This window comes from Pituophis catenifer, unplaced genomic scaffold, assembly GCF_029215685.1.
Source record: "Pituophis catenifer annectens isolate HBS135680 unplaced genomic scaffold, rPitCat1.0.hap2 SCAF_1, whole genome shotgun sequence".
Taxonomy (NCBI): Eukaryota; Metazoa; Chordata; class Lepidosauria; order Squamata; family Colubridae; genus Pituophis; species Pituophis catenifer.
Window position 1 is genome coordinate 69,705,852 of NW_027256881.1, and position 288,358 is coordinate 69,994,209.

Genomic DNA, 288,358 nt, shown 5'->3' on the forward strand with positions numbered 1-288,358 from the left:
GTTTCAAGCTTTCAAGATCTCCATTCCCCACCCCCACCCCAATTAGACAAAATAGTAAATAAAGACCAAAGAAGTATGATGGCACATGGTGAAGCCTTTGAATCTGCATTTTGTTGCGATCTTATTCTCGGAGTGGGTTATAGTAGACTTTAAATTCAGTTCTGCCTGATGCTGGCTTCAGGTTGGAAGGGCTATTGGAATGAGGAAACAAGCCACTTCAAATTTTCAGACTTGGGAGTGATTTCTATAAAATGATAAGGGAAGTTCTCACACAAGCTACATCTTGAATGATTACGCAGTTATATTTTGAAGCAGTTGTTTAGTTCTCTTGATGGTTTGACATTTGGCCTCCGTACCCCTGACCCGTCATTCCTGCTCATGGTGATTAATTCTGTTAAGTCTTTATATCCCAAGAGGCACCTTGTCTTAATCAGGGCCATGTGACTACATAGGCACAGCTATGGAGGGATTTTTTTGGTACCAAGCTTTACTACATTTTAATCCTTCCTTTATTTTTGGTCAGCTACAGATGGCATACATCCCTGATGATTTTGTCTCTTAATTTCCCCACAACAACAATACTATCAGGTGAGTTGGGCTGACAGAGAGAGTGACTGGCTTAAAATCACTAAATTGGGTTTCCTGCCTAAGGGACGACTAGAACCCATAGTCTTTCAGTTTCTAGCACAGCACCAAACTGGTTTCTTGTTCTCTGGGGAAAGTGGCTTGCCACTTCCAATATGCTTTTCAATTTCCCAGCCTCGCCTCCAGCCCAGGGATTCCCTGCTCATCCCACATCCAAGTATTAACCAGGCCCAACCCTGCTTAGCTTCTGCGCCAAGATGATGCCACCTGCTGAGGCAGCTCAGAGGCAGACGTTTGTAAAAATGCAAGAAATGCAATTTGAAAGAAATGAATTGGCCTTTTTTTCTCTCTTTAAGTAGGGGCAGCTAACTTTGGGAAACTTATATCAAGAGTTTGATAAAAGAAAGCAGTTATATAAATGTTTTAAATAAATCAATAAATAAACCAGTTGCCTAGGAATATGAGGCTATGGTGAATGTTTCCCAAGCTCATCTTTGGATTATCCCCACAGAAGGGTCTCTTCTACCCCCAGAAATGAAAATGAGTAAGACTTTCATCATGCAGTTGTGGCCACCATCTTGCCTTTTTTTGACTCCCCCAGCAGATGCCCTTACCTCCTCTCACACTCATGAAAAGCCTTTAGCAGTGGTAGTCCTAAACTTATAAGGCAGTAAAAATATTCATTCTTTGGCAGCAGATCCAACGCTAATTTTAGCATAAGATAAACAAGATTTTAGCCTTGTTGATGATTTATTGCTCAGGAACTGTCTTCTCTTAAGGAAGCACTTTAGATACATATCTTAAGTATTTTAAAATAATTCTATTCAGTTTATATCAGTAAACATAATTCCTTACTTTGAACATATTCTCATATTAGTGAATTTCAAATTGTTTCTTGAGCCACTTTTTTCCCAAGGGGTCTCCAGCTGCAATTGGCTTCCAAAATTGGGGATGTAACCCAGAAAGGAGACCAGGCTGGGAAAAGTATTTTGGAAATTGTCCCATATGTCTTTTTTTACCTTAAAAGTTTAATATAATTCCCTAACAGATATGGAAGAATAAAGAGTAAAAAATAAATAAATGTAAATATTTAAATATAAATATAAATATTTATTATAAATAAATATAAATATTAGAAGTTAATTTTCCCTCTTTAAAGTGTATTTTAAATATAATAGGACTGCTTTTTATCTGCTGTGTACCAGCCTTGATAGTTTCCTTCTGCCACCTGCTGGGTATGAGCTATAATTTCAACCAAAATCTCAGTTTTTCCATATATTTTTCCATCGTACTACAGTAATCGGTGGGGTATGGAGCATTATGTCAAGTGTAAGAAGTAGAATGCTAAAGAAATTAAAGACAGTAGATGAAAGAAAAGGAAATCTAACTAAAACAACTTTACACTAATATCTATTAACAGGTAAAGGTAAAGATTCCCCTCGCACATATGTGCTAGTCATTCCCGACTCTAGGGGGCAGTGCTCATGTCCATTTCAAAGCCGAAGAGCCAGCGCTGTCCGAAAACGTCTCCGTGGTCATGTGGCTGGCATGACTAAACGCCAAAGGCGCACGGAACGCTGTTACCTTCCCACCAAAGGTGGTCCCTATTTTTCTACTTGCATTTTTTACATGTTTTCGAACTGATAGGTTGGGACAAGTAACGGGAGCTCACCCCATTATGTGGCATTAGGGATTCGAACCGCTGAACTGCTGATCTTTCAATCGACAAGCTCAGTGTCTTAGCCACTGAGCCACCATGTCCCTATCTATATCTTTCTCCCTTTGCGAACTAGCCTTGCTTTCACTATGTCTACCCTGATTTATAGATTTGCTGTTTTTCTTTTACAACTTCACACCTGTCTTGTTTTAGTATCTTATCAATTCCATCAAGCTATGACTCTCCTTGTCTTCTTCCTCTTGACTCATTCATTTTTTCCTTGTAGTGAATATTTGTTTTATGATTTGGTCCTCATTCATTTTCTATATGATCAAACAACCTCAACATGCCTTTCATATTGGTCATTCACTTTTATATTCAATCCATATTCATTCATCATCCACACACTGTTTACTCTATTGCTTCTTGGTTTATCACCCAGATTTCTCCAATAACCTCTTTCCAGTGCATTCCTCTTATTTTTCTGTTTCTTCTGACATACCCAAAGTGGGCACAGTCATTTTTTCTTTCTTTCAATGAACATTCATTCCTTGCAAGAGGCCACATATTACCCATTATCTGTCCACCAGCATTCATACTTCTTAAAATCTCTATATCCCGTTGTAGGAAGTTAGCACCCACCCCTTTCCTGGAAGAATGAAATATTTTAGGAAATATTAAAAAGACAGAATATTATATTTTCCTGGGTGAGAAATGGAGAAACATGTTTTAAAGACAAAGCAGCTTCCTCTCTCCCCCCCTCACCTTTGTTAATGGGCCAGAGGCAGAAACTCAATCTTTTGTCAAAGGACCATCATCTACAACACAATAGGACCCATCTAGGACAGAAACTCACCACTCCCTTAAGCTTCTGACAGCAGTTAAAACAACTTTTACCCTGGAAAAATATTTACATCTAGAAATGCCATCAGTGGAGAGAGAGCTATTTGTCAAGTTTAGATTTGAACTTTTAGAAACTCACCACATGGCACCTGGGAAGATTACATCAGCCAGCAAGGCTAGCTAAGACCCCCACCCCCTGGGAGTCTGAAAACCAATCAAGATACTCTTTCGGGGCCCCAGGAAGTTCAAAGCCAGAGAGAGCATAAAACCCGGGTTTTATGCGACTCGCTGTATCTCACCCTTTTCTGTTCAGGAACTCGAACCATGTGATCCTGTCCACCATTAAACCAACTTTCCAAGAAGTCTCCATGTTTCCAGTGTCTTTTTCCCCACTTGGAGCTGAACCCAGAAGGATATTTCTTCCTACACCTTATTCCACCTTTACTAAGTATTCTGCTAAGACATAAATCCATAAATATGCTCTAATTTTTCACTATGTATATATAATTTGCAGTCATTCACTTCATTTTCACTTTCAAACCCAAGTGCCCTGGCCTTTGACACATTAATTTTCAAAGCTGTACTTGTAATTGCATCTAAACTATCTAACATTAATTTTGTTCCCAGCCAGCAATATAATGTACAAAACTGCAAACATGTTCTTGTCCTCACTTATCACTTCAAGCGTTCTTTATAAAGTTTATCTCTGTCTGTTTATTGTATGCATGGATATCACACATCTTTGGCGTATTCCTTGCTCCTTGTGAACAATGTAAAATTCCATTTGTTCAGACATATGCCTTACTTCCATTATAAATCACTTAGTACATCCTGGACATAAACTGTTTCAACTCCTACCCTCAAAACGACACTATAGAGCACTGCGCACTAGAACAACTAGATACAAGAACAGTTTTTTCCCAAATGTCATCACTCTGCTAAACAGATAATTCCCTCAACAGTGTCAAACTGTTTACTAAGTCTGCACTACTATTAATCTTCTCATCGTTCCCACCACCCATCTCCTTCTACTTATGACTGTATGACTGTAACTTTGTTGCTTGGATCCTTACGATTTATATTGATATTGTTTCCTGATTGCTTATTTCTACCCTATGACTTTCATTAAGTGTTGTACCTTATGATTCTTGATGAACATTTCTTTTATGTACACTGAAACCATATGCACCAAGACAAATTCCTTGTGTGTCCAATCACACTTGGCCAATAAAAAATTCTATTCTATTCTACGTTCAGCAGTCAACTTTCAACTTCTTATTCCAACAAAACATTTCATAATTCAAGCCTCTTCATATTACCCAGTCTTATACTCTGCGTCTTATACTCTGAAAAATACAGTATGTCACTCTTATTTTTCCATTGGTTATCAGCAATAATTTGGCAACCATTTTGTATCCCCTGTAATGTCAAGATCAGCCTGGAAGTTTTATCTCTGAATGCGCATGATGTGCAGACAATCAGGGAAAGCCTTCAGAACCAATCTACTGAGCCCTCCAGAGGGTATGACTGCCTTGACTCTTCAAAGGACACTTCATCCAAATCAATATTAAAAAAGCATCCTTAGGAATTCTTTATGCAACCTTCCAACACATACTGTATCAACAATATATAGCTGCAAATTAAATGTACATTTATCCTTCCTATATTTATTAGAATTCTCTCACTTTGTGTATAAAATATCCATAATTCTTGATACTGATAAATAATGAATATTGGAAATAACACACATATCCTAAGTACACAACAATCAGAATGAATTGTTAACATTCCTCTGGATTTCATCTCAGAGTTGGCAATTGTGGAACAAGCCTGGAGCTTGTAAGTGAAATATTCCAACTCCTGAATGCATTGCTAACATGAAGACAGTTAACAATCAAACTAAGCTCATACACACAGAGAAAGCAATGTAGTCTCACTGATTGCTTCTCCCCCCTTTCTTTAATAGACTCATATCTCTGAAAAGAAATGAAGTGTCATCGTCTGTCCGACCCATAGGAGATAGTATGACTGCCATATGATTAGAATAAATAGCTATTGATCTGATAAGTAGACAGAATTTCAGAGTCTAATAATATAGCCAAAGCAAATTATACTGTTACTCCCCAGTGCACAGGAGTTGCTTAGAACCTCAAATATGAGTCAGCTGTAAAATTATCCTATTCAATTGTATTTGTTTATTGAGTGGAAAAATATCCCATAGGAATTTTGAAGCATCTCCTTGATTCTTATGTTAACATAGGTATTCTTGATTTATTCCTTTTACTAAAAAGATGACTGGTTTTTTTAGTCTTGTAGCTGGCTGATATGGTCTCCTAAAAGTTAGAGATACTATAACTATCAAAAGTTAGAGAACAGGGTGCCTCTCTTGAGGAGTAAGGACAGGTACGTACAGTATATATGCATATACATCTGAACAAAGTGTTACCTTTTGTGTTCCTCTTATTCATGGCTGATATTCATATGAGTTTCAGAGATTATGATATATCTCTGGGTAGATATATAAATGGTGCAAAATATTTAGTTATTTCTCCTGTTCTACAGATAGGTTTTCAAACAGCGTGCTTTTTCTCATACCATTTCTCAAATAGCAGGAAATTCAGGGAATAGTAGCACCATATGACATTGGCTTCCTTTGGATGAAAGTGCACTATAGATTTATGATGTTTTTATTCTATTTATTCTGTTTATACATGCGCAAGCAAAACAGTGTAGTCAAAAATAGGTGCTCTTACAAGGGTCACTGCTCCCTCTGAAACCTTGAGAAAACTCCTTCACTCTGAATTTTCTCAACTTCAAAATGACAATTTTTTTCATAATCTTTCCTAAAAGCCCATGGTTTTTGATGCAACTTAAGGCTTCTTCAAAATTCATCAGGTTGATAAATAAAAATAGGTCACCGTTCCCCTCTTGAAAATGTGTCCATTCAGATTCCAATTCTTGCATTGCTCACATTCCTAAGGCAGGGGAAGAAAATGGTAGTTGATGCTCAGTAGGTTTTGCCAGAGGCATCTTCTGCAAATAACCAGATGTGAGGTCCTGTTCATGAGATTGGCTAATATCCTGCTTAGCTTAGCTGCACAGTTGCATCCTTGCCCAAGCTTGCCATTGGATTCCCTCTCTACCCTGCTTATAGTGTTGGGAACGACAATTTGTCTTCTTTGGGGAAAGATCCAGAGGCAGCTTGTGAGTTCATGGTTACCATGGCAACCATGGTCTTGTTGCAGATCATGGGAAGCCACGTGCTAGGTCTAGTTTTCATCTCAGAACAAATGAGGCATAATTTGAGGGTGAATAGATTAACTTCAATTCCTTAACGTAGTCAGATCACTCTCTTTTTCCCCCCCAAAAAGAGGGTGAAAATCTGGGTGCGTCTTATATTCCGAATGTAGCCCCGTCCAGCTTCTCAAATGGAGGTTTCAGAGGCTGAAAAAAGCATAAGAAATGAAGCTTCAGAAAAAAAGCCCCCCAACAGAGCTTCAGAGGCTTTTTTTCTAAAGCTCTGTTTCGGAGGCTTTCAGAGGCAGGAAAAAAAAGTTTTTTCTGAAACAAGAGTTTCAGAAGTTTCAGAGGCAGAAAAAAAAGCAGAGCTCACAACCAAGGAACCTGTTGCTAAAATTCACCTCTGGGAACAGCTGATTGGGGTTATTCCGGGAGGCCGATCCACCCGCCAATCAGCTTTTTTCTTATTTTTCTCCCCAAAACTAAGGTGCATCTTATACTCTGAAAAATACGGTATTTCCTTATCCTGTTCATGAATGAGAAACAGGGACATGAGCAATGTATGCCAATCATGTCATATTTAATTTCCCATGTATTCCTGAGTGCAGTAGATGCATTAGGAAGTTGGCTGGTATTAACCATAGTCTGACATAATGTCTACTGCATCTTTTTCTCTTTTTTTTTGCTGACATTTCTTGTCTGAGGCAAGAAATATAGTAATACACCTGATAAAATACGCAATTTTTTAACATTTCAATTAATGGACTCTGGTGAATGATATACATGTTTATAAAATGGACATAAGGGAATGAAGAATGTGCTTTGATGGATACGTGCTCTGCCTGAGTGAGCAACGTCCAGCAAAGACCACAATCAATTGGATGCTACCAGATGGTTGGAAGAAAAGGGGAAGGCCAAAGAAAATCTGGCACCAAACATTTCAGGAAGACCCAAAAAACATCAATCTAAAATGGAAGGATGTGAAGACTGTAGCTGTGGATTGAAAACTGTGGAGTATATTTCTACTCCAATATGCTTAGCACAGGACATAAATAATAATTAAATGGACATACAATGGCTACTTGGCAAAGTTTATCTAAAAGACATCACTCTAAAAAAGGCAAGGATTTTCATGACAAATGCATATTTAAGAAAACTTCTCACATATACAGATTCTTCAAAGATAACAATATGAATCTATCTTTGAAATTTTTATTTTAAAAGGCATTTCAAGTTATAGGCCATATATTTAAAAATACATTTAAATAGCCATAAATGCTTGAAAAGCTCAGATTTACAACTTATTACTGTGCATTAGCTAGCTAGTTAATACAAGATTGATCTGGCAGAAAATTGTAACCAGCACCTTGGATTGCACCCAGAATCCTAACTGCAGCTCGCAAAGCAATGGGGACATTATGGTATTGAGGCATGAGTAACTGTCTGAAGAAATAGCTAGGCTGCTCACTCGCAGGCTGACATTCTGTCACCGTTACCTATAAGACACTCTTATTTTTCCATTTATTCTAAGAAATAAACTCTTTGTTTAAGAACAGTAAGTTAGGAAAAAAGAGAAGTCTTGACAACAGCAACACCTACTGTTGTAAGAATGATACAGCATTTTATGATTCTGTTTTGTAACAAATTCTAAAAAGGGAGTCCCTTGGATTGCAAGATCAAACCAGTCAGTCCTAGAGGAGATCAACCCTGACTGTTCTTTAGAAGGCCAAATCCTGAAGATGAAATTCAAATACTTTGGCCACCTGATGAGAAGGAAGGACTCACTGGAGAAGAGCCTAATGCTGGGAAAGATTGAGGGCAAAAGAAGAAGGGGACGACAGAGAACGCGGTGCCTGGATGGAGTCACTGAAGCAGTAGGCGTGAGCTTAAATGGACTCCAGAGGATGGTAGAGGATAGGAAGGCCTGGAGGAACATTGTCCATGGGGTTGTGATGGGTTGGACACGACTTTGCAACGAACAAGAACCACAAACAAAAATAAAAATAAAAATGGGAGAACATAGTGGACCAGATGTTACCTAGATTCAGTTCAACTGGGTTTCAGGATAGACTTCAAGTATGGAGATTGCAATAGTTGTGGTTGTCAATGACCTTTAGTAGTGCCAGAATGAGAGTTGCGTGTCCATTCTGATGCTCCTTGAACTCTCAGCGGCTTTCAGTGCCGTCAGACATGGCTGATTGGACCAGTTCAGGAATTGAATGGAAGGCACTGTTTTGCAAAGGTTTGTGCCAGGTTTCAGTCAGTGTTGAGAAAAGAAGAGGTTGTGTCCGCAGCCATCACTTGTGGGTGCTGCATGAGTCTCTATCTTTTGTTTAAAGTCTACATGAAACCACTGAGCCTATCAACAGTTTGGGCTGAGGTGTCATTCAGCATGCTGATGATATCCAATTGGACTAACAAAGTTCTGACCAAGAGCCCAGAGATTATGAGGACCTGAATGGGAAAGAACACATTTGGGCTCAGTTTTGACATATATGAGTAACTTTGTTTGAGCTTCCTGCTTCTGGGGACATCATAGCTTTAATCTGTAATGGAATTACCTTGCCACATGCAAGACTGGTATGCAGTCTGGGGGTCCTTTTGGACTTATAGCTCCTACTCAAAACAGTTGGTGGCAGCTGTGGCCAAGTGGGTCTTTGTACAGGTTTATGTGGTATGTCAGTTCTACCCATTTCCAAACCAGGGCATTCATTCATTCATTCATTCATTTTTATCCCACCTTTATTATTTTACAAATAACTCAAAGTGGCAAAAATATCCAACACATCTTTCTCCTCCTATTTTCCCCACAACAACTCTGTGAGTTGGGCTGAGAGAGAGTAACTGGCCCAAGGTCACCCACCTGGCTTTCACGGCTTGAACTCAGGTTCTCCCGCTTTCTAGATTAGTCTGCCTTAACTGTTAGACCAAACTGGCTCTCTGTTTCCTCTTCATTGGACCACCGCAATGCACTACTCATGTCCCCATTACCTGCTGCCAGCAATCCAAGGTTCTGGTTACAATTCTCTGCCAGATCAATCTCATAGTAATGTGTTATGAACTGGAAGGGGGTAATTAAATCTCACCAGCAGACCTCTTCTTCCAAGGGCTCATAATTTTCTCTGGTTTCACCAATAAAGATATAAAAAAGAATGCACTAGAACGAGTAATACTAGAAGATAAGTAGTCACGTAGAATCCCAAATCAAAGCAATACAGTATAACTTAAGTCAGTTCATAAGTTATCAAACAGTACAGGGGCATCTGAAAATAGTAAATAATTTGTACACATTTTTCTTGAAAAGAAACAAAACAATCAAGACCTTACCTTTTAATGAAAAAAGATGAACTTGTTTGCTTACTTCTCACTGCATTCAGAAGAAAAAAACCTGTGTTCTTAGAGGCATATCTGCCATGTGAAAATGAGGATTCATTGACCCATTCTTTTTGTCTTTTTTATTATAATTTGAGGACAGGCAAGGTTGATTTTTGAATGAGATAGGGAAAACATGTTTTGATATTGTTCCCCCCTCCCAGTTATTTCTCTCATGAAAGTCAGGAAAAATTAAAAAAGGATGTTTTTCTTGCCTGGGCTACTGTGGGTATGAGAGCACATATTATTCCTTGCCTTATATCAGGGTCCCCAAACTAATTAATATCGACACTCAAGGGTCAATGGGGCTATCCAAGGGGTAAATAAATGACTTGAGGTCAAAAGGGGGTCAGTAAATATCTGGGACTCAACAGATGGTTGATAAATGATTGAAGGTCACTTGGGCTTAATTAATCTTTTTGGGGCCTCCATAGAGCTCTACACATGCTAGTCTTTAGTCTTGAAGGTGAGCCAGCCGGTGGCAAGATAAGAGTTACCTGGGATTGGATAGTAAACCATAAGAAAAATGGCTTTGAGTTAATATTCATGGCACTATCAGTTAAAGTAGTATTTATTAAATTATTTTCATATAATGGATATTTGTGGATTAATGAACGATCTGAAACTACATGAAGTTGAAGAGCTGAAGTGTTTGGAACCCCTGCCTTTTATTAACTTAGCTTGCAAAACTCTAGGCAGGTAGTAAATTGCTTTTGAAGTTCTTCCATCAAAGCTGCACCATGATGTCTCTTCCAACCTGAAGCCTGTAAATTCCTCCCTGCTTTTGCAATTTCCTTCTGGCTGTAGCTTCACAGGTCCTCCTCCCCCTTTCCCCCCACATAGCAATTCCTTCCGCAGGGTGAAGATCAGGTCAAATGATCAGAGGTTTCTACAGGAAACTCATTCCCTTCCAGGTATGATTACTCCTCCTTTGAAAAGCAAACACTACAACACAGAGAACAATCAGGCTTTACTATATACAGCATTCAACATACTTTGGCATCTCTCTGATAAAACTTGTTTCAAAGGATTTTCACACTACCCCCTTTCCAACAGCTTGGGAAAGAGGGGGTCATAACCACTCTTTAAAAATGTTTACTTTCTACCTACTTGCATATTTTTGGGTGTCAGTGCAAGTTCAAAGATTACTGCAAAAGAAATAAAGAGGAAAATGAAGGAAGAGAGGCATAAAGGGGGAAAGAATGTGGAGAAAAGCTTGATTATGCAGACTGCATGTTAGGCAGATTACAAATACTTATCAAAACAATTGTAATAACAATTGTAATATGTTAAAAATCCATTTTTTGTTGAGACCTTCTGAAATTGCCTAAAGTCTTTATGTGAGTTTCCTTCCCTGGCCTTATTTTATTTTATTTTATTTTATTTTATTTTATTTTATTTATTAAATTTTTATACCGCCCTTCTCCCGAAGGACTCAGGGCGGTGTACAGCCATATTAAAACAACATATATCCACAAAATTTAAGAACATTTTAAAATATATTAAAAATTTAGCCCTTATATTAAAAACTACAAACACCCAATAAAATTCATTTTCTAAGCCAGCCCGGCCTGTTGAAACAAAAGAGTCTTAAGGGCACGGCGAAAGGTACATAGGTTGGGGATCATGCAAATCTCCAGGGGCAGTTCATTCCAGAGGGCAGGTGCCCCCACAGAGAAGGCTCTCCCTTGGGTGTTGCCAGTCAACATTGTTTGGCCGACGGCACCCTGAGGAGTCCCTCTCTGTGGGAGCGTATTGGCCGGTGGGAGGCTATTGGTGGCAGAAGGCGATCTCGTACATACCCAGGTCCTAAGCCATGGAGCGCTTTAAAGGTGGTAACCAACACCTTGAATCGCACCCAGAAGAGCCAGTGCAGCTCGCACAGGAGAGGTGTTACATGGGTGCGCCGAGTCGCCCCCATAATCACCCATGTGGCCGCATTCTGGACCAGTTGGAGCCTCCGAGTGCTTTTCAAGGGGAGCCCCATGTAGAGAGCGTTACAGTAGTCCAGACGTGATGTGACGAGGGCATGAGTGACCGTGTGCAAGGCATCTCAGTTCAGAAAGGAACGCAATTGGTGGATCAGGCGAACCTGATAAAAAGTTCCCCTGGCCACAGCCATCATATGATCTTCTAAAGATAGCCGTGCATCCAGGAGAACACCCAAGTTGCGAGCCCACTCTGTGGGGGCCAAGATCTCGCCCCCAATAGTCAGCGATGGAGCCAGCTGGCTATACCGGGATGCCGGAAACCACAGCCACTCAGTCTTGGAAGGATCGAGTCTGAGCTTGTTTCTCCCCATCCAGATCCGCACGGCCTCCAGGCACCGGGACATCACGTCAAGGGCATCATTGGGTTGGTCCGGGGTGGAGATGTACAGCTGAGTATCATCAGTGTACTGATGGAACTTCACCCCAAAACCACGGATGATCTCACCCAGCGGCTTCACATAAATGTTGAACAGAAGGAGCGAGAGGACTGACCCTTGCGGCACCTCACAAACAAGGCGCCTCAAGGTCAACCTCTGTCCCCCTGCCAACACAAACTGCGTATGGTCAGAGAGGAAGGAGGAGAACCATCGCAGCACGGTGCCCCCCACTCCCAACCCCTCCAATCGGTGCAGCATGATACCATGGTCAATGGTATCAAAAGCCGCTGAGAGGTCTAATAGGACCGGGACAGAGGAACAGCCCGTCCCGAGCCCTCCAGAGATCATCAACCAATGCAACCAATGCCGTTTCCGTGCTGTACACTGGCCTGAAGCCCGACTGGAACGGATCCAGATAGACAGCTTCATCCAGGTACTGGGGAAGTTGTCGCGCCACCACACTCTCAACAACCTTTGCAACAAAGCGAAGGTTGGAGACTGGATGATAGTTCGCTAATACAGCCGGGTCCAGGGAAGGCTTCTTGAGGAGGGGCCTCACCACCACCTCTTTCAGGGAGGGAGGGAAGAAACCCTCACTCAAAGAAGCGTTAATAATCCCCTGGAGCCAGCCTCGTGTGACCGCCCGGGAGGCCAGCACCAACCAGGAGGGACACGGGTCCAATAAACATGTGGCAGCGCTAGGCCGACCCAGAATCCTGTCCACGTCCTCCCAGATAACACTCTCAAAACCCACCTCCGTCACCCCATCTGAATCTACCCAGTCGGAGTCCAGGCCTTCCCAAATGTGAGTGACTTTGTCATGCAGGAATTGCACAAAATCCTCAGCCCTACCTTGCAAGGGGTCTTCCCTCACTCCCAAATGAAGGAGGGAGCGGGTCACCCTAAACAGGGCTGCTGGGCGGTTCTCTGCAGACGCAATAAGAGCGGAAAGATAATTAAACTTTGCAGCTCTTATTGCCACTAGATAGATCTTAATATGAGACCTCACCAGTGTTCAGTCAGATTCGGAAAACCAAGGAGCCAATTGAGATCAGCACCGGGTCAGAGGCCACAAAGGCACGACACGGTCCAAAGCTCCAGCGGCCGCCCTATCCCAGGCGGCCACCAGTTCTTCAGTCAAGTCGTGAGCCAGAGCCTCAGGGAATGGCCCAAGCTCCGTCAGGAATCTATCAGGATCCATCAGGCACCTGGGACGGAACCACCTGGTTGGTTCCGTCTCCCTGCAGCGGAGGGTAGTGGCTCAAAAGTCTAGTCGAAGGAGTGAATGATCTGACCATGACAAGGGCTTGATGTCTATATCCCCTATTTCTAGATCATTCAGCCACTGACCAGACAAAAATCAGATCCAGGGTGTATCCCCCCGTGTGAGTGGGGCCTTGAATTAACTGGGTCAGGTCCATGGCCGTCATGGAGACCATGAACTCCCGAGCCGCCTCTGACGTTTCACCAACAGATGGCAGGTTGAAATCCCCCATGACCATAAGTTTGGGGGTATCCACCACCACCCCAGCTACTACTTTGAGCAGCTCAGGCAGGGCCACCACTATGTGGCAGGGAGCCAGGTACGCAATCAGCAAGCCCATCTGCACCCCACGACCCCACTTCACAAGGAGGGACTCACATCCGGCTGAGGTACAGTGGCCTCATTCGGACAGAGACTTTCCTTAATAATAGCCGCCACCCCCCCCGCCCCTACCCTGAGCCCTCGGCTGATTTAGCCTTTCATCAATTTAAATCCTGTATCAGTCTTCTAGTTCAGTGGCCCCCAATCTTTTGGGCACCAGGGACCAGTTCCATGGAGAGAGCTTTTTCCGCAGACCGGAGGGGGCGTGGTTTCATATGCTGCCTGCATCCCATGGATGGAGCTTCACTTGTTTGCTTGGCCCAGTTTCTGGCATGCCATGGACTGGTGCCGGTCCATGGACCGGGGGTTGGGAATCCCTGTTCTAGCCAGTCTATGCATCTGTTGCAGTGATCTGCAGCTCACAAAAATGTATGCTTTTTAATAACAATGTTAGAAGATGTGCCACCAGACTCCTGATTATTCTGAAAAGAGAATGCTTGAAGATAGATTCTAAAGAAAATGTTCAGCTTGAATGCTGGATAGGTCTTCCACAACTCTTTTTTCCTTTTTTTTTTTCCTGGATAGTCTCAGTTTTGCAGAATATGAAGAAAAGCCAGCATTTTGGGCTACAGCTTGAGTATATTTTGCCCAATCAAGGAAAAGGTCTACCTCTAATGTCTTAGATTGAGCCAACAAATTAGAAACTTATCTAATAGCTGAACACATCCTCCTAAAACATTTTACTTGTGTGATAAAAATGCAACTACGTTTTACCAATTATGCCATTATATAAAATGAAGTACCGTATAAGCTACTTGAAAAATCAGGTATGGATTTTGTCTATTTGATTTTCTAGCAGGTCATTTTATATCAAAACATAGTTTTGCTATATCAAAAATTGAGTTTTGTCAAAAGATCACAATATGGATAAATAGAAGAAAATATATATTTTATTTCTCTAAAAAGATGTTGGAAATGCTTGAATGCTCACTTCATACCAAATAGATTGATTACAGAAGAAAAATAAAGTAACATGTATACAGTTAAGAGTAATCTGGGTCCCCTAGAATACTGTACAGAAATTAAGACAACTCAACAACCTTTCTCTTAAATTGCAAATTTAGCTATATATTTGTGTAAAAACATGGTTTGAGTTCTTGAGCTGCATCTAAAGAATGTAAATGAACATTTTTATAGCAACCTATTCTTATGTGAACCTATCTCCACCACAGGATCTTAGTTTGCATACATTTTGCTTTTAGCACAAGGTTGTACTGTACTATCTTTACAGCAAAGGCGCACATAAACTTAGTCTCACCAATGTATAAAATATTACCCTAATATATGGGATATTGGGATTCGCCCAAGGGCTGCGCAGCAATTAAGACAGGACCAAGGCAAGTCCCACTGCAAGCAACCTTCATTAGAAGGTATCATAAGCAAGTTGATGAGTAAAATTATCAACAAGAACTTCGCTTCTCATTGTAATGCAATCATAATATTGGAATCTATTTATCAGCATTTATAAGCTAGCGGTTAAGTGTGCAACAAAGAGCGAACATTCGAATCTGGCAAGTTCTATGCAATTAATTCTTTTTGCCGGCTAAATCCTTACCTTGCCTAAAGGATTTCCTTTCCTCGGCTTAAGATACCGGGCTTCACCTTCCCTAACCAAAATCCTTAACCTAGTCCTACTCTGCCTATAAGTGTTATACGTACCTCATGCATTAGATAAATTAGCGATACTGTGTAATACAAGAATTGGAATGGCTTCACCAGCTGAATTCCTGCCTCACAGCGGTCTAGTACAGCGAACGGAAAAAGCCTCGCCAAAACAAACCTAGCAAGCGCAGCTAGACCTATCACCAGGCTAGTCCTTCTCTATAGCCACCTTCAGCGCAAAGGCTGCTGGGGAAAAGTACGGGGCAGAACAGGCCGCGCGCTAATTGACTGCTAGGCCGCGTGCTCCCCTTCGCCATGGATGCGGTGCTGGCCGACGCGCTGCTCTCCCAGTGCCCCGGTTGGGGTGCGTGGCTGCGGGCGGTGTGCGGCGAAGAGGGTGCGCTCACCCTCGAGCGAGCGGAGGCGCTGCGTTTCCTTTTGGAACGGGCGACACGTGTCGGGCCGCGCAACCGGGGCGAAGAGGCGCAACGGGCGGCCCGGGAGCTGGCGCTGCACCGCTGCCTCCCGGCGCTTCTCAACGGGAGCGGCGTGCCGGCGGGTGAAAGCCCGGAGGGGTGGCGACGATTCGTGACAGCCGCCGGTGGAGCGCTGCGTTCCTGCGTTTTGGTCTGCGGACCCCGCCTGGCTGAGCGGTTGGCCGGCGAAGTGCTGGAAACCTGCGCCGGGTTTCAGGCTTCGCAAATGGAAGGCAGCGTCGAGGTCCTGTGCGCGGCGGCGCCTTGGCTGGAGGATCCCGCGCTGCTCAGGCGAACCGTGGCGGTCGCCCTGAAGCTGCTGCGTGGGGAGGGAGAAGACGAGCGGGAGGAAGAGAAAGCGTTGCTGGTGGGCGGCAGGCTGTTGCCGGCGTTAGGAAGAAACGGCGCCGCCCTGAGTCTCATCTGGGAAGGCCTGGTGCTGTTGCCCCTCGCCGACGCCCCGCGGGTGAACCGGACTCTGCTCGTCCTGAGCGCCCTCGCCGACGTCCTTTTTCCCCGACTGGACGGTGTCACGGATGGCGAGGCAGCTTCGCTGCTGGATGCGAGGCTTTCTTGCAACTTTTGGGAAGTGGTGCAAAAGGGACTGTCCGAGAGCGATGCTCTGTGCCGGAAAAGAGCCCGGTATTTGTTGAAGAAAGCCGTCGATGCATCTGACAAAGTGGCCTTGGAGTGCAGGTGTAGCCTGGACGATGGCAATGGTATCTATTGGCTCTGAAATGGCATATGCTAAACCCAAAGCCCGCTCTTGCAAACATTAATTATGAGAAAAGGAACGTTTGTGCTGGTTTTCCAGCCCAAAGCCAGCTGGACAGGTTTTGGAATGGCATAGTAAATTTCTTTAAATCTGGAGTACCCTATTATTTAAATCTTGCAGGTGTCAGAGGGTACTTAACATTAGGTGACCATAAATGAGAAATAAATGATGATCAAACCATTCCTCCACAGTCATTCTACTTTGAAATGAATTCCAGAAGCAGTTTGGTCAATTTTGCTAAATTTGGATAATTTTACAATTGGCCAAATACTATGGTCGGGATCATTAGGAAAAGAAACTGAAAAGATTGCATGACCGAAAATTGTAATGGCCTTATACAGATCCGTGGCAGATATGTATCTGGAACATACACAATTCTGTTCACATTTGGGGGGGTGGGGAAGTATAATCATTCTGGAAACATTGCAGAAGATAGCAGTCAAAATGTTTTCCCTGTATGACAAGGATAGTATTTGAAGCTCCTTACATAGTCTGGGAAAAAGTCTTAGGTGGGATATTAGTTGAGTTGCGTAAAATCCTGGATAAAGAGGTCCAAATTGCTGAAACTATTTTTTAATCAAATATTGCTTTGGATAATAATAAAATCAATAGTAGGTATGTTAATAGAATGGATTCAGTCAAAGATGGAGGATATCAGTAAATGTAGTTGAGAAAACAATGGCAATATGCCTCTGTGGATTTTCTAAATTTTCTCAGATAAGGGCAAAAAGGATTTATAATATAGATTGTTTAAGAGAACAATTATTCTTTCCTGTCAGAGATCATGTCACAAGACAATGTGCAAAAATAGATTAATAGCTTTTTTAAAGGTTCCCATGATAAAAGAAGATGGATAGAACTACAAGGAGAGTGAGGACTACAGTATTGGTTCATTCAATTGCTAGTGAAGTTAATACTTCATTAAGAATGAACTTGGGTTTGCATTAAAAACAATGAATAGAAGTGCTAGCCTAAGCTTCAAATAGAATGAAGTAAGCTGAAAATTGGTTAAGAACAAAAGAAAATTATAGTAGTACATCTTTTCATTGTCAGCCCTGTCAAACTACAATACATTGGTTTAGGAGAACCTGCTTCATACTTGTTCCTGTGGGATGCAACTTAGTTGGGAAATATGTAAGAGTAGTCTATGTAATAGTTGCTGATAAAAAAGAATTATCTAGTGAATAACAAATGAGGTGCAAGAAAGCCTCCAATCTGCATAATGTGTGGCTATTTTATTGGGTTGAGATAGTAATAGTGTTTGAGAAGTCTATAATACTGGCAAAGGGGGGAAGGGAAGGAGGATGGACTCAATTGCAGTGGCAATAGGTATACCATTGGGAAACCTAAAGGGCCATGTTGGGAACAGATTGTCCTGGATAAAATCTTATCTATTTGATTGTAAAAGTTGACAACAAATTGATGGCATATAATCAATGCAGGATTGCAGGACAGCGAGAGAGAAATTGAATGCGGTTCTTTCCACATATATAATTCTTTACTGGCCAAGTGTGATTGGACTCAAGGAATTTGTCTTCAGTGCATAAGCTCTCAGTGTATATAAAAGCTATATGTGATAAATTTTATATATATATTTAAATTTTTAATACTGGTAAATTTTTTATAAAATTTATCGTTTATCATTTTATGATAAATCATGGAGAATTCCAAAGAGAGAAAGAATTATACTCTTACTGCATTATTTCTGGTTGCTGACTTGGACAACTTGTATTGAGAGACTTTATCTAGGACAGAGGTCTTCAAACTTGGCAGCTTTAAGACTTGTGGACTTCAACTCCCAGAATTCTTCATAGTTGGCTGGAGAATTCTGGGAGTTGAAGTCCACAAGTCTTGAAGATCTCTGATCTAGGATTATTTGAAGGGATCAGAGGTTGCATTATTATTTTGTGTTATTGACATTAATTTAGGCATAAGATTATTTCTATATCTTTGCTTAAAAGACTAAAACATTTTATTTACTTATCTTATAGGATCTTGTTTGTTTTGGTGGTGTGCTGAAAAAAAAGATCAGTTTACTCAGTTTTGGGAAAATTATATTTTAATAATGGAGACTTTGGAAGGAAATCAGGTAAATATACTTAATAAAAAGGATTGGTTTTGTTATAAACAAAATTTATTTACAGTATTTATTAAATTTATACTAAATTATGTGAGGGTATGATATAGTTGTAAAATACAAGAAGTAGGTGAAGGCAGGAATTGAGATGTCAGAAATATTATATTGGTAAATGGATACATTAACATATATAGAAGTTATTGCTTTACCTTCAGAGAACATGGATAGAATTTGAAAACAGAGGGAATGATTCAAACTTAGTAATTATATTTTTTTCTTAAAATTTGTTGAAAGGACTTAAAAGCAGAATGACTTAAAATGTAAAGTACATAAAGGAAATCCTATGGATGAATTACATAGAATATTTACGCTAAGATTTTCATGACCCCCATCACTTACTGTTATGCAGGTATTCGAAGACTGATAACTGGCTCTTAACTATGGTTTTTATTTATAAAACATGTTAATATAGTAATTTCTGTTTTCCAATTTCAGATACATGTAATAAAGCCAGTTTTACCAAAGTTGAATAGCTTGTATGAACTTGCAATATCAGAAGAAAAGGGTAAGATTTTTTTGGTAAGATAAGTCCTGTTAATGTTGTTTAGTATCAGCAAGTAAGTTTTTGAATTTATTTTCAGTTCTGCAAAATTTACTAGTGCTTGATTATTCAGGACCTTTAGAAATATTTTTAGCCTTTGTAGTTGGTAACAAACATATAAAAATGCAAGCCCTTATAAGAAATCATTCAGTCTTGACGTTAGTTCATCTTGCTTTTCCCCTGTCACAGATTACATTGTTGGTTGAGTGAAATATAAAATCATCATTTTAATTAATTTGATATATATATCCCACCTTTCTATCCACAAGGCAATCATTCTGTGTATTTATAGAATATACAAAACATTTGGTTCACAGTTAAGTGATCTGGCCCTCAGAGCCATGCTTTGTTTTGAGATGGAAAAAGAAGACTCATGCTTGTTTTTTCTTTTGCTTGTCCATTCTGCAAAATAGTGTTACTGCTTATGAGCACCTCCTTAAAGAAACTTAAGGATAGGATTTGGTATTGGTTTACCAAAACACTGTGGACCTAGACGCGTTAGAGTTTTGGGGCAGGAATAATCTCAAGGGCTGCTCAGAGATTTGCTGCTTGGATTTTCTGTTTCCTAACTTAGCATTTTTGCCAATTGACCTAGTCTGATTGCAAGTAGACCTTTGACCATATCAGTACTTTCATCTTATCCACTAACCCTAACCCAGGAGTGTCAAACTTAATTTCATTGAGGGCTGCATCAGGGTTGTGTTTAACCTCAGGGGACCAGGGAGGGTGTGGCCAGTTTGACGTCACTTGTGTTGGGGGCGCCTGTGGTGGCCTGAGCGCTCTGCCAGAGAAAACGGGCTCCCTATCTCCGTTTTCAGCTGCGATGGCTTCCTGCAACACTCTGCCAGTGAAAATGGCGCTCGGGAGGGCTGCCCATGGCCCTCCTGAGCGCCATTTTCACTGACAGAGGCATTGCGGGTCAGTCCTTTGCTGTTTCCAGAGCAGCCCTGCGGGCTAGATCTAAGTACCCTGTGGACCGGATTTGGCCCCCGGGCCTTGAATTTGACACCCCAGCCCTAACCCATTCTCTATTCCTATGTTGATATTGGAGGTCCCTGTTTCACCATCATTGTACCAGCTGTTACCCAAACAGAATATTAGTTTAAGAATGTGCCTTGCTGCACATCTGAAGCCAACTTTCAACTAAGCAATCTTTGACCATTTTGCAACTAACAATTTAATGCAACTTGTGATATCTGCCAATTATCACTGAGGTGAGATTGACAGACAGACAGTCCTCAGTACTCCTATACCGGTAAAGTAATGATTAGATGATCAGATGATGTTATATGTCATTTTTACTTCTTTAGTGAAATCCTGCAGAATAAAAATGTTTAGGTTGTCCAATGCCAGCCCCAAGATTTCCTCAGCTACCCTAGGAAAATGACTGTTAGCTAGGGAAGTTGGAGCTCTAGCCTGTCTCCTCTAGTGTGACTTTTGAACTCTACATTCAATTATATTGCATCCAGAAGTTTTACTTAGTAATAACTGCTACATTACATTGATAGATATTAATCTCTCCATTTCTTTCTAGACCCAGTTAAAGACATTCATCTTTTATCTTTAAAGTTTTGATTAGTTTAAGTTCTGACTACCTAAGTAATTGGTTGTCTTGTGTAAACCACTACAGTATTAAGGATGAGACAAGAGATCCTTTTCAAGCGATCCACATTTGCAACATTGTTTTTCTTTGTAGATTATTTTCATTGTGATGTTTCTTATAATTCCTAAAACTATATAAAATAATCAGCTCTTACAAATTAAATTATTTGTACGGACAGGCAATCAAGTGAAATAGCTTATGCATAGTGTACATATTTGTTTTTTAATAACAGGTTGTTGGATGTTCCATCCTTCATGGCATATGTGCATTTACAAAAGAATGTTTGAGAGTGAAAATAAGACATTGGCAAAGGAAAGTGTCATTCACTTTCTTGAAATCTGGCAAAGAAAGTGTCTTCCCTCATCACAAGGATTTTCAGAGGTAAGGTTTACTGCATGTCCAAAGAAGATACTTTTTATTAATCCTCTAAAGCCGGGACCGCCAACCCCCAAGCTGCAGTCCGGTAGTGGGCCATGGATTGTTTGGAACAGGGCATACAAGTGACGGGTGAGCGCGTGCATGCAGCGCCACTTGCATGAGCAATGGGCAAGCATGTGTGCGTGAAGTTCCATTTGTGTGAGTAGGGTGCACCTGCGTGCCCACTGCTTGCACAAATGAAGCTGTCCATGCATGCTCGCCCACCACTCATGTGGAACCTTCCCCTCTCTCCCCCTCCACTGCCACCACTACACAGGCGGAAAGGTTGGGGACCATTGCTCTAAAGAAGGCCTAGCTATCTGTTGCCACTATCCCCTTGGGAGAAAATGTTTTTATATAACTGCTTCATAATTCCTTTACTTATTTTTCAGAAGTTGAAGCTAGTGTTCTTGTAAAATCTTACCTGAAGATTTTACCGTATTTTTTGCACTATAAGACACACTTCCCCCCTCCCCTTCAAAAAAGTGGGTGGAAATGTTTGTGCATCTTATAGAGCAAATATTGCAAGGGGGCGGGTGGAGGCCACCTGTCACCGCTGCTGCTGTTCACCACTGCTGGGGAATGCTGGAGCCTTTGCTGCCGAGCAGCTGATTGGCCATTGGATCGGCCTCCCAGAATACCACCAATCAGCTGTTGTAGGTGGTGAGGATTGCCATTGCCACCACCATCACTGCCAGTCACTGCTGCTGCCAGTTGACACCGATTGCCGAATGGCGACGGTGATTGGTGGCGGCAGCGAACCGCGCAGCGGCTGTGATCAGCGGTGATAGGTGGCGGTGGTAATAGGCAGCGACGATTCCCGCTTCCAACTGCCAATCAACTGCTCGGCAGCAAAGGCTCCAACGTTCCCTGGCGGCAGGAGCAGCTCAACTCAGTTGACCGGTGGTGGGCGGAACCCTGACGAGCCACGTGCTGGGGCTGCAATAACGTGCTGAAGCTGACCAGGCTGTTTGCTGTTTGCTGCAAGGACGCTAGCCAGATGAATACTGGATGGATGCTGGGAGTTAGAGGCAGATTTTTTTTTTTCTTGTTTTCCTCCTCTAAAGCTAATGTGCGTCTTATGGTCCAGGGCGTCCTATAGTGTGAAAAATACGGTAATTGTTCCCTGATTAACTGTACTATGCCTATATCTAAAAAGATATTTACTGCAGAACAAATAAACTGCAACTAATGTCTGTTTTATTTCTTTTAATGAAAATCTAATTTCTTTTGTTTAGTTCATTATTGGCCCTTTAATGGATGCTCTCTCAGAAAGTTCTCTTTATAGCAGGTAAATACATTGTTTAATGAAAAACTCAGTACGAGAAGATAAGTTTTTTTTTGTTTCAGCTTTTATTGCACTTTGGGGAAGAACTGCATATTTGTATCTATCTTTAATAGCAGTTGAACTATAGTCAGAATAGGGAAGAGAAAAAACAACAACCTCATTAATATTAGATGCACCTATATTTAACACAGTGAGAAAAGATGTAAAAGAAAATAGCTCACTTGGATGCCACTATTGCTAGTGAATTCATTTGACAGTGCAGAAGTAGCCACATTTATCTTTTCTAAGAGGTTAAGGGCCATAGTGGATGCAATTGATGTAAAATGGTTAGACTTATATCATGCAGGTTGAAGGGGGCTGGAATTCTTTTCTCTCCCTCTCCCTCTCTTACACATACATTTTGAGGGCCCTCTTTTTAAAACAATGCTATCCTCATTTTAAGATATAGGCTTCAGTTTTCATGTACTTTCCTTCTCAACATATTTAATAATCAGAAGGGGGTCCAAGGCAGTCAAAAACAAGTGAATCAGGAAATGAATTTGTTTATTCAGAAAATGGTTGTCTGTTCTTTGAGGATAGCTTGCGTTTGGAATGTTACCTGATTTAAATTGTATTTTTTTCCAGTCAAGAGAGATATCCAGGTATCATTGGGTGCAAAGAGGTTGTGAAAACTGGTGTTATTGCTTGATCTTACCCCAATAGCCTCCTGTACATCCTCTCTTATGGGTGGGGTATCTTCCTGATTTAGCTAGATGTGATATGAGACAAAGAAGAGGACTCTTCTCTCTCCCATAGGCAGCTCCCATAGGCAGAACTCTCCCATAGGCAGCTTTAATGAATGGGAATTCTGCTCAGGCAAAATGTCTAATTTTGAGAAACTTTTGTCCTGCAGAACTCTCTGAGCTACAGTTTGCCCCATTCCTGCAAGGGAGATGAGTCTTTTTTTTTAAAGTTTGAGAATCTACTAGGGCTGTGATGGCGAACTTATGGCACGTGTGCCACAGGTGGCACGCGAAGCCATATCTGTGAACACGCAAGCGTTGCCCTAGCTCAGCTCCAACACACATGTGCGCACTGGCCAGCTGATTTTTGGGCCCTCTGGGCCCACCAAAAGTCAGGAAACGGGCTGTTTCCGGCCTCCGGAGGGCCGTGGGGGGGTGGGGAAGGCCGTTTTCACCCTCCCCAGGCTCCAGGAAAGCCTCTGGAGCCTGGGGAGAGCGAAAAATGGGCCTACCAGACCCACCTGTAACCTTTTTGCCATCGCGTGCCAAAAGCGGGGGGGAGTGCAGGGAGGGTCACGCGCACATGCATAGGGTGACTGGCGTGTGGGGCATTGAATTATGGGTGTTGGGACACGCGTGCACAATCCCCCTGCATTCCCCCCACTTTTGGCACGCGATGGCAAAAAGATTAGCCATCACTGTACTACGGAAAGCAGGATGCACAGAAATCAGCTTTACACTCTCTTAACTCACAATCAGATCAAATGAATACTGTGGGAACTCTTCTAATATTTTAGTTATTTATCATCATGAAACGTATCTCTGTTTAAGGCTTTGATAATCTGCAAATTTATTCAATAACCCAATAAAACATAATAAAATTAAATTGTAGCCTTAGCACTGAATTTCTTTAAATTATCTCTTTGCTTTAACTTAACAGGGTATCAGGTCAGATTATGGGCACTTGTCCACCATTAGGAATAATTCTGCAGAATTTCATGGCGACTTTCTTCACAAGCCTTCCAGAAAGTGAAAAAAGTATGTGTAGTTAATGGCATTATTTTGGAATAGCATAAATGTCAGTTCTCTGCTTCAGGATAATTTATTATTACTAGCGGCTTTTATTTTTATTTTTGTTACAAAGGCAGATACGAATTTGATGATGATGATGATGATGATGACATGGGGATTGGTGCATGGTTTGTCTAGCGATACCACTAGGTCTCTGGGGCAGGCACAGACCCATAATGCAGAAGATTTTATTGGCATGTACCAAAAATGGCATTAGAGAGGCAGTGACCTTTTGAAAGAAAAAAATTAACCCCAAATCACATGCTGAATTTCATGAATGTGGTTACTGTGTTAAATTGTTTCTTCTTTCCATAATAATGGGGCTCAGAATCGGGGGATGATAGGGAACGTGCACATGTGATACCGTGTCTCCCTGAAAATAAGACCCTCTCATATTTTTTTTAAACCTGAAATAAAGTTTGGCCTTATTGCCATGTGTTCAAAATCCCAATTGGGCTTATTAAGGGATGTCTTATTTTGGGGAAAACACTCATAAAGTTGGAATAAGTAAAACAGCATACTGTTGTCTAGCCTTGTCCTATCTTATTTTACAACCTTCTCTTTCTCAGTTATCCTGTATATTTATACCCGAGGTCAAAAAAAAAAAAAAGAAAATCTGTCTCTTGGGGTAGGATTAGAAGAGATTCTATAGATCTGGGGATTACAATCTAAATTGTGATTGAGAAAATATATTTATTCCTATTTACTATTGAAATTAGTTTTATTTTTATTATACTTCATTAAATATATAAATTGGAGAGAAAAATAGGAAGAGACATATTGCAAAGGATAAAGGGAAAAAATAAAAAAATAGCTTCCTATTTTATTTAATACAGTTACAAATAAAAAATACATTAACCTTTTGATCTGATATTGCGGTATTACATAGTACTTCTATAATCATATTCTAATTATCAAATACCAAAATTAATGTAGCATTTCTTTTGATCTCAAGCAAAAAGTTCAAAAGTAGCTTCCATATAAAACCAAAGCTAGACAACACTCTATCTTCAATATGATAATAATGCTATTTTGTTTCTCTTTAAAGGGAGCTTTTTGTTAAAATTTATTCAGAAGATGAGCAATAGGCACTGGTGCGCTATTCCTGTTTTGTTTCTCTCCATGGCATTGGCACATATACCACAGTGTAGAGCACTGGATAGCAAAGGGCTCCTTGCATTAAGGTGATGTTCTGAATTTTGTTTCTGTGAATTTTCTGTATCCTCAGTTCATTGTTTGACTTTTCAAAACATGTATTTGATCTATTTACAGAAAAGTTCTGCAGTGTACTATGATCACACATCAGATTCTTCTACGAGGAGCTGCTCAGTGCTTTCTCCTTAAAGCAGCTATACACTTAATAGATACAGTAAGTATTATATTTTTAAACAAATGTTTGCTTTAATGTACTGAAGGAAAAAATAAAGCAGAAAGAGTCAAAAGCATGTTATATTGTAATATGCATAACAATAGTTTTTAAACGGTATTAAATTTCATTTCATTTTATTTTTTTCATTTTATTTAATTTGTATACCGCCCTACTCCCAAAGGATTCAGGGCGGTGAAGAGGCACAGAATAAAACACGTAAAATACAAAAATTAAGAACAGAAGTAAAATCGAATTAAATCAATTTAGCCCAAGACAAATTTAAAACCCCAGGTTAAGAACAAATTAAAATTTACATTAAAATTTACATTAAAAAGAATGGGAAAGGTTAGGCCAGACCAGCCTGGTGAAATAAAAAGGTTTTAAGAGCGTGGCGGAAGGTGCGTAGATCCGGGATCCTCCATATCTCCGGGGGGAGCTCGTTCCAGATAGGTGCCCCCACAGAGAAGGCTCTCCCCCTGGGGGCCGCCAGCTGACATTGTTTGGCCAACGGCACCCGGAGGAGTCCCTCTCTGTGAGAGCATACCGGCCGGTGGGAGGCTGTTTGCGGCAGCAGGCGGTCCCGTAAATAACCAGGCCCTAAGCCATGGAACGCTCTAAAGATGGTAACCAAAACCTTGAAGCGCACCCGGAAGACCACCGGGAGCCAGTGCAGCTCGCGCAGGAGAGGTGTTACATGGGAGCACCACGTCACTCCCATAACCACCCGCGCGGCCGCACTCTGCGCCAGTTGGAGCCTCCGGGTGCTCCTCAAGGGGAGCCCCATGTAGAGAGCATTGCAGTAGTCCAGGCGGGAAGTGACGAGGGCATGAGTGACCGTGTTTAAAGAGTCCCGATCAAGAAAGGGACGCAACTGGCGCAAATGTTGGCTATATAGAATAACAACATCATTTTTTGTAGTAAGTATTCCAATCCTGATAGAGTTTTTTTGTATTTTAGGAAAGGCAATTTGTCACATACACTTAATTGTTTTCTAGTGTTTTCATGGATAAAACCTTTTCCTTTAAAAATGCAAGAGTCCCAACTTGTTAGATTTCTTGTTGAAAATCCAAACTAAAATATTTATCCTATTTAAATTATCTTCCCAGCCACCATTTTTTTTAGAAAACAGATAAGTCGGCTTTCATATATGTATTTATCTTGCATTAAAAACAACAACTGCATGTCTACATTATTATGTCTAAGGCAGGAGTCCCTGACCCCTGGGCCGTGGCCCACTACCGGGTTGTAGACTATTTGGAACCAGGCTGTGGGAGTGATGGGCTGGTGCATGCATGTGCGCACAGCTAAGTGGGCGTTCAACTTGCACAAGTTGAGCTGTGTGCATACACATGCACACTGGCCTGCCGCTTGCACAAGTTGAGCTGTGCATGCGCATGCATCTCCTGCTCATGAGGTTTGGTTCCCCACTCTCCCCTGCCCCCCAGGCAGGCCACCAAGCTGCGGTCGCTGGTCTAAGGTATGCTATTGCAAGTTACGAAGAAATGGTACACTTCAATTTGTTCTTCCTGATATAAAATATGTCAGGAATTAAGCTGGCCTTATTAAGCCAAATTTATGTACATCATAAATGTATCAGGATTGTTATAACCTGGGGTCAAGAAAGCTAATCTGATTGCTGTTTTATTTGTATTTGTTGTTTTTTAAAAATAATTGCAATTTGCTATTCTATGTGACCATGCAACAAAGAATTGTGCTCCAAAATATATTAGCAGTTTGCATGTTGAAATTTAATGTTCATAATAGAAAATTATTATGTATTTCCACTTTTGTGTATTTCCACTGTGTAGATAAAGTTAGTTCTTGAACAATTTTGTCTGAAATGCATGCATCAAATATAGTTCTAATATTCTAATACATTCTTGGGTTACACTTCATTTCATATAAATAAAAGAAATAGCAAATGGACAAGTGAAGCAAAACACTTTTTTCAGCAACAAAAGGACAACTTTTTAAGAGCGACAAAAAGTTGGTTTTGTAACAGAGGCACTTAATAAACATTTAATTTAAAATGTTAAAATTTAAAACATTAATTTAAAAAGAATGATAAGATATGATAATATGATAATTTTATATTGAGTTTTGGAGCAAAATGTTGTACTAAAATCTTCTGTCTCTTCTTTATAAGATGCCACAAAAATTATTTATAAATTTAAGTTGGATTGCCTTTTTAAAAAGATAAGATTAATTTAATTGATTAAAAGCTCATCACTAAATAACGCTTTGGTAAAACACTGTGTTGTCAAACATGGTTAGAATTGGTATTTCTTCAAAAAAAATAAGGCAATGGCAAAAAATGAAAAAAGGCAATGCCTCATACTGAAAAGAAGGGAGACGTACAATATGGAAATATTCTATCTGTTAAAGTAACACTTAACCCAATATTTACTTTCCGATATTATAATAAATCCTGATTACATTTCTTTAGGAAAAAGTATCACTCTCAGATATTTCAAACTTCATTACCTATCTGAAACCAGAGGAGTCATTAGGAAGAAGAACTGCTTTGTGGAGAATGGTGAGAAAAATGAAATCTGTTATGTAACCGAGCAATAACTATTTCCTTTGCTGATTGCTAATCTCATGATGAAGGATTATATGATATCAGCACTCTGATCAGAAGCCTATATGCATAGCATATTTCCCCCCATGTTCGCCCATTTGTCTGGGAGTTGTACCTATGATGCTCTAGGTTTATAATGTCAAATTGCAATCTTACAGTAGTTGAATTCAGGTTGAATCAGCATTCCTGCCCATGCTAACTGTCTTGTCTATGATTTAATATTATTCTGCCCTCCCACTGAAGTATACTATATAGCAGGGGTGAAATGCTCCCAGTTTGGACCGGATCACCCAATCCGGTAGCAATGGCGGCGGGTGGTTCGGAGAACCGGTAGCAAAAATCCCTCCCCCCCCCACCATGCCCAGCTGGGCCGCACGATCATCAGAGGCTTTTTTTTTTAATTTTAGAAGCATTTTTTCTACAACCTCTTCTGATGAAAAAATGCTTTTAAAAGTAAAAAAAAAAAAGTCTCTGATGATCGCGCAGCTCAGCTGGGATCATCAGAGGCTTTTCAAAGCATTTTTTTCTGCAACCTCTTGGCCAAAGACGTGGTAAAAAAAATGCTTTGAAAAGTCTCTGACGATCCCAGCTGAGTTCCCAGCAGAGAGGCATTTTTTAAAGAGCCTCTCTGACGATCCCAGCTGAGTTCCTGATAGGCAGAGAGGCTTTTCAAAGCATTAGAAAAAATGCTTTGAAAAGTTTTTTAAAAAAGTTGGCCACGCCCACCCAGTCACATTACCCCCACCACCAAGCCACGCCCACAGAACCAGTAGTAACAGATTTTACATTTCACCCCTGCTATAAAGTATACTACTATATAGTTGCATTTACTGGGTTATAGAAACATAATACAAGAGATAAAAATGATGTTTAATTTTTGTTTTATTCAGCTTTGTGATTGGTTGCACGTAAATGACAAGTACTTTCAAAAGACTTTAAACTGCGAACTCCCACAAGATAAAACAGCATTAAGTGTTTATGTGCAGCTTCTTGTGGAGGACTATCTTAAAATACCTCTTACCAATTGTAAGTATCATGTAAATAATAAAGTTAAAGTAGGGACACATTTATAAAATAGTTGATTCCTAACGTAGAATGCATTCACCATTGGGCTTATTACAAATTTTCAAGAAAGATGATTTTATATAAGAGAAAAAGAAACGTACATATTTACCACTACTTGCTTAATAAGTAATTAGAATACTCAAAAGTGGAACTAATTTCTCATTGGGCAGCCGTGGTCAGTTGCTCACCTTGAAAAAAAAATCATTAAATTTGAATATTAAATTTTATGTTTGCAAAATTAAAATAGAAGTTTCTTGAAGCTTCTACATATAACAGCCTTTATTTTTAGCCAGACTGATAATTTTTGTTGTGAAATTGTAAACTTTAAAATATACTTGTACTTGCATGCCTGTCTAACATTTCATAATCATAATCATAAGTTTATTTGTCAAGCATATATAAGATAACAGGTAAAAGTATAAACCTAATTTGAATACATGAAAAGAGTAAGTAAAAAGGAATATTAGGATAGGGACGGTAGGCACGCAGGTGCACTTATGCATGCCCCTTACAGATCTCTTAGGAATGGGATGAGGTCAACAGTAGACAGTTTAAGGTTAAAGTTTTGAGGGTTTGGGGAAGAAACTACAGAGTCAGGTAGTGCATTCCAGGCATTGACCACTCTGTTACTGAAGTCATATTTTCTGCAATCGAGTTTGGAACGGTTTACCTTGACTTTGTATCTATTATTTGCTCGTGTATTGTTGTGGTTGAAGTTGAAGTAGTCATTGACAGGAAGGACATTGTGGACATTCGAAAGGTTTTTTTCCCCCCATAACAGCAGAAGATTGTCTTCCAGACTGGTTTGATGCTAAACGGGTGGCTACAATGATTCTTCTAGCTGCAGATGTGGAAGAGATAAGGCACACATATAAGTAAGTATAAGATTATTCCATTAGATGCAAAATAGGTTAACAAGGAACAATCTCGTCAGAACTCAGGGAGGCTTTCTAAATTACTAATATTCGTTTTTTTGGGAAATATTTAAGGATTTGTCCTCTCCTTCTGATAATTTATTGTAACATATTCTTAAAATAATGGTCTGATTTAAATATTCAGTCTGTCTCTTCTTTCCATTCTCTTTCTACAAATGATGCCCCTGACTCAGAATTGAAACATGCATAACTAATGTCTTCTGGTGTTAACACCTCTCAAGATAATAAAATATAGGCTGCGGTGATTTTTCCTACTTGTTGCTGTTTGGAAGAAATGGGTGTGACTTCAGTGCAGAACAGCTTTTTCTGTTTTAGAAAAAGGTGCTTTACTTTCCAGAACTCAGTATAAGACTGCCATTCCCTTTTTATTGTTTATTTTGTTTAGTGACAACAGCAGCACCGAACGGATTGGCCTGAAGGCTCTCTTAAATCCTCTGCTGGATGTGTTGCTGAAACTTGGCACTAATCCCTACATCTCATCACTGAAAATTGATAAAAGCCTACAACTGCTATTGAAGATAATGCAGACTTGTTCAATCAAAACTTCTAGACCAGAAGTTGGTTAGTGGTACCTTCAGTATGTTAACTTTATTATTCTTGATCGTCTAATTAGAATAACAACATAAAGTTTATGAAAATTACTTTACCCTATTTGAATAGATAGGCTGACTGAACATTTTGATCAAATTACTTGGATTCCATCATCAAATCTTTGCCGTTAGTAATAAAGATGAGGTCACACAATCACTTTTGTAGTGATCTGACCAGCCATTTCAAAGACATTCCAGCACCATAAGGCGTGCGTTGGGGTCTGAGGCTTAATATGCAAAACTTTTTGAATCTACAATTTTCTATTCCTACAGGAAGGCAAACTGTTGATGCCCAAATTTATGATATTCCAAAATACTAGATCATTTATTGAACCTTATTTATTCATCTCTTTCAGGTTCAGCCTCTCTCATCTAAGTACTATATTTTTCGGACTATAAGAGCCACTGGATTATAAAATGCACCTTGATTTAGAGGAAGAAAACAAGAAAAAAAATAGTTTTTGGCCTCTGCCGGTCTCGTTTTTGCCCTCCCTGACCCCCAGAAGTACTTTGCGGGTCAAATAGAGGCCCATTTTTGGCCTCCCGAACCCTCCACATGTCCCATTTTTGCTAAAAGCACACCTGTTTTTGGCCTGCAGAGTGCTTCTGGGGGCCAGGGAGGGTGACAACATGACACACGGAGGGTTCTGGAGCCCAAAAACGGGCCCGTATTTGGTCTATAAGACGCACCTAAATTTTCACCCACTTAAGGTGGGGAAGTGCATCTTATACTCCAAAAAATACAGTAACTCCTTATTTTCACCCATCAAGACAGACCAATTTTCTCTTTACTTTCTCTCTTCTTCGCTGTTTTTTTTTAAAGACTCATTCATTCATTCATTCTTTGTACATCTCACTCTAGGTTCAGACTTTTCCCTCTTTCTTCTGGGGTTTTGCCATTACCATGCTATCCTATCTTGTCATGTCTATGGAGATTCTCAGTCATCTAGGGCTCAAAGGTGCTTTTTCAAAAGAAGGATGAGAGGGAAGAGTCTGAGCACACTTCCCAGACAAGCATTCCATAAAGCTGTTTTGGCCACTCTGAATTATCACAACTGTTAAAATAAGTAAGAATAAAAAGATGCTTTACATATATATTTTATTTAATAGTTTAAAAATACCTAGTTGGGGGTCTAAAGTTCTAGTACCATTTTTCTTCTAATGGTAGAGAAGCATTAGTCCTAGCTCTGTTCTTTGTAGAGGGAGGACAGATCAGAAGGTTCAAAGAGGGGAAGGACAAAGGAATTCTACTTTCTAGTTTTTATTTATTATAAAAATGTCAGAAAAAAAATAACTTTCATTTTAGTTTCTGCTTACCTATTTGTATGTTTTAGCTGTTTCAGTGGTAAAATGATCTAAATCCAATTGGTGTATAGCTTTTGAAGCAAAAATGTACTCTAAATGTTTTAATGTAATGATTCTTTATATAGATGAAATAATAGTATTTCTCCAGAAGTCAATTATGCTTGCCACCGAAAGTATTTTGGATTTTCTCCTCAGAAGACTTACTGCAAATGAACTAAATATTGTAAGTATTTAGTGCAGAAACCAGTCTGGCAAACACTTGTAGTAAATTGTATTCTGAAATGAACTTATTTGGAATATTTAAAAAGTCCCCAATCACTTATAGCAGGTAGCAGTTTTAAAATCTTTCTTATCTGTAAAATAGTTATAAAAGTATTACACATCCAAATATAATAATGTATATTGATTTATGTATTTCATAATCAGCCCTGGCTGATTAGCTATTGTGTGGAAACGTTATGTAATATGTCCAGATCTTAATATAAGGAAATTGTTGGTTATAAACAGTATAGGCTGCTCAAATATATTTGTTGCTTGCACATCTGTGCATATATCATGAAAAATGAGTGCTCTGCTTGTGTTTCATTGCAACTTAGAAAATCCAGTAAAATACAGAGAAGCTTTTCTGTGCCAGAAAGTGCTAGTTGTTATACAAAGTGGCAAAGTGTTTTGGAAATGGAAAGGCATTACAGTATTACAAGACTGCAGCTGCCAATCAGTTAGAGAGCTTAAAGAAAAATCTTCTTCAGAATGAATAAATTACTTGTTTAGACAATTGTATCAGTATATTGTGTCTTATGTGCAGATTTTTGTATTTTTTTTGTTATTGCAAAGATAACTAATATACTTTTTTTCATTTTAGATGTCACATCTGGAACACTGTAATTTATATCTGCAAGTGTTGTCAGAATTACTGAATTTCTATTCAGCCAGTGGATGGAGAAAAGGACCATTTCTCTGCACTTTTGTCTCATCTTTAATAAATACTTCTCTCTACAATCTGCAGGAGATACATGATGATGAGGTATTGTTGAGTTTACAATGGCCTATAGTTAAGAATGAACCAAAGCTTGCATCTATTGTATTTTCCCTGTTGATGCTGGGGGAGATGCTACCACATCTGCATTATTTATTAGTTTAGTATCTGCCCCAATGTCAGATAATAAACCCTACACAAAGTTTGCTAAGAGATCACTTGGTGGAGTCACACAGAACCTCTTAGAAAACCCCAGCAACAGCTATTCTTCAATAACACCATCAGTCAGAATCAGCTAGTTGCTATACTTAGTATACATGGTGAATATATTGTCAAAATAAGCACAGGTATTTTCTCAGACTGAAGCTTTATAAAAATGTTAAACTCAATTAAATACTCTGTTAAACAATTGCAGATCAATATTGGGTCAGAAGCATTAAATTGCAGATCAATATTGGGTCAGAAGCATTAAAATAGTGAAAATAATACTGTACCATAAATTAAGCAATTCTCCTGTGTTTTCACTTACTGCATGGGAACTTTTGAATTGGCAGAGGAACAAATAAAGTTTTAACACTGCAGTGTTGTAGTAGTACAAAAAATAGAAAAGATATTAATGTTATGAAATAGATAAGATGATGATTTTCTGGTATTAAAACTGTGTACAAATGACTCCAGGCTTGTTTTTTTTTTCTTGATTGTACATAATTTGAATTGTTGGAAGAAATAGGATGGATCAGGAATTGTATTTAGAGTAGACCTTTTCAAGCCAACATGAGTTAAATTAGTCATAATAATGGTTAAAACTATATGTGTTTAGGGAAGAAGAAAGCTTGATAAGGTTCTTACCTCTACCCCACTTGCCAGATTAAGAAAACTAGGAGTTTAATTTTTGTTTATCAGAGAGGAAATGTTAGGTAAAGCTAAAGGTTCCCCCGCACATGCTTGCTAGTCGTTTCTGGCTCTAGGGGGCAGTGCTCATCTCTGTTTCTAAGCCGAAGAGCCAGCGCTGTCCGAAGACATCTCCGTGGTCATGTGGCCGGTATGACTCGACGCCGAAGGCGCACGGAGCGCTGTTACCTTCCCACCAAAGTGGTCCCTATTTTTCTACTTGCATTTTTTTCGTGCTTTCGAACTGCTAGATTGGCAGAAGCTGGGACAAGTAATGGGAGCTCACTCCGTTACGCAACACTAGGGATTAGAACCGCTGAACTGCCGACCTTCTGATCGACAAGCTCAGCGTCTTAGCCACTGAGCCACTGCGTCCCCAAGGAAATGTTACCTCTGTTCAAATTAGTACATTTGTTACTATGTTCAAATTAGGACATATTCCCTATGTTCAAATTAGGACATATTTTACAGTTTTTTTAAAACAACAACAACAACAACACAACCATACCATTGTATTTACACCTTTTAGGACATAAAACTTGAAGAACAGATTCAGAAGGTAGTAAGTTTGGCAGCATTAAGGGTTGTTTGTGAAATTATGGATCAGAAGCCAGACCTTCAACTTCAGTTTCTACCAGCTGTTGACTCCCTTAAAACGGCTATTTTCAGCACCCAACTTAACCATGTATTAAAGAAGCCTAACAACATGGAACAAAATAGGTACATATATTGCTCAACATTTTTTTTCTACTGAAATATTTTACTATTACATTAGTAATACTCTACCTTTTAATGTCTACCTTAAAAATCAAAATATTTTATAGATATTTTTATGACTTTCTAATTATTGGTGTCTAGCTATTATTCCTTTTAGGGCTTAATTAAAACCTGAGAAAGCTTATGTAAATGTATTTTCTTCTAAATATAGGTTTGGCAGGTTGCGCTAATACAGAAATTGCCATTTCTGTTTCTTTTACTTTTAATATATCTTGTTATTATATATAATAATACATAATAATTTATATATTACTAAAATTTACATTGTAATCTGATTTTTCTTTTTACAGTTCAGTTGAAGAAGCAGCATCTCATGAAGGATGGGGGAAAATTGTAGCACGTTACATACATGATCAGTGGGTTTGTCTTCATTTTGTTCTCGACAATTATCAAAATCTTTCCAAGGACAAACATTTAGAACAACATTTTTATGATGTTCAGGACTACAAAAGAATGTTACAGTCTGCGCTAGAAGCAATAATGATTCTTCCTTCTGACCATGTTTTACCAGTTTTTCACTGCATGAAAATATTTGTTTCCAAGGTAAATCCTACAAAACAATGTGGGATTTTATTATGTATTTTAAATTTGGTCTTGTCTTGAATTAAATGTGATTTCTGCTTGCCTTTAGCTTATGGAATCTTCTGAATCTCTATGCATAGAAGCTTTTGAAATGTCATGGAAAATAATATTTTCTCTTAGCAACACACAACTGATATTTTGGCCTAATTTAAAAGCTTTTATTCAACTTGTGTTTGATCCTGAAATTCTTGTTACCGCAGCCAAGTTCAAGAGTGAAGCATACCTAAAGATAAAAGAGGTGAAATATTTAAAACTGCTGTTGTGTCTTGTATATTTTTAATTACTGAATTCAGATGAACCTATGTAGACTAAAGTTGAAACATGGAAGCACCTTTTGCTTCTTTTTTCCTGAGCTTTAGGAAGCCTCTGATTCACCAGGTAATGATAGGTACCAGTTTCATATCAAGCCAAGATACTGAACAACAGATGTTCAGTATCTCATCCCCTCATCCCCATATTTCACAGACATTGAATGTAACAATATACATTTATGGGCAGCATAAAAAATTAATCATATAATTTTAAACAAGGCATTTTTAATGCAAGCAAGCACTGAAACAATAAAATCCAAACTAAAAATATCCAGATATTCCAACAGCAGAAAACAGCTAAAAATGGTTAATTCCAAACTGCAAGAATTTATAGAGAGCTCACTTTGATTTGGAATATAAAAAGTGTCTATTAATTGATTATTTATTAATTGTTTATGCTGCCCATAAAAAAATGAAAAGTGACTCTGGGCAGTTGAATCAAGCTTCTTGATTAAAAATTAGTTCTGCGGTGAGGCTACAACTACTAAAAGTTATGAATTTATTCCAGTTATGCTGCTCTAGGTACAGGTAGTCCTTAACTTATAGCCACAATTGAGACTGGAATCTTGATTGCTGGTTGTTAAGTGAGATGCCCATATGACTGCTTCACTCAATGACTGCAGTCACAACATTCCTGGTTGCAGTCAATAAGCAATCTCCTGGGTTATTAAGTAGAAAGAGCCAAAAAGCTGCCTGCTGAAGATTTCTGCTCTACGGGAGGAGCCGCAAGAACAGAGCTGAAGTCTTTAAAATGAAAAAATTCCCGTCCCCTCCATCCTTCTCTGCTTGCAACTTTCCTTGCTGGCTTCTCAATTGATTTTCTGGGGAAGCCAACAGAGAAGATTGCAGATTGTATCACATGATTGTGGGGTGCTTGGCAACCAGTTGTAAATGCAAGTCAGTGACCAAGCACCCAAAATGCAATGAAGGAGAGGTGGGGGAGGGGGAGGCAGCTTGATGTTTTATGGTCCCTGGAAGTGCTTTATGGGATGTAAAGCACTCTCTGAGGCCATTGTAACTTTGAACTGTCAGTAAACAATCAGTTGTAAGTTGAGGACTAACTATATCCTACTTCAACCAGTATAATACTTCCCTGAAATCTCCATTTAAAGTTGCATCAAGTTTACATAAAATATATATCCCTGGTATGAATTTGATCTTAGGAAACATTTTTAAATGTTGAAAACACTTGTACATATCAAATTCTTTACTTTGAAATAACTCCTATATTCCTTCTTCAGTTTTTGTTTTATATTCTTTAATGAAAAGGTACTAATCCAAGTTTGACTGAAGTTTACAGTTAATGATTTATGCTGAGAATATTTATATTTCCTCTCTTGAAAGAGAGAATTCGTCCATGATAGCTAGAGAAGTTACTTATTGAAATTGTCAAAAAATTAAGAGTGTAGGAAGAAAATATAACTCAAATGGTATCAAGTAAAATTTAATTTCTTAACTTAATCTGTTATAATAGAACTCAGTTATTATATAACCATGAAAAGAAAGCTTCCTTATTTTAAGAAGGTCTTAAAATAATGCTTTTTGGGAAATCATTCAATGTCAGCCAAGCAGATTTCCATTCAAATAATTGGACTTCTCTTCCACCTTTTAATTCAACTTTTACAGATGTGCACTAGACAAGGGGTCCCTAACCCCTGGGCCGCAGCCCACTACACTACCGGGCCATGACCTATTCGTAACCAGGCTGCGCGAGTGGCAGGCTGGCTCACATGCACGCCTGCGCAGCTCAACTTGTGCGAGAAGTGGGCTGGCGTATGTGCACACATGCATGCAACTCAACTTGCACAAGTTGAGTTGCACACATGCGCATATCCTCTGCCTACTGCTCATGCGGCCCTGTTCCCCTCCCCCCCCTCCGCCGGGCCGCCTAGCCACAAAGGTTGGGAACTGCTGCACTAGAGGTTACCCAACACCAGGGAACTAGTTTAGAGGAGGTCTGGATAACTACAAGAGGGAAGGAGAATCCTCCTGTTTGACGATTTCATATCTACATGAAATACAATTTATGTGTTTTATTTTGTTCTACAGTCAATTACGTTTTCCTCCCTTCTCTCAGATTATATTTCAAATGATTGAACTTTCATCTACAAAGACTGGAATCTTTAATGTTCTAGTAAGCCATTGCTGTCAATCTTGGCTGTTTCCTCCTGGTGAAATAACTACTGTGGAAAATGCCTTTTCAAATGCTGGCAACTACATTGAACTCCTTATTGAGGCTTGTTTGTTTGGAACTATTTTCAGGCGTGATCAAAGGTAAAAACCAGAGCAAAATAAAAACCACACTATGCATGCTTGTTTCTCACTGTCTTTATCTTTATGCTGTCACACACTCAGCAAACTCCTGCCATTCTCGGGAATAAAATATCCTAACACATTGTATTTGTTTTGCTGTGAAGTTATGGTGATTGATAGCATAATCAATAATAAATTATTGAGTTAACACTACTTTAATTTCCTTTTTGTGTTCATTTTTAAATATAAATTAATTTCAAGACTCGTTCAGGAGGTGTACGCTTTTGTTGAAAATCTTGGAGATCAATGTGCAGCAAATGTTGTTACAGAAAGGTCAGTATCAACTTGTTTTATAATAGTTTATAATATATCTATATATATATATTATTTTCATAGAGTACAATTTGATATCACCTCTTTCCCAATATTCCTTTGCTCACATTTAATTTTAATATGGGGTTCTAATTGATTAAACTTAAGCCCAATATTGTACATTTGTGAAAACTGATGTAGTACATTCTGTTACTAAGTCCATTTACTGAAAATTCTAAATTCAGACAACTATGGTATGAAAGTTAAATATGTTTAATTCTAGACTGCTAAGAGCTCACCATGAAAAGTGTGAGGCAGTTATAATTGCTGTCTAGCTTTTTGAACACTAACTTCAGTATCAAAAAACCTGCTCCGTCATTTCCATGAATTCTAAGGACTCCTTACAGAACTAAAGAGACTTCACAGGAAAAAAGTAGTCAAAATCAAAATACGTAATATGCTGGATTCCTTTGAATTCAGCTAAGATAGATTTGATAGGATCAAGATTTTAGATCTTGACTTTATGACTTGGTTAATCAAGGATGGAATGCTGAACTAAGCAGATTTTTTTAGTTTTGTCTTGCCTAAAAAGGATATTGAAATTTATTCATTGGCATCTTTTGTTTCAATCTTAGTATGGAGACAGTCTGTCTTTTTTGTTTTCATAAAGAAATATAATTAACTGGTATTAAAAATAGTTAATGTTTAAAAGAATACCAGTCATGTATAAAATGCTTCAAACTTTTGTTTGTACTGTGAGTATTTTATCCTATTTTCCCCACAACTGAGGGGAAGAGAGGTCTGAGAGAGAGAGACTGGCTCAAAGTCACTCAGCTGGTTTTCATGGCTAGGCAGAACTTAAACTCAGTCCCACTTTGTAGCCTAGAGCCTCAACTACTAGACCAAACCGGCTCTCCATAAATACATGGGAATGAAGGGAATGTGTTTTCATGAGATCTTAGTAAACCATATGTAAATGTGTACGTGGTTGCTGAATAAATTTAAATGTATAAGACTAATTCAGAAAATATAAAAGTTAATTCTGATATATAATTACCATAATATATTACAGTAAGAACAGAGATGACCATTATGTGCGAGTTTGTGCTATCAAATTTATCTGCTTGCTGGATGAATCAAACAAGCAGCACAAGAAATTTATAGGAGATTTTGTCATGAAACTACTTGATAAAGTAAGAATATGCTTATAGTGCTCTCTCTATAAAAACAGTTGTATGAACAGGAATGTTATTGAATTGCCATTTCCCTAATTGCCAATCAGATATCACCTTTGGGTGATCTTTCCTTGATTCCCAGCCGTTTTGCATAGTTCCTCCTCTTCAGAAAGAAGAGTTTGGCCCTGCATGACTGCAGAATCAGGAGGAAGATAGAACCTCTGTAAGATGAGTAGCATCTTGGTTTGGCAGAGAGACAATAAGGATCCCCCTTGATGGGGTAGTTGTTTCTCAGATACTACTAGGAGAGGGTCTGTCATGAAACATGGCTATGGAAACTAGTACTAGAAAGCCTCCCTGTGATTTTTAGCAGAAGAGGAAATTCAGTCCCAGTCTACAGTCTTCTGCTTCCTTAGCCACCATATGTTCTTCATCATGCCCTACCAGTGGGCCTCATCCTTTGACTCCAAGCTGGCAGCCTCAACCTGCCTTTGTTCCATATTTGGCCAATTATTCCTCTTCATTGCCTTTGGTTTTCTGATATTTAGAGAAGGTACTCACTGATTTCCCACAAAGTCTGCTGGGTTGCCTCATCCCAGTGTTCCTGGGAGGAATGAGCAACAATATATATTACCAGCAACTGCACTCAATGCCTGAAGGTTATCCCAGTCACCTAGTTAAAGCAAGCAGGCACCTTTATTGGGCAGCAATGATATAGGAAGATGGCAGGGGCAGATGATTACTTTAGCAAAGTCATCAGTTCATATTGGATGGGAGAAAGCAACGGTAAACCATTCCCTATTTTTAACCAAAAAAAACCATATGGCTAGAAAATATAAAATGATTGACAATATAGTGCTGGATGTTAAGTCCTCAGGTCGGATGGCATCGTAGTCCATAGATCAAGTTGCCAGTGTTGGGAAATAGTGATCTAGAAGAGCTGCTATCCCACTTTTTTATGCAGCTAAAGCAGCAAGTTATGTTTAGTTTTGGTGAGCAAACCTTAAAAAAGGGTGAAGATAGGAAGCAAGGTAGTGGATCATCTGCTGTATCTAAAGCCGTGATGGTGAACTTATGGCACACGTGCCAGAGGTGGCACACAGCGCCCTCTCTGATGGCACATGAGCTGTTGCCCCAGTTCGGTTCCTCTGCACATGTGTGCGCGCCTCCCACTGGCCAGCTGATCTTCGGGTCTCTGCTGCGCATGCATGGGGGTGTGCGCGGGGGGAACCTGTGCATGCATGCGTGGGGGATGGAGTGCATGCGCAGGGCCCGCACATGCATTGCATTTTGGAGGTTTGGGCACGCGCGCTTTGCGCACTCGGTCTGGAAAAGGTTAGCCATCACTGGTCTAAAACCTGCTATTGACCACAATGGGAATCTTTTTCTTTTTCTTTATTCCCTCTCCTTGACTTCATTGGAAAAGAGAATAGGAGCATGAGCCCTTAATCTTGCCTTGCTCTGTCTTTAGAGCATTTCATATTGGCTCTTATGGAGACAGAAAGAACAACAACACTGGGGCAACTTTGTGTTTGCGGGCACATACTTACATGTGCACATGCACACACAGCCAGTTTGGGGATTATTGCATGGTAATTCCTGCCTAGTAGTTTATCTGATGTGGGTTTTTGTCCAAAATAACTTTTGGTAAAGCAAAGCTTCAGAAAAAGAAGTCACCTCCCATAGCACGTTTTATAGTTTGCATGCTGTTTTAATAACATCATAAAATAAAGGACAATTTTAACTTTTGTTGTTAACTACTTCAGTCAATTCTTTTCATACAAGAGTATGTGAGATGTTTTATAGCATTTGTTGTTTGACTGAAATTAGAAGTATTCATATTTATATTCTTTGCAGGGTGAATTAATGTCCAAATCAAAAGTCCGCTATTATGTGAACTCCTTACAACATAGAATTGAAAATCGCCTGTGGCAGACATTGCTAGTCCTGTTTCCAAAACTTGATGAGGTATGGATCACTTCAAACCTGCGGTTATTAAAATTGTGTTACCATTTATACCATGGATATGTAGTACTATAAGTATCTAAGACTGTTCTGTGATTTCTTCTGAGGATAAATGCATGTCGTGCCTATTGTTTCCTAAATAGTTACGTTGCCATCTGAAATTGAGGTCATGGGATCTTCTTCCAATCAATTGTCTAATCCTACTTGTAGAACTCTTCCCTTCCTCATATTGTACACTTGAGGGTGATCATAATCTTCAACTGTTTTATTGATTTGCATTAATTTGTTAGACTTATATCCCACCTTTCATCCTGGATCTCAAAGTAGGATACATAGCATTCCCTCCTCCAGTTTTTCTCTGCAACAACCCTGCAGGGTAAATTGGAATGAGATAATGATTAGCACAAAATCACCCAGTGTGTTTCCATGGTTGAGGGTAGATTTGAATCAGGGTTTCCTTGGCCATAATACAACAATATAACCACCCCAGAGTGAGTTCATTTTGTTTTAAAATGTATTAGGCCTTTCTATATTTCATTGTGATTTGTCTTCTGATTATTGGCTGAGTTATAATGTACAGTAATGACCTACCTGTTCTATTCAATTCAAAGTTGCGTTCTCATATGTAACAATTTTGCTTTAATGGAGGGAAGGCCAAACACACCTTGCCCAAATTTCAAGCCTCTGCAGAAATGGCTGCTAGTTTGTAATTTTTGATAAGATAGAATCATAATGATTAAAGGCATGAGAAATAATATGACAATTTCACTCAGTTGAATTTACCTTTTGACTTAGCAGTTTGGAATACTGTTTTGTTCAATAGAAACAACAAAAAATGTGTGATCCTCTGCTTAGAATGACAGTGATCTTTTGTGGAGAAGAAACTTACTGGATATAGTGCAAGATACTGCTAGAAAAATATCACTTTTTAAATGTGTGTGTCATCTAGGGAGAGAGAAAATATCGAGGAAAGCTGCTGTACATGGGGAAAACCGTATAATACGTTGGTTACGATATTGACTAGGCATAAGGAGATCCTGGTTCTAGATGAGCCAACATAGTTCAACAGACTTCACATGGTGGTGGTTATCAGAAAATTAGTAGAAGGCAATGCTTGGGACATAATTTTATCTATTTATTTATTTGTCACATTTACACATCTATCCATCTCACATAGTGACATTAATCTTAAACTCCTGAAAGAAAAGCAGGGTATCAATTTAATAAATAAAATGTGATGAAGTTATCTGTAAATTAGAACTGATTTGGTTCCTGATATTTTATTTAGGATCTTTTATCAAGAATTGTTGACAGGATTCTTCAAGCTGGACATAATAATAATCAAGCATCAGTAAAGTATTTAATAGAGTGGAATATAATTCTGATTTTACACAAGTTTCCTCATTATCTTCAAAAATTCTGGAATTGCTTTAATTATGTAAGTAGCTACGTATTAAGGTATGAGTGAAGTACAAATAAAGAAGGGATTGTTTTTATAAAAATTGCATTCAAGGTTGTTAGAAAATATACTCCATTGACTTACTATTATTATTATTGAAAATATATGCTACATCAGAATAACAGTAGTTAGGATTCAGTATTAGGAAATCAAGAATGATTCTTATTAGGCTCAACATATTTTTACAAATTGAAAAATAATTGAGATTAATACAGGATTTATTTTTCAGGATGAAGATCAATTTAAAACTAGCATTTGCACATTTTTAGCAGTCCTGTCACATTTTGACATAATTCTCCAGAATACAGCTGAAAAAGTAAGTGCTTTTGTTTGAAATTTAAAAAGTTGGTTATAGAAAATAAATCCTGTTATCTGCTCTTGATACCATCCAGATGAGACTATTATTGTACATTTATATCAAGTTTCCCTTGAACATCTTTAAACCCATCAAAGATCTGTTTGGCCTCAATATCTAATCTAGTATCCTGTTTCTTTCAGGGACCAAATAACATAGGAAATCTCCCTGTGTCAGTCAGTTAGTTTGATAAACAACTGGTATAGAGACAGCATAGGGCCATCATAGATAGCACCAGGACAACCAAATCCTTTACTAATTTGTATAATTAATTTAATTTATAAAGCTTTAAAGCTCTAATTCGTTGCCTCTTAGTACATCTATTATATCTGTGCTGATGTAAACAAATTATTTCCTTTGGCCAATAGAAAAAATGATATATATTAAATGATATGAAGCATTTAACTTTGTTGTGTGAATCCAACATTAATGGGGTTTTTCTTCCCTCCTCCCCAGACATTATCGTATATCCTAGTACCACAAGTACTTAGGATTTTTAAAGAGAATATTAATGTATTCAATCTTTACAGGGCTAGTTCATCTAGATTCATGGCAGTTTATATGAATTTTATTTTTTTGTATCTTCCTACTTTGCTGAGTAGAGTCAAAGATTAAAGTACGATTCTCTCTCTCTCTAGATATCAGCCTTGAAGAAAGCGCTAATTGTTGTCCTACAGTGGTGCTTCCATCACAATTTTAGTATTCGGCTTTATGCTTTGATTGCACTTAAAAAAATTTGGGGAATGTGCAAAGCATCACATGTGAACGATTTTGATACTTTAACTTCAGTTATTGAATGTAGTCTAAATCAAGTGGAACTCATGCATGGCACAGGGTTAGTAGTGCATGTTTTAATTTAAAATATGGCTCTTTTTGTTGTCATGAAATGGTAAAAAGACTTCTTAGTTGATTCCTAGATAGGTTTGAGGAGCAATTTGGTACTACTTTAATGATAATCTCATATCAAAGACATCCAAAGAAATTACAGTGCAATCATAAACAAGATTTAGAATTAAATCTCATAGAGGCATTGTATCTCAACTCTGAGGAATTATATTTACCTTACAACTGCCTTTGGATTTTGAATTCCTTAGGATGCTCTCAGTCCTTAAATATGTATCATCTTTTGTGACCTTCTGACAAGCGAAGTCAATGGGGAAGCCAAATTCACTTAACAATCATGCTACTAACTTAATAACTGCAGTGATTCGTTTAATGACTGTGGCAAAATTAACTTAACAACTGTCTTGCTTATCAATAGAAATTTTGCATTCAATTGTGATCATAAGTCTACCTGTACCCATAATGGAATTGATATCATAACAGAGAATTGAGCCACAGTGACTCCAATATAATGATTAATTCTTGTGCATTTGTACCAAAATTATTTTTTACAGACCTATTCTTTATTGTACCTACCGGTGACAAACTACCTGCTGTTTTCTAAACTTTTAAATACTGTAAACATTTACATACTGTCAATTACATTTTATATCATTGTGGGACTGTGATTAACAATCAAAAATTATTCCACATAATTGATACCATAAGAAACTAAACTGTAATCCATCAGTCTATCAATCTACTTTTAAACAGGAATGGTCTATACCAGTGATGGCTAACCTTTTTGCCGTTGCATGCCAAAAGCAGGCAGAGTGGGGGGGATTGCACGCGTGTGTGCCCACACCCATAATTCAATGCGCCCCATTCCCCCATGCATGCATGTATGACCCTCCCGCTCTCCCCCCACTTTTGGCACGTGATGGCATGGTAGGCCCATTTTTTTGCCCTCCCCAGGCTCCAGAGGCTTTCTAGGAGCCTGGGGAGGGCGAAAACAGCCTTCCCCCCAAAAAGAGCCTGTTTCCCGACTTCTGGTGGGCCCGGAAAGCCTGAAAATCAGCTGGCCAGCGCACATGTGTGCTGGACTGAGATAGGGCAATGCTTGCGTATCCACAGATATGGCTCCGTTTGCCACCGTGGCACCCTTGCCATAGGTTTGCCATCATGGGTCTATACAGAATGTTTCTTGTTACATCACATCTTAATACCTTTTTTTTTAATCATCTGCAGGAATGCTAAAAAGAATTGGCAGCGCATCCAGAAACATTTTTTCTTTGAATATTTTCATCCACTTAAGGATTACTGTCTTGAGGTAAGGACAGAATTAGGCATTTTAAAAAAATTTTTTTGCCTATCTTTGTATCTGCTTTACCAAGAAATAGTGTTGTAAGACTTTTTAATATATTTCAATATATAGCTTTAAATAATCCCATAATGTCATAAAGCACATCAGATTTGGTAGGATTCCTTACATGGATTAATGGATTCCTTAATCCATTAATCCATTATTTATTGAGTAATCATATTAAATAAATATTCAAATTAGATGAAACATTTTAATCTATTTCATCAGAATCATATTTTAAATTAACTCATATTTTTCCAATTTGGCAACTTTAAAATGTATGACTTTCAAATCCCCATCATATTGGTTTGGGAGTTCTTGAAGTCCACACGTTAAACTTGTCAAGTTTGCTATGGGCAAAAAATGGGACTAATTCTGTTTAAGCCTTTGTAAACTATTTAGAAGAAACAATAGAACACAGATAAGATTTTTTTAAAATCTAAAAGTAAACAAGCACCATATTATTTGGTATAAAAAATCTGCAGCAATTATTAATAGAAAAGTAAATGTTTATATCTATTATATATGATGCCATATTTTTTACTGAATAAGCCATTGTGTGCTGCTTCAATTCAAGCTGATTTGTGTTATTTTTATAAAAACATCTAAACTTTGTTCCACTTATATGCTTATTTTGCAGAATAAGCAAAAGCCACCTAAGCCATCCATATTTAAAAATAAGAAAACTTTCATCTTAAGGTTAAATGTGCCTACCTGCCTTTAAAACCAATTGGAATTCAAGCATATTTAATCATCAGTTTGACAGAAGCTGATCTTTCCATAGATATAGAATATACAGCTACTTGGAAGCAAGACAAGCATCATTGGTTGTCTTTTGCTTAAAATGTTACATTGAAGTGGAAGTTGATACTTCAAAATATTATTTTTTTAGACAATATTTTACACGCTGCCACGCCTTTCAGAAACTCCTGAAGAGGAATGGATCTCTCTCTCTAAATTTACGGCATTCAGAGATATTCCATTGAGTTCAACATTTCCATCCTGCCATTCTCAAACTACACTTCTTGACCTTAAGCCAAATGACTGGACTCAGCAAGATATCGGTAATAATAGTGATCATCAGAAGCTAAACAGCATTAGGAAATAATTTGTGCTGGTCGAATAGTTATACATATTTTATAAAGACTCTAAAATATATTTATGATATTTAAGAGCATAATTACTGAGCATGCAGACTATATTTGTCCTAAGTACTTAAGTCCTAGAATGCTGAGATTCTTAAATAGATTATTTCATTTAGCTAATTACATAATTTCTCTCAGGACTGAACTTAGCTGAGCCCAATAATGAAAGGCGGTGGATGAATGTTCAGAAAAAAATTATCCCTTGCAAAGCCAGTGCTCCTGATTTGGATCTGGAGCTTATATTTCAAGATCGTGCCACTAAACTTGGAAAATCAAACAGGAAATTGATTGTAGTTGCTTCACTCATTGATAAACCCACCAATTTAGGAGGTAAACATTTACTCATTTTAAACTACTTATAGGTTTTGTTTTGTTTTTACATTGCATGCCTTATATTTACAAAGTAACAAACCTAGTTTAGCCTAGAAAACAAATTGAGGATTTAAAAAACAGGAAATGGGTTCTTATAGTTTAATTTTCAAACTGTTTACACAAGAGAGAAATGTCTTTTTTTCCCTTAATTGTGTTAATATAGTATAATATAATTAGTATATTAGGCTATTTTAAGGAATAGTTGTCCTATGCAATGTGCATCTTTTATTTTAAAGGTTAGGCTTAAAGGTTATTATCTTTCTTTTATTTATTTATTGTGCCTTCAAGTCAGTTGATTCCTGGCAACTGCCTGGACAAACTTTGTAGTTTTTTTGGCAACATTGTTGCCTTCTTTGTAGAGCTGAGAGAGAATGACTGGCCCAGAGTCACCCAGACTAAGTAGGATTAGAACTCATGGCCTCCCAGTTTCTAGCCCGATGCTTTACGCACCACACCTCACTGCATGTTTGCAGCCTCAGTTTGAATCTCCTTCCCTGGTACTTATGTGCACCATTCAGTTGAGGAAATCAATTCCATATCGAAAGAGCTCTTGTTTTATTTGTAGGTTTGTGTCGAACATGTGAAATCTTCGGTGTTTCTGCTTTAACAGTTAGCAACCTCCATTATATAAACGACAAACAATTCCAGCATCTCAGCGTGTCTGCTGAACAATGGCTTTCTGTTATTGAAGTGAGTAAAGTAAACCTTCCCTGTTCTGTCACAGACATGCAAGTAAATTGGTATACAATCTCTTCCTGGTTTTCATGTAGTTGCATCAAGTTGGACACTATAAATTGATCTGCATTAATTTTATGGTGTTATATATTAGTTGCAAAATTTAAAGGGACAGTCCAACTTCAGCATTATTATCTCTTTGATTTCAGTAGAATTATAATTGTGGGTTTTTCATATATAGTCAATTCTAGCAGACAAGGGGAGGAAAGAGTGAGCCTCACTTTGGGGCTTTGTATGGGCAGCTCTTTTGAATCAGACACCAAATTAACTAATATACTTAGTTACTGGTGAAATGCTGTGAATGGCACCCAGCTGAGGACTTGTTTACCATTCTTGAACTAGGGCAGCATTTTGATCCGTACAATCAAAATGAAAAGGCTTCCGTCTACATAGTATTAGCCAGGATAGATCTATTCAGTCAGAACATGCTATATCTTGCTTAGTGTGCTAATGTAAAGTACACACTTCCAAACCCTAATACTAATCTCATTTTTCAAAAATTTACAGGTAAAGCCATTTCAGCTTATTGAATATTTGGAACAGAAGAAAACTGAAGGCTATTCTATAATAGGGGTGGAGCAAACAGCCAAAAGTTGCAATTTAATGGAATATTTCTTTCCAGAGAAATCCCTGTTATTATTGGGGTAACAAAAAACCTAATTCTAATAAAATTTTCAAATGTATTTTGGGTAGAGAATACTGACAACAATTCAGAAAATAAAAAGAAACAGTTTTGCCTGTGCACTGCAGAACCTTTCCTTAGGGAGCTACATTCCCTAGTGATTTATCTATTAGGCAGCCACATACTGATAGTAGGTAGGTTGAAAATTGTACTATCTCTGCAGTACAAGTATGCACCAAAGACAAATTCCTTGTGTGTCCAATCACACGGCCAATAAAGAATTCTGTTCTGTTCTGTTCTGTTCTGTTCTGTTCTGTTCTGTTCTATTCTATTCTATTCTATTCTATTCTATTCTATTCTATTCTATTCTATTCTATTCTATTCTATTCTATTCTATTCTATTCTATTCTATTCTGATAAAATGCAGGAGAATAAAACTGGGCCACTTATATTTGGTGGATACTTGATTGTACCTAGCAGAAGTTCTAAAAAAAAAAGAGTTTTGAGTCCAAATCACATTATTCTCAGTGATAGTTCACAAATTGCTACAGTAATTGCTATCCATACTAAAGTACAAAAGACTGGTTTATTGTTAGTATTTATTGATTTTTTGTCCATGGCCTGGACCTCCAATAAAAAGTCCAATAGTATTTTGGAGTAGGAGAGTAGAAATGAAAATATATAAATCTGGTTATTGATCTTTCTAGCTCAATATTATCAGCAATTTTGACTGATGACTCTGATTCTGGGTTTATTATTTATTAGTTAATTTGGTTTAAAATGAGATTTTGTTGTATATGTTTTTAACTTGTGTTCGCCACCCTGAGTCCTTCTGGAGAAGGGCGGCATATAAATACATGAAATAAATAAATTTTACTGTATTCAATGGAGATATGGTTTTAGAAATACTGGCATTTGAACTTGATTTTTTTTCTACATGTGAAACCTGTGTTCTGCCATTGAGCAGTCTTCCATTTCTGCTAATGTAATGCATTTTTTGTTTCTTTTTTAAATCAGAAATGAACATGAGGGAATCCCAGCAAATGTAATTCAGCACCTGGACACTTGTGTAGAAATTCCTCAGCAAGGAGTTATTCGTTCACTTAATGTACATGTAAGTGGTGCTCTGCTCATTTGGGAATATACAAGACAGCAGATGGCCAAGGAAAAAGAACAAAGACAAAATGTTTAATTTTTGTTGAAGCTGATAACTCAATGGTGCTATAAATTCCCTGAAATGACTATAGCTACAATTTAATTACGTCTTTTGTATATCTTCATTTTAAACAAAATGAATGTTAATTTTTAAAACCATGACAGTATTAAAATTGTTTTTAATGCAGTTTTCGGTGCTAGTGAATTCTGATTATATTGCTGTAAACACTACTTGATAGTTCTGAAAGTGGTGGTAAATAATTACTAATTTGCAGCACAATTGGGTGCAGTGTAATTTCTGCAACTCCACAGAGCTGTCAAAAAATTAATAGAGCAACCTCTATGCTGTGCTGGACTATATAAATTTACTCCATTAACTTTTTCCATTATGCAGAAAATCTATTTGTATGGTCACTAATGAATCAAAAATGGACATTATCAAGATGCTGCACACAGCAATATAGCAACTCGCCATTTGACAATTCTAGTGTTTTTCTTGTTGCACTTGGTCATGACCGTGCAGTTTTCTGGCACTGGTTTTGGAGATATTTTTTTCAACATATACTCAAGTATTTTTGGTGTTTTCCAAATCCAGCATTAACTCAAACTGATCAGTTTCTAAAAACTGTATATATGTCTACAAATTTTAATTCAACATATTAAACAAAGTGATTTCCCATACATCTGGATCAACCAAAATGAAATATTTAAGGGTGTTACTGTTGATAATTAAAAAAATTATTCAAGATGTAATTTATACAAAGGACCACTGAAATACACTAGACATTACTTTATCGGTACATTGGGGAAAACTTTTGGAAGAGAGTATTTGCAGTGAAAACATGATACAAGGATTTGAATTTATACAGTTCATTTATTTTGATTTTATTGATGATGTAGTCTTTTAGTGGTGAAAGGTAAGCATATTTTCCTAAGTGCCTCTTCTCTCCAATAAGCATTTCAAATAACAGAAGCTGAAGCTTTCAGGCCAGGATGAGATTTATAAACAACAGGTCTTAAAATTTATAGGACATTGCTGGTGCCAACATTCATGTTCTTCAATTATGCTGTTTTTTTGCAACTTCCCTTGTGTACAGTATTGTAAAAGTTCTCTAGTTGCTATGACTTCTCTGTTTTTTCTGAAGGCAGAAATTGTCCTGATTCCATTTGTGCCTTATATTGTAAATAATCTCTTCTTTTGTTAAAGTATTTAACCTGTTTTGAATAAAATCACTTGGTTAGCAAGTCAACCAGCTCAGTAAAAGTCTAAAGTAATAAAAGTACAAAAAATATTACACCCATTATGACATTTTAGATTTAATTTAATGCCACTATTATTGATCTATCTTCAAAAACTAATGTTCAATCAATTTTATACACATTTTTTTTGAAAAATAATACGGAACTACATACTTTTCTTTTGTTACATATACTGGGGGAAAAAGCCATATCACTGTGTATGAAACTTATGGAGTGAACAGGTCTGCAACCTAGGAAGACATTGTTGCTTTAATGTTTTAAAGAAAGGTACTTCCTACATGCTCCTAGGTGTTGCAGAGCAAGGTTTGCACAATTCTTGTAGCTATGTAGAAAGTAGTTAGCTTAGTAATGATTTATGCATTGGCTACAAATTACAAGTGGTTCCTCTATTTCAAATTACAGGCAGATGGTTTTGAAATAAGATTTTGTGTTAATTATAAGAAGCCTTCCCATGTGAAAATGCTTTTAATTCTTTTTTAAAAAGCATGATAGGATGGGAAATTGAAGGCTGGACACTAGGGCAGGGGTGGGCAATTGTGGCTCTTTTACAACCTGTGGACTTCAACTCCCAGAATTCCTGAGACAACTTGGCTGTCTCAGGAATTCTGGGAGTTAAGTCCACAGGTTGTAAAAGAGCCACAACTGCCCACCCCTGCGCTAGGGGGAAACAGAAGGAACTAAAGATTATACTTAAATGAGAAGAACACTTAAATTCAATTTACAAATACAGAATGAAGCAAAATATTTTAATAATGGCCACATCGAAGAGAAATTTTGAATAATGGACCCAAAAGTTACTTTTAGGAGTGCCTGCATCTATAGACCATGTTTAAAAGACATTATGGAAGATGAATCAGATTCACCTGTGAAGACAGACTAATCTGAGAGAGGAGTTAAAAATAATAGGCTACAAAAATGATATTAGAAAAGATGTTACACTGGACATACAAAAGAAATTGGCTAATGTTTTAATAATTAAAGGCTGTATGAATAACAAATCAAGAAACTCTTCTGGATAATTTTCTTATATTGGATTTACAAAAAAAGGCTTGTTAATACCTTTAAGAATTTTATGAGAAGGAGCCAATGAAGCTCTAGGATATTACTTTAAGGGATTAAAGATCAAATTTGTTAAAAGAAAGTGAAGTAATAAAAATGTGGCTTATTTGCGGAGGTTAAAAAATACGTTCTTTCTGATAATCCTTAATGGATTTCTGCTGACGTGAAATTTTAAGACTTTTAAGGATTTGCTTATAGATAAGAGATGGCATATGGGAAGAAGAACCTTTTTCTTATATATATAATAATATATTTACTGTATTACTATATTTACTATATTAATATATTTATTATAATATATTTCATTTTTTTTCTATTTTTCTTTTCTGCACCTATTTCCCCCACATACACTACAATTGTAATTTTTAATATTTAATGAAAAAATGCACTTGATAAATGCATAAAAGGCCATCGTCCAGAAGCAAAATAAACAAAGCATGTTCCCAAAATTCTTATTAAGCATGTGCCAACATATATGACTAGAGAACTCTTCACTGTATCTGGACTGTGAACATGTGAAACCCAAGCTAAGGATCTCTATACTGCAAATTCTCTTTTTGAGACATTAGAAAAGCCCTTGTTTATGTCCATGACAGAGGTGGGGAACAGGAGGCAATACTAGTCATATTTTCTGGGCAACCACTCAAGCCCAGGAAAAGTATCCAACTTCTATAAGGAGCTGCTGATAGGTACAGCCCTCTTCAGATCCAAATGATGTACATCTCCACTCTTCCAGCATTGTGTTGGTAATGTGATTTTCACTGTTTGCACTATAACTATAGCACTGCAATTTATATAGACAACAAGAATACACTCTGCTCCACTTCATCCAATTCAATGTTTATAATTCATGTGGTAGATTAATCTCCCAATAGATTGAACAGAACGTAAACAGGATGAAATATAAGCTTCTTATTACTGATAGAAAAGACTTATCATGAAGTATGGAGTTATGGAAAACATGGAAAAGGATGGCTGGGAGAATAGAATACAATAACAGTTGGAAGGGACCTTGGAGGTCTTCAAGTCCAACCCCCCACTTAGGCAGGAAACCCTACGCCACTTCAGACAAATGGTTATCCAACTGAATGAAGAACTAAAAGTGCCTAGGGGATGATAATGCTGCAAAATGAGGACAGAACAAGACATGTGTAATGCGAAAAAGATAGTTAAAAATTATGTAACCAAAAAGGCTCTGTTTTGTATGGTCAAGAAAAAACAATGCAAAGAGAAAGTGGAGGTATTTGAGGAGTGGATGAAGAGGGCTAAGAAAAAGGAACTTCTAGAAAAGTAAATGGAAAGAATAAAAGTGATGAAGTTATTTCAAATTAAACTGAAGGGAATGTTAGAATGGGTACTTTCGGATATTTGTATATAAATGATAGCATGTTTAACAGCAAAAGTGAAATGAATGTATATATCTTCGAATTCAAGCAAAATGGTTGAAAAGATTAATGCTATGAGAATGCTGAAAAAATGGTGAGGCTGGGAGTAAGTATTGCAGCTGCAAAAATGTTAAAATATATAGTTTCTTATGGAGCTGCTGCACAACATTTAACCTGCCTAACAATCAGAACGCTGCCCTTCTTTTGTACAAAGGCCAAGAGGTCAAGAATGACTGCAAATGCTTATTCATTAATGTATCTGTAAAGGTTTCAGACAGAATTCTGGAAAAAATTTAAATAGAAGTGTACAGATGTGGAAGGAAGGATGGTTTGCAAAGACATAAAAGAATGGAGATAATGAATAGTGGTGGTGTAATTTCAATTTACTTTGAATGCCTTTTCTATATCTTTTGACATCCACTTTCTTTTGTTCCCTATTTCTTCCTTTCTTGCCTTTTGCATATCCCCAAAAGAAATACCATGTCCGGTATGTGTGTATAAAAATGAATAAAAATAGTTACTTACCCACTGCTGTGGGCATAAATTTTCAAAAGAGCACCTCAATTTGTCACATTTTGATGTATCTTTCGTATTTTCATCTAAGCATTTCCAATAAAAATCTCGGGCATCCCAGCAGGCTTTCCTTTCTTTCATAGATGGTGCTGACATTTCTGAAACTCCTAAAAAAAGAATTAAAGATGAAATAATCCTTAATTTTTGTTGCTGTTGTTGTAATTCTCTTAAATTACAACCCACAAAAACCTTGGAAGCTAGTCTTCAATTCTAGTGCTTATTTCAAATATGTACCTGAATGTTGTAAAAGTCTTCCGCAAGTCAGGGTGTTCTTGTAGTTTACTTACCTCTGAAGATGCAAAGTTTTTCAGCCAAAGATGGAAAAAAGATTATTATAAAGCTAACCTAGCATTAACCCTGGCCCATTTTTTCTTCAAGGAGCAAAAGAGCTAACCATGGCCCATTTTATTTTCTTAACAACTGTCAAGCGCCAGGGAAATCGGAAGATCCAGGCAGTTCAAATGGGTATTAAAATTTATTGCAAGCTTAAACTCTCTACAAGAATCTAAACTACTAACAGTCAAAGCAACTTGGCGGTAGATAAAGGAATTCAAGATGGGCTGGACTTCGATCTCTTGTGGGCACAAAGGGACTGATGATGTGTTTGACCCCTCTCTCTGTCTCAAGCTGGTCATCTACAATACTATAGTAGTAATTTGCCAAACAGTTTCGAACCTGAGCCTCCGGAGTTTTAATCCAATAATTCTAACCATCATACCACTTTGGTTCTGATTGTTTAATTACTAAACATCAAAATCTATAGGTTAGTACAAGGCTAAATAACAGTGAACATAAAGAAATGATGCATGAATGAGCATATGACATTAGGTGGTCATTTCATGTGGTGGTGGTGGGAGGCATGGTAAACGTACACATTATACCTCATCTTTCCTAAAATGGCTTTTACAACTCACTGAATCACTATCACTCACTATACTCCAAGTATACATGAAAATAACGAGAATCTTTCAGAAGGAAACCATGTAATTATGTCAGCTATATTGACAGGAAAAAAGATGTGTTTCTCCATATAAATAGATTAAACTCTGAAAAAGTAAATACATAACTTGGGAAACTTGAGGGTGTCAATCATATACTTGCATTCAATTGGACTTGAATAGATATCAATGGGGCAGCATTTAAATTTTACTTGACAAAGAAGGCATGTGTTCACAGATGGAACAGGAAAGTTAATCTAATGCCATAAGTCTGTCATCTAAATGGGGCTATTAACAGAATTTTAAAAATTGATACAAGCCCATTTGAAAATTCTTACACATACATTTCAACAGAAAAAGGCCCATAGCACCTATGTGGTACTAAACTCCAAAGTACCTGGAATACTACCTTGTACACCTGATATATTCAAAGCACAGCAACAAATGGACTTATTGCTACTTCAAATGCCATCAGTCCATCCCAGATATGGGTCACCTGACAGCCTTTAATCATTTTCTATATTTCACATTTTCTCCAGGTGAGAGTTTTGCATTTACCACAGAGGTTGAAATTGAGTCTCAAGCTATTCCACTGCCATGTCCAATTTGTGTTAGATCATTACAACTCATTTAAAACACACTATTTGGTTATTAATTCCGGAGCCAAACTTGCGTGCTGTGGTTCAACGAACCGAAAATAACAGTACAGATAGTCCTCAACTTACAACAGTTCATTTAGTGACCGTTCAAAGTTACAACCGCACAAAAAAGTGACTGACTTGTTTTTCAGTTACCTTTGCAGCATCCCCATGATCATGTGATCAAAATTCAGATGCTTTGCAACTGGTTCATACTTAAGACCGTTGTGGCGTCCCAAAGTCATGGGATCACCTTTTGCCGCCTTCTGTCAAGCAAAGTGAATGGGGGAAGCCAGATTCACTTAACAATCGGGTTACTAACTTATCGACTGCAGTGATTTGCTTAACAACCTTGGCAAGAGCCTGGTGGCGCAGCAGACTAAACTACTGTTAAAAGTACCATTTAGCTGCCAGCAATTACTGCGAGTTCAATTCTCACCAGGCTCAAGGTTGATTCAGCCTTCCATCCTTTCAAAGTAGGTAAAATGAGGACCCGGTTTGTGGGGGCAATAAACTGACTGTATAAAATAGAACACCGCTTAGGGGGGGGCAAAAAAGCCCTACTAAGCAGGTATATACAAAAATATGAAAGCTATTGCTTAATGCAATGTAAGCCGCCCTGAGTCTCTGGAGAAGGGCGGCATATAAATCAAACTAATAAATAATAAATAAATAAGAGAAGTTGTAGAATGGGGCAAAACTCACTTAACAAATGTCTCTTAACAAATGTTGGACTCTATTGTGGTTGTAAATCGAGGACTACTTATAATCACTACACAGAGAGAGAGAGAGACACACAAATACCCCTTTGATCCTGGTAGGCTTTGTACTCGAAGAGCTACTTCTCCTTAGCTCTCTGCTTCTGTTTCCCTGGAAATGCGATCTATCTGCAAAGGAAGAGAGGAAGGCGGGACCGTCCCGTGAAAGGTCTCGAAGCGCCAGCTACTTACCACCTGCGGTTGCACCGGGACGTGAAGCCGGTTACAAACAACTCCTTCGCCACTATCAGAAAAAGCAGCCAAGTAATGGGAGCACGTCTTCCCCCCCCCCCCTCTCCGCCACAAAGCCAAAAGCTGGCCGTGGGAAATAAGGTGCACGTCCCCTGCACAGGGTTCAAAAGAAAAAGCACCTTTGAGGCGAGCGCCAATGCAATCACGCTCCCCGTACAAAAGTGGGCTGGCTGCAGCCCGCTCGCCCTTCCGACGCTCTCCTTCGCAGGTCCTGTTAATACTTACCTGGCGCACTTCCGGAACAGCTACATCCCCGGATGTTCGTCTCTATCAGACGTCTTCAAACTTGGCCGCTTTAAGACTTGTGGACTTCAACTCCCAGAATTCTCCAGCCAGCTATCCCAGAATTCTGGGAGTTGAAGTCCACAAGTCTTAAAGCTGCCAAGTTTGAGGACCCCTGGTCTCTATCAACCACACCGGAAGTGGATATGCTATTCGTTCAACCGGCAGGCTGTGTAAAGAGCCTGGGGAAGGTGGGGGGGGAGGAACGTGCGGGGGTTACCTAGCACGCATGCGCACTTGGCCCGAGCGACTTTTAGCTAGGAAATTGCCAGGACCCCGTTCCCTTTTGTACAGGTAGGAAGGCAGAAAGTTTCCGTTGGGAAGTCTATAAAGATTCTCAGTCATTCAGGTCATGGTTGTCCCAGAGTTGCTTTTTCAGGAAGAAACTGGACTTTCTTAAAAGTTTTTTTTTTCTTTCGAAGACGTTTCGCTTCTCATCCAAGAAGCTTCTTCAGCTCTGAAAGGACATTGGGGGAATGGAAGGATGCCTGCTATTCCTTGCAGCTGTCTGCAAGGAATGTAAATCCTTCCATTCCCCACTATCAGAGCCGAAGAAGCTTCTTGGATGAGAAGCGAAACGTCTTCGAAAGAAAAAAACAAAAAACAAAGTCCAGTTGCCTCCTGAAAAAGGGATTTCCGTTGGGAAGGGAGTTGCTAGCAATTGGGAAGTTAGAAATTTTATTTGCTTTGTCAAGGGCATTGGAAAACCCAAGAGTGCTTTTTAAAATTTGCTTTTTAAAATTTAAAATAAGCCTTATTTTTTTTTTACAAGCTTATTTATTAAGGTTTATATCGTCGCTCAACTTGACTTTGGGCAAGAATATAAACCAAAGAACAAAAATACAAAAGTGGAATAAATAATAGCAGCTAAAGATTTAAACAAGAAAAATGTATCTGAGTAGAGATTAATCTGTCTGCCTGAAGATACTTGTCGGTTTTTTGATGACATTATTACTGCTACTTTCATTGTGTTGATGGTATTATTGTTGATCTGCCTAATCATTTTGATAAATTTTCCTTTATTGTATGATACATATAGTTGCAAACTGCAAACTGCTTATTCTTCAAAGTCCTGATTATTGTGCTGAATTATATGGATTGTGATGTGTCATGTGTTGAGCTAAACCATTGAGAACATTTTTCATTCAGCTGAAAATATAGATGAAATATTTTATTATTTCATCTATACCTTTCCTCTGAGACTTAAGAATCCAGTGTTCAGAATAACACAAATAAGATACACCTTTATATAAAGGACTATGTTTTAACATAAATATGTGTCTTAACATTAGGATTAGTAAGAGCGACCTGACTAGAAGCCAGAATAGAGGTAGAAATAAGAATTAGGGAGAATATTAGTAGTTATAATTTCTATATAAATGGAAAATAAGTAATAATTAGATAGAAAAATGAGAGGTTGAAAGATGATATTACTATGTATGTTCAAGATCATTGACATTAGAATGGAACATTGAAATACTGAATAACTACTTTAAAATAATCAAGTACATTAATATTAGGACTATATAAGTTTAATTAATGTAACAATTGACTGTTATTTGTATTAACGTGAATCATACCCAGAGGCTACTCTGTTCATGTATTGATGTTGCTATGTTTAAAAATAAAAACCCAATAAACCTTGAAAAAAAATAACACAAATAAGATTCCCCCTCATTTTATATTCATTTAGAACCCAGACATATCTCTGGGAATAAACTGGATGAAAACAGTACCACTGCTCCCACGTCATCCAGTAAACCTCATTGATAAGTGAGAATTTGAACTTCAGATTCCTTGCTTCGACTCTTAGCATTTTGTTTTTTTAAGTACTTCTAAATCACCTGGACTGAAAAAAATACTGGTGCAGTCTGAGAAGAAACTCTCCTTTTTCTTTTTCTTTTTCTAAATATTGTTGAATAAGTCTAATGACGTGGCTCATTTGTGTGCATAATAATAATCCAAAGGCATTAGTGAATTTTATAGTTCTTCGGCACCCAGGAAACTATGGCAAGTTTCAGTTTTTGTGATTTCTAAGATACTTAGTATTGTGTTTTCTCTTTTTGAAAATTGATTGTAGCTAAACAGTGGGATGCAAGCTTTGCATTTAGAGGGCCTGTCTTCACTCTGGCATTGTCAGCTAAAAGGATTGTGTAGTGGATGATGGGAAAGATGTTTTGTTTGAGACCATGTATTTGGAAAGGAGGGAGATCTGAGGAACATCTGCTCCAGTCAGTAATGTAGCGACTAGCTGTTTTTTATTCAAAATAAAGACGGTTGGCTGATCCACTAACTCTTGAGCAAAAATTAGAACTAATATATGAAAATAATAAAAGCTTATTTTGGCTAAAACAGGAGAATGACTTAACAAAGAGATCTGTTCTACTGGAAGGAACTGCCTTGGACAAGAGATAGTTGTAGATTATTTTGTTTTACTGGAAATATTTAAGATATGACCATTTCTTAAGCACACTATTTGGACTCTGCATTGAGAATCCTGTAATAACAATGGTTTGGACTAGATGACCTAAAAAATCCCTCACAATACTATTATTTGCTGTCATCCTGCCATAGATGAAAGATCTATAGATAGGTCAATAAATATGACCTCATATCTTTAATCATTCTTGTTCCTGAAATATTTGGTTATATATAACCTTTTAATGATATTACCACCATTCTGTTCTATTACGCGGAAAACTTTCTAAAATATTTATAGATGTAATACCGTGTTTCCCCGAAAAGACCCTGTCTTTTATTTTTTTTGAACCCTGAAATAAGCGTTTAGCCTTATTGCCATGCGCTCAAAAGCCCAATTGGGCTTACTATCAAGGGATGTCTTATTTTGGGGGAAACAGGGTATATAGATAAATATCTAATTTTCTTCCAATATAATCAATGGGATGTTAAATGGTTAATTTTGGCTCAATTGTGCTCAGCATATAAAATCCTTAATTAATAATCGCTGATTCTAAAACCCTAAACTCAATGACTAAAAATGATAAAAAGTATGCAGTGATTTATGTTATTATATAAACTATTTGTGAGGTTGGTAAAAAATGAATTTCTTCAATAGCCCAGATCAGCTGTAAAGGTCTGTACTTGAATTATCCAAATTATATTCTTCTAAAAGTTGATGCTTTTAATAGTGATTAATGACTTCCATATACAATAATGATATTTTTTACTTTAAAATCATGTATCACCTTATTTTTAACATAATCAGGAATCTTGAATCAAACATACTCTACAATTTTTCTCCTTACCAAATCTGATGTTATTCAAGATTTAATATGTAAATTGATTATCTGTAGACAGCTACATTGTTCAGGATTTTTCATCTAAAGGGAAACATTTAATTCTCAATATTTTCCACTTATTTATTCTCCTCACATGTGCTGATAAAGGAAACAAATTTCAAGTATAGAGGGATAATAAAGAATTTGATACATATTAATGGGAAAGAAACCATAAAAAATTCCAAGCATAGGAACATTTGAGTAGATGTCACTAAGCTGTAATAGCATCAAATTGCTTTGAGGTTTTTCTCAAAACCACTAAACAAAGATGTGCTAATCTCCAATTCTAACATAACTTGTTTAAAAATCCAAAAACTATACATTGCTTTAAGCAGGATGAGAAAATTACTATAACCCAGAGAAAACCTTTGACAGTCTTATTACTTGTTTTTCCACTTTTTATTACACATTTTTATGCAGGTTTTTTTTTTTTTTTTTTAGTAAAACTAATGTAACTCACTATAAAACAGAAATGCAAGAAAAAGCCATTGACTTGATATGAAGTTGCAGTAGTTTTTATTCGTTTTGTCAAGCAGATAATTGAATCTGAAATTGATTCAGTAAAAAGTTTAGAAGTGCAACCTCCATCTGACCCAAAAATGCCAAGGAGACAGCACACACTATTGGGTTATGGCAACATTTAAAAATAATGTTTTCCATTTTGAATGCAGCAATGTAAACTTCGAAAAGAGTAAACTGTCACCATCGCCTATTTCTTTGCACATACCACATCATCTATCACAGATAGAAATCCAATGGCAAATCAAATTGTACAAGTAAACAGCATGGTGCTTACCAGTTTTGTAAAAAGTTTTAGGTTTGATGTAAGTATCTTGATGTCCTTAAAAAAAATAGCAATGAATAAAAGCAAATGCAATTCACTTATATTTTCAATATTGTACACATTTTTTTCCAAACAGCTGCAAACTTTGTTGTTCGTTTTTAAGCATGGTTCTTGAATGTACGGCATGATTCTCCCCTCACAGAAATACAGGTCAGGAGCATCTCCAGATCTGTGCAAGTGGGAAGTAAATCTGGCCGCAACAGAAGACATAGTAGTCCTCAAATAGTCTGCACTCCCAGTAATCAGCAGCTTGAAGTAGGCACTCCTTGATTTCTTTGTGAATTTCAAAAGCACTGTGTCTATGGAACACATTCTTCATGTTGAAAAATCGATACAAGCAACTTGCAAGGTTTCCTATTTCTATACAGACAATGGACTAGAATTCTTTAGAAGGCACTGTATTTTCCTTTGCATGATATTAAGCGCAGACTGCAATCATGCACACTTAAGTTTGTTCCCCCTGAGAACTTTCTTTGCACAAACTCCACTGAGGCAGACAGTGTATGTGTGCAAAAATAACACACCGTACAAAGTATCCTGTACTCTTGCACTGTTCCCATTCACGTTAGTGGGGTTTTCAAGAGTAATGCCTGGGTGATGGCACTTTGATACTCTTTGATAGTTACACCCACATGCTTCAGTGCAAACCTAACATTTTTACTTTCTTTTAATCTGGCACCAAGTGCACTTATCTTCACAAAACACTCTCCCACCCTCCCACCCCTCCTTCCCAAAAAATAGTTTATTTTGGTTCTTTTGCAAATGTTTCATGTGCAGCTCTCATAAAAAATAAGCTTATGACATAAGCATAATATTTGTTTCTCATATATGTGTTTGTATATTTATATATATATATATATATGTTTGTGTGTGTGCATGCACACACGCATAAATCACAGTGTGCAATGTATTATTCAGTACATAATGTTCAAAATGTATGCCCTCCATCTCATCAATAAAATCATATATGCAAAGATCATTACTTTATACGTTACATTCATTTAAAAAGAGTTTCATGTTTTGGAGAGGTTCTCCCAAAGTGAAAGGTTGAATGTGAAACAGTGCAAGCAATTTAGTGATGCTGAAACTTGATGCCTTGGACTCTATTATTATCAAAACTGTACATCTGTATATATTTACTGTATTGAACATGTGTGCTTTGCAAGAAAAAAGCTATGATTTAAAGTATACAATATTAAGGAATGTTCATAAAATAATATTAATGTGTGAATGATGACATGGAGGGGCGCGTTCTTCTACTTTTATTTTGCAATCCTGAAACAATGTCTCCGTTTCCCTCTGGAATTTCTTCCTTCTTTCGTACTTTGAGGCGGGTAAGGAGTTTTATTAACCACTCATCCCACTCCTCTGGTAGAAGCAGCAGGAGGAAGCCCAAGCCAATTATGACAATGGCAATTACACGGACACTGTTGAAGACGATATCACTCGAGTAGTGATCAACAACTGCATAAAATATTGAACAGATAACATTAAAGATGGAATAAAACATATTGAAGTAGTACATATGCAATAGCAAAAGATTTGGATTTCATTCTCACAAACCAAGAGCCTATAAATGCAGCCAAGTCATATGAAGCTGAACATTACTAGTGGAATCAGGCATTTATCAACTGACTGAGGTGTCTGACTTCTCTTCTTTGAAAGGTCTATTAAGTTGCCAGGTGAAGGCTACCAGACTACTGAAGCTCTACATTCCACTTGGGTTAGCTCTGAGCTAGTTTCACCTTGCATCAAAGTGTCCTTGTTTTGCAGACAACACAAATAATGCTTTAAAGATTGTCAATTTTTTTTTAATTTGTTAAATTTTTTTGTTGCCCATTTCCCCTATAAAGTGGGTCTGGGCAGCTTACAGATAAGATTTATCATTGCTCTAAGATTCTTGTCCACCAACTCTCCTGCTATATAAAAGAAGGGCACTAGTGCAGACTGATTTTTGTTGTGATCTTGGTCTTCATAACCAAGTAGAATCTCTGAGTAGGAACTGTATACTTGCCATAACTCCCAATCTATAGTAATTCCTTATCTGGCAGCTTCTGGAAATTGCTGGTGGATGTGACACGTAATCATACCACTTGTCATTATGGCAACTATTATCAACAAAGTTTAAGATGCGAAATTGAGCAATCAAGTCTATAGACTGAGCAAATTTTAAAAACTTAACAAGTATGCCTCCTCCTTTGAAGTAGCAGCAGGGTACTCTATACTTTAGAAACAATACCATTCCAGACAAATTGACTTTCTATGCAGAGTGCTAAACTTATTTTTAGAGAGTAATATTCTAATGTTCTTTAAAGTGCTGTTTAAGATTATCAAACCCACATTTTGAATGAGATCAAACACTACTTCGCAAGAGCACACAAAAATATATGGACCTCTAATTTGTGCTTCCAAAAATGCCACAATGGAGATGGTTGTCATGATGTAGGCAGCTTCCTAGAAAGCTAAATGACACAACCATCCAACACACACCTAGATGTCACCAAGGGAAGAATTTTGTAACCAGAAGCAGCCAATAGGAACTGGCCAGATACACACCAAAGGAAAAGAAGATAAATTATTTTGCTAAACATTTGATTCATAAACAAAATATGAATATTTTGACATTATGAAGTAGGAAATTACTACTTCAAATCATCACTTTCCAAACTCCACATGAGAACAATCACTAAGGGATTTTCCTGTTGTTTGTCTCCTGAAACAAATGGGTGATGCTCTAAGGTTCAATACTGTATCGAGAGAAAAACTGCAAATAATCTTGAAATCAATATTTTAGACAAATTAACCTTTACTGTAAAGGTTAATGCTATAAAAGGCTAATGTTATGAAATTGAAAGTAGTAAGCATTTGCTAAAATAAAGCTCTGGTTATTTAAATACAATGTATTCTACTTTACATATAAAACATGTACATCTTGATTTATATATCATTTGTTAATCAGCCTGTACATGCATGTTTATATGATTTAATAAGAAGTATACTTACTAGCATTTACAGGTACGCTTAGTACAATCCCGAGAGATATCAAGGTAGGATATGTAATAGCAATCCCAAAATTTAATATAATATTGAATGCTGAAATAAGAAATAACATTTTCCATTTTAGAATTACTTTTATTTTGGTACTAAATCTGCTTTTTACAGCTTTAACCAGTTTATTTTAAGCAGCCACATTTAGATTGATATGAACCTTTGCAAATAAAATCAAAATACAGTAGTTCTGAAACTGCCATGCCAAGGAACACACCTGGATCCAGTGCCAGATATGCATTGTAGAACTGCTCTTACTTATTTTATTCAAACCTGTACATTCTGTCTTCCCAAAATAAATTTACTTCAGAAGGCATTCAAACTGCATGTATTTATGGTGAAAATAGTTTTTAATTGACTAATTTGTCTATTTTACAATGTACCCATAATGTATACCTACCTTGTTGCTGCACTTAATCCTTTTATATGGATAGAAGAATATCAGGAATTACACAATAGTTTTACATAAGCAGTATTTGTAAAGATTAAATAACGGGAGTTTCATTTCAGTCAAAAGGAAATACTCTACACAGCACTTGCTTGCATTTTAAAGGCCACTAACATAGATAATTTTAGAAGAGAACTACTTTCATCTTGCTTACCAATACATTATGAGAACCATTATGTTGTCATTGAAAGTTTTTGTGTAAGTCATTGCACCAGAGCGCATGGCTGATGGGAATCAAACTTTTCTAATAAGTGATGTTAGAATTAAATATTCCTAAAGTTGAAAGAAGTCTTCCTTGATAATACTAAGTCTAACCCCCTGCTCAATGTAAGAATTCACATTAAAAAATTCTGACAAATGTTAATTTCAGCCTGTCCAGTGGAGGGTAGCCAAGGAGGTGTTGTGATTATTTGTTCCACTTTCAAACCATTAGTTACTATTAGGAACTTTTTTCTAGCATTCTGTGAGAATCTTCTTTCTTGCAACTTGTCCATTCCATGTTCTACTACTACATTTGTGTCCGAAGCACATATCAACATGCTTCCGGGTTGAAAGGATTAGCTGGTGACACAACCGTTGCCCATGGGAAGCCAAGGGGGCTCCTTGCATGTCTATGTTATCTTCGCACCAAAGTGGTACCTGTTTATTTACTTGCATTCATATCCTTTCAAACTACTAGGTGGGCAGGAGCTAGGGCAAATTGATGGGTGATCATTCTATCACGTGGCTCAGCCTTGGGTTTCAAACTGCTAAACTGTCAACCTCTTAATGGTCTTTTGACTCAGCATCCTAACAATATTAGCCACCATGGCCCTGTCCTACATTCTGGGAACAAATGAAAAGAGGCCCCGATTTTCTTCTATGTGACAACCTGTCAGGTGCCTGAAGAGTGCTAGTATATTTTCCTTCAAATATATTTTCTCAAGGTCTAATTCTATCTAATAATCTATTAAATGTCAGATAATCTATTAAATGCAAATTTAAAAGGATATAATAGTTACCAATACAACATATTGCATTCATTATTATATATTTTATTCACCAAATTACTATCGGTGTGACAGGTTAACCTTTCCTTTTAGATAAAACACTTGCAGCAGTCTTTAAAATGTCAGGTTTAGAACAACCATATTAGTCAAATTATGGAGTATAAAATTACAATGATTGTTAGATATGATGGCAATATACTAAACTTAGTTTTGGAAGCAATGTACTTCTCAATAGCTGCTAGGCAACATGAGAAACCATTGTTAATATTTTAGGAATAGTGGCATCATTTTAAACAAAAAAACCCTCAGATTGCATAAAATTAGATTAAATTAGATTTGATTAAGTAGGTTTTAAGCATGATCTGCAGTCTCTTTTTCTTAAGACTATCCAATATAATTGTTTACAAGGATGCCGTCATTATAATTAAGCAACATTTACTTACTCAATAATAGGACTGAAAATCCACAAATGCTTCCCCAAGGAATGGCATCAAAAGAACTCCAGTATTCAACTTTGGTAAAGTAAAGGATGACAGGAATACAGGTAACAAAAAGGATATTGAAAACAGCTAACACTGACAAAAATAAGGCAGCTTCTCCATATTTAGCACTACCCAGGAGAAGCTTAAATAAAACCTGTAACAGAAAGAGAAAAACAATTTGAAAAGCATAAACTATTGTGCAGGATCCGCTTTTCGGATCATTGAATGCCAGCCACTTGGTCCAAAAAGCAGACCTACTGCAGCTTATTTCACTGAAATAAATCCCACCTTTAAAAAGAAATTGAGCGGTTCACCTAATGAACTTAATTGAACAACCTTTACCAATATTTACCTGTATACAGGGGTGAAATCTTCTTACCTTCTTTACCGGTTCGTAAGTCCCTCTGCACATGCGCAAAGCCTGCACATGTGCAGAGGGTCAAAAACAGGTTACTTCCTGGTTAAAAACAGGAAGTAATGACATTCGGGTGAGTGGGCGGAGCCTCATGCTGTCACTGCTACCGGTTTGCCCGAACTGATGTGAACCAGTAGCATTTCACCACTGCCTGTATACCCCCTTGCTAATGATAGGCCCCCGTGGCAAATACTAATCATTGCAGTCACAGATTTTTTTCACATAATAGGGGTATATTATGGATCTCTATATAAGGGTGGAGCTTAAATGCTTGTATGACAAAGAAAAAGTTGCTGGCACTGGCATTTGTAGTTCGCTGTGTTACACAAATAGCAGAGGACCAAACTCTTGGTTTCTTGGTGTTTGCTGAGCTTGATTTTTCTATTGCTTGATATTTTTATTGGTTATTATATTGATGATGTTACCTGGCCTGGTAATGAAATGTCTGCAAGGAAACAACCAAGCTCAACAAATACCAAGAACTATACAGACACACATACCGATACAACATAACACAGAGAAAATAAAGTATTATGGACCCTGCAGCAATGTTAGCACTATAACTTCCTGTTTCTTTATATAGAACTTTAAACAGAGAGTATCAAAGTGGCTCTGACTAACTGCAGGTGAAGACCCTGCTTTGAACATTTTCCAGATCACCAATGTCAGTCAGTGACTGGCATCTACAGGCTTTTGATGTGTCCAATGATGAAAGCAGTACTGTACTGCAAGCTCTGCAGTGTATATGTGTATGTACTTGTTCACATATACATACATAGGCAACGTCATGATGAAAAGAGGGCTTATGCCCTGATTTTTGCATTGTTGCTTGTGCCACTCTGCCTTTTATTCCCCTGCCTTCCCCATCAACAACACAGTCATTAGTGTAATTCCTATGTTGCATATCCAGTGAAATATATGCTAAATAAAAAATCAGTGTAATGTTCATCTAGCAGTACTTTAAAATTTACTGTATGTCTTTTTCTATTAATTAGACATGTCACTGCTATTTATTTATCTGTTTATTTATTTGGACTTATATGCTACTTCAGTCTATTCTTACTCCTATTCATACATGCACATAAAACACAGAACTAAATTATTAATGCTTGGACAATTCTTGCTGAAATGATTCTTATCCTAATAACATCCTTTGATCACTCTGTTTCTGTTTTCTTTCCAGCTCTTAACTGCAGAATGACTGCAAATTGTTACAAGGAACAGTAGAGGTTCATGGTTTGTTTGGGTTTTTTTCTTCTTTGGGTTGGATTAATGTGCTAACAAAATGCCATTGCATAGAACGAGTTGCTGCTCCCGTGTACTTCTCAGATAATATATTTCAGAATATATTAAAAAAAGCTATAACAAGTTTCATTTATAGAATATTAATGTAAAACCTGACTTCTATTTTTACATACACTCACATACAAGAACCAGTTTTGTATGGTCAATTAATATGGACTTTTTTATTTGTATTTTGTTTCCTTTTAAAAAGGGGGGAAAACATTTCAGCCTTTTAACGTTACTTTTTAAATCTTTTGGTTATCTCACCAGTATTCTGATTTATCACAAACACATGTCATAGAACTACAGATATATAAAGGTAAAGGTAAAGCTGTCTGAAGACGTCTCTGTGGTCATGTGGCGGGGATGACTAAACGCCAAATGCCAAAGGAACACTGTTACCTTCCCATCAAAGATGGTCCCTATTTTTCTACTTGCATTTTTTACATTCTTTCGAATTGCTAGGTTGGCAGAAGCTGGGACAAGTAAAGGAGAGCTCACCCCGTTATGCAGCACTAGGGATTCGAACTGCTGAACTGCCGACCTTTCGATCGACAAGCTCAGTGTCTTAGTCACTGAGCCACCACGTCCCTTAACAGATAAATAGGTTCAGGCAAATCTGAATGCTGGCCAGGCATGTGCTTGAAATCTTTATATTTGAGTTACCTAATGAGTACTATATGCACAACCTGTTTTGTGTCACTAAATGAAGGTAGGCAATGGAGAAGAACATTGAGAAGAAATCATGCCTTTCAACGGAAGAAAAGGATTTTAGAGAACATATTTAGATCACCAGTTGGTGGCAGACACTTCCATTGCAGGGTCTGATGTGTAACTGAACTCTTATTAAACAGTCCTTGGCACACAGAAAACAAAATCTATATTAGTACTGAAATCAGCTTTACTGGGCTTTGGGTTCCTGATAATGTTCACTGAATTCTCAGGAAAGAATGTTATATTATCTAAACCATAAATTACTAGATTCCAAATATTTATTATTTCTTCAACTTTTATATCTTACATATACATTGAAATCTCTTATTCTTAATAAATAGAGTTGCTTTTTGGTTTATAAACAAATATACCCTAGGTGATCAGTGCATATTACATATTAATATAATGTGTAACCCACCCATTCCTGTATCACAAGGCCATTGAGTAGAATGACTTTCATTCTAAATTTTTGCTTTAATTTTTTTTTATGCTAAGAAATTCATGAAAGCACGATTGCAAAATGTGTCCAAATGATATAGACTATAATCTCCAAAATTTCCAACTAAGCATTTCTTATGAACATCAATGTCCATTTGTTAATGGTAGAGTCATTATATACCCAGACTGAAGACTAAGAAGAGATGCTGGAATACTCCTTTGGTATAAGGCAATGGTGTTCTCTCTTCCTTCCCCTTCCTTCAAAATTTATCCAATCTAACTTTCTCCTTGTATAAAAGCACAGTTGTGCAAATCACACATGCTTTTCAAATAATACCAACATCACATAATTTTTTGATTAATTTCGAACTTTTTGTCATAGTGGATGAATGGGGAACAGAAATTATCCATCCCTTATGATCTATTGTCCTTTTCCTGCTCCCAAAGTGAAAACATTTTCATTTTGATGAAAAAATCTCTACTAATCAGTAGATAAGATAATCTCCTTCTTTCATGCACTCACTTTCCTTCTTCATATTAGCAACAGAAGTGGATTTATCTAATCCTATTATTATGTATTGTGTTATAAACCAGCATCTTATAAACAGATTTCACTAACCAACTTCTAAGCTCTTTTCTGAGTTGTAGAAGTGGAAGTAATGCAGAATTTGGTCCACCAGCAGCTCCAGGATCTCTTCCTTTACACAGTTTTTTGTTGTTTTTTTACATACAGTCAGTGTGAACAATTTTTCTTTAAATAAGTCCCATAGATTGAGTAGTGTTGAGCATCAGGGTTTAGTGACTGTGGTATAGATAACAGATTTCCTGAAGTTTTGCCAACAACTATGGCTGGCATTTTCAGAGGCAAGGTAGTCTACAAAGTCAGCCAGTCTACATTGCTGGTGAAATATCAAGAAATCTGTTGTTTAGAAACAGCCAGTAGATCCTGAAGCCCAATACTGTCCAACAGATACCAGCTGTGAAAGCCTACACTAGTTCCCATAGGTCATAGGAATAACAACCTGATTCAACAACCTCTAGTCTATGTGAAATTTTAGTTCTGTAGAAGCTCTTTGAAAACAAGACTCTTTAGAGGATGAACTGAACTGAAAATAGAACTTGGACACATTTGGTCATGCAATGTTTGGCTGTATACCCAAAATTCAAACCCGTAGATTAATGAACCTTAAGACTACTACTATACTTACCTTATAAAGAGCTGACGTTGACGCAGATCCCACAACAAGTGCTATTCCAATAACTGAATGACTGTGGAATCCATCTGCGTAAGTCATCATAACTATCCCTGCAATAGCAAGTATAGCAGCGACAATCTGTTTTGGATACACAGAAGGAAAATGTTAATGGGCTCTAAAGTCCCCCCTAGCCTAGCCCCTGGTAACACAGAAGGCACCTTTAAACTGTGTTTTTTCCTAAGACTTTAGGCCACACTAAGAAATTTTTTCATAAGCCTAACTCAGTACATTCTAGATACATCTTACGTCCTTTGGAGAGATTAAACCAAAGGCTACTAAAGACAAAAAACAAAATTAGCCGGAGTTCCATTTTATAGTTATATATCAACATACTATTACTGAGATATTAGTTTGTGAACAGTTGTGTATATTATCAGATTTATATGTTTGAGGCACTGAGCCCTCAGAAAGGGTGCCTGGAGTAGGATTGTTAGAAAAAGTAATACAAAACAATACATTGAATATGCTGATTTCACTGAAATGTAGTGATTTTTCATTTCCTCTATGGTTATAAACATTTATCTCTTCATGTCATATCTCACCCCTTATCTATAGACAAATCAATAAAGTACCATCTTTTCATAAAGAATTGCCAGAAATAATAACATATCTTGTTTTAACCTTGATCAAATAAGCCAACTTTATATTCCTTCTTTTTACTTCTAATAGATACAGTCTACAGTTCGTTCAAATAGAATGTAGGATTTGATTTCTCATCATTTCTTCTTTGTCCAATTGTACAGAATTCTTCAAGGGCTTAACAAGACCCTCTTGTAAATCCAATAGGAAAATATCCAGGTAAATATCTTGGTTTGTCATTTGTTTTAAATTTTAAAAAGTCAGCCAGTTTCTTTTTAGATTGAGCAAAATATAGTCTCTCTTAGCCTGTCATTTGTAAATCCAATACTATATTTATCTTGTCAGATAAAATTTGTTCTACACTTGTCATTTTGCCTATAATAATTTCTGGATAGCTATAGAAGCACACATTACAGATATTGTTGCCAATTTCTGACTGCATTTTTCAAAGATCTCCTTTAGAATTTTCATTGTTATAATGTTTTGCAACATTTTACAATTTTGAAAGTTTTCCTCTGCCTAAAACATTAGTCTCCACTAGTGTTCAGTTTTTAAAATCATGGAATTGCTAACAATTGCTTTGCTGTGTCTTGTAAAAATGAAAACGGAATCTATTTCCCATCAGAAGTTGTTTGTTCTTTATAATTAATTCCAAACTTACTGTAAAAGTTTAAATATTCCAATTTTTGTCCATTTATAATTTTCTAGAGTCAAATTCTTATTTAACTTTTTGCTATTTATTTCAGATTCTTTAAATTCTTTAATTTATGATTAAAATTTCTTTTATTCAGGATTAAAGGCAGATTCACTCAGCATTTTCAAACTTGTAATTCTGAAGGTGTCTAATAGCTTAGAGATAGTTAATGAGCAATTTTAAAAAGCCATTAGAAAGTGAGGCTTTGTGAACTTATGTCCTTGAAACTTCTTTGCTGTGTTTGCAAGCAAATTGGCTAATCCCATTGTCTCTCAGCTCCCAAACCCATGGAAAAACCTCTATCTTGCAGTCTCTTCGTGCAGTATCGATCACAGTAGTACCACAAAAAAGCTGCAACATTTGTAACTATTTGACTTTGAACCCCCTAATGTCAGTAATACCTGGCATGAAAAATCCTTATATTTCCTGAGTTTACAAATTAAATAACATTACTTTTTTAAAAGGCAGATAGTTTTCCTTTTGGCCTTCTAAGTCAAACAGATCAAGTAAATGTGAACTCACTTTGTTCTTTATTATAAAAATATTTGTACAAATGTTATTTTAAATAGCTAGTGAGGCATTAAGATCAGAAAGTTCTCTTTATCACTTTGTTTGCCTCACTTGAAGGAGCTTCCTCTCACTATTGCTGTAACTTGGCAGATAAAGAATTATAACTCTCAGAACAGCAATGTGCTATTCAACTGAAATATTTTTTTTTACATTCATACACCCTAAAGTCTGTGAGAGGACAAGTGAGGCAAATGTCAAAATGTGCAATGCAATACTGTGATGTGACTCTGCTGTTATGTACTTGCATGCAACATAGCAAGACAAATATAAAAGGGCATAGCTTAAGTTGTGATGTCACAATGCTTGTTCTGTAATTTTGCCATCATCATAATTAAGAATGAATGCCAATCCACTGAAGCAGCACCCAGATTTTTTTAAAAAATGGAGAAACAATTGGAAACCAATCATGAAAATGCATAAAACTTAAAGGAAAGGACAGTTCATGACATTTGATTAATTAGCCAGAGGCCTCGTGATCATAGAAAATGATATTATTTTATTATTTTCAACACTGATAGGCTTTTTAATAATAGTAAGTCCTTAGGCTGACTCACAGTATAAGCTCAAACAAAATGTTAAGAGAAAAAAAATATGAAGTAGCAAGTTACTTGAAAAGAAAACTAAGATACAGTCAAACCGATTTAACAGGCTAATTTGAAAGATATGATAAAAATTAGATAGAGGGCTAAAAAATGTCTCTTGAGGGAGGCACTCTGATTAGGATCTTGAGGTTATATATTTCTACTTATAAAGAGAGAGGATCTTTTTGTTATTGTTATTTAAAACTCTGAAGAGCTTTAAAGTTCAAAACCTGTTTGCATTCGTTCAGAAGAAGCCAGCAGAGTCAAGGGAACAATATTTCATATTTATATTATTCAGTTTCATTGAGCTATTTCAAAGATACAAATTCAACATGTTCTCTGAAAGTGCAATTAATATTCATCAAGCATTGCACTAAGCCTTCTGTAGATAAACTCTTTTAATATGTCAGATCGTTATCAGGACTGAAATTCATAAGACCTCCAACCTGATCTTGTTTATTTAAACAAGCTCTTAAAACCTGGCTCTTCCTCCAGGCCTTGGGATAGAGTAGGGACGATGGATTTGTTACCATTTATGTTATTTTTGTTGTTTGTATTGTATTGTTTGTATACTGTATACTGCTCACAGTTGTGATGCATCATCCAAAATTATTTCAGAAATAATGAATCACCTGTTTCAAGATGGAAAATTAACTAACTTTTAAAGAAAGCCAAACCTAAGATACAATGATAATGTAGCAGCAATTTTAAGAACAACCTTGAAGTATAACATGAAATCAGTTTTTAATGCATAACATTAAATAATTTATACCACTCTGCTATAAATGTTTAAGCAAAAGTTGTATACTGGTACCAATGCTGGTGATGATAGAAAAAAGATTAACCACTTACCCTCACTCCCATGAATCTGTCCCTGAGAACAATCCACGAAAGCAAGAACACAAAAGCTTTGTTGCAGCAGAACAATACGGAAACATCCGTAGTGTTTATTTTTTTTATTGCATGTAAGTACAGGTAGTTCGTGAGTGTCCAAAGAACACCAAAAGGTGCTGCCTTGGTAAAAAATGCCTTCAGTGTCAAGCCGTTGTCTCCAAAAAACCGACAACACTCCCTAAAAGAAGAAAAAAACAGTAGATCCTTAGGAAGTACATCAAGAATCTGTAGCATCTTAAAGATTGACCTATTCTGTATCAACTGCATTGTTAACCATCAATGGATCAGATCAAAGACTGAGTGAAAAACCTTCAGTCATGGAAACTTTTCTGGATGTTTTTACTGTTTTAATTGTTTTAGAATTTTAGAATTGTAAACCACCCAGAGTCACTTGGTTGAGTTGGGCAGCTATAGAGATTGAATGAATTAATAATAAGTAAAAACTGACCGGCTAACTTTGGAACAATTACTCTCTCTCAGACCAACCTATTGAACAGGGTGTCTTTGCAGAGTAAAATAGGAGGAGAGAACACTACATACATACTCCCTTCAGCCCCTGAATCAGATTATAAATCTAATCCTAATGCAGCCTTATAGCTAAAATCTAAGGCCTAAATCAAAACCTAAAAGCTAGTTATAAATCTAATAAATCAGTCAATTTTAAAAGAAACTTGTATTTTTAACTATAAGCATTTTTGGTACCAGAACAAATTTTGAACAATTAAATTTCTGATTACTCCCAAACAAAAGGGAAAGCAGGTGACAGTGTCCTTCGAAATCACCATCCTTTCCTACATGTGCACACATGTGCATGTGTGTGCATAAACACAACACACATACCACTTAATCCTCTATCTTCACTTGCCTGTACCCACAAAATATTCAGAGTCCAAAGAAAACAATCAGTATGAACAATGCCCTTTATTTCAAATCTTGTTGTTTTTATCCAGCCTATACATGGCGTGTATTAACTCAAAAGTAAAGGCCAACATGTCAAAGCCTAGAAAAGATTTAAGAAGATAATGAAATTGTCTTATTTTTTAAAAAAACTACAAATATAATTTAAGATTTTTCAAAAAGCATTCATTTGAGTGCTTCATTGGTTTTTAGGTAAAAATACCAAAAGCAATTCAGAAGACTCTAGGGGCGATCATCTTATCCCATTCGATAATAAATACAGTATATGCCCATAGAGCAAATTTCATTAAGAAATAATTGGAGTGAGATACAATAATATAATAGTTTGTGGCAATAAACAAGCCTTATATTGGCCGATACAAAGTTAATTCTTAGTTTTTAAATTCTTTCTATTAAAGAGGGGAAAGAAAGATCCATTGATGTATCCTAAAGTAAAAGAGAGAGAGACAAGGCAAGTCTATGAACATAAAGCATGTTTGTATTGTTCCATTTTGAAATTGAGATCAAATCAATCAGCCCAAGCCCGTTCAATTTTGTTTTTGTAGTAATCAAGAGTTTGTGCTAATGAATACAGGGAAGGGAAGAAACCGGTCGCAGTTGTAAAGGGATGCATGTGGATGGATATACAAGATCTGGTGGCATGGGCTCTGATTGATTCCGGTGGCCAGGAAGGCCCTCTATCCACCCTTTTCCATCCTCTCTGCAACTTCTGGGAAGAGCCATTATGCATGCAGAAACCACCCATTTTACTGAGAGAATTTCTCTCTTTATTGTCCCTTGTCAGGAAGGTGTGAGGGGAATCCTGTTTCCTGCAGTTGCCAGGCCTGCTGGGGGAATCATGTGCTAAGTGGCGCAGTGGTTGGAGCGCAGTATTGGAGGCTACTTCTGCTGCCTGCTGGCTGCCTGAAATTTGGCAGTTCAACTCTTACCAGGCTTAAGGTTGACTCAGCCTTCCATCCTTCTGAAGTGGGTAAAATGAGGACCCAAATTGTTGGGGGCAATATGCTGACTCTAAACCGCTTAGAGAGGGCTGTAAAGCACTGTGAAGCAGTATATAACTCTAAGTGCTATTGCTATTGCTAAAGTATAGGTCACTTTTCCAGAATGACTAAGGATCTTATGGAAATTCTCAGTCATCCAGGTCGTGGAATTACATTTCATTATATACATGTAATCCTCATGTAGAGACTGCCCTTGTTTAGTGATTGTTCACAGTTACAACAAAGAAACTTTGCAACCAGTCGTCAAATTTATGAACTTCGCAGCTCTATAAAGCAAAGGAAAACTGAGTTTCAGTTTCACTTAATGACCACTTCACTTAATGTCCAAGTTGCTGATCTGCATTGTGGTCCCTTAAATACCTGTATAACAAAATCAGACTCCTATAGAAAAACTGAAGAGAAAAAAATAAAAAGGAGAAAGAATGAGCAATTGCTTTCTGGAGAAATTATTTCAGTGAGGATCTCACTGAATCTCTGGATCTCACAGGATGTCATACTAGCACAAATCTAAGCCCTTAAGATAATGAAGTAACAAAATCTGTACTGCAATTACCTTCACTGATCCCAGCTTGCTATCCAGATTCACTGGTTACGGGCTGGCCCTCAATGGTCTAACCTTTGTTATGCTTGATTTGCAGCAGCTTCCTAAAAAGGGAAACCAACGCCCAAAAGATACAGACAGATACCTCTTGTAAAGGCCCACCTCTCCTGCTTCGTTTTTTGACATTTCTTTGCTCGTTACTGGGATAGTCATAGTCAGCACCTTCTCCGTAAATCAGCTACTTCTTTCTAAATATTTCAGTGTGTAAATCTTTTGAAAGGGAACTTCACCACATTCATTACAGCAGTACGTTTTCCCTACAGAATGTGATAATGCAATTTACAACATGAGTACCTTCAAATAAAAAGGCCAATTGGTTGATATTTGTTGCTCTCTTTTTCCATTTTATGATATTAATTATTGAATCAGTCTGCGAAAAACAGAACCACAAATCCCATCTTAGAACACATCAGCAGCATAAACCCCCTCAAAATTAACAAAACATCCAATTAGTTTAACTGCATATTATGCTGCCTTTTTAAAAATATCATCTTAAGTGAATGCAAATGAATAAAACAAACGTTAAGGGCCTACCAGATGACCATGCTTATAAATGAGAAATATATTTTAATATACTACTGAAATGGAGGCATTATTTTAATCAATAATTATAGTCATTTAGCACTTATTTGTCCTATCTGCTTTTAAAGCTATCTAAACAGCAAACCATAGAATATATTTGTAATATAGATGGACAAATTCCTCCTCAAGAGATCATGATACTGACAGACAACAAACATATCTAATATACTTTCTTCCTCCTCATGTCTCCACAACAACCCTGTGAGGATTGGGCTGAGAGAGAGACTGACCCAGCTGGCTTTTATGGCTAAGGTGGGACTAGAATTCACGGTCTCTCTCTTTCTAAACACTAGCCACCAAACTGACTTTCTTATCATTGCCATTTACAAGGCCAATCATCAGTGATGATATACGTTTGCCTATTGCAGTTGCAAAATAAATGATAAATGGCAGTAGTAAAATTTCCCAAAATATTTAAGTGTATACCAAAGCAGATAAAATATGGAAAGCTAGCTGTATTCTGGTGGACCTAGGATTTGCAAGCAAGGAAATGCCTTTCCAGATGTTGACAAAATATGGTAACATTTTTAATCATTGCTCATGTTGGATAAGGTAGCTGGAAGCTGAAGATCAATAAAGTTGAAGGGACATAAATTGCTTGGTACTATATGTTCAGGTAAAAGTTATGTTGTGTTATATGTACATTTTTGGATTTGAATGCTGCAAGGTATTTTTCCTTGGAGCCATGCAAAAAGCCATCCTTTCAGACACATTAATTCAAATTCACATTTCTTTTTAATATTTTACTTCCTTTCCTTGGGGCTATCTCTTCCGTAGTGGCTTGAATCATTAGACAAAAAAACAATTGAATAAGCACAAAAACAGAAATCATTGTTTCAAAACCTTCAAAATGTTGATATTTTGAGAGCACTCCTACTTTGCCTATATAAGCCTGATTAGTTTTCGAAGAAACCTTTGACAGCCATGCAAGTTGTTGATGACTTCTGGTTAGCCATGAACCACAGTTTGAGAACTCCTGCATTAACCCCTAAAACTAAAAAGCTTGGAATGAAGCAAGAAAAGATACAGCAGAGCCACTGGCTTTTAACTTCAATCTCCTGTTTTCTAAAATCTATCAATCTTAATAGGACTCCAATACAAATCCTATAAGAATCAGTTCCACAAGTCTTCCAGTGAAACATTGTTTTCCAGAGCAATATTTCTCAATACATGTGATGAGAATAAAACACATAAGCAATTTTGAGGGGAGGATTGCTCCTGAATACAAGTGTCCAATGTTTAGATAGAGCCCAGAAACAAACTACTCATCTACTGCTTCTTTCTGATCAACCCAAGATGCTATGAACTCTTTACTGTAGTCATGTAAGCCTTACCATAAAGAGTTTGTATTAATTTGAAAATTGAATCTTGTCATATTGTGGAAGGGATATTTTTCCACCATTATGTGCATATTATATACTATATAATGGTTAATTCCACCACCACTGCTTTTCTCTTCATTTGACCTTGCTCACTTTAATTCAATATAAAACATCTGCCGATGGATGTGAACAGCTTTCCAAGCACCTTGTAAATTATCTAGACAAGTCTCCCATTTATAGATGGAAACTTGCAGCAGCACCAATAAAAGGACATTCTTGTTGCCACATTTTCATTTTATAGAGTATATCAACTCTATAGATGAACTATAAAGAGTATATAATATATCTAAACTGTATCTAATCCATGTCTAGTTTAAACACAAAGATGTGTAAAAAAGTCAGAACAGGTCTTCAAGAGGAAAATTATAACAGGGCACCCACCATTGTGAATTAAATAACATATTTCTACTAAAACTAAATGACTATTGGTACCTTTAAATGGGCGTTAGGTAAAATAAATTCATGTGACTCTTCTGATGTCTATGGCAATTAGAGAGAAGGTATTTTTATCTTATAGCTTATCTTTTGCCATAAAGAAAAAGATAGTTAAATTATTTATTATTGTTTTAATTAGGTCAATTACAAATGAACAACAGCAACAAAAAGTATAAGAGATGTTCACTTAGAGAGATTTCACTTATTTTTAATAGAAATGTGTAATATAAATTCTGCCTTCCTCTGCAATGTCCTTATCTTCCATCTATTGCCTTCCAATATTTGGGCCAATAATTTACAGCAGGGGTGAAATGCTCCCAGTTTGGACCGGATCCGGCAGCAATAGAGGTGGGTGGTTCGGAGAACCGGTAGCAAAAATCTCTGCCCCCCACCCCATGTCCAGCTGAGCTGCACAATCATCAGAAGCTTTTTTTTTTACTTTTAAAAGCATTTTTTCTACAACCTCTTCAGCCGAAAAAATGCTTTTAAAAGTAAAAAAAAAAAGCCTCTGATGATCGCGCAGTTTAGCTGGGATTGTCAAAGGCTTTTAAAAGCATTTTTTTCTACAACCTCTTCAGAGCGAAGAGGTTGTAAAAAAATGCTTTCAAAAGGCTCTGAGGATCCCAGCTGAGTTGCCTGATTGGCAGAGGCTTTTTTTCTTTTAAATGCCTCTGCTGACCAGGCAACTCAGCTTGGATCGTCAGAGGCATTTAAAAGAAAAAAAGCCTCTGCCGATCAGGCAACTCAGCTGGGATCGTCAAAGCCTTTTGAAAGCATTTTTTTTACCACCTCTTCACTGAAGAGGTGGTAGAAAAAATGGTTTTAAAAGTAAAAAAAAAAAAATGGCCATGCCCACCCAGTCACATTACCACCACCCCTCCACCAAGCCATGCCCACAGAACCGGTAGTAACAAATTTTAGATTTCACCGCTGATTTACAGCCCTTATTTTTTACCAAATAGCTTAATGAAACATCTAAGAAGGAAATAAGTGACAACACAGCAAAATATGACAACTCCCTCTTACCCGTATCTTTGTTGGGGAGATTGTTTTTCAGCTGATTTACAAACATGTCCAATGTAATACAAAGGAAAGAATAAAAAGTTCCAGTTTGTTGCAAACCACGTCAAAGTGAAGGGTGCATCAAATTTCTTAAAGGTCAGTTTTGCTAGCTGGGTTGAACCTGACCAGGAAGAGCAGACGCCAAGTACCACCACTACTCCCCAGAAGATTTTCTTAAGATGGACCATGGAGCATGTTTGGCAACATGGGCTCCCTCTTCCACCAGCTTCCATCCCAGCTTGTGTCTGAGCTTCTGCTGGTGTTGTGCAATCATGGGAGCGCTCATCCCCTGAGAAAAAGCAAAAGAAAGAAGGTGAATGTTAGATTCAATGATGTATATTCTGCACCCTTTTATTTTCAAAGCAGCAAGCCTGAAGTGGCATCATATGTGGATCTCAGCTTTAAATTCACAATTAAAGGAAAATTATTGAGTATCCTTATGCAATAGAATAATGCCAAGAGACTTTACTGAACTTTATGAACTCAGATTTTGTTTCCCTTTGTACAACTAAGTATTTATGGGCTCAAGCCCAATACCATGTTTCTTAAAAATCTATTATATTCCTAGTCACAAAAATGAGCAAGTTGCATACACACGTTTTAAAAATATTTTACTCTGTGTCTACTTTTATGCCAAGTGTTAAATCAAGTAATAAAAGTGTTTTTCAGTGCAGAAGTCATGTGACACACAATACCGCATGTATCACTTTACTATGAAAATGATCTTGAGCACGATCATTTTTCTGCTCTCACATTGGAAGGAATAAGGGACAATGGCAGCGAAAGCGCACTATGCCATTTGGGGAAGCAATTGATGACTTCAAAATGTGCCTTTTCATTTGCACTTATTTGCACCTAATTATACACTACAAAACATAGCATAAACATACACTCGTATTACAATTATGGTATGGTATTTGCATTCTTTTACAGGGGGGGGTCAAACTTGCTTTGTCACAGCATTGTCACGTGATGTATCATGACTTTTTTCCCTCCGCTAAACCGGGCATGGGCATGGCCACCGCATGACGCATCTGGCCCTCAGGCCGCAAGTTTGACACCCCTGTTTTAAGAGTCATTGAGGCCACTTGGAGGTTTATCTGTGTCCTCAGTGTCACCTATATAGTGCACTGGAGTCTTCTTGGAATTGCTGAAATGACTGTTGTAGACTGGAGATAGATTATGTTGTATCCCTCTCTGTTGAGAGAGAGTTGTTCAGTTGTGACATAGATGGCCTCTTTGACCCCCCCCCCTTTCAAACCAGCAGTCCTCTATGTCCAAAATGTGGATTTTGTTTTCTTTAAAAGAGTGGCCTTTGTCTCTTAAATGCAGATGGGCTGCTGAATCTTGACCTGATGGGTTTATTCTCCTAGGTTGTGCCATGTGTTTATGAAATGGTTGTTTTGTTTTGTTTCCCCAATGTGCAGATCTGCTAGTGAGACATATGCAGATCTGCACATTGGAGAAACAAAGCAACCATTTCATAAAGATGAGTAATGTAAGCCTTGTTTACTTACGTTGACTCAGAATTTTGTGCCTAGTATCTATTGAGCAGTGTATGGCCTAAGCAACAGATTTCATGATGTTTTACCAGCAACTATGAACCTTGGTTGCCTCTCTGTCATTGCCTTACCCCATTTCCTTGAACCTGTGCTATGCTGGACTCTGGACTGAACATTGTAGCTCCTGTTCTGTCCTTGCCCTGTTCTGTGCCTGCCCATCCTGTTCTCCATCTTTCCCAAAACGGGTGTGCATCTGCATTGCTGGCTCTTTGCCTGTTTATTTAATTGGCTGAAATACTCCTCCTCAGTTAACAGTTTATGATGTGTTTGTTCAGCCTTGAACAGGACATTTTTAACATTAGGTAGTCAAATGCTCCAAACAATTATAAGTGAATGCAATATGGCATGAAGTACTAATAATATCACAAACAGTGGCTTAAATATACCCAATAAAATGCTGTGGGGGAGAGTAATCTATAATGAACAGATTTATGGCTCAAAGAGACTAAGACTGAACACAATTACAAAAAATGAGTTTGCACAAAATGCATTAGACAAAATCATACACAAAGGTTATTAGATACAATTACTAGAAATAAGCAGGTGCAGCCCTAGAAAATAAAGCACAAACTCCAGACAGTGCATCCTAACTTATTGATCCATCTTACTCTTGCATTCAGTGTTTATTGAATACTTCTCACTGATTTCCAATTTTTAATCAGAAGCTTAGGAGCAATTCATCCTAATTCCTTTATCTACATCAATAGCACTAGCACTTAGACTTACATATTGCCCCATAGTTCTTTAAAGCACTTTCTGGATGTGTGCGTGTGTTACAATATTTTGTGTATTACCCCCAATCTGGGTTCTCATTTTAATGACCTTGGAAGGATGGAATGCTGAGTCAACCTTGAGCTGATCAGGATCGAACTCCAGACTGCGGGCAGGGTTTGCCTACAATACTGCATTCTAACCACTGCATCACTGGGGCTTCTTGATCTTACTTCCGAGCTCCCTCTATCAGCTTTATTCTGTAGACAAACTAACATAGCTCTATTTATCATGAATCAAGGCAGACCTAGAGAATCGCCTTGTGCTTTTCAGTGTTGGCTTTATCTCAGTTGACTTCTGAAGGTCTCTGGGACCTCAATCCAGGACTTTTCTCCCCTCCATTCTTCCTTTTCCACCAATCTTTGATCTCCCCCAATCTCTTTTTTAAAAATGGTAAGGCTAGGAAAACTTTTGATTCTGTTCAGGAAAAGCCTCTTATTTCCCCTTTCCTTTCTTGAGGCTAGGATTCCAAAATGACTTAAGTTTTGTTCTCACTTGTTAAAAGGGATATGCTGAAAATCATTCTATAGTATATATGTTATCAGGCTTAGTTTACTTAGAAAGCAAAGATGTTGCTCCCTATCTGGCTTTCTGGAAGTGTGAGAGCAGCTAGTTTCAGTTGCCTGGGTGCAGAGGATTGTGGAGTTAATGGGCATACCAGTGTTACACTTATGGTTACTTTATGGAGCCATCAATGAGGCAATAAGCTTGGGAAAAAAGTTGCAGATTCACCTATAACTTAGAAATAGGTAGCAATAAAAGCTTTCCTGGTGACCCAATATCTTCCATTCATGCTATACTTTTATTTAAATCTCTATTTTTAAAAGTAATTATTTCTTATAACATTAGTATCCTTAAATTGCTCTAACAAAGAACTTTTCCTTCTGTTCAATCATGTCTGATTCTTGGAGACTGCCTGAACAAGTCCCTGCATTTTTTCTTGGCAAGGTTTTTTTTAGAAGTGGTTTGCCATTGTCTTCTCCTTACAGCTGAGACAGAGTAATAGCAGCAGGTAACAGCACAACAGAGTTGGAAGAGAGCTGGGAGGTCTTCTAATCCAACGCCCTGTTCAAGCAGGAAACCCTGTACCATTTCAGACAAATGGTTGTCCAATCTCTTTTTAAAAACCTGCAGTGTTGAAGCACTGAAGGCAAATAGTTCCACTGATTAATTGTTCTGTCAGGAAGTTTCCCCTTTATTCCAGTTGCTTCTAGTCCTTCTTTTCATTAAACTAGACATACCCAATTCCTGCAACTGTCCTCCATGTGTTTTAGCTTCCAGTGCCCTAATCAGCTTTGTTGCTCTTCTCTGCACTAATTCTAGACTAGAGTGAATGGACTGGGTTGGTTTTGTGCCTAATACAGGACTAGAACTCAGTCACAGGTTTCTAGCCTGATGCCTTAACCACTGTACCAAATTGGCTCTCAACAAAATATATATATCTCAACAAAAATATCCCAACAATGATATTGCCCTATTATACATCACAGAACTTTTCTGAGGGCAAATTCATTAGAATTTTATATACGCAAGCTTGATGAAAATTTCAGAGAAACAAATTTTGTTGTTAAGTGGATAGTTAAGATGCTAAGCTTGTCGATCAGAAGGTCGGCAGTTCAGTGGTTCGAATCTCTAGCGCCAAAGGGGTGAGCTCCCGTTACATGTCCCAGCTTCTGCCAACCTAGCAGTTCGAAAGCACGTAAAAATGCAAGTAGAAAACTAGGGACCACTTTGGTTGGAAGGTAACAGTGCTCCATGCGCCTTTGCCATTGAGTCATGCTGGCCACATGACCACGGAGATGTCTTCGGATAGCCGTGATTCTTTGGCTTAGAAACAGAGATGAGCACCACCTCTAGAACTGGAAAACGACTAGCACACATGTGCGGGGCGGGGAGACTTTTACCTTTAAAGCTACTTATTCAAATTACCCATTAATTTACAAGTGAAAAATGCTTTTCAAAGACCCTAAAGAATAGATAGCCCAAAAAAGTTTGGTAATCAGCAGAATCTACTTCCTTAAAAGAAACCGGATTAAAAGAAATTATACTTGACACTGATAATATTTATTTTCTACAACACATATTAATTCTTTGTATACTAAAATATAAGTCATTTTCATTTTACAATGAAATTAAAATCACAAACAATTAAGAATAAAAGATATTGAAGAACAGGAGTATTGAATCACGCACCTAAAAATGTTCATTTTCATTTTGTATTTAAAAAAAAAAAACCTTGGAGTTCTGTGTCTTAAAGTAGGGATATAAATGTATGTGAAATTAAATTACAGTCCTTTCGGTAGAGGGATGTTATAGTGCCCATCATTCATGTCCTTGTTACTTTGAGGCTGGGTTACTGCAATATGTTAGGGCTGTCTTTAATGTCTATCTGGAAACTTCAGATGGTGCAGAATATGATAGCTGCATACTGACAAATAAGGGCTGTTTCAGCAGCTTTGCTCCTGTATATTGCTGGTATTGGACAGGATGCCCCATGAACTAAATCAAAGGGTTGACTTATAAAGCCCTACATGACTTGCATCTATGTTTCCTATGGGGCCATATTCTCCAAATCTAGTCAGCCCATCCTGTGAGATTAACCTGGAAACGATATTTTGGGCTCCCTCTGTTCAGGAATTTAGAAAGGTAAAGTTGGAAGGCACATCACCCTTATGATATATTCTATGGGAGGTCCAGGAATCCCTTATACTTCTGGAGATTCAAGTGATGAAGACTGTTATTTTATTCTGCCTTCATGGCTTGACTTGCTGTTTTCCTGTTAAATTTTAACATTTTAAATGTTTTAATAATGAATACCTGGTTTATGTTTTAGGATGGTTATCATTTTTGGGTGAGCTATCTGGAGTCTAAAGAGTCAAGTGCAATTCCAGAGTTGTCACAGTTGGCCAGCTTAAAAATTTGAAACATAAATATAAATGTATAAATATTATATGTAAAATAAATAAATTACAATGTAAACAAAAAAATAATAATACAAATCCTATTAGAAGATAATTGCTGAAATAGAAGATAGATTCATTTTTAATGGTCAAGGGATCTGGCAATGGATGTTAATAACAAGGCAGAAAAGAATTAAAACAGGGATGGAGAATGTTTTGCTTTCCAGATGTTGTTGGATTTGAAATCTGTGCATGTTTTATGAATTATAGTCCAATTTGGGGGTGGGGTATGCACTTAAACCACACCTGATTTACATTTTAAAGAATTATATTACATGTCTATAGTCAGTGTCTCTTTATAGCTTCATTTTTAACTACACATTTTTAATTTGGAGTAAATTTAAATTTAATTTAATAGAAAGGCTTATTTCATAATCCTTTTTCAGTTTTTTGAATTTCTTTCTGAGTTAGCATAGGGATCCTTAGGAACGTCATGTATTTCTTGTATGTTTGTTGATGCTATCACTTTTGTTTTATTCTATAACATACAGTCACCTTTAATGACTGGCGTAATGAGGGGCGCATATAGTTTTTATAAAAACAAAACACAGAGAAAATACTGAGAAAAACAACTATGTGTTTTCTAGAACATATTCACTTATATGCAGTGCAGCAGTGCCCTATGTAACTGTATCATAGACTAGGCATGCCTCGATGTTCCATTACAGACAAAAGAATTTTAAAAGTGTTTCCAAAAGATAGTGCGAAATATGTTTTGAAGAATCCACGAGAGAGTGGATTCATTATTTTTTATTTATTTATCCTGCATCTGAAGTGAATATTTCATCCTTAGCTCATTTCAGTCTGGCAACAAACAAACAGGGCAAAAGAAAAAGAGTATATGCCAGGGGTGAAATCCAGCAGGTTCTGACAGGTTCTGACAGGTTCTGAAGAACCGGTAGCGGAAATTTTGAGTAGTTTGGAGAACCGGTAACGGAAATTTTGAGTAGTTCAAAGAACCAGCAAATACCACCTCTGGCTGGCCCCAGAGTGGGGAGGGAATGGGAATTTTGCAGTAGCCTTCTCCTGGAGCGGGGTCAAAATGGAGATTTTTGCAGTATCCTTCCCCTGCCACACTCACCAAGCCATGCCCACCAAGCCAACCATGCTCACGAAGCCACACCCACAGAACCAGTAGTAAAAAAAAAAAAAAAAATTGAATTTCACCACAGCTATATGCCCATTCTAAAAAGCTATACTTTGTGGGCCTAACCTTTGCAGGAGCCACAAAAACCATATCACATGTAAAATGTAGAATCCTTGGTATCAAGCCTAAAGTCTAGTGATTGCAGGCACATCATTTTCCCAGCAATAATATGTGAGAGTCTTGTCAGTCTTCGGGAATGTTAAAATTTCCCAATCTAAGCTATAGACTTGAGATTTCCTGTGATCTTCCATCCAAATATTAACAAAGTCTGACCTTGCCAGGTTTTCCCCAAATAGTCAGGTTATCTAGTGGAGATAGAAATTAGATTTGTAGACTAATGTTTATATACGTGAGATACTGTTATACATTCTAACCTCCGAATGACTATGGAAAATCCCATCTCTAAAAGCAGCAGTTGCATACCAGAATGCAGGAAATTCTTATCTTTTATGAACAAGATTAAAGAATAAGAAAAGATGTCTTAAGGCTGGGATGCATAATGCTAATCAATGGAAAACATTTTGACTGTCCCGGTGTCTCTAGTCCAAATAAAAATGACTTAATGAAAGCAAAGGAAAGAGCAACCAGTTGAAGTTGTTAAGTTTTTGTCACATCTTCCTGCAAAACCTATTCCACAATTTATGTGGAAAGCAAGCAACAAAAATGCCTCCATACATATTAAAATATGTCTTCTCATGTGTGGTTCTTCTTGAATTTCCACCCAACAATAAAATGCATATATGATCTGAAATATTTGACCAACACAAGACATGGTGGCTATGATATATTTGATGTTATATATTTGCTTGATGAACCTAAATGATTACCCTTTCCCCTGAAAACAAATGGAATCCTCCCAGAATAGCGTAATTCTGTATAGTTCCATGTAGGAACAGTGATGGTTCAGAGCAATGGATTCCTTCCCCAACCTAGCACCCTCCAAATTACTCATGCTGGCTGACATTTGAGAGATGTACTGTAAATCTAGAAGGCTGCAGCACAACATATCTCTAAGTAAATCAGCCCAGAATGGAGCATCACTTTTCTTCTTTTAATTCAAAGTCTCAGAACAATTAATCAGTGGAACAAGTTGCCTCCAGAAGTTGTGAATGCTCCAACACTGGACGTTTTTAAGAAGAGATTGAACATTTGTCTGAAATGGTATAGGTTTCCTGCTTGAGCAGGGGGTTGGACTAGAAGACCTCCAAGGTCCCTTCCATCTGTTATTCTATTCTAATCTGTTTTCCTCATTTTTAGATGACCAGCAAGCACCATTATTATTAAATCCCGACCACATTTATTTTCCCTCCCATCAATGTCTTCTCTGTTCAACCATGAGCTTTTAATCCCTTTGCCTCTTTCATAGCCATCCTATCCCACGGGCTGGTTGTTTCTATCAACCAGCAAAACCAACCCACAACTTGCAAACTTCTTATTCTTTGGAATCCAGCACCACAAGGCCACAAGCCCTCCTCGACCCCATCCAACTCTCTCTCTATATATATACGGCCTTTTCCTACCGGCTCTTCTTTCCAAACTCCCCATGCTCCCCGGGCGACCGGCTGCTTTTTGGGCACCCGTTCAATTCAGTTGTTCCTCAGGTCCCGAAAGAGCATCTCTTCAACGGCTACTGCAGCCTGGCTTGATTTACGGCGGACGCTCCTCTCGGGCAACGGCGGCGACCTCCCCCCCCTCCGAAGCGCGGCGAATGTGGGCTGCCAACGGGGACGGCCTGCCTCGAGTCCCGTCAACCGGGCAACGACCTTAGCGGTCTTCACAGAGCACGTCGGTCCACATCCCTCCTTTAAAACGGCAGCGAGAGTTGGCGGACCCTAAAGTGTTTCCAGAAGTCTCCCTTCCCTCCCAAGAGCGCGAGCGGGAGACCGGGCGCACCGGGGCTTGAGGGGGTGTGGGGGAGAGAAAAGAAGGGGCATCTCCCTGAGGAGGAATGCGGAGTTCTTTCCCCGAGAGGCGCTTCCAAGTGGATACCCGCCAAATTACCTCATCCACCTACCCCCACAGCCTAATGCGGAGCCTTTACCCATCTTCCAGCCAGCTGCCTTCCTCCTCCTCCTCCTCCTCCTCCTCCTCCTCCTCCAATGCACCAGGTTCGCGCCACCCTCTCCAGCTTGTTTATACCAGGGAAACCCCTGCGCTTGAACAGAGAACTTACGGCGGGCCGGAGAGCGAGGGGCGCCTGGCCGGCTCCAGTCCCTTGAGGAGGGCGAGTCAGACGACCCCCGAAAAGGTCACTTTCACCTCCTCGGGACAGCGGAGCCGCATTGGCGAAAGCTTCCCTTAAAGGGAACCAAGTCAAGCATGCCCTAATTGCCCCCCCCTCCAACTCCTCCTTAGCAAGAGGAAAAGGGAGGGAGGGGGGAACTGCAGCAGGCAACCCAGAAGCCCATCCGTCTTCTCCGACTTCCCCGGGCCAACCTCTCTCTCTTATACCACGCCCGTCCCGGAGAACCAGGGCAGGTGCAGCAGGGTCTCCCCACCCCCCACCCCCAAACCGCTTTGAGCTTGCTTTCGCCCCCGCGGCGGGCCGCTCCCTCGCTATTTGGCGACGGCAGTGCCTTTGCCACCCTCCTCGCCCTCCCCAGGCAGCTTTTTCTGTCCCGGGGAAGAAAAAAAAAAACCTGCCCGGAATCTTGGCTGGCTGGGCGCGTTTACCTTCCACTTTGGTGAGAGTAAGAACCGGGCTGTTGCAGGCGCTAAGAGGGGCTACTCTGGCCGAGTGTTTCTTCATGATGAGCCCTTCTGCCAGTAAGAGCCCTTCCGTCGATCGCCTACATCCTGAAGCCGGTGGCGGCTGAGCGCTGGGCTCCCCCTTCCCGTTAAGAGACACCAGTCCGCCTTGGCGGCTGCCAGCCTGCCTCACTCGCGCGCCTTCCGCTGCCCCTGCAGCTCTTCGCCGCCTCCTAGCTCGCACGCTCTCTCCCTCTGCTGCAAACAAAACGTCACGGAGCCAATCCACGCCCCTTCGCCGGCTGCTGGCATCCTGGGGGTCTTCCGTGGGAGCGAAGGAAGCCCTCAAAATAAAATAAAATAAAATAAAAAAACCACCCCACACTCAAAACCACACTTCGTCTGCCCCGCGAGGGCTTGGAACCCACTTCCCCGCCGGACCAGAAAGAGAAGGGCGAGCTTCTCAAAAGCCATCGCGGGGGGGGGGGAGGGGGCCCCGCGAAGCTGAGATTTCGCCTCATCCGTCAACTCATGGAGCTTTACGTTTCACAGAGCTCTGCAGTATATGAGTCATATTCGCTAAAGGTTATCCCGAAGGCACAAAACTGTACCGTTGCCATTTGGCAAACTGCATTTCATTAAATAAATAAATAAATAAATACAAAAGCTACACCTTTTGGTGTTTGGTCTCTATGTTTTGTTCTACTTCTGAAAATCCTATAGCCACACTACTGGAAAGAGCCAAATGCTGACTCACACTCAATTCATAATCCACTCTTGTTCTGAGACTTTTTGTTTTTCTTTGCAATATCGTTATTGAGGCAGGTATCTCCCATATCTGTGCCTCTGATTCATTTCCCAAGTAAAGTACCTTTGCATTTGTCCCTCTTAAATTTAAATGTTGTGTTTTCAATCCATTTGTCTAATGTAGGGAGATATTTCTGGATTTCACAACTGCCTTCCCAGGGTATTTGCTCTCTCACTTGGTTTTGTATCTGCTGAAAACCCTGTCTCAAATTCTGTTGAAAACTCAAAACATTAATAAAATGCTGATGCATATAAGACTCAGGACTCAACCATCCAGAATTTACAGAATTCCTTCCTCCAATCTGATGAGGAATCATAGAGGAACACTTGTATTTTTTTTATTCTGTCTGTGATTCTATTTAACTCTCAGCCAATCCAACCCACATTTAACTACTGGCTAATAAGGTCATGGGGAATTGTCAAATGCTTTGGTGAAACTAAAACATAGTAGATTCAAAAATGAGACAAGTTTGGCAATCAAAAGGCAAGAGGAAAGATTAACCATAGACTCCTCTTCATATCCTCCTGCATGAATGTGTCCTGGATACTGTTTTTGTGTGACTTGACCTCATAAAGTTTCATTCACCCTAAATCCACAAACAAGGTAGCTTAAAGTCATCCATAGCTGTTCCAGGCTTAAAGCAAGGTTTTTGCCCTCTTCCCAACATAGCTGTTGCCTCTACACAATCTGAGATGCTTTACCGTCACTGACAGTATGGTTAATGATGCAGTCAGGAGCTTGGATCTTGGCTACAATTGGCCACTTAAGGCAGCTGTAGATATACAGAGTGTATATCTCCCATAGCTATTTTGCTTTGGGGTGCAGGAGGAACTCTGCTTCTGCAAGGATGGCAGTACTTCCTTGAGGTAGCCTTGAGAAAGTTTTGAGAGAGCTCTGGTTCTGTTTAAATCAGAAAAAAGAGATGGATTCTACTAGCTATGTCTTGCTGGTTCTCTACTAGCAAGCATATTTCAGATTTTCCATTGGTTGCCAACAAACCATTTCGGGTTACTTAGTTTTTATTATGATGGGAGAGGGCACCCTTTTGCCTATTCTTAGACAACTTTTAGTTGCTGCTGATCACAGCCACTTGCTGCCAGCATTGCCAATCCTTAGTTTAGCATGAAATTCATTACCAGTCACTCCCTCCTACTTCACCCTAATGTGAAGTGTTCATACCACGTTATAATGCCTTAGTGAGGCCACACTTGGAATACTGCATCCAGTTTTGGTCACCACAATATAAAAAAGATGTGGAGACTCTAGAAAGAGTGCAGGGAACAGCAACAAAGATGATTAGGGGACTGGAGGCTGAAACATATAAAGAATGCTTGCTGGACCTGGGTATAGTTTAGGGTTAGGGTTTAATGTCTAGTTTAATGAAAAGAAGGACTAGGAGAGACATGATATCAGTGTTCCAATATCTCAGGGGTTGCCACAAAGAAGAGGGAGTCAAGTTTTCGTCAAACACTGAGGGTAGGACAAGAAGCAATGGATGGAAATGAAGGAGAGAAGCAACCTAGAACTAATGAGAAATTTCCAGACAGTTAGAACAATAAATCAGTGGAATTATTTGCCTCCAGAAGTTGTGAATGCTCCAACACTGAAAGTTTTTACAAAGAGATTGGATAACCATTTGTCTGAAGTGGTGTAGGGTTTCCTCCCAAAGCAGAGGTTGGACTAGAAGACCTCCAAGGTCCCTTCCAACTCTGTTATTCTGTATCGTTCTGTACCCTATGCTCTTCTTTCATGCTTATAACCCAACAGGAGAACCCAGAAGAGAACATCTCCGGAATCTGCTCCCCAGAATCCATGCTATAATCCATTAGCTAGTTGGGCGATTTATAAACACCAAACTAGCTTTTTTTTTAAAGGACATTAAATTCATGTAAAAAAAAAAAGTCTAGATGACAGGGTGATATCTATTACATGGAGAAGTATGAGGGAGTTTTACTGATGCACTGAAGGAGTACTATATGGCATCACTCCATGTTTCTGCCTCCTTTGGGCTATTTCTGAAATACAGGAACACTGAACCAGTTCTCAGAATTACCGTATTTTTCGGAGTATAAGATGCACCCTTTTCCCCCCTAAAAGGGGGTGAAAATTTAGGTGCGTCTTGTACACCAAATGTAGCCCCGCCCACCCACCGGCTCCCACCCTTTGGCCTCTGCCTCGCAGCAGTTACCTCCTTGCAAGTAAACAGCAAGAAAAAACAGTTCCTTTCAGCTTCAGCACAGCCTAATTAGTACAAGTTGATTGGATCGGCCTCCCAACTCTCAGCTGATTTGCTCTCAGCTGTTTTGAGCAGGGCTCTGCTGCTTGCTGCAAAGAGTTAAATTGCTGGAGCAGATTTTTTTTCCCCTTTGCTAATCAAGCTATGCTGAAAACGAAACTGAAAGTAAAGCAGGCTGTTTGCTGTTTGCTGCAAGGAAGCAAAATTGCTCAGAGGCAGAGGGAAATTTCTTTTTCTTCTTTTCCTCACCCAAAAAGGTAGGTGCATCTTATACTCCGGTGCGTCTTATACTCCAAAAAATACAGTAGCCCACCAGACAGTCACAGGCATGGGTGCACCTCTGCATCTGCAACTTGCTATTTAGACCATGTGACAAGTGGCCAAACCCATCATTTAAAATATTGTCTATGTTTGTCAAACTATCCCACTACACCTTAAAGAGAGCAATTGGTGATTGTCTTTCCTGGCAGAAGGCAGTACCAAAAATAAAGCTACCAGTAGGAGAATGCACTCTCCTTGGCTCTCCTGATGCAGAACAGGAGCTGGCAATTGGAGCAGCAAATTTGGCACATTTTTCTATGGCTGCAGAACTAGTGGGCTGCATATTTATGCTGCTTACTGGCTATGCTCTGCGAATTTTTGCTTCTTATTCTGAAGTTATCAGGAAAAAACACCCCTTTTTGCTGTTCTTGGAATTCTTTTTACCAATGTTTAGAATTCTCTTTACCAATCTTAGCTCATTTTGAACTTTATTTCCTAAAAGCAACCCTGCAGATCCATGCTATCTGTAAATTCTCTTCTTTGATGGTGACCTGTTCCTCTTCTCATCTCCTATATACAGCTTCTTTTGCTTCTATATCTCTATCATGTTTTTTAAGCTGCCGTGTTGAATTCTGCTACAAGCTACATTCCAGCAGTGTAGAATACCTTATACATCTCTTGCTTCTGATCATCATTCTTATTCAATGGGCTTCTCATTTGTTGGAATGACATCCTTATAAAAGTTTGTTTACTTCTTCTGCCAGATCCTATTGTGGCACCTCTTTTATTGCATCTGATAAATCTTCATCTTCTCTCCATAGTTACTTCCTGCATCCTTTGATATTTTTTTCCAAAGTTTCATTATAAACTGTATTTTCTGCAAATATATACTATTCTAGGCTATTTTTCAAGCTGAAATACTAATATGCCATACACACACCAAGGGTCGCAACTAAGAGTCCCACCCCGGTATCTTCAGTTCTGTTTCTTGACAGATACTGTCTGACAGACACTATTAATACTACAGAAAGTTACCTGATCTTACATAAACAAGCCCTTAAAATCTGGCTACTCCCCAAACCTTGTCTAGAGATTGAGGGGGTGGGGGCAGACCACTTATGGGATGATTAGCCTGTTAGGGTTTGTGTTATTTTTACACACATTTTTGTGTGTTGCTTTAAATTGTTTTGCATTCAGAGTTGTGATAGAATTGAGTAACCCAAGATCAATCAATCAACTAAACAATCAAATATTCTTGTTCCTCTACAGCAGGGCTGTCAGGGCGGCCCTGATGCGTCATGTGCTGGCCACGCCCACGTCCGGTTTAGCGAAGGGGGAAAAAGTCCTGATACGTCATGTGATGCCGCCATGATGACGTGAGTTTGACGCCCCTGCTCTACAGGGTATCAGATTAGCTAAAGTAAGGAAATACTCTACTAGTAGCCAATACTCTACTAGTGTGAAGGAGTCAGTTAGGACTCCTTCACACAGCCTGCTTATCCCAGTGTGAAGACACCTACTATCCTGTGCCATGAATGGCCAGTGTTGCTAAATGGCCTTGCTAAGCCATTTGTTATCTTTCCCATTTCTCTTGATACGGGTGCAGGAGAAACAGAACAAGAAGGGGAAGTTGATAATTTGCATTGCAAATCTCCATAAGAAAGGAAGACTGATAAAAGAAGATCTGCAGGTGTTTTGCTGACATTAATTTGTCCCAAGAGGAGTTCCCCATCCTACCTCTTTCTTCCCATTGGCTCTTTGTGTGGACAAAACTCCATCTTAATTTATCCCCAAGGGAAAATAGGGGTCTGAATTATGCCTAGCACTTCTTTAAGCTAGCATGCTTTTTATGTTAACAGCACTTTGGTGTTAAAGTATGGAAGAGCCTTTAGAAGAAAAAATGGTCAGAGACAATCTCATTATGCTCCACAGACAAACTCTCATAACACTTCCCCTATTTCTTCAGTCTTGATCATATCCACTTCACTACCTCTTTAGCATTTGAACTGCAAGAATGAGAAATATTTTTTGCTGTGCAAATCATGGATTTTCCTAAAAACAATCTTTAAAAAAAGCCAGTTAATCTCCAACAGCCTGGGACTCTCCCCAGAATCTACTCCCCCTCCGCCCGGGCAGTCCCAGGGGAATTGGCAAAGTTTGAAGGCTTTTAATTCCCCCCAATACTTCAGGAAACAAATAAACAATAAGGAAACCCTGACTCGACCTATTTTATTTACTAAACAGTAAAAGGCTATCACAGTGATTAATGGAAGGAAGTTAATGAAAAATAATAATTAGGGAAGTTAGATTTACAGTTAGATTTATAGATACTTTAGCTGTCTGCCTAAACTTTCAGAACCTGAGGCTCCAGAGTTCATGCATACATTTAAAAAATACGAATTAACTAAATATAATGTATAATGAAGACAAGCATCCAAAAGCTCACCACAGGCCATAGCACCATTAAAATCAAACAGACAGCAGGGCTTTCCTAAATTTATTTATTTATTTATTTATTTATTTATTTATTTATTTATTTATTTATTCATTCATTCATTCATTCATTCATTCATTCATTCATTCATTTATTTATTTATTTATTTATTTATTTATTATTAAAATTTATATGCCACCCTTCTCCCGTAGGACTCGGGGCGGCTCACACAATAAAAAGCACAACAATAAAATACTAAAAACCAATCCAAATTTAAAATCCCCAAAGTTAAAAGCCTCATAGTCGGTCAGGGAATTTGCTGAAAAAGCCATGTCTTCAGGCCAGCACGGAAAGTGCGGAGATCGGGAGCCGTCCGGAGCTCGGTGGGTAACCCATTCCAGAGGGTCAGCGCAGCCACAGAGAATGCCCTCATCTTGAGGATCGCCAGCCGACATTGTCTGGCCGATGGCACCCGGAGGAGGGCAGCTCTATGAGAACGCACTGGGCGGTGAGAGGCCGGTAGGAGGTGGTCCTGCAAGTACCTCGGGCCCATGCCATGAAGGGCTTTATAGATAAGTACCGGCACCTTGAAGTGAATCTGGAAGGCCACCGGAGCCAGTGCAGCTTGCGCAGGAGAGGTGTTGCACGGGAGTAACGGGAAGCTCCTGTAACAACCCGCGCGGCTGCATTCTGGACCAACTGGAGCCTCCGGGTACACCCCAAGGGCAGCCCCATGTAGAGGGTGTTGCAATAATCCAACCGAGAAATGATGAGAGCTTGAGTGACTGTGCGGAGGGCATCCCTGTCTAGGAAAGGCCGCAACTGGGGCACTAGGCGAACCTGCACAAAAGCCCCCCTTGTCACGGCCGTTAGATGATCCACCAAAGACAGCCGTGAATCAAGGAGGACGCCAAGATTGTGAGCCCTTTCAGAGGGAGTAAGCAACTCCCCTCCCATCAAAAGTGATGGAGTAACTAGATCAGGAGATGCAGGGATCCACAGCCACTCGGTCTTGGAGGGGTTGAATCTGAGCCTGTTTCTACCCATCCAGACCCGTACCGCCTCCAGGCACTGAGACATCATGGAAAGGGCATCCCTGGGTTGATCTGGGGTGGAGATGTACAATTGGGTATCATCAGCGTACTGATGATACCTCACCCCGAAACTACGAATGATCTCACCCAGCGGCTTCATGTAGATGTTAAAGAGAATGTCACGAGAATTGGGCTAACTGTACTTTTGGGGCATTATGTTCCAAAGTATGGGTCCTTTGTGCTATTCCCAAAAACGACTGTTCTCAACCAAACCTCTTGGACCTCCAGTGGGGGAAGCCTTCTCAATAGGTCTCCTCTCTGTGATTGAGCCTTACTTGACAAGCCAGTCCATGATATATCCCAGTGCTTTATAGGTACTAACAAGCATTTTATATATCAGATTTATTTCAAAATGATCCTGTTTTTCAATCTTATTAACATCAGGTTTTGAACAGTGAATTTCATAATGTAGACCATAGAGAATTCTATTGACTTGCCTCTCCATCAACATGAAACCAGTTCAATGGCTGAGAATTGACAAATGTCACCAAAACCACCTTAGGTATCTGGCACACAAGCATTCTTCCCAAAAGTGTGCAACTCTAACCTTATTGGCAGTCAATGTAATAATTGCACTAGAAGGCTTGGAGGTTGGACTAGAAGACATCCAAGATCTCTTCCAACCCTATTATTCTATGTCCTTCTGTGTCTTCAAGCATGTGATGCAGTAAACCAACCATTTAGTAATCATGACATGAGTTACTATTGCAGAAGCCTACTGATGATGGTTTTCAGAATGCCTACCAGTGGTGAAATTCAATTTTTTTTACTACCGGTTATGTGGGCATGGCTTGGTGGGCGTGGCTTGGTGGGCACGGCAGGGGAAGGATACTGCAAAATCCCCATTCCCTCCCCACTCCTGGGAGAAGGAGATTGCAAAATCTCCATTCCCACCTCACTCTGGGGCCAGCCAGAGGTGGTATTTGCCAGTTCTCTGAACTACTCAAAATTTCCGCTACCAATTCTCCAGAACCTGTCAGAACCTGCTGGATTTCACCCCTGATGCCTACTCAGCATATCAAGATGGCTCCACATGTAGTATATCTTTTAATCTTTCTTATTTTAGAAAAAATATTACTTTTATCATAACTAATTGTGATTTTCTTCTTTTATTTGCTGGTCTCTGATTGAATAAAATTGTTTGATTGAAGTATACCTCCTCACAAGAGACTTCAAATTAGTATTTTCATTTTTAGGAAGTAACACATTGTATAAAAATTGTCTACCACTATGGCTATGTCAGGTCCCCCCCACCCCAAAACACAAAGTTTTTCATTTGCAGGTATCAGGCAAAGTTCAATAGAAAGCTGAACTGCCTCATTATCACACTCTTAGAGTAGCTTATTTTAGTGCTAACAAAGTGAGAATTAGTCGTTCAGAGTCTGATGATTTCCATTCTCCAGGAATGTTAAGAGGATAAATATATTCTCCCAAAAATTCTTCTATTATTTATTATCATCAGGTTTTGAACAGTGAATTTCATAATCTAGCATATATCTTTTTTTCTTGGAAACTATTTTATTGTTGCACTAATCCCAAGATTCATCTGTCTTGAGAATGAACTGTTTCCTAAATATTTTATTTTCATTATTCTAAAGGACATATCAATATTGTCATTAATTTTGTTCTATTTCATTTCTGCTTGTGGTATCCATTTCCATTTTCCCCTTGTATTCTCTATTTTACCAAGCTTCTCCCAGCCAACTTGTTGGCCAACCTAAACGTTTTCCTAGCTCCACCTTTCATGTTCATAATATTTGGAAAAAATACAGTATGCTTTTCTTTGATAATTTTTGCAAGTTATCCTTTAGCCATGGCATTAGTCAGCAAAATCTCATTTCAAATGTACTATCCCTGGCTATCTCTGACCAATAGTTTCCATTTGTTCTGATATCTGGATAATAAAGGAAGATCTTCTTACATATAAATATACCTTAATGTACACATTTTATAGGATCTCTGCTGTTTAAATAAATTTAGGCTTTTATAGAACAGTTATATTTTATAGAATATATTTTATAGTTATATTTTATAGAAATTGATTTGATGAAATAAAAATATATAATTTTTATACACTTTCATGCAGCAAATATTTTGAAGAACTTTAAAGTACATCTTTCCATGCAAACGGGCACTGCTGAACTCCTTTTTATATTTTACTTCCAAATAGTGGTTAAAGGTTCAAGATCTAATTATTTAAGTCTAGAACAAGGGCCAAAAAGAACAATCAGCAGATAATCTTTGGTCTTCTTTGTAAGAAACATGCTGATACTTTTTAGAGCTTAGATGAAGCAATAAAATATTTTTATATTTTCCTTTAAAACATTTCTTAAGCTTCTAAAAACAGTAATTCAGTGTGGCTTACAGTATAAGCGAACAGCCAAAGTTATTGAAGATGAAGGAGATTCCAAAGTGTTTAAGTGATTGCTTAAACAATCATAGCAGAGAAACCCCTTATAGATGGGGTTTTATGTTGCTTCTCCCACCAGCAGCAACCCTGCAGGGTATAGAAATTTCCGTATTTTTATGGAATATGGAATCTCATGTATACAAGTCTACCCCTAACTTAATTTACCCCCAAACTAATTAGTTAAATGTAAACAATCAGGAAGAATCTGGTAGCATCTTTTTCAGCTAGCATAAGTTATTAAAAGACACAAACGTTTGTGGTGCATCTGATTAAATGAGCCACAATTCATGGAAGCTTGTGCCTAGTAATAAAATCTTTTAGTCAGAAAATATGCTGCCAGGTTCCTCCTGACTTTTTTTTTCTGCAACACCCTAACATGGTTCTCCTCCTCCTATGTTTATAGAAAATGTATTAATTGATTTTAAAAATCCTTACAATTTATATTGACTGTTTCTTAATATGATTTGATTGCTTATTTGTACCCTATGACTATCATTAAGTGTTGTACCTTATGATTTTTGATGAACGTATCTTTTATTTTATGTACACTGAGAGCATATGCACCAAAGACAAATTCCTTGTGTGTCCAATCACACTTGGCCAATAAAATTCTATTCTATTCTATTCTATTCTATTCTATTCTATTCTATTCTATTCTATTCTATTCTATTCTATTCTATTCTATTAAGACATCTCAAATAAGAGACATTTATCTATGTTCCCAAAGTACAGAGATTGAAACATGAAACAGTCTACTCAACTGAAGGAGAAAATGCACTACATATAAATATATTGCAAAAAGGAACCTTCCCTTCCAAAAAAAAAAATGTCCACTACCTTGGAGCTATTTTTATGTTTAAATTCTTCCCAAAGTTTACAGGTAGTCCTCTACTTACAACTACAATGGAACTCAAAATTTCTGTTGCTAAGCAAGACAGTTGTTGTGAGTTTTGCACCATTTTATGACCTTTCTTGCCACAGTTAAGTGAATCACTGCAGATGTTAAATGAATCTGGCTTTCTTATTGACTTTGCTTGTCAGAAGGTCGCAAAAGGTGATCCCATGACCCAGGGACACTGCAACCGTCATAAATACATTTCTGTGGCCAAGTCTTTGAATTTTGATCACATGACCATTGGGTATGCCCCAATGCTCGTAAGTGTGAAAAATGGTCATAAGTCACTTTTTTCAGTGCTGTTGTACTTAGAATGCTCACTAAATGAATGGTCGTAAATCAAGGACTACCTGTATTTGTTTATTGGGTTCTAGGTATTTTTATTCCGATTTTAACTGGCATCTTATAGAGGAAAAAAACCAACTGAGAGCGGAACAATTGTGATCTCACATAACCTGGGTTGACTACATTGTCTCACTCTCTGATGTTTCTTGACTCATTAATCCAGCCTTTCAAAGCATTTTTTTTCACATAATACACATAAATTCTATGTAGCTTGTTGCCAGAAAATGGTTCTTATACCAGAGCACCCACATGGAATCCACCAGAACAGAGATAAAGTATATAATTGGCTGTCTTCCAGTTTAGATATAGTCATATTTCAGCAGATATAATTGCTGAGATAATTGCGATTCCATTAAGTGTTTGACTTTTCTCTGAGGAAAAATGGTTTATTATATTTGAACAACAAAATAGGAAAGTAGTGAGCTACTGTTCTTCTGCGTAAGTAAATGAAGTCCAGAGACAGTTTTGCATTAAACAAGCTTAATGGTTTCATTCAACTGGAGTTCCCCTGATAGCTAAAGATTGTTTAACAACAGCTAAACAAAGTTAAAAACAGCAAAAGAATGAAGTGGGCTGCAGCCAACACATTAGAGAAATTGGAGTTGGTCAGAAAGTGAATTTCCAGGACTTCTCTTTCATGCATGCAATAGCTGAATTAGTTGTCATTACCGGATCACTATACGTTCACAATAATGTGAACGTATAGCAATCATCCCATTACCGGATCACTATACGTTCATCATTGTGAATGTATAGCAATCATCCCATTAATGTAGATGAAATAACCAAATATCTGGAGGAGGGGACGTCAGTCTCCCTTTCCATAAATCCTTCAGGAGAACCTCTCAGAGGCTGCAGAGAAATGATATTCCTTGACATGATTTCGGATGACTGCTGTTTTTCCCTCCGTGGCATTGAGGCAAAGCAGCAAAATAAATGCTTGTGAGAAAGAAGAGCAAACTGCAAAAGTTGGCTGCTCTTTGTGTACAATAGATACACGAAATAAATGAATGAATGAATAAATGAATAAATGAATGGATCAATCAATCAATCAATCAATCAATCAATCAATCAATCAATCTGAAGAAAAGGAAATTGTATAAGCTCAAGCATATTACAAACAATGCTTTCCAATAGTCCCCAATTTATGTCAGTAGTTGAGACCAGAATTTCTGTCACTAAACAATGCAGTCATAAAGCACAACTGCATTGCTAAGAGACACCAATCCCCACAATCCTAGTGGCTAGAAAACTCTGGGGACTGTTCATAATAATCATTTATTCAGTGCCATCAGTGGTGGGTTGCCCCTGGTTTGGACCGGTTAGCAAGAACCGACGGGAGGCTCCGCCCACCAACCCCGACGTTATCAGAAGCTTCTGCACAGAAGCGCATGAGCGAAGTGAGCGCATACACGCGGCCCTGTTACGAACTGGTAGTAAAGGTAAGTACAACCCACTCCTGAGTGCCATCATAACTTTGAACGATTGCTGAACTAATGGTCCTAAGTTGAGGACTACCTGAATGTTGTTCCTATAAGGATTGCTTAGAGCAGGGCTGTTGCGGCCTGTGGGCCAGATGCATCATGTGCTGGCCACACCCACACCTGGTTTAGCAAAAGAAAAAAAGTCCCGATATGTCACGTGACGCCGCAATGACAACGCGAATTTGACACCCCAGCTTAGAGAAACACACAGTTCTGTTTCTCATTATCTTCCATAAGCAATGTAGCCATTCTTCTGGGTATCCACATATACAATGTGGATTTTGTCACCATAGCAGTGACTCTTAGACTACTAGTTTACAGTCTCATCTTTGAAGAACAAACTTAATTTATATAAACTAAAATAATTCATTGAAAGTATCCCTACTTCAGACTATTAATCAATATGAACATACTTCATCACCTGGATATAAAGGACTTGCAAAAACAAAATATTATTTATTTTATGCTAAATAAGACAATGTAACACAATATTCTAGGCAGCAATTGCCATGTGCTTAATTAGGTTAATAGCAATAGCAATAGCACTTAGACTTATATACCGCTTCATAATGCTTTACAGCCCTCTCTAAGTGATTTACAGAGTCAGCATATTGACCCCCAAAAATCTGGGTTCTCATTTTACCCAACTAGGAAGGATGGAAGGCTGAGTCAACCTTGAGCCTGGTGAGATTCGATCTGCCAAACTGCTGGCAGCCAGAGATCAGCAGAAGTAGCCTGCAGTACTGCACTCTAACCAGTGCGCCACCACGGATCATCTATACCTTAGTACCATGATGGCGAACCTATGGCACACATGGAGCCCTCTCTGCGGGCATGCGAGCCATCGCCTAGCTCAGCTCTGCTCCGCATGCGCAATTGCTTCCCTCCGGCCAGCTGATTTTCGGGTCTGCCCTGCAAGTGGCATGGGTGGGGAGACCTTGCTTTCTCCTCACTTTCTGCTGCCTGTGCCTTCCCAGATCTCCAGAGATTCTCCTCCCAGCGATGTTTTCGGAGGAGAGGCTTCCCCCCCCAGCCGTTTTGGGAGGCAAAGGCTTTTTTTTTTTTTTTTAATTTGATTTATATGCCGCCCTTCTCCGGAGACTCAGGGTGGCTTACAATGCATTAAGCAATAGCCTTCATACTTTTGTATATTTATACAAAGTCAGCTTATTGCCCCCACAAACTGGGTCCTCATTTCACCTACTTTAGAAAGGATGGAAGGCTGAGTCAACCTTGAGCCTTGGAGAGATTCGAACCAGCAGTAATTGCAGGCAGCTGTGTTAATAACAGGGTGCTCAGACCACTGTACTATCAAGACTTTTTTTTCCCCCTCCCAGCCATTTTGGAAGCTTCCCCCCCCAACCTAGCCATTTTGGGAGGTAAAGGCTTCCCCCCCCCCGTGCTGTTTTGGGATGTGAGGCCAAAAGAGGGGGGGGTTGTGCGCACATACAGGGGTCGCATGCGCTTGCGGGGGGGGTTGTCACACACACATGCAGAGGGGCGGGGCATACGGGAGGGGCATTGCATTACGGGTGTGGGCACATGCGTACGCACGATAGCGTGTGCGCACATGCTTTTGGCACCCAAAGTAAAAAAGGTTAGCCATCACTGCCTTAGTAATACCTTTACTAATGATAACCTTTCTTTCTGAAAATAAGTATATACATTATTCCCACTTTCTTGGTTATGAAGAGAGAAATTTTAGGCCTTCAAATAATATTCCTTTAAATCAACTTAAGCTGTTTCTCAATACAGAGTATTAATTTAAGGAAAAAGGCTCAGCAATAGGCCACATGTTTTATCTGGAGATGATGCTCTGGCAGAAGGCAGCCAGTGAAAGTTTTTGGTAATTCACACTGAATGAACTATTATTTAATAAAATGCTACACTATAAATATTTTTTTTCTTTTTAGTTATATGTTTATTATGCATGCATCTTATACATAATATATATATATATATATATATATATATATATATATATATATATATATATATATATATATATATATATTTCTGAGGTTTTCGTGGGTGTTTGTATGTAGGTCTTTGGTTATTCGAGTTTTCTCCCACGTAAAATTGGAAGTGTCTTGGCGACGTTTCAATGAAGTCTCATTCATCTCCCACCCAATTGATTGGGTGGGAGCTTGGCTGTGTTCTGATTGGGTGGAGGTGTGTTCTGATTGGTTGGGGGTTTGGCTGTGCTCTGATTGGATGGGGGGTTGGCTGTGCTCTGATTGGATGGGGGTGTGTTCTGTTTAGGTGGGGGCTTGGTTGTGCTCGGGTTAGTCTGAGTTGCAGGGGGATTAGAGCTGGTGAGCTGCGTTGCTGTTGTTTGGCTTCACGTTCGTGGTCGTGCCACATCTTCATGGTGGGTGTCAGTTTGCTTCATGTATGGATTGGAGGGGTTTAAAGTGGTTAATGATGCAGCTGTGGTCTGGCTTCTGGTTTGTGGTTGTGCCTCATCGGTGTGGGTTTGCTTTTTGCATGGATGTATGGTGGTGACATCCTCTGTGGTTTTCGTGAGTGTGGGTCTGGTGTTATTCTTTGTGTTAGGGACTCGTTTGTCAATGAGGGCGGGTTTCCAAATGGCTGGTAGGCGGGAGGTATCATCTCGTTTATTCATGCTGTGTGGGTGTTTTTCTATTTCGATGAATTATTCTGATTATTCTGATTATTCTGTTGTTAAAGTGTTCAATTTTGGTGATTTATGCAGGATCAAAAATGAAAGCATGCTAAGCAAGTAATCCCACTGCCATCAGAAATGATCAAGACCTTCTTTGGGTTTTGCTCAATAAGCACAAAATGCCAGATTGCACAATACCTTCTAATGTCTAATGGCTAACAATTCTTATGATAAATTCTGGTAATTAACAGGTATTCTACTTCTGATGATTTCATCTAGAGTTACATGGTAGAATCTACTGGAGATGTCATGTGTTGATGGGGAGCAGAGTGCGATCAGCATCCTTTCTTGGACACTCCAGAGGCTGGAAGGCACATGCCAAGCCTGGGCACCAGCTTCATCTATGCTAGTGCTCACCAACCAGTGGTCTGTGGGAAAATTTTGGTGTCTGCAGAAAAATTATTTGCATTTTTTATATTGCACTAAATACTATTCATCTTTTTAAAAAAATCATATTAGTGGTCCACGGGATTTAAAATTATGAATTTAGTGGTCCCTGAGGTCCAAAAGGTTGGTGACCCCTGATCTATGCTACTCAAGTGGCATAGTGAAGGCATTCTCTCCATTTGTTTAAGTCAGGCTTTTTCAGTCAGTTGACCTCCCCATGACCCCCTTATCATGAACAACAATGTGAAAGTTGTAGGTTTGGTCCATCAGGCACCTGCTGGGAAGGGTTGTTCTGTTTTTATTGTTTTTAATTGGCTGCTGTGAGCCACCTAGCAACACTATGTGAGATAGCAGCCATATACATTCTTCAAATAAGCAAAGCACAAGTCCCCTGCCCAAGATAAATAGATTGGAAAGCATAGAAATAATGTAAGAAAAGCAACAATTGACTATTTTGATTATGATGATCAGTGCAAAAATGAGGTCAATCTCTCTGTCGTTTCACACGTATTCACATTGATAAATTGAAGACCTTCAGAATATTTCATTAGCAGCATATCATCAATCTTTTTAATTTAATCATTGTGTAATTAATGAGTCCAATATTTACCTAACAATCAAAATTAAAAATCTTATTAACTAAAACTACAGCACACATTTATAAAAGTCAGTATTTAGCAACACACACACACACACACACACACACACACACACACACACACACGAACATCACCATGCTTAGTGACATTTGCAACCGATGAGTAATTTTGTAATTGTAATTCTATCAATCTATAGAAGGTTCTCTGGATGCAGATTAGATATTAGCAGTTGCCTTTCAAGGATTACACAAAGCACAATCTTGTTTATTTCTACAGGCCTCCAAAATAAGGTGATCTGATTACTATATAATTAGTAAAATCGATAGCATTATTTTTAGAGTTGTTCATTTCAGGTTTACAACTTAAATTAGAAAAATCTACTGTAATCCACATCAAAGCCTGCTTTTCTTGGTTTATGCAGAATCTGTACACTCCTGGCATAATATATCATTTGGACTAGTACATGCATGACTCACATGAATACTAAATAATTTACAATGGATTTTTATCAGAATATTATTTTGCTGTTCTATATAAGGGGAGAGAACATTCTAGATTTTTCAGGCTACTTGGCTTTCCCTAAAACCTGATGAAGATATAAAAGTAACTTATTGGGATTTTAGAGACTAAAACTCAGCCTTAATAAGTGTCAATAATTATCTGGATCAGTCTTAAATGCAAGCTTTCTCATGATAAAGATAGACATCAGCCTTGAGATGTCTATTTTTCCAGGCCTTTGCTTCATAATTCTTTGTTGATGTTGCAATACACTTATGAACCACCTATCAAACAGGTGAGGGTTTCTGAACTCTTTAGCTAATTAACCTCTTCATGAAATTTTAGATGGTTCATTGACCCACCAAACACTTATTATATGAAAATAATTTAATAAATACTACTTTAATAGTATTGTGCTTCTCCTTCTCCTTCTCCTCCTCCTCCTCCTCCCCCTCCTCCTCCTCCTCTTCCTCCTCCTCCTCCTCCCAAGTACTTGGGAAGGACTAAATAGGTAGATAAAAATGCCAAGTTCAGTCTAAATGCATGGCTGACTGCAACAAACCTTAATAATATTCCCCTTTAGAAGTCCCATCAACTCTTGAGAATCAATGTTGACCACTTTAGACAAACCTGATATAGGTGGTAATTTTTTATGGTTTCTTTAACAGAGATTAAACCAGGAATGTTACTAACTCTTCACAAATAACCCTCCCTGACCCACAATATTAGGACAAATGAGGAAAAGCAGCATCTGTGAATGAGAAATAAAAATGCAAAATAATTAATTATGGTTTCACAAACCTAAAGAAAGAACAGTGTTCCAAGGGCTATCACTTGAATGACATGTTGCAGCTATTTTGTTTTTATATCCATATTAGACATTTAAAGCACAGAGTCCAGACAAAATTCCAGGGCTGTAAAGCAGTTTGTATTCAAAAGAAGAAAGATCTTGGTATAAGTATAAGAGGAAGCTCATGAAGCACCTATTTCCTAATTCTTTCTTAGGGAATCAGTCTGAATCTTCATGGAAATTAAATGAAGATAATGCATCTGAGGAAACATAGATGTAGGCTGTAAGCTAAGCTAACCAAGGTTCTGAGCCCAGAGACAGGTTCAAATAAATTAAAAACAAAGGAAAGCAAGCTATCTAGTTGAAAGAAAAAAAAAACACAACTCAACTAATTAATCAAACTGGTAGTCAGGACTATATAAAAGAAACAACAGTTCTGTGGCAAACTAAATTCTAATTCCTTATCTTTGTCTGTATGTATGCTGTTATGGCATCACCTGGAACCTGACTATTCTTGAATCTCCATATTCTCTGGACTTTTTTGCAAAAAGAACATCTTGTTCTTATTCACTTTGCAGAAAGCTTGGAGTTTTCAGTGTGTTTTGGTTTATTTCAGTTAGGGTTTTACAATCGCAACAATTACCTTGAGTTTCTATTAAAAGCTGGCTCTGCGAACATCCTTAAAGATGTGTTTCCTCCCATAACTGCACAGATATCCTCTGCAAAGTTAGTGGGGTTCCAGGAAAAGAAAATTTTGTTTAAAAAAATTGCAGACAGGGCTTCATGTATTCCTCCCTCCCCACGCCCCAGATTTTGTCTTCAGATTAATGCGCTACAAAGCCCTAATGATTTGCCTACTAAAATACAGTATACACTAAATATTGGTACCACAAATTTTGATGTATAACTATCACCACTTTATATAACTTTGAAAAGATTTGGAAAACAAAGCAAAAATATTGTGCCTACAGAAAGTATAGCTGGGAGGAAAGTGTTTAGAAATAATGTTCTTTTGGTGCCATCTTGTGTTCAAAAGTGTTTTTTAAATTTTGTATGCTTTGTTTTTACTTAGGCTGTGCACCGCCCTGAGTCCTATTTGGAGAAGGGCGGTATAGAAATTTAAACAAATAAATAAATAAATAAAATAAAACATAACATAATAGCAACCCTACCCAACTTTTCAAACAGAGAGACACAGATACACACCATATTAATGATAATGTATATCATCATATCTCTTGATAATGAATTGTTTATACTATCTTGGCCATCATTATTTACTAGAAATGCAAGAAATTAGAGTTAGATACGTTGACAAGCTTCTCCTGCTATTTTTTTTTATCTACCAGCATTGAAAGAAGCCTAGTTACAGAAAGCATGATCTTATGCATATATTAAATAATAAAAATTCATTTAAAAGTTCTTTTCTTGGTTTTTTTTTTCTTTTTTCCTTTGGTCAGAATACAGAGATTGAACATTTAAATACATTTTACCAAATACTAAGTATACAACTGAAGTTAATTTGAAACTTTAAGTTTTAAGGACATTAACTGATGTTCAGTCTCAGCTGTCAGTCCTGGAAGCCATCTTTTACTTTGGATCTTCAGGGCCGCCACATTTAATGCTGTGGGACACTGGGAGGAGGGATTGTATGGAGTTGGAGAGATATCTAGCCATTATAACATTCTTTTCTTTGACAGTCAAGGACATCCTACCCTGCACCTGGAGTGGTGTGACTGGTAAGCATCTCCAGTTGGGACGGTGCATTGATTGGACCATGTGATGGACATGTGGGTGCAGGGGAAGGGACTTTGACTTTCTTTTGGGTGGGGAAAACCTGGAAGCTTTCAGATTCAGGTTTACCCAGATGTGCCAATATGACATCTCTAATAAAATGGAACTTTGAGGAACTTCTAGCCTCGGAGTCTTCTTTCGTTGGGGGTGTTACTTGGAACCCTGACATCAGCACTGCTCCCAATCTGTCTTGGGCCCTGAAACTAAGCAGGATCAGGTTGAAGGTTGAAACTCTATCTCAACCTTCTCCAACTTGGGTACTATCCAGATGCATGGATTTCAACCCCTAGAACTCTCATCAATGGCTATGAGAGTTGGGGAAACCTGGCAATTAATAATGTCTACATATCTGTAGAGCAACCCAGGCTGACATCCAGCTCTTACTAAATTACCGTACATCGTATTTTGAATGGCTTTGTTGCTTTTCATCATTGCTCTACATTTTACATGAACTGAAAGGAACATGATTACTTTAAAAATAGAGTCTTTTTGTATGTGAAGATCTTGATGTCCAGCTAATTGCAGCAGAAACATATTTAATTCACTCTTTTTAGAGAACTATCCTCATGATGTCACCATCACATCTCCAGCCCATTGCAGAGCCAGTATATATTTGCATTCAGGTCTTCCTGTTTTTGATGTAGCACCTTCCTTTCTCTCCTGACAAGGTCTTCTTGCCGTATGATCTATGATCAATATTGGTGATGCCATTGGGAATTGTCCAGCTCCTGTTAGACAATTCAGGCTACTCTGAGCTTTCTCCAGCTGCTGAGATCTTCTCTCGATGGCCAATCCTCCTTGAAATGGATATCCGGGTTCCACATCTACTTATATATTACCTGACTGGTGTTTCCTATTACAAGAAGTAGCATATACTGGTATTTAAACAACAATACCCAAAATTTCTTGATAGAATTCTAGCTCCTGAATGTTTGCATATATGCTCATGCTTGGGTGTCTTTGGTACATGTATACATTGCGTAGAACTGCAGGTCGGATTAAATGAAAAACTACAAGCTGGGATTTCGTTTCCTTTGCTCCCCAAATTTAGAGGAGCTAAGAATAGGAGAGGTATTTCCAAAAGTTGCTTCTATTCATGCTTGTTCAGAATCAAGGAAACAGGGACAGACTTATTTCCACAAAAGTGCACTTTGCTTTCTGAAAATTTACATCCATGCCTGAATCACTGCATCATTTGGCTGCTGTAGTAGCCATTGTTTGAATCTGGGGTGGGGGTGGGGTGGTACATATACTTTTTTCTGGGAAATTAATGAACAACTCCTAGGCTGTTCTCCCCACTGCTTTGCACTTTCAGAGCTGTAGATGGGTAAGGTATGAGAGGAGTTCATTTCAGCTGACATATTCTTGAATCATTCATATAAAATGAAGTTTCTGTAACAACATTTTCTATGTACTTCACACTGAGCTTCCCATCTACCTCTTTCCCATTTTTGTATGTTTAATTTACGATTTTACTTATTCAGATGAAAATGGAGGGAAGGAAGCTATTGCTACAGTTACAGACAGGAGAAAAAAAAACCTGACATAAGATAGATCTCATTCAAGAAACTCTGATTATTCCAGAGGCTTCTTATGCAATATAGTGTCAGCATAAATTAAAGAAAGAGCAGGCCCTTTAAAGTAAGGACAACTTTCTTGAGAGTAAAACTCCCAGTGCAGTAATATCACAAATGCAAGAGACTTGTAAAAAAAACCTCCAGAACTAGCTCGCCAAGGTTAAGGCAGTTACTGAAGAAACCACAGATCTGACCTCATTTCATTTCTAAAATATAACAAATTATCTTTCACACTCTTTGTTGTTACTGTTGCACGAAATGTGGGACACACTTTCAGGAAAACTGAAAGTTTTTATTATTCTTTCCAATAGAACACTGGACTGAAATTGAGTAGAGAGTATGGTACTTTGTCTATCAGCAAAACCTATCCAAAGACGGATCGCAGTGGGACATAATTTGGTGAGAGAGGACAGGATGTTTAAAGAAAGGTTCTGGTTGAATATAATCAGATCCAGCTTGGATCTATGGAGAAAAACATTCCAAAAAATGTTTCTCTCAGAGATGCAGCTTTGAGAAATGGAACTGTGCAATGTCTCAAAATGTTAATGTATTCTTCATTCTAAGCATTCATTCATTCATTCATTCATTCATTCATTCATTCATTCATTCATTCATTCCAGGTACTTTTCTTTCTCCTTTCCACTCACATCACCCATGTCACACACCATATATGAATGCATGGGCATACACACATACACAGAGGTGCCTCATATTATTTTTTATAAAGGAAAAGAAATACTGTATAGATGCCTTAAAGTATACAGAACAAGGCATCTATACAGTATTTCTTTTCCTTATTCCAGTATTTCTGTATGCTTTCCCTACCTTGTTAATAATATCAACCCCCCTCCCCTCTGGGTTCTGAAACTGCTTTTACTAACTGTTTGAAAAAAGGTGAAAAGAATTGATAGATCGATGGATCACAAAAATTACAAGCAGATTCAGAGACAGAAAAATAAAAAACCCTGGCAGGCATGATTTAAATTCCTTGTTTCAACATGTTTCATTATGCAGTCTTGCTTTCACTTCAAGTCTCATTTTTACAGTAATTGGAATGCCTTCTGCTTATGGCAGCTGAAAACTAAGATTTCCTGCCAATTTGAAGTAGAAAACATGGGCAAACTGTAGCGTAAGCCCTTAAAATACTGTCAGTACGTCATAGTACAAACAAAACCTCCAAACCTTCACTCTCCCATCCCCAAGCTCTTTCGATTGATTTACCCATTGTGAGGAGCTCAATTCTCCTAGAAATGTCAATTTTGATGACCTAATGATTATCCACTGCTGTAATAAGGCAAATGCTGTTTCGATAGTTAGGAAGAAAAATATTAAAAAAATGATGTAGGGTATAGAGAGCCATTAGTTTAAGTCAAATGCCATGTATTTACTGTTAAAGCAATCTGGTGAAGCTGGGATGAATGAAATCTCGGTCTGAGACTTTACAAAGCTTCTGCCAGCCAGAACAGACACTGTAAGACAGTGCCAGGAGACAGTTTAATTAACAACTACAATATAAATTGTTAAACTCTGCTTTATACTAATGAACACATTAGACAGAATTTAATATCTCACAATTCAGTAATTGTAAACTGTTTCCTCTGAACTCCAATGAATGAAGATGGTAATAATTCTTGACACATCAAAAGCTTTTACCAATTCTGTTGATAGTACTCAGAAACATGTCCAGCAATAGGTTACATCTATCATTGGCTAGAGAGCATATTAGAGATAGAGCCATATTGGTCTCATGGTAAAGGCACCAGGCTAGAAACAAGGAAACCATGAGTTCAATTTCTGCCATAGGCGCAAAGCCAGCTGGATAATCTTGGGCCAGTCACTCAATCTCAGCCCTAAGAAGCAGGCAATGGCAAGCCACTTCTGACATCTTGCCAAGAAAAATTGTCAGGATTCAACAATGACCTGAAAGCACATGGAAGGAAGGAAGGAAGGAAGGAAGGAAGGAAGGAAGGAAGGAAGGAAATTAAATTTCAAGTTTGAGTCTCATTTTATAAATTAGGTCTCTATTCTGTTTCACTGTTTTAAATTAGTGAAAACTTAAATCAGGTAGAAATTTTGTAAAGGTATTCAGCAATTTTGTAATCATTTCATAAATTTGAGGAATAGGAAAGTTAATCAGTTGGATATAATGTGAATAGGAAGAAATATTGCTCCTGTCTCATAGTGTTATGATTCAAGCTCTTTCATTTAAACTAAATGCAGGGAGATTCGGGATCAAAGAAGGAAATACTTTTTCTCACAGCTCTTACTGTTGATTGCAGAATTCAGAATTCAACAGCAGTTGGGCCAGTCCTGTAGCAGCTAATTTGGATGGATTTTAAAGGTGGCTAAATTGGTTCATGGAGGAGCAGATTCTTAATGAGTACTAATATCAAAGATAATTTACTACCTTTTGAATTAAGGCAGAATGTCATAAATGCTAGTCACTTCAAGCATCAATAAATAAAAAAAAAGAAGATATTGCCCTTCACTCCAGACTCATGGGCTTCTCAAATTCATCTGATTGCCAATATGGAACACAAAATGCTGAATTAGATGAATCTAGAAGAAAAAATGAAAAAGAAGCTTTTTGTTGTTATGGCCTCAGTATCTTCTGTCTCCTGGATATGATGAATTCTATTCAAAGCCGCCCTAAGTCTTCAGAGAGGGGCGGCATATAAATTTAATTAATTAAATTAAATTAAATATGCCTTGGAGGTTTGAAGGAGGGGCATCAAGAAGATTTCTGAAATCTGGATTACTTTCCATGTTGTGGACTCAATGACTCAAACTTGATACAAATAAATACTAATTTCTTATTTTACATAATGGCATAAAATAAACTGTGATGCCTGAGAAGCAATTGAATTCAAGCAATTCCTTGCTGTATTTCCCCACCATTTTAGTTACTTTGACTATCCAGATATATTTTTGTAAGAAAGCTGTTACAAGAAGGTCATGATTGTGTCAGAAATTCTCCTGCATAGATCTATTGAAATAATGAACGAATGCTACAGAATAACACAGGAAATATTCTTCTCACTACTTTTTTTTTTGGTAAATGAAAGAATGCCCTGAGGGGACCTATCTGCTTAATTGTATTCAAGTTGTTGAGGATTTGAATTGTGGATAATAAGCTTTTCTTTGGGGATGATTTAGTTAATCAATTAGTAATCATCTCCTGTTAACTCTGCAAGAATAATGGATTATCAGCATTTTTTACTTCATAGAGCTACGTGGTGTGATTTGGCTTTTTGTAGCTTGAATGACTGCTCACATACTGTTGTGATTTCTTTCATTGTATTGACCTGTACTGATACAGTTAGCACCAAGATACACTCAAAAATAAATATTTGCATTGTAAGTGTATTTTCAATCTATGTACAAATATCATATGCTAATGTTTACAAATGATACCGTATTGATTTTGTGTCATCAAGTTTTTGTGACCACATAGGTCATATTCTCCTGCATAATTTATCCCTAATCTGACCCTTTAGATCTTCCAACAGGGTATCTGTCACCAGTATAATCAACTTCATCCATCTTGCCATTGGTTCTCGTTATTCTACTTTCCCAACATTACAGGCTTCTCAAAACAGCTAGGTAGGGTCTTCACATAATGAGTCCAAAATATGGTCATTTGATTTCAGTCATTTGTGCCCGAGTTGATTTGTTCTACAATACACAGTTTTTGTTTCATTGGCTATCCATAGCATTCTCAGAAGTCTTCTCCAACACCAACGTTCAAAAAATGTTAATATTCTTTCTATCCTCTTTCTTCAAAGTTCAACTTCTGCTTCCATAGAGTATCACAGATAAAGCTTAGCCTTTATATTTCTGATCTTTGTAGGGACAGACACACCACAGCATCTGAATATTCTTTCTAAAACCTTCTTTGCTATCCTACCCAGTTCTAGTCTGTGACGTTTGTTTGTTTGTTTGTTTTACTGCTGGGTCCTTTATTGTTGATCATCATATTTAAGAAGCAAGCGCTATCCATCACTTCAATATCTTTATTGTCAAAATAGATGGAGAGATAGATGCTATTTGTATAAAATTTTGGAACACCCTTTTTTCCCTGAAAGAAACCTAAAATGGGGACAAGAAGAAAGAGGGGCTTTTTAGAATGCAAATACTACTAATATTTAGAATGTGAATATTCCTAATAAAAAGACTTCTCTGAGCAATTTCATTTTCTTTCAAGGAATGTAGACAGTCTGAAAACATAAACAAACAAATAAACAAACCCATTGTGTCAACTTTATTGACACAAAGGAAAGTTTGTTTTTTCTTGTACACAGAGTGACTATATTATGCCATAAATAGCTACATATTTTGTTCATAATAAATTATTGAAAATAAATTCTGATAGAGAAGAATATTTGTAGCTCAGGGTTTAAATGAGGGTTCCTTGGTGCTCTCTGAGCTTGGTTGTTTTCTTGCAGATGTTTCATTGCCCAAACTACCATATTTTTCAGAGTATAAGATGCACGGGAGTATAAGACGCACCTTAGTTTTTGCGGAGGAAAATAAGAAAAAAGCTGATTGGCAGGTGGATCGGCCTCCCGAAATACCCCCAATCAGCTGTTCCCAGAGGTGAATTTTAGCAACAGGTTCCTTGGTTGTGAGCTCTGTGCCTTGCTTTTTTTCCTGCCTCTGAAAGCCTCTGAAACAGAGCTTCAGAAAAAAAGCCTCTGAAGCTGTTTGGGGGCTTCTTTTCTGAAGCTTCTTTTCTGAAGCTTTGTTTCTAATGCTTTTTTCAGCCTCGGAAACCTCCATTTGAGAAGCTGGGTGGGGCTACATTGGGAATATAAGACGCACCCAGATTTTCACCCTCTTTTTTTTGGGGGGGGGAAGTGCGTCTTATACTCTGAAAAATACGTTAGGTAACATCGTCAGTGTACTAATGACATCACCTAGTTTGGTTAATGAAACTTCTGCAAGAAAACAATCAAGTTCAGAGAGCATCAAGGAGCCCTCAATTAAATCTGAGCAGTCAATGACATGACCAGGTTCTATTAAGCAAAGTGATATAGAAAAAATGATTAATTTACGCTGTAATGTTTTTCATAATGGTGCCAAGCCTGAAACTAGTGAGGAGCCATGGGAGTTTGCTGGTGAAGTAAGTTAGAGATGATCTGTGTATGTTATGAAGACTTGAGGACGGTCTGGAAGGTCTTCAGCTATCCTCTGAGCTGTAAACTGGTGCTTTGAAGGTTCACAATGACTGCAGAAGATAGTTCCAGGATGGCCTCCAGATAATTTGGTAGCCTGCAACAGATTGAGAACTGGACAGGACTCTGCAGTTGAATGGTTCATTTGGAGAGCTAGTGGCAGGGCAATGTCAGTGCTGCCAATCAATTCGATGTTGAGTTAGAGGCACAGACAATCAGCTGTTGAAGATCAATCAATGAGTGGTGGCAATAGAGTAGCAACTATTTCCAACTAAGTAGCCTTGACAGTGAGCCCAGTGGAGACCGATCTCCCTACTGAGAGGTTATGATGATGATCTAGGGATGTCTCACCTCAGTGCTCTGGAGGGTGCAGGCACCTGGATGACAGTGAGGAATAGCTGTTGGAGTAGAATGGAGCCAGTCAGTGCATATGTGGAAAGATTAGTTTGAGTCCTGCGGCTGCTGCAAGGCTTGTCAAGCCATCTTGTCTTTTGCATATGGTGGCTGGACTCAGAGAGAAAACAGAGCATGCCATATGTTCCATATCTAATGCCAGTATGTCTCTGTACTTTTTTCATTTATAATAGCCCAAGATCTGGATGTGAAAAGGAACAGACTTTTTAGCAGCAGAGTAGATGTCAATGGATAGTGTGAGGGACTGGGTCCTGCTCTCCCTGCAGATGAGGAGAGGAAGGAAGGGCAGTGGTAGTCTTTGGTTTGCTTCAATTTTGGAGCGGTTTGAGAGTGTTGTTCAACCCTCTGGCTGCACAATAACAGCAGGTATGAACCTGGGAAAGGGTGTGATATGGTATTTGTATGGATAGGTTGAAGAGTGTTGGCTGTGGTGGGGGGCTAAGGGATTGCTGAGTCCCAAGCAGAAGTAAACTAGCAAATCAAATTAGGTAGCTATTCTTTTTATTGCTATATGAAATCAGGAATGTTTAAGCCTTTGTGTGAGTAGAACTTGTTCATTAAGAAACTTAATCCTGGAACCTTTACTCAAAGTGGGTGAGTAGGGCCCTTTCTATAATACCATACCATGAGCCGTGGTGGTGCAGTGGTTAGAATACAGTACTACAGGCTACTTCTGCTGATCACAAGCTGCCAGCAGTTTTGCAGATCGAATCTCACTAGGCTCAAGATTGACTCAGCCTTCCATCCTTCTGAGGTCGATAAAATGAGAACCCAGATTGTTGGAGGCAATATGCTGACTCTGTAAACTGCTTAGAGAGGGCTGTAAAGCACTGTGAAGTGGTATATAAGTCTAAGTGCTATTGCTATAGTGATTAAGGACGGGGGGGACTTCTCCTCAAGCCCATCTCCTGTTAGTTGGATTCTCTGATCTCAGAACAGAACAAGGCCTGGGAAAGTTAGTGTACCTGGGGCAAGGTGAAGGTAGTAACATCATGGTAGTGATGGGCAGAAGTAGATATGATGGGAGCAAACAGCTCTTGGGAAATGAGCCCTTTGTGTTTCACACCAGTTCTGCATTCTTCTCCTAAGCTGTGCTTCAATGCCCATTCATTGTACCTTCAATGGCCCTGTTTCCAGTTCTTGCTATTGATTGCTAGGTGGGCCAGTAATAAGGCCCCCTCTCACCCAGGACCTAATAATAGATAAGGAAAGACTTGGGCTGGCTCCTCTCTGACTCAGGCTGGGTAGAAGAGGGAGACAGGAGGGAAAAAAAGTGATCAAACTTTCAAGACTCTGTTACTCTTATCTGCCTTCCAACACTGATAAGGATATGAGAACCCAAAAGAGCCATTATCATTCCTTTGCAGAAATGCTAACCATACAAATGGTTTTGGAAGATATTTTATTGATACTAGGACCAGTGGTGGGTTGCTCCCGGTTCAGTCCGGTTGTATAGAACTGGTAGTAAAACCAGTGGGAGGCTCCACCCACCCGCCACGACGTCATCATGGGTGATCTGCGCATGTGCAGAAGCTTCTGTGTATGCGCGGAAGTGCGCATGCGGTCCCGTTGCAAACCGGTAGTAAAGGTAAGTAGAACCCACCCCTGACTATGACCTAAATATGGATAATGAATACTGTACTTCCAAGTATTTTTTTTTAATGTAGCGGCATCATGGCTTCAAAATTTAAGGGACTGGTTTAGACAAAACTCAACAGCACTTTTTCGTGCGGCTGTTGTTAAAAATAGGATCGCCAACATCCGATGATGGATATGGCACAAGAAGAAGAAGAAGCATCTAACTGCAAAATAAAAATTATGTATGACCCACTGCCCTCTCAGATCAATCTGAGGTTCACATCTGTGAACGACATTGCTTCCTCTGCTCCTCTCATGAGAACTGAAATCAATGGGAATGGAAAGGGGACACTGTATAAACCAACCTTCCCTGAGAGATCGGCTCAGCAGCTCTCTTGGCCCTAATTCAATAGTCAAGATAGACTTATTCCAAAGGAAGCTGAGGTTATGCTATATTGATTGGCAATCTCTGATGATTGTAATAATGTAAATATTGTTTTTATTTTTCATATGTATTCATTCCATCTGTACTGTTTTATGCTCTCATCACTGTAAACTGTCAGGAGTCTGTAGAACTTCAAGGTATATAAAAACAAATGCATAAGAAAGATGAAATAATAATTCCTGCCTCCCTGGATCCAGCCAGTATTTCTCGATATTCAATACAATCTTTTCATAATCACTTATAATGTGTAAATTGGGTGAAAAGGCTCTAAGAAAACACCCTGTAAAATCTCTCAATTGCTCAAGGAATATAACCCAAAGCATTAGTTAAAGCTTTAATAAATTTCTGATAAGGAATAAGAATGACAAAACCTTTAAAAATTCTTTCAGATAGGACTTCCTGTTTGCTGCTGGCCGCCGCCAGACGTTCCTTTGGGATCGTCAGCTTCCACTGCCTGTCAGAGCCGCCTTCACAACGGAACGGCGGCTCGAAAAAACTCCGTTTCCATGAGGAAACGGAGATAGAGCCGGCAGGGGTGGGTAGAACTCTCTGCAGAGTCCCAAAAGTTTTTCTTTTTCTTTTGGGACGGAGCGGATGAGATGCCCCATATCCCCAGCCGTCGCTCCGGGCTTTGGGAGACCTCTGCTAATGCAGAGCCAGGCGTCAAGAGCAAGCCTGTGAATCTAACAGATTACTTAAAGAAAATGTGAGCTGGATCTGTAATACTGAACCGCAAGTATTTTACTTATCTTTTAAAAATAAAAAATAACTTAAGAGAAAAGAGGAAAGGAAAGGAGGGGAAAAAAGTTTTTTAAAATGGCGCTTGCAGCAGCTGGAGAAGAGGCAGAAAGGAAAAGTCTTTCCGTTTTCTATTATTACAATGTAGCGGAATAAATACCACTGGCTACATTTGTAGACAGAACCTCGCTCCCGTGTTTTTCTTTCTTTTTTTTTTTCCTGGAGACTTGATATTGTTGTTGACTGGAAAGAAGTCTTTTTTCTTGTTTTTTTTTTCTTGTTTTTTTTTCTTTTTAACAAAGCCTGCCTGGGCGGAAACATGGCACTGAGACTTACAAAGTCAGATAAACAAGAAGGGGGGGGGATTCCCTCACCCACAATTTAAAGGAACAAGTTTTAACTCTTCAGTCTCAGAAACCTGATTTTAATATAATAGAATTTCTCTTAGAGGAGATTGAAAGAAGGGATGAGATTGTGAATCAGCATCTTGAAGAATTTAAGCAGGAAATTAAAGAACTGGTAAAATCTAAGTTTGATTTTTTGGAGCAAAAAATTTTAAAAGTGGTTAATGGTTTTTCAGAATTTATGATACAGTTGGATACAAATACTAATTTACTAGAGTCTAAAATGGATGAAATTCAAGATAAATTGGACAATAGAATTCAAAAAATTGAAAATGATTTGATAAACACTCAGGATAATAGCTCAGAAGAAAAACCTAAAATGGATGCTGACCAAAAGTCTGGTAATGTAGAAAATCTGCAACAGAGGATTGAAAAAGAGGTTTTAATGGTTCAACATAATTTTACAGAATATGCGATAAGACTGAGAGGTTTGCAGGAAAATAATAGAGATGATTTAAGGAAAATATCTTCTGAAATTCTAGCTGGGATTTTAAAGGTTCAACCTGACGAAGTGTTTTGTAGGATTGACAGAGTTTTCAGAATAAATTCCTGGATTGCTAAGCAAAGGCAACTGCCTAGAGATGTGGTGATTTATTTTACGGACAAGGAAATTAGGAATAATATTGTGCAAAATTCCTTTAATTCTAATTTGCAATTGTATGGAAGAAAAATATGGATCTACAAGGAACTCCCACCTAAGATATTAGCAGAAAGGAAGAAATTTGGTTTTCTGGTGTCTGAGTTAAAAAAGAGAAATATCTCATATAGGTGGAATGCCCCAGTTGGTATTATACTGAGACATCAAGGAGAAAGATATCAGTTAGATACTATTGAAAGAGCGGAAGAATTTTATCAAAATAGGTTGAACATGAATTTAACATCTTCAGGAATGATACAGGATAAGCAGAAGGAGCTGGAAATAAAGGGAAAATATCGAATTACAGAGACTGTACCAGATAAATTGCCTTTGGATTTACCGGACACCCCAGCTGGATTATCTACAAATTTGAGAGAAGTGCCATCTGATTTTAATGTGATGACTTATCAAGGCAAGCATGGAAACCAATTAGGGGATATACAAGGGATAAAAAAGAAACATGAGACACCAAAACAAAATCAACACGACCAATCTACAAAGCAGAATGAAAACCGACCAGTTGACACACAATCTGTAGAAAGGAAACCAGGATGGAAGTCAAACCCACAAAAAGAAAACAAAAAAAGAAATAGGTTGTATAAAAATAGAAATTTCTAACTCAAGCAACAGTGAAGCCAGTGACTTTAAAATATGAATAATTATGTGAAAACATAGAGGAGGCGACATATTGGTCAATATCATCCTGAGGATAGTGGCAGATCTCTGCATTGCCGTAATTTTGGGACGTGGAAAGAGCCTCAAACTGATGGATTTGAATTATCTACTTTGAAATTTCTTTTTGTGTTGATAAATATATTATAATTATCTTGAATCATAAGGCAAGAGAATCATGCTGGGGCATGCAGAAGATCCGGTTGTTACCCACTACGATGATGGAAATCAATAATCCTGATGAAACCCACAATTATTATTATATGGAATATAATTATAATGTCACTCGGGTGGTTGTTTTTACTTTTATACATATAAGAAGATATTTATTACTGATGGGGGCAGATATGATTGAAGATCTTGAATAAACTGTTGCATCAGTAAGCTATGTTACCCTATTATGGATGTTGGTTTTAACAATCCAGTGGAAAGACCTCAAAGAAGATATTATATGGACTATAAATTTAAAGTTATTGTCTTTTCTTTTTTTTTATTTAGATATAATGGAATATATATATATATATATATTTAAGTAGTGTGGGCAGTGAATTAAAGATATTAAGAATTGTTGTATATGGTAATTTTGCAGGACAGTGGGTGAATAAGCTAACTACAGACTGATTAGTTTAAGAAAAGGGATTTTTAAGTGATATATTTAGGGGAGTGGAGGAAATGGATAGAGTGGAATAAATGTTAAATTAGATTTTAAGAGGAGGCCGCTTTGAAATGTTATAGTAATATATATAGAAGATTAAATATTAAAGTAGGATTTATTGTATAGTTTTAAAGTGGAAGGTGGTTTTGAATTGTTGTAATAATATATAGATATAAAACACTATTATGTTAAATTAGAAGTTATTTTATAATAGTTATAGTATAATGTTTTTTTGTTTTTTTTTTGTTCTCTTCTTTTCTGAAACGTATGGATAAAGGGGGATGTTATGATATTTATAATATTTTTAGTAAGTAAAGGTCAGTATTTTGAGGAGGGAGTAAGTAATCTGTTATGAATTAGGGGTTTTTTTGTTACGAAGAAGTCACAGGGGGGGATGGGTGGGGAGGGGGGGTTAGGGAGGGGGAGGGAGAGGGGGGGGAAAAAGGGGGAAAAAATTTGTATTTGAAAACTTTTTCAATAAAAAAAAAAAATTCTTTCAGATTTATAAATTGTTGCCTTGCCATAGCCTGTTGAAAAGAGCATTCAATTTTGGCATATTTACAAAATGTCACATAAAGCAGCCTGCTATATGCAACACTCTCTTTTCATAGCCTACTGCGATATTAATATTCACCCAGGAACAGATTAAAAAAAGACAGAGAATTTCATTCAAAAAGGCAGACCTATAATTTTTTGTTAACCTAAAGAATGAAATAGTTTTCTTTATCCAACTTTTTTTTGTAATTATTGCTTTCCCGCTTAATAGCCTTTTCCCACCAGCTGTTACATGCTCTGTATAAAAACACTTCAGCAGGTGGCAGCATCTAACTGACTTTGGCTTTTCACAGAAGCTAAAGAAGGTTGACTGTTTCCATTCCATATCCAGGCCTGAATTTAGATCGGCAGGAATATAAATAATCCACCCCCTCTAGAATACTCTGCATTTCATTCCTCATTCTCTTCTTAGTAAACTTGCTCAGAATGGAAAAGTTGAGAATTGGACAGATTATCTAACAGTATCAGGATTTTGAGATGGCATCTTCAAGGGAAAACTCACTACCACCTCTGTCCAAGCAGGGAAAATTCATCAGAAAGGCACTGGCACCAGGGGTGAAATGCTCCCGGTTCAGACCGGATGGCGCGATCCGGTAGCAATGGTGGTGGATGGTTCGGAAAACCAGTAGCAAAAATCCCTGCCCCCCCACCCCCATGCCCAGTTGAGCCACGCAATCATCAGAGGCATTTTTTCCCTTTTAAAAATATTTTTTCTACAACTTCTTCGGCCGAAAAAATGCTTTTAAAAATTAAAAAAAAAAAAGCCTCTGATGATTGCATGGCTCAGCTGGGATCGTCAGAGTCTTTTAAAAGCATTTTTTCTACAATCTCTTTGGTCGAAGAGGTTGTAAAAAAATGCTTTTAAAAGGCTCTGCTGATCCCAGCTGAGTTGCCTGATCATCAGAGCCTTCAGTAGAAAAAATGCTTTTAAAAGGCTCTGATGATCCTAGCTGAGTTGCCTGATCATCAGTGCCTTTTAAAAGCATATTTTCTACAACCTCTTTGACGGAAGAGGTTGTAGAAAAAATGCTTTTAAAAGAAAAAAAAAACCCAGTCACATTAACCCCCACCAAGCCATGCCCACAGAACCAGTAGTAACAAATTTTACATTTCACCACTGACTGGCACATTAAGTATTTGTACAAACAGTTGTACACCCCCCCCCCCAAAAAAAAACCCCATTAAAAACCCTTCTGAAGCAGATACCTGAGGCAATGATCCAAGACTCTTTGTTGAAGCTCATACTACAGAGTTTGCCTTAAAGCTTCGTCATACGAAAATCCTCCAGCAACTTACCCAGAGCTCCCAAAGGCTCCCTATGCATCTCTGTCCTAGTACCTAAACAGGTCAGAAACTCTTCCCTCTCTGTTTTCTCTCACTATGTGGAGCTCCTTTCCTGCCTCTAACCAAGGGAGCATGATCTCAAAGTCCATGTCCCAATCCAAATCTAGCCTTTGAAATGAATTCCCGGGCTTGCCAGTATAATCTTCCACTGATGGACTTCAGATATGACTACTGGTAATCAGATATGATTACCAGGAACCTTCATCAGAGCAGCTTTTAGTTGCTGGCATCTCACTTCTCTGGGCTCAGACCCATGCTGCCCACATCATTCACTCTTTAATCTTTGCCCTGGTTTTCATCTCTCTCCCCAGTTTCCAGCAGGTCACTGTTCACAATGTGGACCCAACTTTCCTATATAGGTCACCCCTGCTGTCTTTCCCATAGCCATCTAATTCAAAATAAGAGCCCTAAGCTAACAGCAACCACCCAAGAGGGAAGCTCTGTTTCTACCTCTATTCACTCCTTGCTGCCTCCACTGTTGTCCAAGGATGAACTGTCACATTCCAGTCCTGGTCTAATCAATTATATTTTCCTCTTTCTTCCTGTTCACTCCAATTTCCCATTGCCTATCAACCAATCCTTTCCGTTTAATAACTCTCCCTTAATCTTCTTTTCTTATAGAACACATTCCACTGAATTTCCATTGCCTAGACTCCCAATCTATCTTGCACACTCAAACCTACATTATTATCAAAAGATATTTCCTCCATGGTAAAACTAAGGAAGCATAACTTCTCCTTCTTCCATTATCAAATGCATTCACTTATCAAATCTTATTTTTTTTAAAAAATCAAAGTCTAATAATTGCAACTGAAATAATAAATTGAGATATTTTAGGATAGGTTATGTAGTTAAACCCATGGTAGACATGAAGGTTTGTTTGTTTGTTTGTTTAGGAATAAATGTACCACGATTTTACCTGTTAGATGTTAGTGGCAGAGCACACGTTTTTATGCAGAAGCTTGCACAATGAATGCAAAATAAGAAAAAAAAAGAGAGAAAAAACAAAGTATGCCAGAGAATTAATCACTGGAATAACTAATATTGTTTTGGACCAAAAAGTAGTCTAACTCTCTAAAGTATTCAAAATTTGTCTAGGATAAAGTACACAGAGAATGCAGAATTATTCATGAATTATTTCTGGTCATCTTAAAACCCAGTGTTGTACCTAAGGGGATCTTAACATTTCAGCCACTAGAGAAAACTGACATTAGCTTGAATAAATTTACATCAGGTATTTTGCTTTCCAGCAGAAAGTTGACTAGCTGATTTAAGGTCAGATAATAATAATATATAAAATGAGATTTTTTTTTGAAATTGAAGTATAGAAAGTTCCTTTTCAGAATGTATTATAAATGTATTAACAATCATATACACGTTAACTAACATGATCAACAGTCTTATCATCTTCCATTTAGTCTTTGTAACGTAAAATGAATATTTAATAACCTATTTACATGAATAGATTTATATACTGTAAAATGTTACTTATAATTTTATAATTCATCAACACTCTATCCCCAGTGACAGCTCTGCACACAATCTGTACCTGAGAGTTTTAAAGAATAGTTCACATCCATGTTAAATTAATCTGGGATCTGAACAAACGTGTAAGTTATAAAGCCTGTCATTTCCAACTCTCTAACTTTCAAACAGAGCTCATATATTATTCTGCCTACTACCTATTGGGTAGAAGATAGTTTTGCACAATGGAAGGAATATACAAAAAATCAAACTTTAAAATTAGTACTATAGTATGTTTGAAGCTACCACTTATGTCCTAGCCTACCCAGCCATGCCTACCTGGCCGCAGGTTGGCTACATTCCGGAACTGGGTGGCCGCCATGAAGTTTTTGTAGATCAGCAAGTAATAGAACTCCAGCAACAGCGCTGCGCCTTCCACCAGTGCCTCCGCCACCTCCAAGGCTAACTTGCTGGCCGGTCTCACCCGCTGGCTCCACAGCCCACGAGCACTTCCTTTTCACCAGAGATGCCAGCCCCCATGGACTCATCACCTCCTGTGCGCGCAACCAGGGGGAGCGCCGGCCAGGGTGGGGTGGGCCAATGCCAAGGTGGTGGGGGCCATCCCCTCGCTGTCTCCAGGGTAGCCCGGCAGGCCAGATCTAACCAGATCATGGGCCAGATTTGGCTTGCGGGCCTTGAGTTTGACATGTCTGTACTAGGGGCATGTAGTACAAGTTCCTCTATTATGAAGAGTAAGCAAATCCAATGTATGTAGGTAGTGCACAGTTAAATTTCACCACTAGTTTTCATTAATTTCACATATGAAGAGTGTGTAGCAGCAGTTCCATTCACTCTCTGCTAATGCCCTAAACTTTTCTATCTTATTAAAACTAACCAAATATATTTTATCAGTCTTTCTTTTTGATAATACCGGTAGTATTTTAAATATATTTATATTGTGTGACATATAACTGAAACTACTTTGAGGCAGTGTAGAGTTAGCATCCCTCTCAGGAAGATGGGTGGTTTAGAAATGTGAAATATAAATAAATAAATCTCTTCCTGTTTTAAATAGTTAGTAATAGATAGTATTCCCCTTTCCCTCCAAGTCCAGCTATGATGCCTTTTTGTGGTGGTGGAAATGTTGGGAGGGTACGCCAAGAGATATATTCTCACTAGGGCCACCCAAGGTGTGAAGGTCATCCCAGCTGCCCAGCTAAAAAAAAGCAGGTATTTGCAACAAGCGGCAAAGATACAACAAGATGCCAGAGGCAGACAATTGCTTTAGTGATAATGGCAAAGACATCAATTCATACTGCATGAAAGAAGAGAATGACAAAACCACTAATGTATTTTTACCAAAAAACCACATGGATAGCTAGGAGTAAAAAAAAATGACTTGATGGAATGTAATCAATCCATCAATCCATCCATCAATCAATCCATAGTATTTAAATATTTCAAATTCTGTTGATAATTGCTCTCCTTGCCCATCTGCACAGATTCTGTTGTTTGTTGTTTTTCTTAATTACTTCCCTAAAATCCTTCATTCTGTCCAGAAGGATTCCCAAGGCAAAATCATTACACGGTTAAGCCATCTGTTTCCACTGCCACTTTCATATTAGATAAATGCCATGTGTTGCTGAATGAAACGAGAGCGCTCACCTCTATTTTCCTTAGTAAGAAATTATTAAATAAAATCTGCAATATTTTTGATGATACACCTCGGTTTAGGCATGAGGAAAAAAGGCCTACAGTTATATTCCTGCAAATGAATCCTGCAGCAACATTTTGTGCTGAATTCGTCCTCTTCAAAGTACAGTCAGCCAATCACTCTATTTCACCATTTTAAACTCCAAATGTTTACTCCATTATTTTGACTTGGAATGCTCCTTGGCATTGCATGCCCACTGATCATGCTCTGCCCCAATAGGATTTTGAAGTATTTTAGGATTTTTCCTCTAAAGATGTATTTTAGTACTCCTGCAAGTTCTCTTTTCCTAACCCTATACTTCTCTCTTGTGCATTGATGGGACCATTTTAGCTGCAGAAAAAAGCAGCTTTTTATTAATACAGATAGTCCTCGACTTACAACAATTCATTTAATGAGAATTCAGAGTTACAATACAAAAGTGCTTTATGACTATTTTTCACACTTACAACCATTGCAGCATCCCCAGGATCACGTGATCAAAATTTGGATGTTGGGCAACTGGTTCATATTTATGATGAGTTGCCGTGTCCCATGGTCATGTGATCACCTTTGTATGACCTTCTGACAAGCAAAGTCAAAGGGGAAGCCAGATTCACTTATCATCCCTGTTACTAACCTAACAACTGGAAATGAAGCTCTCCTAAGAAACCTATTCCCACATTTCATTGCCTTCCTCCATATTGGTCATGGAAATGATTAGATGCTCTGTCCACACCACTGTTTCCACACCAACCAATAGTTTTTTTTTTTTTTTTCTGGACTGCTCCTCCTTGGCAAGCACCATCTGTTTTCCATTTGTGGGCAGGATATGTGGTTTCTACTCATAGAAATTTTGTATGAATTCCCCTCTGTTGACTGCCCTTGTACTGGACACCTTCCTTCTGGTGCATCCTTTGATGGACTGGTAAAAGAAAGGAAAACAGCATCTTTTCCTTGGCTGAAGAGGAGAAAGAGCCAGAACTCTGACATCTCATCTGTGAACATTATTCTGTCAGTGTGTTACGAATGAATAAAGCAAACATTAGATTTTTTTTTACTTCTCTGAAAAAAAGAAAAAGGGCCAACCATCGCTGATTGGAGGAGAGGGGGCAATCCCATCCCATCACACATTCCACCCCGCAGTTGTGGTGGAAATGTTTGCCCATGATAACTGAAATGCAACAGGCAAACCGGACCATGCCACTTGTACTGAAACAGATCAGAAAAAATGCTTTGCTTTTGGCACATCACTGGGAAAGGCAGATGGAGACAGGCAGATGGAAAGGCAGTCAGGTGCATGAGGGGAACAGGCTCCATGCGCAGGCCAAGGGCAAGACCCACAAGGGGGCTGAGGAGAAGAAGGCCAGCGGCGACCTGCTCTCCAACTGCAAGCCAAAACAGACAGTGGGATGGAGTAAGCGCGGCCAGCGGTCCCATTATGTTCTTCCCCCCGCCTCTGCTTGTTACTTGGTCGGCCAGCTGGGTGCTGGCAACGGGCTCCGGAGCCACAGCGTGCGCCAGCTGAGGGGATGGCAGGCTGCATCTACAGCTGGAAACCATTCCCCCCGCACACAATGGGTGGTGAGCACACGGTGGCCAACAGGTTTCCAGCTGTAGCTGTCCCGCCCCCTGCCTCACCTCACCTCATCCTGGAGGATGAGCCTCCTGCCCACCGCCCCACCCACCAGTGACCCCTGGATTCCCTCCCCAACCCTGCCCAAACCCACAGGCGCCACCTCTGTGAGTGACGTCAAGTGGGTCATGCCCCTCTCCACACTCAGTCGGTTTCAACCACCCCAGCCATGCCCCTTCTCCTGCCATGTGCCTCCCCTGCCCCCCCCCAGTTTGAGGACCCCTGATTTAAGGCAATCTCTTGGGTGAATTTTAGAGCCATGACCATGACCCTTTCCCTTCAGAGTAGCAGAGGAAAAAGACACAAATTCTGGCATAAGGTGCCAGACCTCAAAGTTAGCTACTCAACTAGAAGTTAAAATTTGATTTTAGGACTGGTGATTTCTGAATCTTCTCTCTACTCAGACACAGGAAAAGCTTCTGTTTTCCAAGAAGCACCTTTAGAATTGCTTTAACATTCTTTTAAAATAAGATATGGAGTTTGGGAGCACCTAAAGGGGGAATCATATACTGAAGTTGGTAGAGGTAATAACAAGAAACAGTTACAAGAACAATATCAATTTTAATCAAGTAATGAATACACAGAGAGACAAACACCCACACAAATACTTACCTGCTTGCTCTGATAGAAATCTCAGCATCATTTGTTGAGATTTATGAATAACCAGTTCTTCAAATCAAAAAGAGTTTTCTCTATCATAATATCATAGCCTTGTTATATTTGCCTCTGAGCAGGCATCCGGAAATAGATTAATAATATTTGGGAGGCACATCACATCTTAGGGCCTTCAGTTGATAATTCTCTAAACTAGGAGGCTAGTTACATCATAAGAGAGGAAGTTGGATAGATATGTAAGCTATTTTGGCACTGTTATCTTCTTTGCAGATGGATCCATATTCTTATATGTTATCCTTTATCAGGCATATCAAAATAGTTTGGTAAGTAACTCATTGAAATGTTTCCCTTCCAACTTGCTGACAAACCAATACAACATAAATCACTTTTTAGACTGGAAAGAGAAAACAGTTTAATAGAATTGCTGTGTCAAAGACATGGTACCAAGAGCCTTGGTACTACAGTGGTTTAAAGCACCCTGTTATTAACACAGCTGCCTGCAATTTACTGCTGGTTCGAATCTCTCCAAGGCTCAAGGTTGACTCAGCCTTCCATCCTTTCTAAGGTAGGTTAAATGAGGACCCAGTTTGTGGGGGCAATAAGCTGACTTTGTATAAATATACAAAAGTATGAAGGCTATTGCTTAACGCACTGTAAGCCGCCCTGAGTCTCCGGAGAAGGGCGGCATATAAATCAAATAAATAAAAAATAAATAAATAAATAATATTGGCTGAAGTGTATGCTAATTCCTTTTTCCTTCATTGTCATCTTTGGTTAGACAATCCTTTGAAGTACAACAAAACCCTACTAATCTGTTCACCAGAGAATGAGGCAGAGAACAACAATACAAATTTCATCTTTATTTTAAAAAGAAAAAAAAAATTGTATTCAGCCTCTATCCTATACTGTCTCATTGTCACCCCAAAACTCCAATAATTCTGGAGTTTCTCTCAACTCACATATGGTCATTTCTAGAGTGAAAACAAATCATTCTGAGAGATATGATTGTATGCAATTAATTAATATGTGAGCCTCCACTATTTCCAATAGTGCTTACTCTCATGTAGCTATGCATGTGCTCAGTCTGCATGATGTCTTTCAGTACAATCCTATATATGTCCATACAGAAATAAGTCCCAGGAAAATACAGTACATTAGAGGATATGTTTTTGTTCAATAGTACATAATGCAGTACTACAGCAACAGAGTTTATCATGGGAGGCCAAGGGGGAGTGAATTGCTTTCCATGCTACAAAACAGTGTAAAAGAAATTTGGGCTCTCATTAATTGTAGAAGTTCAAGAGACCCTCCAAAAAAAGATGTGTTATGGTGGCGAGTGATTCTTTGTTAAGGAGAACTGAGGAAACTCTAGGCAGACATGGTACAATATTGCAGGAAGTCTATGGTCTCTAAGCTGGTTCAAATCCACCAACCTCTTCTCCATGAAGGGACAAATCTCCTAAATCAGGGGTGTCAAACACGCGGCCCATGGGCTGGGTGCATCATGCGCTGGCCATGCCCATGCCCAGTTTAACGAAGGGGGGAAAAGTCACAATATGTTATGTGATGACGCTATGACAACGTGAGTTTGACACCCCTGTCCTAAATGGTGAGGAGAGGCCTTTAAAGGAATTCTGGAAACCAAAAGCCTTGGCAGGCAGCTGAAGGAACTGAGAGCACAAATATTATATTTTTGAATTAATTCTTTCAATGGAAGATGAAGATACAAGAACAGAAAACAGGATCCTGAAATTCAAAAATTGACTACACAAATGGTATAACTCAGTGGTGGAATTCAAATTTTTTTACTACCTGTTCTGTGGGCATGGCTTGGTGGGTGTGGCAGGGGAAAGATACTGCAAAATCTCCATTCCCACCCCACTCTGAGGCCAGCCAGAGGTGGCATTTACTGGTTCTCTGAACTACTCAAAATTTACGCTACCGGTTCTCCAGAACCTGTCAGAACCTGCTGACTAGCACCCCTGGTATAACTGAGAATGGATTGAATTATATAACAATGGTTTAGAGTGCTCACTTCATTCCTAGGCAGTGATTAAACTGTATCTTTTTCATTGGTGATGCTTCTTACAAAAACTGGGAAACACCTCACCCATCTCAAAAGGAGAACATTAAACCAGAAGGAAAGGGCATGGTGGAAACAGTCTAGAATGCACTCAAGAACTGGTGTCAAGGAAGCAGGATAGGCTATATATTATAGGCTATAATATATATTTCTCCCATTTCTTTCTACCAGCAACTGGTAAATCATGAGGACAGTCCCATGATAAAATGAGTTTGACTAAGTGGAGACTATTACCTGTTCTGAAGTAGAATAAGCTCATCAATAACAGCATTATTGATGTAACAGTGGGGAAGATTATTTAAAGCAGGCTGCAGTTTTCAGTCATCAATGGGAAAGCATGCTTTCCATCAAACATGCTGTGACTGGCAGCTTGGTGTGGGTTGTTAATAATCAAATTTAAGATATACTTTTTCAGTCAATGAGGAAGGGAGCAAGAGAATATAACAAGTTGATAAGATGATTAATTGCATCTCTAAATTATTCTGAGATAATCACAGACTAAGTTATGCTGCCTAATCGGGAATACCGACTTTATGATATATAAAATCAAACCATTATAATGGAATTTAAATATTTTAATATATTAACAAAAATAATGTTGGGGGTATTAATTATAATTAAACTGAAGTTTTAAATTAAAATTTGTTACTAAGTTTTACTTCTCCATTTCTAATATTTACTCTAACTCTCGTTTTTTTTTAGATTTTTCCAAGAGATTTAAGAGATTAAGTGGAAGTGCTTTCATTTCTTGTAACAACAAGGATATATTTCATGGTGGACAGTGTGGGAAAACATACTTTTGGCTCTCTCTGTCTCTCTCTTCTAGTAACCTGATTAAATAAGTAAAGTAAGTCAAATAGTATTTCATGAATTTGTTCATTGTTAAAGGGTCCCTGGTTGCTGTACATGCCTTCAAATGCTAGCACAATGATGTGTATACCTGAGACATTTAGCCACCTTGGCATTCCCTATTACACGTACAGAAACCAAACAGATGGGCAATTATATCATATTTCAACACTGGTGATTGGGACAGCCTCCTCCAGCCCGTTTGGGAGCAGTTAGCTAACTTAGGGGATGCAGCACAGATTGTATTTTCTTCACACCACCCAACATCTGTCACTACATGCGACAGATTCACCTCTGCCTAATGTAAGGCTGAAATTAGAACCAAATATCATTAAGATGGTAATTATATTTTTTAAGTGCCTTAAAAGTATTTCCATGCATTCATACATATGTACACTATATACAGTATTTACTCATTTGGCCTTTTAGGATAAACAATGTTATACAAAGTGTTGAAAAAAGACAATGATAACTATATCTATTTTAGAACATTATTCACTATAACTTCCCATACTTACTATTGTAAATTGTAAATTATTGTTATTTAATATTCTACAGTGTCCATACACTGATTAACACAATGCACTTTGTTCTTTAAACTTTTAATTAGTCTTTTTTTTTTTAGAATGTCATCAACTCTATCAGGTCCACAATTCCTTCCTTCCTTCCTTCCTTCCTTCCTTCCTTCCTTCCTTCCTTCCTTCCTTCCTTCCTTCCTTCCTTCTTCCCTCCCTCCCTCCCTCCCTCCCTCCCTCCGCTTTGTACTTCAAACTTAATTCATTCTCTCTTCAAGACCAAATGAGTCACTTCCATTTTGGTATATTGTCCACATTCATCCAGTAGCCATTCATTCTTGCGTCTGTATTGTGTTTGTATATGTTTTAATATAGATACCTCTTTACCCCATTCTTCCTGCATTCAACTTTCATGTTTTTCTGACATATCCAATTCTCACCTTTGTACAATAAAGTAGATCATGCTGTTAGATTTAAACATTTTAAATGCTTTGGGGAAACATTTACTACTTGAAATAACCCATAAACTACTCATTACCTTTCCATTCACATCTGTACATATTGGAACTTTTCTGTCCACTAACTCATTTTCACTTCCATTTTTCTGCCAATTACATACAACTTGCAATCTTTCACTCCATTTCCCCTGTCAGACATAGTTATCATGATATTCAATAAATTGAACTGCGTATTCCTCATTGCATCATACAATCTAAGATCCACTACAAATCATCCTGGTTCTCAGCCAATAAACAAAGCAAACAGAAGTACCTTCTGCTTATAAATATACATGCATAGTCATATTTTTAAATCAACAAGCCTCTAACACCTCCGGATATAAAACATATATTAAAACGCATAGTGTATTCTTAACTTTTGCTTAATGAAGAGCCATTCATTAAGCATTTCATTTATTCATTCATGTTTTACTTCACTCATATATCACTCCTAATGTAAGTTTACCACTTTCGATATATTTATGCAAAATTTCCATAATTCATGTCTATTCACTTAATTGAATACCTAGTCTAAATCAACATATGTACAATGCACTTTTTTCACATTCACATTTTTTAATTGTCTGATTTAGACTAAAAAATTGACTGGCATATCCCCTGCCGATTCTAGAATTACACTGCCCTTTCCAAACTTTAATAGTTGTCATCGTCAGATTATCTTTTGTTAAAAGGAAAAAACTACTCCACTAAAACACCACAAGAAACTGAATAGTAGAAATACGAGGTTGATTTTCTATCTATGCAGTGATCACTGAGCTTCAGACGAAGTGAACTGAGAGCCTCAAGGTCAGTAAAGGTTATATAGAAGCAGAGAAAAAATATTTATCCATATTGCTTAATTAATTACATAATATTGCCTGCAATATTACTTCACTAAATACACTGGACCTTGAGGCTGACTCTTGGCTTTGTGTTTCCCTTTGTGTAACCCATATAGAAGGGAAGCTGGACATTCTGTTTCTACCTGACTGAATATTCCCTTTATTGTGATAAGGTGGCCCTGCTTCATTTTTCCCCTTGCTTGGCAGATTTAGTCTCCCATTTTACATTTGTTACTTGCCTTAGGGTCAACTGTGGTTAGATGCAGCTTCAGAAAGCATTCTTCATTCCTGCTTGTTACATGGCTGACTATACTGTATTAATATTAAAACAGAAAGGATCAATTTGCTTTCTGGGCTGTGGTAGTTGAGAATAAAATTCAAATAACTAAATCCGACACTTTAAATCAGACTCCTGTCAAACGTCTTCTGGACAAAGTAATTCCTCAGACATAAATTGTAGTGGCCAAGGGATGGACTTGAGAGACTGAAGGAAGAACCTTTATCAAGACAATGGTCAGATAAAAGAGACCTGAGCTGGGGCAAAACTATAACCTGAGAAAATACAGTTGGTCTTCAATTTACAATCACAATTGAGCCCAAAATTTATGTTGTTAAGTGAAACACTTGTTAAGTGAGTTTTGCTCCATTTTACAACTTTTCTTGCCACAGTTGTTAAGTGAATAACTGTGACTGTTAAGATAGTAACACAGCTGTTAAGTGAATTTGGCTTCTCCATTGACTTTCCTTGTCAGAAGATCACAAAATGTGATCACATGACCTTGGAATATTGCAAATGTCATAAATATGAGTCAGTTGCCAAGTTTCTGAATTTTGATCCTGTGACCAATGGTTGTAAGTGTGAAAAATAGTCTGCAATGGTTGTAAGTGTGAAAAATGGTCATAAATCACTTTTTTGGTGCCATTGTAACTGTGAATAGTCACTAAACAAAGTGTTGTAAGTCAAGGACTACCTGTATTTCAGACAAGACCTTCCCTAGTTATCATAAAGGCAAAGGGAGGGAGAGGAGAATCACATTCAGACTTGCAGGATTCTGTTACTATATTTGTATAATAAAAGTAATATTGGCCTGCATGATTTTGGTTTCCTAGTCTTATCTATCTTGAAGAACCAACATTAATTTGCATTTACTTTTGTGACCTTCTCGATACAATCTTTACAGCAAACTTAAACAAACCACCCTACTATAGATACCATATCTATATTTTAACATTAAAATCACACTCATTTTCTCTGCCTCTTTTAATTTTCACTGCTCCATATTCTCCATGACTACTTTCTTTGCAACTACCTAGTTCTTTCTATTGCAAGATTCTGTTATGGCAGCCTATCTCAATAAAAGTAGGTTTTGCCTTCTTGTAGAATTGATTTCCTGGTCTGCTCTACTCAAATGGGACTGACAACTATGCAATGTCCATCTCTTGTCTTCCATATTGCAGTAATTACTTTTTCTCTTTCACAGCTTGATAGTTCGACCATGCATCTTCCCATTAGGATACGCCACAAGTTTCTGTGACATTAACGTCAATCTTTTCACTCCGTTTCAAGTGTCTTTTCCACACCCTCTTTCCCATGGTTCACTTCACTAATGTTCTTAAAACAATCACATACAATAAGATAATTCATGTTTTTAGATTATTTTCTTTGTTGAATCTGAATTGAATCTAATATATATATATTTGAAATAGAGATTTTAAAAAGCAATCATTGATACTGGTTTTTTGAATCTGTAAATAGCTCAGTGATTTTTTTTCTAAAGCTCCACTATCTCAGTCTATTCCATTATCTAATACAGAGGTGCGGGACGATGGCCCCTTTATAACCTGTGGACTTCAACTCCCAGAATTCTGGGAATTGAAGTCCACAAGTCATAAAAGGGTAATCATTCCCCACCCCTGATCTAATAGAATAATTTTTTTTCTCTGATCACAGTCAGTACATTACAGTTTTCTCTGATCACAGTCAGTACATTACAGTAGTCCAGCCTCCCGGGGCTCTCTACATAGGGCTCCCCTTGAAGAGCACTCGGAGGCTCCAACTGGTCCAGAATGCGGCCGCGCGGGTGGTTATGGGCGCGACTCGTTGTGCCCATGTGACACTTCTCCTGTGCGAGCTGGCACTGGCTCCCAGAGGTCTTCTGGGTGCGATTCAAGGTGTTGGTACCACCTTTAAAGCGCTCCATGGCTTAGGACCCGGGTACCTTCGAGACTGACTTCTGCCACCAGTAGCCTCCCACCGGCCAGTCCGCTCCCACAGAGAGGACCTCCTCAGGGTACCATCGGCCAAGGTATGTCGGCTGGCGACACCCAGGGGGAGGGCCTTCTCTGTGGGAGCTCCTGCCCTGTGGAATGAACTGCCCCCAGAATTGCGCAGGATCTCCGACCTCTGTGTATTTCGCTGTGCCCTCAAGACCCTGCTGTTCCGCCAGGCCGGGTTATCAATGTAAATGATTTTAAATTGGGTGTTTTAAATTTTTGGGTTTTAATTTGGGCCGAAATTATTTAATAATTTTAATTATTTTTTAATTGATGTCTGTATATTTGTATGTTTTTAATAGGCTGTACACTGCCCTGAGTCCTTCGGGAGAAGGGCAGTATAGAAATAAAATTATTATTATTATTATTATCAAGATATCTAATTTTTTTTTCAGGACTTATCCCTGCTTCTTTCATTATCTTTCAGTGGAGCCTATAAATATCTACTTTTATACATGCTCACAAAAACTTGATGACATCAATGAATCCTTTATGACATGTAGTTTAATCCTTTCATATGTAGTGCTACCCTGAAAGGGTATCTGGATCCTTCTGTCCCTTTCTCCAGGCAATTAGGTTCTTCCCCCACACTGGCCTGGCATCTCAATGTCCCTCGTTCTGTCCTTCACTCTGGCCATCAGCCTGCTCTGATCGCTCACACGTGCACCTCTGCTCACCCTGCTAAGCTTCCATCCACCATCCTCTGACACTCTGGTGCCCCCTCCGGTCTCTGGCTTGCTCACTTACCTGGATCAGTTTGCCTCTGCTGTCTAAGGCTAGTTGTACCCCAAGCATATTCACACTACTCTCCAAAGCCAAGATGTATAATCTAAAGATTATCTTGCCTGTCACTTAGTGGGATTCAAATTGCTACTGGTGGGCGCGTGGGCACGACACTTCTGCACATACACAGAGACATCTGGGCGGGTGGGCAGAGGCTCCTGCTGCCACTACCAGTTCGCCTGATCTGGGGTGAACTGGTAGCAACCCACCACTGATGTCACTGCCTGTATCCCAACAACAAGGAGGTACAGGCCATGTACAGAGAGATACTAAGAAGAAATGTGGAAGGAGAACGTTTATTTCATTTTTTTTACAATGTTTTTTTTAAATGTGACAAAAGATATGGCAACAAGGATTATGTGTTCTTCCAATTAGGTTCACTAAGGTACAAAGGAGAAGAATCGTTTCAGGGAAGGCATTAATCTTAAAGTCAGAATCTGTAAGCTAATTTAGCAAAGCAAGATGGCAAATAAAGAAAATGCTGTCTAGACACAAAGTTAATGCTGTATTTGAAAAAAGCAAAAATGAAAACAGCACCAACAAGCAGATCCTCAACTGAGATGAGTTGCCCATTATTTAAAGCAAAAGTAGGGAATTATGGCCCTTTTATGACTTGTGGATTTCAACTCCCAGAATTCCTGGGCCAGCCATTGTTTCCTCCCTCTGATTTAAAGAATCAAGGAAGAGATGTAGTCAAAGATACAATTTCAAAAAAAAAAAAAGAAAAGAAAAGAAAACAAGGAAGAGTAGCTGATGTTCTGGAACAAATCCAGAATACCAAGGAATCCAAAAGAAAGAAAAGATTCAAAGGCAACAGCTTGTAAGCAATGATCCATTGAACTATAGAAAGAAAAGAAAATGAAAACGAAAAGCTTAAGTAACATGCAGCTGTTAGGTTTGTATTAACTTTAAACTGCCTATTTCCTTACTTCAAAAGAAGGCAAGACCCAATTATGGCTCATTAAAAGACACGGTGGTCAATAAGTAGATTGATTTTTTTCACTCTAATTGTCTACTGGAATAATTTCGACACTTTTCTTCACAGGTGAAATTACACTGGAACTGGGGCAAGTTTGAAACAACATCTGGTAACCACAGAGATTGTATAGATTTATTTTACAGTTGTTTTATTCTTTTGTTGTAATGATGGTAGTAAGAACTAATCCATCAACAAGAGACAAATAATAACAATATCAAGTAAAAGTATACAAGTCAAGGTTTAATTAAACCCCAAATAAAAAATGTCTTTACTGAGCAGCAGAAAGAATAAAGGGGTTGTGGAGGACGTGGGGAACTATATGTTTTAGGCATAGAAAAAAAATATTTCTTCCACCTCTCAGCCAGCTATCTTTCTACCCCAGTTTGAACATAATGCTACTATTTTGCAATGGAGTTTGATTCCTATTTGAGATTAGATCCTTTGATACCACCACCTCAAGTGATTTAGGAATCTAAAAGGTAGCAACCAGCTTTTTGAACTGCAGATATCGGAAGGAAGAGATCAAAGAAAGTTCCTGAATAAGTCTAAGTAGAAGTTCTCAAAAGCTGCTAAGAAAAATTACAATGCTTGTCAGTTACAACTGCTACCATTAATTGGATTTATATCCTGCCTTTCCCAATAAAAAATAAAACTAAAATCGGTTAATAATAGAGAATAGAATACTGAATGTATTTCTTAAATATCTACGTATTCATTTATTCATTCATTTTAGTTGGTGTATAACTGATTTTCATTTATACATTAGCTATAGTTTTAACTGTGAAAGGTGAAATTGCCTTCATTCCCTCTTCTGCTATTAATATTCCAAAGTAGCATTGCAATATATATTCCATAAAAATTGTTTTGAAAATACAATTTTGAGATACAGAATATGAGAGAGAGAGAGAGAGAGAGAGAGAGAGAGAGACAGACAGACAGACAGACAGACAGACAGACAGACAGACAAAACACAGAACAGACACAGAGTTGGGAGTGTGAAAATAGTGCACTGCGTGCCTCCCATCTTCAGAAAACATAGTGTCTTCTAGACATACTGAAATGTTCCTGGCTCCTTAAGTGTTCAGTATTTGCTGTGATTATAATCTAAGTATTCTCTAAAATAAATAAATAAATAAATAAACTCTTCTTAACATTTAGCTCAGCTCCTGGTGACCTGATGGATATTATCCTGTACTTGATAAAAGTAACAGTAGAAAAGTGGGTTACCCCTGCTGCTTTTCAAGATTTCTTTTCATTTCCTGACTAGTCCCCTGATTTGATATTTCCCAGAAGTCTCCCAGCCAAGTAATAACTAGGACTGATCTGCTTAGCTTCTGCCAAGATGCTGCCACTGTGAGCTCCCTGCATGAGTGCATTGAAAGCTGAAACTTGAATTTGTTGGGAGAGTTCAGCTGAAGAGAGGGGAAAAGCAGAAGTTGGAGGAAGAAGAAGAGAAAGGAAGAACCAAGGAAAGGGAAAGATTGCTGACTAGAGTGCTGCTGGTTGCCTATGGGGTGATTGGAATACTGCTGGTTGCTGGCCTAGCTGAGGCAGTTTTGGGAAACATAACAGTAGCATGAAATTGGCTCCCCAGAGACTCAGCTCACTTAACTAGCAAACTGGAAGAGTAAAGAAGAAATTGGCAAGGGAGGTACTTTTTGCTATTGCTCTTTGATTTTCATCAAAAGAAAATCAGACAGAGGGAATCACTCTTCGATTTTCATCAAAAGAAAAAGAGACAGAGGGAATCAGTCTTATGATTTGCAGGGTATGTGTCATTTTTTCTTTTTTCCCAGAACAATGTAAACTATACATGGTATAACTGCAGGCTTCCTAGGCCTAGAGACAAAGTGAAGATTACCAGGGAAAATATAAATTTCTTAAATCAGACCTACAAAGAACTTGCTGAGGGACAACAACTCTAGAAAACCACCCGGAAGAGATTTAGAATTGGGGAAATGTGACAGAAAAGGCCAAGCATGTCAACAAGAACTCTTATACTATAAAGTTTCAGAATATATTTGATTCTAAGGCCTCTCTGTTGAAGATATTTTGGAGCCCTGGATGAAAAGGAGTTGCCACAAGTTGCAGGGACTGAAAAGGGGACTCTGTAGGTTCTGTGAAGAGAAGGAATTATGCCTCTGCCCTCAAGAGAAGGAAGTATTTTTTGGTGGGGAGCAAATATTTTTTTACTGAGAAAGACTTAAGAAACAATCTGTCATTCAGATGTTTTGTCAAGGGAAGTATCCTGTCTTTCTAGGGTATGAAGGGAAAACTCCCAAGACTAAAGAATCTATTGATTCATGTGGAAACAAGTAAGAGCTAGACCTGAGAATGAGATAGCTTCAGACACATGTTGTGTTTTCTCCAGTCCTCCTGTTGATACATGTGACCGCACAAAAGAGAATATGAATACAGGTTATGCAAATGGATTGGAATTTTGGAGACATATTTCCAAGATGAATGGCTCTTGGAAACCATCTCACTAATCTGAATCCAGTGGAGAAGTACGAAGGCAGCCCAAAAAATAATGCAGTACCATACATAGGCTGGAATTAGGATAGGGAGCAGTATGGAGGATAGTGATAGTGATAATGTAAATAACTCAAATTGCATGACTCAAGGATTTCAGCATTTCTACAAATATGGGGAACAAACAGGAAGAAATAAAAGTGATAATGCCAGAAGGCAAATAAGATTTACCAGGTATTACCGCAACCTGTTGGGCTGAAACTCATGAGTAGAAGACATAAACAATTTCTCATCACAACATTAGACTCAAACTTTGTATCCAACTGTTATCAATAAAGGGAAATTGCAGTTATGATGGGGTGAGGATAAAAGAACCTAGTGTATTTCTGGACACAAGTTCCAATGCAACTTGTCAACATATTCACCCAAAGTCATCTGTATATTTTCAGTATGGTCTAAAGTACTTGTGAAACTCCTATTAGAATTCCCATGATAGATAGATAGATAGATAGATAGATAGATAGATAGATAGATAGATAATGATGGATGGATGGATGGATGGATGGATGGATGGATGGATGGATAGATGGATGGATAGATAGGTAGGTAGGTAGGTAAGTAGATAGATAGATAGATAGATAGATAGATAGATAGATAGATAGATAGATGTTTAAATAGATAAAGCCATGTTTCTGTCTGTAGAAGTCACCTCTGTTGGTATAGGAATATTAAGACCACTTCACAGGTTTAGCAGGAAGGCCACAATTAACCACACACCTAGGGTAAAGGATTTAGGAATTGGAACATTTATATCCCAGTAACTCTCTGCCTATTCACCTAACGAGCCAATCCAGGTTAGGTGAGAAATGAAATATCTTTGTAGAACGTATGTAAGAGTTACCTTAAAGGGGAGATGGGCAGCATCAAAAATAAATGGATGGATGGATGGATGGATAAATAGACAGATAGCGAGATAGACAGACAGACAGATCCACTAACTTGCTCAGCCTGAGAAAGCTACCTATAGAAGTAGCAAAATATTTTGCTACTTCCAGGTAGCAAGTCCAGGTGCCATGACCCAACTTCCGGGTTTCCGGAGAAAGAATATGTTGTATATGAACTGTGGTGAGCAGCTTCTAATACAACAATAACCTAGCAATGTTTTAAATAAATGCTGATAAATCCTCAAGGGCCTTCAGAAGCTCAGGGATTAGATTTACATTGCAGTTAAAATTCAGAGATTACAAATATCATTTTGCAAAGGAATTGGGAGGTACAAACGGTTGCTGTATGCTATTTTGACATGTTCATCCCTAAAAGCATATTGCAAAGCCTAAATCCCTCCTATAAACCTGTGCCTTTTTAACCTAAAATCCCTGAAAGCAGTGTGCTGCATTTTCTGCCAATTGTTAAGTCTGATTTAATTCCTTTGGCATTTATAATATTGTCATTTTAGGAGCAATGTTTTTGCTTTTGAATTAGAATGCGGAACACATTGATTATCTCTTAAAACAATATGATCAACGGTGTATTTTGCAAAATGAATTTGTATTTAACATTTATTTTATTGCAGTATAGCACTGAAAATACTCATATTAAAACTTTTATTTTTAGTATGAAATAAATAATAAGACTTGAAACGAATAACAATTCGGTTTAGTTAATATTTTTAAATCAAAGTCCATTTCGTTCACTCTTCCCACATTAGGTTCACATATAAATTAGGGTTGGTTTGATGGAAATAAATTCCTTACTCCAGTTCTCTGTCTAAAAGGCAGTAATTCCAGAGCCATATCTGTAGGTTAGGAAGTAAATAAAAATCCTATAAGGTGGCAATGGCAAATTTCTTTCCTATCACAGCCAAGGCATTACATAGACTTGTCTATAATGTCTTCAAAGTTGAGCTATAACTAAGGAATAAGATAAAGCTAAAGGTTCCCCTCGCACATACATGCTAGTCGTTCCTGACTCTAGGGGACTCATCTCTGTTTCTAAGCCAAAGAGCCAGAGCTGTCTGTTGACGATTCCGTGGTCAGGTGGCCAGCATGACTAAACCTAAGGAATAAACAGTGCTAAAAATACTGTTTCTCATTTTTTTTAATTCATTTAAAGTAATCAAGGAAAGAAAAAGAAAAACACATAGACTAGTGTTAGAAAATAAATACAACTTCAAAATGGATATGCTTTATCATTAAAAAAAGAAGGCACCTGGAAATTAAATTATATAAGAACAGCTCCAAAAATGTTGACCACATTGCTCAAAGTTTTCATCCTACCGCTCTGTTAAAAGAAAAAGGCAAAGAAGACAAATACAAATATTGATAATCCCCAATGTTTGATATTTTCATGATTCTGAAAGCTGGTGATATAGCCAAAAGAATATGTACTTCTTTAATGTACAACAATTGATCTAAAGTTCTATTAGATCTAAATAAAATGTAACACGGTAATCTGTAATCTGGTTTAATATCCCAACTCTTGAGTTAGTTCTCTAACAACAGTGTGATTATAATAAACCTCTACTGAATATTCCAGGAGGTATCCAAAATACACAAATGAATTGTTTTTGTTGTATTAACCTTATGACAATAGAAAATCAATTTTACATTGTTTAAAACCACCTTCTATTTGTTTACCAAGTCTACAACATTCAACCCCATTATTCCATGAATCACACAAATCACCAATTTGAATTTCATCAAATTCCTTTAACTTTTTATGGAGACTAGTTACTGGCCATAAATAATTCCTCAGAAACCTCTAAATGCTGTGGTTCAAATCAACGAAAGAAAAATGCTTAAATTGAAAATACCGCCAAAAAGTAAATCAAACTTATAGCAAATGAATTCTGCTGTTGTTTTAAAAATACCTTCCTCTGAGACTGAGTTGATTCAAATAATATTGCAAGGAATCCTGTTATGAGAAGAAGAAAAAAATAGTTCCAAATTGGTGATTGTGCCATAGGTTTTTGTGGGTAAATGACTTCCAAATTTACATCTGCAACTCAATATTTTCCATAATCCTTGAAGCACTAAATGCATTGAAACCACACAAACAGTTTCATAATACATGCTAGGATTCCAGTGGAGTCAGATCATAATGGAGTTAGTGGTCATAAAGAACACAAATTACAGGCTGGGGGTAATTAGAAATGGGATACACAACGAACGAGATGCTGTAATTTCCCTATACAAATTTATGATGTGGCCACATCTAGAATACTTCTGTGCAGCTCTGGTTGTCATTTTTCAAGAGGGTCATTGTAGAGCTGGAATGGTGGGAATAAAAATAGAGAGGCAATCAAGCAACCCTACCTTCAATTTGGGGAAACATTGCAACAGTGAAGCTGCTTACGTTAGAGAAAAATGCATACAGGGAGATAGACGTACAGAAAGGATAATGTTTATAACAAAAGGCTGATGGTTCAAATTTTATGACTTGATTGCAGCAGCCTAACTTTATAAAATGTAACAAATAAATAATACAAAAATACATTACATAGCATTGGGATAGTATGATGGAATCATATAATGGCTATGTCAAGCAAAAAGTAACACATTTGATAATATGTTGTTGTACTGCTTGAAACTCTTCCAAGAACTCAGAGACCAAGTGATATGAAAGATCATTTATGTCCTAAATGTATCTGGACCTCTATAGTCTCAGCAGATAGCAGCCCCTAACTGATCTTGTCTGGACTTGCAAGTTAAGTAAAGTCAAAGGCTGTAAACTGGAATGGGAGATTAGAAAAAAAAAACCATCCTAGAAGAATGCCAAACTACTTCTATATTGTTGCCAAGAAAATGTATGAATATGTCCAGGAAGCCATCACAAGTCAGGGTTCACTTGAGACTTTTCTTGTGATAAAAAGCTATGTATGTTAGTGACTTTATATAAAAGTTGTGGGGAATGAGGGATTGAAACTTTGATACAATAATAACTTATCAAAACAAAGGGGAATCATCTGCTAGACTTAGATATCATTACTCCAATAAGATTCATTTTTTGATATCTCTGCTAAAGGTACTTAGGGAAATATGAATTTATCATCCTTACCTAATGTAGTCTGGATTTGGGGAGTTGTCTGTGAATAAATGTGTGCATCAAGGGATTGTAAGGGAAATAAATTTGGATGAAAGAGCATTTGAAAGACAACTCACACAATGAACAATCATTTTGTACTTTAGATAAAAAGCAGAATGAAGTTTGTATTTTCTGCTGCAGTTGCCAAGCAACTATAGGACTTGGAGATGTACAAAATAATTTAGTTGGAATCATTCCAATTTTCAACATGTTGAAGGTGTATCTACATGAATGTTTTTTTCCCCCTTGAGATAGGAATAATTAAACATTAAGTTATTTGAATACAATTACTGAATTGTTGAAATGGGTGTTGGACTGAAAACATTGCTGATGACATTACAGCTAAACTGGCTTTGTTTAGTTAATCAAATTTTGGCTTAATATGCTGACATGTGAGTGAACTTTATGCTCATGCATACAATTATTCTCTTTTTATAAGCTGCAGTAATAATTCCTTAAGTGCTTGATTAATCATAGTTTCTTGTCAACTCTGAATTGGGTAACACTGTATGCTGTACTAGGATATGAAACAGCCAGGATCTTAAATCAACTTTAAAGTGGGCTTTATGATTCTGGCTTGTACCAAAAATCTGTAATTTGCCAATTCACTAATAATTGAAAATGGTCAATTGAAGGCCTCTCAGCTTGTTGCACTGGGTGAAGAAACAACAACAACAACAAAAAGTATGAGGATGAAACATAGTACATATGAAGTCATCTCGTTGTGCCCGCGTGACACCCCTCCTGCGTGAGCTGCACTGGCTCCCAGTGGTCTTCCGGGTGCGATTCAAGGTGTTGTTACCACCTTTAAAGCGCTCCATGGCATAGGACCTGGGTACCTTCGAGACCGTCTTCTGCCACCAATAGCCTCCCACCGACCAGTCCGCTCCCACAGAGAGGGTCTCCTCAGGGTGCCATCAGCCAAGTTATGCTGGCTGGCGACACCCAGGGGGAGGGCCTTCTCTGTGGGAGCCCCAGCCCTGTGGAATGAACTGCCCCCGGAAATACGTAAGATCTCCGACCTCCGGGTGTTTCGCTGCGCATTGAAGACCCTGTTGTTCCGCCAGGCCGGGCTATCAACATAATAATTTTAAATTGGGGTATTTTAAATTTTTGGGGTTTTAAATTGGCCAAATCTATTTAATTTTAATTTTTAATCATTGTTGTGTCTTGTGTTTTTAAATTGGCTGTACACCGCCCTGAGTCCTTCGGGAGAAGGGCGGTATAGAAATAAAATTATTATTATTATTATTATTATTATTATTATTATTATTATTATTATTATTATTATTATTATTATTATCTTATAAACCTTAGTGCTAGAAATTTGGAATGTACCATAAAGTTATTCATGGGAGGAAGGGAGATAGCAAAATATACATTACAACATTGCATTTGTTTGTGATATTGTGATACAAGGAAGAAAAGCTGAGATTTGACATCATGACACACACCATTTTCACATTATTGCAGTTTGTGCCAGACTTCTACAGAGCCATAGACTTCCTTGGGAGATTATCTTGAATAAATTAAAGTGATCGTTTTCCATTTTCACAAATATTAAGTTGTAGTAGGCAATGAATTCATTTCAAGCATTCAGTTTTATAGAAATATTGATACATGAATAAAATGATTTATTAGATTGTCTACATTTGAAATAATATAATTAATACATTTCAGAAATGATACTTTGGTTTACTTATAAAACGGCAGTAGAAACCCTCATCCGGGTAAATTTAATGCATCCTCCCAAATTCCTTAAGGAAAGATAAAATAATACCATGCTCATATCTCCAGTAAAAGATTTATTATCAATGGTATCTACTTCTCACAGATGAAATCAAGTTTACAAATTGAGAAAAAATATGAAGTCCTTGCTCAGATACATAGAAAGGGATACAATAATAGGGAGGATTTTCAGGAGTAATTTTCACAGACATTTAAACCAAAAATAACTACCTAGATTTAAAGACAAGTTCTTGTAAGATGAGTAACATGTAACATGAGTAGAATACCAGTGAAGATGATAGGTTCTTTGTCTCTGGAAGTTTTTAAGAAGAGTCTGGATAGCCAAACTGTTGTAAGTGTTTTCCTTGTGCAGTGGAAAGAATTAGATTAGATCACCCTAATGCTACCTTCCAATTCTACAGTTCAATGATTCTATTATTTGTTTTTCCTCTGGAAAAGAGACATAATTTCTTTTATCCTGTATCTATACTTTCTTATTTCAGTGAAATAAGAAGGCCAGGGTATCAACACATCTTTTCAGTGGCAGCAGCCATCGCTTTCCTTTACTGCAATGCAAAGGAGAGAGAGGAAAAATATAGCAAAAAGCTTCTATCAGTGGAAGATTGAACAGCCAGCATTCCAAAAGAAATCAGTAAAAGAACACAGTATATACAATCTTATATTCAAAGGTAAAGTGTATTTTAACTCTTGGTTATTTCATGGATGCTTTCATGAAGCTTACTTGGCAACCATAAGGAATACTTTGCCATTGTCACCACTGCCACCCTCTTCTTTCCAGTTTTATTGTTATGAGTTGAGTGTAGCAGTTCCTGATGGACTGATAATCTTTGTCACACTGAGCTGATAAAGACTGTCCATCAGGAACTGTTGTAAACCTACCTCCTCGCTTTCCACATATTTGCACACTTTATTTATTTATTTATTTATTTATTTATTTATTTATTTATTTATTTATTTATTTATTTATTTATTTATTTATTTATTTAAATTTTTATACCGCCCTTCTCCCAAAGGATTCAGGGCGGTGTACAGCCATATTAAAACAAACATATACCCATAAAATTTAAAAACAATTTAAAATATATTAAAATGTGGCCCTTATATTAAAAACTACAAACACCCAATTAAAATTCATTTTCTAAGCCAGCTTGGCCTGTTGAAACAAAAGGATCTTAAGGGCACGGCGAAAGGTACGTAGGTCGGGGATCATGCGAATCTCCGGGGGCAGTTCATTCCAGAGGGCTGGTGCCCCCACAGAGAAGGCTCTCCCCCTGGGTGTTGCCAGTCGACATTGTTTGGCCGACAGCACCCTGAGGAGTCCCTCTCTGTGGGAGCATATTGGCCAGTGGGAGGCTATTGGTGGCAGAAGGCGATTTCGTACATACCCTAAGCCATGGAGCGCTTTAAAGGTGGTAACCAACACCTTGAATCGCACATGTTGAAATTTTAATTTCATTCAGTCTTTGTAAGGTTGCCATGTTTTCCAAAGAGATGGGCAGTGAAGACAAGGAGTCAAAGGGTTCAAAATATACCCCAAGGCAAAGTTTGACTTTGATTAAATATTATAGCCTGCTCTGGCAAACATACAATAATCTGTTCTGAATAATCATGAATATAGACTGAGAAGCAATATCCTAATAATTTCTTTCTAAAATAGATTTTACCCAGGATTATGAATTTCCAAAAAGAAAAGTTTTTCCCCATTGAAGGATACACAGTTTCCTTCTGGAGAAAGCACCACAGATTGTTTTCTACACCAAAATGTTACTTCTATCAGTCAACTCATAAATACATTTTTAAATATCTTTATGCACAGAACTGAGTTTTCAAATATGATTAAAAGTGCATGAAATCAACATCAGAAATTAAACATATAATATTATCACCAGAAAAAACACAACAAAAATAATGATGTGGTCCATGAAAGAGAAATATCCAAGACCTATTGGATGAAAACAAAACAGAACAGGATCATTGATTTGGACAGAATCTATGCAAATGATTTTGGAATTTAACAGCAGTGTTTCCTGCATCGATCTGAATACATAAAATTGGTGTCTAAAAAATGAGGGGATTGGGAGAAGCTTTGAAGGAAGTAAATACTTTCAAAATGGAAGAAAAAAAGGCATATGGGGTATAAACCATATGCTGTATATCTGCATATAAAAGGATTGTCGTGGTTATAAACGTACTTGTTAATAAATGGAAAGCAAATCCAAAGATGAGCAATTAAAAGTAACACTATATACCTTAGAAATAAGAAGTTGCATTGCAATATTGAACTGAAATATTTGTTTAGCCAAAGTCTAAGTTGCTGCAATCTTAAAGCTTATAAATTAAAACATATTTGAAGTTACAAGAGTACCAGTAACAAAGCAATCTGTCAAATAAACATTAGTTAAAGAATAAATAGTACATTATTTTCTTTGCCAAAAGTTTAACTCTTTAAATGTTTTATTCCTTCAGTTGAAGCTGCAGTCAATGGATGCACAGACCAGGACATAGTTTCTAAATTCCTGAATTTATAAGTCCATCCTAATATAACCATAAATATGTAATTGAATTGTTTCTTCTCGTTTTCATCATTTAAAAAAATATAGTTTTTTATTATGCTTTATTGCTGACAAGAGGTTTTTAAATACTATTTTCTACTTTTAGTTTTAAACTTATTTGTTCCTTTGATAAATCTTTGCTAAAGATTTCAGGTGTAGCACTATAAGTGAGAGACAAATAAATTAATACATAAACAAACAAGTAAGTGATTAGAAATGAGAAATAAGGAAAAATGATGGTTACCTATATCCATCCATTCCCTGATGTCTTTAAAATAATATTTCTTCTCATTGCATTTAACAGTTGGGAGGAGAAGAGAAGATAAAGGATTGGAGAGTTTAATAAGCATCAAAGAATTTGTCAAAGGTATATCCTCCTTATTAGGTGTCATGTTTGGGATCCATGATCTCCAAGCAATAAAATGCTTATTTGAATTTTAGAATTAAATACTAAAGTTGCAGTTGGAGTGTGTGCTTTGAAAACAAAACAAACCTAAGAGTATATTCCCAATAGCAAATCCAGTTTTGCAATAAAAGAAAGTGAACAAGCAATGTTGCTTACCCAAACATGGGTTTGTTTGAATACTTCTTACAAGAGCTTTACATTTTTATTATCCTGACCTAAAAGACATGGAAACCAATAATTCTTAATAAACCTACAATGAGTTTAATTATAGTAAACAAGGCTAAGAAAGGAATAAATGAAGGACTGATTGATTATGTGCCATCAAGTATCGTCACTCACCATGGTAGTCTCATGCCTTCTCTAACATCAACATTCAAAAGCATTAATAGCACTTAGACTTATATACTACTTCACAGCACTTTACAGCCTTCTCTCAGTGGTTTACAGAGTCAGCATATTGCCCCCAACAATCTGAGTCCTCATTTTACTGACTTCGGAAAGATGGACGGCTGAGTCAGCCTTGAGCAGGTTAATACTCTTTCTATCTTGCTTCTTCAAAATCTAACTTACACTTACGTAGAATGCTACAGAAAAAAAAAAAACTTGTCTCTAAAATTCTGATCTTTGTATAGACACATCATGGCATCTGAATATCTTTTCCAAGCTTTTTATTGCAACTGTACCAAGTTGTTTTTTTTTTTTTTTTGCTTTAATTTATATGCCGCCCTTCTCCGGAGACTCAGGGCGGCTTACAATGCGTTAAGCAATAGCCTTCATTCTTTTGTATATTTATACAAAGTCAGTTTATTGCCCCCACAATCTGGGTCCTCAAGTTCTACTCTATGATGTAGTTCTTTATGATAGTCAATCTAGAAACCAGAAGTTAGCCACCATTTCAATATTTCCTTGTCATCTTGATGGGAGATTGCTGCACCTGTTGTCATTGCTTTCATTGTGCTCCTTTGCCTTCATTATGAAAGCTTGTATATCATTGCATTCTTAGCTATCAGGATAGTATTAGCAGCATGTTACTTTCTCCAATTTTAAAACCACACTCATTTTCTCCCAAATAGATCCAGCTTCTTCAAAACCTTATACTAAAGAACTATTGTGATGATATGACTATCGTTGCTTTCCAAAAAAAAAAAAAAAAAAGCATTGGCAGTCCACATTGCTACAGAAAAATATTAAAAACTAAGATTCTACTCATAAACATTAATTGTTACTATATTTTTGTAGTACAGTTCGCACTCCAGGCAGTGCCCTTGTAGAACTGTTTTACAAAGCATGTTTAGCTTCAAAACATCATTAGAGTTTCAATTCTATTCCTTCTTCGAATGTTATTCATTCTGCATACACTAATCAACCTTTCTCTTTTATTTATCCCTTCTTACTCAAGAACTGCAGTTAATTTAATACTTCTGCATTGTTGTTGTTGTTGTTGTTGTTGTTAGTCATAAAGTCATATCTGACCCATTGCAACCCCATGGACAATGTTCCTCCAGGCCTTCCTATCCTCTACCATCCCCCAGAAACCATCTAAGCTCACGCCGACTGCTTCAGTGACTCCATCCAGCCACATCATTCTCTGTCATCCCCTTCTTTTGCCCTCAATCGTTCCAAGCATTAGGCTCTTCTCCAGTGAATCCTTCCTTCTCATTAGGTGGCCAAAATATTTGAGTTTCATCTTCAGGATCTGGCCTTCTAAAGAGTAGTCAGGGTTGATCTCCTCTAGGACTGACCAGTTTGATTGCCTTGCAGTCCAAGGGACTCACAGGAGTCTACTCCTGCACCACAGTTCAAAGGCCTCAATTCTTTGGTGCTCAGCCTTCCTTATGGTCCAACTTTCACAGCCATACATTGCAACTAGGAAAACCATAGCCTTGACTATACATACTTTTGTTGGCAGGGTGATGTCTTTGCTTTTTAGTATGCTGTCTAGATTTGCCATAGCTTTCCACCCCAGGATCAAGCGTCTTTTAATTTCTTGACTGCAGTCCCCATCTGCGATGATCTTGGAGCCCAGGAAAATAAAATCTGTCAGTACCTCCATTTCTTCCCCATCTATTTGCCAGGAATTGAGAGGGCCAGATGCCATGATCTTAGTTTTCTTAATATTGATGCCAACTTTCAAGCCAACCTTTGCACTCTCCTTCTTCACCCACATCAAGAGGCTCTTTAGTTCCTCTTCACTTTCTGCCATTAGAGTGGTATCATCTGCATATCTGAGGTTGTTGATATTTCTCCCGGCAATCTTAATTCCATCTTTTTATTCATCTAGCCCCACCTTTCTCATGATGTGCTCTGCATATAAGTTAAATAGGCAGGGCGACAGCCTTGCCGGACCCCTTTCCCAATTTTGAACCAATCAGTGGTTCCGTGTCCAGTTCTCACTGTTGCTTCTTGACCTGCATATAGGTTTCTCAAGAGACAAATAAGATGGTCTGGTACTCCATCTCTTTAAGAACTTGCCACAATTTATTGTGATCCACACAATCTTCTGCATTAGGAGGGCATATTAGGACAATACAATTAGTTCCTAATTTATTATACTGTAGTTTACTATCCCAAATCCTTATACAGTATCCGTAATTTGTGAAACATCTCCCTTAACGTTTTTCATATTCTTCTTACTAGTTGTTTATAGCAGTCACATTTGATATACTTTTTCCTAATATAAGTCAAGCAAATAAAGAAGAAAGTCAGCAATGTCAGATGTTATATCTTTCATTATATCTGTGTTATAATTAGCTTTGTACAAGGTGACAACAATTCAACTTGAAAAGCTTCACAAAGCAGAATCAATGTGATTTTCTTTATTGAGGCAAGGTGATTTGCTTCAATGAAATCCTGGCCATGACCTTTGTCTCCTGTCCATCAGTTTCTGCATGTTCTATTTTTCATGAATATTGCTGGAGAATCTGTAGAAAAGAGTCGCTTCATAAGCAGAGCATATCCAGGCAACAGAACTGCTTCTGTTCACTCTTAAATAAGCAGCCTTGAAAGTTCTGTACAGTGTTACTTAACCTAGACTCTCTATATGTGCACTCTCTATATGTGCACTTAGATTCATCATGAAAAAAGACTGCTTTACTCCACTCTTCATTCTATACAGATATCAGTCTGCATTTTCAGCAAGGAAATATATTGTGATGGAGAGAATGACTGCTAAAGAAAACAAACATCCTAATAGGTTTGCTCTTTGGATCAAGGAATTAATCAGTGATGTAGTTTAAGTAAATGTTCCTTTATGTTTGGGAAATTCAAGACATTTAGAAGATTTGCACTGGATGCATTTCTGTTAATCCCTTTGTTACAGTGTTGACATGGTGATTTCCTGGACTAGTCCCTGCAGTTTTCTTTGCAATATTTTCTGGAAGTCATTGCCTTTTTTCTAGGAATGAAGGAAAATAACTGGCCCACAGTTAATCAACTAGGTTTACATGTAAGGCCAGGCTAGAATTCACAATTTCCAAGTTTCTACGCTTTAGCCTGTTTACACATCCCATGGATTGCACGTCATATGAACTGACTCACTCGAAAAGTCAATCATGCTGGGAGTGATCAGCTGAAAATGGAGAAGGGGTCACCCTAGTACTGTTGGCTGGATACTATAAAGCAGCGGCTCCCAATCTTTTGGGTATCGGGCTGGTTCCGTGGAGAGAAGTTTTTCCATGACTAGAGGGGGCATGGTTTCGTGTGCTGCCTGCATCTCGTGGATGGGGCTTCATTTGTTTGCATGGCCCAGTTGCTGGTATGTTGGTCCACAAACCAGGGCTTGGAGACCCCTACTATAAAGGATGACACTGGGATGACCATAGTGATTCTAAGGATGTGGTTCAAGACGGAGTGGCATGGAGAATGCGGATCCATACAATAGGCCCAGAGTCGGACACAACTGAATGGCTGATGACTTTAACCTCTACACCAGATTAGTTCTTGTATAAATACCAGCACAAATCTTCAGGACATACTTCACAGTAATTAATTCCTCAAAACTACTTCATGAAGCAACATGCTGCCTCAGTGAAAAGCAGCCGCCATACGCTACAACCTCCTCTGGCACTTACAAAAACAAGCTTTCTAGTTTTGTGTTATATTTGTATTATGTCAGTAGCTCATCAATCAGCCTGACTACACAGAAAGCTTTAATTATAGAAACCTGAGGATAATTTAAATAGCAAAGGATTACTTTTTCTCTGTTACAAATGGTCAGATTTGAACATACCCTGTCACAAGGGCTTTGTGACAACCGAAGGCATACAGTACTTGTTTAAGTGGCAAAATTAGGCAAGTTACTGATTTCATTTTCAGGCATATAAAACAATCAAATAATATTTTTTTTAAAAATTTTTTTTTTAATTTTTAAACAAAACATAAAAACATCCATCATCCATTCCAATTACAAGTAGTGTGTTGGTCGGTTACAAATCTTTTGTGCTTCATCTCATATTCATCTTTACAAATTCTCTAATTTCTTGCATTATCAATCTAACATATATCTTTGTATCATTATTCTCATTTGTCATTCATTTAACCATGGCATTTTCATCCCATTAAAATCATTTCCATAAATTGTATTATAACATCTATTTCGTATTTCATATTTCATTTCCATGTCTTATTATTTAGCCATTGATAAAATAAATCCCATATCCCATATATTTTATTAGTAGCTATCTAACAGCTAAGCAAGTCAGATTCTTTTCCTCTACTCTCTCTCTCTCTCTCTCCCCCTCCCTCTTTCTCACTCTCACATGCACATATACTGTACAACCCAGCCTTTGTGATAACCAATATGAAAGCAGTAATAAAACAAAGCTTGATTTTTGTGTCTCTGTCCAAGCGTTTTAAAGTTCTCTTTAAAGATCTCTTTATTGAATATGAATGCCACCTATAATGTTGACTAAATTTATGCTTTGCTTTATTTTTTAGATTCCTTTCCTGCTTAGAGTTAAGTAAGGGGGTAACTGTGCTGCTGATAAGGCACAGTTCTCTTTAGTCTCTTATTTCAACTTCTTACCATTGGAAAAGGGGGGGGGGATCTTTTGCCTTAGAATCCTCCTGGGTTTAAAAAGGACATTAAAGATTGGAGCAAGTCCAGAGAAGAAAGTGAAAGGGTTGGAAATCATGTCCTATGAGAAAAGCTTAAAAACCTAGGTATATTTAGCTTGAAAGCTTCAGCCTGTGAGAAAATGGGTTATCTCTACTTCTTCCAGATGCTACTATCAACCCCAAAGACCAGCATGAACGTTTTAGTGGCACATGACAGGAGAACAGAGAGTTCTGGGCTATGACATGCTGTCACATCTCACTCCAACTATTGATATTATAATGTTCAATTGCCTGAGATTTTAAAAATTAGAAGAAAATTATGTTGAGGGGAAAAACATTTTGCTATTGTATTTTAAAGGAGCCGGATATGTACTATTTTCCACTTTCTTATCACTAAGCATTGCAGGGAGTCTTCTTTATGAACTTATTATAAAGATTATGCATTGAATAAATAACATGCACTCTGCATTAAACAGTACCAAGACACTAACTTATTTGAATGTAACTTGATTGCATCCATATATATTGGTGGTTTTTTTTTTGTTTTTTTTTTTTACTATTCTCTCTTCCTTTAGTGTTTGTGGTTTTTAAAATGAGGATTTGATTGGAATGCTTTTGACATTATTAACAATTGCACTGAGAAGTCTGAAAAGCCTTCTTCTCTCTATGGTGCCAGATTAGCATTGCAGGGAGGGCTCCCCCTACACCCATTATTCATAGCAATAAATCTAGTCAGAGGTTCATGCTGGCAGACCTACATTCCATGACCTTTTTCTCAAGTTAAGTCATTAGAAAGCTGTGAGACAAGGAGGCATGGCAGGTAGCCTCTCCACTGGGAAATATATATATTAGTTTCTTTTCCAGAAAAAAACAAGAAAACATTTTGACAACTAAAAATAAATGAGATGCATGGAATATAGTTTAACAAGGATTTAAATTGGAAAAAAGGACTCTGCTGATGATATGCATTTCTGAGTCCAAACAAAGATGAAGAATTTGGCTAGAACTTAAACCATGATTTGCCTAACTAGTGTTTAGGCAGCAAAACACAACTTGCTGAGTTCATACAATGTGCAAAGTCATTCCCCATGTTGGCAAACCACAATAGTTGGGTTTACATAGCAAATGAAGCAAAAACTAAATAAACCTTATTACATCTTATTGCAGTATATGAGCACTTTATGTGTGAGAATCTATACTATTTATATCTAAACTGCCTCATTTCCCATCCACTTCTGACTACATCTGCTCAATCTGTTGATTTTAAAAAGATTTAAACACATCAAATGTTTCTTGAGAGTTCAAGGATGACCAACAACAAATATCAGAATATTTTTCCAAAACCTTGAGAAAAATTGGATTTGCTTTAAATATATGAACACCTTTAACGATAGCTGCATGCTTTTATAATAGCGGTGTATACAATAGTACTATATTTAAAATATCTGCTAGAGACCATTAAGACAAATGAAACTACATTAATTTTGCATTAAAGGCATGGACAAATTACTTAATTACTTAAAAGCTTTCTCAATTGTTCAACAATAGGCAATATGAACATCCATTTTAGAATATATTATTCAAAAAAAAATATTCAGTAAGTTCTAGGGCATGTTGCATCAAGCACTAGGACTGGCATAGATATGAATGTATTCATGTACCCTTAGGATGTACCCTATCCTAAGACTCTACAATCCAGAAAGAAAAAGTCAAGATGGCTCTCATTAGTTAATTTTATTGTTGAGAAGGAAAGAGATTAGTATATAGAAATTGGAATAAGATCTGGAAGAGTTGACCACTCCTTTGAAGATCTAGGAGAAGCATTTTCTCCATAGCTGCGTCCATCCTGTAGAACAGCCTGTCTCATGAAGTTTGTAAGGCTTAATCCTATTAGGCATCAGAAAGTTTATATAAACCTTTTCTCAGGCCCTGGAGTGGGATGGAGAGACTTGCTCCTTGATAGTAGTGAGAAATATTTTTCCATTGTTTTTGTCCACAATGTAGAGTTTTGTTTTTGGTACTGCTTGACTTTAGCTATTATTTACTGTTTTCAACCCTAAGGTGTAGCCATCTAAGTCATTCATGATTGAGATGGCATACAAGTTGACAAAAAAAATCCCATGTTGGAAACTGGATAAGCCCAAATTTTTTTCACTCATTTAGATAACGAATTCATTAATACAGGGACTCTGAAAGGCATTTGAATCTCTTTTTTCCCAAAATGCAAGGCCAAAGGGCTAAACTATCCTTTTTCATAATAGAACTGGCCCTGTAATAGCCATTTTCTCATTATTAGTTGTATTTTGAGATACTCCATTTCTTGATTTCCAATCCCTTAATTTGTTTATCCTTCCAAATTATTCTTGTTAATACCTCTAAGGTTAATATGAACAATAATGGCAATAATGGGCACCCTTGCCTCGTACCTTTCTGAATTTTGAAACTTTGTGTTTGTTCCTAGAGAAGGATAAACAAATTAAGGGATTGGAAATCAAGAAGGAAGTTTATAAATTGCAAGCTTTTGCAGATGATCTTGTATTTATCATAGAAGAACCATTACTATCTGATTTGAGGCTTATGGAAGTACTGGAAGAATATGAGGAAGTAGCTGGATTGAGGGTAAACAAGGAAAAAACCAAAATGATAGTTAAAAATATGTCTAAAATACAGAAAGATGATTTGACCGAGAGAATAAACATTCAGATAGCGAAAAAAGTGAAATATCTAGGAATACAGCTAACGGCAAGATGTATAACAATTAAAGGGGACAACTACAATAAATTAAGTGATCAAATTAAGGTAGATCTTGAGAGATGGAAAAATATGCAACTTTCTCTTATGGGGAGAATTGCAACAATAAAAATGAATATCTTACCAAAAATATTTTTCCTATTTCAAAACATATCAATAAGATTAGAGAAGGAATATTTTGGAAATTTGGACAAAATGATATCCAAATTTACTTGGCAAGGGAAGAGACCTAGAATTAAATTAAAATTACTACAAGAATCCAAAGAAAGACGAAGGTTTGGCTTGCCTGATTGGGAAAGATATTACCAAGCTGTTGTACTCACATGGGTGAGAGAGTGGATAAGCTTAAAAAACAGGAGGTTACTAACATTGGAAGGGCATGATATGCAAATAGGATGGCATGCTTTTTTGTGGGATGGTAGACATAGGGCCCACCAGTACTTCCAAAGGCATCATGTCAGACAAGCTCTCCTTGAGGTTTGGACAAAAGTTAAACAACAGAACTTATATGGAAATCCTGGCCTGGGTCTCTACGCTGGAGGAGTTGGTACATCCAAATTTCATTAATTTTGGAAAAGTAGTTACATATAAGGATATATTAAATGAAAAAGGGAAATTAAGATCTAGAAAATAACTACAAGAAGAAGGAACAGAATTGGAGTGGTGGGCATACCTACAAATACAATCACGCTATATGATAGAAAAGAATGGGGTATTATGAAAGAATTAACGATGCTAGATAAAATTTTATTAGGAACGGATGAAAAGGTGATAAAGAAAACTTATCAATATCTACTAGAATATGAAATGGCGGAAGAGCAAGTGAAGGAAACTATGGTAGTGTGGGCCAAAAGCTTTGGTTACAATATTGAACTGGATAAATGGCAAGACTTATGGGAGAGAAATAAGAAATTAACATTAGCCACCACATACAAAGAAAACCTATATAAAATGTTTTATAGGTGGCATCTTCCACCTACAAGGTTAGTAAAAATGAACAAGAATCTATCACCGCAGAATTGGAAATGTAACTCAGTGCTAGGATCATTTTATCATATGTGGCGGTCATGTACGAAAGCCAAGGAATTTTTGTGTCAGATAAAGACATGGTTGGAAGAGATGCTAGATCAAAATATAGATTTGAAACCAGAACTATTCCTATTAGGAATTATAAAAGAGAAACATAATAAAGAATTGATATATTTAATGCTGCATGTTATAACAGCAGCAAGATCAGTGTATGCGCAAAATTGGAAAAATAAGGATATCCCCTCTGAAGAAGGGATAATAAAGAAAATAATGGCCTGTGCAGAAATGGACAGACTAACACTAGAACTTAAAAATAAAGGTGAGACAGAGTATTACGAAATTTGGAACAAAATGTATCAATAGTTGGAAATGAGGAAAAGGAGTCGAAACAGAAAATATTGAGGATTCGTAGAACTGAAACTTGACAATACTTAGACAAATGTTCAAATGAGGATAAGGGATATGTTTATAATATCAAAGTAATAATGTATGATGAGTGGGAATTTATCTGTAGTTAAGTTAAAATATGTATGGAAATGACAAAGCCAGGATGGTCACAGTGTGTTCATTGTTTTAATGTTTATTTAATAAAAAATTAATTTAAAAAAAAGAGATATTCCGTTTCTTTCCCAAATCCAGATTCAGCCCTGAAATCTCTTAAACTCCACAAAGTCTGCCTGGAAATGGGTGTAGTTAGTAATCCATTTATGGCTTGGCAAACTGAATTGTGCAGATTGTGAAAACATGGGAGTCTGAATTATCTCCCTTAATTAAACTAATGAACAAAGGCTCTAACAAATTAAAAGCAAACTACAGCTCTCTTTCCTGTGGTTTTTTTTTTTTTTTTTTTAACGGGGTAAAGTCAGAGCACTGCACTTGTATGTCATGTTACACTTGGCTGTGATACAGATGACTCATTAGTGGCATTTACAAATGGAAGAACTAGTAGGTGAGTACAAGAGCTTTCACTGCCTAGTATGTTTTGTGGAAGGATCCAGGAGATGAGTACAAGGAAGCTTATTCTTAGCAATATATGATACATAAGCATGGTAATTGTTGCAGGTGGAAATGGTCATATATTAAAAATGGTAACCATCTAAAAGTACCAAAGAAATATCCACCAAGCACTGTTCACCAGATGTGCTAGACTGTTGCATAACAACACAGCCTTCTCCAAAACAGGTACCTTAAAACCTCAAAATCCAGAATATCATTTTGTCTTTCAGTCTGAAGTGTGATTTTCCTACAAATTGTTAAATTTTGAATTCAATAAATTTAACACCATTCATTTTGTGTTTTTCTCTTAAGTTTGTTTTTCTTGCAGATTCTTTCAAAGTTTCAGAGAATCCTCCTGAACAGCATGGTTGTGTCATGGAAGATAAAGACTGCAGAAGGCATTTAGCACAAATAGCATAATGAAGGAAGTGAGATATAGACATGTATCCTCCCATAATATTAGAAACATAAATGAACAATAACATTTTCAGAATTCCAAATTTGTCCATTAGGCCTAAAAGACTTAGTAATCTTAGTAATCATACGTTATGTATAAATATGCACACACATATTCCCCCCATTTACATGAAAAGCTAAATGCAGAAATATTTATTTTGAAAGATAATTTCTTCAAACACAATAAAATTTAAGTGATTAAAAATACTTTTAATCAATGTTAAATACAAATACAATGTCAAAATACATAATCAATACCTCAGAATAGAAATATTAAATTTAAAACATGAAAAAAATGAAGGGAAAGCAAAAAATAACAAGTTGTTCCTCACAATTTTTGTTAGAGACTGTAATTAAGAGGATTATCTCTCCATTATCTGCCACAAATGCTGAGAAGTCACTTTGACCTGCAGAATTTATGGGAGAAAAATATTATTCATGCTGCTTTCTTTCATACAGACGATCAAGAAGATCTATGTTGGAAAACATAATCACTTGGGGAACTAAGCATCTGTCCTGGGCCTTAGATGATTAATAAGGGAAAAGTCTATCAATATTTTTCAGCATGTTAACTAAATGGAACTTTGTCAACAGTCAACAACACTGTTGCTTGTTCCCCAAGACTAGTAGAATACTACTCCTGGGGAACAACCAATCAAGGTGGTTTATTGCTACAGTACCCTGAATATAGATTTTCCAGAATGATCCCAATGATCAGCTTGAGAAACAGGATGCTGGACAGTAATGAGATTCAAATCCCGTCACTACCTGTTTGCTCATGGACGCACTCGCATGCGTGCATGACACTTCTGCGCATGCACAGAAGTTTTTGCGCATGCGCAAAGATGTCCAGGCGGGTGGGCAAAGCCTCCCCCCGCCACTACCGGTTCACCCGATCCGGGGCGAACTGATAGCAACCCACCACTGATGCTGGACCTGACAGACTACCACAATGGGGACCTTCAAAATATTTCTCCAAGTATTGTTAGAGTCAAACTTTCATCAACAGTTTTTCATTCTGATAGACAGTCATGTAAGTTCCGTAAATAAATAAACTCCAACCAATTGCATCTCTATATTTTCTAAGACAAACAATCAGAGATAACTAATTTAGGTGAAGTAAATGGCAGGTCCAATTTGCCCCCCACCAGTTAAGGATCATAGTCGGAAGCTGGGACATCTTTGAATTTATTAAATTGCTTGCCCAATTTCTGATGCTAGAAAAATTATCCTCAGAAGTTGAAGAAGGTACAAGCAAATGAGATTTGCAACGCTTAGATTGGAGCTTTTTTATATCATCCTTGGAATCCCTAATGTGGATCATATGCAATTTTAATGCAACTAGTAATATGTCATTAAATTTTATTTTATTTATTCTATGCATTTTTGAAATAATTTATGTACATAGAGAGAATAAAAAAATCAAGAAAAAATATTTCTTGCATATACCATACCTTCAGTAAGCTGTTACATTACATATTACTTCACTGTTTCTTATTCTATTAGAATATGAATTTGTGATTAAACATTTGGTTAAATGGCTGATGCTTAGAGATGTAACATCCCTCTGCACCAATAAGAGCCTGCATTTTTATTAGGTTATTCCTTGAATTTTAGTTAAGTTAAAGGGGAAAAAAAACCTACCGCTGTCAACTAAACTAAGATCCTTGCAATTTTATACAGGGCCTGTGATTTAAAATAGTTTTTCCAATTAAGTTTTTCTTACACAAGCTGGATATGGTACATTAAGTTTTGTTTCCTCATCTAGTTGCTTTAATTTATCCTTTATATATGGCAGCAGTGAAGAATTACATTTAATATGCAGATATTGTGAAACATAATGAGAAAGCCTATTCACGTATATATGCTCCTCCTTCTCTGACTGCTTTTTCTTTAATCCTGAGAAGAAGACTCAGTTTTGTGCCCCATATTTTGCATTAAATATGTCCAGGTTCAATCCCTGGAATATTCTATTGCAAGGGTGTCAAACTCAATCCTGTCAGGATTTTATCTGACCTTGGGGGGGCAAGAGGGGCATGGCCTGGTTGTCGCAGCTGACTGGGTGGGCGTGGCCGGGGCCGGGATGGCAGGGGCCAGTCCTTCACCATGTGGGGGCCGGATCTGGTCTGGAAGCTGTGTTTGACACCCCTGTTCTACTGGATCAACCAACAAACAATGACAGAGATTTTTGCCTAAATCTGCCTAAATCTTGAACAACTAATAAAAGTCAGAATAAGTACCATTGATCCAAAGGAACAGAGGAAACCTCCCAATCTGTGCCTTCAAAATATCTTCTACTTACAACTTATAAAAGTCCAAAATCTTGCCTGAGAATTGTACAAGTTATAAACCATATAGTAAAGAAAATAGCAGCAAGTTGGAGAAGTCCAATCTAAGATACCATGAAAAATATAAGGTACCCTATACAGGGAAAAGAAGACTCAGACTATTACTTAATTTGGCAGAAATGGTACAACTGGTTAGATAAAAAGAACACGAAATAAGGGAATACCACCCAATGATACAAAAATAAGGAAATAAAATGAAATATCGTTGTATAAACATTGATACATGATGAAAGATAAATATACATAGATATATGGATATATAATTACCGAAGTAGCTCTATTTTTAAAGTTCAAGCTGTAAGACTTGACCTCTCTGTATAGTTAGTTTATGTATAGTTTGTTTAAATGTCTACGTCTGTATATGTATGTTTGTTTATTAAAAAAAAAAAGAAGAAAAAAAATATAAGGTACCCTCCTATAATTCCTGTGTTCATCAGTTCCATAATATGTTTGCATAAAATTTTTTATCATGCAGTCTCCTGGCAATCTGGACAAGGACTGAAAGGGACAGGGGCTAGATGGACAATGTGGACCAATCCAGATTACAGAGCAAAAAGATACCACATTGGATTGGTGTCAATGATTCACTGAACCTAAGTGTACAACTCATCAAAAACAGAATTACCAAATGTATCTTTAAGCCAAATATTAACAAGAACTCATTGTTTGCCCAATAACAAGAGCTGGAAGATGATAGGAAAGAAATAACAAACTCCTCTCTATGCCTAGTAAGAAGCTGTGGCCTCAATCCTGGATTTAAGGACTGAGTTATTTCACGTGGGAGTAAGTGGTACAGCATTGATTTTTTGGAACCTGTACCTGTCCATGGTACTGAAAAATATGTCCCTTATTGCTCCTATAGTTTCTAAGTCTTAAGTCAGAAGTGTATCATGTTTTATGGTGGTAGAATATATTTCATGTTTGCTTAATACCTGTTAATTCAGAGAAAGAATGAAATATACCTGGGTCCATACATCAGAATCCCTGAAAACATACTATAATAAGAGAGTAATCCTTCATTTTTACCTGGTATTTTTTTGACATGCACTCCCTTCTACTTCCACTTTAGTCTAGCTCATGGGTGTCAAAAGGCCTGGGGGCCAGATCTAGTCTGCGGGGTGCTTAGATCCGGCCCATGGGGCCACACTGGAAAGAGGGAAGGATTGGCCTGTGATGCCTCTGCCTGGCTCCCGAGCTTTGTTTTTGGCTGGGATGGCCTCCTGCAATCCTCTGCCAGCAAAAAGAGAGCTTGGGAGGCCCCTCCTGAGCTCCGTCTTTGCTGGCAGAGGGTTGCAGGAGGCCATCCCTGCCAAAAACGGAGCTCGGGAGCCCATTTTCTCTGACAGAGCACTCAGGCCACCATAGGCGCCCCTTACACGAGTGACGTCAAGCTGACCATGTCCACCCTGGTCCCCCGCAGTCAAACACAACCCTGATGCAGCCTTCAATGAAATTGAGTTTGACACCCCTGGTCTAGCTACATTAAAATGACCCATTTTAAATTTATTTATTTATTTTATTTTATTTTGAATTTGTATACCGCCCTTCTCCCTGAGGACTCAGGGCGGTGAACAGCCAAGTAAAAACATCAAGTACAAATATTAAAATACAGTTAAAATATACATATATAAATTTGGCCCCATTAATTAAAAACAATAAACAAAACACTTAAAAACACTTAAAAAATTAGGCCAGCCCGGCTTGCTGGAAAAGGAAGGTTTTAAGGGCACGGCGGAAGGCACCGAGGTCTTGGATTCTCCTTATCTCTGGAGGCAATTGATTCCAGAGGGTAGGTGCCCCCACAGAGAAGGCCCTCCCCCTGGGGGTCACCAGCCTGCACTGTTTGGCTGATGGCACCCCGAGGAGGCCCTCTCTGTGGGAGCGCACGGGTCGATGGGAGATCGTCGGTGGCAGCAGGCGGTCTCGAAGATAGCTAGGCCCTATGCCATGGAGCGCTTTAAAGGTGATAACCAACACCTTGAAGCGCACCCGGAAGACCACCGGGAGCCAGTGCAGCTCGCGCAGGAGCGGTGTTACATGGGAGCGCCAGGCTGCTCCCGTCACTACCCGCGCTGCTGCATTCTGGACCAGTTGGAGCCTCCGGGTGCTCCTCAAGGGGAGCCCCATGTAGAGAGCATTGCAGTAGTCAAGGCAAGAGGTGACGAGGGCATGAGTGACTGTGCACAGGGAATCCCGAACAAGAAAGGGCCGCAACTGGCGGATCAGGCGAACCTGACAAAAGGTCCCCCTGGTTACAGCCATCAGATGTTCCTCCAAGGACAGCTGCTTATCCAGGAGGACTCCCAGATTGCGAGCCCTCTCTGTGGGGGCCAACGACTCGCCCCCAATAGTCAGTGATGGAGTCAACTGACTATATCGGGATGCCAGGAGCCACAGCCACTCAGTCTTGGAAGGGTTGAGCCTGAGCCTGTTCCTCCCCATCCAGATCCGCACAGCCTCCAGGCACTGGGACATCACTTCAAGGGCATCGTTGGGGTGGCCTGGGGTGGAGATGTACAGCTGGGTGTCATCAGCGTACTGGTGGTATCTCACCCCAAAGCCACGGATGATCTCGCCCAGCGGCTTCACATAAATGTTGAACAGGAGGGGCGAGAGGACCGACCCCTGAGGCACTCCACATATAAGAGGCCTTGAGGTCGACCTCTGCCCCCCTGCCAACACGAACTGCGACCGGTCGGAGAGAAAGGAGGAGAACCACCGTAATACGGTGCCCCCCATCCCCAACTCTTCCAACTGGTGCAGCATGATACCATGGTCGATGGTATCAAAAGCCGCTGAGAGGTCTAACAGGACCAGAACAGAGGAACAACCCCTGTCCCGAGCCCTCCAGAGATCATCAACCAACGCGACCAATGCCATTTCCGTGCTGTGTCCAGGCCTGAAACCCGACTGGAACGGATCTAGATAGGATGTTTCCTCCAAGAATTGTGGAAACTGTCGCGCGACCACACTCTCAACAACCTTCGCCAGGAAGCGAAGGTTGGAGACAGGACGATAGTTGGCCAATATTGCCAGATCCAGGGACGGCTTCTTGAGGAGAGGCCTCACCACCGCTTCTTTCAAGGCAGCGGGGAAGTGACCCTCACTCAACGAAGCGTTGATAACACCCTGGAGCCAGCCTCGTGTAACCTCCCGGGAGGCCAGTACCAACCAGGAGGGACACGGGTCCAGTAAACATGTGGCCGCACTAAGTCTCCCCAAAATCCTGTCCACATCATCCGGAGTCACAGCATCAAACTCCTCCCAGGTAACATTCTCAAGACTATTCCTCGTCACCCTGCCCTGATCTACCCAGTCAGAGTCCAAATCCCCCCGGATCTGAGCGATTTTGTCATACAGGTATTGTCCGAAATCCTCCGCCCTGCCTTCCAAATACTAGAAATAGTATTTAGCTTGAGGGGACATAAAGAAGACAGCTAGCACTAGCACACTCTAAGATCTCAGGTAAATGAATCCACAGAACAATGAAAACAGACTAAAGTTTTCACATTTCAAATAGCTTCTAAAAGGCATTTAATATAACATAATTCTTCAATTGTTGCCTTGAATATATTAAGTTCCAGTGGTGCAAATTACGTCTTATACTTCAATAGGTGAACTCAGTGTCATACCTAATACTTGAGCTATAAATTTATCCCTCTCCTTCCCTGTCCTCTCTCCCCCAGCATGGTGGGCTGGGCTAAAATAGATAAACAGTCTCACTATCACTCACTTCGATGGCTGAGGATGGAATTCACCTTAACTTGTATTCCATATTGGCTCTGCAATGTTCTCTTGGATCAGGTAATAAGTAATGGTAGAAATCATGCTAAATAGAATGTATCCCCTGTTTGATTGTTCTAAAATGAATCCAAATCTAAATTTCAGAGATTAAAACATTACAGATAGTCCTTGACTTACAACAGTTCATTTAGTGACTATTCAAAGTTACAACAGCACTGAAAAAAGTGACTTAGGACCATTTTTCACAGTTACAACCTTTGCAGCATCCCCATGATCGTGTGATCAAAATTCAGATGTTTGGCAACATCTAAATTCATATTTATGACCACTGCTGTGTCTCAAGGTCATGTGATCCCCTTTCTGCAACCTTCTGACAAGCAAAATCAATGGGGAAGCCAGATTCACTTAACAACCGAGTTATTAACGTATCAACTGCAGTGATTCACTTAACAATTGAGGCAAGAAAAGGCCATAAAATGGGGCAAATATCTCACTTTACAACAGAAATCTTGGGCTCAATTGTGGTCATAAGTCAAGAACTACTTTTCTTAAAGAAAAGCCAAGGTAACATATATAATACTATATGGCTTCCTCTACTGTAATTTTTCCCCACAATAATCCCGTGATATAAATTGAAGAAAACTGACTGGTCCGAAACTGCCTAGATGTGAATTATACATTGGAGGTGCAATAAGACTTAGAAAAAGGAATTTAGCACAGAACATTTTCAATCAGATAGAAAGATAGGAAATTTATTTCCATCTGTCATATTTAACTAGAATGTTTGGTTCATCGCGGCTGATGTTGTATGTTAAATGGATGACCACTGCTTGCTACACAATCCCAGGTTATATAAATCTGCCTTACTATTATGTGTGAACTTAGCCTTTGCCTGTGCTGTAAGTGCTTTCCTAGGGGGACCTGATTATGTGAATTTTATTTATTTATTTTTATTTATTTATTAATTAAATTTTTATACCGCCCTTCTCTGCTGGACTCAGGGAACAGCCAAGAATAAAAAAACATCCAATACAAAATTTAAAATTATTAAAAGAATTAAACAAATTTTGGCCGATTTAAAACATCCCAACTAAAATCCATTACAATTAAAATATCTAAGGGGGGGGGGGTGTTACGCCAGCCCAGCTTGTTGAAATAGAAAAGTTTTGAGGGCACGGTGAAAAGCACAGAGATCTGGTATCCTACGTATCTCCAGGGGCAGGTCGTTCCAGAGGGCAGGTGCTGCCACAGAGAAGGCCCTCCCCCTGGGGTCGCCAGCCGACATTGCCTGGCTGACGGCACCCTGAGGAGTCCCTCTCTGTGGGAGCGTACTGGCTGGTGGGAGGCTATCGGTGGCAGAAGGCGGTCCCGTAAGTACCCAGGCCCTGTGCCATGGAGTGCTTTAAAGGTGATAACCAACACCTTGAAGCGCACCCGGAAGACCACCGGGAGCCAATGCAGCTCACGCAGGGTGTCACATGGGAGCGGCCCATCGCTCCTATAATCCCCCGCGCGGCTGCATTCTGCACCATTGGAGCCTCTGGGTGCTCCTCAAGGGGAGCCCCATGTAGAGAGCATTGCAGTAGTCCAGGCGGGAAGTGACGAGAGCCTGAGTGACTGTGCGTAAGGAGTCCCGATCCAGAAAAGGATGCAACTGGCGAATGAGGTGAACCTGATGAAAAGCCCCTCTGGCCACGGCCATCATATGCTCTTCTAAAGACAGCCATGCATCCAGGAGGACGCCCAAGTTACGAACCCTCTCCAAGGGGGCCAGTAACTCACCCCCAATAGCCAGCGATGGCACCATCTGGCTATATCAGGACACTGGAAGCCACAGCCACTCGGTCTTGGAAGGGTTGAGTCGAAGCCTGTTTCTCCCCAGAGTAAATTTTGCCCTTTACTCTGATTTTTCTTTGGCTAATAAAACTCATAAAATGGATTGCACTGAGATCCTTAATTTGCAATGTCTTAACAACCGTGTATGAAGAAGAAAACAAAAAGATTGTATCATATCAATATAAATGTCCTATATTAACCCTAATACTACTTTCTTTAACCAAAGGAAGATGAGGCTTTCCCCATAAATAATTATCTTTGAAGTGTATTATATTTCTTGAATAGTTATCTCCCTGAGATGGAAGACATCATAAAAACAAGGGATATCCAGGGAAATACAGCCTCCTTTATAAGGGCTTCATGTGCTTTTCTTGAGCTCCACATCCAACAAGGCAGACCTGGAAACGGCTTTTGCTATTTCTTCTCTCCTTTTTCATTGCAAGTCTTCCAGCCTTATTCCATTCTCTGCACGTGGACGTCTCTGGGGAAAATCTACCAAACTTTTATCCCATATAAAACCTTATCATGGCAGAGGGAATCAGGACCTGGTAGAATTAATTTCCCCCCCTGATAACTATTTGAGAGGATTTGCAGCCATGTTTAGTGACGCTGTATGTTTTTCCCTCTATGTTCTTTCTCTGCAATTTTCTTTCCATATAGAAACACAGACTCTGTCAAAATGCCTCAAGGCTGCACTTCTCATAATTAAATACTGTTTCTTCTTATGACATGGTGACACCTGAAAAGCCAGTCATAGTGTGCCATGGAAACTGCCTGTCCAATTACTAGTTGTGTGTTTGCTTCTGTTGTAAACAGTTCTATTTGATGGCCAATTATTTATCTTGGTACCAGCAAATGAATCTAGGTAGCTATGTCCTGCATTACTACAGAAGAAAAAGCTTATTAATCAGAGTTTATAATGAACTACTTCACCACTATAAGAGGCAGCTGACCACTGTAAATAACCATTGCTTTCTTGATCAGGTAACTTGCAGTTGGATTTTGCAAGGCTTAGGATGGCATACTAAGCTTCAAAAACCCCTTAAAATCCAATTTTCTATTTCAGGTGCCTATTTTACCACCTACAATAGGGGATTTCATCAAAATAATGGACTGGAGGATTTGGAGTACAGCCTACACACAGAGATGTAATTAAATGAGAGGTTTGCCATGAAATCCAGTGAATATCTCTCTGGACAGCATAATGGCCATGTAATATACCCATTTTGAAGATAAAATTTGGCAGCAGTAGGGTAAATATATTATTCTTGTCACTTCAATATGGTACAATTATAATCCAATAGGGAACCGAGAAATGGAATCCAAAGCAGGTGGAAGGTGATTGGGTGATTTCAGATAATAAGATTGGCCTAAACTTTCTCATTGATGCATCATATAAGAATAAAATGGGGCAATCCCGATGCTTCTTTGAAAACAAGATTAAAATATTTTTTAAAAAAACAATACAGAACCCCAGAAAATCACAGGCTATAATATGGAATCCATTTTTTAAAAAAAGCACTAAACTCTTATCCTGCCTCAAGTAAAATCATAATAATTTCCTGATTTTCCCTCTCTTCTGCAGTCATGTCCCTATATTAATACACAAATATGCAATAAGGAGAACACTGATATATTATAAATAAATCTAGTACTTTATCTCTGTAAGATATGATGCCAAGACTTAAATATGCTTTACGTTTTACCTCAGTGAATGGAAGCTTATGATTAATCAAAGATAATTCAGCATTCCTTTTTAATTTAAAGCTTAGATTTAATCTTACTGATCAAAAATTGCACCTACTACATATGGTGTGTGTGTTTTTAATTTAACTGGCACAAATACTTAGCCTGCAAAAGTATTCTACCCCTTGCTGCTCTTTGTTATTTCCTCTTGAACTCAATCACAATTACACTTGCTTCTAAATTTCCTGGATAAACGGAGTATTTTAATTTGAAATTGCAGAACAATTGATCTTATTAAAGTTGGTGATTAGGAAACATGAACCAAAAGCTCTTGGTCTGATATTTATGACCTCTGCAGAATGAAAACAGCTGCAGCATTCTTAATACAATGCTGAAAAATACTGGTCCTGGATTACATTATTTCACAGGGCCATGAGGCAACTCTCCCCTTGTTTCCAAGCTCTGAAATGCTTAGAAAGAGCTTAAGGAGATATCTAGTGCAGCAACAGATCTTATGCCATCAACATAAAACAAATATTACTGTAGTGCAAGTCATTATCTTATTTGCTTCTATAATTCCTCCATGCCAATTCTGACTCACTACTGACACTAAGATCAGGACCTAACACATCATTAGCTTCGCCCGACTTGCAGGCAAACTAGTTCTTTCAAGATCTATACAGCACTTTGCATTTTACACTAGAGACAAAAGACTTGTATACAAAGTCTTCCCTTTTCCTAATCACATCTTTATTCCCTTTTGTATTTAACCACACATCGTGTCTTCTTCATTAGCCACCTCCTTCTTCTCCATCCTTTGCTCTTTTGCCTAGTTATTTCCCAGCAGACACATACAGATTTTTCACCGACTGTCATGGACTTACTTGATATTCAGTGCTTTTACTAATTTATTTATTAAGAGTACAATTCTGTGCAGGCTTCTTCAAGAGCATCTTTCATTGTAGGCAGTGGATATTTTCTGCAGCTAAATATCACTCGCTTCCTCTATTTAATATATACGGAATACAATAAAAAGAATTCATTATTTGATCATTGAAGACAGACTGCCACTTTCAACATACAAATCAATCAATTTTAATAGAGGTCTCAGCTCTTAGTATTAGACTTATTTTTATAAATGCTTTCTGCTACGGTATGTATTGGCATACAGAGATTGCTTGCTGTGCCCTGATATATAGAATTTTAAATCCCTTCTTTTTTATTGATGTAATGAAGATAGTGCCACTGTAGCAAATCATTTTCAGGAATTTTTCTCTTTGTTTTTGCAGAAGATAGTGCCCGCTCCCCTTAAGGCTATGTAGAAATGTGACAAGATAAATGGAATCTTCCTTTCTAGCACGCTCATTAAAAGATATAGATACTTTCACATACAAAATGCCAATCTATTCCAATAAAATTTACAGCATTTCAAAGATATTCAGAATGGGATTAGCCAAGATTCAGTGAATATTGCTGACAGAAAATATAACTAGACTTGCTTTGTGATATAGATGCTAATTTTGATGAGCCTTAATTTATTCAATACTATTTTCTCTTGGGTGCAGCTGAATAAAAAATGTTCTAAGAGCACAATTGCATCAATGTTTACTATTTATTTATATGCAATCCTTCCTCTTAAAAGAACCAGGAATGCACAAAATCATGAAAGTACATTGCTGTATGGTAATGGAAACATTCACATAGAATCTAAGTGGAAATACCTACACCCACATACAAACTTGTATAAACACTGACAGCAAATAGTAATGTAAGAAACATTTTATTTCAAGGACAATGTATTACATCATGCAACATTTTATCTCAGAGATATCCAGATGAATAAAATATATCTTGGATGGAATTTATAAGTGGGGTGCCATCACTGAGAAAGCTCAATTTAAAAAACCTCGAAGAAAAAAACTCAATTTTAAATTTTAAAACCTGCAACTGGGGAATTCTAAGAGACAAAATCCACATGTTTAAAGCTGCCAGTTTAAAGGTTAAAGGTGAGAAAAACTGGCATAGAGCTATGTCCCAAAGGTGTTTTTTCAAGAGGCAACTGGACTTTCTTGTTTTTCTTTGAAGACGTTTCACTTCTTATCCAAGAAGCTTCTTCAGCTCTGACTGGATATGGAAGGATTTAAACTCCTTGCAGACAGCTGGTTATTTGTATGCTTTTAGAAACAAAGGTCACTCTTTTGAAGAAAGCAAAGTCTACATTTTGGACAGAGAGGACTGCTGGTTTGAAACATGTCCAAAATGTGGACGTTGTTATCTTCAAAATATAACAAAAGGCCTTTGTCTCTAAAAGAATGCAAATGACCAGCTGTCTGCAAGGAATATAAATCCTTCCGTTCCCAACCATCCAGTCAGAGCTGAAGAAGCTTCTTGGATGAGAAGCAAAATATTTTCAAAGAAAAAAAAAAAGAAAGTCCAGTTGCCTTTGAAAAAAGCACCTTTGGGATAACCATGACTTGGATGACTGAGAATCTCCATTGATATTTGGCATAGGGCCATACACACAAGCGGGACCATAAACAGAGTCAGTACTAACACTAACCAACAGATAATACTGGGGATGGATTAAAGTTCCTCTCATGGGAAATAGCACTGACCAACATTTTCTCTGGGATACCGGTAGATTGATTGTAGAATAAATCAGCTTGGCTTTCCAAGATGGCTGAAAATCTCATCACACTGAGGGAAAACACAAGAGAGATACTGATTCAAAATTGTCACACCCTTTTTGTATGGGGTCAAGGCCTGCATCACTGACAGTATTGTTCTTTGTAGGATTACTGGGATATAAATAGGATGACTGCCCTCATAAAAGAACATCAGGAATGTAAATATATTTATCCCATGTTTTGCTTTCTCAGTCAAAATGTCAAAACGTCCATTGTTGTTGTTTTCCAACTAAATAATTTAATGGGAAAATGGGGGGAAGGAAGCATGTTTCTATCCTAAAATGGATAGCTTTCGTCTAGTATGCTCTGCCCTTTATTAAATATCACATTCTTATGTAGAAACTGTAAGAGTTTACAAGGGGAGCTGACTGGAAGCTCAAATTACATTTTTTTTTCTTTTAGCGGAAGTCATGGATATTACCTGAATGAATAACAATAAGAATTCTTGAGCTCTAATATCATTGCATTAACTTTTATCACAAATTTTCTGGCTGCCACGATTTTTGCTGCCTTCCTTCCCTAAAGCCAAACATTCTGTTTTTGAATATAATGATTGATTATGTGCATCAAGTCATTGTTGACCCTTAGTGACCACATTGATAGATTTTTCCTCATGAGTTTTTGAATATAAGCCTTCCACAAAAAAAACATTATCATCTTTTTACATCCTAGCCTCCTGGTGTTAATAATACATAATAAAATAATACATTAAATACCGAACAGCTTGCTGATCTTTCATAACCACCAAAATCTGATGCTTGAGGTAGCTATCCTCCTCCCTCTAATTAAACTGCTTGTCCTATTGCTTAATGAATGTACAGAATGTTAACATTATATTTCTTGACCTTAAAAAGTTCAATCTGATGCATGCCTATTTTGAAGTAAATCCCAATTAGTTCAATGAGGCTTATCTCAAAGCTTGCAACAGAAAATTGCAAACCTCTCATTTGGTTCTCTGTCCTACAGCTAGCACTGCAGGACTGCAGATTGTCCTGTAATTACATCTTTTTCCTGTGCATATTTTATATTTGGAAAAATGTAAAGAAATAAGTGATTCATTGAATTAAAAGAGCTTAAAGGTGAATATAATTAAGTGTGAATTGTGGTAAACTCAGGTATTATATGCACAGATGTAATGACATTTGTTTTCCTACAGACATTTTAAAAATGAATGCTTTTGTGGCTTATTAAAGTGAAGAACTATATAAAAGTTCACATTGTATATGTTATACAGCAGAAAAAGTGACTTTAATTTAACCATACATAACTGCAGCAATTTCAATAAATCACCCAAGGATCAATCTCTACAACCGTAATTATTCTAAGTCCATTCCAAACACCTGTTAGTTCAATCCATTTCCAAGACCCAGTTTTTTTCCTCAAATATTATGAAGCTTTACATGGCTTATTAAACTTCTATTGCTCTGCAATAATTTTATGATAACTAAAAAAAATTCCCAAGCCCACGTGTCAGAAAGTTTTGAGCAGTTAAACAAAACAATGAAAGTACCCTATGACAATTTTTAGCACTTTTTCTGAAGTGCATGGTAATGTGCTTGGCATTTGAAGGAAAATAATATACATATGTATTAATGAATAATTATGCCGCTTCCTATCTTTAATACTTATAACATTCTTCATTGAACCAATTAAAAGAGTAAGCTGATAAGAAATTTCAGTAGAACAGAGAAAAAAGATTTGTTTTCAGAGAGCCCAAAAAACCTCATTTTCACCCAAATTCCTTTCCATTTTCCCCAACCTGGGATTATTTTAGCAAATGAGAAAAAAGAAATATATACACATACACATACACATACACATACACATACACATACACATACACATACACATACACATACACATACACATACACACACACACTCACTCACACACACACACACACACACACATAATTTAAAGCCAAGAATGAAATGTAGTGACAGGAATAGCACAGCTACTATCTCCTCTGGAAGACTAAATAACATACATCCCACTGAACCAACATTTGACACTTTTTCCTATGCAATACCCTTGCTGAAAGTAGGAAAGTGATACCTTTTTTTTTAAAAAAAAATTCCTCAAGAGAAATTTGAAAAAGTCACACAAGGACATGGACAATATATAATAGGAATGGTAAGAGCTATTATGGGGAATAAAGGATTCATTGGAATATGCCTAAGCAAAAAAAAATATTGTCAAGTCCTCAACATCTTTGTGTCATTACTACAAAGCTTGCATATCCTTTTTCATTTCCATTTCTTCAGATATTTTTCTCTGGTCTGTTCTGCTCTTTTATAGTTAGATAGCTATAATGAAATAAAATGGTGGTATGAGAGCAAATTTTCAGTATAGAAAAAGATTAAAAAAAAACACATTATTGTATCAAGCTGGTATTTTGATTGAAAGGAAAACAGAGTGACAAAATGAACCATTCAGGTGATTTATTACTGAAATTGAATTTTGGTGTTATTGTTGTTGTTACTACTACTGCAATTCCTAGTTTTAAAAAATTAATTGAATGTGAGCACAGCTTCAATGCTGACAAACTAGGTACTGCCTGTGACATATAACAATTTTATGAATATAACAAATTTATTATTCATGGATTTCACACATTCTTTTTTAACCAAGAAGTTGCTTTTTTCACCCTAAGAAAACACCAGTGCATTCAAATTCTGTTGTAATGGCCATTGGCCAAGCATCACTTTGGAATGTCATATTCTGTAAATATATAAAGATAGATCTAAAGGCAGCCACTGTATAGCCAATGTCTAGCAAGCTTCAAGGAGGGAAGAGGCAGGACCAGTAATCCAAAACTATTTCCATGCTCTATTCTCTAAATTCACTTGATAATTCCCCAGATTCTACATCTTTATTTTATTAATACTGTAATGTCTGTCATCAATTGGATTAACTAAAACCACACCTCACCCTAAATGTAGAGACACAGTGGCACAGTGGTTAGAATGCAGTATTGCAGGCTACTTCTGCTGCCTGCCAGCTGCTTGCAATTTGGCAGTTTGAATCTCACAGTCTCAGCCTTCCATCCTTCCAAGGTCGATAAAATGAGGACCCAGATTGTTGGAGGCAATAGCCTAACTCTGTAAAACTGCTTAGAGAATAGAATAGAATAGAATTTTTTATTGGCCAAGTGTGATTGGACACACAAGGAATTTGTCTTGGTGCATACTCTTTCGGTGTATATAAAAGAAAAGATACATTTGTCAAGAATCATAAGGTACAACACTTCATGATAGTCATGGGAAAACAGTCAATATAAATCTTAAGGATACCAGCAACAAGGTTACAGTCATACAGTCATAAGTGGGAGGAGATAGGTAATAGGAACGATGAGAAGATTAATAGTAATGCAGACTTAATAACTAGTTTGACAGTGTTGAAGCAATTATTTGTTTAGCAGGGTGATGGCATTCGGGAAAACAATTATTTGTTTAGCAGAGTGATGGCATTTGGGAAAACAATTATTTGTTTAGCAGAGTGATGGCATTTGGGAAAAAATTGTTCTTGTATCTAGTTGTCTTGGTGTGCAGTGCTCTATAGCGTTGTTTTGAGGGTAGGAGTTGAAACAATTTATGTCCAGGATGTGAGGGGTCTGTAAATATTTTCACAGCCCTCTTTTTGACTCGTGCAGTATACAGGCCCTCAATGGAAGGCAGGTTGGTAGTAATTGTTTTTCCTGCAGTTCTAATTATCCTCTGAAGTCTGTGTCTGGCTTGTTGGTTGTAGAACCAAACTAGACAGAACCAGAGAGGGCTGTAAAGTAGTGTGAAGCGGTATATAAGTCTAAATGCTGTTGCTAAATATTTCCTTTGTAAGCTTCAGCACTATCCTGTAACTATAGTTCAGAAATAAGTTTTTGACCTTTTCCAAGAAAATGCATTTAAGACTTACTTTCCATATATACTAGCACAGTTCCTTGCTTTCTGAGATGTATTCCATATCATTAAGCTGCTTCTGAATGTCTAGATAATCTGCAACACTCACATCCCCAGATAGATAAGAAGCAGCCGCCTACAGACTATCTTCCAACAGGTGGCAGGTGGGAAAACTGCTTGCTTTCTAGGCTGTTTGTTTCTGTCCTGTGCAATCCAAAATTTTAGTACAAAATACTTCAGAATTGTTGATCTGAATATAACAGTATAGTCTGTATTTCAATAAATATTGTTAAAGTATTTCCGTAAATGAATATATAACAGCTTGCCAGATATTGATATGCAGCCATGTTACAGTGTTTCAGATTTCAGATTTACTTGTTCGACAATTGATCAAATTAAAGTTTTGCAAATATGCAAATTAGCATTAGAAATGTATAAATAATAACTAATAGGGATAGAAGACATTTTAATTTCTTTATTTGATTTCTGTATCTGCCTGTCTCAAGTGACTCTGGACAGTGTACATCATAAAAACAATTAAAACAGTACAAAATAAATATATATAGTTGCTGAGTAAAACTATTGCCAAATGTATTAATATAGCCAAGAAACAAGGCCCTTAGCACACAAAATGCCAAAAGAGTTGGGGTTATCCTAATCTCTAAAGACAGAAGGTTCCAGAAGGTAGGAACTATGACAGAGAAAGCATGTCACCTTATATTCCTTTATGGAATATAAATGGAATTATAATTATGGAATATTAATGTAAAGAATTACCAAAGCAATATTTTTATTAGGACCTAATTACACAAAGTTGGGAAATCTATGTGCCAACTTTATTTTTTATAATAATCTATCCATTAATACTTTAAGGTTCCCATTTTAAATATTTTTACTTCTAAAACTTACTAACAAGTTCTACTTCCTAGTAAAAAGACCCTAACATATATAGCGATACGTTTTATTGAATTTCCATTTATCTTTTAGTAAATCCGTAATGCTGAGAGACTTATTCTGGAAGCATCATTTCATTTGGTTGATAATACGTATTTTTAAAAATCTGTCAAAGTCTGACCAATGCTGGAGGCAGATGGCTGACATCTATAAAAAGATTTATATGTTGTCAAATAAAAAATTAAATTCTCATGTCCTGCTTACAATGATCTGATTGGTCAGTGTGGAGGCAGAATGCTAATACTTTATAAGTCTTCCAGTCTGAGCCAAAATGGCTCTACTTTCAGTATTTGTTTTCATTAAGGTTTAAGTAAGTGTTTAAAAAATTACACTAGAACATGATGCGCAAATATATTTCTAATCTACAGTTAATACTATGTTTAGCACCATAGGTTGCAAGCAGTTATTTCACAATATCAGCTACCGCTATATTTTTTCTTTTTGTATTAAAAGGAATACTCCACTGATAACGTTGATTCTGATGTTCTTATTTCACCCAGATAATAATCAATATGATCTTCTTTCTTTTTTTTTTCTTTCTGAATGATCTTTGCCTAATTTCACATGTTTGTATTTGACTCTGATTTACTCTGATTTTATTTAGTGTTGATAATATATGTTAATACTTAGGGAGTTGACTTCGGGTTACCTGTATAAAATACAATAAATAAATAGTCTATATAAATGGATTTTACCAAGAATTACTGCACTAAGAACAAAATGAAACTTGATAAATTAATTATCAATTATGTATGATGTATCTCAATGTTATGACTCATTCTTTATAAAACAATGAAGTTCAATACGACTCTTCTTCAAATCCCATAAATACAAGAAGACTGAAAAACTGTTGTGAAAAATTCCCATTGCAATTAAGCTTTGGTTACCTTCATTTTCAAAGCCAAATTAAACATGCTGGCAATCTGGAATCATGCTGTAAACATGCCATTGACATGACCTTTCTTATTACATCAAGACAAGCCACAGTTGCTCAACATGAAGTCAATAGGACGATTAGTCATTATGTCAGAACAACACATTAACATTCTGCTTCTGAAGCTGCCCTTCTCATAATGACCAATCTAGCAGAAGTCAATTAAAATATTTATCTCAATAGGAGTAACAGGGCTATTCATATTGCAAGATATCACTCATTTTAAAGATGAAAGAACAAAGCATGGAAGATAGTAATTACTACAGATGTATGCAGCAATCTAGTTATTTTTGCTAACAAAGCAAAAAGTGCCAACACATTACCAAAGAAATATATTCTCTCCAGTGTCTTTCAGTTAACATTTCTAATGAACTGCAGATGCTTATGAATAATTCCAAAAATCTGCTCAACATGTACCCAACTTCTCTCTTTTGTATTATTATAAAATGCTTACACAATTATAAAGATATATCCTCACCCTAAGATGAATACTCCAGGAAACTTTATAATATGAACATTATTAGAACTATATTGATATTCATATATTTTAGCATATAAAGAGTTGTATAGTATGATTTCATTATCAAAATCATGCCATTTACAAATTCATATTTTATGACTAAAATAGCTGCTGCTGAATGTAATCAATCTAAATATTAAAAAGACAGAGATAGGAAAGGTATAAACATTGACTTACAAGAATTAGACAAAATCCTGATGGGCCAAGAAAAAGGCATGATTTCGAAAACCTATAAATTGTTGATGAGAATAGAGATAGGTGACGAGATAATCAAAGATACAATGATTGCCTGGGGGAAAAATTTTGGTTATTCAATCCATTTAGAAAAATGGCAAGAGATCTGGTGGGGGAACATAAAATTAGTAGTTTCGATGGCATACAAAGAAAACATCTACAAAATGATATATAGGTGGCATCTCCCACCCGATAGACTAGCTAAAATGTTCACTGGACAGTCTGCCGAATGCTGGAAGTGTGGGTTTGAGCATGGCACCTACTACCATCAGTGGTGGACATGCCCGAAAGCAGTAAAATTCTGGGGAAAAATAAAAAAATGGCTTAATGAGATTTTAAATCAAAGGATTGAATGGCGACCAGAGACATGCCTGCTCGGCTCCAAACCGGAAAATATTAAAAAAGACTTATGGTACCTTGCATTACACATTATCACAGTGGCGAGATTGACGTAGGCTCAACTTTGGAAAAACAAAAATATCCCATCAGAGGAGGCAATTATAAAGAAGATTTTAGAATGTGCTGAAGCAGATAAATTGACTAAAAAACTAAAAGATAGAGACCAAACACAAACATGTTTATTCTGGGAAAAATTATATATTTGGCTAGAGCAGAGAAAATTATAACCCAAACTAGATGAGGAATTGTATCTATTGAGAAACTTATACTATACAAGTAAAGTGAGGTTGGATAGACCTAATTGATCTACAAAGGTATACAAGTTGTTCTCTCTCCCCCGGAATATAATATAGATACATTGTACCGAATACTAGGTTATTAAGGTACTACTTATAGGTATGCTTGTTATTTGTTGTGTTGTTCTGTATGTTATTTATATGGTGTGTTGTCTTTCTTTTTTAATGAAAAATGTAAATAAAGATTATTTTTTTTTAAAAAAAAAGAATATATATTCTATTACTGGGAGGATATTCCTTGGATTTCTGAATATTTTTTACAATATAAAATAGACCTTTAAAACATAAATACAGTTTTGCTTATTATGAATGTTTACTTTCTCTTTTTAAAAAATTGAAAGCACACAATAAACAAATCTTGCATCATGTAATATAAAATAAAACCTGAATATTTAGGGAAAGGAAATACATAATATTGATTATAACATTATTTACAATATTAGCAAGAGGCAGAGGATATAAATTTAATAATAAACAAAGAATCAAATAATAAAATAAATAAATAACATTATTTAATATTTTTTCATTTTTTTCTCAAAGCACAAAGTCCTTCTAGACAGAGTTATATGTTTTAATAAGGTTAAGATTTGTGCAGAAATGCATAACAGAAATCTGTGATCCCTAAACTAGCCTTTTCTAAAGTTTCACTGAACTGACAGGCTTATTTTGGAATTAGCTTGTCACCTTTATCCTATTTTTAATCACTAAAATTTTTCCAAAATGGGATTATTTTAACTTGAAAGTTAAGATTAACCAGTGCAGTTGCCATTGTTATTACTGTACAAAATTAGCAATGATTAGTCAGAAAACAGAAACCATCTGGGACAAAAGAACAGAAAGTGGGCTTTTGGGAAGTTGAATTTAGTGATCAGGAAGCAGTAACAACCATAGACCTCTAAAACCTCTATGCCAGAGTCTGCCAAAGAACTTGCATTCTTGTTGCTGAAGGCGCTACCAATATGGTGTACATTAGGCATGAAGCAATGGAGAAAGACATCCAGGCTTCAGCAATCCAAATAGGACCAGTGAAACTGAGGAATTGAGTCAGCAGATAATCATTGTCAAAATGGCATTTTTCCGGGACCTGTCCAAGGTCCTGAAGGGTCCATTTTTTATTACTCCTTTCTGATCTATGCTTTTTCCCCTCATTTGGCACTCTACTCTGATGAACCATCTATTCTCCTTCTTTCAGCATCCACCTTGGGCTCACCTATATCCAAACTAACAGACAATATTGGGGCAGCTGACTATTTACACAAGTGTTGAGCACCTCTGCATAGAATAAAGTACAGTAGCTATCAATTTTATAAAAGCATGGACAATTGTTTCTGTCTCTTTACTTTAGAAAATGATATAATAGCTGTTTTTTTCCAATGAATATAGTGGTTGGCAGCAGCAATTAAGAATACATCCCAATACTCTAAGCTCTTTCAAGACTCAAAAGACTCTCTAAGATGCAGTTCTAATAGATTACCAGTGGGCATTCTTCTAACAATCCCAACAGCCATAATTTATAACTTTCACACCTTTTGAAGCCTATTACACCCAACAGATACATGTTTCGGAGAGAACATCTGCTGTTGGATTAAGATAGGAACACAGAGTTTAGACAGACAGAACTGTATTTTGCTTACTGACCAATAAAAATGCAATCAATGAAATGAACAATTTAAAACCATTCCCTAAGAACAAGAACTATTAGCAATCATTTGTGGGCAAAGCTTCACATAATGTAAAAAAAAGGGGCTAGTTTAAGAGAAATAAATTTATCTTAATTATTTAACAGATAATGCAGGTAAAAGCTATCAGGGTGCCCTGGAAGTTTAAGTAAAAGAGGGATAATCAACTGGTGGTGAGTGTCCCTGCAGATTTGGCAATACAGAAGAACATGGATTGGGGTTTCTGTGGCAAAGAGATCAGTGTCTACATGATATTAATAATAGCAAAGATTTTAGATAACCTCAACCAATGTAGGTATTATATTGCAAACTTCTTGCAATCTACAAGTCATTTTCCAAAGATTTTAATATTTCAAATGTTTAAATTGAATAAAACCCTCAACAAGAACATTTCTTCATTTGACAGAATAGGACACTGCATAAGTAGATGGGAAATTATGGGATGCAAAATAGGTAAACTAGTCTCCTGAGGAACTCTCTCCTGAACCAACAGGTAAGGAAATGAAAATAAAAACACGGGCAACAATTCTTGATGTTGTGTACCATCTGTAATGCAGAGGCGTACAACCACAAAGTTGTATTTGGGTATCTATCTTAGCCAAGTCTCAGAACTGGAAAAATGCATTCAGAATATATATGCTAGAGTAGACATATAAACACATACACACACACAAACATACTGCATGCAACATCAGCACTCTGTGATAACAGATAAATGTTTCTGTGAAAGTTTGGAAATATGAAGAAAAATATTTTTTAAGCATACTATTATGTTTAAAATACCAAGTATCTAATTCATTCCCACAAATTTGTGCTTAATTAACTTGAATTCACAATGCATTTAAAAAATTCAATTATTTCAATTTAGGTACTAAAATAGACAAAAGTTCTATGTTGATCTCTAATTAATATAATTAATATAAAGGTACTAATAGCTCATTTTCTGTAGATTAATTCAACATATGCTGCATCCAAAGAGGAAAACAGCTCATTAAATCATCCAATTGTAAAAACATTTCACCGAATTATCAAATATCAGTTCCCTGAATTAATGATGCAAACTTCAGTCATCATTTCATGTAACATTCCTCCCTCCCTTCCTCCCTCCCTCCCTCCCTCCCCTCTCTCTCCTTCTCTCTCCCTTTCTCTCCTTCTCTCTCCCTCTCTTTTCAATGGCTTTATACTACAGTGGCCTTTTGCAAAATTCTTATTTGAGCCCAGCTTGAATTTAAACTGAAATCTCTCCTTCAGTCTGAATATTTTATATATAATAGTCATATTTCCTTAACCATCAGAAAGTTTAGCTGGACATATCTGTACTCCTAACCTTCTCACAATGGGGCAGGTTTCTCCCATCAGCTTCCTGGAGGATGGAAACATGTGTACAAAAGTATGGCACACACAGAGGAATCAGCCTGGCAGAAAGCAATTGTGAGGAAAAGATGTGCTGCAAATCAGCTCAAGGAGAGTAAACTGCCAGCATTATGGCCTAGGGGAGGTTTCACAGGGTTAATTCCAACTATCAACTTAAGCCTTTCTCTCCACCTGTCAGAAGCCAGCCTACCGAAAGTTGAAGAGAGAGAGAGGCTGAGGGAAGGGTGGATGTTGCTGTGAAAGAGGAAGAGAGAAACAAGACGCTTACTTTTATAGCTGGTAGCCCAAGGCTGATAGCCGTAATAGCCTGTAATCCGCAGGATCCTTTCCTCGATGGATGTGAGTCCTACGGAAGCGCTGGTGAGGTCTTCCACCGACCTCCATTTCATGTCCTCTTTGATCGCCTCATCCACCACCAGATATTTGAGCTGCCGGAGTTGGGGGCTGATGTCTGACAGCCTCCTGGGGCTGACATCAGGCGACCTCCTCATGCCACTAGAAAGGAAAGAGCAGCAGCAGCAGTGGGTTGAAGAAAAGAAACGGAACAGCCAAAGCAGACCGGGAAGCAATATTCTTGGGAATATTCGTATCAGGAGGGGGTGGGGGTGGGAATAAATAAAAATAAATAAAGGGTCCGCCAAAGATAGGCAGCTGGATTGGGGAAACTGAGGAAGGCCACTCGACACCCCAAAGCGATGCTCTCTTAGCACAGCTTTTCTCATCAGGTGCTCTGCAGGCATGCTGGACAACAACACCACCATATCATCCCCAGAAGAAGCTGTAATCCGACCCTCCTGTCTCAGCGGATGGTTCAAGAGAGCCGGCAGCCCCTCCGGGACACACACACACACACGTCCTTCAGCGGTGCCCCCTTCGACGAGCCCGCCAGAAGAGCCCCGGGATACCTCAGCGCATCCCGAAGGGTTCGCCTGGAGCTTTCCCGGTTAGCGCGGCAGAGGGGGGGGGGGGACGGGGGGGGCGCTAACCGGGAAAGCTCCAGGCGAACTTGCAAGCCCTCCCGGCACACCATTCCCTCCCTCCGCCTCCCCGTCGTTCTTGGCGGTCAGAAAGCGAGGACCGGGAGAAGGAGAGCAACTTTGCTCCCACTGGCCCGCCTCGCGCTTCTCCCAGGGCTTGAGGCGTCCCGACCCCGCCTGGGCTCCCTGGCTGAGGCAGCGGACAAGGGAGATGAGTGAGCGCCCGAAGCGGAGCGGTGTGTGTGGGGGGGAATCTTTCTTTCCCGCTCCGCCGCGCCGCCACCCCCGCCCTCCTCCCGCCGTCGCCGCCGGCACTCACATCGCCATGCTCTTGCCCCTGGCCGTGGCGCTGGGAAACTCGCGGATCCCCATGGGGAAGAGCAGAGGGGGAGTGGGAGTGGGAGCTCCCAGACTTCTCGGAAGGGGCAGCCGATCCGGGCTGGCCGACTCGACGCGGACCGAGAAAGAAAAGCTGCGAGAGAGGCGCGGCGTGAAGTGACCGGGAAGAGGGACGTCGCTTGTGCTGGCCACGGCGGCGGCAAAGGAGTTGCAAAGCGCCCGGCCGAAAAAAAAAAAAAAGAAAAGAAAAGAAAAAAAGAAAAGAAAAGAAAAAAAAGAAAAAAAAAGCGGGGGGCAAAACGGCCAGAGACTGTCTGCCTCCACGCTGGGGTCTCCCGGTGCACCACACGGGCGAGGCGAGGCGTTGGTCCCTGCCTGCAACCTGCTATTGCTGCTGCTGTTGCTGCGCGTAAGAGGAAACGGAGAGAAGGTGGAGGAAAGAAAACGCCCGCCGACCTCCTCGCAGGCAACTCCGCTCGCTTGCTCGCCTGTCCTCTCTCTCTCTCTCTCTCTCTCTTGCGCTCGGTCTTTTTTCTCTCTCGCCACAGGGGGAGCCCGCTTTTCCCCTCCTCCGCCTTCCTCCTCTTCGTGAAATGAGCGCGGCGGCCGATAGGGGGAGCCCGGGAACGTTTGTGCAGAAAGGCAAGGGAGAAGAAGGCGAAAAGAGCCTTTTTTGGGGGGTGGGGGGGCAGGAACCTTTCAGGAGTTTTGCAGGGTTGGATCTCGCGTCTTCTCCCCCTCCCCTCCACCCCCGCCTCCGCTCGTAAAGTAGAAAATGTTGTATTTAGTTACTGATTCCTAGAAGTCTTTCTGAGCGTGTTTACCCGACGCAAGCAAAAGCTTGTCCCGCTGACCGGTGGGGATGAAGTCATGATGTGACCTATTGGATCGCTGGATACGGTCCCCCTGCGTACTGTAGATCGGTCGTCCCCGGCGCGAAAAAGGACTCTGCAAGCTTTGGCGCAGGAGTGGGCAGCGTGGAGCACAGGGGCCAGCCATCTTGCAGCCTCTTCTAACCCCCTTTTCTGACATCGCCCGGAGCGCCGTCTGATTGTAGCGCTGTACCACAACTCTCTCCCGATTTTAGGTGTAAGGTGGAGACGCGCTCCACGTCGTTTTGGAAAGAGTAAAGAAGAAGAAGAAAACTGAGTGAAAGCAGCAACAACCGGGAAAAAAAAAAAAGGATATCCTGGCTGTGCCCATAGGTATGACACAGCTCATCACTTCTCTCCATCCAGTGCAGTCCAGAGCCGTTCACTGAAGGTGCTTTGCAGCCCAAAAAGAAAGCCCAAAGTTATGGTCTTTGCTATCAACCACAAAGGCAATGGAGCAGCCCAGAACTGCTTCCTTTACCTGCCTGTTTTATGAAAATCCAAATGGAAGGGGGGGGGCGGAAGCACCTTTTTTTCCCCTGACCTTGGGATCTTTCTATTTTTGATTCTCCTACCTGACACGCGAAGAAGGCAAAGCCAGAGGCAGCTGAGCCAAACCAAAGGCAAAAGGCGGCAGTTGCAGATACACCATAAGGGCAGCAAGTTTGCCGTATAGGACGTAACCTTGCTAGATTTTATGACATGCAAGCTGGCAAGATTGAACTGAAGAGGAGTCTTAGTCTTTGCAATGGGACTTGGGCAGGAGAACATCCCGAGAGAGTCTACCGGTATTCACTATGGAATGATGGTGAGGGTGATGATTGTGCATTTTGAATTTGGCACCCAAATCCAGTCAAATGTACAGCATTGTGGCTTATTTTTGCACGCTCAAGTTAAAACCAAGCAATTCCGATACCCCTTTTTTTGAACCCTTGGGACCCCTGTCCATATATCTTGTCTGCAGAGGAACGTTTTTACGTGTCATCTAAAGGAAAGACCATTTGCTGCTCAGTAGGGAGGATCCCTGACTAGCATATGCCTAATATGTCAGACAATTGCTGCACTCCTATTTCTAACCATTTTAAGGTTTGGCTTGAGAATAATGCAAATAAAGCAACTGCTCTGCAAAGGAGGAGCCAAGGTAATCCAACCACCATCATTTTAACATGGCTAGTCTCATATGCATTCTGTTTGCATATAAACATGGAGCCTTTGGAGTCCACGTAATGATTTACATCCCTTGCTGCTTGGAGATCAGCAAAAGCAGAAAGACGCTACTCTGGTTGAGGCAATAAAGTTCATATAACAACATATTGAGATGCTATTCATGGAAGGACATCTTAAAAGTGAGAATGACCCTAGAGCGTCATTGTGCTCTGTCTTTCTCTCTAATAACCAGCTATGCATTAAGTACAGCATCTTCTGCAGTTCTCTTTCAGCAGAAGCTTCTGAATGGACGGCGGTCCTGAGCTTAAGAGAGGTTTGTACCCTCCTCCTGATTCTTGGGATGTCAGAATAAATGACAGCATTGTGATGAGGACAAAAGCAGCATGAAATGAGGACTTAAAGTTTATTGAAAGCTCGGAAAATGCAGCTGCCTTTTTAATGTTCTCTCTCGTATCCTGCTTATAAAAACAAGAACATATACACTCCGTTAATTTGAAATCTTTATTAAGTTGCATTTATTTGCATTCAGATATTCCATTAATAAAACTCCTTTATTTAATAAGGGTCAGAATCCATCCAGTCCTAACCTGGATGCTGGGGTGTCAGAAAAGGCAAGACAAGATTCATACACGTATCACATCTCAGGCCCAAACTGCCTTGTGTATGAAATTAAAGTTAGCATAATGGATCCTGAATTGTTCTCTTGAGATGAATACATTATCTCTCTTCAAATCTCGCAGACAGCTTAAAACATACCATTCCAATGTTGCCTCATAGTCCAAAATCAGTTTATTGTTTTAAAGCGAGGGCAAGCTAAAGGGCCTGAGTACAGCACAACAGAAATACAAATGAACAAGAAGACTAAAAGAGTTGTAACTCTCAGCTGCTCTAAGAGCCCTGATGCATGATTCCAGTTAGAGGTAGGGAATCTCTAAAGCAGGGGTCTCCAACCTTGGCAACTTTACGGCTTGTGGACTTCAACTCCCAGAATTTCTCAGCCACAAATGCTGGCTGAGGAATTCTGAGAGTTGAAGTCCACAAGTCGTAAAGTTGCCAAGGTTGGAGGCCCTGCTCTAAAGTACAGTTCCAGGCCAGCCTGACTCATTTGGTTTACAGGGCTTCAGAATGAATCTGCCTCTTACTAGCAAAAACCTTATGTTCCGTGAGAAAGGAGCATAATCCCTTCTGTTTAGCTCATGACCTCTCTTCTCAAATCTAAGGCTTTCCTGGCAAACAACTTATTTTCAAAGTCTAGTTACATATCTACAGTACTAATTTCCCCATTATTTTAATCCAACTGTATTCAGAATGAAGTATCAGCTGAATTACTAATTTCATGGACAGTGGTTTTAAAGCAATAAATGTAATGGATTACCTCTATATTTTGCTGGCAACAACACTTTTGTGTCACCTAACTTATAATATCTGAGAATACCAGGCTAATGGAATAGGCTATTAATTTATAATTTAACTGCCCATGGATATTGTTTAAAGTGCTGGTTTTCAAGCAGGAAGGGAAGAAAACAAGCAGCCACAATACATAGACCTTCTCAATAATTTATTAGAAGAAACTCTGCTTATCTTCGCTTACCACAGCCTTCTCTAGCCTGTGCCCTCCAGGTTTGTTAGACATCAACTCCCATCAACTCCAGCCATCATGATGAATGATGAGGTTTATGAGACTTGAAATCCGAGACAGGATTAGAATGGAGAAGTTTATGCTAGCACCTGGGCAACATTGATTCGTTCTTTTGTACTTTTCTCTGGCCTTATTTAATAGGCTCCTCTTTAGGGCCCCTGTTTTCATCTATAGAGCATGCATTTTCAGTTTATTGGAGTAAGCTGGAATTAGATTCCCTAAGATCTCAAAGGGAGAACTTCAATATTTGTGAACCTTTAGAATAGTCCTTTTCAGTCTGGAGTTCCACTATTTGAATACTCTTGGAAGAAGCTACAGTTTCACAAATCAAGAAGCTTCCAGGTTAGAGAAATTTGCTTCAGGAAAAGGATATTCCTAAGCAGATAGATACCTGAAAAAGTTACATTGCTATTCATCCACTGTTTTCCCCATTATTTCTTTCATGAGTTATTGGGAGGGAATTAACTCTACAGTAGTGAAGTAAATGTTACCTTTTGGTCATGTCTGATGAGGGCCCCAGAGATTTTTATATTCTATAACCATGTGGGACTATGGGAAATCTGCCTTATATTGAGTTGAACTATTCAGAATAATAGAATAAGAGACTCTGGAGAACTTGCAGTCCAACCCGCTGCACAGGCGGGAAATCCTATAACATTTCAGACTAGAGGCTGTCCAGTCTCTTCTTAAAAACCCCTAGTGTAGGAGGAACCACAACTTCTGAAAGCAAGTTGTTCCACTGATTAATTGTTCCAACTATCAGGAAATTTGTCCTTAGTTCTTCTTTCCTTTGTTAGTTTCCGTCCATTGCTTCTTGTCTTGCCTTCAGGTGTTTTGCAGAATAGGTTGACTCCCTCTTCTTAGATATAGGAACACTGCTATCATGTCACTCCTATTCATCTAACCTAGAACTGTGTAACTGGCAATGGCTCTCTTATGTTTAAAGTAGAGGTTTCTGGAGCCCTCTGAAACTTCAACCTACATCTTATTGCCTGTTGTTACTCTGACTCATAAAAGTCATTATTATTAAAATTTCACCAGTTGTTAGAGCTTTGCTTTGGTTGGAAAAGCTTTTCTTTTTGAGCAGAATGTTTACTACCAAGTGTGATATAGAGTTTGGCTTGCTGTATTATTCCCCCTGCTGTTAAGATATATTTTTTTTCCATGGGAAATATTTGAGTTGTAATGTGGATTAAAATATTCAGATATATAAATGCACATAAAAAGCACTTCTGCTCTTTCTGCTCACCAGTCCTTTCCAATAAATTTGTAGCTAACCTGTTCTCTTTATTTCTGCCTTAAAAGGCTAAAAACAACACGATGGTAGCTGAACCTCTGAAAGATGGGAAAAAATAAAACAGCTGAGAAAATCCCTGAGGCAGGAATAGGCCACTTACTAGCTCTGTGAAATTATCACATTTCAAAAATGAAGCCATTCTTTGTTGGGTTTCCAAATACACCCCAGTTAAACCATGAATAAATTAATGCAGGTCCCAGAAAACTGACATCATAAGAATGAACAGGTCCAAAGCTGATAATCAGCTCTTAGAATCTTAGAGTTGAAAAATATCATTTAGATCCTGGAGTTCAACCCTTTCCTCACTACTAGGAATCCAGATTAAATCATCCCAAACAGATTGATGCCTTCCCAAAAATATCCAACAAAGGGGAGTCACCAACCCCCTGGGCTGTTAAAATTGCAAACGCCATGCAGAGAAGATAGCACATTTAACATCATTACCTCAGAAAATTTTGCACTTATTATATCACCATGGATACCTGCTGGGGGGTAACATATAAAGAGGACCAATTATGTTTAAATTAGCCACAATTCTGATATTCCTATAATTCACTTTTTAAAAAACCCTTTGTACCTACCATGAAGTGAATCTATATAGTCAGATATTTTTTAGCCATTGTGTGTGTGTGTGGGGGGGGGGATCAAGCTTCCTCCTGCTTTTCAAAGCTAATGGCCAATAAATGAAGTCGTAGAAATAATTTATATTTCTTATTGTGTATTCACTATTGATTGATGATCGATGATCCAAAAAAGAATGAATGTAATTAAGAATTATAATAGAGCTGTAATTGGACAGAGTATCTATTCATTCTTAACATTTTTACAGGCTTGTTTTGAAATCAGAGGTGGGAAATACGCTGTTTTGCTTTTGAGGTTTAAGTGGATTATAAAGGTAATAAGTAAGCAAATAAAGACATTAGTGTATTTTCAATGTCTTCGCCTCAAAGCTGCTACAAGCCTTCCAAAAATAACCCAAACGCACACTTAAGATTGTAACATAGTGCATCATCATCATTTAGAAACCTAAGACATCATTTTGAGAGGACATACATCAGTCCAAGCTATAAACAGGTGAGCAGCTTTCTTCCCAGGTTGGTATCAGTCCATTGCGAAACTAGTATTGGCAGCATTTGTTTCTTCTGGTGATTTTGGTATATTGTTTTCTTGATTAAACATTCTCATATTGAGTGGATCCTGTTGTCTGACAAATGAATGCCAAAATGGTTTATTGACATGCTTGGCACTGAGCTGGATTGGCAACAGCATGGGCTGTGCATGTGCAGAATGCTTCAAGTCACATTTTTAAAGATCAAATCCGGAGCAGATGACCTTCGGAGTGAACTTTAATTCTAAACTATCCTGTAGTATTTTCCTCCTATTTAATCTGATGATGTTGAGCAGGCAGAACAAAAGAATCAGGACGGTTCATAATTTTGATTATTACTTGGAGTGTTTACATTGTGTTGCATTTTGAACCCATTAAAAATCAAACTACAAATTAAAGAAAAGCAACGTAAAAATCCTTTCATACTTAGTAACACATTTCATGTACATTAAAAACTATCTTAAACTTGCAAGCTGTGTATGCTAATACTAATTACTTTATTAAATAATATAAAAATGAATGTTAGGCTGGTTTTCTGTGTGTCTGCCCATACGACTAAGAAATATTTCCTGCTGGAAAGATCTCAAAAAATATTGATTTCTTAAAGCTGACAATATCAATGCACACATAATAATTTATTTATTTATTTATTTATTTTATTTATTATTCGAATTTCTATACCGCCCTTCTCCTTTCGGATTCAGGGTGGTGAACAGCCAAAATAAAAACATTTATACATAAAGTACGATTAAAAATAGATTTAAAATAATTAAATTTGGCCCATAGTTTAAAATTTATCAATTTAAAATCCATATCAAAATTTAAAACCAACCATAAAATCATAAAATCAAGAGAGACTGGCTAACTGAAAGAGATGAGTTTTTAGGGCCCGACGAAAAGTCCGGAGGTCGGAGATCACTCGTATCTCTGGGGGTAGATTGTTCCAAAGGGTAGGTGCCACCACAGAGAAGGCTCTCCTCCTGGGGGTCGCCAGCCGGCATTGTCTAGCCGACGGCACCCTGAGGAGGCCCTCTCTGTGGGAGCAAACTGGCCGGTGGGAGGCTATTGGTGGCAGAAGGCGGTCCCGTAAATACCCTGGCCCTAAGCCATGGAGCGCTTTAAAGGTGATCACCAACACCTTGAAGCGCACCCGGAAGTCCACTGGAAGCCAATGCAGCTCGCGCAGGAGAGGAGTCACATGGGAGCGCCCAGTCGCTCCCATAATCCCCCGCGCAGCCGCATTCTGCACCGGTTGGAGCCTCCGGGTGTACCCCAAGGGGAGCCCCATGTAGAGAGCGTTACAATAGTCCAGACGAGAGGTGACGAGTGCTTGAGTGACTGTGCGTAGGGAGTCCCGATCCAGAAAGGGGCGCAACTGGCGTATCAGGCGAACCTGATAAAAAGCCCCCCCTGGCCACGGCCACCATATGCCCTTCTAAAGACAGCCGTGCATCCAGGAGGACGCCCAAGTTGCGGGCCCTTTCCGTGGGGGCCAATGATTCGCCCCCAATAACCAGCGATCATTTAGAAGTATTTTCATAGGATTGAATTTGGTTCAGAATCAGATACTATGTCTGAGTCTAACATTGGACCAATATCGCCTAGAACTTTCTCTCTACACTTGCAGCCACTTTCACCCTCAGACTCTGCTATAATGGGTTTTGGAGTTTCAGAGAAAACTTTTGGAGGAGGGCTGTCATTACTTCACCCCTACCAACCGTGTCCTGCACCTCCTTTTCTGCTGACAGAGGACTGTCATTGGACTCCATCGTTTGCAACGCATTATACAGACACTTCCTACTTAATGCATGATGTACAGAAAATAATGCATGATAAAATGAGAACCTCAATCCAGTTGTTAAAAGATGAGCAACTGGAAGCAAATACTGTCAGTTTCGTTTCCCTTGCCTGGCCTTACTTTTTGAAAAACTATGGTGATTCTCAGAATCAATGTGACATAGCCTTCCCTATTGTGTTGCCCTGAGGAAATGTTGGCTTACTGATTCCATCAGCTGCAGCCAGCATGAGCAATGAAGAGGTTGTAAGAGATGGTAGGAGCTGTAATTAAAAGATCTGAAGGGCATTCAGTTGAAAAAGGCTGATAGAGCAATGGAAGAATTAAGACTTGATTACTTGCACACAAATATGATTCACTTAACAACTGTAACAAAAAAGATTGTAAAATGAAACAAAAGTCAAAACTCATTGCTTAGTAATGAAAATTTTGGGCTCAGTTGTGATTGTAAGTCGAGGTCTACCTGTTAATAAGGAAATGTTGCAGAGACTAGACTTCCACATTGTACCAAGTCATGATTTGTTCAACAATATAATTATGGGCTGAGTTCACATAATAAACCACATTTTATAAATCATAGTGGTTGGGTTCACACAACACTGTAAGCCACAACCAGATAAATCGCAGTACACCTCAATGTAGTTTATGAATCCAGCTGTAGCATCATTTCCACTTCTTCAGAACATTTACACAACATTAGCTATGTTATCTCTTAAACTTGATCCAACCTAAATTTGGGGGAGAAGGATTGTCTGAATGGGATTGTCTTTAGTAACTTTCAGTTGACAATGAAACATGCTTACTCTGTCATTTGCAAATATAGAACTCTTAGGAGTTACAGTCACTCTAAACCACTGTGTTTTTTTCCTCTTGACGTCCCATAAGCATGTACTGATCCCCCAAGTCTCTGAGTCTTTGAATAATGAAACTTTAGTTACATCCCTCATCTCCACCTTCCATGCAAAAATCATAAGTCTTTTATTACATTCAAAGATCCTAGCATTTGTGAAGGTAAATGCCACCTGAAACCATTGCAGCATAGTCCTACACCAGATAAAGTGGCATGCAGGGGATTGATGCCATGTCTTCTTTTTAGGTGAAAGCACAAGTTGCTGAATCTCTCTGGAGAGAAACATAGCTGAGGCTCCTTTGCAATGGCTGATGTGAACTCAATAATTTGTTGGGAGACAAAGCAATAATTCTTTCCAATGGGAAGATACTTTTTCCTTAAAGCTTCAATTAATGAGCAGAACCTTCCTGATAAAAGTTGGACACATGAGGATTCAAATGTCTATGGAGTTTCTCAATCATTCAGGTCATGCTTGTCCCAAAGGTACTTTATCGAAAAGTAGCTGGACTTTCTTAGTTTTTTCCTTGAAAATGTTTTGTTCCTCATCCAAGAAATGAAGAAGCTTCTTGGATGAGAATTGAAACATTTTCAAGGAAAAACAACAATAAGAAAATCAAGTTGCCTTTCAGAAAAACACATTTTGGGCGATCAGGATTGAAAGGAAAAAATGAGTTTCTGCAGTTTTCAATATCCCAGCATTGATCAGAAATCAACTTAATGGCCCAATTTAGGTGACGTTGAAAAAACAATTGGGGCCAGTGCTGATCCCCCAAAGGTACAAAACACCAATCTGAAAATGTCCTAGATTTATACTAAAAATTATGAAGTTTTACCAAAGCATTTAATATTTTTAAAGTACACTATATTCTCATTTCAGTAGTGCTGTAGAAACTAAAAAGGAGATCCTATAGCTCAGCCTCTTGATCATTTGTCTAGTAACTCTAGTTGGATCTTTGTCTGGAGGCTTCAAACACCATTGCTCTCATGACAAACCATAGATAACTGGTGCCTAGATTTTCCTTACTATTAATGCTGAATCTTAAATTCTGTAGGGACAGTTGAAGGAGGAGACCTTGGATCCAGCAGGGCATGATAGAACAGTCTATGACTAGTATAAGAATGTCTTCTCTGATTCTTTTGCTGATCATTAAGCACAGCTGGGTCTACAGTCCAATGCCATCTTTTTATCAGTACAAAGTACAAAGCCTATCTGTGTTTTATAAGATGACTATATTTCCTTCCTTTATAATATACATGCTTTATATCAGGGGTGAAATTCAACAGGTTCTGACAGGTTCTGGAGAACCGGTAGTGGAAATTTTGAGTAGTTTGAAGAACCAGCAAATACCACCTCTGGCTGGCCCCAGAGTGTTCTGCCCCAGCTCCGGTTTCCCAAGGATTGTGACACACACCAACGGTCCTTATCAAAGTTATAACGCACCAAGAATAAACAAAGGTTGGCAACCAGCCCAGAAAACAAGATACGATAAGATACTCACTCTCCAAAATGCTCTGTAATAATTACACGTTGTTTCCAGCAAGAAATTACTAACTGCGTGCAACTTAAATAGGCTAAGGGAGTGGCCAATTATCCTCAAACCTTACTCTTGAGGAGACCTCCTCCTCCTGAGTAGCCACTCCTGCCTTTTGGTAGCCCTGCGTGCTCGAGCATTGAGGAGAGGCTCCTCCACTTCGCTCTCTTCACTTGAAGGAGCCTCTGGAGGTTCTGAAGGCCCTGGCTGAGTTTCTGCCTCTGGCACCACATCCTCTTCAGCATCCTCGCTGTCCGACATGAGCACTGGCTGCGCAGGCTGCTGGCGCGATCCCACACCAGCCTCCTCGTCGTTGGGATCAGCCACAATCCGCGCAGGCCGCTGGCAGGCCACATCACAGAGTGGGGTGAGAATGGGAATTTTGCAGTATCCTTCCCCTGGAGTGGGGTGGGAATGGAGATTTTGCAATATCCTTCCCCTGCCACCCCCACCAAGCGACGCCCACCAAGCCACACCACACCCACCAAGCTACACCCATAGAACCGGTAGTAAAAAAATTTGAATTCCACCATTGCTTTATATACATGCTAGGAACATAAATATATAAAATGTTCCTGGAACCCATGGCTAACTGGACAATTCTGCCATTTTATCCCATGTATTAAAATAGGCAAACGCTCTTCATACTTTATGCCATTTAAAACTAAACAAAAATATCCATGCAGTCTATCTGCTTCCTGTTTAATACATTAATGATGGAAAGCTTAAGCTCAGATCCCTACTCATTGGTGTAGCTCTGTGGGTGGGCACATCTGTTTCTCATAGCCTATGGCTCATAATAAATGTATGAGGTCAGTTAAAGGTCAAATTTGGCATGCCATTAAATGAAGCATTGTATTTAATATACATATTTTTAACATGCAAATAATAGTCACTGTATGTAAAAAAAAAGCCATAATTATCAGGAGTTGAGCAGATGGAAAGGGCTGATGAACTCCTTTGAAGTCCTTTTTTTTGCATTTAATTAGAGGAAATCTAATTAGTGCCAATTGGCTTGGGATTATAGGATGATATCCAAGCCATTCAGAGGGCACTGAGTTAGGTAAAACTATTTTAAATTGTTTGATTACTTGTTTAATCTGCAGGTCCTATATCCATAAATGCTGTTCTTCTTCAGCCCCAAGGATTTCTACGGAAAATACCCATGACTTTTAAATGAGGCCATTATCCGGTTAAAGAAATCTTTGTTAATTAAGCACTCATGCGTCTAAACATAAATTAATAATTTTAAATATGTATTTAATTTCTCTAAAGTCATCATATACTATGTTATTGTTGTGCTATTAGAGTGTTTACATTAGTACAAGTCTGCTTACATTAGTACCGGCCATTCAAGCATAATTTACAACTGTACATTTCATTTTGATTCCATTTCTCAGGTCTAAATTGTGCCAGTTGATGGTTCAGTCCACTTTCTTCACCTCTCTTATCTTACTCCACCCTTTCTTTCACTTTTCTGATCAACTAATACGGTAACAGGATACAAATAGACCATAGTTGGACTCAGAAAGAATGGACTCAGAAAGGATGCTGAGAATAAATATTGATTGAATATATATGATGAAACTATATGGAGAATGCAATTATACATTTCATATCACTTTCCACATGCAACATTTGTGTCACTTGGGTATTATCATCACACTGCTGGGATCTCAGAAACAAAACATCCAAGCTGTTTTTCTTCTGGCTCCACTAGAGTGCAGTTCAAATCTAATAAGTTTTGTGCTATTGAAGCATCTTAAGGCTTAATGACAGACCATTTTGCTATCAGCAAGGATTCCCATCTAGCGTCGCCCTGCCTAAACTTGGAAGCCTTGAACAGTTCTACCAGCAAATTGACACTTCATGCTTCTGGTCAATTTCTAGACAATTTCATGATCCTTGTAAAAGATAAAGCAAAAGCTTCATTTAATTTCAGCAGAGCAAACTAGTTTCAGTTTCTCTACACAGACTCAGAAGCTGCAAACTAAGGCAGGCTCTAGCTCCAGTCTGTCTCAGCTCCCAAACATCCCTCACTGGCTTCCTTAGTTGCTATGCATTGGCTGACCTCGTTACCATGTCCTATTCCAGTTGATGAATATACTCTGACAATTTCCCCTTTGTTGTCTCTGTTCAGAATTGTTTTCCATCTATCATGACTGTATAGTTACTAACTGTCTCATGATAAATCAGACTTTATTTTCTTTTTAAAGTACTTCTAGAACTGTTTTCTATTCATGGTACTTAATAGCTCTATTTATTATGAAATTATTGAAATTTTTAGTTTTATACATATAAGATGTGATGGCCGATCCCCGGAATCTCTGTTCCACATTACATTCGTATGTCCCCACTACCGAGACATAAGATCAAGATTCATTTCTCCTATTTCCCAGAGATACCCTGGTTCACCTGATCTGTTCAGCCTTTATTTCCTACTCCAGGACACAGACCCCAATATAACTCCAAAGGTGGCAAAAATTTTTGCTGCAGTCGTGGCTGAAAAAAAAAAACGGGGGAAGAGACGGGTAACCCCTACGGCAGAGGATCACTAGTATTGACAGTACAGATTGTATCTGAGGCAGTAGATGGTGTACTGTCACATGATCTATCTATATTTGTAAAATATACTCCCTTTCTATGTGTATTTTAATTTGGTCTCTGACCGCAATAAAAAGCTTACTACTTACTACATATTAGCTACCTAGAATAGTATGAGTAGGTGGCGTTCTCTCTCTCTCTCTCTCCTTCTCCTCTCCTCTCTTTTCTTCTCTCTCATCTATCTATCTATCTATCTATCTATCTATCTATCTATCTATCATCTATCTATCTATCTATCTATCTATCTATCTATCTATCCATCCATCCATCCTTTATCTATCTCTACAGTATCTATCTATCTCTATTTAGGGCTTTCAGATCCAGGCTGCAAAAAATAAGGCATAGGATCTACTTGAGGGACCCCACTTTTCCCAAGAACATTTGTCCATCCCACATGCTCCCTCAGAAAGGGCATGCTCCAGCTTCCTTGACATAAAGGTGCTTTTTCCAAAAGGCCAGTGGACTTTCGTGGTGTTTGTTGGTTGAAACATTTTGTTTCTCATCCAAGAAGCTTATTTTAGTTCTTTAGATTGGGAATCTCCATAGACATACCTCCAGTTTCCTTATATTAAATCTTGTTTTCTTGTGGGACCTAGGAAGCAGGACTTTTTGGTGGCTGCCCCTTTTCTCTGGAATAATCTCCCCCTCCTCATTCTTCAATATGGAATAATCTCCCCCTCCTCATTCTTCAATATATGACCTACCTCACCTCTGCTTGCTTTTAGAAAAGCTCTTAATACCTAATTCTTTTCCCAGGCATTAGAAGCCAGCTGAGTCAGTGTTCCCGCCCCCCCCCCCCCCCCCCGTGGTTGTTTTGTTGTGTGCTTGATTGCCATTTACCTTTTATATTTATATATTGTCCATTGTTATGTGGTTTTGTTTTGTTTTTCTTGCCTTTTTTATTTATTTCGTGTTTTTGCTAAAAGCTGTGCAAGAATCATTCAGTTTGGTGACCTTATTTATTAATTAAATGTATATGCCACCGATCTAAGTATCTATAGTGACCCTGGACATCTTACAGTGCCATAAAATCATAAATATTAAAGCATTGAAGTTAATAGCAAATAAAGACCAGAAACCAAGACTACAAACAGCACAGGACTGGCTTGAACCCCAGGTCAACCAGTACAACCAGGTTTTAAGCCCCTCCAGAAGGCCAAAAAGATAGTGGCGGATCTCACCTCTGGCAAGAAAGATTTATAAATAAGTAAGATTTATTATTCTTAAAAATAGATTTTGGGAGAACAAAATCCAAAACACTGAAATATAATGGATTGCCAACTATGCCTTTTGGGTTACCAGCAAGCAGTGAATGGATGAAGAGTAGCAATTCCATTCTACGAATGTAAACTTTGATAACAGTAGAAAAATCATTGAAATGTTACAGATTAACTTTTTTCTTTTTTAAAAAAAGTTTTTAATAAATCATTTTAAAAAAATAGTTGTATCTGATGGTTTGTCCCAAAAGATTACAACTGCAATGTCAGCCAGCTTTAGGGAGTACATTTGGTTGAAAGATAATTTGCACATTGAATGTATAGATAGAGATAATAATTTGAAACCCAGCACTATAGTTACTGTGCCCCAATAGACTAGGAAAGCTCTGAGGGAATTACAAGAACTTTTTTTTTTAAATTTGATTTATATGCCGCCCTTCTCCGGGGACTCAGGGCGGTTTACAATGTGTTAAGCAATAGCCTTCATACTTTTGTATATTTATACAAAGTCAGCTTATTGCCCCCACAAACTGGGTCCTCAATTTACCTACCTTAGAAAGGATGGGAGGCTGAGTCAACCTTGAGCCTTGATGTTTGATGTTCTTTATGAAAATAACGGGATAAAAGTTATGCAAGCTTACATTTAATGGAAAGTAATGATACTCAATTTAAATCCATCTTCTCCCCCATGCCAATATTTTTTAGCAGATACAGAGGACTAGTCTAAGCATTTGCAGACTGCTTTGATGATCATCAAAAAAATTAATCTGTAACTGTGAATCAGAAGTGGGAAACATTCCTATCTGCAAATTTTCCTGTCCTAGAAAGTCATAGAACGTCTAACAGAACAGGCCAATAAAGATATTTGTTGGTCTTATATCGAACAGCAGAAATGTTGTTTTCTGAGAATATGTATTATCAAGTGACTCATAAAAGACTGTACACTGAACTATTCTTATATATTTGAAGTGCAATCTTTAAATATATTTTTCAGAAGTAAGAGTCATCATGTTCAATGGAGTTACTCTAGAAAACTGGACATAGGATTGTAGTCTTAGACCAGCTTTCCCCATTTCTTTCAGCTGTGTAGAACTTCAAGAATTCTCAGCAATAAACATTTATATAAGATCTTTTGAACTAAAAATTCACACATCTGGAGCATGACTAAATTAGGGAAGGCTGCCTTGGAATGTGCTTGTACACCTTGCTGATCCATGTTATTTGCTTGTTTTTTTGGCTTAACATGACATTCAGGCCCATAACTTGGCTTTATCCATAAACCAGACCATTATGTATTATTCAACAAACCATGGTTTAAAATCCTGGCTTAACCTCATGTGTACAAATATAGCTAGACTGTTTTGAATCCTGCTCTCATGAAACCCTTAGTACTTCTGGAAAAGGCAAGAACATCTGATTTTACTAGAGCAACTAAAGCCATCTGGCAGCCTGAGGATATCTCAGGACCAACTGAAAAAAATGCAAGTGGCGTAAGAGAAAGCTGTGAAATACTTTGCTCCTAGCTCTAGGCCATGTGCAGGATTTATGCTGCATCATTTAATTTCTCAATTAGGTAACATTAAATTACTTCTCAGCATTAGCTCTCAAGCCATCCTGGGGGCATTTCTAGTCCATGTCCTTTTCCTGTGGGAATTACATTCCTCTTAGCATTTTACTACTTGGGAGTTTACTAGTTGGAAGATGGACATCTTTCCTTTCCAACTATAGCAGGCATACACTGAAAGGCTGAAGGAAGCAGACAAGACAAAAGTTTTTATTCTGCAATTATTGTTTTGTATATTAGCCTTATCAAGATCCATTTTCTACACAGAGGCAAAGTGGGTATCTCCCTCCCTCTTGCTTTGGAAACAGAGCTTACAACTATTTCAACTCTGCTTCTTCTGATGGGCCAACAGAGAGGTCAAAGAGAGAAAGAAAGAAGTCAAAGAAGAAGAGAGATAAGTGAATTATGTGTTAGTTGCTGCAAAGTTTCACAAAGCCCAATGGGGCTTTACTTGCTTTTTGGTTAATATATGGATACGCTAGGTGTCCTGTCTCTGCTGTAGAAGAACACTTTATGCACATCCAATATTTTATTTTCTTACAGTAGAATGTATACTGAGGCATATCAGGTTTTTTTCCTGAATGCTATCACTCTATTAACAACTAATTCCCACAACATTGTCAAATAACTTACTAAGATTATATTACTATTATTCTTCTCTTCCTTACTAGTATCTATCTCTTCCCACTTATTACTATAATCATGTTGCTTGTATCTTTCAATTATATTGTTATTTGTTTCGTAGTACGATTTGATAGCTTATTAGTAATCTTGACTATCACTAAGTGTTGTATCTTTTTATTCTTGATGAATGTATTTTATTCTCATTATGTACACTGAGAGCATATACAACTAAGACAAATTCCTTGTTAATTACACTTGGCCAATAAAGAATTCTATTCTATTCTATTCTATTCTATTCTATTCTATTCTATTCTATTCTATTCTATTCTATTCTATTCTATTCTATTCTATTCTATTCTATTCTATTGGTGTAATCTTACACCCAAGAGAGTCTTAGTTCTTTCTAGAAATATTTTCTGCACAGCCTCCTGATAAAGAATATGACTAAGGTAAAAGGTTAATAAAAGAGGATATAGAGGGATATATAATTGTTGTCTGGTGGACCGGGTCACAATGCAGAGGCAGGCTTATTTTTTGTACCTCTTAGGCTAGGAATCTCACTCACGATGCTGAGTCTGCACAGTAATTATCACCTGGAGACCAGAGATAGTCATGAGATCCAGTTGGTTCAAAAAAGAATACAACTAACTGCTGGATGATGTCCTTTCTCTCCTTTGGCAAGCTGAGCCTTCTTTCTCTGTCTAGAATTGTGTCTATGCTGGTTGAAGGATGCTCTTCTTTTCTGGATTAAGAAGCTCAATTAGGAAGGTATATGTGTTTAGGAATGAAGATGAGCTACAATGGTCCTTATCATCACCTTGGTGAATTTTTTGGGTGAGACTATGAATCACTCCATCCGCAAAGCAGATGGAGTGATTCATAATGTGTATTTGGTGTTCTAACTACAGGAACTTCCTGTGTGATTGACAATAAAGGTTTGATTTGATTTGATAGCTGGATAGGGATAAGTGGTTGTTCTGTTGGTCAAAGAAAGGGCATCTTTTTATGGTGATAGTTTATGATGGATTTGATCACGAAGTAGCAGTTGAAGTCCAGATAGCTTACTATTCCTTGCTCTTTGTGGCCATAATGGCAAAGTATATAGACTATTGTGTGGTTTGGGAGATAGGATAAAATAATTTTGAAAGGCACCTAAAATATAGTGTAACTCTCATGATCACTCACATATTAGTTACCTACAATTAGTAGGTATTAGTTACCTATAATACCTGCATTGTAATATAATGTATTTTACATAAGGCTGCCCTTGAAGATCATCTAGAACAGGGGTGGGCAAATGTGGCTCTTTTACAAATGTGGACTTCAACTCCCAGAATTCCTGAGACAGGAAGAATTTGTACTGCCCTGACTATACTGGCTTTTAGGAAAACACTTAAGGCCAAGTTCTTCCCACAGTCTTTGGATTAGGGTAGCATGTGATGCCACTAATCAGCATGTAAGCTAGTTATGAAGGGAGATGCCTAAATTATATGCAAAATGGGTGGATGGGGACTGAGTGTTCCTCCTTCACTTAATGACATGTCCTATCTCCTGGAAGGGCAGTCTGGGCCTTCTTCTTTGTGATGAGATTCTGGAAGAGAAGCCACTGAGAAGTAGAGAAGAGGAACATCATCACTTTCCCCATCTACCTCCCTGCCCGCATTATAAGTTGTCCCAGCTGGAAGGGTCAGGTTTGATTTGATAGAGGTTTGATAGATTTTCTATCTATTAGAGTAGAAGATATTTATTATAATATGTCCATTCTACAGCACTATAAAATGTTTTAGGCCCAGTACTCTTCAATATCTTCATGAATGACTTGGACGAGGGGATAGATGGGGAACTCATCAAATTTGCAGATGATACCAAGCTGGTAGGAATAGCTAACACTCCAAAAGATAGGCTTAAGATATAGAAGGATCTTGATCAGGGGTCCTCAAACTTGGCAGCTTTAAGACTTGTGGAATTCAACTCCCAGAATTCTGGGAGTTGAAGTCCACAAGTCTTAAAGCTGTCAAGTTTGAAGACCTCTGATCCTGATAGACATGAACATTAAGCGCTATCTAACAAAATGAAATTGAATAGTTTAAAAAAGTAAGGTTCTACATTTAGGCAAGAAAAACCAAATGCACAGATACAGTATAGGTCAGTGATGGCTAACCTTTTTGCCATCGAGTGCCAGGGTGGGGGAGATTCGTGCATGTTTTTTGCTGTCCCCAGCCTCCAGAGCCTCTCTAGGAGCCTCTGGAGGCTGGGGAAAGCAAAAAACGTCACTTCCTGTCCAACCGGGAATTGAGAAATGGGCCGTTTCAGGCCTCCGGAGGGCCTCCGAGTGAATGGGGAAGGCTGTTTTCACCCTCCTCAGATGCATAGAGAGGATCTGAAGCCAGGTGAGAAAGAAAAATGGGCCTTCCCCACACACAGCTCAGGCCCTCCGGAGGCAGGAAACAGCCTATTTCCCTATTTCTGTTGGGCCCAGAAGGCCTGAAAATCAGCTGGCCAGCACACGCATGTGCACCAGAGCTGAGCTGGCATGCCCACTGATATGGCTACGTGCCATAGGTTTGCGATCACGGGTATAGGTGGTACCTTGCTCAGTAGTAGTAACTGTGAGAAGGATCTTGGAGTCCTAGTGGACGATCACTTAAATATGAGCCAGCAGTGTGCGGCAGCTTCCAAAAAAAGCCAACACAGTTCTAGGCTGCATTAACAGAGGGATAGAATCAAGAAGTTTTAATAACACTTTATAATGATTGTTTTTTTTAAAAAAATATGCATTTTCTTTTGTGGGTAGACTATGATGGCTGAGTAGACTAAGAAATACCACAGTGTCTAAAATTTAACAGTATTAAAGAAAAGAAGGAATGTTTGTTAAATTTGATTTGTCACTTAATAGTTGGAGACAAAGGAAAGTTTGATTCGAGTCTCGGAGGAATCTGCCTGGGAGGCACAAGTTTGTCTCAGCATGAACGAGTGCTAGAAACATGTGAGCCAAATCACCCCACAAATGTTCTATTTACACAAGCTGGAACAAAGGAATATAGACTTGTTGAAGCTTCATTTCCATTTTTATAAAAAGGAGGGGGAGTGTGTGTCTATAATACTTCATCCTGCACACTTCCATCATAATTCATTAGTCTGCAGGATTGTTTGTGTTGTTATTACCGGGTGAAATGGGGGACACAGAATGAACTAAAACCTGAGATTGATTTCCCCATCACAGCATGTTTCCTTGAAACCTCAGAACTGCAATCTTCCATAGATTGAAATTACCAGATTTTTCAAATATCTCTAAATCTAAGGTTGAAAGTAACACTCACACTTATATAACACCAGCTATATAGATTGCAGTATGAGGACTAAAAATAATTTTCTTGTGCCCCCCCCCTCCGAACGCCGTCCTAGTCTGGCACTTAATCGTGTTTATGCTATTGCTAGAAAGTAGTGCCGTGTTTGGCTAGCTTGACTGCTGCCATCTTGAGGTGGGAGATACACAAAAGGTGCAGAATAAGCAGTAAGCATAAAAATGTTTTTTTTTTAAAAAAAAGGAAAACCCTTCCCCTCTCAAAATAGGTATACTCTTTTTTAACAATCACTCATTTGCTGACCATTTGAAGTTATGACAGCACTGAACAAATGATGCTTACAACTGATCCTAAAATTTCTGGACACTTGGCAACTGACTTGCACTTATGATGGTTTCAGAGTCCCATAGTCATGTGACTGCCATTTCTGACCTTCCCTGCTGGTTTCTCACAAGTTAAGCAGGGGTGGGTTCTAAATTTTTTTACTACCGGTTCTGTGGGCGTGGCTTATTTTGTGGGCGTGGCTTGATGGTCATGTGACAAGTCTTTAGGATTTAGCAGAGGTACTGGTCTACCAGGCTTTTAACTGCTTGCAGAGCTGTACCGGTCTACTCATTTGTTTTTGCAGGCCCTAATCTACTCATTTCTTTTTTGAGGCACTGGTCTACCCATTTATTTTTGCAGGCACCAGTCTACTCATTTCTTTTTTGAGGCACTGGTCTACCACCACACTGCCTTTTAACACTGATCAGCTGTAGGGTGGCCCTTTGAAGCCCCGCGGCAAGTTTAAACAGTTTTTTTTCCTTCTAGCTGATCAGCTGTTACTCAGGAGGCAGCAATAGATTGGGGGTGGGGCCAAATAAAAGGTAAGAATAACATGGGGGGGGGGGAGAACCGGTTCGGTGACGTCATATGGTCACCGCTACCGGCTCAGCGGAACCGGGCGAACTGGGAGGAACCCACCACTGAAGTTAAGTCAATAGGGAAGCCAGCAGGAAAGACTACAAGTCGCTCAGGTAAGTTGCTCGCACTCTCCCCCACCTGGTAGCAGCCACCCCTGGTCCCAACGTGCTGTCACTGTGCCTCCTGGGCCACCTGCACCCCCTCCCCTGCCCAGAAATAGCCACTTTCCTGCCTGCCTGTCTGCTTGCAAGCTGTTTAGGTTAATGATCTGAAATCCTCACTTAACGATAGCAATAAAGAATGCTGGGAGCACCATTGATAATTAATGCAGTCATATGACATTGTGCTTTATAATTGCATGACTTAGCAACAGAAATTCCATTGCCAATTACCATTGTTAACTGAGGACTACCCATGCACATTACAAATTAAACAGAAGCGACCAAATACAAATTTTCAGTTCAACTCTGCACATCTAGTTTTTACTAAGCTACTAAATTAGCTGTGACAATCTTTGTAGCCAGCACCAAGGCATTTTTGACCAGAATATTTTATCCCATCCTCTTTAACCACTGAGAGTTATCAGTATTTTTCATGAGATCTATATTTGATTAGAGCCATCTAAATTAAATCTTAAAATGTCATTTTGCAAGGATTGCTGTAAAATATTTTTTTTATAGTTGTTGAGAATATCAGGCCTTGTTTTAAAAATATTAAACATTAACCAGTGCTGGAAAAGGGGTTTGTTTGAAATGCTATTATACTTCAGTGGGTTTTACCCGTCAGCCTGACATTTCAGAATTTGAAGCAACACCACCACGTCAATTGTTCCTGCAAGGATTTAAGTGATTGCCAACCTTGGTGTTTATAAAAGGGTTGCAAATGTCAGGAGGTAGTTGCACCACAGTCATATCCCCCAGCAGATATTCCTAACCTTTTGGGGCCAATTGAGAACACTGAAGTTTTGAAGCTTATCATGTTAGCAATTTTAGCTGAGGCAGAACTTAATTTAAAATCCTCCACCATGTGAATAGATAGTATCGTAATTTCCTATGTATCCCTAATGATTACAAATTGTCACTCCAGCAGCTGCTCATAAACCATGGAAAATCCATAAAGATTACTTTGCCTTTTTTTTTTTTTTTTTTTTTACAATTCATGACCGTACAAAGTTGATGAGAAATAATGTGACTGTATTAGCTGGTGATATGTGTTTCTATAAATGGGCCAAGAAGGATCAAAAGATGGGGCATACCAAAGAGGTGGGGGTGGGGGGGGGTTTAATGAATTTCATTGTGGTACATCTTGACATGAGAATAGGGAGAAATTAAACTTGGAAGCTGTGATACTGAATGAAATTCATATATTGAAGTTGACATCTAAAGAGAGAATGTTAATATGCATTAACATCTTTGTGCCAGGCAGACAACAAGTAAATTGGAATAACATGGAACAGGTATTAACGGATACATTATTTGCCAAGTGTGGATTTAATTATTTGCAGGGATTTAAATGCTTATTGAACTTAAAACATAAAGAGGTCTTTTGGAAATGGAGGTCATTTTTCCTCTAGATCACATGTCACATGATAAGATTCTGAATAAATGCAGATTAGAATGACCCTATTCAATGTACAAATTCTGAATGGTCAATTTTACATGGATCTCAATGGGATCTGTCTGGAGGTTCTCATACATCAGTCAGCCGCAGACTGGTAACTGTTGTTGATTACATATTTATATCCCCTCCATTGATCCTGGTGGTACAGTGTTTTGACATTATAGATTAACCAGAGAGTCATCACTTACCATTGGCTTAGTCTTATGTGCAGAGGAAATGATGTAGTACAAAAGAATCACAATATAGAAGGCAGTAGGACAAATCAGAAATGATTAAAGTAGACATTCCCCCTTGGCTGAAAGTGTAAGATCAGTGCTATTTAGTTTGACAGTACTACAGTAGAGGGTCATGCTCATTCAAAATCCAGAAAATATGAACAGTATATATACATGGAAGTGGTCAGCAATCTTCTACCCCTGTGTGAAAACCTCATCAAGGAGAAAGGACCGCAACCAGAGTCTTGCGATTAACATTAATCAACAAATGTTGACATGAAAAAGGCACTGACTGGATTACTCAGACAAATTAACACGGATAAATCATCTGATAGGGTAGAGGCAGCAAAGGATAAATGCCAGAAGTATCAAACAGTGATATGGAGGAGGAAACAAGAATATTATAAAAGCCAGTGGGAGGAATTAAGAATGTCATGCTATTGCTTACAAAATAATGGTATAAAATTCTAGGAATTAGTTTCCCAAATTTAATTTCCCAATTAAATTTCCCATAAATAAATATTGGAATCACATGTATAGAAAGTAAATAGAAAAAAGAGAAAAAAATGGATATATAAGAAATGAAAACTGATGTGGAAATGTTGGAAAGAAGACAATTGTAAAAATTTCATTTTTTGTTTTAAAAAAACTGTTCAATAAAAATAAAAATAAAAAAGAATATCATGCTTACAAAATAATGGTATAAAATTCTAGGAATTAGTTTTCCAAGGCCAAAGAGAAATAAAAATGATAACTGAAGCAGAGATTTCACCTGAATCTTAGAAATCTTTTTTTTAAACAAATTTGAGGATATTAGAATATCAAATAAAGAGTTAATGGGCATGGATATATTAAAGACATCACTAAAATGGACCCTAGATTACTGATACTGAAATTAAAAGACAGCCAGCAAAGCCCAGGAGAGTACATGTTACCACTAGAAATTTTTAAGGTATTTCCTGAGTGGTTGGCAACTATGCTCACCTCCCTGATTACCTACATTAATGCCATTGAATGAATTCCTGTAGACTGGAAAAAATAATATGGTGAGCCTGATACTTTAAACAAATATTTTTAAAAGGCAATTCCACAATCCCTACTAACTTTTGCCTCATAGGTTTGATTGACAATGATATAAGTTATACATACATAATATTTTAAATAGGTTGAATGATTAGGCAGAAACTAAGCACATAATAACAGAAGAACAGATAGGCAGTGTTTTACTTTGCAACACCTGATCCACAAATCAAAGAATGCCCCTCAAAATGCTTATATGCAGCATTCATAAATTTATCATCTAGCTATAATAAAATGAATAGAGGAGGATTATGGGAGTTTTTAGACATTGATATAAATTACCTAATATACAGTACATGTATAAATTATACAAAGACACCCACATGCAAATACAAATAAATCAGAGTGGCACCTAACAAGGCAAATTAAACAATAAAAGTTATCTGCCAGGGTACATATTTCCTTTTTAACTTTTATACCAACAACATCGTAGAACAGTTTAATAATTCTTTCTTTTATGTTCCATCCATTGGAAGTAGACAAATCTTTGTATTACTGTATGCTGATATTGTGGTACTTATGTTGACAACACTAATTGGAATCTAAGACTCTTGGTGGAATTTGGCACTTATTCTGGGATCTGGGATCTTTATCCTACAATTAGTCTAAAACCAAGATAATAATTTTTGCCAAAAAGCTGAAGAGACATAGATGGACCCTGGATGGGAAGGCATAGAATGACACCATTCAAGTATTTTACTTGAATCCATTTTACTGAAAGACCTGTTATGGAAAATAAAAATAGTACATCAAGGACAATGACTATGAGATCAATCATTCCTTTTTTTTATTCGAAAGGAGGAGGATTAGTACAGCCTGCTCTCGAGATCCTCCAGAGGACAACAATCTCACAATTGACACATGGGCCTCCAATTTGGGATTGAAGCAGGGCTCCTGGGGGTTCGGCAGGGTTTGGGCGATCCTCTAGCCAAGGATTGCCGGGGTTCGGCGAACCCCCAAATGCCACCCCTAGCTGGCCACACCCACCCCACCGCCCTTCCCACCCCACCCCTCCCAGGAGTCTCCACATGGCCCATTCATCATTCCAGGTAAGTGCAGGGGCTGCGTGGAAGGTATGGGAGGGCAAAAAATGGGCTTACTGGAGGTTCCAGAAGTCTGGAAATGGGCCTGTTTCTGGCCTCCAGAGGGGCTTTGGACCCCAGGGGAAGCTGTTTTCGCCCTCCCGGAGGCTCAAGGAAAGCTGCCGGAGCCTGGGGACGGCAAAAAACGGACCTCCCGGAAGTTCCGGAAGTCTACAAACAGGCCTGTTTCTGGCCTCCAGAGGGCCTTTGGACCCCAGGGGAAGCTGTTTTTGCTCTCCTGGTGGCTTGAGGAAAGCCTCCAGTTCCAATATGACCGCTTGTGTGTTGCATCTAGGCTTGGCCATTCCATTGAAGTGAAGAAGAAAATCTACATAAATTGGTTCTGCCTGAGGGTGAATTCATTCTGAAGATCAACAATATTATCCTACTACTGACTCCTCATTACAGTATTGTGATACTACATAAAAGTGGAAAGCAGAGGCCTCATCCTGTCACAAAATGAATGCTACATCTTACATTTCCCATGAAATCATCCCTTTACATTTTTAACACTGAACTCGAACATTTAACATAAAGCTCAATTTCTTATTTTCCCTTCTCCCAAATTTTCCTTATTTGGGCTAACAAAGTTATCTCCAAATCTTCAAATATTAGTCTTTCACCATCTGTTTTTGGTTCCAGCTGCCATTCTGAGCCAAACTGGCCAGTCTTAAAAGACCTCTGTTGTATATATTACAGTATAGTGAAAACCGCATACCTTCTTGTCTCACTCTATTCCCTATTCTTCTAATTGCTGTTTCCCCAAATTCAATTCTTGCAGCAGCATCTTATTCATTGTAAAGACTTCTCATTTCTGGAATTAACAATCAGTTCTATATTGATTAGAGTATTATACTGTGAAATGGACCAAAATAATTGCAGTAGTTGGCTTCCTAACTTGCATTTGTATTGGCTGACATCCAAGTTGTAGTCGGCTCTCTTCAGAGATAAGAAATTATACGATGAAACTGATAACAGATACTACACATCCAAATACAAACTCTTATTAGCTTGCTAATCCAGCCAATATTATCTAGGTATAGTCATAAATTAGAATGGACCACCTCCAAATAGCCAAACATTTTCTTAGTTTCACAGCTTTTAGTTACAAATATGTGGTCACATCCAAGTGCAGGTGAAACATATTTAGATATCTTCTGGCATCATCTTTTCATGATGATGATGATGATGTTATCTATTCAGTCATGTCCAACTCTTGGCAATTCTATGGGTCAGGTCTCTCCACATCTTCTGATCTTGCACTATTTCTTTGAGTTGTTCTAAGTTCTGGTTGGTGTCAGTTTTGATAGTGTCCAGCCACCATCTTTGATGGCCGGGTTTCCTTTTACTGCTAACTCTTCCAAACATAATTGCTTTCTCCAGTGAATTCCCCAGCACAACATGACCAAAATAAGTGAGACACAGTTTTGTGATCTTGCCTTCCAGTGACATGTTGGTGTTATGTGTTCCAGCATCCTGTCATGCTAGAATGTATTCTTCTCCTCCCTACTCTGTTTCCTGAGATGTTTATGATTCCTGTTCTGTTATGGATATGGGACAGAATTCTCTAGAGATACATTTCATTTTCAAACCTAATGGGCAATTTCACCTAGTATGAAATACAGGGTCTACCAAGAAAGACATGACGGTCTTCTTTCTCCAACACATGGATTCCATTTTCTAATTAACTGAAGATAATAAAACTATAAATATGCACCATTTTAGCAATTGTAGCCTTCCTAACATTAAGAGCAATTTTTACTAAGATAATGTTAGCTTTCTTTCACTGATAATAACCGTGCAAGTTAAGAATACAAAAGACATGGTAGAATAAAGAGAAAGGCCGATTCTAGTCTATCTTATACATGTGCAAATGAAAGAGAGCAATAAGCATCTGGAAACTCTGTTGAAGTGACACACCAGCAGAGCTTTAATTACCATTTGAATCAGGTAAGTACAAACTAAAAATGAGCATGACACTAATTATATGCAGATAAGGAACAAAAGATATTTCACAGTTCCATAAAATATTGCACATGATTTCTGAGGCTAATTCACAGAAAAAGCAGATAAGGTTGAAAAATTGTCATTGGATGATACCATTTTAATCGGGGTGGGGGGGATCTGTATCAAATCTAATGGACAATTTCACCTACTATGAAATATGGGGTCTACCAAGAAAGACAAGACCATCTCATTTCTGTTCCATACCAACACATGCATTCCATTGAATAGCCTTTGAATCATCCAAGCAATTGTCAAATAGAAAACAAGATGTCAGAAAAATTCTTATGCTGAATTTATGTCACAAACCAGCCTCTTCTCTCAAGATTCTGTACAGATTCTCAGTCATCCAGGTCATGGTTGTCCCAAAGGTGCTTTTTCAGGACAACCATGGGACAACCATGACCTGGATGACTGAGAAGCTCTACAGACCTTTACAATTTGGGATGAACACCCTTTGAATGGTATTTCCAGAGGAAAAAAATTGCAGACTACAGGAACCAGGAACACTACTCAGGTGACCCTGAGGACACAGATAAACCTCCAAGTGCTTCAATGACTCTCTGAAAGGATCCAGATTATCAGCTGTCTGCAAGGAATATAAATCCTTCCATTCCCCACTAACCTGTCAGAGCTGAAGAAGCTTCAGAAGTGAAACATCTAAGTCAAAGTCCAGTTGCCTCCTGAAAAAGCACCTTTGGGATTTCCCTCAAGATGTTTTGGGTTTCAGCCCCCATGAACCACAGACTGTTGTGGTAATTTGGAAAAGCAGGGATTATATTGATGAGAGTGACCTTTTGTGGGGGAGGAAGGGAAGCGGGTTTTAATGTTTTTACTCCTAGCCCTAGTATCAGTTTGGCTAAGATGGAGAGCAAGTAAAGTTCAAGCTGTCTCCTACACTTGCCCATTTCTAACAATAAAGCAATTTCAAATTCACAATCAGAGATGGAAAATTGATCCAACCTGAATTGAATCTTTCTTCAATTGTCCAGCTAGTATCAACAGAAGCCCCAGTGGCAGGATCAAAATTATTCCTGTCTCATATTACCATCCTGAAGGAACTGCTTTATGGTACTACATGGTCTTTGGGGGGAAAAAAATGCACTCCCTGGAGAAAATGATGGAAATTGCTCCAGCATACTCTATTTGATGTCTACCCATTAGGATCTTGATTTACAGTATAAGTAGGACAACAGATACCTGTCCTGTTTCAAGCTTCAAATTCACACACGCTGAGAGATGCAAGGTGAGAACAGCAATTTACTCAAGGCTGAGCAGAGAACAGCAGACAAGGGAAGGGTTGTAAATCAACCAATCTGTTGGAAAGAAAGCTTGCCTGGGTGGTTTTGCTTTCAACAGGAGCAGGCAGAAAAGAAGTTAAAATCCAATCAAAATTCAGAGAGCCGGGTCAGGTTTGTCAGTTAATCCAAGATCAAAGTTTCATGAGCAAAATTCACAGGAATGACGTACCTGAGCAAGTAATCAGGCAGTTGTTTCCAATGGAGAAACAAAGATCAGGGCTGCTTCTTAAATCAGGCGGCAGCCAATTATTATCAATTAAAATAGTTTCTTTGTTATACAGCAAGAAGCCTCATTGAGCATTTTTGTTCTGCTCACCACTCTATTCATGGAGAGTAAGTACTCTCCATGGAATCAGTACTCTCCGCTAGGAATCAGCTAAGGGTGCTTAAACACAGGCACCATCATACATAATAAGGCATTTGACTGCTCCAGCTGTCTGATGGTGCCTGTGTTTAAGTACCCTTAGGTGATTCCTGGTTTAGTGTTTCCTGAAGATGATACTCTACAGGTTGAAGCAGCTTCGGCAAAGTCTGAGTCCTAAACTATGCCACTACCAAGATTGCAAACTTTGGTGTGAGAAAATCAACAGTTAATTATTTTCCATGATGCCTCTAGACATTTAAAAGGCAAAGAATGATCTCATTCCTAAGAGAAGGCAGCTACATGCTAAACATATATTAATTTCTGAAATCCAATTTAGCAATGCTCATGGAGTAATATTAGAATGTCAATACTGCATGTATTAATACATGGGATATTATAGATACAAAACTACAGTCAGTTAACCAACGTTTGGATTTTATGAAGAGACAGCTTTACATCTAATATTTTGATTATCTTTAGGATTTGTATTCATTCAACAGCATTGCTTAGAAACGTGAGAGTACAATGTAATTCAAGTCAACAAGAACATTTATTCACATAATAAATAATCTATATATTGGCGTGCATGGTACCATCGTTTCTTTAGAATAATTTAGAACCCAGGTCTTCTAATGCTGGATTACTAGTCTTCTGAAAAAGTCTAGTATGGGACAAGTTTATACTGAATTCATTATACTGTTTACCTGCATGCCACAAACCTCCCTATTCAATACTAATTACAGCTATTGAAGAGTGAGGAGAAACGCATTCTACACAAACTCTTTTAAACTAGTATTCTAAACCAGTGGTCCCCAACCCCCGGTCCGTGGACCGGTGCCGGGCCGTGGAGTACCTGGCACCGGGCCGCGCAGCGGCCGGGGGACATGAACGCTGCAGCGCAAAGGCTCCTGGGCCGTGCGCAAAAGCTCCTGCGCGTGCTCAGCGGGCCACGGTAAAATTATCAAAGGCTGATTGGTCCGCGGCGATAAAAAGGTTGGGGACCACTGTTCTAAACATATTTCATATGTTCAGATTTATAGCTAAAAATATTTCCAAACGAATTGATTTTCAAGTGATTGCTACATTTATAACTAATATTTCTTTTGCGGTGTTCAAGAAATTTACATAAGGTATCCTGTGTAGTACAAAATCCAGAGAATCCTCTAATGATGGCCAGTATGGGTCACGCTTTAAAAATCCATGGAAAATCCACACATGGATTTTGATTCATGCAAAATGTTTACACACATTCTACTAGGCGCCTGTTCTTGCAGAATGCACATGCTTAGAAGAGAAACAACATACATGCAGTATTGTACAGTATATTCATTCTGAGACACCCATCATGCTTTTCGTGATTTTAGGGAATCAGGGTTATGGGAATAAGAAACAGTGATAAATCAGTTAAAGATCTAAGAAAAACATAAAGCAACTCCAGATGGAGTCCTATTGATCTCAGCTACTTATCATGGCTCTGGCCCTTCAAAGCTTTTGACATGATTCTCTTTAGTAAAGTTTAGTTTACCGGTCAAGCCTCTGCCACATGAAATATTCTTCGCTAACAGAAAAGCTACCAGTAGTACCAGTTAGTTGTGGTGTATTTGGTATGCCATGCACAACCATAGTGTAGTTTAATCCCAAGAATGCTCAGTCTATTCTATATAAGACAGGATCTCTTGCAAGATGGCATAGGGTTAAAAACATTCCACCTACTAAAAACTATAAGTAATGGAGTAGCCTATACACAGAATGCAGAAGCGAAATAAAGGCAGTGGTGAAATCTAAAATTTGTTACTACCGGTTCTGTGGGCGTGGCTTGGTGGTGGTGGGGTAATGTGACTGGGTGGGCGTGACCAATTTTTTTTTTACTTTTAAAACCATTTTTTCTACAATGTCTTCGGTGAAGAGGTTGTAAAAAAATGCTTTCAAAAGGCTCTGACGATCCCAGCTGAGCCACGCAATCATCAGAGGCTTTTTTTTTACTTTTAAAAGCATTTTTTTGCCCGAAGAGGTTGTAGAAAAAATGCTTTTAAAAGTTAAAAAAAAAGCCTCTGATGATTGTGCGGCTCAGCTGGGCATGGGGGGGGGGCAGGGATTTTTGCTACCGGTTCTCCGAACCACCCGCCTCCATCGCTACCGGATCAGGTCCAAACCGGGAGCATTTCACTCCTGAATAAAGGGGGTGCAATAGAAAATAAATAGCTATGAATATAGAACAGATAAGTTGCAGATTTAATCATATACTCATCTGGTATTAGCTGCTTTTGATGCTATTGACAGCTAAATGGGACTAGCTTTTTCCAGAAAGTGGAATTTAACACGTCATTTGGCAATGATGTAGAGCGGATCAATACTCTGAGATGAAGGATATAGTTGCCATTAAGGGATTTAATTGCTTCACTGGGGAATGAAAGGTTCAAAAAAAAACCCCGCAAAACATAAAGGAAAATTAATCTTGACAGATTATCTTTATTGAAAGGCAGCAATAGAACATTTGGTTTCAAGGCTCAGAAATTTCTTGCATAGTATCTTGTGAGAGACATCTGTCAGTAAAAGCAACCTACAGGTGCCAAACGAATCTGAATATGTGAAGGGCAATTAATTGATTGTAATCTTCTGTCAATTTGGCATCTGTTTTACAATTTTGCCTTCAGGAATTTTAGTGTATGTTTCTACCATCCACAAAGAAGCCAAAGAAGCTGGATTTCTGGCAGGATTATCCAGAGGTGGGGTGTGTGTCAAAAGAGCCAAGGTGACAACCACACCTATATGATTGAAGCCATGCTGCTTTTTATATGTGCAGTGATACATGTCAAAAATACACAGCATTGACTGTATGAGTATGGCTGCCATCCTAACTTTTGTGACCCCCTCCTCCCATTTCTGTGGAAACCTCAGATTATTCTGGGGAGAGAAAGCACACACGGATGTGTGCATACCTACAGACACACTCTTTACAGGTAGTCCCCAATTTACTATCACAATCGAGCCCAACATTTATATTGGTAAGTGAGAAATTTGTCAACTGCAGTTGTTAAATTAGTAACATGGTTTATAAGTGAACCTGGTTTCCCCTTTGGCCCGTCTTGTCAGAAGGTTGCAAAAGGTGATCACATGACCCAGGGACCAGTGGTGAAATCTGAACCGGTTTGCTACTGGTTCGTTGGCTGTGCATGTGCGCTGCGTGCCAGGCACGCACTGCATGCACACATACACACCAAATACACGCTGCATGCACATACACAGTGCGCACCAAACATGTGCTGCATGTGCATACACAATGCACACCAAACACATGCTGGGCATTTAAAGAGCTACCAGTTCAGGGAAACCGGTAGTTAAAAAAGGCAACAATCCAATGATCAGCTGTGCCGCGCGGTTTAGCTTTGCTAGAAAGCAGGATTTCCTGCTTTTTAGCAAAGCTTAACCGCGCGGCACAGCTGATCCCCCACTCGCTGTTCTACTTCCCTTCCCAAGACTCCTTTTGGCATGTGCTGCACATGCAAAAGAAGCAGATAAACTGAAATTGTCTGCTGATTCTGGAGAGGAAGGAGACAGATAACAAAAACCAAAACAGGTTGTTGTCTTTTCCTTGGTGAGAAAAGACTGATGGGTACAATAAAGGATTGTGCTTGTGTTAGAAAGTGCTGGTCTCAGTAGAAAAAAATAAAGTAGAACTTAGAAGCACTGAGTCAGCTCATAGCAAGTTCACCTATATTCTAATCCAATTCTTCAGTCTGGCTGTAAATGTGATGCTATCATTTACATTGCTTTTTGTAATTCCTGTGTAATATTTGGGAGGGTGTATAACCTGTAACCTTGTGGGCTACACATGGCTCTTGTGCATTTTTTTGGCAAGAAGCCCAGTGAGCACTCTAGTTACGGCAATAAAAGTTGCTTTGTTGCATCCATCCCTATACACTTTAATTCCTTATTTAAGTGAGCACTTTTCCTGCTAGAGCTTGGTGTAGTTGTCAGGATCAAAACGTCAAGAGACAGAATACTACACCTCCCTGTCATTTGCAGTCTTTGCTTTGCCCTTTTTCTTTCCCATCGGGAACCCATTTGGGGATATTTGATTGGGATTTAATTTAAGGGAAGCTTTTAAGAGGCTCAGCAGGAGTGAGTCCGAGACTCAGTGGGTGGAAGTTCAAGTGAGCTGTGACCCAGAACAGCTCACTTGCTAGTTCCTGGCAACTGACTCTGCAAGAGCAAATAATGGAGAGTGAACTTAAGTTGCTTAAGAAAGGGGATGTTAAGAAAGGCTGTACACCACCCTGAGTCCTTCGGGAGAAGGGCGGTATAGAAATTAAATAAATAAATAAATAAATAAATAAATAAATAAATAAATAAATAAATAAATAAATAAATAAATAAATAAATAAATAAATAAAATGTTGGAGTGACAATTGTTGTTGGCTATTTGTTTCAACCTGTTTCTCACTGAATTGTGGTACTTCTCTTAATAAATTTGTGGCTTTACATCAAAATTGGATATCTTTTCCACTCAGCCACCCTCACTTGCAGAGTTGGGAGAGATACCTCCTTGACCTCCACACCATGAAAAGCAAGAGGGGAAAAATATCTGATTTCTGGTTTCTTATACAGAGCTGGAGAGAGGTTGTAAGTGGACATAAGCAAGAAGCTTTCTCCCTGTGTTTGTCTCTATATAATAGCAATAGCTATAGCAATAGCAATAGCACTTAGACTTATATACCACTTCACAGTGCTTTACAGCCCTCTCTAAGCCGTTTACAGAGTCAGCATATTTGCCTTCCAACAATCTGAATCCTCATTTTACCTACTTCAGAAGGATGGAAGGCTGGGTCAACCTTGAGTCGGTCAGGATCAAACTCCTAGCTATGGGCAGAGTCAGCCTGCAATACTGCATTCTAACCATGGCGCTATCATGGCTCTTTATAAACTTTCCACTGCTTACCAAAGCTGCTTGTGAGGTTTCCCAGCTGCAACTGACCAGAGGTGAGTGATTATTTCTGGACAATCTCTCCATTTAGAAAGCAATAAGGATTGATGACCATGTATGCTCCAGTGGACTGTGTCTGTTGAGTGAGCATATGATGTTCAGATGTTTGGTAGACATAGTGACTAATGCAGGGAGTGCGTCATAAGAGTTAGTGTTGCATGGACAAGCCAGATAGGAAAATGGAACAGACAAGATGCAAAACAGCAGAGAAGCTGTATTTGAAGGGTTGCCCAGAACATGAAATATGAATGCTTCATAGGCAATCCATACTGCCAGGTAGACCGAAGTTTACACCTGTGAGACCCTTCAGTTTAAAAGATATAGAACACCTAAAGGGGAACATAATAACACAGAAAGTGGGGAGCAAAATGCCAATTATGTTTGAAAAATGGGAACATATTGTGATTACAAAGAAACAGTACCCCCGAATTAGTGATCTCCATAGTAGTTCTGATAAAGAAAAGGACCTTAGGAAAGAGGAGGAGAAGATTTGATTTACAGAGCAAATGTGCTTATATCCTCCAAAAATCTCCTCCTTTATAAAATATCTAACCTTGCCTAAATAATCAGTTTCACTAATTAGAAGTGAAGATCTCCCCGGAGAAGAGGATGTGTTGGACTTGTGTGTCATAGCCTTGTTTCTCTCTCTTCCCACACCATGTCAATGGTCAAAGGATGGAAAGTGTTGGCAGGGATTTATTTGGAGAATGAAGAGGAGGAGGATAGTGAAAAGCTGAAAGGGGAAGCAGGCCTAGTACTTTCAAAGGAAAACGGAGTTCTCTCCAAAGCATTATTCTCCAGTCATAGAGGACCTCCATGGACCCTCTGCGTTATAGTCAAAACCTATGAGACAAGTTCACAACTCTGGAGTTCAGGAGAGACTATGCAGATGCATGTTCCATATATTTTCCTAAGGTCAATAAATATAAACAATCAAGCTTGGGAAATTTCATCAGGAATTAGACATTGCCTTTCAGGCAGATTGCCTGACATGGGCAAATGTCAATCAGTGGTTGGGTTGCATAATGAATCCTGGGCATTATAAATTATTCATAATCTTGGGTATTATTGAAGCAACTACAAAGGGAAACAGCTTGGCCGGCTTAGAAGCTTGCCATGGAGGCTGAGTTTACCCAAGCTAAGGCAAATTGCTAATGGCAGTAAAAAATTTGTACCAGATAAAATCAGATTCATACAAGTACTCTGCTTACTGCAGAGAAGCAGTGAGCACCTAGGAGATGAATACAGACTTTCGTCAAATATTCAGGGAGTATACACTCTAGCAGCTAGATACTAGTATCAGCCGTGGTGGCACAGTGGTTAGAATGTAGTATTGTTGGCTAATTCTGTTGACTGCCGACTGCCAGCAATAGTTCAGCAGTTCGAGTCTCACCAGCTCAAGGTTGACCCAGCCTTCCATCCTTCCGAGGTTGGTAAAATGAGGAGCCAGATTGTTGGGGGCAATAGGCTGACTATGTAAACCGCTTAGAGAGGGCTGGAAAGCACTGTGAAGCGGTATAGAAGTTTAAGTGCTATTGCTATACCCATGGCACTGTGCATGTAAGCAAAGTTCTCACCCTCTAGCTCCAAAGAATATTTACTCCTATAGCTAGTACCAGCGTTGCAACTTGTGATACTAACCATCATTCTCCAAAGCAGCTCATTCTCTGATTGGTTGACTGTGACCAGCTTGGATTATAACCAGGACCTCCACACAGTTTTTAGCAATAAACAGTTCTTTAAGGACTTACTAGTTCCTAGCAGAACCTCCCAAGGACAATAAACAAAGGTTTTTTCTGTGCATGGAAGCAGCAGCAGCATATAACTGAGATGAAATAACAGGCCTGTTTGAATAGCACCCGTCTTCCCAACTACACGTCTGCTAAAAAGAAATGAAGGGAGGAAGCTTAGACAGAATCAGCTTGTGATTAAAAAATGCTGACTCTGAACTGCATTTTCAGAATTTGTGGAAATACAGTGCAGTTCACAATCCAAATCTTTTAAAGCAGAGTTTTAATAAGAAGATACTGAACACTTGGCAATTACATAAAATACAGGTAGTCCTTGACTTACAACAGTATTTTGTAAAGTTATGGCACTGAAAAAAGTAATTTATCAGCGCTTTTAACACTTATTACCATTGCAGCATCCCTATAGTCATGTGATCAGATGCTGGCAACTGACTCATATTTATGACAGTTGCAGTATCCCAGGGTCATGTGATCACTTTTGGGGATCTGACAAAACAAGTCAATGGGAAAGCCAGATTCATGTAATAACCATGTTACCAATTTAACATCTGCATACATTAACAACTGATTCACTTAATAACTATGGCAAGAAAGGTCATAAAATGGAGCAAAATTCACTTAATGTCTCATTTAACAACAAAAATTGTGGGTTCAATTATGGCTGTAAATTGAGGACTACCTGTTGTGGCCCGTCAGCGGCCTGTGCAGCTAGTAGCTGATTCTGATAGCGAGGAGGCTGGTGTGGTGCTGCGCCAGTGGCCTGTGCAGCTGGCACTCGAGTCAGACAATGAGGGGGCTGGAGAAGATGTGGTGCCAGAGGCAGGGATTCAGCCAGGGCCTTCAGAACCTCCAGAAGCTCCCAAAAGTGAAAAGGAAGAAGAGGAGGAGCCTCTTCTCGATGCACGGGCACGCAGAGCTGCCAAAAGGCAGGAGTGGTTCCTCAGGAGGAGGTCTCCTCGAGAGTAAGGCTTGGGGCTAATTGGTCACTCCCTTAGCCTATTTAAGGAAGGACGACGACTGAGGCAATTTGCAGGGAACAACTTCATGTCCTGATCTTAGTTCTCTTATCAGTTTCCTGCAAATTGCTTCTGGGCTTTCTGCCAACCATAGTAAGATTATGATTATTTATTCTTTGGATTCTTGTAGGCTGTTAAGAAAGTTAATTAACAACCTTTATTTGAAAAAGACTGATTTAATTTAGTAAACTAAGGTTTGTACAGACTTTGTGTGTGCTGCGTTCTTTGGGGTCCATAGCTGGGGCAAACACTACCTGTATAATATTTAAATTGTGGAGGGGAGTCCAGATGAGATATACTTGGATAAAGGGTCTTATACTTATACACTGTTAGGGGCTAAGCAACTAGAGGAAAAATCCAGACCTGGCTACCCTCTTAACAGCTGGCAAACTGTATTTTATTTTACATATACATATCAATGCGTTTATAGTGTGTCATACATTCTAATACAAATAAAACTAGTAAATTTAATAATAATTATTACATTCAACCAACTTATATATTTCTAATAATAATACACACTTATATTAAGTTGTAGTCTATCATTTAATTATTCCATGTTTTAATATATTGCTCAGATACCGCTCACCATATTATTTGATCATACATAATAATACCGCCATTCAATTTCTAAGCTTCCCTCTTGTTATTGCAGGTGCAGGAGTTCTGAACTATCTGAATTAGAAATAGATTTCAGGAGATACAAGCTAGCAAAGAACATGACAAATCCAATTTCTTGGCAATTAAGGCTTGCAGAATAGCTCCCACCTTCTTTGGATCAAATTTATTCCTTCGACTGGATGTGCCCTAATATAACAATCACTTCAAAACCAAAGTAACATTTGCTTTTGTTCTGTATCTGTCCTGTGCATGGAGTCCCTGAAAAATTACCATCTGTCTGTTTCAAGCTATTCCACATCTTCTGTATGGTGAGCAATATCCATATATCAAACAACATCAGACAACATCAGGAAGCCACTATATATAAAAAATCCAATGCATTTTGATAAGCCTCAGGGAAGCTCAACAGTCTAAATACAATTTTACAGAACGTCTAACAACACACTACATACCTGTAATAGAAGTTGTCAAATTGTGAGATATTGGTGCCAAATTTTGCCAAAAACCTTTTAGTGACATCTGATTTAGCAATAATGCATGTATTTTATAAGGCATGGAAAATATTGTTTATTATTGAAATAGGATGCTCCTCCCACATTGTTTACCATACTCAGATCAATACAAAAATGGATTTCATGAAGATCTTTCTTTGGTACATTCATCACTATGATGGTTCATTCCTGTCTGTATTTCTATAACTCCATTTTTCGGCATTTTGTCTAACTCCAAATTCATTTCCCATGATGTACATGTCAGATATCTATAGAGATGTTGCTCATTGATGCAATTTGGCAATTTTTTTATTGAGCACATTCATTATCTGGCTGTCGCAGTTACTCCAATTTCGGATCCCACCTTTGTTGCTGGTTTTTAGGTTGGTGTTTTTTTTCAAAATTCTTAATATAGATTCCAGAGGAACTCATAACTTAAAACTCATCATGACATAACAGTTTTAACAGGTTCTGTGCTATTCTTCAGGTTGTCTCTCTTGCTTACACCTCTCTTAAATCCTTCCTTTTCCTTCTTGGTTACAGTGAATCCTGGGGTTTGCAATTCTGCAGCTATGTGGCTAACAAGCAATTGGTTATCCACCCCAGCCTAAATGGCATTCCCTGTGTGTTCTTATGTCAAGGGACAAACAAGCAGAATGGCTTCCCTAAACCGATGGCTTCCAGATGCATTGAAGACAGCAACTCATTAGGCCTTGCTGGTTATAGTTCAGATAAATCCAAATAGCACAGGCAGAGGAATATGGCATCACAGTTGCTTTTTTAGAAATGTCATTCCCCTTCTCTGAACTGGACTAGCATAGTGATGTAAGTTGAGCTGTGAAGGTGGGTGGTCTCTAAATTTGATAAATTGTGATAATAAGTGCCAAGAAGGAACTCCCAAGTATTTCACCCAGTATCTGCAGGCTTATACATCTGGGAATAAATTTTATTACTGAATTGGTGACTTTCCTTTGAATTCACCTACATAGGGTTACTCTGTAAATAGGACCAAGCAATTATTAGAGCAAGCAAAACTGGGTTTTAAAAATCTGGATGACTTTGCTGCCATCTAGGGCACATGTAGGTGGTTGTGTTTAAGTCTAGTTTTTGAGTGGCAGAAAAGTATGCTGTCTTGAAATTTGCTGGCCCAACAACCCAACTCTATTCTGTAATGAAGTACTGCCTTACAGTTTTAGTGTAGGATGCTGAAGGCAAGTGATTGGTGGATTCTTATGGCTTCATTTCTCCTCCCGTTGACTATCATCTGCCTAGAGGGGGGGAAACCTTATCAACTGATTTTCTTAATAAGTGATAAGATGGGGCTGGTCAAATATAGACAGTTGAAAGTTTAACCATTTGTCAAGTTTCCTGATTGACAGGACATGGGCACAGAGGTCCTTCTGGTACATCAGAAGCGTTCCTTTTTCACTCCACACATCTGCTCGATCCTTGAAACCCATTACCTGGCTTGAGTTCTGTTTCCAATGAGCACTAGATATGTGTTCAAATATAGCCTTAACAGATTATTCTCAGGCAGCTGAAAGTTCAGGAGGCTGACATGGAAGTCAGTCAGCTGCAAGCTTTCTTGTTGTCAGTGAAGGAAAGTGATTACAAAGAAAGCCAGGAAGCCTCTGGCTAAATGTATATGGAAATATACTGAAAACAGCTCTGTGGCTAGGATGCTTTTTTAACCCTATGCCTTTCACCCAGAGGTGGGTTTCAGCAGGTTCTGACCAGTTCTGGAGAATCGGTAGCGGAAATTTTGAGTAGTTCAGAGAACCGGTAATAAAAATTCTGACTGGCCCCGCCCCCATCTATTCTCTGCCTCCCAAGTCCTGCTGATCGGGATGGTTACTGCAAAATGGGGATTTTGCAGTAACCTTCCCCTGGAGTGGGGTGGGAATGGAGATTTTGCAGTATCCTTCCCCTGCCACGCCCACCAAGCCACGCCCACCATGCCATGCCACGCCCACCAAGCCAAACCCACAGAACCAGTAGTAAATTTTTTTGAAACCCACCACTGCTTTCACCTCAATAAATGTTACCAAAGAGACTGTTAGAATTGTGTTTGGAAAAGAATCACTTTTAATCAAAGGCCAGCTGCCAAACAACTTGACATAGCACAAGTGCGATGAAGGAGTTGCGAGGAGGGTTTTTGAAATAACTCATGCTCTGGCTACCTTGTCCATTGATTACTGCCATGTGCTCTTATCTTTAAAAAAAATGGCCTTAGAAACTACTTAGAAGCTCCAGATAGTCCACAATGTAGTGGCATAGGCAATAATGGGTATGACAAAGTATGACACTAATAGGTTACCAGTAAGCTTCTGAATGCAATGCAAAGTTTCTGCCTGGCCTAGACAATTGGCAGATTCCATCATTCGTACTCATACATTAACTTGATTTTAATCATGATCTGTAGCTTTAAAGTACCATAAGGCATTTGAACACATTGAAAGAGGCGCATTCAGAGGTGCTATTCAACCAGTTCGGATCGGTTCGCTCAAACCGGTAACGGAAATCTCTCTATGCCATCCTATTTAGGCACATTTTTGAGGCTGGGCGCATGCATGGAAGGTGCGCACACGAGCAAAACGCATGCACGGAAAGCCGTGCGCATGCGTGGAAGTGGCACATGGTCACATTTGCAATCCGGTAGGAAAGGTAAGTGAATACCACCCCTAGGCGCATTGAATAAGCACTTGTAGGAAGCATGCAGGTAGGCTTCCTCTTGCTTATATGTGTAGAAGAACAACTGTTTTTTATTTCAGGCATATCCAGCTAAAGTGCTGACTGTGGCATATTTGCAGACTGGGAAAACCTTCGTAGCCACCATGCTGAGCCTTCTGAAGAAGACAGCTCTTTTCATACTTCAGGAAGGGAATTTTTTTGCTCATACAATAAGCTTCATAAAATGTCCTTTTCAGATGCTTTGCATATATATTTTAGTACACTATTTGCTAGTCAGTGCTAAAAGGTTTAGGGTTGCTTTCTATATTTCATCTCTCATTTTATTGTTTTTCTCTCCCGTTTTCCTCCAAACTGTACAATTGCCACAAACAGTATATAAACCTTGTTAGGACCTTGAAAAAGGAACTGCTTATCTTTGAGGGGACCACAAAGGTGCCTTGTTTATTTTGCTTCCCAGAATTCCTGAACATGCCTCTTCCTTCTTTCATGATAATTCTGAATATTTCTCCTTCTACATCTCCCAGTTCCTAAAGCAAAACCTCACTATTCCCAGTCATGCCCTTTTCCCTTCCATTTCTTCTAGTTTCTCTTAAAACATAACATGTGTTGAATTAATTAAGGAGCCACAAGACTCTTTTCTGTGATTTAGAACAATGTTATCCAATCCTAAATGGCATATTATAAACAATAAAAATACCTATTGCAGACTAGATGGCACCAGTTTCACATGTCATCATGACATTGTTCTGTTGTATTAGTGTTAGCTGCAACATAATCAAATTTTACTTTGAGGTGTGTATAGAAAAGACTGGTGGGAGCAATGCAATGTCCTTTTCTTGTCAGAAAGAAAGAAAAGAAGGAAGGAAGAAAGGAAGGAAAAACATTGACTATATCACTGTATCTAAAACTTTCACAGAAAGTAAATTTAATCAATGACTATTTTTCCCCCAACTGATTTAGAGAATGTTTTTTTCATAACCCAAACCAACTCTAGAAGGAATAAGGAAGATGAATGACTATGGAGTAAAGATAGAATTCCCTTGGTCTTACCTATCATGTATGTATGCCGTAAGATGAATTTGCAATTATCCCAATAGATCCAAACATTTGTCATATCCATAATTAGGATAGTAACCTTGTGGCCTTCGATTACTTGAGGGAAAATTACTTGATAAAATGTATAAGAAATAGGTGATCAATACACACAAGATGGAGTGTTTGTTTTAAAAAATGAACACAACATATTGCCACTAGCAAAGTTGAATGCAGAAAAGCAGTCTATGAAGAGACATGTCAGACCAATACTGAAAATGAAAATACGTGTACTCTATATATGTGAATTATTTTTTTAAAAAAATAAAAATATCCTGTTCAGTCAGTTTGAAGGCTGGTCATATCCAGCATTCTGTTTATCAGACTTACCTGTCCAATACAACTGTTAATTATGAAGCTTATATAGCTACCCGCCCCCTTATCTGTATCATTTGCCAGCTGTTCTGCTGTCACCCACAAATGTGTCGTGGCATGCTGACAAGCAGATTCCGAGGGCAAGTTAAAACAAAACCCTTCCTAACAGTAAGAGCAGTCTGACACAGACCCAATTACCCAGAGAAATGAAAGTCTGTCATTCTCTATATATGTTCAAGTGAGGGCTAGAGAGACATCTGTCTTGGATGCTTTCACTGAGCAAGAGGTTAGCCAAATACCCCTCCCGACTCTGTCAATTGATATAATTGGAACTCTAATTATATTCAGAATAACTGTGTTTTGAGCAAGTCTCAGTTATGTGCTGTCATCCTCAGGTCTGTAACAGAGATCTCCAGGTCCTACTATGTACTTGAAAAGCAGTATGGTCATAATTTCCCAAAACTGATCACAATTTTTGCATTAATTTGGAATTGTTTTGTGTCACAAAACCCCAGCTGTATACTATTACATGGTATAATATTACCATGAGTTTCATCTTTCATTGATATATTGCAAGCTTTGAGCCTCCAGGAGATTCCAAGAATAGCCACTGTATTTGCAAAAGCTCAGTTCAAGTAAGAACATATCATGTGAGTTGTGTCATGGGATAAGCTGAGTGAGAAATGCCATTGTTCAGGGAAATTCTGCATTGATCATCACTACGGCAAGATCACAAAGATTTCATGGATGAGCATTGATAAGACAGGAAGATCAATCAGAAACAAAATGAGTGTAGAAAGGAGAATGAAACCAGGAACAGTTTGCTCTTGTAGTACTGATGTGGACACAATGCAATCAGTGAATAGAGTAAGAACAGATGGGCTTCCAATATCAAATGTGCACATTGCCCCCACAAACTACAGCACTCATCTATAAAGCAAAGTTATTTTGCAGAGGACAAATAAATTTGTCTGATAATAGTGGTTTGGAAGGTGGGAAAAACACTTGCTATTAATTTCTACTTCCATGTTTCAGAATTTAGCTCTGATTGTTTTTGTGTATAATGAAAAATGGTTGGTTTCTAGCTACTTTATGAAGACTTGTGTGCTTCCTGAACTTTATATATGAACTAGATCAGTGATGGGTTGCCCCCAGTTCGCACCGGTTCTATAGAATCGGTAGTAAAACCGGCGGGAGGCTCCACCCACCGACCCTGATGTCATCAGAACGCTTTTGTGCATGCGCAGAAGCTTCTGTGCATGCGTGCGGCCCCGTTGCGAACCGGTAGTAGAGGTAAGTAGAACCCACCCCTGAACTACGTCATCCTTTATTGGAAACTCTCTTCAGATCTTTGTTTAAGAAAACATGAATCGCCTTCAAGAGCATGCAAATAAAGTTCCATCCACTAGATGGTGCCAAATGTACCATGCTCCTGAGCAGATATAAAATTGGCCTGAGGCCAAAGTAGGATGGTTACTTTGGCCTCAGGCCAAACATACAAGAATTGAAGGCTGAAAACTTTAGGTGTTAGCAACCAGTCCTCTTAATTTTTTGTGTAATCTCTCAGAAACTTTGTCTCATCTCACAAAAGTTGTATATATCATGATTAAAACAACATAAAGTGCAGTTTTAAAACTATTTTAAGAAGAGTAGTTGTGCTTGTTGTATATCTCTTCCTTTGGGTTTCAATAGGACAGGGCTCTCATAACAAGGCCAAGGACCTCAGGTATATTTTATAATATAGGCTGGATCATAATGATGAGGGTAGTTCTTCCCATGTTACATATCCAGTCAGTCTAATACATAAAAATAAAAATAGGCTTTTCAACAAGACAAAACTGAGGTAATATAACCTGACTATAGTAGTTTAGGCAAGGACTGTTATTTCTAGGCCAAGTTACAAGCATTTCAATTCAGTATTTTAGATAAGGTTCAATTAGTGAAGTAATGACTGATAAAATATAACAAAGGAATGAACCATTAATAGCAATAGCACTTAGACACCGCTTCACAGTGCTTTACAACCCTCTCTAAGCGGTTTACAGAATCAGCATCTTGCCCCCAGCAATTTGGTTCCTCATTAATGATGGAAAACACTCAGTAGTGCTGTTGATTGATTAGCAGGGAGCTCAGTTTGTTCCTGAGCAGATTTGAAATTAGATCTCGTAATGTCTGTAGTACTCCCAATCCTGGTTTTTCCAGACAGGGTTATAATTGAATTTCCAACTGATATTGGCGGGTGGGGGGGGGAGATGTTCCCTGGTTGCTGCTTCCACAGATAGTATGAAATGAAGCTGTGAACTTGATATAGTTCAGGAAGTGCAAGTTTTCCAAAACAGTAAGTCTAGAACAGCAGATTCCATCATACATTTTTTTTTGTTTGGACAAAGTATGTTTGACCAGATTGTACAGCAAATGTATTTCGCACTGCAACAGATCTATTTCTATGAAATTGTTACTGTGGATATGCCAGCATAGGGTGCTCTTTTATGAAATGAAATCTTTATCTGAAAAGAAACTTGGAATAGGACGCAAAACAACAATGGCTTTTGTGCTGGGGGTCATGTGTTTAAATGATCGTAAAACCATTACAGAGATTGTATTGAAATTAATGGTATTTTCTCCAGTAAGAAAGATAAAAAATATTTGTATAAAACTTCTCATTGTCATGACTTGGTGAGGAAATGAAAAATTAACTTGGTGCTATTTAAATAATAATAAAAACATCCCCAAAGATTAATACAATTTTTTAAAAGGTGCATATAACAATGAGCATGAAACAGATGCAATTCAGGATCCAATTATTATAATGAGACCATCTGCATGCACAAAATTTTACAGATAGAAGTACCATCTTGGGAAAACAGACAACATGAGATTAATCCTGAGGGTAACATACATTTCTGACCAATTCATAGTTTTGCATACTAAACAACTATTGCTATAAAACAATTAAAGGGCTTTATGAAGTAGGCCTGCATACTAGAAACACAAATTTTCCTGTGAAAAAACCTTGCCTAGCCTTATATCTATTTGATGAAAACAAAAGATCTAACTATCTTATTTAAACCAGCATGCTGTTTCACAATGGCCACAAATAACCCAAAACAACACTATATTCCTTGACTTTTATTTCTAGGTAGTGGAATAGGAATACAAAGACAGTGGGAGCTTTGGATGAACAAGGCAATATTGCGTGAATAAAGTTTCTTTTTAGAGTTGCTGTTATACAGTGGGATTCGTCAAAGTATCCCTTGTTCCCAGAGTCTGTGTTCCCCTGTTATCAATTCCAGCTTTTGTTGGCTCTCTAAATGTTTTTTATTTATTTATTTATTTGATTTGATTTATATGCCGCCCTTCTCCGGAGACTCAGGGCAGCTTACAATGCGTAAATTAAATATTCTTAATGTTTTATGGCCAAGTTGACAATTTCATTTCCTGAGAAGAGTATTTGAGGATGGGAAGGTGCCTAATTTGATGCCAGATAGTTGAGCTGGTGTTTCCTTTTCTCTGGAAAGATGTATTTGGATTAGGATCGTGTAGCTTAACCCCAAAATTTTCCTTTAGAAGGGAAAGCAAGCAAGGAAAAGTTTGAAATGAAGAAAACTTTCTCTCCTTAGCAAGGCCAGGGAAGAAAATGAAAAACAGGATTTGGATAGCTCTTGGCAGGATGTTTTCCTAGATTACATCACCCTAAATATGATTTTGAAACATTACATATCAGCCTGGTAATTCTGTAAAACCAAATATCACTTTTGATTAATGAAAAATGCTGCCAGCTGAGTGGCTAAAATGAAATGGCACTTTTACAAGGATCTCTACTTCACAGCAAAGGGCTTTATGTATCATGTTTTTAATAAATGGATGTTTAATGGTTCAGCGTGATCCCTTCATGTTAAACTCACTGCCGACTTTTGTATCCATGTATGAAAAAGCTTTAGTGTTGCAACCTCATGCTAACAAACTAGTCCTTGTGTAGCACTTGTAATACTTTGAATTTGAGACGCTTGGCTTGGATATTAAGGGGATTGTTTGCTATTTCAAAAGGTTTTTCTCCCATGTAATGTACAGTAACATCACTGCAATGTTATAGTCCTTTTACTCTTTCTCAGCTTCTGTAATGTGTAGATATAATTGCAGACTTTGTTCTAGATTCTCCTGTTTTCGCCTAGGTTTCCTGCAAAATTCAACATAAAGGGATAACATAAATTTAAAATGCTGCTCCAGCTTTTCTTACTACCGTATAGATAGTCCTCAATATACATAGACAATTGTGCCCAAAATAAAATGTTTTGCCCCACTATGATACTGTATTACTTATGAATTATAAAAACATGTGCTTCTGCTTGTGTTATTTGGTTTGTATTCTTTAATTCATCTCTAATAGGTGTGGATTATGCTTGAAGCAATGAGATTGTCAACTGGGAGCATGTGATGACATGAAAGCTTATTAAATGTTTGTTATTTTAAGCTTCAATAAGTCTGAATTAAAATCTTTTTTTTTTCTTTGCACAAATATGGAAATGAAAATTGCTGAATAATATAAGGGTAGAAATAAAGAATATGTGAGGAGAAAAATGGTTCAAATGTAGCAAGTAGAGCCATTCGTTTTGCCAGTGTCATCCATTCCATTGGTGGAAAGATACTTTGGATGCACCCTGAGTTATCCATTGTATTAGGCACCCAATATTCATCCTTTTTTAGTTTTGAGGGAAAATTAGAATTGGTAGAGAGTAAATATTTTGCAACCCAAGACCTTTTCTGTTTACTGCTGATTGTGGTGTGGAGCCTGCTGATTGTGATTAAAGGTTTAAAGATTTCTCTGTCCCATTGCGACTCAAGGGGCCAGTGCTCATCTACGATTCTCAGCCTAGAGACCCGGCATTGTCTGAAAGACGTTTTTTGTCATCATGTAGCGAGCATGTAAATGCGGAATGCATTGCAGTAACCTTACCTGCTAAAGCAGTACTTATTTATCTACTCGCATTTGCATGTTTTTGAACTACTAGGTTGGCAGGAGCTGGAGAGAATAACAGGAGCTCACTCTGTCACATAGTGCTTGGGTCTTGAACCCAGGCTGTCAGATTTCCAGCTGACAAGCCTAGCGTCTTAACCGCTGAGCCATTGTGCTCAGTGGTGCTGTATTATTAGCTATGCTTCTTTTCTCTTTCTTAGAATGGAGCCATCCATCCAATCTCTGATCATAAATCAATGTGATGTTGTGACACTGTGCAACCATTGGATTTGTAGTTGAGTCAGGAAGGAAAAGAAAGTCAATTTGAGAGTAAGAGCAATGTTCCTTCAATCAGCCACATGGATAATTCCAGCTGGTCAGATCTCCAATTGCTCTCATGCTGCATGTGTAATTCTTTTCATTTCTCCCAAATCTAATCTTTTCCTAAAAATTACTATCAGGAGATGCTTTGGTACTGCTGAAAATGTTGAAATAATTAGCTTCATTCTTTTCAACTCAGTCCTATTTTATGATGGGGATAGCATGTAACAAGGAGGAGAAAATGACTAAATGCAGCAATATTTAATTTCAAATAAAGGGAAAGCAAATAAGAACACAAGTTGGTAACAGCAGAATGAAATGTAAACTGTCAGTAGAGCCTAAGCCAATCAGCAAATCATTGGTTAATTATCCAACAGTTAACATATGTTTTTGATTCTAAGCTACCGTAAACAACAGGCTGGCAACAGACAAGAATCAAGCAGAAAGCTTTGGGAAGAGCCTATTGCAAAGAAGAAAGAGAATAATTTGATTTATATGCCGCCCTTCTCCGGAGACTCAGGGCGGCTTACAATGCGTTAAGCAATAGCCTTCATACTTTTGTATATTTTTATACAAAGTCAGCTTATTACCCCCACAATCTGGGTCCTCATTTTACCTATCTTAGAAAGGATGGAAGGCTGAGTCAACCTTGAGCCTGGTGAGATTTGAACTTGCAGTAATTGCAGGCAGCTGATGTTAATAACTGTTAATAACAGTGCTTTAGTCTGCCGCGCCACCAGGCTCTTTTTTCATTTCTCTTGGATATTGATATCCAAGAGAAATGAATTTGTAAATCAAGGCAGAAAATGTAGAACACATTTTGAGTATATGGTAATGTTAAAATAGAAGATGATTTCTCCATTAACCAGCATCTAATTGACCTTTCAAAGAAAAACAGCAGAGAATGTCATTCACATACTTAAAGTCATTGGGTCTGAGCAGAGAATATTAGTTTTCTGGAGTATCTATTGAGTGATGATCAGATAACAACACTAGTAGCTTCTATATTAGATTCAACAGAGATAATGCCCAGGGCTATGTTGTTCTTTTATATTTCAAAAAACAAGGTGGAAAAATCCCCATATAATTATTCAGTGAAAAACCGTGAAGAGCTAGAAAATGTATTGCAGAAATGCTTGTTTATATCTCCTATGATTCTCTAGGCGTAGGTGAGAGTAAAAAAGTATTTTCGCACAGCTACAATACATTTGGTTCTGAACATAAGAGCCCGTGTACTTCATTTGGAGATATTCTTCAGATAGGGTTATTATTATTCAGGCTGCTTCAATCATAGCTGCAACTCTAAGCAGCTTACAGAGTATAGATAATTAAAATTAAAGCAACAATACAAGAACAACAGATGAGACAAATAATATTGCTGAGATCCGCATTATAACCAATTACACACCACATAAAACATAGGTCAAAAAGCTGGATCACAAATTACTCTTTCCTGGGGCCTGCTGAAGAAGCCAGGTTTTTGAAAATGGAACAGGGTTGAAGCCATGTAGATTTCAGGGTGAAGACTATTTCATCTTTAATTAGACAGTTCCAAACCTAATTTATTGGAGAGAGGATTGGGAGACATGTATTACTGAGCCCAGTGGTGAGTTGCCCCTGGTTGCAAACTGGTAGTAAAACCAGTGGGAGGCCCCGCTCACCGCCCCGGATGTCATCATTGGTGATCTGTGCATGTGCAGAAGCATTCAATCCCATTGTGAACCAGTAGTAAAGGTAAGTAGAACCCACCCCTGACTGAGCCCAAATGTTCTTTAGGTTCTATGAACAGGCAGTGATAGTTGCTGCATACAATACCTTCTCTTTGAAGGTTCTCCAAGAACCTTCTCTTTGAAGGTTCTACAAGAACATCAACATTCTTTTCTATTGTGCTGCATTTCACAAAAATGCGAACCCTTAATCCAGAAAGACTAAAAGCATCTGCAAAGTCTACAGCAAGCCACATTGGTGCTTAGTGGGGGAGGGAGGGGGGAGGCAAATGGGACCTTTCAAACAATAAAGGGATAAGTGTAAAATAATTACCTCCTCCTACTCTTTTATCTACTTCTCTTCCATTGACCGAGCTTTTCTCCAAAGAATTTAGGATGGTGTAGGTAAAATTAATGGAGAGATAAAAATAGTGGCAATGGTTTCAATGGGCAAGGTGAAGACAACTTCTGTTTATATAAACTGTAGTACATTCATGCGAACAAGATGGAAAAGGGAAGATCCGTGTTATATTAGAAAGTTTTCAAAAGTAGTTAGCAAAGGAAGTGCAAATATAGTGTCCTTTAGCAGTTGTAGAATTCAAATTTTTACTACCGGTTCTGTGGGCGTGGCTTGGTGGGCATGGTGTGGCTTGGTGGGCATGGCAGGGGAAGGATACTGCAAAATCTCCATTCTCTCCCCACTCCTGGGGGAAGGATATTGCAAAATCTCCATTCCCTCCCCACTCTGGGGCCAGCCAGAGGTGGTATTTGCTGGTCCTCTGAACTACTCAAAATTTCCGCTACCAGTTCTCCAGAACCTGTCAGAACCTGCTGAATAGCACCCCTGCTTTAAAGGCTCTAATTGAGGTTGCAGCAAGAATGGCAAAGTCCCTGATCACCCAGTTCATCTATTCTCTGGAGACTACTGCCTTGTCAACTCCTCACAAACAGTAACCATATACAATTCTTTATTGGCCAAGTGCAGTTGGAATTCACACAAGGAATTTGTCTCCGGTGCATAAGCTCTCAGTGTACATGCAAACAACAAAATGATAGGTCATAAATCATAGTTTTTTTTTTGTTTTTTTTTTTTATTTATATGCCGCCCTTCTCCGGAGACTCAGGGCGGCTTACAATGCGTTAAGCAATAGCCTTCATTCTTTTGTATATTTTATACAAAGTCAGCTTATTGCCCCCACAAACTGGGTCCTCATTTCACCTACCTTAGAAAGGATGGAAGGCTGAGTCAACCTTGAGCCTTGGAGAGATTCGAACCAGCAGAAATTGCAGGCAGCTGTGTTAATGACAGGGTGCACTAAACCCCTGTACTATCAAGGCTCTTGCCAGATAGTAACTATATTAAGTATATAGTTACTTAATATACAAACAACAAGTGATAAATAAGATACCAATAGGAGAAGATAGTAGGAAAGATGAGAAATGTGAAGATGAGAAGGAAAATAGCAATACAACCTACTACATGGGTAAATATCTTTACGCCTAAGACAGTGTACAACATAGGCAATCTCTCATCTTCTCTTTCTCCAGAGAGGGTCAAAGGAACCAATCAACTTGTCAACACCTAGTTCTTAGCCATAGTCATCCGCTTCACTTTTCATAGAGCCATCTTCAATCCACCATGTTACTGAGGAAGTCATAATAAAATGAATCTTCATGAAGTAGCAGCAAAAGCTCCTGATGCATATCACACACACACACACAGGTTAAAGTCAAGGCAGACGTGACAAATTAAAAGAGGCTGCTGTCACTAGAGACCTTCTTTTAGCAATCCCTCATCTAACAATCAGTTTCCCTGGAAGTGAAACTCTGCTGAGGGCAGTTTTTGGTGTTGTTAGCCTTACTGGATAGACCAGATAGGAAACATAACCAGAATATCTAATTCTACTTTATTGTAAATGTAGATTAACAGAATCTTGCAAATCTAAAAGTAAATTTCTCTCACCATCACCAGCCTTAGAGATTATTTCTTTTGAGACTTTTTGTCATGAGCTGTTTCATATCTGTCAATCTAAAAGAGGCATGGTGGCACAGTGGTTAGAATGCAGTATTGCAGGCTAATCCTGCTGACTGTCAGAGTTTGATCCTGACCAGCTCAAGGTTGACTCAACCTTCCATCCTTCCAAGGTTGGTAAAATGAGGACCCAAATTGTTGGGGGAAAAATGCTGACTCTGTAAACTGCTTAGAGAAGGCTGTAAAGCATTGTGAAGTGGTATATAAGTCTAAGGGCTATTGCTATTCCCTAGGCAGCATCTCTTCATCCTGTCTCCCAAGGTCTTTTCCACACTTCATTACAGGTGATGTAATGCCCATATAACACAGCTGCTCCGTGAGCTGCATGGCTCCTAGTAGTCTCCTGAGTGTAATGCAAAGTTGCTAGTTGTCACCTATGAAGCCTACAAGGAATAGTGGAAGGCTATTTGTGAGGCCATGTTTCTTCCATTGTTTCTACCCTCACCATTAGATCCAGCAAAGGGCATGTTTTGAGTCCCGTCAAACAATGTCATCTTGTTGGACCAAGACGTGGTGCCTAAACTATGACAGTACCTGTCTTGTAGTACAGCATAGATTAACTTCAAGGTTAACTTCAGTCCAACGATCAAGTAAGCAATACCCCAATCAAGAAACTGCCAACAGTAAACAGCCTAATCAAAGAATCTCTAAGATCGCCCCCACCAGAATATAAACTGACCAAAAACAGCACTCCTTACTAGCATTATTAGTAAGCATTATCCTTACTTGTTAGGATAATAAAATGTCTGCAAGAAAACAAGCTTGCTCAGAGAGCACCAAGTATGCCTGAGAACAGCGTCCTCCTGGAGTATCTAGGTGCTATTTCTGCAGGTATTTGGGCCAGGAAATTAGACAAGCTTTGTTGTGGATATGATTTTATGACTAGAATGCATTAGGCATCATAAACTGTTATTCGTAACTGTTGTGTTTTTAATCTTTCTATGATGCCCAGAGTCACTGCTGTGAGTTGGGTGGCCACAAAAATCGTTCAAATAAAACAAATTCATAAATAATGCTTTTTTTTAAGGTGAATAAATTCAAATTGTACATAGTTTCAATATTTCTTCTGAATAAGAAATTACATGAAGTGTACAGCTGTTTTCCCTCTCTTGAGTTGCCAGCTGGCAAGACAAATGGCAACAGCCTGCTCTCTTCTTTTAATTCAACACCCTACAAACAATTCCTGCTTATTCCTATACACTAGGGAACATAATCTAAAATCATAAGGCTACAGAGCCCCCTTGCCCAAATCTTAGATGTTGCTTCCAAAGTCCCTCCAAAGGTTAATGTTGGATTGTTGTTTTAATTTGATAGAAGAGAGAAGGTATTATCAGGATATCTCCATTGTCCCCTTCCATTCAATCATGTCCAATTAGTTGTATTTAAATGAATTTAAAGGGCAGTCCCTTAAAATTCTAAAACATTCGGAAACAAAGCATGATCCTTATCAAAGGAAAATGGCATTCTTTTATTGCAGATCAAAAAAAGAGTTAGGAAAACCAATAACAGATCTCAGCCGAGAATTGGCTTGTTTGTTTAATTTAAAACTTGGCAGTGCCAGGGCAAATTCATTTTTCCTCAGGAGAAATCAATACGTAGGGGAAATTGAGGTTGCAAAGTAGGCTTATCCTCAGGTTGGAAAACTCCACCCAAGAATTACCTCCAGCCAGAAAGATGCAAGAAGTATCAACTATTTGATTCATTTGCAAGAGGGATTCCCCTCTTGGAAATGTGCCCACCTGAGGTTTCAGTTTCTGTAGCAGGAAGAGCTCAGGAGAGGGGAGGAGGAGGGATGTCATCATCTGTGAATCATTACATGCTTCACTCTGCAGATACTGGGCAAAAGGGAACCATTGGGATTGCTATTGGTATACGCCCCTGCCTGAATTGCTGGATTCTGCTGTTGGGTTGGTGATAGTCTCCATTGCTGTTGATCCTTTGGGGTTTTCAATCAGCCACCCAGTAATGCTGTGTTCAGATACAACTATACTCTCCCTAGCAACCATAGATCTAATTGATGACCCAACACATATGGTTTTTGTCTCAGGCAGTTGAGATGTGGTATAACACTGGAGGACACTAACTTCAATCTATTGCCCTGGACAAATCAGCCCCCAATTCCCTTTCACCTCATTGGAGTCACTTCTCCCTGCAGGGAGATGGGACTGTTCCATGGGTCTGCCTCAAGGATTTGAGGGACCGAGTTGGGTTCCAGAGAGAGAGCTTGGGGTTTTGCCTAAGAGCGTGATGGGTGGTTCAACTGAGGCCTTGAATGCTGCCTGGAATGGGATAGTGCTGAGCAGAGGAGGGTTCTACTTACTTTTACTAACAGTTCACAATGGGGGTGCGCAGATCATCCATGATAACGTCCGGGTGGGTGGCGGAGCCTCCCGCTGCTTTTACTACCGGTTTGCAAGAACCGGACAGAACCAGGAGCAACCCACCACTGGTGCTAAGGTCTTGGACTGAATTGCCCCTATGCAGCTTTGCACCAAACCCAGACTGCACCTTGGTTTACCGAGAAGCTCCAGAGATGCAGTGATGCCTGGAGTCCTGTTGGAGGAAGACTTGAAGCAAATCTGACCAGACACAGGTAAGAGCCCATGTTAGAGATTTCTCATGATGGCAGTGAAATGTCAATGTTTCTCTGCTCTTATTATGCCCACTGATAGTCATCCAACAGCTCTGTTTAAAGTGATCTGATGTCTATTTGGCAGAGAGAGACCCTTACTAGATCCAGGTTTGTTCTGGGTTATGAAAATGGCTAAGGAGGACCCTAAGGATTGGCCCTATGCTTAGTATTTGATGACCAGCCTTGGAAGAAGTGGTAGTGCACTGGTTCCTCAAGAAGCCATCCCTGAATCCTTTGATAACTTTTGACCAATCTCCAAATTTCTCTTTCTGGGAAAGGCTGCTGAAACCCCTTTTTCAGTAGGAGTTCAGCCTGGAATTTCATACTTAGACAGCTTCAGTCATGCCTGTTGATGACCATAGAAGAGGCTGGGATGTCAGTGATATATTTATCCTTGTGCTCCTTGATTTTTCAGCAGCTTTCAATGCTGTTGATCATGGTATCCTTCTGAACTGGCTCCATGGGTGGGGTATGGGACATCATTTTATAATGATTCTCTTCTGTTCTCTGGAACTTGCAGAGATTGTTCCCTAGATTCCCTCCTTGGTAGAGTGCTAAAAGTCCTTTCCTTTTCAACATGTGCAATACATAAAACTGCTGGGTGAGATCATCCACCCGTTTGAGGTTCAGCATCATCCATATGCTGATAATACCCAATTATATCACTTGAGGGTAGTCAAGTAAGGCTACCAAAGTTCTCTCCTGGTGCCTGGAGACTGTGTGAATTTGGATGGGGACGAACTGCCTCCAACTCAACCCTACCAAGACTGAACGGCTGAGGGTGTTTGGACCACCCAGATCTGGAGATATTACAACTTTAATCTTGAACAGGATAGCACTTCCCCATGAAAGGGTGGTGCACAATTTGTGGGTCTTCCTAGATTCACAGTTCCTACTTGATGCAGCAGAATAGATATTCAGTCTATTGGGAAATAATCCTGTCATTTTGTACCAGTGGCAGTTGGAACACATCAGTCTGCTAGAATGATATTTATAGTATGTGCTGAATAGCAAAAGCAGCACCACTGCATTGTATGTAATGTAACTTTATGTCCAAATGTATTGTGCACATGCAGGGCTATTTTTCTCACACACGTTTGTCATCAGAATCTTTAGCGGGGGCATTTTGTCCAGTTTTGTCCTTCCTATCTGCTATTACAGCGGAGCAATTAAAAGTCTGTGATGAACTATAATGTGATTATAGTTTGCTACTGTAAAATGTCTCTAATTTGTCAACCAACTATCTCTGGAGTCCAATATTTGTATAAATTTGTGACCTATTTTAAATACTTGGAACTTCAAAAGTGATATTTAGAAACCTCTTCTCCATGCTTAAATACCCAAGCCTATTATTTGTAGTTTTTGTGCTGGCTTATTCCGGTTACAACTCCTCCAAAAGACTTTCTTATAGTCCCCTTGGTAGAGGTTTTATGGGTCCATGTATTGGGCACTAAGGAACGAATATGGGTAAAGCCAAGTTTATATTTACACTAAATACACATGGGGCTGGAAAACTTGGCTCATGTACGCATAGGCTGTGCTGCTAATCAGATCTAAGCAAGGATAAAAGGAATTTAAATTAATGATCTTGTTTCAAAATACACTTCTCATTTGTTCACTTTATGTAATTTGTCTCTCAAAAGTTCCTTAATTCCTTTGGAGACCACCAAAAATTAAGCCACTTCTTATCTGACCAAATCCATTGTACCTCGCTTCTGTCTTGCTCAAAAGGGCTGTTAAAATATTCAGGCAGCAATCTTACACATTCTAGATGTGCTGAATTACAAAAACTCAGCCACAGCATCCAGGAAACTGCAAAAATTAAAAAGGTCTTTCCTGTTAAAATGAGTACAGTGAAAATAGCATCAAAAAATAAGATTATAATAAGGAATTTGTAAAACGATTCAAAAATGGAGGTTACAAAGGTTTTTTTTTTTTTTAAAGCATAGAAAAGAAAAAATAACTCTAGCCCTCTCCAAGATATTGAATACCAAGTTATACTCCTGAACAAAGGTCAGATACCTGGGCTTAATTATTTATATAACAAAGATCAGCACATTGAGGGATGCTTCATCCATTCCGGTCTTATTTATTCTCCTGGAATGGGACCTGGATTAACAAGGTGATTCCCCCCTTTGACCTTTATAAAATCTGCTGTGGAATACAATTCCACTGGCAATGCACCAGCGATCAAAAGGCATTATCTGTTGGACATGGAGCAAATATCTTGTTCCTGTCCAAGGTCCTTGCTAGGTCTAGAAAGTCTAAAGGAGATAGAAATACTTTTATTACCCATCAAAAATGCCGGGTTTGAAATGCATCCTATTCTTTTGCTAGGAGAAAAAGTGGTGGCTATGGCTAGGAAGACTTTTGCTCAGCTTCACCTAGCTTCTCTCTACAAAGATCAGTTGTGCTTTAGAAAGCTGTTTTTTTATCCCCAAGCAGGGGATAAAAACCAGCAAACTAATGTGCTGAAGCTGACCAGACTAAGGATTCTAGCCAGATGAATACCTGGTAGGCAGATTTCCCCCCCCCTATTTTCTTCCCCAAAAACTAAGCTGCGTCTTATACTCCGAAAAATACGGTAGGTAGAAGCAGAACCATTGTAAAATGATGTCCACCAACATCAAGGTTCAAAATCTCTCTCCCTAGGTTCTTCAAAATCTGGCTTTTAGTTTCAAAGCATCACCATTCTTATCTTTCTAAGTATAGACAAATGAATCATGGCATCTGAATATCTTTTCCAAGCTTATTTATTGCTACTGTACCTAGTGCTAATCTATGGTGTATTTCTTGACTGCTGCATCCTTTATGGTCAATTGTTGATCCTAAAAGGCAAAAACCACCCACTACCTCAGTGTCTGCATTGTCAATACTAAAGCTGGTTGCTGCACCTGTCATGAGTTTGATTTATTTATTTATTTATTTATTTATTTATTTATTTATTTATTTGTTTATTTATTTATTTATTTATTTAATTTGTATACCGCCCTTCTCCAACAGGACTCAGGGTGGTGAACAGCCATGGTAAAAATATAACATATAAAATTTAAAAACAATTTAAAAAACATTAAATACTTTTGGCCGTCAATTTAAAATAACCCAATTAAAACCAATTATAAATTTAAAACTGTAAGGATGTAAAAACTGTAAAGATTATATTTAATCTTAATTCCATTTTTTTCCCCATGGGGATCCTCGACTTTACTTCCAAGAGCTTTGCATTTCCATCTATCAGAGTATTTTCATCAGCACAGCACAGGTTATTGATGTGTCTTCCTCTAAGATTAAAACCCTGCTCATCTTCTTCTTCCAATCCAGCTTTGCTCAATATATAGATTGCATAAACAAGGGGAGAATATGTAACCATGGCTCATCCTTTTATCAACCCAGAGCCTTTTTTTTTTTTTGCTGTGTTTTATCCAGACAGCAGCTTCCTGACTTGCAGATAGGTTTCACATAAGGATAATGAGATTGACTGGGTTTCCATTTCATTCCTGTTGATACCAATATTGAGTACAATTCTAGAGGTTATTGGGCAGTCATTATGTAAACAATTGAATAAGACTGTATTGCATGGCAGGCTTCAACATATATTTATGAAAAATAAATCATGCCAAACTAACCTGGTTTTTTTTAGATAGTGTGACCAATTTATGTGACCATGGGATGCCAAGATGGTCAAAGAATACTCCAGATTATAAACCATTTGACAAGGACCCCCATAAGAGTCTACTACAGAAAGACAGAATGTGGGCTGGCCTATGCTACCATTAGATAGATACAGAGTTGATTAGAGCCAATAATTGTCAATGGCTCTGAATCTGAAGCAGGTCTGTGCTGTTTAACATATTTGTAAGCGACTTGGACCAAGGCTTAGAAAAATAATATTATCAAATGTACACATGACACAATCTAGGGAAAATAGCAAACATTATCGAAGTTCAGAATAACCATCTGCCAAGATAAATTTGAACAGGAACAAATGCAAACATTTGATACCAATAGTATACCAAGGCCACTTCCACAACCAGGTAATGTCAAACAATATTAGGAACGAATGCAAACATTTGATACCAATATTCAAAGCTTAAGTATACTGCGCAGTATATGAAATATAGATCTAGGTATCTTGATGGATCACAAATTCGGCGTGAGTCAACAGCATGAGGCAGTTGTAAAAAAATATAGTCTGTAGCAATAGCAATAGCACTTAGACTTATATCCTGCTTCACAGTACTTAAAGCCCTCTCTAAGCGATTTACAGAGTCAGCATATTGCCTCCAACAAGCTGGGTCCCCATTTTACTGACCTTGGAAGGATGGAAAGCTGAGTCAAAGGTGAGACTTGAACTGCCGAACTGCTGGCAACCGGCAGTCAGCAGAATTAGCTTGCAATACTGCATTCTAACCAATGTGCCACCACAGCATAGACAAAAATATATCAAGTTCAAGAGTTGTGGTTTCCCTCTCTTTTGCATTACTCAGACTACACCTAGAATATTGCACAAAATTTTGGGCATGACATTTCAAAATAGCTCTAGAAGAGAGCCTGGGAAGACATTTAGAAAGAAACACTTATGAGGAACAGTTGGAGGCATTGAATATGATTTATATAATAAAGAGAAAGCAGTGGAGAAACAGGATCATAGTCATCAGGTATCTGAAGAGAGCTGTAGAAAATTAGAATTGTTTCCAGGACAAGAATTAACAAGGTAAAATTACAAGGAAATAAATTTTGATTGAATATCAAGTGCAGGAGATTAAATAGAAGTTGGGTGGCCAGCTGTTGAGGCCAGATGGTTTTCTGTTGGGGATACCCTTGACAAAGAATTGGACTAGATCAGTGATGACGAACCCTTTTGGCACAGAGTGCCCAAACCGGAAGGTGCGCACACGCATTAGAAACCGACGATCAGGTGGCCAGCACATATGCGCATCTCGGAAACCCAAACCTGGCTGAGCTGGGGCAATGGCACGTGTGCCCACAGAGATGGTTCTGTGTGCTGCCACTGGCATGCGTGCCATAGGTTCGCCATCACAGGACTAAATTATCTCCAAGGATTTCCAACCCTTGTAGAATGTTACTATACATAGTAATATTATATTCTATTACTATGAGGAACTGGCATCTGAGGAGCTTTTTATTTTATGAACTTATTTTCCTTTGTCCTTTCATAGAAAAGCCTTAGAGTCATTCCTCATATCCCTGCAATATTTAAAATGTCAGCAAGACTTCCAAGAGACACGTTCATGCATTCTGTCAGTGTTCCAACTAACTCCTCATCGCAATTCAGAATTCTGAGACAAAGTCCATCAAAGTAAGATTTTATTAGAGAAGTCATATTGGCACATCTGGAGAAAACCCGAATCTGAAATCCCGTGTTTTCCCCCACCCACACTAAAACTCACACCCTGTCCAGTCCAGTGACATTCACATCATATGGCCCAATCAATTCCCTGTCTCACCTGCCACCAAACTTCGTTCATTCCCCTTCAGGTGCCAGCAGCCCGACCTTGATCTCATGTGAAAAAATGTTGTTATGATTTACTCCCTTCGCTACTCTCCCATTCCCACTGTGGCAGCCCTGTAAAGTCTGACCAAAGATGGATCCAGGGCTGACATATTCATTATTAACTCAACTTACAACCTCTTCACATAGAACCTTTACTCAATGGCACATGGCCAGATGGACTGTCATGCCCAGCAGTTAAGGTAGTTCCATCTTGTCATTAGAGCAATTAGTGCAATCTTTGTCAATCAGGGACTTCCAGGTGTGCCACCTTTCACTTTTGTAATTCTCAGCCATCATTCTTGCTGTTTGGGAACCATGGGAATTGCAGTTTAATATATCGGAAGGAAATCATATTGGGGAATACTGCTCTAGTGTAGTGGTAGTTCCATGACCATTTGGTCAGTGACTGTTCAAATTTATGATGCTGTTGAATAAATAGTGGTTATGTTCAGTCTTTGGAATTCTGGCCATGCAAGCATCACTTGATCCTGATCTGGGCACTTGGCAACCAGTTCACACCTATGACCAGTTATAGTGCCCTGCAATCACATGATCACCATTTGCAACCTTCCCTGCTGGTTTCCCCAGAAAGTCAATGGGGAAGCTGGCAGAGAATGTTATCAAGTCACTGGAGTAAGTTTCCTCCATCTGTATACCTTCCCCCAAGCTCCTCTGTGCTTGCACTATTCCAACTATTCATACACCTTCATATACCTTCTCTGATTTATACCACTGCATATCCTTCCTGACCCTTACTTTATGTCTGTCACACCCTCTCACCATTCCTAATCCTCACTGCATCCTTGCCACACCTCTCACACATACCCTCCACTCCTTCCTCACTCTTGCCTCACATCCCTCCCCCATATTTCAGCCACTTACCTGCCTGCTGTCCTGGGACTTGCAACTTCCTACTGGCTTCCCCACTGATTTTGGTTGTGGGAAGCCAGCAGAATTTGCCTCGCCTAACGACTGTGGGATTTACCAGTAGTTAATGATGGCAACCAGTACTGTAGTGATTGCTGTTGCTAAGCAATGTGCTTGTGTTTTACAGCTGCATAGTTTAGGAATGGAAATTCCAGTCTCAATTGCTCTTTTAAGTTGAGGTCTACCTCTACTGTAGACAACTGAAGAAAGGACCTTGGAGAAGACATCCAGAGGCCATTAGGAAACATCAGGTGTAGAGGAAACATGGAACTTTACAAAAAAAACCCAACAACAATAAACAAGAATATTGCTTACTGAACTATTGTTATTCTTAACTATTTTAAATTTATTTTTTAATTTCGCTTCTTCCTTTCTTAGTCTCCCCAGAGTTCTCAGCAACTGGCGAGGAGGAAACATACCTGCAAACCTGTCTCAAATGGTTAATAGGAGCTCGCAAATCCCTGCGTATAATCATTAACTGTATTATCAACAAAGCATCCTAAATGATGAACTTGGCAAAAACTCTGCTCTTTATCGGATGGATTATTTGAATGAATTATTGTAAAAAGTAATTTAGGATCCAATCTAGGTCGGTCATTGGGGCCAGAGTGGCACCGGTCACTGGTCCTGGTGACTGATCTAGGTTGGATCTTGCAACGTTATACTGGGACACATATATTCACCTTCATTCGTAAAAGTAGTTTAAGATTTTCAAATTTAAAAGCAATTTAAGAATTCATTGTTTTGACTGCAATTGTTCAGTCTTTTTTTAAAATAGCATTCTTATTAAGTAAATTGATAGGTCAATACATTTGGGGAGATTATTTGTAAGCATCAAGCACAATAGGAATAAATAATATGTGTGTATATAATAAATTATAAAAAAGCAAAGGTTGTTTTATTGTTCACCGTATTTGTTGTGCGGTGTATTCATTATAATTGTAGTGCAAAAGAAACCAAAAATGTTTGAGACATGCAAGGTATGTTAAACTCTAAAAAAGGTTTATATAGATTATGAAATATGGGCAATCCTAATCCCACTGGAAAACCCCCCCAGAAAAATGGACTTTCTCATTGACTTCATTTATTATTCATCATTATCCCACTCTTCCTTGACCTTTCCTCCTCTAGTTAATTATGGCTATCAGCTATTAAAAAATTGATCTTCTTTGAGCTGTTCAAACGCTTATGTTTGCATCACCCTGATGGAATTTTTTAAAAAATGTTCTAAGAAATTCTCATGTGCAGAATAAATTTTTTAGCATAATACTTCACATTTTTCTTTCAGCAACCACTAGTATCTATATACCTGTGTGTGTGTGTGTGTGTGTGTGTGTGTGTGTGTACACTGCTCAAAAAAAATAAAGGGAACACAAGAGGAAGACATCCGAGATCTGAATGAATGAAATAGCCTTATTAAATACTTTGTTTGTTACATACAGTAGTTTTGTTTCTTTAGTTGTTTGAGCAGTGTATAAACTACTGTAGGTAAAGAACGAAGTATTTAATAAGGCTATTTCATTCATTCAGATCTCAGTTGTCTTCTGCTTGTGTTCCCTTTATTTTTTTGAGCAGTATATATAGTATATTATATAGTATATTATATATACTATATACTAGTAGCTAAGACATTGAGCTTGTCGATCGAAAGGTTGGCAGTTCAGCGGTTTGAATCCCTAGCCTAGTGCCATGTAACAGGGTGAGCTCCCATTAGTTGTCCTAGCTTCTGCCAACCTAGCAGTTCGTAAGCACGTAAAAAATGCAAGTAGAAAAATAGGGACCACCTTTGGTGGGAAGGTAATAGCGTTCCGTGAGCCTTTATTTATTTATTTGTTTGTTTGTTTGTTCAACTTGTATGCCGCCTTTCTCCGAAGACTCAAGGCAGTTTACAATGCATTTAAAAACCATATATAAAAACATTAAAAATTAAAACATTAAAAACAATTAAAACCCCTTTGGGGTTTAGTCATGCCAGCCACATGACCACGGAGATGTCTTTGGACACCGCAGGCTCTTCGGCTTTGAAACGGAGATGAGCACCGCCCCCTAGAGTCGGGAACGACTAGCACGTGTGCGAGGGGAACCTTTACCTTTAGTATCTATGTAACAGTTGAGATTAATAATCAATACCACACACAGAGCAGTACACATTCTTCTAGAGAGAAGTTCCCTGAAGATGGGCTCCAGCACAAGTCTGAAAGCTTGTGCTGGAGCACAACCAGCACACCTCTGGTTCCAGTAACCAACCCAGATTGGATCCTGCATTAATAATCCAGATAAAATGCCTATCGTATTAAAACATGTAGCCCGTGTAATAAATTGTTAAGGATTATTGGGGCATTGTAGGAGATGACCAGGTTGAGCCCAAGGGCAGGGTCAAATATGTCATCAGTTGGAAGTTGCTGCATTCCCACAAGAGACCTAAATCAACCACCTGTAACTCTTATCTAGTGCCAAACTGCCTTGACCATTAGTAGATCAGATTCTTGTCTATAGGTAGCATGAAATAAACTTGCAGTACTTTTGAACTCTGTCCAGACTCCTGAAAAGCTTAGCCCTTTTTTGAAATATTCACTGGATAGGTGAAGCAGATATTAGAAGAGCTAGTTGCTCCATTGAGCACCTTCCAGCTACATGAGAAGAAAAAAAAAAAGATGGCAGAGATGGAACATAACCTTATGTAAAGCTTTTGCAGAGAACTTGGAGTTCTCTGCAAAAGGCCTGAGTGAATAAGCTCAGTTTCCATAGTTTCCTCTTCTTGGTTGTGATGCCTTCGGCCACCATTTCAATTTATAGCTGTCACCTTAGCTTCAGATTAGTTTCAGCAACACACGGTACAATTCCCATTTAGACAGGCCAATTTGCTGCAGAGTAATCTCTCCTTTTTCCCCCCTATAATCTTGAGACTAGCATCAATATGTTGATGCCATGCATGATTGTACCTCTGACTTCAAAAGGAATATCTTACACTGCCGCAGACTTGGAATTTATTAGCATAAGTTAATAATGAAAATGAAAATTAAGCATTTCAGCTCTGCTTTGAAGAAATATACAAAATATTATCCGAGTGTCTGTCTATGGTTATTACCATAATCTCATTTATTTACAGTATGTTAGACCACTTTAAGAACATTAGCAAGATCAGTAAATAAAGGGTTAGACTGAGCAATGCTTATCTAATCTAGATAAATTCTCCATTCTGAATTTCTGCTGTAACAAATGCTTACCACTGTATGCTTTATGATTTTCAAGTCATGCATTCACCACTCACAAAATCCAATCACTATATGCGTGTGTATTTTGGCTACCAAAAAAGGTCATGCCTTTTCTTCATAAATATCTCTCCTCTTGTCAGCTATGAAGAAAGTTATTTTATGTTACTTTACCCAGGAAATCATCAACAGCTGCAGCAACTGCACAAGAGTATGGTAGAAGAACTGTGTTCATTGCTTAAAACAATAAACAAATGGTGTACATGTGGTTTCCAGAAAACAAATTAGCATAGAAAATCAGGGGGTGAAGCTACACAAGAAAAGGCTATCGATTAAAGGGAAGCAGTTATGGCAGTCTTAAAAATTATTAACTACTTGTCTAGAGTAATTTCTCAGGGGTCATGTTTTGACATTTTTTGCTGATGGTTCCAGCACAAATTGGCAACATATCTTGGACCAATATTTCAGCACAAGATTTAACTAATTAACTCCCTAAAATATACAACTGAGTCAGAGGGCCCCTATAATTACCAGTGCACCTTTGCTCTAAGGTAGCAATAATTTTCTTTTGGAAGTGACAAATAAAGAACTCTTAATGCTACAGTATGAAGAGACTAATAGAATACATTAATGCTACAGTATGAAGAGACTAATAGAATACATTAATGCTACAGTATGAAGAGACTAATAGAATACATTTAGACACTGCTAGTATTCTAAATCTCACATAAATATTTTTGAATAGCAATAGGGGCCAATTCACATGTTTTTATAGAAAATTAAATTAAAGACATTTTTTCTAGTCTGAAGAGCACTCCAGAAGCTACTTATTTATTTATTTAAGACATTTATATAGCTGCCCATCTTTCAACCAACTCTGGGTGGCTCCAATCAAAAATTAAATGCCGTATAAAATCAATAAAAATTTAACCAACTAAACCATTAAAAGGAACAAAAGCCAATCAATTCTCACATATGATCATCTAATCTTAATGCTTGGAGGGAAAGCCAGGTCCTTTAAGCCTTATAAAAGACTAAAAGGGTGGAGGCCTGCTGAACGTCAGGTGCCAAGATGTTTCATAGGACAGGCACCACTATAGAAAATCCATGCTTCCTAGCTCCCATCAGATGACAATATTTAGGGGAAGGGAATTGTTGAAACACTTCCAAGTTTTTTGTGCATTTAATTTTTCTTAAGAAAGAATTTGTCCTTGCTTGATGTCTGCAATCCTGTAGGCTGCTGACCAATTACAGAATATACAATGCCATGAGGGTGAGATGTCATATATATGCACAATTAAATGTCCCATCCCTCCCTCTGCTAGAGATGGGAAAAGATTGGTCCTATTAATACAAAGAAGGGGTATTAAAGAAAGGAAGAATGGGAAGAATGAATGGTCAAGAAGTAGCTGGCCCAAGGCTAGGAGAGAGCAAGGGTGACCATCTTCCCACAGTTTTTGATTCAAGGTTCATACATTTGGGCACTAGGACAGCAGTCCAGTCACCCTGATGGGACTAATCAATCCACTTGAGCTTATGAAATTGGAATTTCAAGCCAATATTTGTTTTAATTTAAAAAAAGTGTACCTGCAACTCTAGGAGAAAGAAAAAGAGGGGGGAAATGAAGGACAGGTTGAATAGCAGAATAATAATAGCAGAAGGACTCCCTATGTCTATAACCAGTAGGCAGGGGTAGGGAGATGGGACACAATGCATGTGGTCTACAAAATGTCTTAGGGTTTTAGTGTGACTCTTCCCTGGTCTACAGATAGTGTGCTTGCAAAGCTCCTGACATCTTTTGTATCATGCTTTTGTTGCTATGCTTGTTTTTAGTGTGGGCTGCCATGTTTGTTTCATGTGTTTTTAAACAATTTTTAATTGCTTATTTGACATCATAAGCCACTCAGAGTCTTCTGAAGCAAACTGCCATAATAATTTTGATTAAATAAATATGGTTAGCTATTATTTAAGACCATGGCTTAGAACAGTCATTGTACATGCATGCCTTTGAGTCAGTTTAACTCTTAGAGACTGCCTGGACAAGTCCCTGCGGTTTTCTTGGCAATATTTTGGAAGAGGTTTCCCTTGCCTCTTTCCTAGGACTGAGAGTGAGTGACTGGCCCTACTGGTTTAGGGCCAGTATCTAAGGCAGGACTAGAATTCATGGTCTTCCAGTTTTTAGCCAGGTGCCTTAACCACTATACCAAATTGGCTTATAAAAATGTCATAAGAAAGTGCCAAAAGGAAATTTAGGACTTTATAATAGAAAGCAGATGATTTTGTCACCCACAAAATGATAGGATGTGCTTTATACTAATTGGTTCAAATGCACAAGAGCCAATATAGTCAAAGAAATAATTGATCCAGCTGTCTGACTAGCTCTACAATAATCTTTCTAAAGGAACCTATGAGACCTGCCTCAGCTTGAGCCTCCAAGAAATAACCATCTGTAACTCCATTTGTTGAGAAAGATATAGTTTACCAGATATAGTAAACTATACTAGACAGTGGTGGGTTTCAAATTTTTTTACTACCGGTTCTGTGGGTGTGGCTTGGTGGGCGTGGCATGGGAAGGATACTGTAAAATCTCCATTCCCACCCCACTCCAGGGGAAGGATACTGCAAAATCCCCATTTCCTCCCGATCAGCTGGGACTTGGGAGGCAGAGAATAGATGGGGGTGGGGCCAGTCAGAATTTTTACTACCTGTTCTCCAAACTACTCAAAATTTCCACTACCGGTTCTCCAGAACCGGTAGTGGAACTGGTCAGAACCTGCTGAAACCCATCTCTGATACAAGATATAGTTTACTAGTTTACTAGAGGTCAAGTGAAATACAGTAGTGCAAAGCCAGAACTGATGTTTGCATGCCAAAATCTACATATCTAACCTCCCTTCCCTTAGGTGCCTTCCCATGCTGCCCCCCATGCCCCCCCCAAATATAAGAGCCATAGTGGCTCAGTGGTTAGAGTGCAGTATTGCAGGCTACTTCTGCCGATCACCGGCTGCCAGCAGTTTGGCAGATCGAATCTCACCAGGCTCAAGGTTGACTCAGTCTTCCATCCTTCCGAGGTCAGTAAAATGAGGACCCAGATTGTTGGGGACAATATGCTGACTCTGTAAACCACTTAGAGAGGGCTCTAAAGCACTATGAAGTGGTATATAAGTCTAAGTGCTATTACTATCCAATCAAATTCATTTCAGAACAGTCGCTTTGATATGCAACTATATTCCATTCCTAGATGGTCAACCTTGAAATCACATCTCAGGGAAATACAGTGAACTTTTCATTTTCCTTGAATCCTTCCCCCTGCCATTCCCCCTAGAGGTCATGGCAGGCTGGCACTGAGTAATCCTAAAAGGCAAGCATGAAGTGGCAGCTGACAGGACCAAAGAGCATAGAGTAGAGTAGGCATGACAGTTTAGAAGTTGGCATACATATGGAGACCTCAAAGCATTCCTGAGATGGGAGAAATTCCACCAGTTAACCTAGGAGCTATGCTACACTACATCTAACTGCTGCTAGAACACATCAGCACCATCCAACTGGCCACCAGAGGGCAAACATTGATAATCTGCTGAGTAGCGGAACCATGAGATAATTTTTTTTAAAAAAAGTGAATGAAATTAAATATATTTTTTTCCCAATTTAGCAAGAACTATAAAATACTCTTTGAAAAGCATGATTGTTTTCTGCAGGTTTCTCTTTTCCTGGCAAAAGTATGTTGCTGTTATTTAGATGCTTGAAGCACACCAAGTCAATTGTCTAAGCATAAATTAATTGTGCTTTGAGTGATGCTCTCTGCATACCTATTTTTCATAGATAGTTTTACTTACCTTTTTTTTTTCTTTTTTCAGTAATCTGATATGGATGTTTCATTAAAAGAAATGAATAGACCTACACTGAAAGGATGGCTAATAAAACACACTTCTGTTCTGTTGTTCTATTTGGGTGGGGAAAAGGGAAGGCTCCTTGAACTCAGTGTGATTATGCAATATTTGATGCCATCAGGTAGCTCTGAATTATTATGAATAGTCTGTGTTTTTTCAGTAGCTGGAATGCAGCCTGTTCATAGCTGATTCCAATTCTTTTGAAAGAATGATTTCAGAAGGTAATGCTTGAAGGCAGGGCTCTATTCAATGCCTCCATCTTATTTAATATATACACTATGGTTTTGCAAAGCTTCAAAAGTGCATACAAAGCAACACACCACACTTCTAAAAGTGAAGAAATAATAACAATTTTACTTTAAGTGGTTCCAAGCTGTTTTAACAATTCCAGTAGATACTAATCATCAATTGGAAACACCCATAAGGTGTGATATAAACTGCTTTTGATAAAGCAAATATATCACCTTTGCCTCACCTATCCCTAATACATACACTAATGGGAGTGGCCTGCCATTACATTTGGGGAAAAAGTCACCTGTAGACCGATTAACTCTAATTTAATTTCTCCACTTAAATCTTAGAAAAATATAAGTTTCTAATGGAGTGTTTGATATTGGTTGTAAATAAATCCAGACATATAAATTATTATTTGTGCAAGAAAAGCAAATTATGTCCCCTTCTCTTTGAAGAATCAGATTCATAATAACTTCCAGCCTTATGGTTTCAATCTGAAACCAAAAAATCAGTGGTATACAGTGTATTCAGTATTCAGACCCACTTCACTTTTGTTATGTTACAGCCTGATTCTACAGTTGTTGAAATCCATTTTTTCTCATTAACCTACACTCATACCCCATAATGACAAAGTGAAAACAGAATTTTAGAAATTTCTGTAAATATATTAAAAAGAAAGAAAAACCCTGAAATATCACATTGGCATAAGTATTCAGACCCTTTGGAACAACACATGAAATTTAGCTCTGGTGCCTCCTATTGGTCTTGATCATTGCTGACATGTTTCTATACTTTGAATGGAGTCAACCTGTGGTAAATTAAATTGATTGGACATGATTTGGAAAGGCACACACTTCTCTGTAGAAGGCCTCACAGCTGACAATGCATACTGTAGCAGAGCAAAAGCCATGAGGTCAAAGGAACTGCCTGCAGAGCTAAAGAGTCAGGATTATTGCAAGGAACAGATCTGGGGAAGGCTTCACTAAAATTTATGTTGCACTGAAGGTTCCTAAGAGCATAATATCAGGGTTCCAAGTAACACCCCCAACCAAGTAAGACTCTGAGGCAATCAGTTCCTCAAAGATCCATTTTATTAGCGATATCATATTGGCACATCTGGGAAAACCCAAATCTGAAAGCTCCTGGGTTTTCCCCACCCAAAAGAAAGTCGAAGTCCCTTCCCCTACACCCATATGCCAATCACATGGTCCAATCAATCCGCTGGCCCAACTGGAGATGCCTCCCAGTCACACCACTCCAGGTGCAGGCTGAACATCCTTGACTCTCAGAGAAAAGAATGTTGTTATGGCTAAATAACTCTACCAACTCCATACAACCCCCCTCCCACTTCCCCACAGCACTAACTGCGGCAGCCCTGAAGATCCAAAAGAAAAGATGGCCTCCAGGGCTGACAGACAATGGCCTCCATAATTCTCAAATGGAAGATGTTTGGTACAACCAGAACTCTTCTAACCATCTCAGCATCCTTGAAGTCACATGATTGTGATCTGGGCACTTGGCAACCATTTGACATTTATGATATTTGCAGCATCCCAGAGTCATAGAATAATAAGTTGTAACCTTTCCTGCTGGCTTCCCACAAGCAAAAGTGATGGGGAAGCCATCGGGGAAGGTTGCAAATCACTCAAGTAAGTCTCCTGTGCCCAGCAGCCACCTTATGATCATACTGTGCCACATCTTCAAACACCCTCTTACACCCAGCCGCAGCAACCCCAAGTCTCTCTGCACTAACACTGCTTCTCCCCAGCCATTCGTGCATCCATACCAAGCTTTACCACCATGGCTCTCCAGCCATTTGCACACCCTCACCCACCCAAACCTGGTTGCCAGTTGCTCTGCCAACTCTGAGGTTTGTGTGTTCCTGCTGCAGCTCCCTGGGAACCTGCACACCCTCATATACTCTCTTGTAGGCCAATATGAGGCAGAGCCTGGGTGAGGAGTCAACCCTAGTGTTGTTACATTCCCACAAGTGATCCAAGTCCCCACCCCACTTGAATTCTGTTATATCTAGTGCCAATTTAGTGCTGACTGTTAGCTGACTAGATTCTTGTGTATAGGCATGAGCAATACATCAGCTTAACTGGAACTTAATGTGCAGTCTTGATTCTTCACATTTCACCTCTCCCCTGCCAGACATAAGCCACTAACCATCCTACCAACTTGCTTGCCAGCCACCTGGAACTTCTTGCTGGCTTCCCCACTGACTTTGATGGTTGGAAGCCGGCAGGATCCCTTAGTGACCTGCAAACCTTGCTTAATGATAGCAACAGGGACTGCAGGGATTGCTGTCACTAAGCAAAGCGGCCATGTCACATTGCGATTTATCACCACATCAGTTAGCAATGGAAATTCGGGTCCCAATTACCATCATTAATTGAGAACGGCCTATAGTCAGTAGTGCATTTGCCCAGACTTGCTCAGAATAGCACGTTAACTGTCCCAGTGTCAGACCTGATCATAGATTCACAGGTTGAAATTCCTGTTTCAATTATCTTAATATAGGCTATGTGGGACTGCCTATGAAAAGCTTTTGAGAGACTTCCTCAATTGGTCACAAATAATATAGCCAAACTATTAACTAGGACTAGTTACAAGAAAAGTTTTACCTTTATAGAGTTTTAGGTCCTTTTAAGGCACAAATCAATTCATGTGTCCTATAAAATGTTATGTAAAGTATTGCATTCATATAAATAAAGCTGCCTGGATTTTAAGATTCTGAAAACATACTTTTTAAAACCCCACCATAATCTGAGGTCCTTTTAGTAGGAATATGAGGATGTTCTCATTTTTCTGAGCCTCAGGAATTTACCCTTTTGTCAAAAAGCAATGCTTTTCTCCTAAGGCAGGCTTTTGATGTTTAATGGAAGTTTTTCCTGAAGTCAGTTTTAACTGATGGGTGATAAAATATGTACTTCAGCTTAAATGTTATTAACTACTTTTTTCTCTGAATAACTAAAACCATAATGATAATTATGATAGTAATCTTGGGAAGGACTCAATAGGTGGATAAAAATGCCAAATCCAGTTCAAACACCTAACTGACGATGCAAATAGCCATAATGAAAACATCAAGATCTGAAAATAGAAATCAAAACATTATGGTATAAATCAGCCATGGTGGTCCCAATGGTTATGGAAGCAACACTAAGTGCCTTGGACAGCACTTATAAAACCTGTGCATTGAGAATTTTTTCATCAATTACAAAAGGCCCTATTGCTTGCATCCACATATGTACTACACCAATACATTACAGTATAAAACCTTAAGTGCTTTGGAAAAACCGGATGCGAATGAAGGCCGACACTAGTTAAAGAACTGGTATCTGTGATTTCACACATTATTATCATATAATGATAATAATGATATACCATTTTGCATTCCACTCTCTTGAACATAGAGTGTTCTATGTGTTCTAAGTCCAGTTTCAGATATGCCCTGAAGAAGCTAGTGGTAGTGGCAACAGTAGTGGAAATATATATCCTGTCTCATGTGACAAGTAAAATTACAGTTAAGTATTAGAATGTCAAAAAAAGAGAGAGAGAGAGAGAATTGGAACCATACATGATTTATTTTAAAAGTCTGAAATACTAATTGTTAGAATAATAATTCCTTATCTCTACAGTTTTTTCTACAGTATTCTTCTTCTAACTAAGCTTTATTATGTTCTCTGACTTAAAAACAAAAAACAAAAAAGTTGCAAATTATGCAACTTCACGTGTTTCCAGGCAACAACTGTCAATAAAATCTGAATTCTGTAGTACAGTACAGTGAAGGAAGTTGCAGCATTCAAGCTACTTGGAAATACTGTCACCAATAAGAGTGGGCTGTCATATTAAAACAAAACAAAACAAAACAAAACAAAACAAAACAAAACAAAACAAAACAAAACAAAACAAAACAAAACAAAACAAAACAGGAATGTTAACATTGCAGGCATAATGACTTACCCTTCCACATTCATTTGATCAAAATTTAAGTCATTATTTTCAGTGCCATAGTTTGAATGATTCATAAAAAAAATCTATGAGGAAAAGAACCTTTAAAATTTCAAATCTGACACTTCATTTCTAGTTATCTACATGATATGCACAATATATAAATATATTTATGTACATAAATAACAGTTGAACTGTACAATCGAAACTAACATAAATGGTACAAAAATATTGGCTTTGGTGAGCATGCACTACACTAAGCTTCAAATCAAATTAAATAAGAAGCATCTCTGAGTTGTGGTTTCTTAAAAATAAATTTCAGTTCACATAGATTTTGAAGCAGATTTATCAAGAAAGTCAAATTTCCTAGTAAAGATACAAAATCTATTAATAAACATTAAATTCATGTACAGTGCTTTTAGGTGATAAGAGCTTTCAAGTATTTTTTTTTTCTCTTTTCATCATTACTTCAATATTCAGCTTGATTATTATTTCACTGAATAAATAAGATCTTAGCTCTAAAATTGCTTGGCTATGAATAGTTTGAAAATCACAGCCAGTCTGCTAAAACTGGAGCCTGAAGTGAAGATGAAAATGCTAAGGAAAATGGCTGTCCACTGTAATATGCCTTCAGTTCTGTATGCTGGTGTTCATGGGTCCCTGTTCCTACAACCCACTCAAATCCGATGCATAACACCCTTTTGTTATATTTAAGGCTAGAAGGAAAACACTCAGAGATCACATTCAGGCTTAGGAAAGTCTTCATCTAGAATATATTTTAGGCAGGGGTGAACTGCTCCTGGTTCAGACCAGATTGGGCGATCCGGTAGCGATTGTGGCAGGTGGTTCGGAGAACCGATAGCGATGACGGCTTGAGGCTCCACCCACCTACTCGGGTGTCATTACTTCCTGGTTTTAACCAGGAAGTAATGTTTTTTACCCTCTGTGCATTGCAGGTTTTGCACATGCGCACAGGGTCTAAGCGCACATGTGCCCCATGCATGTACTTCCGAACCGGTAAGGAAGGTAAGTAGATTTCACTCCTGATTTTAAGGTAAAATTACTTGATGTAGGCTTAGTGTGCAGCAAATGTAACTCTAAACAACTTTCTGCCGCACATAAAGCACCTTTGTCCAAACTCCCCTCTCCAGGCTGTACAGAATAGAGATGATCGGTCAGTGTAGGACAAAACATTGAGGAGAGATGTTTCAGAATGGCTGTTTGTCTGCCTTATTCATACTGAGACAAACCTAAATGTTTTCAGAGCTTAGAGTGACTGAGACAATGCATAACAGATAGAATATACTTGGTTCTCACTTTTTGGTTCTGTAGCGATAATTGCACTGCTACATACCTCAGTGACTGCCATCTGGAAGATTATTCCTATTTTCTAAAAGCTACCGTGGCTACCATATTCCCTTATGCGGAAAACATGAAGATTTACTAACTCAGTGCTTTCCAAAGATTTGTTGCCACCCATGAAACTGGCATAAGAAAGTCTGATCTTTGGGAAAAAGCTAAGTATTTTGTTGATTTTAGAGTGGAAAAGGAGAAGAGACTAGAACAGGGATAGTCTTATCTTATATACTGTGTATACATCATGAATCCTGAGGTTCTCAACTGCTCACTAGTTTCAGTCAACATTCCCAGTATGTAGAGCCAGCAACAAAAATGCCTCTATTTGGCCCATAAATTGTAAAAGATCCCAAAGCACTATGAATATATGAATCGTATAGCATAGCATTCCTGCTTCTATAGTTACATTAATAGTACTAGTTCTAACTGCAAGAATGTTAAGTGCACTGTTGTTGATACTGGAATGGAAGCCCTTGGTTAATTGTTTATAAAGTCATCAGAGTTAACTGCAGGTTGAGGAGTCACAAAAGGCTCATCTACTTTCTGGTATTCCTTCATGGATGCTGCCTGGTCTGAAATTGAAGAGAAGGACAGTTGGTCATGTTCTGTAATGTGCATCTGGTCTTCTTCCTTGTTTTTCTTCACGTAGAATATTTTCCTAAATTTTTTGAGTTCATGAAGTTCACAGAAAGTTTCTAGAACAACCAGCATTGCGATGAGGCCCAGCAACAGGTAACCTAGGAAAGAATTATCACAGTTGATGAACTAAGAACTGACTGAATGTAAATAGTAGTGCAAATCTCCACCGTGAAAAGGATTAATTGTTAATCCAGAAGCTTTTAATGACCATGCCATGCACAGTCCTTCCACATATCCCCATTAAATCTCTCACATTCTGAAAGACTTAAATCAAACAGTAGGACTCTTAAGCAGAATTGTACACCATCTTGTTTACTGATTAACATAATTATCAAACATATAAAGGCTTGAATAGCTCTCATCCATAGTGGGATTTGACTAACCATGTAATTTGGCTCTCTCTCTCTCTGCAGTTATATAATATAAAAGGTTATCAAGAAGAAATATGCTTTTTTCTTGTTAGAGTGTTAGTTTACTACTCACATGTAATTCCTATTTTATATAGCTCTCTGAATTTTTGGTTATAACCTTCTCCTGGAACGTAGTCGCCAAGGCCGATGGTGCTGAGAGAAATGAAGCAAAAATAAAATGATTCCAGAAAGTTCCAATCATCTTCCAGGACAGAAAATATTATTGCTGGGATAAAGAAAAAGCATGAGACGGTCACAAAGCCCAAAATCACTGCGTGGATGATGGCCACAATTTGCTTCGAAAAGCCCCAGTGGATGTGGAAATACAGTACAGGCCGCCTGGTGACATAAACTATGACACGCTGGACCACTGCTGTCAGGAAAAGCAGGGTGAAGGGGATCCCAATAACTGAATAGATGATGCAAAAGGCCTTTCCTCCATCTGACAAAGGCACAGTGTGACCATAACCTGTAACACAAGCACAAAGACAGGAGTGAGGCTTAGAGATTTATTTGTGGAGGAAAGCTGTTAAGTCTGAATGCACTCTGAGAGAGCAGACTTAAGATGGTAAAGTAGTTACCTCAACCTGAGGTTGAAGTGTGGAGAAGGCTTACATTTTACATCATTGTCTGTACTTCATTAAAGATCATTCACGTGTACCACAGAACAAAAGCAAAGAGAAAGAAAAGCTGTATTTTGAAATTTGGAAAGCATCTTGTAATTTGTTCGTTAAACTCAGGGGTGAAATCTAAAATTTTTCCCTACCGGTTCTGTGGGCGTGGCTTGGTGGGTGTCCTGTGACTGAGTGGGTGTGGCCAATTCGATATCACTGACAGCCACGCCCACTCAGTCCCAAGACCCCCTTCCACCAAGCCACACCCACAGAACCCGGTAGGAAAACTTTTAAAATTTCTTTCTCCCACGGCTCCGCCCACCCGCCTCATTCCCCGGACTCCTACTGCTCACTTTTCTCCCGCAGCTGGCTGTCAGGGAAGGCAAGCGTCCGAAAGGTACCAGAGTCGCTCACTCTCCTTCTTGAATGAGCCGCTCTGGTCCACGCGCCTGCTGCGTAAGCGCACACTGTTTATTTAATTCAGTGGCAGGTTGGGTGTGCGCTTGTGCAGCCGGCGCATGGACCAGAGTGGCTCATTCAAGAAGGAGAGTGAGCGACTCTGGTACCTTTCGGGTGCTTGCCTTCCCTGACAGCCAGCCGTGGGAGAAAGGTGAGCATTAGGAGTCAGGGAATGCACCATTCCTCAACTCTGGCCTTGCTGCGGAGCTGCTGCCTGCTCGCCCTTCGCCACGCGGCTCCGCCCACCTGCCGCATTCCCCGGAGTCGGGGAATGGTGCATTCCCCGATTCCTACTGCTCACCTTTCTCCCGCGGCTGGCTGTCAGGGAAGGCAAGCGCCCGAAAGGAAAAAGAAAAGACAAAAATTTAGAAAGAAAAGAATAGGAATAGAAAAAAGCTTCCAATTTCCTTTGTAGGAAATGTAAGCATGGATATTTGCTTGCTTGCTCATTGCTTACTGTATGATTACAATAAAAAAAACTCACTTTTTTCTATTATCTATTTTTTTCCTAATCATCAAAACTACACGCCATTTTTCTGTTTCATGAAAAAAGTCTGTAAAGGGTTTCCAGTCAGCTATAAATGTAGATATTGTCTTTTTCTTTAATCAAAGAGTTAATTTAACCAGCTCTGCAAATTCCATCATCTTAACCAGCCATTCCTCTCTTGTGGGAAGTGTCGAACCTTCCCACTTTTGACCATTTAGCAATCTTGCCACACATGACATTTTTCTAGTTAACTGTTCATTAGTTCCCAAAGAAAAGCCTCTTGTTTTAATTGTACTTTAGTCCTGAATTAATGTACTCAATCTTTATAGCTCTTTTACATATCCACTAAACATGGTAGAATGTCCCTTTATCATTCACATTTCCAACAGAGATTCAAAGTATCTTTATATAGGTAGTTCTCAACCTCTGACCATAATGGAGCCTGCCCATTATGGTCACATGTTGTAATGGTTGTTAAGCAAGATCGCCTTGCTGAATGACCCCATCTCCTGCTTTCTCTGATGTGGTTATTACATGACTGTGTGGGTTAAGTAGAACATGGGGTGCCTCAGGGATGGGGAAGCATAGTGCAGGACCAGACCTGTCTGCCTCAGGTCTTTCCCCACCCCCTGAGATACCCTATGTTCTGTTTTCCACCATCAGGTTCCCCACAGACCTTGGGACTATTTCCCCCCACCAACAGGGTCCCTGTTTTCTCCCCTCCCTCTGACATGCTAATGTACCAGAGAGAAATTAACAGTTTCTTTTATCCAAATTACAAAAGATGATAGAGAAATATTAGTTCACTCCTACTCCCTAAAAATGTAGTTCCAGACTTATATTTCTTGTTTAGCTTATAATATATAGTTTATAAGCTATCATGCAGTATCCATTTCTGAGTTGGGTGATCATATAAATCTTTGAAATAAAACTGTTCAAATAAAATTAACTTAGAATTAATTACATGCACTCCAACCACAATATATTAATTTGTTTCTAAATATCCAAATGCTGAATATGAAAACTGAAAATTGATGTAAGTTCTTTGCAATGTCAAGCTGATTTTCTAACATTACAGACCAATTGGGAAAGAAACAACCAAAAAGTTTCTGCCCAGTAAAAACTAATAAACAACACAGAAGAGGTAGTCAGGTTTGAAGGCTACTTTAAGTTCTCTTAGTAGGAAACTCATAGGTCACTTGTTTAACCTGCCAAGCAATGAACTATCAATAAATATTACCAAGGTGAGGCAACTATTTGCAAGCTAGGGCTGTCTCCTAGCACAACGGTTAAAACAACAAAAAGGATAAAAAGAAATTTACACGAAGGATTAAATGTTCCAGTTTGGGCTGGGTGTATAGAACTTTCCATTAGTTAAAAGTGTTTCTTTTAAGAGTATTTCTTTTAAGCACTTGCCTGCTATGTCATTATTTTTTTTTAAATTTTAAAGCCTGTAGATAGTTCTTGAAAATGCTGTTGGATCTCAAACATTTGCATTAGGTGCCAATTCTAGTTATGCTTCTAGTGGACTACAAAACATGCATGGCTTTGTTAATAGGATTCTAATTAAAATAGCATTTATTTTGCCAAGAATAGAATATTCAGGAACATGGAGAGTTCAAGGTTTCTTTGAAGCAAGAAAATCAGTTTAATGCTATGCTTTTTCATCTTCAGCTGTGGCATTTACAACTGTGCATCAATTTTTAATGCTCACCCTCATTAATCCAAACTGTTGAAAACCATGGTTTATTCCTAAAACACCGTAACAATCGACAGCTGTAAAACTAGTGCCTTTTTATGGCCTTGCTTGACTTGTTTTCTGATGAAGGGTAATTAAGAGCCAAGGATATCTAGGGATAATAGTCTTGCAGGAGGTGAAGCCAAGGCCTCTGGCTGAGGTAAATCCAGTACTCCCTGCCTGCACCCAATAACAGCGTCTCAGATATGAACTTCCATCCTCCAGTCCTAAGCAAAGGAGCACTTTAAAGATCCAACAACAGAAGGCTTCAGGTCAGCCAGACTGGCCAAAAAGTGGGTCAGCAGGAGAGAGAGTCTAACAGTGCTTCAGCTGGGCATTTGGCAGAGGCCCGGTTTGGCTCATTTATTCACTTTATTCTGTACAAAGACAATTTTGTAAACCTCAGCTCTGTTGCCTTTACCTTGCTGCGTTGTATTATCTCTAGAGTTCTGGATTCCACCTCTTTGTGTTTCATGTTTTTTTTTTTAATTTGTTGCTTGTTTATTGGATTCCTGGACTCTCTTGGCCCAGGCCAAGATAGGAAAATGTGAGATAGACAGCATTGCCATCAGATGCATTTATAATTGGCTGACCAACTGCACTCAATGTGTATTCCTCAATGGAACTAGATCTACATGGAGGGAAGCGTGCAGTGGGGCACTTCAAGGTTCTGTCTTAGGCCCATCTTCATAAATGATTTAGATGAGGGAATAGTAGGGGAACTTATCAAATGTCAACAAGCTGGGGAGGAATAGTTAACACTTTAGAAGATAGGCTCAAGATCCAAAAAGATATTGACAAGACTCAAACACTGAACATTATCCAACAAAATACAATTCGGTGGTGAGAAAAGTAAGATTTTATATCCAGCTTGCTCCCTGGCTGGCTAGCAGCACAAGAAATGCTTGCTGTGTGATGCACCTGTGCAGAATCGTGGCTCAATCTGGAAGGAACCAATGTCAGGAGCAATTAATCCAGCCCAGGCTTCTAACAGTAGTATATGGCACTTGTCAGTAGCATATGAGTAGTAGAATGTGCACTATAGCTTGACAGTAAAATACATTGATATCCACTGATATATTTAATAAATCAAATCTCTAACAGGTCCGAAAGAAATTCTAAAACCTGGGAAAGTTATTTCTTCCTGTGAAATGAGCAGCAGAAATCCTGCTGGAAATAAAATGAATTAAAATGTGTAGAAAAGTAAGAGAGGAATAAAAAAAAGGGGGTTTACATATTTTCTCCTGTAGCCAGGGGTGCTTTGATTTACTGTATGAAAAAAATAACATCAAAGCTGTAGTGCCTTAAGACAAAATAGAGGGAAGGTGAGACTAGGCAAGAGGACCTCAATTTGTTCAGGAATCAGTGGGGACTTTTGCAGGAGCCACTACTGTGAGTGCAGAGGCTGCCAAAGGATAGCCTCAGTGCCTCAGTTCATCTGGGAAAAAGGTAGCCCCTGATTTACAATTGTAATAGAGCCTGGAATTACAGCTGTAAATCAAGACATCATGTGACTGGACCTGTTTTTCCAGCATTTTTGCAATAGTCTTAAGAGAATGTTGTGGTCGTGAAATGTATCCATTTTTACCCAATTAAAGGGATTGTTTTTTTTTTGCCAGAAACTGGAAATAAACACCAGTAAAGTTACCTGGTAATTACTTAATATTTATAATATTAATGATAATGCAAGTTCACAGGATTAATCCATCTCCTTATTTATTTGGCTGTCCAACTCCAAACAATATGGCTCTGGATGGTGTACAAGAAAAGTAACCAATGACTCTCCCCACTTCCCACCTCTATACAACAGAAAGTTGCTCATGGTGCCTCAATTTGTAACTCTTTAAATCAGGAATGTCAAACTCAAGGCGCAGGGGCCGGATCCGGCCTATGGGGTGCTTAGATCTGGCCCGCAGGACCGCTCTGGAAACAGCAAAGGACCGGCCCATGGTACCTCTGCCAGCAAAAAAAGGGCTCCTGAGCTCCAGTTTTGGCTGCGACTGCCTCCTGCAACTCTCTGCCAGTGAAAACTGAGCTCAGGACCACGTGCGGCCCTCCGAGCTCTATTTTCGCTGGAAGAGGGTTGCAGGAGGCTGTCGCAGCCAAAAATGGAGCTCAGAAGCTCATTTTCGCTGGCAGAGTGCTCAGGCCACCACAGACGTCCCCAACACAAGTGACGTCAAGCCGGCCATGGCCATCCTGGCCACAGCCACCATGGCCACCCATGGTCAAACACAGCCCTAATGCGGCCCTCAATGAAATTGAGTTTGACACCCCTGCTTTAAATCAACCACATCTTTTCCCAGGATCCTATGGTTGTCCTCTGCAGCTTCAGTATGATTCTGGGAAAGTTGCAGTGTAATTCTGGGAAAGTTGCAGATAGATACTACAATATGTACATGATTGTGTGTGAACCAAAGGAATTTTTCCCTTCAGATCCAAAGTGTTGCACAGCCATGGTTATTACAGAAAATTCAATTTTTGCCCTCTGGCCAGCAGGTTTGTGAATGAATCAGTGCTTGAAATTGATATTACAGATCCTTCACTTTAAATACAGCTGCTGTTATGTTGATTACCTGAGTTATTAAGACTCTAACTCTAAGTAATTAAGACTCTAAGACTCTGCATAATTTTCTTAATCCATCCAGCAGTCAATATAATTTTTTTGTTGGCAGTGATGTTATCAGTGAGGGATCTCTCACTCCTCATTTTTAATTTATATTATTAATATATACTGTATTGCAATATTGCTGTTCAGTTTTAAAACTATGGCGAAAGAATAAATACAGAATTTTAAAATGGCTTACATATTGGTTAATAATCAACAATTCTTATCCACAATGTCTGGATTCAGGTCTTCTTCTGAATTTCATTTTTTTACAGAAGAACATTTACTTGAATCTAGCTAATCCTTCCGCAAAATAGCCGTTTTAATTTCTAAGGGTGGCTAGATCCATTAATGTTGTAATACTCAGAACATTTAGTTGGAAGTCAGACCATTTCTGAGGAAACATTCATAACTCATGTGCTGCATGAATTCCAATATACATCAACATCCTGTTATTTTTACTCATTTTATCCTTGCCATGAAGAGTTTGAGAAAACAGCATGTCTGATGCCTCCAGTACTATTACATCAGTTAGTACTAACTTGACTAACATTCTTACCACAGCAAGAAACATTGTGGTCATATTTAGGAATTCATATGACTCAGACTTCCTGGACAGAGGTAATACAAACAGGAAAAATATCCTTTGAATTATGTGTCATATAAAAAACTTGAAGCAGATGGCAGATATGAAACTGCCATTCAGTAAGAAACTGAATAGAAGATGAAAAAACCTCAGTAAGCTTAATTATTAAATTTGTGCAGCTTCTTTATATATGAGCATAAGAAAAGCTGCTTTAAGCTCATCTATATTTACTGCTGCTAGATGTTCCAAGCTACAGGCTTAAACCAGCAGGAGGCTGGTTTAAGTTAACTGACATTTAATCTTCACACATGGTGTTGTAAATGTGAATTAAAGTTTACGTATTTGAATTGATCCTACAACAGATGGCAGAGCTGGCAACTATAGCCAATCTCAAGAAAGATTAGGCTTGAACTCAATTAGTATCTCTATGAGAGGCTACCAGGAAATTGCAGAAACTTAGACATGTTATATTGTTCCAAATGATCCTTATCATCTTGAGTCACATCTCTCCTCAACTAGAGATGCCCAAACTTTAAAACATGCCACAAGTTGATACAATTAAGAAAGTGCTTAGAATGGGGTTAACAACAACTGCCGTTCATGTGATGTTTGTCTCACTGCCATTACATTTCACAAAAAGTTATAAAGTCTGGGCACCACCACCTGTAGATACAAACTGGAACAATTTCAAAAAAGGGAAGTGAGGATAACCAGGAGACTACAAGCTATAGCCTATTAAAAGAGCCTGAAAGAACTGAAAAGGTTCAGTGTGAGATAAAATACTGATGGGGAATATGGTAGCATTTTTTAAATATCTGAAATGATATGGAGTACCTCTTCCCATATTAGTATACATCAGCATGGAAATTAAAGCTTATGGTCTATAATTTTATAGAACGAGACACCAAACGAGGGATTCAGTAACAGGGTGGTGAATTCTTATAGAACATTAGGAAAAAAATTATAATGAACAGAGCTTTTTGACAATAGAAGAAATTAAATTAGAATAGAGCTGGAAGGGATCTTGGACGTCTTCAGGTCCAACCCCTTGCTCTAGTAGGAGACCCTATACTATTTCAGGCAAGTGGCTCTCCAGTCTCTCCTTGAAGATCTCCAGTGAGGAAGCACCCACAACTTCTGACGGCAAGTTGTTCCTCTGGTTAATTGTCCTCACTGTCAGGAAGTTTCTCCTTAATTCCAGGTTACTTCTCTCCTTGATTAGTTTCCATCCATTGTTCTGCCTTCTGATGCTTTGAAAAATAAATTGAGCCCCTCTTCCTTGTGGCAAATACTGGAATACTGCTATCATGTTATCCCTAGTCCTTCTTTTCTCTAAACTAGCCATACCAGATTCCTGCAACTGTTCTTCGTATGTTTTAGTCTCCAGGCCCTTAATCATCTTAGTTGCTCTTCCCTGCACTTTTTCCAAAGTCTCAACATCTTTTTTTGTAACATGACGACCAAAACTGGATGCACTACTCCAGGTGTGGTTTTATTACTGAGAGAGGTGATGGGGTTTCCTTCATTGGGAAATTGAGGCTAGATAGTCATATACTGGAATTCCTGAACTGAGTAATTGACTCAAGGGTCTTTTCCAGTTTTGGAGTTCTGTGAAGTCAATAAACTAAAGCACTACATCAATCATTTCAAATTAAATCTTATACACAATAATAACAATAATCAGCCTCTTTCAAAAATGAATGTAATTTGCCTGCTTGTGAAATAATTTATTGTGTCTGTAGTGTGAAAAGCCTTTCTAAACACATTTGCACTGAATATTTCATAAAGTTGTAAAATGCTCATGCAAACAGACAAAAAAAGAGTCTCTGAATTCTTTAGACTGCAGTGAAAATATATCCTTGGTATATCTTTTCTTTAAACATTTCTAAATTGCCTTTATTATTTAGCAATAATTGCCAAGAGTTGTTTGGCAGCAGAGGGATATAAGTGTAATCAATCAATCAATCACTCAATCAATTAATTAATAAACAAACATTTCCAAGTACAATTGGATATAATAGAATATCAGTCCATGCAGTTAGTAAACTAAAATAAACCAACTAGAATCCTAAGAAACAGTATTAAGCTGTAAATGCCTGGGCTGTACTTCCTGAGAACGCTCAGGAAGATAAATCTATCTCAGCATCTACTTCTGTCCTACTACTGCAGCACCATTGAGAATGTCCTGACATATGGCATTCTTGCATAGTATGGGAGCAGCTCTGTAGCAGACAAAAAGGCTCTACAGAATCATTAAAACTGCCCAGAATATCATTGGGCTCCAGCTACCAGCCATGGATGACATCTTCGAATCTCACTGTTTGAGGAAGTTGCATAACATTTTCAGAGACTCTTCCCATCCTGCTTACAATCTTTTTGGAGTGTTGCCTTCTGGCAGAAGATACAGAACAATTAAAACTCAGACCACACATTTTCTGAATAGTTTTTATCCCAGAGCTATAATTGCACTCAACAATGAACTAAGTGCCACCATCAGTGAGCTGTTGGACAGTATTACTTGGTCTGTTGTGTGGATGTTTGGGTGGTTTAGGGGTGGAGAATTGTGGTGGGTGGGAGTGTGTTTGGGGATTGTTATGTATGTTGGACCTGGTCTTTGGGTGTTAAGTGAATATTGTTGTATGGATATACTGTGTATACACGTACAATAACAATAAAGTTATTATTATAAAGCATAAAAAGCTTTTTAATGTTGATCAAGTTCTCTCAGACATTCTGGAGCTGAAAAGGCTCTCTTCTTTATGCCTCTCTTATGATGCTTTAATTCATGGTTACACTAATATGGGAAGAGGCACTTCTTATATTGGTGACTCAAACTTGTAAGTGATTTAAACCCAACACCAGCTCCTTAAACAAAGAGAGAGATGTTCAGCATTACATTGACACTTTATGATAATGAAACTGAGATAAAAAACCTCCCCTCCCTCTGGTGAGCAGCAGAATGGACCTGCTATATCTGCGATGGTGAACCTATGGCATGTGTGCCAGAGGTGGTACGCGCACCTTCTCTGATGGCATGCAAGCCATCACCCCAGTTCTGCTCCGCTGAGCATGCACGCGCACCTCCCGCCAGCCAGATGGTTTTCGGGTCTCTGCTGCACATGCATGGGGAGCGGGGCGCATGCATGGGGCCCGTGTGTGCATGGTGGGGGGGGGGGCACATGCAGGGGCTGGGGTGCATGCACAGGGGGTGGGGCACATACATGGGGTTGCACGCACATTGCATTTTGGGGGTTTGGGCGCATGTGCATGCGCTTTGGGCACTCAGTCCAGAAAAGATTATCCATCACTGCTATATTGTTTGGTCTCAACAGCAGAAGTGTCTCTGTACCATAAGGAATGCACAAGCAGAACCCACTTTCTTCAAAGTAAGGCTAATAGTCAAAAAGAAGTGTCCACACCTGAATGCCTTCAGAAATAGACTGTGCCTCCTTCGCTACCTGAAGGATCACAATTTGCACATTCCAAGTTCAGAAAGGAACGTAATATAAATTGATAGACAATGCCAGCCAGAAGTTCAGCTGTAGAATTTAGCATTATATAATACTTTGGATCACCTTTATCGGCATACCGTAATATGACATATTACATATGCTAATCCTACCTGCAAATCATCAAAGTTCATCTTTTCTTGTAAGGGATAGCTAATAGTCTGCAAATCATCTAAGGATAGATGGATTCTCACTGTCATCAAGGAAACTTCCTTGGGAGTTACCTATCTATAACATTACTTCAGCTCATTAACCTCTATGTTGTCCATTGCTTATTATTTATTATTTTTAATTAAAAAGAGCTACCAGACTAAGCATTGCCTTTAGAGTTTACTTATAACTACGGTCAGTACAACTATATAAGTCACTGCAATAAAAAAGTAGTTATCTGTCACATTTAATTACAGGATTTGAAAATTTGAATTCACACATTTATAAACTATAATTCCTATTATCAGTTGGAATGCAATGGAGAATGCGAGTTTCTTTTTAAGATTGTTCCTTTTAGAACATCAAACGTCTTGCTAAGTGAAATTTGAAAGTCAATTATTCTCAATTGAGATATTTTTGTATCATGGTTTCTTTTTCTTTTTTTTAAAGCATCTCTCTCATGTTCATGAAAAGAAAGCTTGTTAAAATATTTCAAAGACTCCCTTTTCTGCACATTTAATTAATGTGCTGATTACAATTTACCCTACTCCTTCTTTTGAAACAGTATTATTAACATTCCTGTTTTGTACAAGTGATATTTCTCTTTTTAAATATCTGATGAAGGTGTTCCATATATTATAATTCTACTAGGTTGTTTCTTAATTTCATTTTTTTTTCTTTTACTATTTTAAAAGTAATTTAAAATTTACGCACTTTCTGCCGTGCCCTCAAGACTTTTTTATTCCAACAAGCGGGGCTAGCCTAACTCTTTTTAATTGTTTAATTTGAATTTGAATTTGTTTTTAAAAACAGGGGTCTTTTAATTAGTATGGGCCAAATTTATTTAATATGTTTTTAAATTGTTTTTTAAATTTTATATTGTATCTGTTTTATCTTTGGCTCCCGAAGGACTCACTGCTCTGAGTCCTTCGGGAGTAGGGCGGTATATAAATCTAAATAAACTTAAACTTAAACTTTAGCAATTTTTATTACTGTTTTTTTCCCCCTTCTGTTCAATTGTATCTGGTTCTAGGAGACTGCCTGGACAGATCCTGCAGTTTTTTAGTCAAGGTTTCTCAGTATTGGTTTGCCATTGCCTTCTTTCTAGGGCTGAGAGAAAGTAACTGGCACAAGGTCAACTAGCTGATTTTTGCCAAGGTGGGATTAGAAATCACCTTTCTCAGTTTCTAGCCTGATGCCTTAGCCACTACACTAAACTGGTTGTTGTATTAAATAAACATTGTTAAAAAGAACATAAAGCTGTGAGACTATCAATCAATGATAGTCTGAAAACTATGTATAAAACAGCATCATAGGTACACAAAATGAACATAACCATCATCCTTCACTTGTTTGTTGCAAGAAAAGCCACTGAATTCCTTTTTTACTTAGTTTGCTAAAATCTAACCCAGTTGTAAACGTTATAGCTGGGATGGGAGGGGAAAGGAAGCTTCTATTGCAGGGGTGTCAAACTCAAGGCCTGGGGGCAGGATCTGGCCCATGAGGTGCTTAAATCTGGCCCACAACATCTGGCCCTGGAAACAACAAAGGACTGCCTGAGGTGCCTCAGTCCAGCCCAGGCCAACCGGGCACTGATCTACAACCTGGTGGTGGCCATTTTCATTGGCAGAGTGCTGCAGGAGGCTGTTGCAGCTGACAATGGAGCTCGTGCCCCTCCAGAGCTCCATTTTCACTGACAGAGTGCTAGCAAAATAAACTTGCTTGCCCTCTGCTGCCTAGGCCTCTGGGGAGCCTGCACTGCCATCCAGGGATCCTCCTCATGGCCTGAGAGGGACGGCGAGGCTCCTCTGGAGAACAAGGGTTTAGCGCTCTCCCTGGACTCGCCTTTCTCTGCTGGAGACAGTGGATCCCCCAGCCCCACCCATACCACCACAGGTACCCCCAACACAAGGGACATCAAGCTGGCCATGCCTACCCTGGCCACATCCACCGGCTCCCCAAGGTCAAACACAACCCTGATGCGGTCCTCAATGAAATCAAGTTTGACATCCCTGTTCTAGTGCATGAGAAAAGTTCACTTATATCACATAAGATCCAGAGATTTTCTATGAGAATAATTTATAGTTCTATCCGGCCACAAATCTCTGATGCTGGTGGACTATATAGCACCACAATGATGTGAAACTGTCAAAGACTGATGTGCAAATGTTCTACGATTATCTTATATAATTTTGGACTACAAGAAGCCTAGGCTCTTGATTCACAATTTTGAGTTTGTGGAACAGTTCAACAAATTATTTTGTCATTGTCATCATCATCTACAGCAATGGCAAATCCAGGTGGTTCAATGCTCTTTTGAGGGGACTTTGAGTTAGAGTTGATTGCTAGTGACTGCTTGTACAAATTCTTGTAGTTATCTGGAAGTAGTGTCTCACTCACTTCCTGAGCTGTGTGCCTGGCTCAAGGTCACCCAGCTGGCTTTGTGCCCAAGGCAAATCTTATGGTCTCCCAGTTTCTAGCCTGGTGCTTTAATCACCTCACCAGTGAGTATTAGCTGTGATCGTCATAGTTAAAATTAAAAAATAATTGGGAAGAAGCATATTAGATCGTTCATGAAATATGCTATTTATTGCAAGCTTGAAGAAAAGATGCTTCTGCTTTAATAATTCTAGTTGTTTGTGCAAAGTCTGAATCTTATGTCTTTTTTGGAGCACCCACAATCCTAATAAAAACATAGAATCTGTCCATCAAAAAAAAAAATGACCTTTCAAAAGGACACATAATACCATGGCAATTTTCAGAATTAAAAGTTAGCCTTTAAAGCAATGCTTAATACAAAAGTCTCATTATCATTCATGTCATCCAAATCGATCAAAATACGGGACATGATACTGAATATCACATTGACAGTACCTCATACCACCTTTATGCAATTTTAACTGCTGAGTCAGCAAGACCTCTAAACAATTTAAGGGCAACATATCCTATCCATAAAAGGATCTTTATTTAGAACTCAGGAAAAAATGCATTAAAGGATTCATACTTAACTGGAAGGTTTAGAAACTTTAGATAACATACATTTTGGTACACAATAAATTAGCTGCAGAGACACAAGCTAAATGATAAATTAGTTATGGGTGTGCTTTCCCTTCCTCAGTCATAAATGAGCAATCGTTTTTTCCATTATATCAGGAAATACAATACCATTTTGTCCTTATCAGGTCACTTTATTCAAATAGGAAAGAGAAACACAAAAAGAAAGTGGCATCCTCTCAACCTTCTCAACCCCAGTGGGATGTGCTTCCTGCATTTGAGAAGACATGAACAACTTCTTCATTTTCAAGTTCTACTGGTTTAAAGGGGCATTTTAACTAGAGATACCCCAATGGCTTCTCTTTTGCTACATGTAATGTTTGCCACATTTCTCTAGGCAAACCATAGTGAGTGACAAATCTGATGGCTATTGAACTGGTCAATGATAATAATATTAATGATGGATGGATGGATGCATTCTATAAGATCATATTTACCAGACATGCTATTACAACAAAATGACATTCTCACTAATCAGAATTTCATTCTTTAAAAAATAACTATTGCAGGACATGTATAGAGTAATAATTTACAATGTTGACAGTACAAGAAGATTTTCATGAACACAACAAAGATATCACGAACATTAAGCTATGGCTTCTTTTAAGCTCAGACTGTTAAACAAGGCAGAATGGCCTGGCTTGATAAAAACTATTATGGCCAGAAGTCATAAACTAGGTTGACATATGATACATTTTTCAGCTGAAGCAGACACACCCAGCTTTTAATATCTCTTCAGCCAGTCACTTTTTCCAGCCTAACCTCACAAGGATGTGGAGAAAAGTAGGAAGAAGGCTGTGTGCCCTGCTTGAACTCCTGAATGAAAAGTAGAATATAAATATAATAAATGTATATCTAATAATAAATATATAAGTATTTGGATTCAAACAACAAAGTGAAAGCGTCAAAGCTAAGCAGTTTACATGATTTAGCACCACATGTGACTTCAGTCTAAAAGTGAATATATATTATCCATTTATAGAAACAGGTTCTGACTGGGAATATGTAAAACTGTTTATGATCCTACATGCACAGTTAAACAAAAATCCATTGTAATAGCATTGGTGAAAAGGCATGTTCTCAAACTGTGCACCTGTATACATTTACCGTTTTTAAAACTAGATGGACAGTTTTGACAGGCATAGTACTTACTGTATTGAAATGTAATGTATGAACCCAACTAAGATGCTTTCTTTCTTGGGCTGGCTTCTTTCTTATATTACAAGCAGGAACCCGTCCCAGCATTTTTTTTTTTTTTTTTTTTTTTAATTTGATTTATATGCCGCCCTTCTCCGGAGACTCAGGGCGGCTCACAATGTGCTCAGCAATAGCCTTCATACTTTTGTATATTTATACAAAGTCAGCTTATTGCCCCCACAAACTGGGTCCTCATTTAACCTACCTTAGAAAGGATGGAAGGCTGAGTCAACCTTGAGCCTTGGAGAGATTCGAACCAGCAGTAAATTGCAGGCAGCTGTGTTAATAACAGGGTGCTTTAAACCACTGTAGTACCAAGGCTCTTACTTTATTACTAAGGGTAGAGGTACTGGCCCTATTAACTGGGGGAAAGGGACGGAAGCCCAGGATGACATGATGATGGGAAAAAGAAAACTTTGCAGTTGGATTACCACTTCACAAAAGATATGAGTACCTTGCCTCCAAGTTCTGTATTAAGTATCTCTATGCTGTTCTGAAAATGTTAGCGCTATACACAAGAAAGTAAAAGGAGCAAAGGATTGGAAGGAAAAGTGGAAATGCCTGAAGGTGATAAAGGGGAAAAAGGGAAAGAGGGTGCTCCTTGGTGCTCCCTGAGCTTGCTTGTTTTTTGCAGAGTTTCCTTACCCAAACTAGGTAACATCATTAATTCTAATAAGGAGTGCGGTTTGCTGTCAGTTTGTATTCTAATCTAGAATATAAACTAAGTTTTCTAGAATGTAAACTGACAGCAAACTGCCTTCCTTACTAGAATCAAGGGCCCCTCATTTCAACCCAGAGCTACAAATATTCTCCTTTATAAGAGGGAAAGACCCTGACTATAATCACAGACCTCCCTCAACCAAGTCAAGATTTAGTGGCTGCATTTGTACCCCACCATACCTGCAATTCTTGGGTAACAAAGCACCAACCCTGGTTACGGTTTCTTCGTGGGACATTTTTGTTAGCACAGCCCGTTTTGCTATTTTTATGGTTCAATGCCTTGAACGACTCCAGACGCCTATTATTGCAGTAAGCGCGTTAAGCGTGTCGCGTGTGAAGGCAGACACTTTCTTGGCAAACCGAACAGCCGCAATGGAATCCCACAAGAAACGTTCCTCGGTCTCTGCCTTCTCAATTTGTCCTAGCCGAGCCACCTCTTTCTCCGTTGGAAAGGGGTTCGTGGGGGGAGGGGAGGAGAGAAGCCGCCACTTTCTTCCACCGTTGCGGACTCAAGCTTTCCGCGCGGCTTGGCAGGCCCGGGGCTGGCCTAGGAAGGAGGTTCCCAATGCAAAGGCCAGGCTAGGCCCGGGCTAAGGCCCGCACCGCCGCCGCCGCCGCCACTTGCTTACCTGTGGTAGAGAGCACCGTGCTGGCGAAGAAAAGCGCCGAGGTGAAGTCCCAATTCCAGCTGCCCGAAGCGTTGCTCAGCACCGAGACGCCGTAGTTGCTGGCCTGCAGGACGCGCGCCAAGAAGCTCTCGAGCTGCTGCTCCGAGAGGCACTCGTGCTCCTCCACGAAGCGCTGCTTCAGTTTGCGCAGCTCCTGGCGCAGGAGGTCTTCGTAGGGCAGCTCGACCGACGAGAAGACCACGGCGCCGAAAACCAGGTAGAGCAGGTAGCCCAGCACCAGCAAGCCGAAGCACCAGGCGGAGCGGTGCCTCTCCACGCACGAGCTGCCCGCTAGAGACTGCAGCATCTTCCCCCGCCAGCGCCGCGCACTCCTTCCGAGCGCCAGCCCGCCACCGCTGCTGCCCTGCCCGGAGCCCGCGGAAGACCCGTGTCCCTGAGTGACCCGGGCGGCTCAGCGCAGGAGCCTGGGGCCTCGAGGCGCGCTGGAGGGAGCGGGGAGGGGGGGCAACCCACGGAGACTGGCCCGGGAAGCTCTGGCGGCTGGCTGGGGCCCACGCGGTCTCAGCCCCCCCAGAGTAGAGATCCCTCTCTCCTCCGTCTGGGACCAGGCTCTTTTCCTGGTTCCTTCTTTCGGTGACTTTCAATATCAAAAATCCCCGATGATGTGGCGCTCACGTGGCCAGCTCAGGTAACCGGCAATGGGACGCGCGTCACCAGAAGCTGCTGAACTGGTTCCAGCGGAGGAGCTTGCGAACCAAATGAGGAGGAGGGGGGAGAGAACCAAAACGCGCGCAGGCAGGGTCGGAAGAAAATAAATAAATAAATCCACGAACGATCCCGGATCGGGCAAAAGTGGAGAGATTCTTCCATTCATCGGTCTGCCTCTTGGATTATTCCATGGCTTTTAAATTCGGAATCTCGAGATTCGCCCCGAAATCCCCAATACAGGACTGTATTGGTTTCGGATTCCGAGGCTGTTCAAGCTGGTGCAGCATTGAGGCGGGAGCCTGGGGAGCGTCTCGGCGTTAATGGCCAAGAGCCAAAGCCGATGGTCATCGTCCCTTATTGTCTCACTAGTATAGCAGAAAGGACTCCAGCGGGAACTTCCGTAGAACGTTTTCGGTGAATGAAAACGGCACGTTCGCTTCCAATAAATGAGAGAAAGTGCTTTTCAACCTCAGCAACTTTAAGCGGTGTGGACTTCCAACTTCCAGAATTCCCCAGCCAGCATGAAATCCTCACCGCTTAAAGTTGCTGAGGTTGAGAAATTCTGAATTAGAGACTTCAGATTGTGGGTTCTGTTGAGCAGAATTGCACACAAACATCGGGAGAGGGAGCGCAGCAGTGACTATTTATTTATTTATTGGTTGGTTGGTTGGTTGGTTGGTTGGTTTGATTTATATGCCGCCCTTCTCTGGAGACTCAGGGTGGCTTACAATGCGTTAAGCAATAGCCTTCATACCTTTGTATATACCTGCTTAGTAGGGCTTTCGCGCCCCCCCCCCCAAGCGGTGTTCTTTTTTATACAAAGTCATCTTATTGCCCCCACAATCCGGGTCCTAATTTTACCTACCTTGAAAGGATGGAAGGCTGAGTCAACCTTGAGCCTGGTGAGATTTGAACTTGCAATAATTGCAGGCAGCTGGTGCTACTTGTCTGCTGCGCCACCAAGACTCTTACACGTTAGCTGTGAAAACACGTGCAAGGAAAGGAGTGGTGGATTCTGGCCATCCTGCTATGCTGCCTATGGTAACAGTTATGTTCTGTTTATGAAGGTAGCTGAGTAGGCTAATATGGTGATGATATGACTAAGTGTTGTTGCCTCCTCCCTTCAGTCAACGCTACTCTTATTTATAGCTGCACTGTGGGTGTGAATGGATTGGAGAAACTTGATACAGTATAGTGCTGTAATGTACAGTTCAGGTTTCTTCTGTATTATACATTATTCAGTTTAGCACTGAAGAGTCATTAAGTCCACCCATTGCACCAGAGCCAAAGCTATTCCTTTTCCCAGCTCTCTTATTTGACACAAAATCCCCTATTTTGATGGCTTCCAGAGCCTACCCTGCTTGTCACTGATAAAGGAAGTATTGATTTTGGATAGCTTTACATTTCCGTCTTTTAAAACAAGATGGAAGTAGCAATAGCAATAAGACTTATATAGCGCTTCATAGTGCTTTTACAGCCCTCTCTAAGCGGTTTACAGAGTCGGCATATTGCCCCCAACAATCTGGCTCCTCATTTTACCCACTTTGGAAGGATGGAAGACTGAGTCAACCTTGAGCCTGGTGAGATTTGAACTGCTGAACTGAAGCTAGCAGTCAGCTGAAGTAGCCTGCAGTACTGCACTCTAACCACTGTGCCACCTCGGCTCTTTAAAGTAAATTAAAGTAAGTCTGTTCAGCTTTTGCTATGCTGAATATATCTATTTTGCCTTAGCCATCTCCAAAATACAAAAATGAAAGAATGAATGAACAAACGAATGAATGAATGAAATGAAATTGGTCCCTCCTTCTTCAGAAGTACAAGGTACTGCAGCTCTCAAAAACTAAAAAAGAAAAAGCATGCTACTCAGCCATTAAAAGGTTCCCTACTCCAGTTGTAGAAAAATAGAAGACAGGAAGGAGGTGTTAGCTGCCCTACTGCATTGCTAAGTGACCTTTAGGAAATAAAATACTAGAAAAAAATTAACAGTCTTCATTCCTGTTACGCACCACAGGGCCATTCCGATCTCCGTTCTTAAATCAACAAAAAACCTGACTGGCATGACATTTTCTATACCTACTTCTAATCCCTAAGCTGTCTGTGTTGCAACTGTTGTGAGCTAACCCGGGAGTTTGCCACTTGTTAAAGGCAAACAAAAAACATTTTTTTCCTCTGGCTTTGCCACCATACCAATAATATCATTCTGAGAATGTATTTTTAAAATCCTGGTTGAATTACAGCATTGTGTTTATTTGTTTGCTCTTTAAAACATCGTGAATGCAGATACAAATGGGATGAAAAGAAGAGAAATGTTGGTTTTGTGCTTCACATCTGAGAGAATAAATACAACTATTTTAAAAGCTGACTTCTCCCTGGTTTTCATATCTGTGCTGTAAAGTTATCTAGATTTATAACTTTTGCACATTGCAGAAAGATGGGCAAATAAGAAATCAGATAATTTATGTTTCCAAAGAGGAGACCAAGGATTTTTGCGATGTCTGCACTAAGGCAAAAGTGGGGAAGTGATGACAGATAAATGACAACATCATCATGCAAATGCCGTGACATGTACTTGCACCAGACATTAGGAGGATGACATCATTATGTGCATATGTACATGTTATTACTTTGACTTCATTGTGGTTTGCTGCAGGTGCCATGCAAGCAACAAGGAAAAGGCTTTATTTCTATTTTTGTTCAAATTATTTTGAGGTAAAGCTATGGCAACTATAAAAAACATGAGGAAATTTCAGGTTTAAAGCTTGAGAATGATAAAACCTGGTCAGGATAAAATATGGTCAGGGAATACCTACTTTTTCTGATATTCTAAATCTCCAGGACCATTTTAATTGCATCCTGGGGCACTGAAGAAACTTCCTCGTGGTCTGGTTAAACCTTTACTTATTGTTTATTATTTCTTCAGTCCTGTTGAGTCATGTTGGTAAAAGTTATCCATGTGTAAGTTCCGTGTGTGTGTGTGTGTGTGTGTGTGTGTGAGAGAGAGAGAGAGGGAGAGGGAGAGGGAGAGGGAGAGGGAGAGGGAGGGCTTGGTGGCCATGGTGTGGCTTGGACATGGCTTGGTGGGCGTGGCAGGGGGAGGATACTGCAAAATCTCCATTCCCACCCCACTCCAGGGGAAGGATACTGCAAAATCCCCATTCCCTCCCCACTCCTGGTGAAAGGATATTGCAAAATCTGGGGCCAGCCAGAGGTGGTATTTGCTGGTTCTCCAAACTACTTAAAATTTCCGCTACCGGTTCTCTAGAACCTGTCAGAATCTGCTGGATTTCACCCCTGGAATGAGGGTGGGGAGCGGGAGCCAAAGATGTTATACTGAAAGAAAATGTGCCAGAATAACATGTACTTTTTGGGGTACCAAGAGACCAATTGACCATAAGGCTCTGTAGATCCACCTTCTTTCCCAAAATGATTTTAAAATCAAGTAGTTTCAAAATCTCTATATTTCTTTCTATGAACTTGGCATGCTTCGTCCCTTGTAAAAGTTCCAGCTTATCTACATATTTCATTGTGTTCTTGCTGACTTCAGCAACCCCTAAGAAAATGGAAGTATTTCTTTGAAGTATTGAATCAGAATCATCCTAGCTGTAGAGTCACTTAGACATGACCAATTATAGAATTCTGGGTTGGCCTTCTAAATTGGATTGCATGTTCTTTGCAGTCCCAATTTTTCCTGTTTTATCAACAATATTTGGTTGAATTTATGATTCTATGTTACATCTCACTCATCTTATGTTCAAATGCCAGAGAAAGACGGTGAAACAAAAATTATCAGTCATGTTGGAAACTCCTTGACATCTTTATTTTCCCTGTCAAAAATAGATTTTTAATTTGCAAAATAGACCTTTAAAACTTATAAGACTTCAATTTATAGCAAATTCATAGACTTGATTTATATAAGGAAAAAAAAACATATATATGTCTTATATACATATACAAATACATGTCTCTGTGTGTGTAAGAGAGTCTCTAAAAGATTTATTAGTTTTACTCTCACTTTCTTGTGTTTTCTCTTATTTATGCTTTGTATCTGATGCAATGTAACTGGGTGGAATGTGGGTGAGGTATAGAGCAGCCACTTTGGTAATGTTTAAACAAGGAATCAGATTAACTTTTGATAAATAATTTAAAATAGGTTATAAAAAGATTGAGTTAATATTGCAGGTAATCTTTGGGCTGTTAATCCCTGCCTTTCTGGGTACTAAACAAACTCGTGACAGATGAAGGTTTTCCTTGGGCCAGGACTCTGAACTTCCCTTAGGCTTGTCACGCCCAAAGTACAGTTCCTTCTTTCCTCAGTTTCCCTTTTCACTCCAGAATAGAAAGTGGGACGATCTGCTATGCATTGCTATTCTGTACTTGGATTGACCTAATCAGGTTACCTTTGCGTATGTGTCTGAACCTGACATTCCCTTCATGATTGCGTGTATATGTGTACTGGGAAGCACAGTGTGGGAGGCATGCTCTGGATCACATGACCAGGAGAAAGTGGCGGGGGGGGCTTAGAATGGAGCAGTCAGAATTAGATGCACTGGAGGACTTGAAGGTACTAGAGAGGAAGTGAATCCTGTTCTGTTCAGTTTTTAGTTTTATCTCTACTGCAGGCAGAGATATGGACAAAGTCCTAAACTCCTTTACATCATTTCTTTCCAACATTCTGGTGGGCTGGAAAAAATAAAAAATATTGATTCATATGTACAGGTACTCCTCGACTTACCAAGTTTGTTTAGTGATTGTTCAAAGTTACAATGACCAGGAGAAAGTAGAAAAATTGACTTATGTCCATTTTTCACAGTTACGACCTTTAGCAACCCCATGATTATGTGATCAAAATTCAGATGCTTGGCAGCTGGCTGGTTCAGTGTCCCAAGGGGGGGGGGTCATGTGATCTCCTTTTGTGACTTTTTGACAAGCAAAGTCAATGGGGAAGCCAGATTCATTTAACAACTGGGTTGCTAACTTAACAACTGCAGTGATTCACTTAATAACCGTGGCAAGAAAGGTCATAAAATGGGACAAAACTCACTTTAAAAATGTCTCACTTAACCACAGAAATTTTGGGCTCAGTTGTGGTCATAAATCGAGGACTACCTGTATTACAATCTAATAGCACCATGTGTATCCCCAGCTCTATTGAATATGCTGTTGTTGTGGATAATAAATTATGTCTCTTGTAAAATAGAATTGTATTTTAAATGTCTCTGTGTCAGTTCAAAAGAAGTGTAATCTATGGCCATGAAATGTATATGACTGGTATGGAATTCAACTTAATATTTTCTGTACAGGATGTGTGACACAGGATTAATAAAATTATTTCTGAAACAGAACAAGGAAATGGCTCAGAAAGCATCTGCATTGAAGTAAATTCAGAATTAATAACTAGCATATTTTTTAATCTGTAGAATTATCCTTAACTGTATCGATAATAAATCTTTATTATAGGTCTTATAGAAGACTTCCTCTTACCTGTGAAAGGCTAGTCAAACATGTAATTTTGGAAAGCTTAAGGACTATTGAATGACAAAACATGCCCCATGAGAATATATGGTTGCAAAGTATGAATTAGCTTGTGAATACAGTAATTAAAGACTCGCTTGGGCAGAAACATCTGGAATATAAAAAGCTGAGGAAGCAGAGATGAAAATAACTGATCTATGGAAAAAAAAATCAGTTTATTTTTGTGGACAGTATTGTGGCTCTTGCTAGAGAGAAGTGGGAATACTCTCAAACCCTGATTTTGATTATGTGAACACCAGTACAGTATTTTTTTTTAAAGTCTGCAGCCAATGTGGAAAAATTATGCAGTATATGCCAAAAATGACACAAAATGCTGGTGTTTGCCAAGTAAAACGTTTCACTTCCACACTCACATTTTCCATTCCCCAGTGCATCAAAAGCGGGTTGGAAATGATCTGTGACCGCCTAGGCTTGAGCAGAAGAAGACATGGACATATCACTGCCAAAACAGCAAACAGTTGCATGTTTTGCTGTAGTAAAATTCTATCCCCCATCCCCGCATAAAAGGGAAATAAAACAGAAACATAACCAGAGCTGGGCATTTTGCATGAGGTCATGGAGAAAGTAAACCTGAAAAAATCTTGTCAATTTGTTCACTTTGACTGGGCCACTATTGAAGAACAAAACCTGGCAGTCCCCTTACAGCAGTGGTGAAATCTAATTTTTTTTACTACTGGTTCTGTGGGCGTGGCTTGGTGAGCATAGTGTGGCTTGGTGGGCGTGGCTTGGTGGGCTGGTAGGGGAAGGATACTGCAAAATCCCCATTCCTTCCCCACTCCTGGGGGAAGGATATTGCAAAATCTCCATTCCCACCTCACTCTGGGGCCAGCCAGAGGTATTTGCCAATTCTCCAAACTACTAAAAATTTCCACTACCGGTTCTCCAGAACCTGTCAGAACCGCTGGATTTCACCCTTGCCTTACAGGCCTTGGCGGAACCATTGAAGCTCAGGATCCAGGAGACGCCAAGCGAGAACTCTTTCCAATGGGGAAATGGCTCCATAAATCTCTCGGTCTTCCAGATAACAATCTGCTTCAGAGTAGCTCAGGTAAGGTGACCGTTAACAGAACATGCTCATTTGCAGTGCAGTATAATACAATAGCACTTAGACTTATATAGTGCTTTACAGCCTTCTCTAAGTGGTTTACAGAATCAGAATATTGCCCCCAACAATTTGGGTCCTCATTTTATCCACCTTGGAAGGATGGAAGGCTGAGTCAACCTTAAGCCTGGTGAGATTTGAACTGCTGAACTGCAGCTAGCAGTCAGCTGAAGTAGCCTGCAGTACTGCACTCTAACCACTGCATCACCTTGGCTCATATGTCCAAGCTGAATTTGTGACATGGTAGAAAAGCTGACCTTCAGCTTTTTCATTTCTTCATAACAACATAGAACTTCAAGGTGGAGAGAGGAGGAAGGGAAGGAAGAATGGAGTGGAGTAAAATGACTGACCGAAAGATCTATTTTCTAATCCAGATATTAAATCATCCAGCATTTCTCCCCAGGGGAAAAACTGACAGCACCTGTGCTGCAGAATGCCTCCATATGCTGCAGCCTTTGGGATCTTCCTGCCTTCTTCTCCAATTTCTCTCTCCTTTCAAGTTCACCAGTCCTCTTCATTAACAGATGGATCTACAGTACAGCTTAATAAATACTTCCAAATTATAAAGAGTTCCTTTATAGAGAGACTTGCCACTGATCTCTCTGAAATTCAGTGTGCTATATCTCCAGCACAGGGTCAACAATGCCTGTACGTTTCACTTAATATTATTCCAAACAAAGTGACTGATGCTTTTAAAAAAGGAAATTAAATGAATCTCATACCCAAGCACTTTTCTTTCTTTCTTTTTCTTGAATTTGGGCACAGTTTCTGCCCCCAGTTTTTAATAAAAGAGGATTTATCCTCTATCATAATAAGCAGAGCAGCTTTAGGCAAAGGCTGAGGAAGTACTGGCATAGGGCACCAAAGCTTGAGGTCTCCAGTGCTGCTCCTCCCTCTGAAACTATCCAAAGATGCAAATCTTTCCATCAGCCAGAAGTGTCATCATCAGTCATTGTGGGCTAGGGGTGCCATAAATGCTTGAGCTGGCACTGAGCAGTAAGGTGTCAATCACACAGGAGATATAGACTGTGTGGACTAACTCATGGCAAATAATCTATAAAACAAGAAATGTGTGGCCTGGAGCAGAAGTCAGAACATTACATATAAAGTGAACAAATTGTGAGAGGTTCAGCAAGCCAATACTGTGTTACAAACGATTTGCTGTGGTTTTCCTTTTCTATCTTTAATGCAGCTCTAGGCTGTTTAATGTTTCTCGTTAAAATTTCACATTTCTTTGTGTGGCATGGTGGGAGGCTGCTCGCTGTCAAATAGTCTTTGGGAAGAAGATGTGAAAGTAAAGCATTCTTTAACTTTGGGCTGGAAAGAACAATCAGAAATATATTGAAGAAAATGGACTGTTGACCAGGTGTAGAAACAGAGTGATTTGTTGGTTTGGCTTAGCATGTAATGTGAACCCAGCTATTCTGGCTTATAAAAGATCTTTCATCATTTAGCATTATGTGTAAACCAGGCTATTTTTGCCCATTCAAAAAAATAATAGTTTGTCAAAAGTTAGCACCCACCCCTCTCCTAGAAGAATGAAATATTTTAGGAAATATTAAAAAGGCAGAATATTATATTTCCCTGGATGAGAAATGGAGAAACGTGTTTTTTTAGAGGCAGGAAGCAGACTCACTCTTAATAGCTCCCACAATTCTTAATAGCCCACAGCAGATATCAGCACTTAAGAGATAAAGAGATAAATACTTCTATTCATAAGCAAATTCCCTGCAGCAAGATCTGAACAAAGGTAGGGCTAGCCCTCAGCTACAATAGGAATTGCTCAACAAGTCCCTTCATTGCATCAGCCCAAACTTCAACTAAATGAAACTCAAACAAACTCCTAGGTTTTGTACATGGCACTATGGGAGTCTGACAAGAGCCAATAGAATACATGTTCTTACACAGGAACAGGAAGCTCAAGTTCAAAGCCCGAGAGAAGGTATAAAACCCCCTCATTCTCAACTCCATGTGGTAAGCTAGCCAGAACCATGTACTTGGTGGTTCTGTTCATCATTAAACCATCTTTCCAATCAGTCTCCGTGTTTCCAGTGTCTTTCTCCCAGCTTGGAACTGAAGGATATTTCTTCCAACAATAGAAATAAACTACACTTTAGAATTTCAGGTATGAGTTCACCCATAAAAATAAACAATATTCTAAGAACCCCAATCTTCTCTCTTCACCCTGATAGACTCATGGTCATTCACAGCTCATATTTAAACCACCTTAAATCATCCACTTGTGTACTGGAATCAATTAGTATTGCTTCCTTGGGTCATCAATACTCAATCCTAGCTTCAAGTTGTTCAAAATCTACATTTTGCCATCCATTATTTTGGAGGTGAGGCAAAGTAACCTCTTGTGAGTATAACCAGTGATGTGTTTTGTTGGAAGACAGGAATGTGCCTCTTTTCCTTTGTGAGAAGTTAGCACCCACCCCTTTCCTAGAGGAATGAAATATTTTGGGAAATATTAAAAAGGCAGAATATTATGTTTCCCTGGATGAGAAATGGAGAAGCATGTTTTAAGGATGAAGCAGCTCCCATTTTCTTGCCCCCACCCTTTGTCAAGGGGCCAGAGGCAGAAACTCAATCTTTGTCAAAGGACCATCATCTGCAACACAATGGGACCCATTTAGCAACAGAAACTCACCACATGGCACCTGGGAAGATTACATCAGCCAGCAAGGCTTGCTAAGACCCCCATCCCCTGGGAGTCTGAGAACCAATCAGGATACTCTTTCTGGGCCCCAGGAAGTTCAAAGCCAGAGAGGGCATAAAACCCGGGGACTCACTGCATCTCGCCCCTTTTCTGTTCAGGAACTCAAACCATGTGATCCTGTCCACCATCAAGCCATCTTTCCAAGCAGTCTCCATGTTTCTAGTGTCTTTTTCCCCACTTGGAGCTGAACCCAGAAGGATATTTCTTCTAACACCTTTTATCACTAATTTCCAATGCTACCATTTCTTTTTTTTTAACATTTGTCGTTCAATTAGTGCTAGCTTTTCCTGAATTCCTTTTACCTCCATCCCTTCCCACTCCCAATTTTTGAAATCAATTTAGCAAGGAAAGCAAAGTTCCACTGTTATTTTCAGAGAAGAAAGGAATACAGGTAGTCATTGGTTAATGACTGATCATTTAGTGACCATTTGTAGTTATGACAGACTCCCAAACGATACTTTCAACCCAACTTTGAAGTAGTGATGGCCACAAAGTCTCCCCCCCCAGGTCACATGATTGCATTTTGGATGCTTGGCAACTGGCTCACATTTGCAGCCATTTGCAGCATGTGGTCACATGACTGTGGTCACATGACTGTGGTCACATGACTGTGGTTTTGGTGGTCTTTGCTGGCCTTTTGCATTTACCTGCAAAAAGTGCCCATTGGATAAAACAGATTTGCTTTATGACTATGGTGTTCACTTAACAACTGCTGCAAAAGGGGTTGTAAAATTGGGCACAATCACATAATGATCCAGTTAACATCCACAACAATTTACAACCATAAGTCTGGCCTCAGTTATAGTCGTAAGTCAAGGACTACCTTTATATTTGTGCCACATCGTATTTCACAGCATCAAATGGTGGCAGTGTAGATGAAGCATCCCCACCAGTGGTGGGCTGCCCCCAGTTCGGACCGGTTCTATAGAACCATTAGTAAAACAGCAGGAGGCTCTGCCCACCGACCCTGACGTCATCAGGAAGCTTCTGCGCATGCAGCCCCGTTGCGAACCGGTAGTAAAGGTAAGTAGAACCCACCCCTGATCCCCACTGAAGTTCTGTTTTGAAAATGTGTCATTTCCTGTTTTGGTTTCAGTTCCCATTCCCTCAAAAACTAGTGAGCCCAGCTCTTTAGGACCTTACCAGTTATCCAATGAGAGCAGGATCTGTGACTGATTAAACTATCTGAATTAGAATCCAGTTGGTGTTCCTTGGTTAATTTAAAATATTGACACACAATTATGAACAGAACAACTTTTTCTAAAGGTTTCTTCATTTTCCATATATTTTTATCTTGCAAGATGTTCACAGATAAGGTGTGAGAAGAGTGGTTAGCAAACTAGCCCACATGAATCAAATGGAGAGACAAAACGGCAGTGTGGTATACCAAGAACAAACTTATTACATTTGCATTGCAGTGTCTCAACTGGTGCTGGTGAGCAGATAAAAGAGGAGGCCTGCAGAGCTAGAGGAGAAAATCCATCAGTGTGTATCTGTAAATCTGGACAACACAGTATGGCAAAAAATCACAATGGATTAAAGCATTCAGATTTTTTTACTACCGGTTCTGTGGGCGTGGCTTGGTGGGTGGGGTGTGGCTTGGTGGGTGTGGCAGGGGAAGGATACTGCAAAATCTCTATTCCCTCCCCACTCCTGGGGGAAGGATATTGCAAAATCTCCATTCCCACCCCACTCTGGGGCCAGCCAGAAATAGTATTTGCTGGTTCTCTGAACTACTCAAAATTTCTGCTACCGGTTCTCCAGAACCTGTCAGAACCTTCTGGATTTCACCCCTGGATTAAAGGCAGGAGAGGGTTTGGAGATGTAGACAGAGGCACCAAAGAAAGGGCAGAGTGCAGTTTAATTCAGTAGTGGGGAACTGCCCATTACAGAGTGCCTTTTCGTTAAATACAAGGAAGTCCTTAGGGTTGGTATGAACATTTTCCAGTTTTGCTTCATTATACAAGTTCAGCATTGTTCAAACTACCTGTTATTCCTTCCTGTGGTGCAGCGAACAAGGCTTTAATTGCTGTTATTCAGAGCTCCTAGCTTGCACTTTGTGGTAAATAAAACCATTTTCACTCCTGAGTCCATCTTATCCATAACCGTTTCTGCTATTTCTGAGTGATAAGGTCATAGTATGGTGTTACCTGTCTGTTTTTTTAGTATGAACTATCTCTTCTCTGAATCACCTTGTACTGAGAGCCAGTGAGCAGCTGGAACATTTATTTAGATGAAAAGGCATCAGAGTGGGAGTTGAGAGGAATTTAACTGTTCCTAGCTCATTTCTTATTAGTACCGAGAATGCAATTCTCTCTGGGTGTATCTCATCGAGGTGAAAATTAAATGGCTTATGACTTCAGATGTGATAGCACAATACATTTTATATTCTTCATTCTTCCAAATTCCAGAAATAAAAATTACCTTATAAAATACGGGACAAGTAGAAAAATTGGGCTAACCCAGATTCTCATGCAATTGAAGACATGAAAATTATTAGAATGTTTTTTCAACATTCCTGGCAAGGATTTTTCATTTTTTTGTTATCTGCTCATTCTATGATAGATACATAGTAAAATCATCAGAGAATATCCAGTGCAAAGCCAATCACAAAGGATCCTCAGATAAAGAATTAAAAAAAAAACCTTGGTGCAATGTGAAAGTCTGACAAACATTTAACTGAACTATAAAGCCATCAAATACCATCCAAACAAAATTTAACTCTCACTGAAGCCAAGAAATGCTTCAGAAACATTTAAGTTCTAACAGCTGAAAAATTCTAAGCCCTGAATATTTAATTATTGGAGTTGCTAGATGCTTCTGCATCTTTGAAAAAAAAATCTTCAGTCCATCTTCCTATCTTTCATTCTAATTATGTACTTATTCAGTTTAAAATAGATTGCTGATTAGATGGAGAACATCCTATACATTTGACTGTATGTACTTCAGTTCTGCTCACTCACTGAATCTTTAAGATCAGGAACACAGACAGTGGGCCTAATCATGATTTTTGTATATGTCGTATGACCTCTAGTTTCATGTTTTTTTCTTCCCCATCAGATAACTATCATATAACCAATGAGTCAAGCTTTCAAAATGTGTTGCTGTGGCAACCTAGGAATGGTTTATTCCTCACACTTCCTTGAATAACTAAAAAAAAAAAGCCTTTTGCCTTATTCTTGTTTAATCGGGAATAAGTCTGAATCACATATTCATATTCTTGTGGCATAGAGATATGGCTTTCAGATATGAGTTGTGAAACAAATTCAGTACAGGTCCTCAGATATGTTCTGAGAAGTATCCATTAAAAAATATAGTGACTGAAGTAATCATAGTCACCTGATTTTCAGCTTCAGGGACAGAACATACTTTGGTCAGCTGATAGGTAGTTATTCATTTGGAGCTGGATCCCGGGGCAAAAGTCCAGGGCTTGAAAATCCATGATAGATCTCCAAATAGAAAACATGAAAGGGTGAGTTGGACTTTAACTCATGAGTCTGTTATCAATATCTGAGCAAATAATGTCATTAAGACTGATATTGCTCACCACGTCGTCTTTTATCCTGTACAGCAGGAATGTCAATCTATGGATCCCATATGAACTTCACAGCATCCTTTAATGGCCCTCAGAACATCCCTAGAGGAAGCAAAACTATATTTGGTTTATTTTCTTTCAAACTTTGGGAGTGTTGGAAGAAACTTAGACGAAATAGATTCCTTGAACTTTTCAGAGGATTAAGGACCCTTTTCAGATCAGGAAATGACATTGGTTGCGCTTATTAATGTCCTATGATGGAGCCGGGATGGGAAAAGTATGGATATCCTGCTTTTCTGTGATCTCTCAACTGCTTTCAGTATCACTGATCATGGTATCATTCTGGAATGGCTGTGGGACTAGGAGCTGCTGCAGTGGTTCTTTTTTTCCATTGCAGGTCCCACTTGATGTTGCTTGGAGGAGAGAGGTCAAACCTGAAGTCACCAATCTGTGGGGTGCCTCTCCACTCCTATTTAATATCTGCGTGAGATCACTAAGGAAAGTCTTCTATTAGTTTGAATTCAAGTTATTATCAGTGAGTACATTTTGATTCCTAGCTGACCATGCAATACTATCAAATCTTTTCTTAATACCTGGATTTGGTAAAAATTTGGATGTGGAGGAACAGGTCACACTCAATCCTAGTAAGAACAAATGGCTGTAAGGTTTTGGTCTTCACAATGCCAGGAACTTTTTATCTTTGACTCTGAAAGGGATGGCACTGTGCTGTTTGCGAATGTTGCATATCTAGGAGCATTCTCAGTTTCTGCTCCAGGAATAAGTGGCCATTGTAGCCAGGAACTTAGACTTATATACCTCTTCATAGTACTTTTCAGCTCTCTCTAATCAGTTTTACAGAGTCAGCATATTGCCCCCAACAACCTGGGCCCTCATCTTATTGATTTCGGAAGAATGGAAGGCTGAGTCAACCTTGAGCCAGTCTGGATTGAACTCCTGGCTGAGCAGTGAGTTAGCCTGCAATACTGCATTCTAACCACTGTGCCACCATGATTATCTGAATTAGAGGTCTCCCCTTCACTTACGTTTTGTTTACAGTATCTTGTGGTTGGAAGATTGCAATGTGCTGTATCTGGGACTGCTCTTAAACAGCACTTAGAATCTACAGCTAATCCGGAAAGTGGTGGCACAAGTAATGATATCTGAGCCTCACTATCCCCATTTAATTCTTCTGCTTCATCAGCTGTATTGATTACCAGTTGACTTCTAAGTACAATTCAAGTTGCTGGTTATTACTCATAAATCCCTAAATGGCATTGACGCTCCCTGTCTGAAAACTGGTTGTCTCCTCTAAAGTCTGTCTATCCTGTGCATTGTGACAGTTGAGGACATTATAATATTAGAAAGCTAGGCAGTTGCTATATTAGATCTAAGGTTCGGAGGAGAGTGTTCTGGAAACTGTCCTCCATTTTAGCAGAAACAAGTGAGCAGAATAAAGTAATGTCCTAAAAAAGGTCTTTATTGAAACAAGCAGAGTTCTTTTTAATCTTGTAAAAAGTAAAACAAGCATATAGAGAGAGCAACTTCCTAAGGAAGGAGCAACTGTCTAAAGCTCACTAATTCACTAAAGAAACATGATGCTTTACTATCCTTGTTGCTAGGAAACTCTTTGCACTTACTAATTTAACTCTTTGTTTCCAGGCTTGCAATAATCTTCTAGTAGTGCCATTCTAAAACTCAGTTGATCAAGGGCTTCTGCAGAATCACAGAATCATAGGGCTGGAAGGAAACTCAGAGGTCTTAATCCAACATCCTGCTCAAGATAGGAGCCTTATATCACTATTCTAGTCAAATTTTACGAGAAGAGTCCTCCATTCCTCTACCTGCAATAAAATACCTTATGCCACCAGACTTCAAATTTTGGGCTAAGACAATTTAGATCTACGCCGACTTCGGTCTGACCTAAGTGTAGTACATAAAATTATCTGCCACAATGTCCTTCCTGTCAATGACTACTTCAGCTTCAACCACAACAATACACAAGCAAATAATAGATACAAACTCAAGGTAAACCACTCCAAACTCGATTGCAGAAAATATGACTTCAGCAACAGAGTGATCTATGCCTGGAATGCATTACTAGACTCTGTAGTTTCTTCCCCAAACCCCCATAACTTTAACCTTAAACTGTCTACTGTTGACCTCACCCCATTCCTAAGAGGTCTGTAAGGGGCGTGCAAAAGAGCACCAGCATGTCCCTGTCCTAATATTCCTTTTTACTCTTACTCTTTTCATGTATTCAAATTATGTTTATACTTTTACCTGTTATCTTATATATGCTTGACAAATAAATAAATAAGTAAAATAAATAAAATGGTTGTCCAGTCTATTCTTGACTCAACTTCCAGTAATGCAGACAGAATGTCACAATGTAGCTCTCACCCTTCTATACATGTATCAGTGTTGCATTGATGCTTTAAAGGTGGGGGCTTGCAACCCAATTTCCTCTTGATCATTTTGAACTGCAGTACTGATGCAACCGCAGTGGATGACTTTAAAATGAGAAAATGAGTTTTTGATCTGTTTCCTATAGATTCTACTTCTTGGTGTTTTGCATACCATGATGGAAATTCGCCGTCCAACAGACTGCTTTTCCTTCTCACTGCAGCTCATGTACTGCCTGCCTTCTGGCATCAGGAATTAGATATTCAGAGTGAGAGAAGAGGATACAAACGAGTGACCACGAGAGTTCTTTGTCCTCTTTCTTATTACTTCTGCCACTCAACCATCAGCTGTTCTAGCTACAGAGGAGATTTAGTCTGAAGATCAATTCAGCCACGATCAGTGAGGAATCCATTGCACTGATCACTGATAACTTTTAAGATCATATCCTGTACAGTCCTCAGAATCACTAGCAGCTCCATTTTGTCTAGAATATATTTAATCTTTGTCAGTCCTTTGCAGGCCAGTCACAAAAGAAAATGCATTCATTTTATAATTGCAAAATTAGAGAAACAGCAGCCATAGGATACAGAATAGAGAATAACAGAGTTGGAAGGGAAGTTCTAATCCAACTTCTCCCTCAAGCAGGAGATTTTATACCTTTCTGGACAAATGGCTCTCCAATCTCTTTTTAAAAGCCTCCACAACTTCTGAAAGCGAGCCGTTCTACTGGTTAATTGTTCTTAACGACACTATAGAACACTGCACACCAGAACAACTAGACACAAGAACAGTTTTTTCCTGAATGCCATCACTCTGCTAAACAAATAATTCCCTCAACACTGTGAAACTATTTACTAAGTCTGCACTACTATTAATCTTCTCATCGTTCCTATTACCCATCTCCTTCCACTTATGACTGTATGACTGTAATTTTTTTTTTTAATTTGATTTATATGTTGCCCTTCTCCGGAGACTCAGGGTGGCTTACAATGCGCTAAGCAATAGCCTTCATACTTTTTGTATATATTTATACAAAGTCAGCTTATTGCCCACACAAACTGGGTCCTCATTTAACCTACCTTAGAAAGAATGGAAGGCTGAGTCAACCTTCAGCCTGGTAAGATTCGAACCTGCAGAAATTGCAGGCAGCTGTGTTAATAACAGGGTGCATTAAACCACTGTTCTACCAAGGCTCTTGTTGCTTGCATGTTGCTTGCATCCTTACAATTTATATTGATATTGTTCAATATAACAATATAACAATTTACAATTTATATTGATATTGTTTCCTGATTGCTTATTTGTACCCTATGACTGTCATTAAGTATTGTACCTTATAATTCTTGACAAATGTATCTTTTCTTTTTATGTACACTGAGAGCATATGCACCAAGACAAATTCCTTGTATGTCCAATCATACTTGGCCAATAAAAAATTCTATTCTATTCTATTCTATTCTATTCTATTCTATTCTATTCTATTCTATTCGATTCGATTCGATTCGATTCGATTCGATTCTTCTCACTGTCAAAATATTTATCCTTAGTGCCAGGTTGTTTCCAATGTGCTATCACTTAGCCCAACCCAAAGTTTCTCAAATTTGGCAATGTTAAGTATGGTGGGGGAATTCTGAGGGTTGAAGTCATACATTTTAAAGTTATCACATTTGAGAACCACTGGACCTCTCCCCATGCACGACAGGATGTTACCTACTCTCTGAGTTTGCCAGTGCTTCTTTTCTGCTTAGCTGGACACAGTTCAAACAAACAATTGCCTGCATCCCTCTATTACCTCTATCAAGATTTATGGGCACATTAAAGATTCAAATACTTTAATGGAAATAATGATGGAAGATGGTGGCTTGTAAATTGGAGCCAGGAATTTAGATAACCTGGTTACACATTTTAGTTCTATCATAGCATTATGCTTAACTCCCCAATGACTTGGATATCCTGAAATAGCAGGATGTAGTTTTTTGGAATATGAATGTATACCTTCAGCTGGTAATGCATGCAATCTTAGGAAGACATTGGTGATATTCAAGAAAAACTGGTTTGATATACAGCTGATAGAAACTTCTAATACAGAACGAGCCAATTAAATATTAATAGGAGCAGAAGCTTAAGCTACAGTATTATTGGCATTCTATACTCTAAAAATAGAAATACAGTAAGCAAAAACAGAAATAAAGTTAACGATTTTTTTAAATAGATGCTTTTATCATTAAAAAAAAATCCTAGCCAAAGATTACAATTCAGCAGCACTTTATTGCCAAGCTCAATAATGAAAGCAATTTCTATTTCAGTCTCTCCTTCCCCCTCTCTTTTGGCCTTGGAAAAGAGGAAAAAGCAATCTACTGTGAATTTACCATTGTGAAAAGAACTGAAAAGGTAAGATTGATAGGCTTAGTTTTTGAAATAAGAAAAGGCTCCCCAGATTCCAGATTAAAATGCACTTGAATAGTCCAGTTTACAAGGTATTTTACAATAGGCTAATGACAAAAATACTAGGAGCAATTATAGCATAGCATGAAATAAGAGCAAATCAGTAAATGTATATGGTAGTAAAATAGAATTGGAACTTCTAGGACAAGTAGCAATAGAGAAGGGAAACTAATCCTAAAGAATCCCTTTCCTAGACCAGGAATGGACATACCATGGCTTAATCATGGATCTTCATAGTGTGCTATTGAAATGAGGTAACACGATTCTAAATTCAACGGCAGAATTTTTCATTTTAAGAAACAAAACATAGAAAGTGAAGTCAGTGAATAAAGCTGGTCTCTCAATTATATCCATAAGATCTTCTTGGTGATAACATAGAAATGGTTTGCCATTGGCTTTTCTGGAGTGGTGATCCAGTCTAACATCCAGTCT

At 38.6% G+C, this 288,358-nt stretch overlaps 4 protein-coding genes across 6 annotated transcripts; 1 reads left to right on the top strand and 3 right to left on the bottom strand.

Moving 5' to 3' along the window:
• The first annotated feature begins 15,574 nt into the window (after window positions 1-15,574).
• Window positions 15,575-50,296, top strand: TARBP1 (tRNA guanosine 2 -O-methyltransferase TARBP1). The gene is made up of 30 exons (XM_070932555.1): window positions 15,575-16,507; window positions 18,555-18,652; window positions 19,136-19,205; window positions 21,077-21,225; window positions 22,500-22,552; window positions 24,212-24,309; window positions 25,391-25,526; window positions 25,615-25,711; window positions 28,158-28,247; window positions 29,183-29,318; window positions 30,139-30,232; window positions 30,678-30,853; window positions 32,313-32,410; window positions 33,050-33,211; window positions 34,584-34,774; window positions 35,122-35,374; window positions 35,463-35,651; window positions 37,802-37,998; window positions 38,239-38,310; window positions 39,362-39,482; window positions 41,322-41,432; window positions 42,718-42,867; window positions 43,118-43,204; window positions 43,882-44,078; window positions 45,314-45,395; window positions 46,321-46,492; window positions 46,712-46,903; window positions 47,511-47,635; window positions 48,188-48,324; window positions 49,320-50,296. Exons 1-30 carry the CDS (start codon window positions 15,628-15,630, stop codon window positions 49,492-49,494), a joined length of 4,788 nt encoding a protein of 1,595 aa, XP_070788656.1. The 5' UTR covers window positions 15,575-15,627; the 3' UTR covers window positions 49,495-50,296.
• A 15-nt stretch (window positions 50,297-50,311) lies between these two features.
• On the bottom strand, window positions 50,312-56,646 carry COA6 (cytochrome c oxidase assembly factor 6). 3 transcript variants are annotated; one of them, XM_070932558.1, is made up of 4 exons: window positions 56,546-56,646; window positions 56,115-56,197; window positions 53,687-53,841; window positions 50,312-50,672 (listed from the first exon to the last, which is right to left on the bottom strand). In XM_070932558.1, the coding sequence occupies exons 3-4, from the start codon at window positions 53,828-53,830 to the stop codon at window positions 50,577-50,579; spliced, it is 240 nt and encodes a 79-aa protein (XP_070788659.1). In that variant the 5' UTR covers window positions 53,831-53,841; window positions 56,115-56,197; window positions 56,546-56,646; the 3' UTR covers window positions 50,312-50,576. The 3 variants fall into 3 exon arrangements, with proteins under 3 accessions (XP_070788659.1, XP_070788658.1, XP_070788660.1); XM_070932557.1 differs by lacking the exon at window positions 56,546-56,646 and adding an exon at window positions 56,440-56,539; XM_070932559.1 differs by lacking the exons at window positions 56,115-56,197; window positions 56,546-56,646 and adding an exon at window positions 56,261-56,356.
• A 5,318-nt stretch (window positions 56,647-61,964) lies between these two features.
• On the bottom strand, window positions 61,965-180,872 carry SLC35F3 (solute carrier family 35 member F3). Its single transcript, XM_070950813.1, has 8 exons — window positions 180,820-180,872; window positions 179,792-180,018; window positions 79,083-79,407; window positions 73,096-73,315; window positions 69,772-69,897; window positions 65,674-65,866; window positions 63,749-63,838; window positions 61,965-62,209 (listed from the first exon to the last, which is right to left on the bottom strand). The coding sequence occupies exons 1-8, from the start codon at window positions 180,870-180,872 to the stop codon at window positions 61,965-61,967; spliced, it is 1,479 nt and encodes a 492-aa protein (XP_070806914.1).
• Window positions 180,873-253,156: 72,284 nt separating this feature from the next.
• KCNK1 (potassium two pore domain channel subfamily K member 1) lies at window positions 253,157-269,825 on the bottom strand. Its single transcript, XM_070950826.1, has 3 exons — window positions 269,480-269,825; window positions 253,802-254,197; window positions 253,157-253,416 (listed from the first exon to the last, which is right to left on the bottom strand). Exons 1-3 carry the CDS (start codon window positions 269,823-269,825, stop codon window positions 253,157-253,159), a joined length of 1,002 nt encoding a protein of 333 aa, XP_070806927.1.
• Window positions 269,826-288,358: the final 18,533 nt, after the last annotated feature.

Coding starts and splice junctions, on each gene's coding strand:
- TARBP1 (XM_070932555.1), top strand. CDS start 15,628: ATGGATGCGGTGCTGGCCGACGCGCTGCTCTCCCAGTGCCCCGGTTGG. Junction 18,653..19,135: donor AGACTTTGGAAGGAAATCAG/GTAAATATACTT, acceptor TTCCAATTTCAG/ATACATGTAATAAAGCCAGT. Junction 41,433..42,717: donor TGTTTCCAAAACTTGATGAG/GTATGGATCACT, acceptor TATTTTATTTAG/GATCTTTTATCAAGAATTGT.
- COA6 (XM_070932558.1), bottom strand. CDS start 53,830: ATGTCAGCACCATCTATGAAAGAAAGGAAAGCCTGCTGGGATGCCCGA. Junction 50,673..53,686: donor ATTTATGCCCACAGCAGTGG/GTAAGTAACTAT, acceptor TATTCAAAACAG/GTTAAATACTTTAACAAAAG.
- SLC35F3 (XM_070950813.1), bottom strand. CDS start 180,872: ATGGGGATCCGCGAGTTTCCCAGCGCCACGGCCAGGGGCAAGAGCATG. Junction 79,408..179,791: donor TTGGGCTACCAGCTATAAAA/GTAAGCGTCTTG, acceptor GCTTTTTCTCAG/GGGATGAGCGCTCCCATGAT. Junction 65,867..69,771: donor CAACGTCAGCTCTTTATAAG/GTAAGTATAGTA, acceptor TTTCTGTTACAG/GTTTTATTTAAGCTTCTCCT.
- KCNK1 (XM_070950826.1), bottom strand. CDS start 269,825: ATGCTGCAGTCTCTAGCGGGCAGCTCGTGCGTGGAGAGGCACCGCTCC. Junction 254,198..269,479: donor CACGGTGCTCTCTACCACAG/GTAAGCAAGTGG, acceptor CTTGTGTTACAG/GTTATGGTCACACTGTGCCT. Junction 253,417..253,801: donor ATATAAAATAGGAATTACAT/GTGAGTAGTAAA, acceptor ATTCTTTCCTAG/GTTACCTGTTGCTGGGCCTC.